Source organism: Thermobia domestica, chromosome 9, assembly GCF_964235325.1.
Source record: "Thermobia domestica chromosome 9, izTheDome1.hap1.1, whole genome shotgun sequence".
Classification (NCBI taxonomy): Eukaryota; Metazoa; Arthropoda; class Insecta; order Zygentoma; family Lepismatidae; genus Thermobia; species Thermobia domestica.
The window spans coordinates 98,849,857-99,120,919 of NC_137462.1; the positions used below are offsets into that span (position 1 = coordinate 98,849,857).

The following is a 271,063-nucleotide window of genomic DNA, read 5'->3' on the forward strand; positions in this document are numbered from 1 at the left end:
AGAAAGTTTTGCATAAGTTTCGACGTAATCTTTAAAACTGCCAAGTAATCACTTACAAGCATACAGTATATATAGGATATCTGAGTATCCTAGGTTTTAAACAAAATTGCTAAAATTCATTTAACAAAAGACAAACTTCATTTTTTTTTTTTTTTTTTTTTTTTTTTTTTTTTTTTTTTTTTAAGCATGAAATGTCACGGACAAGCTCGTGAAAGTAAGCCACGAGAATTGCTCGTCAATGTAGAGCAGTGTCAACGAATTGGAACACACTTCATAAAAGTACGTATATTGTTCTTCTCGACCGGCACATCTACTGCTGTGCTGTTGACTTGACTTGGGAAAGAAAAGAAAAATAACAATAATGTGTTTTCTCCCCCTCTCTTTGTTTTCCGTATTCTAAACATTCTGAGGGCTGCTGATGCGACGTTCCATTCCAGGGAGGCAAGTGATAGCGGGAGGGGGAGCAAAGAAACAGTTTGGAACGGAACGGGCACATAGCGGATTCGAATTAGTCTACATCGGGCTTTGACCGCGTTCGCTGCTCCCGGAAAGAACAGTTTCTTTCGCTGTTTATCGTCTTTTTTTAAATGTTTTGAAGTGTGCTTTTAAATTGTGTTTGTGTTGCGCGAAGAATTATTGGGAATCATAACATACCACCGTCAGGTAATATTGTCATTATTAATTAATTAATGTTATTCTAAACTAATATCACTATATACTGTATGGAATTCCTAATATTTTGATTGCGCTTAAATATTTATTTTTGTATTTTATTTTTATTTCTGGTGTTAATACATTACGTCTCATCATACGTATACGTGTATGCGTAAGTAGACCAGTGTTAGTGTGTACGGTACATGCGAACGTTCTGTAGCTATGATTGGTTCTTTAAGTGAAAAGCATATACTCCCTTCCCCCTCCTCACACCCGCCTCGCTGTTTATTCTTTTATGGAGCGTTCATGCAGACACTACAAAAAAGATGTTAATGCTTCTGCACACAATTTATTACATATAATTGTGTAAGATAAAAGGAGAGGAAGCATTTTAATGTAGAATTTCTAAATTTCTCCAGTATACTGTATATGGCTATATATAATCGTTAAAAAGTGGCGTACACAAGGGGCTGCTATCGTGTTTTAACCATCCCTTTTTACAAGAGATTATGGAAAAAATATAACTTTATCATAAGATTTAAAAAAAAAAGAAAAAGAAGAAGAAGAAGAAAGTCGTGTGTGTAAATATCTAAGAGCTATGATCTTGGGTGCTTCACCCCTTGACAAAATTATGTGTACGCCAGTGCGTTGAAAGAAATTAAGATTGGCAATCAGCCTATACTTGATTCTTTGGGTTAAGGCTGACTAGAATAGGAAAATGGGGGCTAAAAGTTGATAAGTAAAAGATTAATCAATTTGTTTTATAATAATCTTGTGATTTAGGGGGTAAAATCAACAAAGGTCTCTCTCTCTCTCTCTCTCTCTTCATATTTTAAAGATGAAAAAGGCGAGGAGAGAGAGAGAGGAATTTCAGTAATTTAGGGCAGGGGCGTCATTTAGAGGGGGCAGGGAGGGGCAATTGCCCCCCCCCTGAGTTTGAGATTTCTATAGATTTTATCAATAAAATAGTAGTAAATCGGTGAAATACGCGAAATTTTACTTATATCAAGGGGTTTTACTTATACCAAGCAAAATCTGAAATGACGCTCCTGTTTTAGGGGCTGCACTCTCCTTCTAAAATGGAAGAAACACAATGAAGAGGATTTTACCACGTTATACATTTGTACACTTCTGGTCACAAAAAGCTAGACTATCTTCCAGAGACCCAAAAAAAAACGACCCTAGATCCTTACGAAGTTCCTTAAGTGTTATCTATTTTCAATGCATTTTGGCACAGACACGGTTGGAAATTGAACGATAATATTAGGCCTACTGTATGCGTACCGTAATTTGATTGACTGTGCAGTGTAGGATTCAAACATAGCTACTTTATAGGAAAGTACTGTAATTCTAAGTCGCAAATGTGATACATAATTTGCATTTAAAATCTAGAACAATTAAAAAGAGAGAGAGAGATGGAACTAGGGACATCAAAACTACAAATAGATATAATGACTAATCATCTGCTTTACGTGTGTTGTTAATTGTTTCACTGTTAATTCGAGTGTCCTCCCACAACATGTCCTTGTCTGGTAACTTTCCTTGGAGCCAAAACCAAGGAACACTTTATCAAAAACCTATCGACTTTAGCACGGTGCAAGCAATAATATTTGAAAATATTTTGCTCTTTCCTGGGAACATGTGACTCATTCTACCCATCTGTTGCATAGTAGATAGAGAGATAGCCGGTCTTTTCAAAAATAGTTGAAGATCTCAAGAAACAAAGTAAATGTCAGAATTACAACCTTCATGATATTGTAAAGTTATACGTTAGAAGATAACAGAACATGAAGTAAAACACATACAAATCAAAACTTTTTTATACTGCTTGCAGTGCGTGGTCCTATAATCCACTTCTCTAGACAAGATAGTGTGATGAGAAACAGCCTATATTGTGATCTTGCATGGTGATCTGTGCACCCACCATCTGTATCGGATTTAAGGCCCCATCGTATGGTTCGGAATCCATTGTATTAATATTTCCTATCCTTCATGACCTCGATATTGCATAAGGTCGCAACTCAAACTCAAATATTATAAGAGAACTCAATGACTCAGCTTTTACCTCTGGTGCGTGAGGTCCATGGTTCTATCCCAGCTCGCGTCAAGTGGGCTTTGTGGTGGACAAACACCGTGTGCGTGGGTTTTCTTGGGGTTCTCCCATTTCCTCCCATCTTACTCATTCCACCATTCCTTTAATTTCTCATTATCACCGTTTCCTTTAGCCTAGACGGCATAAATGTGGGACGTGAAACATATTTCATGTTTACTCATTATGACTTTTAAATACATGCATCACTGATTTTCAACTACCATATAGATACAAAATCTGTAACGTAAAAAAAAAAAAATGAAATTTGAAAAAAAGAAACATGAATCACATAAAATTTGAAAATGAAACGTGAACATGAGTGGACTTGTAGTCACTCTGTGTGCATAATGCATATTCTAGAATTCCTCTTCATATGAATCAACGTGTGGATACTAACACAAAATCAAGACTATTTGAACATTGGCAACATTTACGATGACAGCCTATAAACTATGAGTAATTTGTAGTAGGGAGCTTTGCGTGTTATGTAATGAAGAAATGTTATTACTTCGGGTCAATCTCACTGGAATACAACAGAGGAAATCAGATAATTTTGTTTTGATTGTAGTCATAAAAATGATATCGGAAGTATCCAGAATTGCATGGATGATGCGAGAAGCATGAAATAGCACACGTTATGCATGAGATTTCAAGTTTTATTGACCCACACTTTGGAAAATAAACTTGGGTCTTTAAACTAGGAAATAAACAAATGAACATGTTTACTAAATGATCTTCTGCATGAAATATCCATGAGACCGAATAACTGACGTGTTTTTTTTCTTCTTCTTCTTTCGTAGCACATGGTTCTTTTCCTTTGCACGCAAGTCTCAACAGTACGACCATTGACGATAAATCTAAACAAATTACAATTTAAACATATTTTTACCAGAAAGATTCAATAATAGTTGAATGAGAGTTTATGAAAGAAAATGAAATCTTTGAGTTTTACGTCCCACGGTTTTGCCAGTTAGGCTAAAGGAGACGGTGATGATGAGTAATGAATAAAATGGTGGAATGAAAAAAGTGGGAGGAAACGGGAGAACCTCGAGAAAACCCACACACATGGTTTTTGTCCACCACAAAGTTCACTTGGCGGGGGCTGGGATCGAACCCGGAACACCAAGCACCAGAGGTGAACGCTCTACCACTGAGCCACCGCGGCCCCGAGTTTATTAAAGAGTTAGTCTGACTTTTGGCTACAATGTTGTTTCAATGGAAATGCCTGATATACGAAAACAAGTTGTAACTTTCAGTCAATCATCATTCATACGGCAAACGAGGTTTTGAACTGCTTACAATCTTCATTAGTTTAGAGTCTAGTTATCTAGGCAAAACAGAGAACAGTGTAAAACTGTATTCAAGTGAACTACATCCACTAATAAATCAACCAAACGAAGGACTTTTTTTTTAAGTCCAAAAGTTTACGAGATGCGAGTCAACACCAAAGGTTTTAGTGAAGGAAGGGGAAAATTCAATATCCATTGTTAACGTTTTGTGAGCCATATGTCTAATGGTATTCGACATTTTATTTTTCTCATATCTGGTAAGTTTTGACTTGCATTCAATTAGATTCGTTTGATTATGACTACTACTGCCTTGTCAGTCTAGAGCAGCCTTTCCCAATATTTTCCACACTGCGGCCCCCTTTAGAGTCTACAATACATGTGAAGGACCCCTTGCAATATATACGATTAATATTGTGTGTGTGTTTTTTTTTATTTTTTCGTTGCATTGGTATAATCATGTTAGAGTGGTATGATGCCTACTCCGTAATCGGGTGATACTGAGTTTCAAACCTGGAGCCGGAGACCTTGATTAAAATGTTTCAAATATATAAATAAATCAAGTACGTAAACAAAACTAAACAACAATAGCCAACCCATCAGGTATAGAAAAAAAAGTATTTTTCTGAAAAAAAAAAAAATATAACGCGCACAAACTTCAACAAATTAATATGATAGTACATGTATGACTCACCGAGGTACACAACTTCAGTCAATGTGATGGTTGGTGTTGTCTTTCAGCCACTAACTTGGAAATGTCTGTCCGGATCAAACGAAGAAATTTTTAAGTTGAGATCCGCCTCAGCATCGTCTATTTCTGAACTCATTTTTCAGGTAAGAAAGAGCATAAAACGGTGTATTTCTCACAACTGTGTGTGTTTTTCTCAGATTGGCTTGTGGACCCTCTGAGATTATCTTGCGGACCCCTAGGGGTCTGCGAACCCCAGGTTGGGAGAGGCTGGTCTGGAGCAATGGTTCTAAAATTTGTTTACCTGCGCCCTCCTTCATAAAACTTGGATACGTCAAGCCCTCTCCCCCGTCCTTTTTGGTTTTTGGCTCACGGTGGTCCTACGTGGTTTTTGGCTCACCTCTTCTGCGACTCCAGATATAGCTTTGAATTAGGAATAACGCGAAATATGGATTCGATATAATATCTGTCGTTTCTGATAATATATCTTCTTCATATCAACATTCTCCTCAGGGGTATTAATGGGGGTTGAACTTGGATTTAAACGGCATCTGGAGTGTGGCTATTCATCTCACTAGTTAGGACTATGGACTCTACACTAACATCAGTCATTTTCGATCATTTTAACTTTATGTTATTCTCTTCCACTCTACCTAGATGTGCTGGAGGGTCTTACTCCTAATGGAGGCTGAATTTGAATTTAAAGGTCATCACCCCCCTGTTCCGTAAGGTAGAGGACAAAACGATTCACTGGAAATAGAGCAAAGTTTCAAAATCTCCCTTCCAGTAGCTGCAACCGTCTTTTCTATTGAGAACATCCTGAAAAAAAAAAAAAAAAAAGTATTTTATGATTAATTTTCAGTATTGTTGTGTATTTATTGATAGAGATCTGCGTGGATATAAAATATCGCACCCACACCCAAAACATCTCAGTGTGTATAGATATAACAAATATATACAAACAACCTACTTGTTCCATGACAATTACGATTTCAACAATACTTTATAACATTAACAATTTTAAATATCTCTTATAGTTTTCTGAATCCAATTTGGCCTATAGGCTATAATATCAATAACATTGAAATCAACCACCAGGTCAAGTCAAACTGACCAGCTCAGTGGTAGAGCGCTTGTCTCTGGTGCATAGGGTTCCTGGTTCAATCCCCGGCCAAGTAAGTTTGTGGTAGTTAACGCCGTGTTCATGGGTTTTTCCCACATTCCCTTTTCTTCCCATATTTTCATTGCATCAATTCTTCCATCTTCGTTCACTTCCTTTAATCATAATCTCCCTATGCCTAAAAGGCATAATCCTGGGACGTTGAACTGAAAGATTTCATTTCAAGTCAAACTGGTAAGAAAAGTTCAAAAGTTGAAATATTGTAACTGTAAATTTTAGAGCAAATAGCTTATATATATCTATATATCTATCTATCTATATCTATATCTATATATATCTATATCTATCTATCTATCTATATATATATATATATATATATATATATATATATATATATATATATATATATATATATATATATATATATATATATATATATATATATATATATATATATATATATATATGAGTTTGTCCGGAAAGTAATAGGACTGAGTCGATTTAAAAAAAAAATATTGAGCCAATCGTTACAATTCTTTAAAAACTTTCAAACTAGGCTCTTTCTGCGTCGATGCAGCGCTGCCAGAACGATTTCCAAGCATTGAAGGCGTCACGGAAGTCATTCTCCGGAATAGCCTTGAGAGCCGCGGTGCAAGCTGCTTGGATCCTCTCTGTCGTCTCAAAATGCTTGCCTTTCATCGGGCGTTTCAGGCGAGGAAACAAAAAGAAGTCCGGGGAGCCACATCCGGGCTGTAGGACGGCTGCGGAAGCGTTGGGATGCCGGCCTTGGTCAGGTAGCTGTTCACAAGAAAGGCGGTGTGAGCCGGGGCGTTGTCGTGGTGCAGCTTCCAGTCGGCTCCGATGTCTGGTCGAACCCGATTGACCCTTCGTTTGAGTCTCTTGAGCACTTCCACGTAAAACTTGGCGTTGACGGTTTGTCCAGGAGGAACAAATTCATGGTGGACGATGCTTTTGATGTCAAAAAGACAATGAGCATCGTTTTCACTTTGGATTTGCTCATTCTTCCCTTTTCTGGACGAGGAGACGCCGGCGTGTGCCACTCGGAAGATTGCCCCTTTGTCTCGGGATCATATTCAAAGATCCATGATTCGTCACCTGTGATTACGTTATTCAAAAATTGGGGGTCACTTTCACACATGTTCAAATTTTCTTGGCACAATTCCACTCGCCGCAATTTCTGGTCGTCAGTGAGCACTTTTGGAACAATCTTCGCGCACACCTTGCGCATGTTCAAATGCTCCGTCACAATTTCATGAACCACAGTTTTGGTAAATTTAACACCTGGGCAATTAAACGAATACTTAGTCGACGGTCTGAGTTCAAAACTTCGCGCACACGAGTCACATTGTCGGTGTTTGTCGAAGTCGAAGGTCTTCCAGCACGGTCTTCATCGGCGACCTCTTCCCGGCCCTCCGAAAAGGCCTTGTGCCACCGAAACACACCACTTCTTGCTAAAGCATCATCTGGGTAAGCCTGCTTGGTCATATCAAACGTCTCTGTCGCAGATTTACCGAGTTTAACACAGAATTTAATCGCGTACCTCTGCTCTACCGAACGCTGCATTTTCGGCTTGCACCACTCTCAGAAACACGTCGCGCGAAAAAGTCTGTCCTGACTCTCCGTGTGCTCGGAGACAACTGACCAGCCGCACGTTCGTTAGCTAGGAACGCCCTCTACCGGATCCAGTCGGTGCGCGCACGCTCCGAAGTACAGTCATGGCGGAATAAAATCAGTCCTATTACTTCCCGGACAAACCCTATATATATATATATATATATATATATATATATATATATATATATATATATATATATATATATATAAGTATATACAGGCGCGGATCCAAAAGGAGGCTATAAGGGTTATAGCTCCTCTTGGCGCTCAGGTATACACTGTATAAAATGGGTTTCAATCCTGCTTTACACTAGATAAAACTGCAAACTCTGGTTTAGCCCCTCACGAGACGAGACTGAGACTCAACATCTCGAGAGTTACCTGGTACAGACACTTGTATTTCGAGATAAGACCAAGCCCAGCCTCGGTATCATCTCGAATATTTAAAAAGATGACTGAAATTTCATTTTTTAAACTCAAAATTCATTACATGTTATGCTATCTAAAAGACAGTAGAACGCTTAACCTTTGATGGTCGCAGTCACAAATGTACACTCATATCCAAAATTATTGTCGCATGTCTATAAATACGTTGTTGTAGGAATATAATTTGATAACAAATTCGCCCGGTATTTCTTACAATGTTAGTATGTGTATAATCGGCAAAAACATGTATGTGGCAAATTTCAAGTCAAAAGAGCAGTAGATAAGAACAATAAAACAAAAATAAAACTTTCTTGTCCATTTAGCACCATTTTGTTTTACTCATTATAATTTTCATATTTATAATTTATTTCCTATGACATTTAAAACAAATATACATTTCCCTATTATACACATAGTATCAGTAGACTATTGAAAGTACCCTGCAAAATCATTATCAAATTATATTCTTACAAGAAGACATTTATAGATATGCGACAATCTTTTTGAACATGAGTGGACATATACCAGGTGCGCAACTTTTTATTTATTTATTTATTTTTTAAAGGAGTGATCCAAGCTTTGATAACAGCGTCCAATACTACAAGCTACTACATCTATATTATTGAACGGGTATTATGCTGCAACCAAAATGTCGATAAGTAATTGTAAAATACTTTTACCTATATTTTCAGGGGAATATATATATATAGAACTAGATTGTTTTTATAAGAAAAAGAGTACAGATCAAATCTTCAGGCTATATCGATCATTTCCCTGTTAAAAAAGTATAGTTTTTATTGAGAAAATGTACCTTCTATGTTGTCAGGGAGTTTTGGGGGAAGGTCCTAACCCGTAAAACCCTCTGTGGATGCGCGCCTCTTTATATATACGGGAAAAAGGGAGCAAATCAGTTAGTATCCAGGAATATCAAATATGTTTTAAACTGCACATAATTTTGACTTGGAATTCAATATATTTTATTCTTTTCCCAGTCACTTAAATGACTCAAAGACCATGTTGCCAAAATGTTTAGAAACTTAATTTTGTAAAGCAAATATATTAGGTTTCAACTTCCCAACATTATTTTTCCACCCAGTTAAGGAATTCTCCTGGGGAAGACATGTTGAAAAAATTCTTGTTGTTTCACTGGAACTCCTTGTGTGAGTAACTTTGTTCTGAAATTGAGGAAAATCTTAACATTAGGATTGATCTTGAAATTGAGGAAGAGTGAAGGAGCAGGAATTCCAGAATAGGAGGGGGCAAGATGATGGAAAGAGAAAAAGCATCAGATTGAACCAGAAAATTGGTTACAGCTACGAGTATTAAGGTATAAACCAATGTAAATTGTTTGCTTGGTTGAACTGTAATTTAGCGTCCTTTTCAGTACAGAGGCTATAAAAGACCTACCGTACAGTTTAAGGCGAAATCTGAACTAAAGTAACGTGTTTATTTTTGTCAGTGCTCTTCGTCGAGAATCGACCCTAGAACCACAAGCACGAAAGATACATACGGTAGCTAATAGAACATGAAATAATGTATAAAGTATTGGAATTGATTTATTAGAGTTTAATGATCCGGCAGGACGTAACGTCCTAAAAGTCCTACCATGTTTATCTATAAATTAGAGTACTTTATGTACTTCAGCAGGACAGAAAGTTCTCCTGGTGAAAAGAGCATGAGCTCTAATTGTAGCACAGAAAAAAAAAATCATGTTGGTACGACTGGTAGGATGGCGGCTCTGTATAAAAGTAAAGAGCCTTCCGGAAGGACGTAGGCGTGCACGTTCTATCATTATTGTTCCTTTTCGGTATTGAGGATATTTAATACAAAAGATATTGCTTAAAGTGTTATCTGAATCATTTTTGGGTTTTCATCTAGGCTTGTTACGCCAAATAGGGATCGAACCCACGAACACATGCACAGAAAGCACTCCCGTTAGCAATTTAGCTACGAAGAAGTATTCGACCTACAAAAATTCTACAGTCAAAAATGAACTAAAAAAATAAATAGAATAAATGTTAGGCTGTAATATGATACATACAATTTTAATTTCACACTATTTATTTCGAGGCTATCGAGATGAGGTTGAGACTTCGCTCTTGAGATCACGCTGATCGAAATGTGCTGATCGAAATTATTTTAGACCCATACAATGATTTTAGACTCGAAACGAGACAGAAACTGTATTAAATCTCGTCTCGTCTCGATACCATTCCTGTGAAACAAACTCACATGAAATCATATGAGCGCTTCATTTTCGTAATAAGACTTCGAAAATATATCCAGCGACACACAAATTGCAAGTTTCGAAAGGATAATAATCGCAATTTAGAAACAAGAAGTTTCAGATGACTGATCAAAAAGTTATTTTTCTTTTAAGGAATATCCGCCATCCATACAAAAACTAAAAGAATATTTGCCGAAAGATACGTATATTAATATGGATCCACGGATACATCCGTAGATATCCGCATCAACACAAAATTATATTTTTATGGAATGTTTTCAGTACATAATAACTTGAATTTCCTGAGGTTAAGGCGTCAATAAGAAACAGCATTTTCTGTGAGAGTAGTTAAAAAGTCAACTACGAAGAAATAACGGATGATCCAATAATGATGTAAGTAACCTTCCAATAATGATGTAATAATTTACAATACAACTGATTTCAAGGCTTCAGCACGTCACAGCTAAGAGAGAAACAGCAACCATCTTTTAATTTTGATGAGACGCAACGGAATAATGAGAACATTTTAATGAAAAAATACATCATCAGCTGTACCTCGAATAATATTGACCTGGTAACACTAAGAAAACTTGGAAACGCATTGAAACATTAGCATGATCAACCGGAAGAGGTCTAGAAAGGAATGAAACTAGAAAATCAATGACATTCTTAGTGTCAGTGACGTCAACAATTATCCACGATTTGGTCATAAATTACTAGGTGACTTTATGCTATCGAATTCCAGGTACATGGACTCTACTAAATTGTCATAATGATAGAACATGGAAGTTCTAAGATACTCACGATATCTACATATGTTCCACGTTTTTTACTGAATAACTAAAAAGCTATTTCTGCCAGCCTGCCAAGACATTGAATATCAATTCATTCCTTTCTCCTTTTTTTTTTCTAAAGAAAGAAAAAGAAAGACTTCGGCAGAGATTTTCCACACGGCTGTATATAGAATAAAAAGAAAAAGAAAAAAATATTGTTGTAACTGCAACTCGCTCATAACAGGTTCAAAGGTATGCGGAACACTTTGATTTCATCTTTAAACATACTGTAAAGCAACAGTGAAGACGATGTACAGACCAGTAGGAGTTTTTCTATCTTATACATTTCTCAACATATAGAAAAGTAATTTTTTTTTAACGTTCATTATGGAGGTTGGGTTATCAAAACTCCTTTATATACAGTGTGGCCCAAAAGTAGGTCGATACAGTCCCGTAGTGATCAATTCATTGCTTTTTATATCCAAGGTGACCAGAACTTTTACTTTCAAAAACGGGACGCATACGAATCGGCAACGGAGGGGGGGGGGACTTCCATATTGCATTTTGGGACTCAGCAGTGTTTTCAATTTACAAAATACACAAGTAAGAATGATAACACAGCGTTTTTAACTTAAGTACTACCCAACAATACTTTTAACTACTTCAACACTCAGAATTCCCACTCAATTCCCACTTGAACCACAGAACACTCAATTCTCATTTGAATATTCAGAAGTCGTAATCACGGCTGAACCTTCTCAATGAGTGTTGGTATGGAAGAGTGTAGAATTAGCATTGACCATTTATATTTTGAATAATAATTACGGGACACCTGGGTCATGTTTGTTTTAAAACGGGACATTTAGGCGTACCGTTTGAGAATCAGAAAAAACGGGACAACGGTTGAAAATAAGGGACTGTCCCGGCTAAAACGGAACGTATGATCACCTTGTTTATATCATTTCTTATTGTTATCCATCAGGTAGACTTAGTTTCTTTATTATTTGTTCTTAATGTCGTTTTCTTATATCTTAAGCTGGGAACAACCGAAACAAATAAATCTATAAGCTAGAATGCTATACTTATCAATGTAGGAGTGTATACCTACTTTTGGGCCACCCTGTATTTACTGTGTCCGTATGTCCGTCCGGGAGATAATAAATCTCTTGATAGGTCCTCATCAATTTTGTAGAGGGTCAAAACTTAGGAATCGAGTTCCTTGATGGAGGTGAAATTCAAACTGAAAATGGAATAAATCAATCATTCCCGGTTTTCATATTGATCACAATAGAGCAAAACTGTAATAGATAGCGAAAAGCGGATTTCTGCAATCAATTAATCATCCCAAAGATACATTTAATGTTTATTCTCAACGTTATTCATAGAAATCCATTACATCAGGTATGCAAATAAACAATAAAATTTTACTAGCCCAAGAAAAAAGCTACTGGCCCACATCCCACAATATAAATCATTAACTTACATTTGGTATTTTAATAGTGATATTAAAAACTCGCCCGCACGGATGAACCACTCGCGCCGGGCGAGTGGTTATTTGCATCTCTGTATTACACCTTCCAGTTTCATTGTTTTTTAAACCTAAATACCTGAGTGTCCCATAAGTTTCCCTCTACACACCATCTGGAAAATGAAAAAAGCAAGAGAACGGTGTCGAAGAGACTTATTTTGCAAAATACAAACCACACTGTGTATATATAGTGAATAGCCACATTTCCTCCAAACTGCGATTGCCCTGTGTATACAACTTCTTAGATTTCGAGTCGAAAAATATTTGTACCTCACACTGCATATCATCCTCATTGGCGAATGTTTTACCACGAAAGAAGTGCCCCATTCCACGAAACAAATGGTAATCTGAAGATGCTAAGTCAGGACTGTACGCTGGATGTATTAACACCAACATCTTCAACATTACGGAATTTTTCGTGGGTGATGCGAGATGTATGGCAGGAACATTGTCTTACTGCATCAATAGATGTTTACGGTTAATTTAATGTTGATATTTTTGATACTTTCGTTCTAATTGCTTACTTTAGCTCAGTTTTCACAGCACGACCATGAGGAACAAGTTCCCAGTGCATGGAGCCTTCAAACTTGCACCATATACTAAGCATGATTGTGTTCAAATTGCCCCTGTTTCACCACGAGTACTGCGTCCTGGCCTAGGTACAACCATTGATTACTGGTGTCTGGAGCCCGGTAGTAAACATATTTTTCATCTGACGTTACAGTTTGTTTAATGGAATGCTGATCTACGCATTTTTGAACAGTTCTTTGCACACTTCCATTCTTCGTTGTGCCTGTTCAGGAGTGGGTTATATACTGCCTCTTTCCTTTAGATAGCTCACCAATTATTCTCACGACAATTGTGTACAGCAGGTTCCCAACACAATCTGCTATTCCGCAGCGAAAGTGCGATCAGATACAGCACTGTTTGACTTTGATGATCTCTAAGTATTGTTAGATCAGTGTAGATAGAGCGTTGACAAGTTAAATTCTGAAACTAGTACTTCTCCGGCTCGTGAGGGGAAGGGCCTATTTGGAAATATTACACTTTTATCGCTTCAGATTTAGAGATGATTAGTTATCTAATGTACTAATTACCTTATACATTTGTATGAGCAAAAATTAGTACATTAGGTGCGTGTCCTACCCTTAGTTTCAACTTTGAAGCTATAATATGCCACTTTCACCAGTGTAGAAGGGAATTTATAGTTTCTCATATCTGAGGTTCTGCGTGTTGATTCAGATTCCCAAGATTAAAAAAAAAAAAAAAAAAAAAAAAAAAGAGAGAGAAATAATATTATCCTTTCCTCTTTCTATATCAGATGTACTTGGCAGTCTTCAATTCTTTACGAGGTCAACTGGATGATGTATTATTTAATAAAATAACGTATTCATTATGAATATACAGGGTGTTTCAAAACAACACCGACAACGTTCGGGAGGTGATTTCTGACACCAAGATAAGACAAAAAGTATAGATCATCCTGGGTGCACGAATGCTTCCTTTCAGATTTATAGGCCGCCGAAAATATGAAAAATGAACTTTAAAAGTCCATAGCTCCAAAACTATGGGGCCTACCGGAGTCGGGTCGAGACTTCACTTAGGAACTATGTACCCTATCCAAATATCCATGTTTCAGAATCCTACAGTACTTCCGCAACAATTTTTATAGAGATAGTTGGAGAGTACTTCAAAAGATATGACCGTAGCCAAACTCCCTCTATAAAAATTGCTTCATGAGTCCCCTAGGATTCTGAAACATGTATTTTTGGATAGGGTACATACTAGTTCCTAAGTGAAGTCGTGACCCGACTACGGTAGGTCCCATAGTTTTGGAGCTATGGATCTTTAAAGTTCAATTTTTCATGTTTTCGGCAGCCTATAACTCCGAAAGGAAGCATTTGTGCACCCAGGTTGGCCTATACTTTTTGTCTTATCTTGGTGTCAGGAATCATCTCCCGAACTTTGCCGGTGTTGTTTTGAAACTCCCTGTAGTTTAGTTTAGTTGAGGATCAATTCAATTATTCTTTTAACAGCCTCTTACTAACTTTACACATTATAAACAACATCCACTTATTACGTATCATTATATTCATTTTCCATATTTATTTCTACATTATTATTATCATATTTTATTCCGATTATATTCTGTTGAGGGCTGATTTAATAAGACACAATCATCTCATCAATATATACATATAGGCAGCATCCAGGTAATGATCAGTTACTCTGCCTTATGAAACTACACATTGTACTATCAGGTAAATTAAATTTTACTTCCAATATCAAATACGAACTACAATCGGTACAGCTTCGATGTTTAATCCGAGAACACATATTTTAACGACACATTTTACTATAATACATATTATTAACTAATTTACAAGATGTTTCTTTCATTATAGATATATATACCAGCTTGTTTATCCAAAAACGATTCGACAAAATTTAATTTCTTTTAGATTTTGTGGTTTCTAAATCATCTGATACGGACCGGTGTCCTTTTAAAACATCCTCTGTGGTATTTTGTAATGCGTCGCTCAGCTATATACTAGCGGCGCATTGCAAAGCTATAAAAGTTTGAATTTCACAGGTCAACGCAATCACTTTAGCTATACACAAAACTAACAACGGGTCGATATCGATCGAATTGTTAACAAGAACCATTTTGGGTGATTTGCTCTGCTCAGGTAAGGCGCATTTTCATGTTCATGAAGTGGAGAACAGACGCAATTATCGGTACTTGGAGAGATGAAACCATCGCGAACTTTACCAGAGAACATTACGTAGCCCAAAAGTGACTAGTTCGTCCATCCAAATTGTCCCTCTTCTTTATGTATTATTGGAGTGCACGCACTTCTTTGAAGATAACAATGAGTGAAGGAAATCACAGTTAATATAGGAAGCCACACTGTCATGATCAACGAACTACTTGCCCCTCCTCCCAAAGAAGTGGCTAACCTGATTGATGTATGTTTGATTTAGGACTTAGATTTCTGGGCTTTCGGCATCTATGGCCATTTAGCCCGTCACATATAAGTGATGACGTCCCTCAGCGAGCACACTATCCAGGGAAAGGGAAGGAAGAAAGCAGCCTGGGACCTATAAGTTAGGTACCACCTCGGCATTTGCCTGGTGTGAATGAGGAAAACCCAGGAAAACCTCATTCAGGATAGCTCGCCTGAAAAAGCTTTTTACACTTTTTCGACCGAGTGCCGCACCGGGAATCGAACACGGGACCGCTCGCACCGAAGGCGAGAGCATTAGCGACTACGGTACGCGGGGCCACTGATGTAGGTTTGAATAAGACAGAGCGAGAGCATGTGCGGCATCTCTGAGTACAGAACCGTTTCATGAAATTATTATCAAGTGATTACAGAATGCTTTATTTCCCAATTTGACAATCTGATTTGATCACAATCATGTCTAGCTTTAGTCCACTCGACTTTTTCCTTTGGGGACATTAGAAATAAGCCATATACTGGACAAAAACAGCAACAATAGATCTGAAGTAGTGCATTAAAAAAAATTGAGATTATTGGACAAGATATCTTGACATGTGTGATGTTAAATTTCAAACAAACAAAACAAAAAAATGTACAATTATCAAAAGAGGTTAGTCCTAACATGACAACGTGAATCAAAAAATGACTACTTGAAATCTATCATTTTTCAATAGTGTATCGATCTCAACTTGTGTTAGAGCTCCAAGAAGTGATGTAGTAGTATTTATTCCATTTCAAGTGCAATGTCTTAGTTTTCATTCTGGAATTTTAAAAAGATCAACTAACGAATACCCACTCCTATATATTAGACAAATATTTATTCATACAAGCAGTATTAATACCTTTACGTTATAATTTTCATAGAATTATAAAATATGCAGGTATTGGGATCAGATTTTATTGGGGAGATAAATTACTGTTTTCACGTCTTCATATCTTATCTTTTTATTATTCATATAAATATAGAAACTCCCCAAAATCTGATTACGAAGTTTTGCTTCGCTTCATGAAGAATGTGAAAAGTATTACAACCATTTTAGAGACAGAATAAAACAGAATGGAGCTCCAGTATCGTATATTCAAGAGTTGTGTTTACAAATTTAATAGCTAAAGTAAATGAAATAGGTTTCAAGTGCTGAGCAAACCTTTAGCAATTTACATTTCTCTGTTGCCAAATTTTCAAGGTTACTCTAATAATCATTAGTACTAAATTGTAGTTCTGTAGCACTTTGTGTATATATTGCGTTCTACAAATCTAATCAATTTTATCTAACAGACCTAGATATCACTAATTATTGTATCAGAATATAAATGTCAATCATGGAGATTTATAGCGTAAAAACCTCTCAGTTATTAGCAACTGAATGAAATAATATTAATACTAGTTCTAATAACAACAACTCTAAATGACTGTGTCCATTATTACTTAATAATGCAAATATTTGTTAATACACCTTCACCTACGTTCGTCACGCTTGACTGCTATCGTTAAGAGTTGTTCGACCTGTTAACAGTTAAAATACATCAACTTAGAAATATTAAAAGAAAACTCCAAAGAGTGTCATGCCATGCCAAGCGAAGTATTTGCTCGACACTAGAGGTCAAGAATACGTAACTAATCAAGGCCAAATCAAGAATATTTTTCTTTCCCATTGTGGTGTTCTGAAAAATTGTTAGAACATATGCTTGAAGTAATGGAGTACCGCAAAGATTAGTTTATAGTTAAGTAAAAGCAAGAAAAATAAACTCCGCTGAAAAACACTAAAGGGGGATCACGCGTATCCATGTATAGGATATTTAGAGAGGCATTTTCCAGTAAGAGAAGTGACATATCCTTTCATTATAGGCAACCAGCATTTATTTACTACTATACAGGTTGCATACAAGCTAGGGTGTGTTATAGATTTTAAACGAAATATGGATAACTACCGTTAACCGTGAATATGTTAACGGATTTACTCCATTAACGAATTCAGCCCAAGATTATCGCTCTAGCTGTCTTTGGCAAAGAGAAATTCAAATATTAGCTGTTGTTTAAGAGATACCGTGTAGAGAAACGGACGGAAGGGCGGGCAGACGTAGTAACAGAACAATCGTGTAAGTCATACGGCGTGATCTTAGTCTCTATACATACAAGAAATCCTCAGTGAGTAATCAACGCCCAGGCCAACCGCTTAATTTAAAAAAAAATGAAATTTTGACAGTGCATAGGATTTGTGATGTAAAGTACCACTAAAATGGGAACCTCATGAGATACCAATGAGATACTGAAGAACCAATTACCTAATTAGATAACCCTTTGTTATCGGCGGTCGTTTTAAAATCGTCTACTAGTAAGACAGTCACTGTCGCTGTCCTTGCATTCATTCTTCAGCAAAAGTCCTAAACGTAGTACACGGCGTTTGTTAAAAACGTGAAATGAGTATAACGTCTATATAGATGACACTTTTGGGCCACCCGTGACGCCCATATACTGACAGAGAACAATCCAAATCTTCATATGCAGTTTACCGAATGGACGGAAGGGGAACTGCCAACTAACTCAGATTTACCCTCTAAGGTTGTTATCCGATAGGAGTATTTTTATATGAACGAGGTAAACAAACAAAACCACCGCTGCTGGAATGACAACAACTTGCATTAGATTGATACAGGTATGGTTTGTGGCGGAAAAGTTGTAGTGTAGCGTTTATTTTTGGCTCAAGAATCATTGGTTTATTCTTAATCTACAGCATGCTGAACGCTGACCAACACCTGCAGTTACTGGATGGGAAGGAGACTCTAACGTCAGTTCAGTCGTAGAATGCCTTATTTCTAACATTCTTCCAGCACGATGAAGACTCTTCCCATTGCGAACATGGTGCGCAGAACTACCTGGATCATCAGTTTTCTAGGAGATGGACCGGGTGTCGGACACTGGTGAAGTGGCCACCCTTCTCCGGATTTTAAGCCACTGTACCTATATCTATAGGGCCACCTATCTTAAAGCCGTTTTGCACTCCGCTAAATTCCGAAATTCACATAATTTGGCGCAGCGAATGAAGAATTCCTAAGATGCCATGAGGCCATGAGTCCAGAGACATTGCTAGCCGTGCATAAGGAATGGAAGATATTTGTTCCCAGACACCATTGTTGCAGAGATCGATAACTTCGACTAAATCAATAGAGAAACAAAGATAGTAATGAGTGAATGGCTAGTGATAAGACAAAATGGTCGGCGGTATTGCACCCCTGGGATGAGCATCTGTTGCATGCAAACCTTCGTATTTAAAAAAATAAATAAATAAATAAAGAGATACGAGTATTTAAGATGCTGGGCTCCAACATAACGGCCGTAGTGGTCACTTCTGTTTCTGAGATAGCCCGACAATCCCAAACCTCAACTAAACACCCTTTCCTGTGTTTGGACTGGCATCTAATTTTTGTTTCACCCTACACAACTCATACTTTTTGTGTGGATATTGCAGGTGTTGGTCAGCGTTGGAAGTTTGGAAGCAAGTTTGGAAGCAATTTTGTAGAAAATGGCTGGCTGAAAATGAACTCAACTTTGATAATCAATTAAGCATTGATTGCTAATTTATAATGTATGCTTAGAATGATTCGCCTTGATCTCATTTGTCAGAAAATTTAATGTTGATTTTTCTAAATTAAAAAAAAAAAAAGCTAGGATAAAAAGTTTAGCTTTTTGGACCTGACAATTAGCATGATGAATGGTTTTTCGGTATCTCATTGTCATCATAAGGTTCCAGTGTCAGCGGATTAAAAAAAAAAAAAAAAAACTAGACTCGTAAAAAAAAAGTCAATGAAAGTTTAGGGACGACAAAAAATAAGACATTTAAGCTTCATTTAACGTAAAAAATTATTTAAGTATTTGTTTTTAAAGTGGATAATTAACACAGGTAAATTACTTTTAATCAATATGGGAAAAAGGACGGAGAAGGGGGCGGGTAATTGGAGAACAAAACCACTAAGAAAATGTAAAAGTAAACAATTTGTAAGAACCATATCAAGAGCATTTAGGGGATGTCATGGACGTGAGGGGATGGACATTCCTGCACTAAACGGGTTTTATCTTTATTACAGCTTAACAACACAAGCTTTATTACAAACAACCGCTTCTCTATTCTGCTATTCGGATCATAAGGCAAAACTACAAAATGTTGGAAGTTTAAGATGATAAATGTCTTCTTTCGCTCTCAAATTACGCGTATAAGACCGTATGTAATTTACAATGTATGGGATTTTGCATCTATAAGGTTAGCAAAATGTTAGTTGTTTCTTTGTAAGGCGATACTTTTCCTCTTAAGCGTTTAGTAAACAAACAAAGTGTTACAACGTTAAAAGTAGGGGAATTCCAGGTATTATGGAATAATCGTATAATATGGAATATTTGTTCATCTCGCTTGTGATGTGATGGTACCAAGCGGAGAGGAAAGAAACTACTTTGTCACATTTTCATAACGCTCTACAGGCAGTTTTCCCGTGTGTATCGTTGTGAATAGAAATTGGTTTTTGCATACCACAATTTTTTTTACAAGTATTGTCATAATAAATAGAAATAAAATACGTAATTCTTTGTAAATACAATATTTGATGGTTATTAGATAGTTATTAGATAGTGGCATTCCACAATACCTGTCAGATAAAGCATGACGTCTCACACTAAATACAAGAACAATGACTGAGGCTCCTAATTCTCAACAAAGTAGTTCTCAAGCTCCAGAATTACAACTAGTGGCCTGTTCTTCTAATATCTCAGTAAAATCCTATCATAATATTTGTACCCTTTACCACCTAATAGGAAAATATTGAATAAAGATCGAAAACTTGAAACCGCCTTGTTTATCAACAAATCTCCGTATAAAACACAGCTACAATTGAAATTTAATATGAAAGAAAGGAAGAAAAAGAGAAGAAAGTTATTGAATGTGTTTTCAAACTAGTGCCCATGTACCAATTAAGAAAATGGATCTTGATAATAGTATTGACAACGTTTTGAGAAAAGTTTTCGAAGAAGAATCAAACAGTGACAATATGTCTTTACATTATGACACTTAGTCAAATCTCGACTTTTATCAAATCTGACACAACTTCATATGACAACTATGCAAAGTGTATTTTTTACCACAGTAAATTTTCCGATGACACACGAGGAGAAATTTGGTTACAGCCTCCATTTTGTTCAGTGTGGGTGGGCCCACAATGACTACACCAGAGCTGAAGTCTATTACGTTTGTGACTTTTATAGGCAGTAACGTCCAGTAATACATGGTTTTCGCACTGTTATTTTATTTTTTAATATGAAACTTACTTCTCATCTCAATAACCTTTGTATTCCATATTATTTGACTATTTCGTATTACTGCCGAAATTGACTATGTCGAACTATTATTAATTTTGACACATACTTTAACGATATTTCTTAAGCTATGAATACATGAAGCTAACAACAGCAAACAAAATGGTATTCCATAATACCTGAGTGAGATTCCTCTAATTACTGAAGCAAAGCGACTATTATTAAAATTAACCTGTAAGTACCCCTGTAAAACAGTTTAACACAGTAAGTGTACAATGGCTTGGTGGCGGATCGTTTATCTGCTTCAATCTCAGGTGATGTGAGTTTCTGATGGACATTCCCCTACTTTTTTTTTAATTACAGTCTTTTCATTCCACTGATTAAACTATTTTATAATAATTTACTTACTTATAGCACCCATTTCTTTTAGTGTTAATCACGTACTCTTAAACTAAATATCTCATTTGATTTCATTTCAAACACTGAACAATAAACAGTTCCAAAACAATGATACACAGCACGAGAAAGTGGGTGCAAACCTCCACGTATTCACTCTTGTCATCACAGCTCGACACCTCCTCTCTATAATTGATTCTATGTCCCTGAGCTCATGAAATTTTAATTTCTAACCAAATTGTGAATATTTTAAAATTATGCTGCTGAACTCTCAACATGACAATTATGTTGATTGCAATTACCCAGATCAACTTTCAAAAACATACTTATATGTATTGATACCAACCATACAACAAATTACAGTATAACTTTGATATCAAACGTCCTCTCTAAGTTCCATGGCTGAAAAATCAATCTTTCCGATGAATGTTACACAAGCAACGCGCATGGTTAACGTTATGTTCTTATCCCTAAATACTAAAGTAATATGTTCGTTACTGTTAAAAAATATGTGTGTCACTGTTAGAAGTATGTGTGTGTTCCTGTATGCTACTCTTTGAAGAATGTGTGTCAATGTTAGGAGTATGTGTGTCACTGTTAGAAATATGTGTGTCATTGTTAGGAGACTGTGTGTGTGTCACTGTTAGATCTTTGTGTGTCATTGTTAGAAGTATATGTTACTGTTCAAAATATGTCATTGTTAGGAGTGTGTGTATCACTGTTAGAACTTTGTGTCTCACTTAGAAGTATGTGTGTCCCTGTTAGAAGTATATATGCCACTGTTAGAACTATGAGTGTCACTGTTAGAAGTATGTGTGTGTCCTTGTTTAGAAGTATATATGATACTCTTTGAAGTATGTGTGTCATTGTTAGGAGTGTGTGTGTGTCACTGTTAGAGCTTTGTGTGTCATTGTTAGAAGTATATATGCCACTGTTAGAAGTATGTGTGTCATTGTTAATTGTGTGTGTGACATTGTTTGAAGTATGTGTATCACTGTTACATCTATATGTGTCCCTGTTAGAATTATGTATGCCACTGTTAGTAATGTGCATGTCAGTGTTAGAAGTATATATGCCACTGTTAGAAGTATGTGTGTCATTGTTAATTGTGTGTGTGACATTGTTTGAAGTATGTGTGTCACTGTTACATCTATATGTGTCCCTGTTAGAATTATGTATGCCACTGTTAGTAATGTGCATATCAGTGTTAGAAGTATATGTGTCACTGTTAGACGTAAGTATGTCACCATTAAAAGAGAAACAACTATAGGCAATCTGATACTTAACAGCGTACATTTTGTTTTGCATATGAACAGTACGTAAATAAATAAACAATATGTTCTAGCAGCATTAAAACTTATCAATTATTGACGAACGACGTGCTTTTTGGCGCCCTTCAAATATTCTTTCTTCACGTCTTTCTGAAAAACTATGCATGAGAATATACCCTCAAGTACCTCCTTTTGTTCAGCTCGATCTGCAACACAAGCCGATCAACAAGAAAACAAAAAGGAAAATCGAAAGTAAAAATTAATGCACAACATAAAGATTCCACTATGGCTTCGTGGAATTCCTTGATCCTCATTTTCTCTTTCAAGGTATTACTATTGTAAAGATAGTGAGCATTTACAAGACTAGTACCCCAAATTCGTTCAATAACAATTTTTGCTATACCACTTTGTACATCTTCTCAAAGCACTGCCATAGATAGCCATTTGGTCACTAACATTAATTGATGCCTTTCCTCCGTTGTAATCTGCAGTGCACTTAGATTTTTTTTTTTTTTTTTTTTAATTTCTTGACCACGAACAGTTTTTCAGACATAGTCGTTTTCATAATGAGCAGTAGAAATCATTAGGACATCTCTTTGGTCTTTCCATTTCAAAACTGTCACCTCCTCTCCTGATTCTTTACTAATAGCCTCTTCAATTTGGCATCTTTCACTTCTTTAGGAATGTTTTTTCTATTACTTCGCAAGGTTTCAACGAGATGTTTTTATTTATTTTTTTTTCCATGCAACAACCGATAGGCTAGGGAACACTGGTGTAGTAATTGTTTACGTAAAATATACGTCCTTCGCCAAGAAGTCCTGCAATTAATGACATAACCATTCCCTCCGGAACTAACATGTCTGAATTTGCACTTTTACCGACATAAACCACTAAATTAGAATGTATAACCATTATCACTACACAATTTGAACATCTTTATTCCGTATTTGTGGCGCTTCGAGGTTATATACTGACGGAACGATAGTCGCTCTCGCTATGGAATCATAGATTCATCCACACACATCTTTTCTCCTGGAGTATATACCCGTTGATATTTGCTAATCAAAAGATACAGAATTTTTTCTACTTTATGAAGTCTATTAGCAGTTTCGTTGTCGGCAAAAATGCTATAATAGTAACAGTTCAATTCTGTTTCGCGATATTGCCGATCTTGGTAGTGTGAGACTATACAATTTACTAATTGCTCCAATAGTCCTTCACATTACACAGTTTCACAAGTCTCATCCAACCTATGAGCTTAACAATCTTCCTCATTTCTTCAATATTGGTGGGAGTCCACCTATGTAATGTGGAATGAGGTCCAGCATCATGTTGTACGAATATATATTAAAAAAAAAAGAGAGAGAGAGCTCGAAATAGTCAATAGACTCCGCTAAAGCTAACATTCCACTCATTGTTGGATCCATGCTGCATTTAACGGTAAAGAATATCGTGGGTTGACTACCAAGTGGATTACTCCAAACAATGTTAGCGATTTCGTCGCATAATGTAGGTGTAGGGAACACAGATTGATTTCTGAAAGACGATCTTACTTGTCCATTTCTTCTGCACTACTTACTTCACCTCGATCATTGCTGGGTAAATATTCTGGGTCAATATCAGAATCAAATAACATTTCATCCGCCTCGTCACTTGATACATCAATATCTTCAATACTAGAGTCCATTAGAATAGCTTCTATATCAATATCTTTTACAAAGTCATCCATGTTGCTTTCAAGCAGAAGTAACTTCAGAGGGCAAACGTGGAAAACGAGAGATGCAAATATGAGACAAAAGAATATCGCAATAGTGTGAAAATCGTGTGCATCAAACTTAACATGTGTCGCATGGGTTGTAAAGTATGAGAAACGTGTGCATCAAAATAGATGGCGTGCAGACTAACATTTACACTGTACGTCCCATGTATGAAAAATAATATACAACATAAATTACGTAATAAATAATCATAAACTGTAAGAGATACTCAGAAAATGTTTTATAGGCCTTTGAATTGCAACTGGAGACTTTGCTAAATATCAACTTTCCACTGACAGTAACATTAAAAAAAAAGAAAGAAAAACTCTATCGATCAATGTCTTAACTAATTTTGCAATTAAATATTCTTAATTTGTCACTTTAGGTGATCTCCTGATCTCGACTTTTTATGATGACTGCATATACTATGATAAGTAATGTTTTATGGACTGTATGTAGTGATTGTGATTTTTCAAATGGTTTATTGCCATTTTTTCATGTACACGTAGGTTTACACAATTGTCAAAATTGACCTCGTTTCACACAAGGTCATTCACATAATCATATATGGTTGTTACCGCTAACTATTATATTCTTTATAGTAGATCGTTCATTTTCATTTTCATTTCTTGCTGAAATTCTAATTTTATTCAAACATATTTTCCCATGGCACTATATCTCAAAGAAGATCATCGTGGCTATATTGTTAGCTTACGTACCTTCAATGCAGGATACCCAGATTCCATTCTCGATGAGAGCTCATGAAGTTCGGATCCCACGTTGAGCTGTAGGTTCACATCTGATATAGCATCTGTGCTGAAAGGGACGTTAAGGTCCAAACCAGTCAACCAAAAACTCAAACTATAGCCTCTGTGCTAAAAGGGACGTTAAAGTCCAAACCACCCAACCAATAGCTCAAACTATAGCCTCTGTGCTAAAAGGGACATTATGATCCAAATCAACGAACGAATGTCTCGAACTATAGCTTGTGTGTTACAAGGGACGTTAAGGTCCAAATCAATCAACCAATAGCTCAAACTATAGCCTCTGTGCTAAAAGGGACGTTATGGTCCAAATCAACCTACGAATATCTCGAACTATAGCTGGCGTGCTAATCAACCAATATCTCAAACTATATCCTCTGTGATTAGAGGACGTTAGGGTCCAAACCAACCAATATCTCAAAGTATAGCTTCTGTGCTGAAAGAGACGTTCAAGTCCAAACAGACCAACCCATATCTCAAACTGTGTAAATAGGGACGACACCCTAACGTGGCATGGTGAAGCAATCGTTTAGACGTTTTTTTTTCTAACACTGTGTTGTCCTATACTCTATCCTCCCCTAGTGGGATAAATTCAATGTGAATATGAAGTCAAGTTTCATATTTACCTTTATTTGATTTTTTTTTGGCTCAAAATTCAAAAATTCTTGTCCTTCTTCGCCATACTACAATATTTTCCTGGCACCGCCATTGTTTCCAAGGACTGGTTGTTTCAGAGATCACTACATGCGAAATCCAATGTCTGATATTAATTTCTCAAATGTTGATGTTAATTTATTAAATGTTACAAAGAGCGAAATTCGTATTTGATCTCTACAGGTATCCAGCTCTAATATTTTTTTTTTTAACTTTTTTCTTTCTTTCTTAAATTGTTAATTTGTAAGTATTTTTGTTTAAATATTGGCTTTTCTCTGAAAGAAAACCGGTGCTACTTTCGTCATGCGTTGGATATATAACCTGCATGTTGTGATGTGAATGCTGTTGGATCACGTTGCGCGGTGACCCGGTGATTCAACGGGGAAAGTTAACTGTAAACTGCTTCTCCTTCTCACACAGAACCAGCGACCTTTTTTATCCGTGCTGCTGTTGTCCAGGAAACATTGGCTCGAAGGAATGTGAGATAGCGGTAAATATCTTAATACGCCGCGCCGGATAGCTCTTCTACCTTTACCTGCGTTCCTTCCCGAAAGTTTAGAAGTCTGGTATGTTGAATCTTGAATTGATGAGGGGAAAATTGACTTAATGTGGGTTAGAACCATTTGTAGATAGGGGTATCAACTTTGATATTCATATATAATTCAAACTCGGAGCACATTCTGAATCAAGTACTAATTCGGTATAAATACATACTGTTATTTTATGAAAGCAAAAGTAAACAAAAACTTATTAAAGCTAGCATTAAAATATGTTTAAATTGAAATAATATCGGAAATATTCTAAAGCCTTATTCTTCATATAATCTTGTCTTCGCTTATGGAAATGTTATTGTACAGAAAACACATATACACGCAAATGTTTCTTTTTTTTAAAAAAAAATGGCATTTGAAAACGTACTGTAAGTTATACTCGTAATGAACTTCTTTTTATGCAATAATAGTCTGATAAATATTCAATCTATGCTTCTATTTCTATGTGTGAGGAAGAATAATTTCTCAATGGTAGAGCACTTACCTCCAGTGAAAGGGATTCCAGCCAATGAGTTTGTGGTGGACAACACTGTGTACGTGGATTTTTTCGAGATACTTCCGTTTGCTCCCACATTCCCATTCCACCAATTATTTCAAAGGCATTTACTTAAGAATGGTCTTTTACGTAATCCATTAAAATGTGTTTTCACTGTATTGGGAACATCACATCAGTTGAGCAAAATCAACCCTGATGACCTAAAAGTAACTGTAGTGAATTCCAATATTCCATTTTCTCCTTTTGTAAAAGATCTAGGCTTAATAATAGACCAAGGGCTTAGCTGGAATAAACACATATCTGAACAGTGTATTAAAGCTAAGCGCATCTTACGACAGCTTTATAAATTAAAAGGCTATTTGTCGCAAGAAACAAGACTATATCTTGTTAACACTCTCATTTTGCCTCTGTTCGATTACTGCGATTCAATATATGGTAGCTCTCCACTCAAAATACTAGGGCAATTCAGAAAATACAGAATTACTCTATACGCTTCTCTCTCAATTACAGAAAAGCTCAGCATATTCTGCCGGTACTTAATGAAAACAATATCCTAACCATGTCCCGAAGACGATATCTCCGATACTGTTGTTTACTATACAAAATAAATCCACATAAAGCACCACCTTACTTGCATCATAAATTAACATGTAGATCAGAAATTCACCGTTACAATACCCGAGGAAGTAATAAACTGAATATGCCCCGGCATTCTTGAAAAATAACAGAGAAGGCATTTTCAATTTCGGCAGTAAGAATCTGGAACTCCCTACCAAAATCAATCACTGACAAACCATATAATTCATTTAAATCATCACTCCAAACATTACTATTTAGAGATCAGAGACAAAGCATTGGCACACATGAAAGGTTTACTACAGTTTGAAATTGGACTGAAATTGGTATGAAATTGGACTAGCACTATGAGTATATATATATTTTTTTATTTATTTATGTTTACTGAGTGTTTTGTTTATCTTTAGTATTATTGAATGTATCATGTTATGTTGTTGTTTGTATCTTGTATCTTATTTGTGTTTTTATTTTTTTTTCTTTCTTTTCTTTGTAATGATGACAAGGGTTAGGTGGCAGAGCAGCCTCTGGCTGAACCTCGCCCGCTGAAATAAAGAGAAATTCAATTCAATTCCATTGATCATCCGTTTCTTTTAAGCTATAGGACATACTTTAAATATTCCATCTAATTTCATATTTATAGTACTGTATATAGAAATCAGCTTCCCTGAGGGTGTTATATATGGTTAGCGCAAGGGCCTTTGGCTTGGGTTCGATTCCCGGTGGATCTCAAATTGTTTGAATCCCATGTTAAACTGTATAGGTGTATGTCTCATATAGACTCAATGCTGAAATGAATATCGAACTCGAAACCAACCAATTAATTTATATAGAAGAATGAAGACGAATATTATTCAGGAGAAAGAAAGGAGAATAAGTTTAAATACTTAATTGCAGTAGCAACAAATTAGAACAAAGCTAAGAGGAGTTAAAAATGCACTAAAGACAGGAAGTTCATGTTGCTATTTTGTACGAAATATATTAACCCAACTAACGTTCAATAGATTCAAAGTACAAATTTAATAGTATTACAGAATAATTTCGCTCATCTCATTGTATGAATGTGAAAGTTGAGCTCTGACGAGCAAGCAGATAAGAGGTTGGGAGATTCCAAAAATTAAAGTTTCAGGATAGTATTTGGTGTGCGAAAAAGAGACAAACATAGACCTTTCCGCTGACCTAGTGGATAACGCGCGCGCCTTTGATGAAAGAAGTCTGTTTCGATTCTCGGTGGTAGGGTTTGAATGCCTCATGGGGTTCGGATTCCGCTTAAATTGTAAGTTACGCTTCTCTTATAGCCTCATTAACTTCAATAAACGAACAAAATACAAAGATGAATACAGAAACCTACATAACCCTGAACACCACAGTAACCAGGTCTTTAAACATCATACGAACAATGAAGTTCGGACGTCAAAAACAACCGGAAAAAGCCGTTTGAGTAAATAATACGATCGGGATAAATAGTCTTATAGGAGAAACATAGGAAAAAGAGGCATTTATATAGTTCAAGGAAGTGATAAAATATTTAAAAAAAAAAAAAAAAAAAAAAGCTTAAGATGGTAAAAATAAGTCAGAATGGATTGGATTGGCACAGGATGGAATCTGAGTGAGTGGTGTTTTCGCGGTGAAGTTCAAGATCTCAGGCAATAGTGATAGTTTTCTTTATCTATAACTAACTAACAAGTACTGTATTAAGAATTAACCAGTAGTATAATTTAAAAACCATAAACTAATAACTAAATTATTTAATTATTTAATTTAATTAATCACTTAAGATTATAGTAATAATAACGATTGAGTAGATAGTGTTATCAAGAAGAGTAAATGAAAACTTAAATAATGCCGTGATTTGTAACACGTGAACTCCAAATTTTATTTGTAAATATAAATAGTGATGTAGTAATAGTATTTGGATTTCTAGGCTTTCGGCATCTATGGCCATTTAGTTCGTCACGTTTGAGGAGTGACGTTCCTCGGCGAGCACACTATCTGGGGAAAGGAAAGGAAGGAAGCGGCCTGGGACCTATAAGTTAGGTACTCTCATGTCCAAAATTATTGTCGCATTTCTATAAATATGTTGTTGTCGGAATATAATTTAATAATGAATTCGCCCAGGTATTTCTTATAATGTGTATAATCTGCAAAGACAGGTATGTGGAAAATTTCATGTGAAAAGAGCAGTAAATAAGAACAATAAAATAAAATAAAACTTTCTTGTCCATTTAGCAACATTTTGGTTTCCTCATTCTAATTTTTCAATTTATAATTCCTTTCCTATGAAATTTACCACAAATATACACTTCCCGATTATACACATAGTATCAGTACTAAAAGTACCCTTCAAAGTCATTATGAAATTATATTCTTACAAGAAGACAGTTATAGATATGCGACAATCATTTTGGACATGAGTGTAACACCCCGACATTTGCCTGGTGTGAATTAGGAAAACCTTATTCAGGGTAAATAGCCTGAAAATGCGTTTTACACTTTTTCGACCGAGTGCTCCCACCAGGTATCGAACCCGGGACTGCTAGCACCGAAAGCAAGAGCGTTAGCGACTACGCTACGTGAAGTCACAATAGTGATGTAAATATATTAAGCATAATTAAATAATTTTTCAAGACAAAAGAATAAAATCAAAGCAATAATAATAATATCAAAACAAGTGAGAAGTATATTTTGTCTATTTTAGCATTACTAACAAGTAAGATGAAAACAAGTTAAAAACTGAAAAATACAAAATAAAAAGTAGCTTTGTTCAAAAAAGTAAACAAATAAATAAAAAAACTGAAGAGACATAGTCAGATTCAGAAAAATAAAAATAGGTATAGTGACCTATGAGGGTTCCATTGGTACATAAATCTGCAGAACGGAATAATAGAATATCTGTATTAGAATCAGGGTTATAAAAAGAAAAAAGAACTATGTTACGATTAACTGTGAAAATATGAAGGAAAATTGTGTAAAAGAGAATATAAAAACAACTAGTTCCAAGGAATTGAAATGTATATACATGCAAATACTCGTAAATAACAATTTATGTAATGATGCCTTTAAGTTAGAGCAGCGTTTAATAAAAGTGAACGAGGAGAAATCGGGGAGTTGAAATTATATTATTTTATTAGAGGAAAAAACTATATAATTTAGCCTTATTTTTATTACACACTGTCGCATCAATATATTTCCTTAAAATTTGCAGTGAACCAAGATACCTGTACTTTTGAAATTTCTGTACTATGAAACAGGCCCGTAGCCAGCCCTAAAACTTAGGGGGGGGGGCTGAAGTTAGGGGGGGGCGGCTGAAGTTAGGGGGGGCCCGATCCAACCATATGATAGTTCATCACCATATTATAGTTCTTTTCCAAGCCTACTGTAAAACTTTTAGGGGGCCAGCAAAAATTTAGAGGGGGGCCGGCCCTCCCTGGACCCCCCTGGATACGGGCCTGCTATGAAAGGAAGAACATGCTTACAGAAGAGGTGGTAAACTTCACATTTGTCAACAGAAATAATTCAGTTTTTTTTTTTTTAATTGAAATTAAAGAAAACCTCTGTGGAAATATACTTCACATGTAACAACATTCATACATTTTATGTAGATTTGTGTGCTATTTTCGTGGAATTGTATAGATTTTCTTTATCATGAACAAAGTTATGCTTACCTGTGTTTATTAAATTACTATCTAATTTTCTCAAGTTATGATCTTTAGAAGTTTAAAAGCAAAGTCAAAATCACCCCTGGCATGAAAATTTATTCTTACGGGCGCATAAACTAATGATGTCCCAATACACTTTCGTTAACACCGCATATTTTAAGCATTTATAACTCTAGTCTCCATGAAATATATACATTGAATTTTAGTTTACAGCTAAATATCGTGCAAAGCTTAGGGTATAGTTGGATCGAGCGACAAATATTTACCTTTACCCCATGTACGATGTTCAGCACTAAATCTGGGAAAACATGAACAGGGTGTCTATTAAAATTCCAAAATGAAATTTCGTGACTTTTTCATGACCTTGTCTTTCCCAAGCCATAATATTTACTAACATTCTCAAGAGCGAATTTGGGTGCGAATTGGGCCAAATTTTCATGCATGGGGTAGAAGCGTGTTTTGCTTGCGATTTGGTAGCGTCTAAAGCCGAAAATAGACATTTTTGGTGGCGAATTTTGAAGTTTTATAGAATAAAATTTTCCCGTATATACCACATTCCCCCCCCATATATATATATATATATATATATATATATATATATATATATATATATATATATATATATATATATATATATATATATATATATATATATATATATATAAATTCGTGACCTAAAAGCTAAATTTCCTGACTTTTTCTTGACTTTCATGACCATTTTCTGATTTCGTGACATTTTCATGATTTTTCGTGATTTTCGTGACCGATAGACACCCTGATGAACTTATGAAAAAATCCAGTTTCGATATTCATTCCCCGCTATTACGGAGGAAAAATGTTGAGAAGATGTTATTTTCATATTTTAGAAAGCCTATTTCAATCTTACATTTGAAATGAAATGAAATGAAATCTTTAAGTTTAAAGTTCCAGGCTAAAGGAGACGGTGATAATGAGAGATGAGTGAAATGGTGAAATGAAGAAAGTGGGAGGAAACGGGAGAACCCCAAGAAAACCCACGAGCACGGTGTTTGTCCACCACAAAGTCCACACGGCGCGAGCTGGGATCGAACCAGGGGCCCCAAGCACCGGAGGTGAACGCTCTACCACTGAGCCACCGCGCCCCCAATCTTACATTTGAGCAAAGTAGCCTAAATAAGGTCAATTTTATTATTACAATTCCTTAAAACAAGTGTTTCTTTCTTACTTTTATATTCCGCAACTAAGATACCTCATTTCGCAGGAACGCTTGCAAATGACACAAACACGGTTACCACTTCGTAGAAAGAAAAAACAGAAAACAAATAATATGGTTTTGAACTTCTTTGATAGTAAAATAGAGATCCTAGAAAAGGACACAAATTTCTGACGGTTGAGCAAGCATTGACTTCAAATTTTAACCACATAAAATGGACATTTCCATAAGAAAACAATATTTAGAAAAAACGTTTGTAAGCATTTTTGCCTTTTAGCAAAAATAATTTCACATCACTATATTTATTTATTGAATTATTTATTTTTATTATTATTTTCAACATTGTGAAAGTAGATAATAGCAATATTAAATTATGACCGGTTCCAAAAATGACAACTGCTGCTAGATCTTAAGATACAACCAAACCGTTTATTATTATTATTATTATTATTATTATTATTATTATTATTATTATTATTAGTAGTAGTAGTAGTAGTAGTAGTAGTAGTAGTAGTAGTAGTAGTAGTAGTAGTAGCAGTAGTAGTAGTAGTAGTAGTAGTAATAGTAGTAGTAGTAGTATTTCATGCAAAATATTAATAACAACCTGTCACTGGAGTTTACATAATCTGTTCTTTATTTGTGATACTATATGGATCTAAAAGTCTTACTTCATTAAAATAATAATATTACGAAATTTTGAGAATCTCCGAAATTAATCTGTTACAGTGAAATCTTGTAATACTTAAATACAGTAATTTAATTCTCAAGAACTCGCCTGCTGTTAAAAATTCACTACAGTATCTACATGACTTCATCATGAACTTACTGACAAAAAACTATGTAATTATAATTAAACAATGAAAACGTGTAGGTGAGTAGGAGCATGAAAAGTGTTGTCGCTCAACTTTTACTCATTCATTCATTGTGCAATTGTTTGTTTTAAACAAAAGGTGTTAAACATTTCTTAAGGGAGAGTGTTACGTTAAAATTAATATATACATAATTAAAACAAATCTTTAATAATTGCAGTTATAATAATTTTAAAATAAGAGAGAATCTTTTTTGGCTACAATTTTATTTCCTTATTTCACGGATTGAAAGATGCGCAAAACTTAAGGAATGACGCTCATTGGTTACTTTCGAATCATTATCCTTCTCGACGGATCGTGTGTACCATAAAATCTGAATAACAAAATAATGTACTAAGATAAATATTTATACTATTAAAAAATAGGATGAATTCCAATTATACTTTGAAAAAAGTTAGCCAAAATAACAAAGTTTTCATTAATTATACTGAAAATTTGGAATTCGTTTAGACAATGTTTTAAGACAGATTTGATAGGGAAAAGGGAATGGGCCAAAAAATAATTTTGCAATCCTAAGCAAACATATCCTTAAATATACTGCAACCAGAAATACAATGAAGTTAAGCGGATTGCACACAACCAAGGGGTAAGAACACTTCTCAATCCGCTTTCTCCGCATAGTTTAACATTGGTGATGGATGTTCAGTCATTGGTGATATCATAACTTTTTACAGGCCGGTCTTGCTCAACTTTCATCAGAATATAATTAACTTTTTCTGTGATTGGTCGGTTATTGCGGGAAGCATCTTTCCTGTTTAAAGTGCTTTAAATATCGGCAGCCTACTAAAAAAAAAAAAAAAAAAAAAAAAAAAAAAAAAAAAAAAAAACTATACCGAGTCACGATGGGCATTGCTAAGAGGTTTACATCTAGTTCCAAAAGTTGGACGTTTGATCTCAGGCCATGTGAGTACGTACATGAAGGACGACATTGAGAGAGAGAGAGAGAGAGAGGAGGAAAAGAGATTCAAATATGGGGAAAGAGAGGTAGGTAAACGGAGAGAGACATTTTAATCTCTCTCCCTCCCTCTCTATGTTGTAAGCCACGAACTTACACGGCCTGGGATCAACCTCCGACTTCTTGGTACGAGATATAAGCGTTCTACCAATGGACAATCGTGGCTTCCAATTCTTTGCTTTTAGTAGACTGTTGTTTTTAGGCACTCCAAACAGGTAACATAGACTATATATATAAATAGTGAAACAAAAACTGAAAATAGGGATATAAAATGGCCAGAATAGACGTAACATACATCAATAGTAGTCAAGAACTGTATGAACATTTGCATGTAGTTACTGAGAAAGAAACAAAATTGATCATTGAAGAACACTCATTATTTTTTCCCAGTAGTTTGTAAGTAAATAAGTCCAGGCAAATTTATATCTGAATGGAAGGGGGTATACTATGTCTCAGCAACAAGGATTTGACGATACTTGCTCTAGACAATTTGCATCTTTAGCGAAATAAAATTGTAAAATGTAGCGCAGTTTTGCCAAGAGTTCACTCATCTTCACGGTGTAATATCATACGTCCGACTCTAAGAATTTCAGCACTTGGCACATCTATTGGTCTCAACTAACACCTGTTAAATGATACTAGGCCGAACCCACTGCGGTTGATGTACCTTCCGATTCAGAACACTAACGCTATCTTATGCGCAAAAAGCTAACTCATTTTAGACTACGTGATATTTTGTTGCGATTTTCACTAATGAAATGAGCTATTCTCAAGGAAGGCTGTTGCTTATAATTTTTTTCAATAATTTGATAATTAATGATTACGCATTTCTTCACGCATGTTTCGTAGGGAGACCCATTCTTATAGAGTTTGTCCTACCTTTAGTTTAGGTATCTAACCAAATTACTGGCTAATGGAAAAATGGAAGAATAAAATTATAAACTTAGAAGAAAAACAACGACTTAAAAAAACGCACTAAAAAGCAAAAATAAAATAAAACATATATGAACCGACTTGACAAAAGTGCACTAAAATGCAAAAAGCGCCAAAAAGGAGACGTTAATAATAATAAATGGATTGAAAACAGAAAATAATCTATTACTATTATCTATAAAATTTTTCTGAAGTTGTGCCAAGTTAAAATCGTAAAATTACCATCGAAGTAATTTCATATTAAGCGATAATTTGTTCAGCTTGGTACGAATTTTAAAAAATATAGATAATAGTAATAATTAGTTTCTATAATAGTAATAATAGTAATAATAATAATTAGTTAGTAATAATAGTAATAGTAATGCTTTCAATCAGTTTATTATAATTATCGTCTCCTTTTTAGCGCTTTTTTTAAATTTTAGTGCCCTTTTTTGAGTCGGTTCATATTTTTTATTTTTCCTTTTTAGTGTGTTTTTGAAGTCAGATTTTTTTGTAAAAAGTCTTTATTTAAAAATCATTTAGTTAATACTAAAAAGGCAGGAGGAGTTGATAGCAATATAGCTCACTTTTTTTAAGAACACTATTTAACTCGCAAGTATTGTTTTTCCAAGTGTGATGTAATTTCTTTTACTCTATACAAGGCCATAACATCACACATTGCGTGACCATGAAGTGGCCAAGTGACATTCAAAGACTAAAGATACTGAAACTAAACAAATTGAGGAAACTTTACGTGATGAACAAAAACAAAATTGTTTACAGCACAGCAAGAGAGGGCGGAGGGAATCCTGCAGAACATAATTAAAACATATGCTGTAATTACAGGCGAAAGCCTTTCCATATTCTAGAATAAATTATCTTTCGGAGTTTTTTTTTTTTTTTTTTTTTTTTTTTATGAAAAATAATTTTAAACTGGATTTCAAAATGTGGTATTATTCAGATTTGGTGAGGACATTCCAGTCTTGGGAGTATTGACCAGTTAATCTCTTACCACGCGATAGCTTACTACATAAATGTTGTTGCGTAAGTTTAGTAGTATACAATGCACGTTTTCTGGAATTTGATTCTCTTCGAAGATTCAGTTTGTATCAGCTTCTAATATGTAGTTGATAAGTATTAGAAAAAAATTCAAATTTACGAAATATATTTATTCCAACTTTATGCTGTTAATGCGAGTGTTGAATTAGCCTTGTGGAAAATAATTCAAAAGTGATACGATAATTGCCTGTTTAAGGCTTGTCATTTGAGGGTCCCAGTATGAACGCAGTCTTTTTATAATTTGCTTTTTTGGATATGTGCTGGAAATTTTACTTCATATAGATGTCTACAGAAAATGAATATAGTAAATGCACATTGTTGTATGCTTTACTGTAAATAAAAACAGTAACTTGTTTGAAAATGTAAAATATTCTGTTATAATGATTTTATATATCACCAAGATTATTTACTATTATACGCCATTGGTCCAAAAACCCAGCTTGTTTGGTTCTTGTACCACTATCGTTGATTACAGAACACGAGCCACACTTTGAGCTTCCTCGTGAAATCTAGCTCTTGCTTTTGGTGCAGATGACCTAGGGCTTGATTCTCAGTAAGATTACACATACTATAACTGAGGCACATACATTAAACTATAGACTCTTTATGTAGCCTTGGTGATGAGAAGAAACGTTAAGACCTAATTATTCAATCAAGAAAACTATACTTAAGGCTCTTCGCTAAGCTCAATCCCCACTTTTTTGAATTTTAGTGAATAACATAAAAACATTTAAGAATATCAAGTAGTATCTACAGAACAATATTAAATAAATTGACAACTGCTTCCAAACACTTTCTTATAGTTCAATTATTTGGATGCGCAATGAATTGCGTTATAATTGTTGGACATCCTTTATACATTATACGAAAGATTTTGAAAATAATTAATACAGTGGGAGTTTGATAACTCGAAACTGAAGGGAATACATTAAAATTCGAGTTTCGAGTTTTTCGAGTAATCAAGATGGCCACAACAAAATTTCAAGATACCGAGGTTCCGCGTTCCTCATTAAAAGTAACTATACAGCCTCTATAACTCAAAGTTTTGTTTGTTCAATCTCTATAATTCGAAATTGTGAAAGTTCCAAAGAAGAAGCAAAAGAAGAGTTATTAATCTAGAAACAGGTGGAGGGAGGCTTTCATGTTTAGATATGAGTAAAATACAATTACAGTACACATTAGCAACAATTAAAATTACGTAAAAGCATAGAATTATAGCTTCGAGTTATCGAGGTCACATCAAGATAAATTCGACTTATAGATGTTCGCAGGTACGAAAGTTCGAGTTACCGAAGTTTTAAAGTATGATTATGAACGTTTAAAATTCGGTTTATCAAGGTTGTAAGTTTTAAACGTTTGACTAATGGTCGTGTGCACGTACAAAGTTCAACTGTTGAACGAGGGTTATAACCAAACTCTGTGAAAATATCTGTTGCACCAATAACGTTCAAGGTTACGTCTCGGTCAAATGGTGGATAAACTTGGTTTTAGCTTGAACAGCCGAATTTGGGAGTTTAAGCTTCATTGATCCAAGTCAATCTGTTTACATTCAGTAATGTCTTTGTATTTTTCCACTAATGAAATTAGAATACATTTCTCATGTTCGAAAAAATTTCTTTGCCCGTGGTTTCATTATTTTTTCCATCACAATCACGATCACTGAAGTTAGACTACTCAAAACTCTATGCACACAATCTCGAAGGTCGAAAAAATGGCATGCGGTGTGCTTTCTTCATTTGTTATTTTGTTAAACGAAGATTAAAGAGAAAAGACGACAACCAAACCGAGTCCATTTTACAAATTGACCGAAGTTTACTTAAATGAGATGTACTGAACTTCGACTTTCAATGGTGCGACAAAAGTCCTGGAACCACGTTTAAACTTGAAAGTTTAATGTTGAATGCGTTTAAGTGAACGCTCGTTTAAACTTCGTTGGTGCACATGGTTGTTACAGGGGTTATTTTAACATTGAGTGTTATGGAGAGTTCAAGGGAATGTGTAAAAATTCGAGTTATCGAGGTCCAACTGTAGCTCATGTTTTGTAGATACTATCTAGCTGACTTTATATATGTTTGATATTCTTTTTCTTTAAGTTATTCACTAGAATTGAAAAAGTGGGATGATCTTAGCAAAGAACCTTATTATTATTATTATTATTATTATTATTATTATTATTATTATTATTATTATTATTATTATTATTATTATTATTATTATTATTCAGTCCATTCAGGTAAAGATTGTAATGGATGAAGGTAACGAACATGATCAAATCCAGAAAAATAATCTGGAAAGATTATTATCTAAAAATTAAGGGAAACCTGAAAAATCTAATTATAGTCAGTAGTAGCTTTAGAACATCACGGTCAGAGAGATTCTGGTTCCACTAACCCTGTTGGCTGCGATCTGGTAACGAATGATTATCCTCTAGATTCGAATGATTAGATTAAAACAGAGACACTAAATTAACGTTGAATAAGTAGTAAAACAATAATCGTTGCGTGTTACTATATTATATTACTACATTACTATATTATATTACTATATTATCTTTAAGCTTAGAGTGGGGTAATAAAGATCAGGTCTTTTATGGCTAATTATATTCTTGTTACTGCTATGTGAAATCTAAACATCTGGATGTGCTTCCAGGTAGAAACTCATTTGATTCTGATTCTAACTTAAATTGTAGATTCAGTTTACCATTTCTCATGTACTCATGATGTTCAAAGGGAATGTATATACATCAAACAAGCTAATTTTGATTAGTAAATAGCAGTGCGTAAAACTTTTCTCTTGCATATCAATGTTGGTTACCCACGGGCTGCAACACTGTTTCGTTGTTCCCGATTCCACAACTTACACACGCGACATTATGTAGTGATTCATTTGACCTGATTCTCTCTTAATTCATTATTATAAGCTACATTAAATCCATCCGTGCAGCTTATTGTTCATTTCTCTGCATTTTCTTCTTCTTACAATGGTACATAGTATAGTCTTCTGTGTCACTGGAAGATTTCACTTTGTCTGCTTTTTCTTTTCTCCTTTTTTTCATTTTTTAAATTTGTTTTCTTGCCCTGTATTATAATCCTTCATACACGGAAAACACTTGAAAACATGACGTTAATCTTCTTTTGGAAAGGGATGACGGAGCAATAATCGCACTGTGAACTAGAATTCTGGCACACTCGTGAATCCCAAACAGAAAAGTATTCGTTTGTTGACATCTAGAATGCGTTATTGTTAAAACAACATGGACGTCAAGCCTTAAAAATGGGGGATTACGAACAGTAGTAATGTCAGGAATTCAGCTTGTACCAGATTTTAGTTGGAACTGTGGTGGCGTAGGTTTTTGATGAATGGGAGTTTCCTCTCCAAAGCACTGTAGATAAAAGAAACAAATACAGTATTGTGTGTGTTTAAATTCTTCTAACTGTACATTTGAAACTGGTTTAGGAAATAAAGCGTATTGTATTATTACGACTTATGGTAAGATGAGTATGTGTGTCTTGGTAGGCTTTACAAAGTTAATGAACATTTATTTTTATGTACTTACTGCTGAATATTTCTAATTACTGGTTATTCTTTTACTTCAGAAACTTAATTCTGTCTACATTTTCAGTATTTAGACCCCTAATAATAATAATGTTGCATATTTCTATTGGTTACTTTTACTATTAATAGAGTCAGTAAGTGAAATAAGAGCTTTTATAGAGGTATGACTTATATATTTAAGAAAATTATTATACAATTATTATATTTTACATTACACCCCTTTAAACTCATTCTCCAGTGATATTTTTGACTCTTTACAGAAGGGAATTTCCCCGTTACTTCCCAGTAATTCGAACACTGAGAACAATATTTCGATATTAACTTATATTTACATTTATAATGAACTATTTACTCTTCTGTTACGTGGACTTCTCATTTACGGACAAACAAGTGTATCCAATTAGTGGCCATTATTGAGAAGTTTTACTGCAATTATCCTGCTCTAAATACACATACATACACACATATGATGGTTCTACACACACTTTAAATGATTCAGGTGAATTTTATAACCAAATATTCTTGAATTATATATGTAAAAAGCATCTGTATTTTGTGGAAATGACATCAATTCTGTGCAATTTTTCCTTAAAATTGTAAGTAGAAATTTGTAACTTAATATTTGAGACAAAACTCTATAATAAAATATTGGAATCGAATTTTTTTTTGTTTTGTTTGTTTGTTTGTTAACAAACGCCCGGAAATTTTACGATATAAATCTGTCGTCCTAAGCGCCAGATATTTCATAATGCAAAGTTCAATACAATCTTTGAGAGTGGGTATTTTTGGACAAACGGAAAATTTACATTGTAATGCCTGACAACTGAGAATTTCGAGACTAAGAATTTTGGTTGCAGGAACTTCATGGCTAACTTATCCTAAAAAAAAAAAAAAAAAAAAAAAAAAAAAAAAAAAAATCAACTTTTTTCTAAATCTACGTATATTACATAAATATTCCACATTCTTATTGTAATTTTACTGATGAGTATATACAAATCTTGTAATCTTGTAATTGCAAGGCCAAGTTTGGATACGAACTCGTGTTACTTTGTCTTAGTAAATAACTTCATATAATATAATAAATTAACATAGACATTTTAATTCTGTTTATAATGATTAAAACTGATAATGTTAGTCATGTAATCACGCGTGCATCACCAGTTCAAATAACAAGTGGGATATTATCTTTCTTTTTCAATAGGTAAGTGAAAATCGGCTTATTTCAAAAATATAACCTTTACAATACTATAAATAATTAGATCTTTCTCGTTGCTCTACGGTTACGGACGCACTTTTGGTGCTGAAGTCCGGGGTTTAGTTCATGGCAGGAATTCATATGGTTTGGATTTCACGTTAAGCTAAAGGGACACAACGTCTTATATAGTCTCGGTGCTGAAAGTAACGTTCAATTTCAAACCAACCAACAGCGCTTTAATTTTTTTTTTTTTTTTTTGAGGGATTCGAACTCCTTTTAAGGGGGCAGACTACTGAATATTTTTGAAAAACTAATAATTTTTCTTTTGCCCGTTTTTTGTAAGTGGAAAGAGGTAATAAAATGTAACTTACTACAATAATAGATAATGCTATTTTACACCCGAAAATACGGATCGAAAGAATTTTCAGTGTTGCCATCCATAGAAATAACAGTGTGACCAGAATTTGAATTACTCAAAAATCTAGATAAAGGCAGCGACTAGAAAAATAAACTCAACGGTAATTGATGACTTATCATGGTGTCTATCCTTCTTGTTTACTACTTTTTAAATAATATTTCTATTTATTTTATAAACCTTACATAAATTCTTACAAAATAAATAAGTCCTTACAAAATAAATAGAAACATTATTTAAAAAGTAGTAAACAAGAAGGATAGACAGCATGATAAGTCATCAATTACCGTTGAATTCATTTTTCTAGTCGCTGCCTTTACCTAGATTTTTGAGTAATTCAAATTCTGGTCACACTGTAATTTCTATGGATGGCAACACTGAAAATTCTTCCGATTTGTATTTTCAGGTGTAGAATAACATTATCTATTATTGTGGTAAGTTACATTTTATTACCTCTTTCCACTTACGAGAAACGGGCAAAAGAAAAATTATTAGTTTTTCAAAAATATTTAGTAGTCTGCAGCCTTAATATTCTACTATCCAATTTGCAAAATGAATTTCTGGAGAGTTTGAAACTATTTTAACATATCTACATAGAACCCAAACATTCGCAAAATAACTGTAGATAGAAACACTCGATTAAGTTATTTACAAATTCTTTTTACTAATCGCAAAATATAAATTTGAATAACATTGGTTATCCATGTAATACATTTAGTGTTCACATCGAATTTTACATTTGGCGCGTTCAGTACACAAGAAAATCAATTCCTTTGTTGTTGTTGTTGTTGTTGTTGTTGTTATTTTGGACATGTTTTATTTTTGAGATTTGTATCTGAAACTCCTTTCAAAGCATAAAGATTCGTGTCCAGATATTGTAAATAAATGTATAATGTAAAATACAGTGTTAACTTTTCTATGTTTTTAAGCATACCGTACAAATTTTATGTCTTATTTTTTTCTCTCAATTTTGGTAATTGAGCTTGATTTCCTTGTGCTCTGAACAACCTACTTGTTTAACAGCGAAATGCAAAATAAAATAAAAGTTAAACACAAACAAACTATTTGCTGAGCAAAACAATATATTCACATAATAAAGTACATACGTGTTACAGTTTCGCAAACTAACACTTTGGCTTCATCAGACACTATCTAGCCAAATGTGTTAGTTGGCGCCAAAGTGTTAGCCTAGTTGGCGAAACTGTAACACGTATGTAGTTTATTATGTGAATATATTGTTTTGCTCAGCAAATAGTTTGTTTGTGTTTAAGTATATACAAAGCAAAGCTTCTACTTATGGAAAATAAAATAAAAGTTGCTTTTCAGTACATAAGAAGAAAAATGCAATTTAATAAGAACATGGGAGATGCTTATTTATTCATACACACTTAAGACACTGGTTAAAACATAAAATATTTCTTTGTGCCAGAGTAAGACCAATAGCATAAATATTCCCATTGGAGAATGATTAATCTTTGCCGTAAGTACACAATGCAAGGCTCAGTCTAACATTTTAAGATTTGAATGAAGAAAAGAAATGAAAAGACAATTCATGTTCTTCACATGATTAGAAACCGTGGAAATAAGATGTCAATCATTCACTTTCGGGAAGAGTGAGCTACAATATGAATTATTCATGGGATAATTCATATTTCAAAATGATGAAAGTGGATGTGAACAAGAAGAAGAATTAATGACCTATTGTTGTCAGGAGTTGAAAAGAGAAAATTCATGTCCATATTCAATAGAAACTATAGTAGTTTCGACAAACTTAAAAACTTTTTATAATTAATGATCAATCATTAATAAGCGATTTGGGGCTAGAGGAATATTATTATAGCAGAGCCATCTCGTAGAAGGTTAATAATTTGTCTTGAGAAGTTCGTGAGAAACTGTAAAGCGTTGTTAGTGATTTGAATACGTGGCAGATCCCGATAATACTTTTTTGTTGATTCATTCTGAACTTGCTATGTTCATATATACGATCATATGACGCCAGAAGAAATTGTATGGCCAAAATTAGTTTTATATTTATATATGCCTTCTGTAGACAAAGAATTTTGTATTCTTTCTTGCTATTCTGTCCCACAAAAAAGGCAATAATGTAAATACATACGAGTATATACAACAATTTATTGCTTCACTTGTTCCAACGGGTAAGCCTTGCCATTCAAAGAGGCAACGCAATAAGTGTTTTACATTCATTCCCATTCACACACAAAATGGATGAAATTTTTTATCTAAAATAAATCCTAGAATATTTTGATTGATATATATATATATATATATATATATATATATATATATATATATATATATATATATATATATATATATATATATATATATATATATATATATATATATATAAATGTTCGATTTAAAATGTGAAAAACATACTAGACAACGATGAGTAAGGAAATTAACATTTGTGTGACATTCTATAGTGATTTTGTCATAAAAATGAAGATTCACTTATCAATGATATCGAAATTGATTTTCAGTTAATTGTTAAAATTTTAAAATTAATGTTTTTTTTTTTTTAAATACAATCAAGAATATTATTGATAGTCTCTCGATTGCGGAATTCAGAGTGCCGTCACCTACATCTTAGAACAAGGTCAAAAAGTCACTCACAAAATAAAAATATTATGTGGAACTTCAAAAAAAATGTCATATCAATGCTATGTACTGCTGTTGTACTACTATTGTATTTCATATGTACATTATTCACATTTAAAATAAATTCCAAAAAAGCTTCACTAATATATTAATTTGCAAAAATATCAAAACATTTGGAGAAATTGAACTGAATTACGCATACTTGAATGCTTAAAAATATTTAGTTTATGTATTTTATTTTTTTTTTTTTTTAAAAAAGCTTTAGCGTCCCTTTTTTGGCACCAGGGTTATATGAGACATGGGTCTGCAGTTTAAGGTGGAATCCAAATCACCAGTAATGAGATAAAAATGGGACCACATTCAACAAAGGCTCACGCAATGTAGTTTCGTAACAATCGCTGTAACTACTAATATTTTTGCCGAAATTTCTACTGGAAACTATATATATATATATATATATATATATATATATATATATTTAATTTTTAATTGCGATTAAATCATAAATTGAAAGCTGCATATGGTTATGTCTTTTGGCTAATGGATACGGATGACTAATGCAAGTGAATAATAAATAATGAAATTGATGTAATGATAAAGTGGTAGAAAACAGAAGAAAGACCGAAATTCTCACGTACAATGTTGACCACCACAACCTTACATAGCAGAAGCTATGACCACACTCGAAGTAAACAATGTACCACTATGGGCCATTCTATTCCCTTGTACCGGTTTGTAAAGTGGTGATCTTAAAAACGGTTCCACGTGACTACACAAAAAATATCCGATAACGATTGTGTGAGTAACGATATTTGCTAATAGTACATAATGAAGTTAATAGATGTCGCTAGCCAAGCTACTTGGCTGCCTGATGAAAATAGATGTCGCTAGCGTGCAGGCAATTTGCAGATTCAATTTCAAAACCATTGTGACTATTTACTTGCAACTGCATTGTTTCAATTATTTCAAAACAGGCCAGGGTCGTAATATTTAGATTTGAGCGTCCATATTTGTATATTTCTACAGTAGTATAGTTCACGATTTAATTGCAACTTAAGCTGTATTCTTTCAAGTTAATTATTTGAAAATTATGATGATGACGCTGAACATGGACGTGCTTGAGCGCAACAAGTTATTTCTAATGTTTATTGTCATTACATGTGCATCTCATAGCTTACACACCTTTTGCGTGGGAGACCCGGGTTCGATTCCCGGCGGGAGCTTATGTGGATTGGATCCCGCGTTAAGCTGTAGGTCCACGTTTCATATAGCCTCGCTGCTGAAAGGGACTCTAAACATTACATCAAATTGAAAAGTCATTTCATCCTCATTTCTTTGTAACTTCTTGTTCATATTGTGAAGTATCATTACCAAAGATTGGGTCAGTTTAATCGTCTTTGAAAATTTTTGATCGATAGGTTTAGTTATACTACTAAGAACAGAAACATAGGACCGAAATACTATAAATTATCGTTTCGTTTAAGAGGCCTGTTATGTATTCTATCAACTTTAATTCTTTTTTTTTTTTTTTTAATATTCTGAAGATTATGAAATACTGTATATGTTTCGTGAAATGTGACCTCTTGCTTATTCTCCCAACATTTAAAAAGAAGTAAACTCCCATATCCTTGTGAATTAAGTTCCTTAACGTTACCTCTACAAGGTCAAGGTCACTCGTATTAACTCATCCCACATCCACATCGCTCGCGTAACATGATGCATCCATCTCCCTTCATCCATCAGAAACCGTGCTAGTCTGCCACACGCCTATGCGAATGTAAATCCGTGCCCTTTCCGACGATAAAATTAACATTTTTAAAGTACGGAAAGCTAACGCTCTTACATTTAAAAAAAAAAAAAAAAAAAAAAAGTTTTCGTTCGGCAGTAGGAAGGCCCGAGTTAAAAAAAAATGAAATGAAGGTTATGGTAGATGGATGATTAAGACCAGTGAATAATCATGAAATAATTGATAGAATGATAATGTAGGAGGAAACGAGAGTACCTCCAGAAAATCCATGAACACGGTGTTATCCACTACAAGATTACTTCTCCGGGATCGAACCAGGGACTCTACACACTAGAGATGAGCGAGACCCGATTATCTTACACTCTAGACCAGTGCTATTCAACCGAGGGTACACGTACCCCTGGGGGTACGCGAAGATGTTTCTGCGGGTCATAATCCTAAGAAAGCATATTTCTAATGTTTATTGAATGATCGTAGTTGGAGAAAATTCATGTAGTAAGTTCTGAAGTTACTTTAGGTTTTGAATTTTTAACATTGTCCTCAGTGTGCGAATTATCAGGGAGAGTGTGTGTGGGGGGGGGGGGGGAATCTCCGTTAGTAGAACTGGATGTCTCCGATATGCTTTGAAACTTCCCATGATAACTTTTTCGGACGTGACTTTATCCCTCTCTAAATAGTCTTTTGATTGGCACACTGATTATCTTTTTCTTAGGTCTTTGTTTTGTTTGTCCCCCTTTTTAATCAACGAACATGTGTATTAAGTTTAATTATAATAAGTTCAATTCGATTTAATTTCTTTTAAACAACTTCAGGGGAAGACAATTGAATGGCGAATTGTGTCTAGGGGTACGCGAGAAAAAAAAAGGTTGAATAGCACTGCTCTAGGCCATATTTCTGCCCCCTCCCTTCCAATATAATGTAATTTCAAATATATTTCTATCTAATGGATTTAAAATGCTATTCTTGCTTTTGCCCATTCTGCTTGTACTGTATACATGAAAAATATTTTATATTTTGATGAAGTATTTAGACTTTGTAGTAAATTACAATTAAATTTCACACACAAAGAGAAAAACAATATTATAAACTGTAATGGCGAAATACCCACATGGGAAATTTCTAGTATAATAAATTAATTCGCTCTGCAATATATAAGAAGGGGGAAAGGGAGCCAAATATGCCGCCCCAAGGTTAAAACCTACTTAAATTAGGCGCTAATCTGGCTCTGAGAAATAATAATCTTTATTGGCAAGCAGTCAGTTCATGTTATATGCATAATGTAAAACCTTATAATATACCCAAATTTAAAGAAATATCTAGGACATTTTTTTCAATATTTCGAAATGTGTTGATGGTAGAGACTAGGGAAACAAGTGCGAGCACAACATGGATAGGCCCCAGCTTCCAGGAAGAACTTCCAACGTAGAAAGGCGAAGCTAATAACTGTTAGGTTGAAAGCTTAATAGCTCCATAAGATATCTTCTTTTTTATGAGGGGGAAGGTCGACCTCAGCTTCATATAGCGCTGCGCAAAAAAGAAAAAACTACAAATAAGATTCGAGAATTAGAAAAAGCTATGTCCTAATATTAATAGCCCAATTATATTAGCCCATATAACTACTAACGGAAGCTATTTAATAATAACTGAAAATAGTCAAATATCCTTCTCTTTAGAGGGTTTTTAAGGTTTGTAATATCGGGATTTGTGATTTACTACTGCTGACAAATAAGGGAAGTCCTCATTCAGATAATAGATTTCAATAATAATTCACTGTCTCAATAATGAACAACGAACAGTGCTATTTCTATACCTTGATGCAATCTCACTGGCAAGCCGATTGGGACCAGACAATTGGGAATAAACTTGGGAATAAGCAGTTAAGCCGCTCCTAGAAACATGGCATACGTCCTCTTGCTCTAGTCGTCGAGATGAGGTCACGCTCCTGGCGCGTCTGCGTATCGGACACTCTCATCTGATGCATGGGGGGGGGTGTATTATTCCCCTGAGTATTCAGCCCATTCTTGTTGAATGCCCTGAATACTCAGCTCTCAGAGAACGTTACGAATTGCCTTCTCTACTTACCCGTGTCTTGGGGGATGCTAAGGATATTGTTGCCCTGGTACTTCAGTTCATTCGTGCCTCTGGAGTTAATCACGTTCTCTGAGCACTTTTAGTTTGTTGTTACTGTTTTATAGCTGCTATTTTTTTTTTTTTACCTTTTCTCTGACCTTTTATTGCTTTTTCCTTATATTGTTATTGTTATATATTTTATTTTATTTATTCTTTTATCTTCTACTTTTGCCTTTGTTTTTTATTTAGATGTGCTTTTGTTCATTTGAACTGTATTCATTTTAGCCTTTTCCTCTTTTAATCTTGCAATCCAGTTTTGAGCAGCCGCTTTAATCGTGACGGTGACATATAACCTCGATGCTTTCATCCCCATTAACCCTATACTCATTCATTCATTCATTGCAGGATCTAGTCTGTGATTCTTTGACACTCTGTATGTATTAGTATTTCTGTGTAATTTCTTTAAAGAATCTGTAAGTAAAATTAGCATAGTTTTACTCTTCAAAATGACTATAAAACAGGAAGGAAAATTAAACTTGCCTGACAAATGTTTTAGAACATTGCCCTCATCGTAAATCTAGTGGCTTCAGGAAATGCCTTTGATGCACGAGGTCTCGGGTTTAATAACCGGTAATTGAACATCCAATGCACTGCAACTATTTAGCCCTCACTTTAATCTGAAAGACCCGTGACAAGTACAAATAGCCACGATGCTAACGTCCTATTATTTCCTCCAATAAATCAATCTATTAATCTGAAGGTCTCGTCCCATATAGTCTCGATGCTGAACGTCTCAGAATCAAGAACACAGTACAAAATATAGCAGTAATAATTTTTTAGATGTTGTTTCGAATTGAGAAATAAATCAATGAATACAATAACGTGATAGCATATTAACTTTTTTTTTCAGTAGTTCTTAGCTTATTAAAATCTCAGGAAATATTGTCACTGTTTTTTGGTACTTTTTTCCCCGAATGTTTGTTTTCATTTCGAGTGACGATACCAAAGAAGAAAATATGTTTAACCCGAAAGAATTGAATTCAATATTTCAAGTGATTTACGCATTCTTAACTCGTACCGAAAAAGTTATTATTATTATTATTATTATTATTATTATTATTATTATTATTATTATTATTATTATTATTATTATTATTATTATTATTGTTATTATTATTATTTTAGATGTTTTTCCGGCTGTTCGAGGGTTTGTCTGTCTCGATGTGCGTATAACTCGCCTATAGGGACCATACCATTCAACATATTTTTACAAAATTTTAAACTTCAGGCTTATAATATGTAAACGTTAAGATCCTATAAATGCATCATTATTAATAATCATAGCGCTAGCTTCAGCATTAAATTTGGGTGTGAGATTCCGTTGGATAGAGTGAACGTTAGGATTAGGTATATCACATGTGTAAGAAGTGAATAATTATGACTACACTATTCAGATATTTACTTGCTTACGATAATTAACATTGGGGAGTGCAGTGGTGCAGTGATGTTTGGCGGTGTGGAGTAGTTTAAGCGGTCTGAGGGTTTAGACTCAGGTGGGCCTTTTTAACCTGTCCTCAATATTTCTTGTTCGTTTACCTCTCTGGTGGTCATAAAAAGTGTAAGAAAGAGAAAATAAGATAAGGTAAGAGTCCCTGGTCAAGATGCGAGATGTCACTGGTTCAATGCCATGCAAGTTTTGATCAACTCACTGCAACTCACATTGTGTCAGTGAGTTTCCTCCCACATTTTTATATTTCATAATCATTTACATTCATTAACTTTTAAACTACTGGATATTTCGTTTACGAAATACCCTGTTCCTTGTCTTAACTACGGATATTTCTATTATGAAACGGTACTACAATAACTTTTGTAACACTTTTTATTGCATGTGTTTTCAATAAATAGAAGTAAAAACATGGATTTCTTTGTAAACCCTTTCGAAAACGGTTTAAATGTAGTTTAAAGTTTAAAAAAATTGCCTCCACAGCTTAAGGGTTAAAACATTAACCTCCGTAGTTTAATGGTTAATCGTGCCTCTCTTTTAGCCTACAGAGTATAGACGTGAAACGTAAAACGAAAAAATCATTTCATTTTATTTTGTCAAGTAATGTTCCTTCGTGACACAAATCTCCCTGTCATTTTATAATGAAGCAGTCTTTCATGGACTAGGCCTATAATGAAACATCATCAAAATGAGATGCCAGATTGAAAGTTTGATATTTGGAGTTTTCAAAGAACTGATGAGCTGGCTACCAAGTTGTGTACTTTATTAAGTTGATAATGATACGAATTTATTTGATTTATACAGGTCAAGTTCTCCTTCAGTAAGTTTTATTAACCCATCTGGTCTTGTTATTCTTATCTTCTTTTTTGACAATAAAATCGGAAGTTTCATTATCCATTGTCAATAGATTTGCTTCTTCTTTTTTTATACAAAGAAAGCACAAAATAATAAATAAAACTGGAGCAAAATTACAGAATTACGATATATGAGTAGGCCACGGTCGTACCGCTTCCCGTACGAACGGATACTGTCAGTTCTGTTGTCTCTTTCATCCTTTATTTGTAGGCGTGCTTATGTGATGATCATCTAAATCGTTTTATATTTTCATTTTGTGTTATTTCATTAGTAAAATCAACCGGAAACCACTTCCTAATCTTTTATGTAAAACTAATAATTTTGTTGATTTTTAAAATTTTCATGTACAGACACTCATGCAAACAAAATATTTTTTAAAAAATGAAATGAAATCTTTCAGTTTTACGTTCCACGATTGTGGTGACGAGGCTAAAGGAGATGGTGGTGATGAGAAATGAATGCAATGGTGGAATGAATAAAGTGGAAAGAAAAGGGTAGACCTCGAGAAAACCCACGGTGTTTGTCCACCACAAAGTCCACTTATAACACCAGCTGGGATCGAACCAGAGACCCCACGGACCAGATGCGAACGCTTCGCCGCGGCCACAAAGTATAAAGATTACTCTTTAAGTGTGCCTATCAATCACTTTTTCCTTTTTCTTCAAAATTTTGCATAAATCAAACAAAGTACTAAAATTTCCTTGCGTAACAATTTATAACTCTATTATTATTATTATTACTTTAGTTTAACGTTACACGATTGTGCCCTTTAGACTAAAGGACATGGGCGGAGATGGGAATTGTCTCCTGGGGGGGCATGGTAAATACAAATGAGAATTGAAGGATCTTATAGGTGGCATTTTTATTTTTTGCCAAAAGTTGGGGGGCAATGCTCCCCTATGCCCCCTCCCATAGCTCCGCCTATGCTAAAGGACATGGATAATTAATGGAAAGAAAATATTGTGCTCTCCCACCGAGAAAGGAATATTATGGAATTAGCGTCCGAGGAACAGTTTCTACTTTTGATATTATTACTCTATTGCAACCAGTACTTATAGACACACTACTTCAAGTTTCAGTATTGAATTTATATAGTTTGAAGGTCTTATTTTTAGTTTCACATTATGAAACGATACTCATTTTTTTCCTTTTAAGAGTCTTCATCCCGGCGAAATAAAAATACCGCTAATTTTACAGTAATTATGTGATATCTTCAAATAGATAAAGGATAATTGAAATATGGAACAAGAGCGCCCTAGACAATATTATTTTGCGTGAGGTACCGTTATCACAAGTCACCTAGTAGCTTTCCGTTTTCAGCTGTTCAGAAACGCGAAAATAAATGCCGATTTTCAAAATGGCTCGAAATCGAAACCAGATAAGTGAGTCGTGATAACTGTTTCTCGTGTAAAATAATATTGTCTAGGGCGCTTTTGTTCCAGATTTCGATTATCTTTTATCTATTTGAAGATATCACATAATTACTGTAAAATTAGCGGTATTTTAATTTCGCCGGGATGAAGACTCTTAATATCTTCAACCTTATGTAGAGTTCGAAAGCAACTGTTGTGGTTGTTATCATCTCTCGGAAATGATCGAAACCCGGGATTTTTACATCATACTCCTCACACTTCAAAACTCCACATATGAAAAAAATCACGAACTCTATGTAGTGTGATAAGGATACCATGGTGACCATGCTACAGGTCCAGCGTTTCTTCCAGGTATGCTTATGCGGTCTTATAACCCCAGTAGGCTATTCGTCCCTTGCCGGAGCTAAGATAAATTCTATTTTATGTCACTTCTGTACGGGGCACGTCCTTTACAAGTAGTGTCCGAGTGTAACCCTCATATTTTGATTTTGCCGCTTCTCTTTGGACAAAATTTTCTGGAAGAGAGCGTGTACAGATTCCCTTCTTCCAATTCTTTTTTTTTTTGGGGGGGGGTAACATGTTATTCAATTAGAAAAACAATACCAGCTTTGATCCTAAGCTTTATAGGAAACCTGAAAATATTGTTTGGAATTTCAGTGAAGTAATGGTTAAATATTGCTGAGGATTGAGTCGAAGACTTTGAATACTGAACAACGAATTTGACAAAAAATTTCCTCGTCCCGAATCAAAAGTGTCCCTATTATCCATTGATTGAACACTCAAGAGCTCCGTGTCTAAGTTGTTATCTGTTTTGCACTGTATTTCCCTAAGCTGTTTTACTTTATAGTCTGAGTGTATATACAGGTAGCTTACTGGAAGGAAGACTAAAAGGATACAAAAAAGAAGAAGAAGCAAAGTGAAAAATAAGCTCACACCAACACACAAATGATCTCCTGAGAATGGTAGCGATAGCGACTAGTCTTTATGGAATTTCCAGTCCACACACACACACACAAACTAAACAACTGGAGGAAGAAGAAGAAGAAGAAGAAGAAGAAGAAAAGAGATGAGAAGAGATCCATTATAGTAGAGCGTCATCAGGAATCCTTGAACGAGGAGAGGGGAAAGCACGCGAACGAACGAGGGGCGGCAGCGTTCACCTTGCTCCCGCTATCTGCCCGCAACTTGCTCCATCTCCGGCAGTGGTGTTGCAGGAGCTGTGCGAGAAGGTAGAGTGAGCACAGTCGCTGGGCGTGTCGTGAAGGTTCGTGGTGAAGTGTTGTGACGTTTTCGTGGTTTCGAGACATGGGAGATGTCAACGATGGGTACAGAAGAAGAAGGTAGGCATTACACAATTTTATCCACTTATTTATACAAGATAATCCATTTCCAGCAAAATACTACAGATAACGTAAACATATGATCAAGTGCAAAGGACAACGCTGATTGCACCTTTTAATTTAAAAAAAATGCATATTAAAAAGAAAGAAAAAAAGATTCATTTAGAAGGTGACTTAATTAAATTATGACTGTCAACTGTAAAGAGAAAACTATATATGTTGCGAGCAAGAGACACTTAAATATGCGTTACATTAAAACTTTATTACGTGTAAAGAGTACCATTTTAGCCAATATCATTGATCAGTAAACTATTGAACATTACAATTAAAAAAAAAAACAAGCAATTTGAATTCCTATATTAATTATACCGGGTTGATCTTCTCATTGAAAGGTCGGAGGTTCAATTTCCCGTTTTTGCACCGGGGGAGGGACACCGTGGCTCAGTGGTAGAGTGCTCGTTCCTTGTACTAAGGGTCCCTGGTTCGATCCCAGAGCACGTAAGCTTGTGATGGACAACATTGTATCTGGTTTCTCTGGAGGTTCTCTCGTTTACCAATACATTCTAATTCTACATTTTAAAAAAATAACAATTAATGTATTAATCAACCGTCTCCTTGAGTCAACAGGGCATAAATGTGGAACGTGAAATTAGAAATTTCATTACATCTTCCATTTTTGTATCCAAACTGACAATTATTCTGGCTTACTCTCAGAGTGGGCATTGGGGAAATGCTATGAAGAGCAAGGATACTTTTGTAAGTATCTTTCACAGATCAGTTTTCAATAGTTTGTTATTTGTCATGGAGTTAGCAGAAGAGAAATAAAATTAAATGAAATCTTTAGATTAGCATCAAATGATTATGCTTCGAACACTGAAAATAATGATAATACTAAACATATAAGTGAAAGATACAAGAACTGGTGAAGAAGATAACGGAAGGAAACGGATAAATCACGAGAAAATTCATTGAAACAAAGTTGCCTACAACAAAGTTACATCGCCATCTCCGCTGGTCCAGTAACTTGCGCGCGAGCCTTTGGCTCACGGGATGCCGGGTTCGATTCCAACGTGGCAGAGCCTTTAAGCTATGGAAGTTTCAGATCCGAATACTGACAGGTTTTTCTAGGGTTTTACCCACTTTGAAGAGGCGAATGATAAGATGGTACGTAACTTTAAAGCATAGACTCTAGCCAACTTCCTGGTCGTACTTGTTCATGATTAATGATCCTGTATTAATTAATTAAACCTTCAGACTGTATATGGAAGCTTTTCAATATATATATATATATATATATATATATATATATATATATATATATATATATATAATGAAATAATAATGATTTCTCTTATAGAATCTCAATGTTTAGATAGATACACTCACTACATTGTAGTGAAGCTGGATTAATTAAAAGTTAAGACTTATTTGAACTGTTTTCGTAACTACCAACTAGTGAGATGTTACCTTCAATAAAGACCCTGCGCTTGATGGATATTCCGCAGACTTCTACTGTCTTAGTTATTGGTGATTGCACCATGATTTGGTACTACAGATTTTCAGACACCACTCTTATTGTGTAAAACTAGTATTTGTCATTAATAGGAATTTGAGGAGGATATCATATATTTCCCACAGATAATTGTGTGGATCTTTTCCATCAACCAAAGAAGGGATTAAATGATGAAGTTGATACGTAACAAACTGTTCATTTCTGGAAATTTGAGAGCAAAGTTTTTTTTTTTAATTGTATTTGTTAGGAAATTACTTAGGCTCTTACCCAGTCCAGTTTCTTAGAGGGGATAGAAAATAATACTCAGGAAGCAATAACATGCATCAAGAAACATCACAAATAGTAGATATTTCAGGGTCTGGCTCCGAAGCACCAAAATTTTTCTACGGTGTATCCAAGGGCGCCGATTTCTCTGAAAATTTGGGGGGGGGAGCCCATTCAGATGCAGAAGGTAGATATAGCTAGTTAAGACAAATTCCATTCAAATTAGGCCAAATATTGTATATTCATAAATACAATAGGGGGGTCCACATGAGCTTTGGGAAGCCCGGGCCCCCCAGGATCGGCGCCCTTGGGTGTATCTCTCCAACTGTGCTCCACCTGGGATGCCAGTATTTTTGACGTATTATTTTCACCTCCGTTTATTCAAATTCTCCCCCCGGGAAAAAATTCTGAAATCATCATTGATCACAAAACTTTTTTTAAAAAAACTTATGATGATATGGAACCGTAACGCAAATGTAGATCCTTTTTATCTTGCATTCTTGACGGCTTAATTTTTGAAGTATGATAATATTTATGTAAACAAATTATTGAAAGTTTCAGTGGGGAGTGAGGGTGAGCGCAGGGGATACTAAGCCCTCCTGGCTACCCTGTAAGTAAAAGCCTGCACTGTAGTTTATTTATGTTTCCAGTTAATGTTTGGTAGCTTAATGCAATTATTCTTTGGAAGTGCATCTGGTCCCATGCTATTTGCCTCGATGCAATAATAGAGTACTAATATTTGAAATTCTAAGAATGTGAAAAGGCAGGGGGCTCAGTGGTAGAGCGTTGTGTCTAGGTCAAAATCCCCACAGCCAAAACCCCCACACTCAAGAAATGTCAAAACGCCCACACGATCGGTCATAACTCCCATATAAATGGACAAATCCCCCAAACGCACGAACGGTCAAAACCCCCACAGTCAAAACACCCACACTCAAGAAATGTCAAAACGCCCACACGATCGGTCATAACCCCCACACAAATGGACAAATCCCCCAAACGCACGAACGGTCAAAACCCCCACAGCCAAAACCCCCACACTCAAGAAATGTAAAAACGCCCACACGATCGGTCAAAACTCCCACACAAATGGACAAAACTCCCACACAAAGCAACGGTCACAATCTCCACATAAATGGACAAAACCCCCACACAAATGGACAAAACCCCCACACAATCGGACAAATCCCCCACACTCTGAAAATACCGTGATTGCACGTCTTTGTTGCGGCTCTTTACGACGCCCACTTTAGTGTTTCTGTCATTACAAAACAGTGCAAGAAGAATAGTTGCAACATCGGTTTAAGTGGAATAAAAAATGTTATTAAAATGTACAAGGGCAAGACATACAACCAGGATCATTTCAGAGTGTGGGAGATTTAACCGATTGTGTGGGAGTTTTGTCCATTTGTGTGGGGGTTTTGTCAATTTATGTGGGGATTGTGACCGTTGCTATGTGTTGCTGTTTTGTCCATTTGTGTGGGGGTTATGACCGATCGTGTGGGCGTTTTGACATTTCTTGAGTGTGGGGGTTTTGGCTGTGGGGGTTTTGACCGTTCGTGCGTTTGGGGGATTTGTCCATTTGTGTGGGGGTTATGACCGATCGTGTGGGCGTTTTGACATTTCTTGAGTGTGGGGGTTTTGGCTGTGGGGGTTATGACCGTTCGTGTGTTTGGGAGATTTGTCCATTTGTGTGGGGGTTATGACCGTTTGTGTGGGCGTTTTGACATTTCTTGAGTGTGGGTGTTTTGACTGTGGGGGTTTTGACCGGTTCCCAGAGCGTTCATATTCGGTGCTTGGGGTCCGTGGTTCGATCCCATCTCGGGTCGTGTGAACTTTGTGGTGGACAAACACCGTGCTCATGGGTTTTCTCAGGGTTCTCCCGTTTCCTCCCACTGTCTTCATTCCAGCATTTTCTTCAATTGTCATAATCACCGTCTCCTTTAGCCTAACCGACATAACCGTGGGAGTAAAACTAAAAGATTTACATTTATTTAATATGAAAAGGCCAATGGGATATATGTGATGTATCTAGCAAGAAACTTATCATTTTACGTACAATTTAGTAAAATGTACTAAATTTAATTTAATTTGAAAAGTAAAATCGCAGTGATTTCATGTCTAGTTTTTTTTTTCCTTTATTTTTAAAAATTCTTTACAACGTTCCGTTTAAGAGGAAGCAAAAAGTAACGGGCACTCCCCGCTCTAGCCCCTTCCTGGCTACGGCCCTAGGATCACTATAAATAAATTAGTACAAATTCCTCTCCCTTTGTGCAGACAAGGCCATCACCAGAACTCCTCTTTTCAAAAATGTAATATGACATCTTCCTCTTCTAACCCCTTTAATATCTAAAATTTGTACACTGGTATTTTACCAAAGGGTCACCATTACATACCATGTCGGCAACAAATTGACATTACACTAAGCAGGATTTTGAGTAGCTTGTGTTCAGAATGTTTTTGTTAATAATTTTATTCAGTGTGCACGCAAGAAAATATATTTTATTATGCTGTAGGTATTTTATTATTATTATTATTCATTTGTTTACATTTAATTTTACTATCGCGGCTATATGAGAGTGAATCTGCAGCTTGTCATAACCATATGTACCTGCACCGGAAATCAAACCTGATCTTTCCGCACTAAAGTAAAGCACACAAACAATTTAGCCACACAGGTAGCTTTTAATTTCTTAGATTTCAATTCAGTTTCACTCTGGTTAAATGAGATTGCTTGATCCAAACTTAGATGTCATTGTATGTCAATTTTGGAACCATACATAAGAAGCATGTATACTCTTAATCACTGAAACAAATCGATTTCGTATAACTTGAAATAAAATGTTCATTTTTTTGAAAATTAAAGATGTTAGAAAAAAGATTCCGGAGCACAGGCTGCAACGTAAAAACTAATGGGAGTGTTTAATTCGAGTGCACACAGAAAAGATAAATCCAAATTTGAACTAGAGCTGTGTTAAAAGGTAGATGAATGAGCATATTATTGTGAGATAAGATATTTTAGAATAATTCAAATTAAGTTATTAAAAAAATTAATCAATTGAATTTTCAATAACTTAATTTTAACAAATTATTCGTTACTCGGATATGTTATTTGGTTAATTATTATAAGATTAAAATATTATTTTGTTCTCCGTAGGTTGGATTGGAGTTTATCGTCCCTTTCAACACCGAGGCTATTGGAAACGTGCACCTACAGTTTAAGGTGAAATCCGAACCACAGTAATGCATTCAAATATTAATGCTTAAAATATAATTATTTTATTTTATTTCCTCATTGGGAAAATAACCTGGGTCCCCATATACCAAAGGCGTGAGCGCTAGCCACTAGGCCAGCTGAGAGGATAATATATTGTTTTAATATGCGAGTGTGTGCAATTAAAACCAATATTAATTAACCGATTTCTGTGTAGCTAACTTTTGGAATTGCCAGATTAAGTTTGTCAGATATTGTCTACCAATACACTAATGAGAATTTTAATATAAATACGTAGGCTCAAGCAAGCTTCAAGGTGGTCGGGCACCCTCGCCTCACTTAGGATCGGCACCTGTGCTAACACTAAAATAATAATAATAATAATAATAATAATAATAATAATAATAATAATAATAATAATAATAATAATAATAATAATAATAGATCCATTGACTTTCGAGAAATTCTCTTGAACACACTATTTACCAACAATTTTAAGGAAAATGAGCATTTTACTGTTATACAGTAATTAGTGTAGCTCGAAACAAGACGAAACTACAGATAAGGTTTTTTCGTTTCGTCTCGTAAATTTTATAGAAATCGCCTCGTTTTCTAATTTTTGTTCAAAATTTATGCCCTGATTCCTTCCTTTTAATTTCATCTAGAATTTATAAGAATCCTTATTTATTATTGGAGTGTATATTGTATAATCTGTAAACAATAAACCTGTATTTAAACGTTGATAAATGCTCTGCATTGTGTTCGTATAGTCATTTTATCTTTTTTTTATTTTATTTTATTTTTTTTTTTAAGTATGAATCTTGTAACATTCAAACATTGTTTGGGATCTAAATCTTGGGTGAACCAGTGTTGTCCACGAGCTCGAGGAATTTCTCGTCTTACCTCAAGCTCAAATTTAAAAATGTACTTCGAGTTTCATCTCGTTTTCTAGACGTCCTCCTCTCGTGGGCAACACTAGTTATGATTTATTACTTTAATGTTCTTTATATATATATATATATATATATATATATATATATATATATATATATATATATATATGTATGTGTGTGTGTGTGTGTGTGTGTGTGTGTGTTTACTTAATTCCAAATCACAATTCTTAGAAAATGCTATACATGGTGGCCCAAAAATAGGTATACAGTCAACTCATTGCTTTTTATATAATTTCTTATTGTTATCAATCAGGGAGACTTAGTTTCTTTATTATTTATGCTTAATGTCTTTTTACTTATATCTTAAGCTCGGAACAGCCGAACCAAATAAACCTAAAAGCTAGAATGTTATAGTTGATGAATGTAGGGGTGTATACCTACTTTTGGGCCACCCTGTATAATTTTATCATAAGTGCTACTGAAGTTTGAGTTTTATTTTTCTATAGATCGGAAGAAGTAATGTGTATAACAAACAAAAAGTAAGCAATATTTTTCATTTCTGTATATAACCGATATACTTACTTAATGTTATTTTGGAGCATGGACCTTCGATTTAACATGAAATTCGAACTATATGAAATGGAAACTTTCAATTTAACTTCGCACGACTATGCTCATTTAGGCTAAGGAAGACGGATGATTAACGCAAGGAATAATGATGGAAGAATTGGTGGAATGAGTATGTGCAAAGAAACAGGAGTACCTCGTAGAAAATCACGGACACTATGTTGTCCACCACAAACTTACTTGGCCGGGGATCGAACTAGGGACCTCATGTACTGGAGGTAAGCGTTCTACCACTTCTTTAAATAAAAAAATAAAAAAAGTTTACTGATTTATCGAACGTTCCTCAGTAACTTGCTTTTACCTAATTATATCTATGTTTTACTACATTTTACTCGTTTTTCCAGTAACCAATTACGACACAAATACACAAATATCAAGGGCGGTTAAAATTCCAAAGGTTCTCCCGCCGAGAATCGAGCCCGGGACCCCGTACGCCAAAGGCACAGGTGCTATCCACAAGACCAGCGGGGAGGGCACTACTAAACCACCACCGTGCCCTCTCAAACTATATGATTTCTCACTGATATATTAGATTTACCGTATATCATTTTTATGAAATTAAAGACTATCAGGAGACAAATTTATCCGTTCAAGTTTACTTTTGCGATAAGTTATAAATTCATTTCTATGAACAAAAAAGAGAAACCGAGCTTGCTTATGTTTAAAACGTAGCAATGTAACAGAACACACACACACACACACACACATACATACATACAAACATACACGTATTCATTGATTGGGCAACTAGCAAACTAGCCTCAAGAAGTGGGTAACCCAGCCTCTAGAATTATAATAAATGCCTTTTAACAAGAATCATTTTGCTCTGATGTGCAAGTTACGTAACTTGGTTTCTAACGTTTTAAATTTTTTCACTCAGCGTAAACAAAAATAGTTAGACTGGTTGCATATTGTGTAGGAGACGAACACGTCTTTCCAGAGAAAATGGTAAAAATCACAATATTATTCGTATCTTCCGAAGTTCTAGTGCGTTGTTAATTTGCTTTTACTTCGTAAAACTTTATCTTTTATGCTAATAAACGTTGGCATTAATTAAGAAGAAACTGCCATTATTATTATAATTTATGTTTGAAAGGTCATTATTTTTTTTATCCCTTACGCTGGACTTTTTTCCTTTCTTGTTAAGGGTAGATTTGTAACAAGGATTTATGTATCAGAGCGTTGCAGCATAAGTGAAAAACATTTGAAAATAGGGGTCCAGACATTACGTGGCAACATAAATGAACATGATTTTAAAATTAAGATATATTACTTAAGTTAATTAAGGTTGATAGATAAACATTAATTGCAAGATTACTAAAAAATGTTACAGAGTGACTTCTAAGGTCTTTTCCCTATGGTGGTGTACAGAAATATTGTAGTCTCGCTGAAAACGCTCTTCCAGTTGGCCTTTTCGTATGGGAACCATTTGAAATGGAAAATTTACGTTTATTGTCGAGGAGTTTAGTTCCAATAATAGAATAAAGTGGTATTGATACATTAAACATAGGATACTTATAGTATAAACATAAAAGTCAACTCAGTTGGAGGTTCATATGTACAAATAAAACAGCCAAATGGACACAAGTATTTAGTCCGCATTGATTTGATAAGAGTTTGAAATGAGATATTATTGGTTAAAATGGTTGAAGGTTTTACACATTGCAAACATGAGTGAAACATGATGGTTTGTGAGAGTCATTTACAGGGTTTGTTTTAAGCTACTTTAAGTGGAAGCAACTGGAAGTGTGATGGCCATTTAGATTATCTGTCTGTAGTGAGAGATTGCACTTTTTCCAGAAACTAGATAAGAAAAATTAGACTTATAAAATGGCCATCACAATCACTTGACAACCCCATGCGCTTATCATACGGAAAATTTTCAAATAAGCAAAGTGTGTATTGCGAAAATCAGCAACCTTGATCATCTTTAGAATAGTTTTGTGTATAATATAGTGATTTTGTCACAATATTCCATTCATCACGTGGAGCTTTTCATGTGACGACCAAAGCGGCCGAGGAAGTACCTCAAGCTCTGCTTCTCTGTTGAATGTTTCTCGAACCACTGTAGCGCTACTCATCCCTTATGTTAGGGTTGCGTTATTTTGCTGGTATAAAAATCACCACTGGGAAGTAGGTCTATAGATAGTACAGAAGGGTGTGGAATATAGCATGCCAAAGGATTTGTGTCTACGTCGCATCTATCAAAATAGGCTGTAATCTCACTACGGGTCTCTGTTCTTCCAAAAGAAGCACAACTATCTTATTCCATAGATTCATGTGGTCGTCACCACTCCAGGCACACGACTAAATGCTGGAATGACCTGAAAATCATTCTTCTGACCGAAAAACACAAACCCAGTTATTTCAGTGTTCTCTGATCCAACTGATCGCAATTTACAATGTATGATTGTTGACATTGCCAATAACATGTGTCTACGACTACGAAAACCCATTCAGTAATGTGGAATGCCTTGACTGATAGGTTGAACATCACCTGAGTTCAATTACACTCTGATTTGATGTAAAATTCACTTAGCTACCGGCGGTCGCGTCCTTGTGTCCACCGTTGGCGCCCACACTGTGCACGTGGCAGTGGTGTCTGCACAGATTCTAGTTTGTCTGGTATACTTTCCAACTTGTGAACGAGAAACTCCCAGAGCATTGGCCACTTTGTTCTTCTTGACGCCTCGACAACCTGCCCACGGCCAAATAGCTGTAAGTCCTTCGCACAGCTTATAATTATGTTATTGCCCTCAGCCACAATTGACAAGAGTTGTACTGATGCCATTATACGTAAGGCGTTTGGATAGAAATGAGCTATCAATGTTCCCTATGCTGTGCTATTGTTAATGTGCTGTTAGGCATATCAGTTTATACCCCTAGGTATATACATTGACAATACCGTATACCCATCCTCCAGAAAGTTTAAATATCTACCTAAGGCAAAAGGTCTTTTCATGAGATTGTTTGATCCGAAAGGTACCCCGAAAGGTAGGTGAGAAACTTTCGTTAACGATGAAAAAAGTTGTCTCGGAATAAATAAACTATACTAAACTCCTGGCACAATAACCCTTAGGGGACCAGGGCCTACTAGCCTGTTTGTGGCACTCATCCCGCACTTTGTGAGGGGCGCTACTTCTCGAAAAAGATCCTGCTATTATTTGTTTTGGTCTCCATATTTTGTTGTGAAAATTAACTCTTGGACAAATTCTGTCGACAACGAATAGGAGCGTGAAATCTCTTTTTCGAGAACAGTGTCTTTCTTGTATCAGTACGCTTGGCAACCAGTGTTTCTTTCAGGAACAATGTTCGGGGGGGGGGAGGCACTACTTATACTATTCTATTTATTATTATATTATAGACGTATTATTTTGGTCTGCTACGAAGTGCAGTGCTCCTCAAAAAACAGGTCTGGAACAAACACTGATGGCAACTCTCGTGGCGTTTTCAAAGCACCATTGCAAGACTTTTTAACAGCCTACTTCTAACTTCCTGGTTCTTGACGTAAGCACCTCTTTCATATCAATTAATAAAATAGTAATAATTAAAATATCTTCCTTCTATTGTTGTTTCCTTTCTATCGCAATTATCAAATTCGTTTTGCTGTAATAAGTTTTTTCGGTGTTTTCCCCCTGTCTGCTACATAATCTTTCCCCTATACTTTTTCTAACTACCCTGATTCCTTTCTCGCGAAGGCGACCATAAAGCCCACAGATCTCCAGGATTCAAACCACGTCACAATCAGCACAAACTTTACCAGAGTAGCAATATAATTTTGGGGATGCCACTGTTTCTATTGGACCGTTGTTTGTCATAATTTAAAGGGTTTCTACTCCAATTTCTGCATACCTGACTCGGATAGCAAACCTCTTAAAGCAGTGCTTTATCATTACTACTACTACTACTACTACTACTACTACTACTACTACTACTACTACTACTACTACTACTACTACTACTACTACTACTATTATTATTATTATTATTATTATTATTATTATTATTATTATTATTATTATTATTATTATTATTATTATTATTATTATTATTATTATTATTATTATTATTATAAACAGGATTGTAGTATAGGTTCTCAGTCCATTTTTTAAGAGGCGGTCAATAAACTATATATGTTGCTGTAAGAAAGAATGAAAAGTGATTCAGTAAGTTGTACCTGTAAATATTTTGTTTGGTTTATTCACATTTTGCAGGCATAACGAAAAAAATGAAATAAAGTCTTTAAATTTTACGTCCCACGGTTATGCCGGTGAGGCTAAAGGAGACGGTGATGATGAGAAATGAATGAAATGAAGAAAGTGGGAGGAAACGGGAGAACCCCGAGAATACCCACGAGCACGGTGTGTGTCCACCACAAAGTCCACATGGCGTGAGCTGGGATCGAACCAGGGATCCCAAGCATCGGAGGTGAACGCTCTACCACTGAGCCACCGCGCCTCCCTGCAACCATAACGATAACCACATTATGCTGTAAATTGCTTTTATATGTTGGACAGTTTTCTTAAGCACCAACGATTAACATGCATTGCCTCCAATGTGTCGACAATGACTGAATGTTATATTTGCTGAATTTGGCCTAAAGAATTGTTCTTTTTGTTATTTTATAGCGGAAATCAGTTTTTGTGTGCAGTTTCTATTGACGCATCAGTATATTTAAAAGTAAATCTCCGGAGCTTTGCATACGTTATTTAATTCATAGCAATGTCTACCTGATGTGTTTTGATGTAGATCCTTCAAGAATATAAAAGTGTAGGGTAAATGAAATTTTCAATCCGTTAATAAGAAGTGTATAAATCGCGATCTTGGGAGAGGCCTTGTAATATGTATCTCTTTGGGGAGGGGGAGGAACAGTACGGTGCAGAAGAGCCTGATTTGTGCAACGTTATTTTGCGTAATGATCTGTGTATCTATCAATCGTACAGACCGTACTGCTATTCAGTCGGTTAGCACCGGTTCGCTAGAACCTGTTGTTAACATATTTCGAGGTTGCAGAACCGTTTTGTTATAGCAAACATAATAGTAAATTTACCCAGGAGCAGTAAATTTTAGTTTGTTTTTAGAAATTTCTTACAGCCACAAGGTTAAACGTATGACTCTCAGAACAACTGGGACCACATGAGTGCTGTGGTGAGGGTTGTTTATATTTGAAACGCATACATGCTGTTATTAATTGTCGATCCATTGCTGGATTAAGGTCTTTCCAATACTTTTTGACAACCATCCATTTTGGATAAAATTCCTTTCCAAGATGTTCGCAGTGATACTTAGTTTCGTCACACCATCTTGCATTAGGAAGCTGTGAATGTTTCCACTTGTCACTTGTGGTATCCAGTAAAACATTTTCTTTATTCTACCTTGTATAGTTTATTTCCTAAGAGAGTTATATCTACCTATCTACTACCATCTACTATCTTTCACTCTCTTATATATATATATATATATATATATATATATATATATATATATATATATATAGAGAGAGAGAGAGAGAGAGAGAGAGAGAGAGAGAGAGAGAGAGAGAGAGAGAGAGAGAGAGAGAGAGAGAGAGAAAGAGAGAGACAGACAGACAGACAGAGAGAGAACCAGTTGTTAAAAAAACAGAATAACACCACTGCGTACAGATTTTAGTTCTCGGAGTTCTTGTAATCCATTAGTACCTCTAGTAGATAATATGATATTGAACCACCTCTAGCCCTCAAAGACATTGGCGACGTGGGATGGTCGTGAAGGGTGCAAATGGAATATTACACCATCCTGCGTGCATTGCATCACTCAGTTCAGTGAGAAAAGATGGAGACGGAAATTGATGGTGGGTTTGCGTATTAAATGTGAATCACAGATATAGGATTATGTTCAGGTTCGGGGATTGTGTGGACCAGAGAAAGTGTTCAACTTCATCAGGAAAGCGTTCAACTTCATTCTGAAGTTTCTGAAACTACGCAACAACAGCTCCAGCTATGTAAATGAACACATTATAACCCTGAGATATTACGTCATTGTCTGGAAACAACTTCCTAACCATAGGATGCACATGGCCCACTAAATGAGCGATGTAATCAACGCCTGTGACGCATTCTATAAGTTTCAGTTCGGTACCTACTGAATACCAGCATATTACGACCTACAGAGCTGCCTACATGTTTCACGGTTGGACGGAGACGCAGATCATACGCTTCTTTGGAGCGTCCGCCACACATAAGCACAGCCCGTGGTTCGAAAAAAGGTGAACGATGACTCGCCCGACCATATCACACATTTACAGTCATCAGTGGTCCATGTTGCATGTTCGCTGTGACATTGCTGTCGTGCTGGAGCGTCATTGTCTTCTATCAACGGTTCCACCCGTGCAACCCGACCCCATATATACATGTTATATAGCTCGAAGTGACTGTGATGGTTGGCACAGATCGCGGGAGACGCTGCTTGAGTTACTCCGTCACTTACATTGCAGTCGCACAATGGTTCTGAGTGACAACCAGCTGTAATGCTCGGTAGGACCTGTCACTGAGGATTTTCTTCCGACCACTGTTCTTCTTCGCCGATGTGGTTTTGCTCTGAGTTTTGTTGGCCATAATCACTTTGGACACTGTCCCTTGCGACACACTCACTACACTTGCTACTGTTTTGAGCTTAACGTCCGACGATTATGCACCAGGGACTTACTACTTTTGTCACGCTCGCGCATCACATAACTGAGCGCTAACAAGTTGTTCTTTTTGAAAATGAGAGTGATCGCCAATTTTACTGTATCATTGTCTGCTCAGTTCAGTCCACAATGCCGTTCTACCGCTCTTCACATAATACGGAGTTTGCTCTAACACCAACAACAACAATCCGGCACTCAAATACGGTCGCCGACCGACGGTTGCCAACCTAGATATTGATGTATTCCCAATTTCAAGTGTTTTTAATAAAATTGATAAGCAGTTACATTTAATCATACTCGTAATAGACTAGCATGAGCAGTATTCTAATGTTGCACAAATCCCCTCCTTAAAAAAAAAAAAAATTCAATGTGCCTGTATGTCACATTTTGTTTCATATCTTTTATTATTAGTAGTATTTCTACATGTTCAGAATAAAATATTAAACTTAGCGTAGGTGCGATCTCTTTAACATTTGTCAATGTTTTTGTAGGCTTCAGAAAATGTACATAAAGTATTAAAAAAGATCTGAAGGACCATAATTATAGATTTCTTATTATCACTACTATTATTAGTCACATGCTAAAAAAAATCTATAATTTTCGCGGGGTTAGCAACGTTAATGAAGTTGAGTACGTGCAGGAGCATGCCCTAGTATTCTGTGCTTGCAACAGAAATAGAATCGTCGGAATAGAGTTCTGTAAGTGCGAGTGCAGTAAGGTGAAATAGCTGCCGTCATACAAGATCCCGCGTGAGATCTGTCATACGATTTCTGAGCGCCTGATGAACAGAATGGCTGGTATTCATCGGGAATTGTGTGCCATTTACGTACCGATAGTAATGAATGACAGGCAATAGTGTAGAGAATTTCTGGAAGGGCGTTCAAACGTTCATGACGATGAGCGTAGCGGAAAGATTAGTGTTCAGACAGACGATCTCGTGGAACGTGTTCCTTGGGACATAACTTCGAAGTGCGATCCAATCGCTGATTCACAATCACTGAACTCGCCAAGAAGTTTCCAGAAGTGTCTGCGAAAACAATGCATCGAATTGTGACTGACTGTGTGCGAGGTGGATGCTAAAAATACTCACAAACGTTCTCAAAGAGTAAAGAATATCAGGTGCGCGTGATTTTTTTGCCTGCTGGGGGAGAAGGGGATGACCACTTTTCTTACATAATGACGGGGGATGAAACCTGGATATTGTACGACACTGGAGGTCAAAGCAGCAGTCAATGCAATGGAACACTCTGGTTTCCCTAAAGCGAAGAAATTCAAACACCACCAATTCCCAAAATCATGGAAACAGTGTCTTGGAACCAAAAAGGTGATTATTGTGGAATTCTTGAAACCAGGACGAACAATTACAGGAAATGTGTATTGCCAACAATGAATAATCGCCGAATGAATTGCCAACGACGTGCCATTTAAAATCGACGAAGAGGAATGCTACTCTCTGGAAGTCTTCTTATCCATGACAACGCCCGTCCACACAAGTTTCTCGTCCTGTTGAGACAGTTCAAAGATTTCGTTTGACCTATTCAGTCATACCTCTTACAGTTCCGACCTTGCACTCAGCCATTTCTTTCTTTCTCGTTACCTGAAAAAGTTGCTTGCGTCGAAACAATTTAACGACAGCGGAGTGCTCGACATCAATTCTGGGCCAATTCCACTCTCAGGCGGAAGATTTTTACACAGTGGGTATAGTTCTTTTCCTATGAAATTTACCACAAATATACATTTCCCGATTATACACATAGTATCAGTATTAAAAGTACCCTGCAAAATCATTATCAAATTATATTCTTACAAGAAGACAGTTATAGATATGCGACATCATTTTGGACATGAGTGTATGTGTTTGTGTATCAATCACAATTTATTTCTTCTATCATTTTCTTATTATTTTTTTTTTAAATCGGCTTTTATTTACATGCACCCCGTATTACTAATTGTTCCTCCTAAGACTTCAGCTCACTGTATTCTATAGGCTAAAAATCTTTATCTTTCAGTTTAACGTCCCACAATTATGCCCTTTAGGCTAAGGAAGACGATAATTAAAGCAAATGAATAATGATTAAATAATTTTTGGAATGAAAAAGTGGGAGGAAACGGGACTACCCTGAGAAAAATTGCTGATATAATGTTGTCCATCACAAACTTACTTGGCCGGAGAGCGAAACAGAGACCCCACGCACGAGAGGTAACCGCTCTACCTCAGAGCCACCGTGCTTCCTTTCTATAGGCTAAAATCATGCATTTTTTTCTTTTTTTAGTTTCCTCACCAACTAACTTTTGGTTACACAAATATTAATACGTAAATCTAAATATGGTTACGGCCTGTTAATGGTAATATGCTTCAAGTAGGTTGGCGGTAATGCTTTGTTAAATATCGCACTGTCCAAAAAATAAATGGTAACAGCTGTCTGTAGTTTATATACTGTGTTCATTTTGCATGGTTAATAAATTATATTGTGCATATAAATAAGTAAGCATATAAGCATATAAATAACTCTGGTAGATACAGTATTTGAAGTGATCAGCAGAGACAAAAGAGGCCGTACATGCACCTAACATAAACTAAGTTTAAGTGATTTTTAGTTGCGTAAAGTAGAGATTTTTCATTGAAACGGCTTTATTGTACTTTTATAAACCATGAATAGCTTAGCTATCCACGAGTATTATACAAGAGCTTGGAAACCGTAAACCTTTCTGTTTTATAGCTAGTTACATAGTCCCAACAGAACACACACACATAAAATTCCTTTTCTAAGTACGTAATCATGAATTAACCTGTGAACTTTATCAATTTAATTGTCTAGATCTAGATAAAGCAATTGATCACGGTCGTTTGTTAAGCCCTATAGTGCAAAAAAGAAAAAAAATATATTGATATTTCGTGTTTTCACTTTTACGCACATTGGCCTGTATTTTAAAGAAAACCTATTGCTTTTTGATTACACAAGTGGTGTGCCTTCACCTTTAATTAACTTTGGAAATGTCACAGTAGATTTTAATTTGATTTGTTTTTCAGTTTAGCGTCCCTTTTACTAGTGAAGCTATATGAGACGTGGACCTACAGCATATAGCAGACCATGGACCTAAACTACATTCCTGGGACGCTTAATTGATTGCAGAAAACTGCTTCTCGCTATCTATTGCCGTTTTTAGTCCATATCAATCAACGTTAAAACCGGAAATGATTGATTTTGTGTCACTTCCGAATTGAATAGAGAGTTAAAAGAGAAAATGGTTCCTATTCTTAGAACGCTAAATCGATTTTTAAAAATGCTTCTTGCTATCTTATCGTATTTCCTCTATGTAAGTCAATATTGAAACCGGAAGTTGTAGTGAATTTCTATCACTTCCGGTTTTAGGAAAGAGTTGAGGATGACGATAAAAATGCATTTTTGGTATACACTTTGGTATGACTTTCATTGCAGGAAGCTGCTTTCCCTTATCTGTTACCGATTTTATCTGTATAGTGATCAACGTTAAAACCGGAAATGGTTGACTTCTGCTACTTCCGGTAGATCGTCTTATGAACGAACTCGATTCCTATCTTATGACCCTCTATACCTCTGCCAAAGAGGTTGGTAATCCATCAAGTAGTTAATGAAATTATTTGTCCTCCGGACAGACACGCCACTAGATTCAGTAAATATACAAAAGAGTTTTGGGTCAACCAAACTTCTTAAAAACTAAACGGCGTGACAAACATCTTGGCATTTGAAGGCGGCGCTCCAAGTTCTCTTTAAATGCTGCTGGCAAATGAAAGGCCAGCGGTATTGCCACATTTATTTTGTACACATCCACATCTATCCCCTATCACCTGATCGCGCTACAGTATGTCTGCTTAGCCATAGCCACACCTCTTAGCACTCGGCAACATCGCGTCAGAGCTAGCGTTTTATTCGTTTAGCTGAAATGGCAAGATGTTTGTCACAGGCTTTAATGGATAATTAAAATGAATATAGAACGATGACAGTTTAAGAATGTATTATTAGTACTCAAATGTTAAAATAGGAAAAAAAAAAAAAAAAACATTGTGTTTAATGAAATGACGATGTGGTTTGCCAACTAAACTTTTATGTGTATAATCAGAAATTTGTAAGAGAATAATCAAACATTTTTATCTTCTATTTGCGGGCGAAATGGAACAATTTCGGTAAAATTAGCCATCGCTGCTTTGGGTGATTAAAGTCCTTGATTTTCATTATACAAACATTTTTCTTTCCTTCAGCACATTGCAGAAGAAAAAAATCAAGGAGACTAAAATTTAGCGATCGAAGAGCTCATTTCACATAGCCACAGCTCAGGGGCGTCATTTGGGGAGGTCAGGAGGCAATACCCGCTCAGTTTCAAAAACATTTGTTTTTTATGAATTGTATACTAACATACCAATAAAAATACATGAATCTCTTATGTCGGTGGAGAATCTTGCCTCCCTTCGGTAAAATCTGAAATTGCCATAACTCCCAACCCTGTTAGGAAAATATTATGTCCACCTACTGCCATGTACTACCGTGTCATAGTGACAGGTGACCACTCAGCGAAACCTTTCAAATATTTCTTGAGAATTGAATCCCAGTACTAGAATTACCAGACAATTCCGCTCGTAAATCCGAAATGAGATTTATCCAAAATGTTACTTTTTTAATTTATAATAATAATTGCTCAACCACGTTCTCAATTGTCATAAGAAATGAGAGAGTCTTTCTGGAATGACATGTTGGATTCATCTGTATTCTCATGTATACGATTACCTTTGCTTTCCTAACAAGAGACATCACCCAATTGTCCGGCTCCGATTTCAATGATTTTTTTCTAGCTGATAGAGGACATATATGTATTATTTGTGATGACAGAAATTTTTTCCATGGTGAATGTTTTCTATTTTTTTTTTTTTAAATAATTTTTAAGAGTTCTGATGTGGTTATTAGAGAAATCTGCAGAAGACCCTTACTAACCTTTGTAAACAGGGCGTTAATGAAAGAACAACCATGTAGATACATATAAGGTCTAGAGGGAAGTTGTATGGTAGATATGGCATTGACGGCAGCCATCTTGAAATCCGCCATTTTGAATTAAGGTAAAGTTTTTTTAAAAAAATAGGAATAGGGTAATATGATGCATAATTTCGGGCTAGAATTTAATCAGGAAGACAATGGTGAAGCTAGTTTTAAGATACACTCATTTGGGGAAAAATCACAGGCATTTAATTGTTCACTTACTACATGCGAAAGTCCCTTACCTCCGCTTCAAACCCGCGCATTAATGATAGTAAATTAATAAAAGCTTTGGTAATACATATTATGCCTAGAGGGAAGTGATACGGTAAGGGTATCCTTGACGGCAGCCATCTTGAAATTCGCCATTTTTAATTAAAGTGAAGTTTGAAAAATGAAAACCATAGCATCTGACACTTCATTTTAATAGCAAATTTTCCCCAAAAGCCAATGGTATGCTTATTTTTGTTCTATAGTTAACCAATGTGAATTTAGGACTGCTTCTAATGTGCACTAAACGTCCATTATTCGATCTTTCAAATTGGCAACACTCCTAATTTTCACCGCATGTTTTAAGATTCCAACTGGCACTTTGCAATTGTTACTATGGCTCATGTTTTCTAAATTTATTACATTTTTTAAGAGTTACGATTTATCAGTTCATCAATAGTGTTGAGATAAGCATCCAGCAATCTTTCTGAATTTTGAAGACTTGCAATATAATTATTTATTTTAAACGAGAATACATGAAGAACCTATGGACCTATGTGATGTAAAGAAATACAAATGCAATTATAACAAATTGGTGTTATACGAACACAAAATTATCAAGAAATGTATCCTACATGTTTCGCAAATGATATAACTTTAAAGAAACAGCAGTAATGATAGAAAATATCAAAGAGGCATAATATGACTGTTCCCAAAACATTGTTTGTACCATGAACATAATATGAAAACAGGTAACTTGTTTATAAAGGGGTGTAACTTAATTGAGTTCCCGATCAATACTGATTATAAATCTTACAAACATAATCATCCACAACAATCGCTAGAAAACTAATGACTTTTTTGTCTGACTAGCTAAAAAATTGCCATAGAAAATAAATAAATAAATATACAATAAGAAATAAACATAAAACAAAACAAAAGACCCTTGATTTACACAACAATCATACTTCGTTTTCCTTTTTGAAGTGAGTTTTCATTTGATTTTTCGTTTCATCTACTATACAAGCTACGTCTTCGGTATTACCTGAATGCAAAGTTGGAGTTGTTTCGTTTTGCGATGATTCATGTCAGTAAACGAGTTTTTGAAGGGCAGGTACAGGAAATAAATAATTACATGGCAAGTCTTCAAAATTCAGAAAGATTGCTGGATGTTTATCCCAACACTATTTATGAACTGACAAATCGCAACTCTTAAAAAAATGTAATAAATTTAGAAAACATGAGCCATAGTAACAATTGCAAAGTGCCAGTTGGAATCTTAAAACATGCGGTGAAAATTAGGAGTGTTGCCAATTTGAAAGATCGAATAATGGACGTTTAGTGCACATTAGAAGCAGTCCTAAATTCACATTGGTTAACTATAGAACAAAAATAAGCACACCATTGGCTTTTGGGGAAAATTTGCTATTAAAATGAAGTGTCAGATGCTATGGTTTTCATTTTTCAAACTTCACTTTAATTAAAAATGGCGGATTTCAAGATGGCTGCCGTCAAGGATACCCTTACCGTATCACTTCCCTCTAGGCATAATATGTATTACCAAAGCTTTTATTAATTTACTATCATTAATGCGCGGGTTTGAAGCGGAGGTAAGGGACTTTCGCATGTAGTAAGTGAACAATTAAATGCCTGTGATTTTTCCCCAAATGAGTGTATCTTAAAACTAGCTTCACCATTGTCTTCCTGATTAAATTCTAGCCCGAAATTATGCATCATATTACCCTATTCCTATTTTTTAAAAAAACTTTACCTTAATTCAAAATGGCGGATTTCAAGATGGCTGCCGTCAATGCCATATCTACCATACAACTTCCCTCTAGACCTTATATGTATCTACATGGTTGTTCTTTCATTAACGCCCTGTTTACAAAGGTTAGTAAGGGTCTTCTGCAGATTTCTCTAACAACCACATCAGAACTCTTAAAAATTATTAAAAAAAGAAAATAGAAAACATTCACCATGGCAAAAATTTCTGTCATCACAAATAATACATATATGTCCTCTATCAGCTAGAAAAAATGCATTGAAATCGGAGCCGGATAATTGGGCGATGTCCCTTGTAAGCTTTGTGAGTTAAGTGTGATGCTCTCCTCTTCAAACCAAGATCAACCTCAGAAGTTGGGGTTCAATCTGGGACAATTCTGGTAAGACCTAGGTTCTCGGTCAACTTGCAGTGTGTTGTTTGTACTTGATAAGCCGAGAGCGTATTACACGTTAGCGTAGGACTCAATCGGTCCAATTGGGTTAAGTACGGCCCTCGTGATCTTAAAAAAAATGAATAAATAAAAGTAAAAAAAAATATATTAATGAAAGTGATATTGCCTGCGTTATCACCAGTCTCGTTTTTTCGATAAGTTAATAGGTATTTTATGTTATATTACCAAATTAACTAACATTTAAGAAGAAGAAAGATAGAGATCACTGTAGAGTTCGTGTTTGGAATCTCAAGAAAGAACATAATGTAAAATAAAGCGTTGTAACTTATACACTTAAGGATATTTGCATAAGAATTTGTGTTTCTTTCAGAATACATTAAAATTATTATCTTTAGAGATTTTGCTTGCTGGTGTCAGTTTTGTGCAGTTTGACGGAGATTCTTAAATATCCTACTTAAGTTATTTCGAAATTATCGTTAATTACTTTTTAAAAGAAGTTTCAAACTATCTTTGCTTCTAAACGACTATCTTTCGTCTGGGTTTTTTTTTTTTTTTTTACTGCTTCAGATTAAAAAAAGAAGAAAAAAAGAACGCAAAGGAAAACACAAGAAGCTCTACTTCTTGTGAAATGCCTTGATAATAAAACGTGTTTCAGCATTCAAAATTCCAGAAACTGTTTCAGAATAACGATTCAAGTATACTCAGCTCGAAAAGTCCATTTCCTCCATGGAAAGATCATAGATATTGGTATATTCCCTCTTGCTCGTATTTTAGGGAGATGACTAGTTTGATGTTAATAGTATACGCCCTGTTGCTTTCGTTTATTTATAAGAAAACTTATCTCACTAACTCAATGGTTCTTAAACGTGCCATTGACGTGAACATCTGCTAATTAGAAAATTACATTGGCTACAATACTATATGTGAAATGAAGTGAAACATGTTGTTTTTTACGTCACAAAATTATGTTCTGTAGGCTAAAGTAATGGATGACTAATGGAATCGATTGATTTTATAAAAAAAGTATGTGGGAAGAAACGAGAGAACCCCGAAAAACCCAAGGAAACGTTTTTGTCTGCTAAAGACTGAAGGCCTGGCATCGACCTAGGAACCCTTCACACGAGAAGTAAGTAACCTATCACCGAGCCACTGTGCCCAATGACAACACAGTTTAATGAACGCGTAAAATGCAAGGGCATCATTTCGTGAGGCAATGCCAATTGCATCCCTGAGGTTGATACAGTATATAATCTCAATACTACTTTTAAAAAAAAAACTCAATTTTGACAAAGAAAACAGAAACCGTTCTAAAAATTCAGCTCACTCTTGAATTAAGGCGTCCTCAGAATTTTACTTTACAAACAAGCTACATATATCATTAATTTAGTTGTGAAATATTATAAATCTAATTTATTCTGTTTAATTGGTCATAGTACACTAAATACGACAAATTAAGTTTTGACTCCAAAAATTCAACATTTAGAAAAGCGAAAAAATATATAATGTTGTGCACGACAGCCGAATTGATGTTTGACCTTTCACTAAAACAGTGTTTTTTAAGACTTGAGTAAACTACTGTTGCTCATGAGACGAGCTCATCACGTCTCGATTCACGTCTCGAAAATGAGACGAGATTTGTCATGTTTCTAATCTGATTTCGAATTTTTTTAAAAAATGAAGGATGCGTCTCGCCTCGTGGACAATACAACACAGACTACTACTGCTCTAACATATGCGACAGAATAGGTTACTATTAGAATCTGGACACAAAAGTGAAAACAAATGTTTGCAAAATTTGAATTTGACTTAATTATCGCGAATCTGAAAGACAGCCACTAAGACTGCAAGTAGAGAAGATATGTTTTCCGTATTTAATTTTGTAAACAATCAGGGAAAAATGAATTCATTTCCACACATAGCTTACCGTGTACATACTAAAATAACATTTAATTCCTTAAGAAGTTTTTAACACCAACACAAGTGCATTAATTAGGGAAAGAAGTTTTAAAAGAAGAGTGAAAAATAAAACAGAAAGTTAATTAGAGATTATGTTTAAAGAATTTGTTTGCACGTCCACTTTCCTCTCTATTCACAATATGGAGATAAACTGTTAGAAGTAAAGATTCGGTCAATAAATAATGCACAATCTTTAACAACTTTCTAAATTGATAACTCCTAATAATAATAACTTGATACATACTGTAGAATTAACAACTATTAACTTATCTACAGATCAAGGTCATTTGATACATATATTCTCCATTCCTCTCTACAGATTTGGTCCAGCTTTCTGTCCAACTCATAAAGTCATCTTAGTAAAATGGTACACCTTGCTTTGGAAACTACCCTCTAACATCTTAGAGTAACTTCTTATCTATCATTTCTTTCTGTCCATCATTGTTTTCAAATGTTATATCATGTAGAAAATTCTTCAATCTAACAAATAGGTAGAGATCAGAGGGAGTCAGGTCGACGCTGTAAGGTGGGTGAACCATCCAAATACACCTATATCTTGCAATTTGTGTTAGCATCTGCTACGTGCGTGCGGTCATGCGTTGTCTTGATAAAAGACATTATGTCGTGTCTGGCAGCGGTTAGAAAAATCTAAGTTAAGGCAGCGGTTAGAAAAATGAACTCAACGGTAATTGATGACTTATCATGTTGTCTTGGTTCCTTGTTAACTACTTCTTAAATAATATTTGTATTTATTTTGTACTGTTTATTACAAAATAAATACAAATATTACTTAAAAAGTAGTTAACAAGGAACCAAGACAACATGATAAGTCATCAATTTCCGTTGAGTTCATTTTTCTAACTGCTGCCTTAACTTAAATTATTAGGTAATTCATATTCTGGCTACACTGTAATTTCTATGGATGGCAACACTGAAAATTCTATTGTGGTAAGTTACATTTCATTATCCCTTTTCGTTTTCGGAAAACGGGCAAAAGAAAAATGGTTAGCTTTTGTATTATTTTTAGTAGTCTACCTCTTAACAGTGAAATAATTCATGTACCATGAAATTTTGAACTTATACCTCATTTGTACTCTTTCTCTTATAAAAACAATCTAGTTCTATTATTTTTATTTATTTTTTTTTTCAGAAAATACAGGTGGAAGTATTTTACAATTACTTATCGTCTTTTCCGGTGCAGAATAATACACGTTCAATACTACATAGACGTAGTAAATTGAAGTATTTTCCTCCCCCCCTCCAAAGAATGGACCCCTCCCAATAAAAATTTCTAGGTGCGCGTCTGCTACTATAAATGCACTATCATGAAATTTGGTATATATAAAAACTTTTTAGATATTTTCACAATACAAATTTATCATTATCTCTGGCATAGTTTTTCGTAAATTCCGTTCCAAAGGATTTGGGAAGAAAGAACAAATTTTAGTATAATTTCATCTCTCTTTTGCACACTTCGACATAAAGACACGAAATTTGATTTATGGGGGGTGGGGAGGTGAGGTTTCTTTGCTCCAGAGAATACAACAAATCTGTCTTTTATTTGCTCGAGTTTGCACAAGGGTTACCAAATAGTTGCAATGGGAAGGATACTGATTGTCCTGGTGACCCTCTTAATTACCGGATATCTGCTAGAATAAAACCAAGATCTTAACCTCTACTCGTATAATAAATCTTTATACACGGTGGCCCAAAAGTAGGTATACAGTCCCGTACTTATCAACTCATTTGCTTTTTATATAATTTCTTATTGTTATCCGTCAGGTAGACTTAGTTTCTTTATTTGTTCCTAATGTGTTTTTACTTATATCTTAAGCTCGGAACAGCCGAAGCAAAGAAATGTATAAGCTAGAATGTTATACTTGATCAATGCAGGGGTGTATACCTACTTTTGGGCCACCCTGTATTTTCTGCACCCAAAACTGATCATAAAAGTGTGCAAATTACGTAAGTGCGCTATTTACCTTTTAGCAACAATGAAGACTATTATATTACATAAATTGATTTATAACTAAGTCTTGGTTAAATCACGAGTAGTCCATCGTACAAATACGTAACAGAAGCTATATTAGATTTGCATATAGTTGAGTTTCAACATTGTGTTCACTATTCCTATATATGTTTACTCTAGTATAATATATTTTGAAGGTCAGTTTTTGTTTTCAATCTCTTTATTTATAAACATAAGCAGGTTATACTTCTGCAATTGACAACTTCGATTAGGTAATTTATTTACTTGCTTCGTTAAATTACGAAAGTTATCTGTAGATAGCTAAGTTACAAATATATATTAATATACATATATATACATGGTCTGACTGGCATTTGGAATAGCATACATTTCAATACCGACCTCAGGAATGGTCACGCACTGGATGGAAGAACACAAGAAATTAATCAGGAGTACATGATAAAATCCATACTCGCCTTTGTTTGACTTGAATAATCACATATCTGTATGTTACTATCGTGCTCGATGTCTTATATTTGTAGTAAAATTTGTGCATTCATTCACGTTTCTAACAGATTAACACGCTAAAGAAAATAAAGCACATTCAGTTAACAAATATAATTTCACATTGAGTCGTTCGTCCTTCTTGAAGTAGAATCGCTTTGTGGGATATCTAGAGCATTCATTATGAGGACTTTAGAGCATGTGACTATCCAACCTTCTTCATAAAGTATAACGTCCTATTTGGCTTAGCACCAGTCAACATAGCTTGAATTATAAATTTAGAAACATAGCTTGAATATAAATTTAGAAACGTATGTATTATGCACAGTTAACGGCAATCGAAATTTCTAGAATTAACTGTGTAAGTCGTTAATATTATAGTCGTTAATAGATTGTGTTATATGATTAATAATAATAATAATAATAATAATAATAATAATAATAATAATAATAATAATAATAATAATAATAATAGTTAAGTTTCCTTTCAAACTATGTCAATTCAAAACTCAAACTTCAAGTACTGTACTATTGGTTGCAATACATTAATAAGATCGAAGATAGAACCTGTCCCTCGGACACTGAATCCACATTAGAAAGCCATTACTCGCTATGCCTTACTTTTTTTTGTTCTATAGTGATAAAGGATCAAACCGGAAATCGTTGGTTTGAACCACTTCCGGCTTGAACAGATGGTTAAGATGGAATGTAGAACCTACTCTTGGAAAACTAAATCGATTGCAGTTGCCTTGCAACTTGATATGTCTTACTCGTTTTGTTCTATGGAAATCATCTATTGAAACCGGAAGTAGTAATAAATTACAACCACTTCCGGTTTTTGATAGAGTGTTGTTGGTTGTGACGATATGTTCTCTTGATACCCTGAATTGATTACACAAAAGCACTTGTCGCTATCTATTTCCATTTTCGCTCTACGGTGGGTGATAAATGTTGAAACCGGAAATGGTTAATTTGAAAAACTTTCGATTTGAATAAAGGGTTAATGGAGAAGACGGAACATAGTCTTTGAAAGCTGAATCAATTGCAAAAAGACCCTATCTCAATATGTTTTACTGTTTTTGCTTTATGGGGATCAGTATTGAAACCAGAAGTAATAGTAAATTTCAGTTACTTCCGATTTTGGTAGTATGTTCTCTTGACACCCTGAATCGTTATTAGAAAGCTGCTTATCGCTAGCTAACACCATTTTGTTCTTTGAAACTTTAAATGATTTATTTTAACCACTTCCGGTTTGAATAGAGGGTTAACAGAAGAGATAAAACCTATTCTTGAGACACTGAGTTGATTGCAAGAAACTGCATCTTGATATCTCTTACCGTTCCTGCTCTATGAAGATCAGTATTGAAACCGGAAGTGATAGCCAATTTCAGCAACTTCCGGTTTTGGTAGTGTTCGCGATAGTCATGGCACGTTGCCTTGAAACGCAGAAGTGTTTGCAAAAAAATCCCGCTATCACTGCTTTTGTTGTAAGGCGTTAAACGTTAAAACCGGAAATGGCTAATTAGAACCACTTCCGGTTTGGACAAACTGTTAATTGAGAAAATAGAATCTGTTACTGGGACGATGAATTGATTGCGGAAATCCACATCTCGATATCTCTTACCGTTTTTGATCTGGTACCTATCGTCAGACGGGCGGGGAAAGCCGTTCTGTGATATTTCCGACAATTTTGGATAGTACAGTTTCGAAGTCTGTTAACGGTAGGTCATTAACCTCTGTGTATTACCATTTGACCTAAGCTCGACTGTTTGAAACAGGAATTACCTGCTTCAGTATGACCATTTATAGACTTTTTTTACTCTTTACTCCTCCTTATATCCCTTATTCCATGTTTTTTATTATAATCTTCAGGGTAACGTTACGTTCTATGCATTTCAACCAATTTATTATTTTCTCTTTTGAATATTAACTTTAATATTGTTATTTTCTTCTCTACTGTTCCCTATACTTTCTCATAAGGTTTACGCTCCATAATGTAAAGTCTTCTTTCCCCAATCTACCTATTTCGAATACTTGTCGCGTCTAGTATCAAAATCCGCCACATCCATTTCGCTTAGTTTCGAGTAATCTCGCAAAACGTGCACGCGTACAAAGTCTCATATTTGAACTAGTTTTAGTATGAAATATTAAGCTTTTAAACAAAATTCTGTAAGCGTTATATAACTCAATTTCGGTTTTTAAAAATTGATTTGGCTGGGTGAATGGCTTTTTTTATTGACTTTATTGAGGAAACTACATTTTCCTTTTTAATTTCCGAAAGATTTCTTTGGGGATGACACACTCTTATTTCTAAGATATGATTGTTTTTCTATCGCTGTTAATAATAATAATAATAATAATAATAATAATAATAATAATAATAATAATAATAATAATAATAATAATAATAATAATAATAATAATAGGTTCAGCATAAAAGAAATTAAGAAGTTGTAAAAACACATAAAGAAAGTATAGGAATGATGGCAAGATTTTAAGAGGAAGAAAAAAGTAGATTTTGTAAACATGTTTGAAAATAAAGAAAAGAGTTTAAAAAATACTTCTTCAATATGTTGTGTAAAGTATTGTGTTGTACTAGAAAGAAACTATGAAAACAGCGACACTACAAGCTTTCAAACTGTAAACATTGAGAAGAACGGGAAAAACAAATTGGATAGAGCGAAAAAAAAATCTAGAGAGAAAGTGCTGAGAAAACTGAAGGAAGAAGAAGAAGAATACAGAATATATTTCTATGTCTTGTGAGTTGTCTTAGTGGCATTACGCTCACTTCTGGGAAACAGCTTCGATCCTAGACACATGTGTTGGTGATGGATTACATTCTGTGCGTGAGTTTTCTCTACATTCTTGCAATTTTTCTTCCCATTTTCTCCTTGCACAAATTCCATTCTCCGCTTGCGTTTGTTATTGATCTCTTTCAGCCATTTAAAATTTGAGTTCATTTCTGTCGGTTTCTATCATTATTCTTCTCATTTGGAGAACTTAACTAACATCGCCAACTTAACTTCCAAACTTGACCTTCATATTGCTATATCCCAGACTTTCCGCTGCTGCTATATCCCCTAACTTGATATTAATCTATCTGGCGACGCTCCTGATCAATTTGAACGATGTTACATATTGATGAGTATGTCAACCTCGTTATTATTAATAAGCACTTATAACAGATACACAGTAATTACGACATGATCTGTGTTGCCTTGATTCAACCTAGTTCAGAATAATTAATGTGTACGGGTACCTGAGTGTCAACAGAGAATTTGACGCACGAAAGCATTGTGTTGCGTTCTTACGTCACATACGGGTCTATAAATTAAGACAAGTGAGCATCAAAGGATGAATGAGGGAGGAGATCCGTTATTTTTTAATGGCCAGGTTTATCACTATCATGCATTTTCAACATATTACCGGTACTCCCTCAGCAAATAATCTGAATTCGGAGTGCCACTATCTGGATAATTTCCACAAGGTACATCGGAATTTCTAAATACACTCAGTTCTAAATACACACAAGTAACCGGATAACTAAATATTCGAATAGCTATTAAGTAACCTCACACACATTTAAAAACTGTGATTCTCAACCAATGCACCGCCAGATTCTGTGTGTAAGTTTTTGAGGCAATGTGGGAATGAAAATGAAAAATTATTTAAAATAATATAATTTAAATGTAAATTTAAAAAAAAGCAACCAGAAAAAATTCCAAAGGCCTAAAAATATTTATTTTCCAGAGATATTCAAGACTGGATACTAGTTATTAATTAGAATCTACCTAAATGTTGGCAAAAAGTACATCAGCGTGCTACAGGTACACTCAACAAAGGAGATTGTGCCGTGTCCAAAAAGTGTTCGTGAACCAAAGCAGATTTAAAAAAAAAAAAGCAGAAACTATGACCATCAACTCTGTTTCTCGTCGCATAGGGCCCCGGGTTCGATTCCCGTTCGGAGAGCATTGAAATTTCAACCCATTACCGTGGTTCAGATCCCACTTTAATTTGTAGATTTAGACTACGTCTCATATAATCTCGAACACTAAACTTTAACAAAACACTGTAACACTTAAGCACGTTTTAAGGCGGGTCCCTTAAAGGACATTAGAAGTCAGAACTTCCCGCGAATATTACAGTTAACACAATATTTTTTTTTCTTAATCTCTTAATTTCGTGTTCAAAGACACAAGATGAAAAAGATCAAGAAAGCTAGTTCATAGAGAGCCAGGAGGACGCTTGAATTATATTCTCAAGGCATACTAATGTACAGAGTGACCAAGAAGTAACAGTACTCTTGAAGTTGTTAGTATAGTAAAGCCATTACTCCACACACACACTGAGGGAGGCACGGTGGCTCAGTGGTAGAGCGCTTACCTCTGGTGCTTGGGGTCCCTGCTTCGTTCCCCGGCCAAGTAAGTTTGTGGTGGACAACATCGTACTCGTGGGTTTTCTTGGGTACTCGTTTCCTCTCGCTTTATCATTCCACTATTTCTTCCATCAACATTCACTTGCTTTAATAATCGTCTGTCTTAGCCTAACATGCATAAACATGGGACGTTAAACTCAAAGATTTCATTTTTTTTTCAGACATACTAAGCAAGGTAACTTAATGTTCTTCATGATATGGAACCGAACTTTTATGCTGATTGTCAAGAACACATTTCTAAGAGCGAGTGATGAATTCAAATATATATATTTTTTCAATCGTTGTGAGAACGTGAACCCTTCAGGGGAAGGAGAAATTGAAATTAGTAAAATAGTTAAATTTATGCCAGAGATAAGGAGTATCACAACAGTACAAACAACTTTTATTTGTATTAAATAATTTCAATACAACAATTTTATTTGTTCAATTAAAAAGAAAAGTGGACAGAAATCAAGAATAATATCAAGAATGAAATCAAGAATAGAATCAAGAATGATATCACAGATGAAATTAAATGAAATCTTTAGTTTCACGTCCTAAGGTTATTCCCTTTAGGTTAAAAAAAAAAAAAAAAAAACGTTATGATAAATGAAACTGATTATGAAAGAATTGATGGAATCAGAATGATGGAGGAAACTGAAGAACCTCGAGAAAATCCACGATCATAGTGTTGTCCATAACAAAACTACGTGGCCTAGGATCGAACCAGGAACCACAACCAGCAGAGGTAAGCATTTTACTTCTGAGCCATTGTGCTTCCAGTATCAACAGATGCTTCCTATTTCCGGTCCTATCAAAGTCAACCAAATATCGGGATACTGACCCTAATGCTAATCTGAACACTTACTATCAAGTGTTGCAACTCTGAATTTAAAAATATTTCTGGTTTATAAATAAGAAAATCAGCTATATCTTCTATGAACATGAGAAAATAGTAAGGCATTTAACAGATCTTCCGTTCTCTAAGAAAGTTCTTTTTTCTCTTACATAAAGTTGTCTTTAGATAAAAAGAAATAGTCTAAGAGGAAACAATGGTAACAAGTTTCTCAAAACCATTACAACCATCAAAGAAAGCCTAGTCAGGCATTCGCCCAGCTAATTTCTTGTCTCACATAAAACACATTCTATAGCTTAACTTCCGAAAGAATAAACGCGCGAAGGGGTGGAGTGAGAAAATAAGAAGAAGCAAGTGATCAGTAAAATAAACTGACGAGCCAGTCAGTGAAGTGTTTTCTCTATTCCTCCCTCCCCTCTTTGCTAGTATGGCCAATAAAATTTAGGAGAAAAAGAAAAACATACAATGGCTTCTTTCCAATCTCCTGTTACTCTCTTTCACCCGTTTTTCCTCTTGTCCATTGTTTCTTTCTCTTGACTTCATCTCTTCTTGATCTCTGTGCCAGAAAGAAATTTTCAGCTTTCTTTCTCTAAAAAAAAGCTGCTACAGATATAGTAAATTTACTTTTTAAATCAATACGTCGACGAGACAACTAACCGTCAAAAGACAAAAGTTATTGCTTCCTTGGAGTAGTAAAATATAGCTTCGTGCTCAAGCTGTTCTATACTCTGTATTCTATTGTGTAATATTAGGAGTATAGTCATTTGATTCAATAATGATGATTAAAAAGAAATCTACAGGGTGGCTCTTATAGAACTCTATATGACTCTTATAGCGTTGTAATATGAAATACGTATATTGTGTTAATAATAATGTGATTTGCACGCACTTACTTTGGATTGTATTAAATTTATTGGACTTTTTGAAGTATTGAAGTGTTGAAACTATACGCTGCTTTCAAGGCACTCCACCATCTGCTGGTGCATATTCTCTATGACCTCCTGCAGTGTTTCTCCGATGATATCCTTGATTTTACCCGAAATGTTGTCCTTCAGTTGTTGTAATGTACAGGGTTTGTTCGCATGCACTTTGCACCGCAGCAAACCCCACAAAAATTCAGGCTGCTTAGTGGGGATATCTTTGGGTACGTCCTCTAGATAATGTGGTTGGGAAGAGATCCTGTTTCCTGTCCTTTAATTATGCTGACTCCTGTCACACCACCTACTCACTATCAGATTCCGTAAGGTCCACGGATCAGTGTGTCGCGATTTTGGTCAATTATATTATAGAACAATCTCCTTTTTGTTGTTGTTGTTGTTGTTGTTGTTGTTGTTGTTGTTGTTGTTGTTGTTGCTGCTGCTGATGTTATATGCATTGGCTGTGGAATTTATTAGCAGATTCATCGGGCCGATTCTATAAGAATCACTAAAACATTGTTTTCTTCCATTTTCACTGTTTTTCTATTTCATAACAGTTTGTGAAACGTCACGTCTCTATTTCCCTTATTGCTCTGTGCAGGATAATAAATGAAACAATCCTCTCTTCTTCTTCTTTTTTTCATAAATTAAAGATTCATGGATAACATAGAAACGTCGGTTTATCATACATAATTTGCCTTGCTTACATGATATCATCCTAAATTCTTTACCATTTATGTAAGAGATTTTCTTCAACTTTAGCACTGTTCTAGTCCATTTTCGTAAAGGAATGGGGAATTCCTTTCTTTTTTGTATTTTTGCAAAAAATCACAAGATTTGATTTCTTCACCTTCTTCTTTCATTTTTCAACAGTCAAACAATTCTACAGAATCAATCAAAGAGTAGCACCGATACTTGCTCAGGAAACACGAATTCTCGTGTTCGTGTGCTTGTCACATGTTATGTATTTTATTGTGGTGAGCAAACAGTGGGTAGTAAGTCTTCCCATGTTCTCTCATTTTACACAAGAATTTCCAAAATCACGCTCTTGGACGTCATTATTTACTTTTCTCATCTTCTTATACATTTATAAAAATTAATGTTAGTTTATTTCTTTATCCTGTGTACAAATCCTGTTTAAAATGAATTTTTAAACATAGCATTTGGCTAGAGCTGGTATTCTGTCATGTCACTTTAATTAAGACACGTATCCGAAGAAAGTAGCGAGGGGTTTAAAATTTACGCCCAACATAGAATATCGCATGAGTCCCTTAAATTAGTCAGATGAAATTTAATATTTAATAATCCTAATCTAAATTACATTATAAATATTTTTTTACACTGTACAATACAGATTTTTGACAAGCAAACTACAACTGTAATACACCCTTCAACACGGAAAAAAAATCTTCATCACACCTTAATATACATACTTTTTCAGGAACTTTTAAAGAAACAGTAAATAATTTTGGCCAGGTTTTTGGTACAAATATTAATTTTTGGTGTAAATAATTTAATATATATTTTTTTAAAAGAGAAAAAGAAGTCGATACGTGTTCAAACTTTTCCAGAAATTCCATTTCTAAAGGGGGAAGGGGGACAATTTGCACAGTGGGCAGGGGATTTCAGAATTTGTGCCAAAAAATAGAGTTTCTCACGAGACCGTACACTGTTTAAATGGAAATGTTTAGCAATTGAGTTTCCTTGGGGTTTTATATTTGGTCTAGGAATTAATTCGTGCGGGTGGACAAGAGATGGCGCAACGAACGGAGCGTCCCACAGTTCCGTGTATCCACACATGTGTTGCAAACCCCTGTCATCGCGTATCGTTCGAGTATAGGGCAGTGGATTAAAGCGTCAACAACACCAGTTTGTAGTTAAGTGAACATGGCGCAATTTGTGCCTGATAAAGTGTTTTTGCGGGGTGTCCTGCTGCATTACTTTAACATGCAGAAAAGTGCGACTGAAAGTCATCGTATTTTGGTGGAAGTGTATGGTGACCATGCTCTAGCTGAGCGAACGTGTCAGAAGTGGTTTGCACGGTTTAGAAGTGGTGATTTCGGCTTGGCAGACCAAGAGCGAGCTGGACAGCCAAAAAAATTTCAAGACGAAGAATTGACAGCATTGCTCGAGCAGGATTCGTGTCAAACGCAGGAACAACTTGCAGCAGCATTAGGCGTTGATCAAACAACAGTCTCCAAACGCTTGAAAGCCATGGGAATGATTCAAAAGATGTCACATTGGGTTCCACATGAATTGAAAGACAGAGACGTTGAAAGACGAAAAACCATTTGCGAATTGCTGCTTCAACGACAGAGCAGAAAGGGGTTTCTGCATCGAATTATTACGGGTGATGAGAAGTGGATCCATTACGAGAACCCTAAACGAAAAAAAGCCTGGGTGAAACCAGGTGAACCAGGTCCATCACAACCAAAACGAGATATTCACTGTGCAAAGGTTATGCTGTGCATATGGTGGGATATGAAAGGTGTGGTGTACTATGAGCTGCTGCAACCGGGTGAAACTATGAATGGAGAACGTTATCGACGACAATTAATGCGTTTGAAGCAAGCTCTGGCCAGAACACGACCAGAATGGGAGAACAGACATGATAAACTTATTGTTCAACATGATAACGCTCGCCCACATGTCGCAAAATCGGTCAAAACCTATTTAGAAAATGTCGGATGAGAAGTTTTACCTCACCCGCCGTATTCACCAGACGTTGCTCCTTCGGACTACTACTTGTTCGATTGCATGAACAACGATCTGATTGGACAGCGGTTTACTTCTTCAGAAGATATCGAAACATGGGTCTCTGACTGGATCGCTTCCAAGGATGAGGACTTCTTTCGCCACGGAATCCGTACATTGCCTGACAGATGGGCGAAAGTGGTGGCTAGCGATGGACAATATTTTTCTTAAGGTATTTATGTATTTTGTGTTTGTACTACAGCTTCAATGTGTGCGTACCAACCGCACGAATTAATTCCTAGACCAAATACTTTAGTTGAAATGCATATCCTAATGGGAAGGAAACGGTGTTTAATTTTTTCACAAAGAAGGAGGAGTGTATAACTTCTTTATTCCCTGCCTATGCAGGGTACTTCAGCTAGTTCTGTATAAATTAGACGAATACATAAAGGAGCAAGCTAATACCCGATGTTGACCAAGGTAGTGGTGAAGGGAAAACAAGAACATGGATAGATGAGTCGATAGGTTTGAAAGTATATCCATAAGTACGTGGTTAAATAAGGACTTTAATACTTCCAATAACTATCTTCACTTTGTCCCTTCTCTCTCCATGCCGTTCTTGGCTCTTACTGTTTCTCTCTGTCACTGCTCCGAGAGTAAAGGCGTGCTCCGCTGTTATATATCGGTCAGCTGGAAATGAATGCAGTTTTAAGGAGCTTAATTTACTAAAACTGCTCTATCTGTGTGTCCGTCTGTCCAGGAAATCAAAATATCAAGAACTATTTGATGGATTACATAATATACACAGTGGTGCCCACCCCCCTCATGTCCATGACGCACCCCTCTCAATTGTCTATCCGTAGGTGTTCTTTCATGAAAAAAAAATATTTTCGATTAATTTTTACACCCCCTCAAACATATTTATATAGATTTTTAACCCCCCAAATATTTCAATGACGCAGTTTGCGTCATAGCCCTCCCTTGTGGGCACCCCTGATATACAGGATTTAGAAGCAGGGGCGTCATTTCAGACTTTGCTTGAGGGGGGCAAAAGCACCACCGATATAAGACTCACATTTTGTACTAGTATCTTAGTAGACAATCCATTAAAAGTATATATATCCCTTAAACTCTTGGGAGGGGCAATTGCCCCCTCCTGCCCCCCTAGATGACGCCCCTGTTTAGAAGGTCCCCAAAAGTTAGGAATCGAGGTCGTTGATGGAAGTGATCCATCAACCGGAAGTGGTAGAAATCAACTGTTTTCGGTTTTACCGTTGATCACTACAAGAGCAAAAACGGTAGTAGATAGCGAGAAGCTGTTTCCAACAGTCGATTAAGCACCCTAAGAATACATTTTATCTTCATCTGTAACTCTCTACTAAACCGGAAGTGATAGGTAACCAACTGGCAACTTGGTTTCAATATTGATCTACAAGTAACAAAGCACGATAAGAGATAGCGAGACGCGGTGTCAGGGTTGTAAAAATAGGCACTATTATATATTTTTTTAACATTCCATTGAAACCGGAAGTGACGCTAATCAACCACTCCTCCGGTTGGTTGGTTAGTCTTTGAAACCACCTCTGGTTTTAACGTTGATCACTATACAGTAAAAATGGTACCACACTATACAGCAAGAAGCAGTTTTCTGGAAGCAATTAAGCGTTCCAATAATATATTTCCGCGGAAGTTGTATCCACTCTAACAAAACGGAAGTTGTAGAAATCTACTACCATTTCCGGTTTCAATATTAATTGAGAAAATATCACGCGGCACAAACCAAATTATTTTGCGTAATGCACTCGTGACATCGCTACTTGTTATAATTTCATTAATTATTTGATTATATTCATTTCGATTTATTCCTTATCTTCAGAAGGGTAACTTTTCGACATTTGTCTAGTGGTTTAGGAAAAGAATTGGAAAGATCCACCAGGAAGTCCAATAAAACAATTGAAACTCAGGATATCGAGACTACCCGAACGCAAACGGAAAACTTTACCTCTTGCGTCAACCCACTGGCTACTAATTCCGCACGTGAAACAACCAAATCCGGTTCAGATATTGAATGTGATTGATTCTATAGGTGTTACATTTTCACATTCAGGACTTTCCAGAAACTAATGATCACTTCCATTGACACTGGGTATAACCCAAAACACTAAAGCATTGCTTTCGTTACCCGAATAAAAAAGTGAAGTTGTATGAATCATTAGGAAGAGATGTTTCTTTTTTAACAATTTTTCTCTCTTGTCATTTTTGTATGGGTTTGAAAAATGAAAATAATAATCCTTTGACATATATCCTGCTTTTAAATATTTTATTACTCATACGTACATATATATTATTCATAAAAAAAAAATATTGCATTTCAATTCTTGTGTGATTACATTTCCACAATTGGATTTACCTGTTGCTACTTCGAGTGCTTTTGTGTTTGTGCACTCGGAACAGTAATCCAGAAAGTTCATTTACAGCTTCTGCTGATTTAATCAGTAATAAATAGAGTTTGTATTTGTGCATTGATTTTCACGCTCTTTCCTGCAAATGCAAATTCATTTCTTCCTCCCAGTCCTTCCCATTTTCATTCTTGGATTATCTAACCGGAAGTGGCTACTTTGTCTATTTCAATTATCATTTCCGGTATAACTGAAAAAAAGGTTCAAAACAAATGTATCAGTTTGACCTGCTTTTTTTCTGTATTTACTACTTATTTAGCATCTGTTAAATATTTTCGCTTTGTTTTAAAATATTCGTAGATATGAGTTTGTCGGAAGTTTAAAAGAGAGATATTCAGTTGCGAAATTTCTAAATCAAATTCATTGTCATAGGCATGATCTGTTGTGTACGGACATCCTTGTGTAAGATCTAGATTTTATTTCTGGTTAGAAATAAGTATACAGGGAAGATAATTGATTACGTAGCAGCAGCACTTAGATTTTTTTTTTTAACGGAACATATACATACAAAGATAATAAATACTGTACGTATGGAACATCTAGGCTGACCTGGCTCCAACGCAGTGCGACCTCTTCGCTGTTCTAGTGGCGAGCACGTGTGCCTTCCTTGGTCGGGGTCCCGTGTTCGACTCCCGGTACAAAAGCACAAAAAATCACATGATTCACTTTCATTAATCATCCGTCTTCTTTATCCTAAAAGGCATTAACCGTAGGACGTTAAACTTTAAAAAAAATAATTTCATTTTTAAACGCAGTACAGAAAATCTGCACCATAAGAGATTGCAGTTCTCTTGCTATGGCCGGATTTTCCTTCTAAACAGGACCGTAACTTGTTGGGGGCAGGAGGGGCACTGCCCCCAGGGAAGGTCCCCGCCATTCGAGGGGAGCCCATTTTAAGACAAAATTTTCTTACTCCATATGTGATACGAACATGAAATTAAAAATGAAGAAATAGGGTTATTTCCTCAACTGTCTATTACCCCAACTTTCCAGAAAGGTGTCATTTCCTCAAGTGCTTATCTTTCTTCTTAATCTGATTATCATTAACCAAAAGAAGGAGCACAACTGCTGAAATTCTTAACTAATACTAGAAAGAAGAGGGGTGATACTTCGCTGCTGGCTGTTTTGAGCTGTTGCTGATAACTAGGGTTGCAGGGTGTCAAATAAAATCATACTTTATCGAACAAAATTGCATACAATGTTACATGTTTTATAGACCTATTAAATCCAACTGAAAATGAACGTAAGGTATATCTGCAGAGTGTGAAATGTCTGTTTTACAATGAGTTCATGGAACTGTTCTTTAGAAACAAATCTCAACGCAGAATCACTACACGGATTTATTCTTTAAATCCCTTAAATCTAAAAGTGCTGGGTAAAGTATTGTGATATGGAACAAGTCACATGGACAATGAGAAGTTACATTAATCAATTGCCGAGTTTCTATTGACACTGTTGGAACTATGTTCCTCCAATATTTGTTGAATAAATTATATATTATTATCACTTTTGAAGGAAATGATCTATTTTAATTCAAACTTTAGTTCATTGGTCAAACTTTCTGTTGACACGTAAGCTTACTAGTAGTTCTGTATAAGACCAAGTTAAAAGAGTGTCAGGTAAACAGTTTGCGCTGCTCATTTCAATCGTGAGATCTTGGATTCAAATTTCAAGTCTGTGTATCCTGATTAGGCGGGCTAATTTACTCAGTCTTAAAACGATGATACCTTCCTGGCCGGCTTTTTCCCAAATTTTCTTTTACTTGTTAATCTTTCAAAGTGAAAAGACTTTCCGGTTGTATCTGAAACTGAAAGTAAATAAGTTTCCTTGAGCGCTTAAAACCTTGCACTCAGAAGAAACATTATTTCTATTATTAAAATCGCTTATGTCTTCAGTGATTTGAAGCTGTAACTGTCGGGAACTTACAGTTGTGTCGTACCCCAAAAGTTCCACAATACCTATTTATTTATTTAAATTTATTTTCATCATTTGAAAACACGACAAATTCTAATGAGATTAACAGTTTTCTTTTAAAAGCCATTCGACATAGAATTGATGTTATTCCACATTTTTAAATAAATCTAAAGTACGCAAAAAGCATTATTATGCTTTATAGAACATAGTGATTCAAAACACTGCTATTCAACCTTTTTTTCTCGCGTACCCCTGGACATAGTTTACCATCCAATTGTGTACCCCTAAAGCTGTTTAAAAGAAATTAAATCGAAATGAACTTATTAAAATTAATACACATGTTCTGTTGATTAAAAAGGGGCAAATAGACACACAACAACAACAACAACAACAACAACAACTAAATCAATCAGTGTGCCAACCAAAAGACTATTTACAGGGGGGATAAAGTGCACATCCAAAAAAAATTAAAAATTATCGTGAGAAATTTCAAAATATATGGGGGACATCCAGTTCTACTGAGGAGGATTTTCGCCTCATCCTCCTTGATAATTCGTATACTGAAGACAATGTTAAAAATTCGAAAACTAAAAGTAATTTTAGACCTTGCACTCAGAGATAACTGAGCTTGTTTCCAGAACGCCAACTACTCTATTCTTGGTCGAATCTTCGAGAGTGCGAGAATCAGAGCTGATTTTGGATTCAAGGAATTTCTGTGTTTCGTTGTCATTGATGTTAATGCAGAGAAACACTGTTCACACAAATATGTTGATGGAATGGAAGAAGTTGTGAAATAGCACTGTCACTAATTTCATTATACTCTTTTCGAGCATAAATACAAAAGTCACAAATTGACAAGTTATCGAATTTCATCTGCAGTGAACTGTCAACGGACATTTCCAGCAGACCCCCAGAACCAGCATTACGTACCCCCAGAAACATCTTCGCGTACTCCCGGTTAAATAGCACTGATCCAGAACATGGGAAGCACTAAGAAATAGAATAGTAAGAGTTTTGATATGGTATATTTAGGTGCTAAGCATAACACGATAAATTTATGAGGTCATAACATTATTATTAAACATATAATAATAAATAATTTATGGGTAGCAATCCTAGGGTTTTATTTACAGAAAATCTATCCCGTATCTCATTCCGTCAACTAGACCAAAAGATCTTATGATACATGTACATTATTTGGTCAAAACAATGATAAATGTTTTTAAAAATAATAGTGTGACTCAGTTTTATAGAGATCTGTATTACCAGTGTTCGAAGTGAAAAAAAAAAGCAGTAGTGGTATGTTTTATTATGATTTTGACTCAACATATCTGTTATTTAAATATTGTCTTGATCACTGAAAAAACATAAGATGGTATGTCCTCATTACTGAAAAAACAGAGACGGTATGTCCTCTTTACTGAAAAACCAGAGGCGGTATGGCATACCACCGTATACCGTCTCACTTCGACCACTGTGTATTACCATATTGTTTTGTTTTCAATACGGGAGAATTTACTATAGTTTTCTTCAATACAGCTGTTTCGAATTATATTATACGCAATCCAAGAAACTAATATGATTTACTGAGGCAATCGTGCGTATAGGACAATTTATTTTAAACAATATCGCCTGTAATTATTTATTGAGTATTTAAAAAAAAAACTTTTGTTTTGAATGGTTCAGATGCAGGGTTTTGCCTTCGTAATTCAAAAATGGGATACTGAATAAACGTGAAAAGTGCTATGATTGAAAAATGAAAATGAAATCTTTAAGTTTTACGTCCCACGATTATGCCGGTTAGGCTAAAGGAAACGCTGATGATGACAGATGAGTGGAATGAAGAAAGTGGTAGAACCCCGAGAAAACCCACGAGCACGGTGTTTGTCCACCACAAAGTCCACACTGCGCGAGCTGGGATCGAACCAGGGACCCCAAGCACCGGAGGTGAAGGCTCTACCACTGAGCCACTACACCCCCTGCTACGATTGAATTCTAAATTGAAAGCTTGTGTAGTCTATGTAGTTGAGGAACATTCAGATGTCCATTTATATAAAAGACTTTCATTCTTAAAATTTAATGGTAAAATTTTATCTAACCAGTGGCAATATAGTATTTATTTTATCACGTATAGAAATCATATCCCACCATTCTGGCTGTTGGCCAAGATTTGTATCTCTGTCTTCGATTTCTAGTTCATGATCAATATCAAGATAAGGCACTTGAGGAAATGTCCCACATTTTCTGGGCTGAGGAAAACGTACTTGAGGAAATAACCCGATACCAAAAATGAAGCATCAAACAGGTTCACTACATTACATAAACATAACAGCACACAAAAGGTAAATAAAACAAAAATGAGTCGCGGGCCCATTTCAGTAAAAAATGTCTACTATTAGGGACCTTAGAAATAATATTTATTCGTATGGATTTGAGATTTGTCAATATTGTCCCCTTAATTAATTTGTCATGTATGGAACAGACCCAGGGGCGTAACTAACGGCCCCGCAGATCTTGCCGTGCGGGGAGGCACACAGGCTCCAGAAGCCCTATAAAGAGTAAGAGAAAGATGGAAAGGGGGCCCAAGAATTAGAAAAACAACTTTTTTCTAGGGGGGCCAAATACGCAAATTAATGCTTCCCCCAGAAAAATCTAAGTTAGGGCGCTGCTTCTAAATGCTCTTGATTTTTCTCTCCAACCATCACTCTGTGAACGTTTAATGATAATTAATTGATCCTGTGCTTGCAGAATTATGTTCAAGCACTAAACATTTACATCATACACGAAAGTAAGTCAAGCAGGGAAAATTTTTAGTCAATTAAAACATATCGAATCTTGAGCTATGTGTCTGAATATTACTACGCACACTATTGTATTAAAAGAAACAATGGACATACAGCATCACTCTTCATGAAATTTAGTCTTTTGGGAAGCTAAGTAAATATCGTTTGCGATTACGGATTTTTACTTTTATCGCATTCTTGATAGAAAGTGAAACAGAAATTTATAAAAACAATAGTGCTAACATTAGGTTTTTTTTTTTTTTTTAAGTCTGTAACATGACATCTTACGTCATCTCAATAATACCAGCATTACGCATGACCTTCTGTAACGTCATTTGTCACCTGCTTTCGCTCAAGTGTCACTCCTCATTGATTGGAACTAGTAGGTGTAGGTTCTTTGCATAGCTGCTATGAAATGTCAAACAATTGCATCATTCAGTACACTCAACATTATCCTTTCGTGTTTTTTTTTTTTTTTTTTTTTTTTTTTTTTTTTTTTTTTACAGCAGACTAGGATATATACCTATCAAATAAATTTGTAACAATTTATTCGTCAATTTGATCTTAATGCAGGATCAGTTACAGCACTAAATTGATTAGTTAGTTGGATTTTTCAGTATTGGGAGTAAAAGGAGTGGGCTCATATTTTAATATGGGGTTTGTATACATTCATAAGCTTCCACTGGAAACGAAACCGGGATTTCGCTCATCAAATTTCGAAATATTAATCATTTTAGTGATGATGGTAGCTAATAAGTGTTCAGGTCGCTTACCAAGCACAAAGGCCCAATGATGGAACTGATAACCTGGGACATGAAGTGTGACCCGGAAATAGTCTGACCCATGACCCACAAACCTGGTGACCCAATATCGTTATAGACATAGAGAGTATATATAAGACTGCTAACGTATAATTTTAAAAACACAATTCTCTCTTCTCTCACTAAATCTATATATTTTCTTTCTCTATTGTGTATGTGAAAGTATTGCACTGAAAAGTAACTACAAGTTTATTAGAATATAAACGTATGAGAATTACAATAAAAGCAATATGTTTTTCTTGTGAGAGATAGTCAAAATTTAATCAAATGTGCCTGTAAAACTTGTCGTGAAAATTATAAGTTAGATTCCTGCTGAGCCAAAACAGTATTTTTTTATTATTATTACTATTTTCATATAGTCTGTGTTCAAAACTACCGCCTTATTTTCCAGTATGACAAGACTAATAAATATAAAATTATATTTGAAATATTACGCCGGGAATCAAACACACGAATATTCAAACTCGAGTAGTGGTCATCATTAATCTACCAAAAACTTCTACAGTAATGCTGTATTGTAGTGATATTTCGGCTACTTCCGGGTCATCGAGTCTATGACTCGGACAAAAGTCGAGATCCAGGTAACCCATGTGATTACGGATAGAAGCTTTAGTTCTAAAGGGCTGTATCTCTTATAAATGGCATACATTAGGAAGAGTTTTAATGATTTTTTTTTTTCAAATTTCAGAAGCATTAAATTTTAAGTGTTTCGGAAAACACGAGGAGATATGCTTCACAGAATCACTTCTACTTCTCCAAATTCTCCGCACGAATATTCTTTCTTCCACAGTCAACACACGGTGTTTCGTACCGAGTGCAGGTTTCGAGTAACCATTTCGAACACGTAACACACAGCATCCACTCCAATTTTTAAGTCATGAGAAAGTAGTTCTCCAAATATTCCATCAAATTCTTGATGTGTTGTTCAGATCCATTCGGTGCAGCATGTGGCACAGGTTGCTTATCACCGGTTGCTTTTTCTGTCTGTTTTGTCTTGATCCTGAAAGTTGACTGTGAGTGTTTTGTTTTCATCTTTCAAGCCTGGAAGCCTAACTAAGCAATTTGGCTGACTGTTCGAACTTTTAACTTGGCAAGAGACTTATCTCCACAACGTCGGAAATGGAAAAGAGGTAGTGGGAAATAGCATTTGAATTAAAAGAGTAAATGCCAGAAACTGAAAAACATCTGATATGGCATTTTCAACAGAAGCAACTTGGTTCCACGCAGCACCAAGGAGATAACCTGCTTGGTGTTTCATGATATTTCCGTCTTGAACGGTGCTCTTCTACGATGTTGATTCCTTTTGTTGAGTTAGTATTACATTCTTCGTTAAAATTCATAGTCATACAGTATATGACACTGCGTTTAAAATATTCGATGTGTCAATAAGTGAAATCTGTAACACTGTATGTGAGGGTGAAAAAATGGCGGTATTTCTCCTAACAAAAAGAAAAAATGTGCGGCAACTTTCCTTTTTGTAACTGTAACTTTTTTTTTTTCCATGAGGAGAGATGCCATCGCGCAAAATTGCTTCGTAGTTTCGGTGGAAAATTGTGCGGAAGGTAATCACAATACTCTAGTAAGTATTCCGTAAAATATTTTTTATGTGGAAACTAGCGTGCTCTCTACTACGATCTATCAAACTTACATTTAATAAAATTTCGAAGGTTAAATTGCAGGCAATTTTCCTATCAAGGTGACCCCACTTCACTCGATCTCTACTGCATTGGCATGGTTAAACGAACAGCGGTTATACATTCTTGCAGAATGTTGCTGCCATCTTATGTGCACTATGCAAACTGTAGCATGTACGGCATCTCTCCTGGTTTTCCCTAGAATATTTTCAAAATCGTTTCGGCCGATGTGATTTGTGTCTCCATGGATTTACAGTAATGTGTACAAAACATAAGATATACGTTATATTCATGCTTTTTCCGTTGGCCTAATTGTTAGCGCGTGTGCCTTTCATGCACAGGGTCCCGAGTTTGATTCCCTATGGAAGAACCTTGATATTTGAATGCATTACGGTGATTTAGATTACACCTTAAACTGTAGGTCTACATATAATATAGTATCGATGTTGGAGGATAAACACTATACCTTAACCCAGCGTTTCCCAACCGGTGTGCCGCGGCACAGTGGTGTGCCGCGAATGGGTCGCTGGTGTGCCGCGAGGAAATCGGAACAAAATTATTAATTCTATAGCAATCAAATTGCAAGACATACAGAAAAAGGTATATTTGTATTTCAAATTACTACTATGAATCTAAAATTTAAAGTTTCATACTGTGTTACTTTTCTGTAGAACATTTTTCTGTACATTTCTAATTTTGAAAAAAAAAAGTATTTGTTATCATTGATATGACCATTATTGCTTCTTTATTGTTGCAGACTATTTCGTAACTTGAAATTTTAAAATATTATTCAATCCTTCCGGCAAAGTAAACATGCATACGAATTACCTATATTTGTGTTTTAAAAGTAAAAGAGATTCGTTTGTTCGTTCGTTATTTAGTGATCCTCCTTCTTAATGAAAGGTTGGATACAGTTTTCGAAAAAAAAAGTGTATTTTTAACAACTTGAGCCCTATATCTGATTGTAATTGTTTTCTATTTTTAAATTAAAATGAAAAATAAGCATAATGATTTACCACGGGGAAAAAACAGTGGTCTAGCTTTCTTCTCTGTGAGAAGGATGTCAGTAATCAGAAAAAAAAATACTACAGTATTTTATATTTTCAAATAATAATAATAATAATAATAATAATAATAATAATAATAATAATAATAATAATAATAATAATAATAATAATAATAATAATAATAATAATAATATGTGTGCCGCGAGAATTCAAGTTACCCTGAAGTGTGCCGCAAGTTGAAAAAGGTTGGGAAACGCTGCCTTAACCAACAAACAACATATTCAATATTAACAGTGAATTTTGCAACTTGCTACATCTCTCGTTTCTCCGTATCTTATCCCTCTGATTCGTAAAACAATCTGACTAACATTTTCTACATAAGAACATATGAAGCTGTAAGTTATGTAAGAGAACATATACCATTTGGACGATGGGATGCGTGGGAATAGTACCGCGACCGTTGTTTTGTAATGAATAGTATTTTACGAACAGTCAGTGTCCACACCTTTTCCAGAAAGTGAAAGTCAAACAAGGAAATTGCTATGATTCTCTGGATGACTGTAGAGGAAAACCAAACAACAGAAATATTGTCCTAAATTTGTGCCTTGTCATTAAACACGGTTCCATTCTTTTATTTTCGAAAAGCATGACATCACATTCTTAATATGTCCTAGCACTACGATCATTTTCTTTTTTTCCTTCTTGTAAAATCTCCTTAAACTTAGGCCCTATCTCCAATATTAGTCTGTGTGTTGTAGATGCAAGTGAGCCAACTTTTTTTTTCTTTAAGTAGAACATTTATATAAATTAGAATTCTTTCCCTCCTAGCTGATGTATGACTAACGCGCACTCCGTTGGTACACAAGGTTAAAAAGAGACGTTGAAGAAGCTCCAATCAACCGAATTAGAATTCACACTACAAAAGTTAAAAATTTCAAGATTTTTTAGACATAGCTATATTTTTCTTTGAGAACAATTCGTCAAGAAAGACTGATGACAAATCTAAAGAAAGCTATATTCTTATTACATTGGCCTATACAACAAAGGAAAAATAAATATACAGCTGATAATAAATGAATCAATACATAAATAAGGTGTTTTTTCACCCGCGAGTGATACTAGCTTGTGTGTGGTGAAAATAACGTTATTATAACTGTGGAAACAGACTTCATGATGATGGTAGTTACATTTCCTAAGCTAACCTTCTATTTGAATATTACATGCATAAATCATGTTTAGGTCGCATTAATTTAAGGTCACATGGATAGTGTTAAAGCAAATGGTCAAACAAATCCCAGCATGAATTGCTTGATTGTTGTTAAGTACAAGAATTCAAGTCTCAAACAGTAGGAATTAAAAAAAAATAACACGTAGAAGGAAAATCAAGAAATAGAAATAAAAGAGCTAGCTGCACTAGAATTGCAAACTGATTTTTTTAAAGATTGAAGCTTGATATTCAATTCTATGGAAAGGATTATCATCTTTCCTCTACAGATATGTTTACTTTATCTTTCACTAACATAATATATTATTATTTGAAGAAAAACAGACAAAACGAGATTATATATTTGTAGTGTTTAGGCTTTCTGAGTGCGATTGCTCTTTCTCTCCCCTTTATTGTTCATGATGGGGTAACATATTTAAAACCGTGGCTTTTAAGATTTGTTCTTGCTGGAGAAACGGGGGGGAGGGGATCAAATGATGCTCTTGTACGGGGCAGCAAATTGCCTAAGGCCGGCCCTGAGTAGAAATCAGTAAATTCACATTAAAATTTGGGTTTATTCCAAAGAAAACAGAGAAACAATACTTCATATCAATGAGCTAAATATATATATATATATATATATATATATATATATATATATATATATATATATATATATATATATATATATATATATATATATATATATGGCGTAACGTACTCAACACCGTTAAGATGACTGACTATGAAGTAGTATTGGATTTTGCAGATGAAAGAAGGTAAAACAAACACACTTATAAAAATAAAATACAGCTTTGTGAAGGAATATAGTGTATTTGACTTTACAAAGCAACACTAAATGATTAGAATTAACGTAAATAATACGTATTTTTTAAGTTCTTTTAAAAAGCAAAGTATTAACAGCGTTCTAACATAAGGTTTTCAGTTTACACTAAATTGTTGGATGGCATTGAAAACGTCCAGGTTACAAACTTACAATTACTGAAGTCAGCCGTACGAGATGACTAAGCTAAATTTTAACGCTCTTCTTTTCTTATACGTATAGCCTGAACAGGAAGGGTGTTGACAAAAATATCACGTTTCTTTCTTTGTTGTTTGATAAAGCCAGGTAACACTAATAATTTCATCTCGCATTAAATGCCATACCTAGGAATATTTTCTCTATCAATACGCTGCAACCTGCAATATTTTACGTAAATTTATGCTAATGAATTTAATTTATATTTTGAAATGATTCTAAGTAGTATATGCGTAATGATTATGTGCATCACTGTTAGAAGTGTGGGTGTCACAGTTATGAGTTACTGACTTAACAGTGTATTCCAGCAGAAACCTGTATTAGTAAAGACAAGGCAGGATATAATTTTTAGCGCAATCAACATTGATTTATATCGATTTTCTCGAAAACGACACATGAAGCTTTACGGTTAAGCACTGTATTTTATTCAGTTAGTTCTGATATATCGATTAATATATATAGGGCGTTCAGAGCACAAAGAAATTAAGCATATTTGGACATGAATATTTTAAACGTGTGATTAACACCGTTGTTGTTAGTCTGTGTCAACGTGTAAAGTGGATGAGAAGACGAATACGTGTAACGATTAAATTCTGTTTACAACCAATATGTCTGCAACAGACACTCTAAAAATTATTCAGAAAACTTATGGAGATGCAGCATTAAGCTGAACAACCGTTTTTGAGTGGCACAACTGATTTCGAGAGGGTAGTGAGTCAGTGAAAGACAAGTGCAGTAGTTGGCCTACAACAACCCGAAACTATTACAGCATTGTCGCCTACGCTAAAATGGTCTCTCTCTCTCTCTTTTTTTTTTTTTAAATGACGTCTCGGTTAGTAGCATACTGAAAACTGTGGTTTACCAATTTGAAATGAAGACTTGAAAAAAAAAATGTGCGCAAGTTTTGTTCTGTAGTTTCTGGCCCAAAAAACAAATCGTAACCTTACACCGTTCCCCTTATTCTTCAGACTTGTCTCCATCCGATTATTTTCTATTCCGCACGGTGAAGTTCCAACTAAAGAGATAAAAAAAATATCGATACTATCAAAAAGATTTAAAAGGCTGTGACAAACCAGCTGAATAGAATTCCCGCAAAAGAATTTTCCAAAGGCCATGAAAAAGTTAGAAATACGTGCTTAGCAATGTATTGCTTGAAATGCAGCCTATGTTGAACAATAATAATAATAATAATAATAATAATAATAATAATAATAATAATAATAATAATAATAATAATAATAATAATAATAATAATAATAATACAGTAGACTCACGTCTATCCGGCCTAATGTCGCAGAAGGGCAAACTGGATAACAAAAAATCCGGATACGCCGGAGTTCTGTAATTACTCGTTTTCTGTCCCACGGTCCCACGCATACCACTAAAAACATTCTCTTTATACTGAGACCCGCTTTTATTCAAATTTTCTGACCTCTTAGTACAAGCTAGTATTTTCTATATATTTACTTATTGTAATGTACATTTTAAAAAAATACTATAGAAAAGCCAAGTCCAACCATAAAAATATTGTACCCATTGTATAAAGTCTAACTTAGAGGCAGGAAACGTAAAATGATGCATACTGTGCACTAAGAAAACATACAATTTTAAAATAACAAAGCATTAATGTCAAGGTGACCAGAATTTATACTTGCGAAAACGGGATTCATACGAATCGGCTACGAAGGGGGGGGGGGGAGGATATCTGACTTCCAGATTGCATTTTGGGACTCAGAAGGGTTTTCAATTTACAAAATACACAAGAGTGATAACACACCGTTTCTAACTTTACGTTTACCACACAAGAAATAATGGTTCCCGATTGCAAGTTCTACCCAACAATTCTTTTAACTAGTTGAACACTCAGAATTCCCACTCAATTCCCACTTGAACCACGAACACTCAATTCCCACTTGAAAATTCAGAAGTTCTAGACACGGCTGAACCTTGACAACGGGTACGGAAGAGAGTAGAATTTGCATTGACGATTTATATTTTGAATAATAATTATGGGACACCTAGGTCATTTTTACTTAGAAACGAGACATTTAGGAATCCCGTTCGAGAATCAGAAAAAAAACGGGACAACGGTTGGAAAAAAGGGACTGTCCAGGCTAAAACGGGACGTCTGGTCACATTGATTAACCCTTTCCAGCCCAATGATGCCATTTGGAATCACAAAATTTTTATAATCATAAATCTAATATAAATTCATGGAATTTCCCCATGTAATCATAACACTTTTCTTTCGGGTCAATCTCATACTTTGGTATCTCTACTTACTCGCGTTGAAGCAAAACCGAGGATCTATGATGTGGCATCATTGCAATAGGAAATACTGTGTACATATGTTTTTCCAAAACACAAAAAAATTCGGGCTGGAAAGGGTTAATGTAAAACTTAGGCCTAATTCTTAAAAAACAAACAAAAAAAAAACTGTTTAATGAATAAATGATTTCACAAATGTGAAAGGTAAACTTACGGTATAAGAATCAAAACTTACAACTTTTGAAAGTTCTTGATAAATGTCTGTTTCTTCCTTTTAGCCCTTTTCCGCATCATGATGTCCCTATGCTTACACATACATGCTATCAGATTAAAAAAAAAAAAAAAAAAAAGCATTCTTATAACTTTTTTCTTTTTTGAAGGAAACCGAATAGTACAGAGCCGTGTAGCAAGAAACCGGAAAGTCTTGACTTACTGTAATAATAGTAAAATTATTATACAGAACTGTTCGAAGTGTTTCGATTCTTGTACAAATACGTTTATTGGACTTTAATATTATACCTAAAAGTGAACGTGCTTTCAAAATGCATGTTGCATTGGTGTGGTAAGTTGGAGCTTAACGTCTTTATTATTTATTTATTTATTTTGATTTTTAGCACCGATGTTAACGTACAGTTTAACATGAAATCCAAATGGCATGTAGTTGAATGACAAGACGAATACAAGGCTCCCACATAATAGGTGCGAGAACGTTACCATTTAGCCACAAGAAAGTTCATTAGAACTTAGGGGAGAATCTTTAATTTTTCGATAGACGCTTATAAAGATTATATTTTCTTTCTTTAATTGTTTAACACATCGTTTCAGACTAAATAGTCGTTTCGCCATAAGAAAACTTGTAATGCTGAAACTTCTAACAATGGCAATGAAATAATAATGTTTGTCCATATGAGTGCACAGTTCCATAAATCAATTGTATTTTATGTTGGTTACATCACTCTTTCTGTTACTGCATCATCCATACTTGTCAGTCGTAAATACTAACTTCCTCAGTTTACAGTGCATCGTTCATGACTACAAATGAAGTTCTTCTGTTTGCTTGAATACGAAGGAAAAAGTGTGAACGGCGATTCATTTTCTGGTCATGTGGAATTTACCGTTGGGAATTTTATAGCGCAAACGTTAGGGCGAAAAAAAAAAAAAAAAAAAAAAAAACATGTTGCAACTATGTCCTTTCTTGAACTCTTTAGGTAGGTCGCAATTACCGCGTTCCTAGAACCGGCAGCTGTCAATGCTATACGTATCTTCCGCAATGAAGAAGCTGGACTTTCACTTGTTTTCCGAACCGCAATGACGAATTTATTAATTTAATTAGTTGTATGACTTCTTCCCACAGAGGTAGATCTCCCATATTTCTAAACTATAAAAAACTGGGACACCATATGGAAATTTACAACATATTCAAAGTTATGGACTTGCTTCTTGCTGTAATTAAATAAATAGGTCAACGTTTACCAAAAGGTATGATAGACAAACATCGTGTTCGTGGGTTTTCTCGGGGTTCTCCCGTTTCCTCCCACTTTCTTCATTCCACCATTTCCTTCTTTTCTCATCATCACCGTCTCCTTTAGCCTAGCCGGCATAATCGTGGGACGTAAAACTTAAAATTTCATTTCTTTTTTTTTTCTTAACCAAAAGTAAATGACACAGTAGATCATTCCTATAAGTTAAATAATACCGATGACTAACAAAGGCGGGATTTTTAATAATAATAATAATAATAATAATATCCCACGAATTATATTAACTTATGTTTTGGAGGGAAACCGGATCGTGTGGAAGCCCTATACATAGCGCAATATATCCATCGAACGTCCAGATTCCAGCCTCGGAGTAAAGCTTGAGTGATACTGGAAATATCTACGGGATTTCCCTTCGATTTCAGTGAGGTGTTGCCAGTCGTTCTTTCAGAAGAAATGTTCCGGGGGGGGGGCATTGTTGGTACTATTCTATTTATTAGTATGGTTAGAAGTATTATTTTGGTCTCTTCCGGGGGGCACACTCAGAGCTCCCGGGGGGCAGTGCCCCCAAAAAAACATGTCTGGAAGAAACACTGGGTATGGCTGTCACGGAACAATATTTGTATGTCCAAATATCGTCCTGTAATTATCCCGCAAAGACCGAGAAATATCCCACATAGGATGTCCACGTCACGTCCACAATCAAAAATGGGATTTTCTAAAGATACCCCGAGACTATGGCCTTGTGGACATCCAAGAAATGTCTCTCTAGTATGTGGGTTGTTAGTAAATCGCTTGAATTACGAAGAAAAAAAAAGGGTGGAGACCAGTGAGTATTGGTTAGTGTTAGAGCGCTTACCTGGTGGTGCGAAAAGTCTTTGGTTCGATTGCAGACCAGTGAACATCATCGTGTTTGTGGGTTTTTCTAGATGTTCTTCCATTTGCTGATTCTACATACTCTTTCATAATTACATTTGCATTTCATACTATCCGCTTTCTTTAGCCTAAAAGCCATAAGCGAGGTTAACTTCAATTCAATATACGTGACTTTCATTTGATTTACACATATAGAGTACAAAATGCTTCAATTGAACAATAAAGACATCAATAAGCGTTAGTTGAAACACTTTGTTATATAAAATAGGTACTTTAATGTTGACTCCAACGACATGGCTAATCAAATGAAGGACTTGTACACTGCACAAAGTAACATGTGCTAAAGTATCTTTTGAACATTTTTAACTGTCACTGTCATTGTCTTGTCATGCAATAAGTAACGAGTGATCTCCATACTCGACGGGTAGAGTACTCAAAGGCGATGCAAAAATAAAACTCCACATATCTTCCCATAGTGTCTCCAAATACAAATGCTATAGAAACTTAGGAACCTCTAAGCCGCTTTGGAGCCGCGAAATAAATAAATCGTGCTCTTGTCGAGGACCGAACTCGGCTGTTGTCCGGTTGGTAGGTAGATATCTTATCGACTATGCTTACGGTTCTATAGATATGCTACATTGACTTGATCCCTAGTCTTCCGTTGCAAGTGCTGCTATCGGTTGAAGGAATTCCACTCGCTTTCTCTCGCTTAGCAACAGCTGAACCCTTATTGGCTCAACGCGTAGGTGTGTGAGGGTGTGAGCGTTAGTTCGCATTTCTGCCACGGCTCAAGACATTCTGGCAGCACAATACTAGAGTCATGTGTCCTTTAAAAATGTTTCATTTCAAAATGCTTGTTTTCATAAGCGCATAAACAGTATATATTCTGGAGTAATCAAATAAGAATAACAAAAGTAGTGTTGCCAACGAGAAAATTTCTTGTCGTGTCTCGAAAATAATACGAGAATAGAAACATGGCAATTGGGCACACTGGCTCATCTAAGTCTTAGGTCTCAAACACTGTTTGGTGTTGCATGGTTCATAATATAAAAGCTATAAAAAGATAACGTGATTGTGCGAGCATAATGAAAAGCATTTATCCACGTTTCAAGATCACACAATAATACGGCAATAATAAATATGGTTTAAATGTTGTTGTTATGTTATATCTTTTGTGGACTTGTGACGCGAAACACACTGAGAAAAATTTGTTCTCCGAACTGCGGTATATTGTACAAATATGCGGTATCCTCTTGCTTACTACAGAAATCAGTACGGAGCATACGTTACCCGTATGCTACATAGGCATTGCCCTTAGATGTTACATCATGCCGTTGCAGGATGTCTGATATCTATCTTATATTGCATACATATATGTATGTTACCCTCGTCAGATATATGTTACATACGTCCACTTGTATGTAAAATCCTGACCGCTTATATTGTTTCACACGGAAAGTACGTATAGATGAAACACTTATACAGAAAGTATTATAAGACATGTGATTTCAGTTATATGTCTGCTGTACGTTGTCCAAAAACTACAGGAATTACGCATGTAACCTACTTTTTTAAGTACGCCACCTACAATTATTTTTTCTCAGTGCGATTCTAATAACTTCTAGATAGAATTAAGAAAAAAATAGGGCATACATTTTGTATACTAAGAAACGAGACGAGAAAATTTTCGAAACGAGACAGCCTTATGTCTCGTCTCGTGCGTAACACTAGACAAAAAGTTCTGTTTAGGCCAATTACTTTGATCCACGTTTTTTGTTACGGCTTTACATCATTCTAACCCGTCATTTTTATTTTTACTGCGCTTACCATGTTACTACACGGCTCATCAGGAAACAAAGTCACACCATTAAGGAAATTGATCAACCATTGATACTACAAGGGCAAATGCTAGAGTGCTAACCACTTAGCTGTTTTGGAATCCATTATGTAATCGACTCCTCATCCGGAGTAAAAACACACACACACACACAAAACTCAATATATTATGGTCATCCGTTAATGTCGATAAGCGTAAAGTGAAAATGTTTGTTCTGTTAATTTACGTACGACATCCCGAGATAAGCATATTGGTCGAGCGACTGAGTGATAAGAGGTCTCACAGAAGTACAAGGTTGAGTTTGTTTTAACCAAATTCCGTGTGTCATTTTGTAGTGAAGAAACACAATGTGCATGGATTTTTTTCTGGATATTGTTATTTATTTACCTCCATATAGACGAAGTGTAGTGCATGATCATTGGTTTGATCCCCCTTTAGTAGAAACTTCATGTTTTATCAGAGACAAAGATGAATATGGGTTAACTGCTGTATCGCCGGACCAGTTTTAGGAAATTTCCCTGGTCAATTGGAGAATTTATTTAAGTTTGTGAGGAAGAATGAGTGAAAGTCAGGTTAGGGGAATAGTAAAAGTTAAGAAAGTGGTTGTATTTGCTGATTGTTTTTGACGTTGTAAGCGACACTGTATGTGGAGGCGGATGGACTATTTCGCGGAGAGGTACACTTGTTTTATTATACTGATCCATAGACTGTAAAATGCACAGAAAAATTTGGGCAAGTCTTTAATTTGCCCATTTCATGTCGAGAGCAGAACCCAACGAACCACTGCGGGGCTTCTAACCCGTTCCTCCTCTTCCTCCTCTCCCCCTTCTCCTCCTCCTCCTCCTACTACTTCTACTCCTACTTATATTATGGATCCGTATAGTAAAACTACATGCCTAATAACGTAATCTAACGTAACATAATGTAATCCAACCAAATATAACTGAATGCAGTACATTTTGGTACTTTTTTTCGATTTTCAAATTGGTCCGGCGATACAGCAGTAATGCCAGGAATATTAACACTTTAACCGCAATGAGGCATCAACGCTATGCCTCACTGTTTTTATAAATTTGTGCCACGTAGCACTTATGGATGCCTCACATTGATTTCTTTCGTATGCTGTGTGGTAGCAAGAAAGTTCACGGGAATCGTTTTAATGTGTTTAAATCTTCGAGCAAGTGGCCCCGTAGACCTATTTATCTAATTGGCCTCTGTATATTTAGTACGGTATAAGTTTCACAGTGCATATTATTATGACATAATTCTTGTTGCAATACATATGAATTTCAAATGGTCCAAGTACATTTATATTTTATTGTACTTTAGTTATTTGTTACAAATAATCAAATAATTATGCATAAAACTTATACATTCGTTTTGTCTACTACAAGCTTGCAGAAGGACACTTTTATAAAAGAAATATAATAAAAACTTATTCTTTATTTGGTTTTACAAATATAAGACAGTCGAAACTCCAGTCGTCAATGCTCTTTGAACATTGGACATTGCATGGAATATATAATGTAAGTTCGGAAAAATATATAATATGTATAAAAGTGCACAAAGTGAAGCACTTTTTTATGTTTTCGACAGTTATACACATGCAGTACACATATCGATCAAAATAAAATGAGAAAAATCAAAATTACGTTTTGGCCCCAGGGATAAAGTTTTTGCTAATAAACTGTGGTAGTTAAAGGGTTAACCCATCAGGACAAGAAAGAGTTTCTTTCCTGCAAGTGTTTGTTGTTTCTATTGTATCAAATTGAAATGTTCAAAATTTATTCAGGGAACTTTGCTTCCTCCATAACTAACTTTATGGCTTATTGAATCCTCAGGTTCAATACAGCATTTGTGAAAGCTCTCCGTTAACTTTTGTCCTTAGCCAACTGGATCCAATTTGTACTTTGTATTTACATTTTAGCAAGATTCATCTTAATATTGTCTTCTCATCTACAGCTAGGTCTTCCTAATAGTCTTTTTCCATGGCTTTCCAGTTAAAATTTTGAAAACATTTCTACTTTTTTTTTTTCCATTCTGGCTACATGACCTCCCCACCCAATCCTTATTAGATTCGGTGCAACTACACTAAAAATTAAGAGATTTTCGTTAAAGCATAGCACGTATGTTCTCTGAAGCCTCCTTTGAATTTTATTTTCAGATACGTTGTATCTGCGTTCTTCCTTCAAAGTAAGCGACCATATTTCGCAGCCATATAGTACAACAGATATAATTATAGTTTATATATATTGTTTTACCTTCAAATTTTTCGACAGAATCCGCGGAAAAAAATGAACTGAATAATAAAACGAATTCCCTGCTTTCAGATGACATTTAACATCTTTATGAACGTGATATTGGTCCGTTAATGTTAATCCTAGATAATTGGAATATCTGCTTTGTCAAAAATAGTATTTGCTTCCTCTATGAGGAGAGAAATTATTCACCGGATCTACTCTTAAATTTATCCCTGGTTGCACAGAAGACTTTTTGTTGACTCAGGAAAGAGAAGGATCTTAAAGAGCTTCTTGAATGGGATCGAACTCAATCTATAAAGCAAGAATTATAAGACACGGAAGCTGATGTGTAAATCTTAACTACACATCACCAAACTAAAAGCTAGCTGGCGGTCGATAATAATGGTGGTACAGTATGAAATGCTGTAACACCAAGAAGTTTGATTTCGATTCCTGTTTCCTCCTACTCTATCGCTTACAATTATTTGGTTATCATACATGGCTCAGCCTTGGGTTCAAGTTTAAAATTTTGCTAAACTCGTACTTTAAGACCTACTGTAGGAACATTAGTCAATTATCATTCGTAAATTCGGACTTTGTAAGAGCTACTGTAAGAACATTAGTCAATTATTAATCCTTGTTGTGTGTAACGGGCCACAATAGCTTTCGCAGTCGTAACCCAGAGTGTTAACTTATTCTTCCGACACTCTTTCATAATGCGTATATACGAAAACTTAGCATGAAAAAGGGCCATTATAACCCTTCCAATATCCTTTGGTTTTCGGTGCCGTTTGATAACACTCAGACAAGGTCAGACATAACACCGCTCCCGTCATCAGCCCATAGTTCCAGCATGGTACGCCAGGTGATAGCACCGAATCGAAAATGGTCGGATATACAGCGAACAACCTCCTGTACATTCTAACAGTGTCATTTGAAATTTTACTTGGAGGGAGGGAGGGGTCAAGATTCGGATGTAAGTAGAATTCCGCGTTTTATATTAGTAATTATATTATTGTACTATTGATTAAAATGTATATATAGCCTATTCCTCAAACTGATGGGGGGGCAATTTCTCCTTCACGAAGCCGTAATTTATTTATTTATTTATTTTTTTTTAATATTGAATATTCATCCTAGTCTCTATCGTGTATACTTTTGCGTCAACGCAACAGAAAATTTGCATTTTACTTTGCAATAATCGCCATTGCACTTATAATTTCTTGTTGTATCTTTTGCTTTGCGTTACGATTCGCTTTATTAATAACCCTATTATTATTATTATTATTATTATTATTATTATTATTATTATTATTATTATTATTATTATTATTATTATTATTATTATTATTATTATTATTATTTAGATTGAAGTTCTGCGTCCCTTTTAGCAATGGGGCTATATGAAACGTGGATCTACAGTTTAACCTGGGATCTGAACCACGTGTGCTTTCTCCGGGAATCATATCTACGTATCACGCATCAAAGACGCATACGTTAACCATATAGCCACGAAAAAGCTCTAATCTGGAAGTTTTGTGAAGGCTAATCCCTACCATCAATAAACTAAAATATGGAGTTAAAATAATTAATAGATTTCTATTTAATGTTAGTATGTAAAACTAATTTCTGGAAGGTTGACAATCAAGGGCGTGTTCGCAATTTAGAAGGGTGTTTACCACCTTCATCCTCCACGTTGGCCGATATAAAAAAAGAAACACATATGTCCTACTTTTGATTAATTTATTCACTGCAGGAGTTTCAAGCAAATCTCCATTGTTCATTGCTATTTTTGGCCTTCCTACAAGTGTCATGACCCGATGTTCGCAGTTTATCCCCTTCATCCTCCACGTTGGCCGATTAAAAAAAAAAAAAAAAAAAAGTACGTATGTCCTATTTTTGATTCCTTTATTCATTCCAGGAGTTTCAAACAAATCGGTGTGTGACACTTCGAAAATCTTGTTTGTAAGCTAATTTGACTTTAAATTCAATGAAGCAAAATCAAGAACCAGCAAGAATATCTGATCAAAGCAGTAACTCTATGTTAATAATAATGTGTGTTACACTTTTGGCTATTTGTTATTGTCTGTCAGACATATTATCTGTACCTGGTGCCGTGTTTTACTTGTACTTCAAAAAAACTTTGCAAGAATATTACCTTGTTTTCACGAAATCCTTCTTTCTTTTTTATATGATTCAATTGTCCTCCTTTTCAAGTTCATATATATTTCTGTTTATATACTATTCATACTTGTATACTGAGTTAATGTGTCTGGACAAGGCAATTATAAGGTGCCGAAACTCTAACGCAAGTTACTATTAATATTCTATAGTAAGTGCTTTGGTAAGAATTTGTTAGTTATTCTCATTTATAGATAGATACAAAGTTTAATTTAAAGCTGTTTATATAAGCCACAACTGATCTAAATCTTTGGGTATTGCATGAGCGCACAAAGGGCTATGTCCAATCAAATAGCATTTATTCATCTGGATAATGCGTGATCAGCACACCAGCCTTCATTTTCACTGCATCTGCTCATGATAGTTTACTATCTCTAATTTTCCTTTTAAAAAAGAAAGAAAATTAAAACTATTTCATTATTAAGCTGTAATTTCAGCGGCCGCATTGTAAATTTCCAAAAATTGAACATTTACTCTAAATTCAGAGTACTTAACTATTTGTAGCATTCATGTGGAGAGGAGGCAGTATGGTGTCGGATAGTTGAGGTTTACGATCGTCTATTGCGCACGAGACGAGACGACAGTATTTTCGTGATGAGGTACGAGACGAGAAAGAGCTCTTCCAATAGAAACAAATACATTTTTGAGACGAGAAACCAGTTCCACTTCTTTTCGAGACGAGACAACCCCAAATGTACTCTAAGGTCCCCTTCATTCGCATCCACTGAGTGGAAACACTGAGTTGCGCCACTGCTTATGAAAAGACGAGCAACTGACAGCAGGTACCAAGACTTCTTGTTATTTTCTGTTTCCCCACCCCTTTTATTGCCCATGTTATGAATGGTGTTGCCAGGACACATAGAAATACATGGAACACGCAGAAGCGCACATATAGCTATTCATGATTCGAGATTTCAGTGTCCATTCGGCGACTATCCGGTTCATATAGTTCGTAGAAGCATTTCCACTGTCTCAAGTTATTCCAATTTGAGAAATAGCTGTTAATAGTAAGCAAGCACTTCTTCTTATTTTGCTGCTCAAAAAGAAGAAACGTAGAGGGGAAAAAACGAATGTCCGTGCATCCTATGCTATCAACGAGATTGCAAACTGGCCTGTATCATACTTTGTATCGTGATCTCTGTGCAGACAAAATGAAGTTCTTTAACTACTTCCGTATGTCGAAAATTTTTAGATATTTAGAACTAAATCCTTTTCATTGAGTGAGTTCCCTGGGTTTTGAAGATGCTGACATGAAGGGGAATATTTTAGATTCCCCGGATGACAGTTGGCCTGAACTAGCTTGAATGAGGTTCCTGAGAATTCACAGGACGGCTCTCTTTCTGCTAAGAGATTTGCCTTAGAGGAGGATTTGCATGAGAGCAATCCTGTCATTAGGACTATATACATATGCATATTATTTCCATACTTTTTTTTTTTTTTTTTTTTTTTTTTTTTTTTTTTTTGAGGCGTTGCAGCTCCAAAGTCAACATAAACTTTGTAATTAATTTCTCAATTTATATTCTTTTGTTAGACGCAGGTAATACTCTTCCACTTGCCTATATTTTTGTTTATATATTTTTATTGCTTACTCCGGTGCTTGTGGTCCCTAGTTCGATCCCAGCTCGCGCCGTGTGGACTTTGTGGTGGACAAACACCGTGCTCGTGGGTTTTCCCGGGGTTTCCCGTTTCCTCCCACTTTCTTCATTCCATTATTTCAACACGTACGCTACTAGGCTACATGGGACGTAGATCTACAAACCACAGTACCTGCCACCGGAAATCGAACCCGACTCCTGCAAGGGTGCAAGTTCTAAGCATTTAGCCACAAAGAATCCCATAAATATATATTTGGTTTTGTCAACAACATATTTCCGTCCTTTACTTCTTTCCTTAATGATTTAATAATAATAATAATAATAATAATAATAATAATAATAATAATAATAATAATAATAATAATAATAATAATAATAATAATAATAATAATAATAATAATAATATTAATAATAATAATAATAATAATACATAATTCTGTAAAGACAATAAAGTGGAGCGTGCCAATATTTTTTTCAAATTAGTCTGGAAACCAAAAATGGTACATGTGTACCAGGTTTGGTTTTAGTAAACAGATTAGAGTCGAGATGGAATATTATTCTTGGGACACAATTGATTACAGAAAACCGCTTCTCCCTACCTATTACTGTTTTTACCTTATAGTAATCAACGTTTAAACCGGAAGTAGTTGATTTATGCCATTTCTGGTTTAAATAGAGGGCTAAGAGGGGAGATAGTACATTTGAAATGCTAAATTGATTACAAAAACACTTTTCGCTATATATTATCGTTTTTATTCTATGGCGATCAACACTGAAAGCGGAAATGGTAAATTTCTGCCACTACCGATTTGAATAAAGTGTTACAAGAGAAAATGCGAACTATTCTTAGAACGCTAAGTCGATTCCAAGGAAATCGAACTTGTTCTCTTATCGGTTTTCTTTATATAGATTAATATTGAAACCGGAAGTCGTACTGGATTTCTACCACTTCCGGTTTTAATACAGTATTAAGGATGGACATGGAAGATATTCTTGGAACACTTAATCGATTTGAGAAAAACCCCTTCTCGCTATCTATTATGGCTTTCGCTCTATAATGGCAACGTTAAAACCGGAAATGGTTGATTTTTACCACGTCCGGTTGATTAATCGTCTCCATTAACGAACTCGGACGAGATACCATAATCGCTCCACATATCTATTGCAAAAACAGAATATAACAATTTGGCATTTGTTCAAGAGTTATCGTAGGAGTAACGGACGGACGGACTAAGAATACAATATTATAAGTCCCGTTAGGTGATAATAATAATAGTTATAAACGTATCCGGAAATGATTCATTTGGCATAAGGGGTGGCTGCTAATCTGGTGATGAATGACTAATACCCAAAGAACAAAACATAATAAACGACTAGGCAGAGTTGGATTTACTACTAGGCCCGGGGCGCAACGTTTTGAGCTGAGCACTTTGAATAAAAATTTAATTAGCAAGACGAAGAAAAGTGCAAAAATATAATAATAATAATAATAATAATAATAATAATAATAATAATAATAATAATATAATAGAAGTCAAACAGTTTCCAAATAATAATTGATTTAGGAAGTCTATTGGCGTTAATCATTGGTCGTCGAAGCTAAATAGAATTTTAACATTCTACTTGCAGTAGACAGTAGCGAAGAGGCGGGTAATTATGGTGTACTGCACTTCCCTCGCAACCCTCTGTGCATGAGCTCCTCAACACCTTGTCACAATATAAATCTAGATAACGTTCAACAATCCGACAAGGGCGCCCATGTTGTGGTTTACAAGGGGGGCAGTATAAGCGACGTTTCAAAAATAGTTTCAAATTTTGCTGTAACTAATGTAAAAATTCTATTGGATTTTCGATATTCTGAAGTACAATTTCCTCTAGGGGGGGGATCGCCCCACCTTGCACCTCCTGATAGGCGCCCTTGCAATCCGATTATTTTATTTCCTTTAATGAAATTCTTAGTGTTGGAATATTCAAATTATTACGGGCGAAAATTCAAAAGAATTTATTTCATTATTGCGCCAACGCATATCGTAAAACTCATCATTCTCTGTAACTATTTCAAACAACAAGAAAAGATTGTGAATTTATAGTAATTAAAGTCTTTCTTCACAACATATGTAAAATGAAAATTCATTAAAGTTTCTACTAAAACGAAATAAAGGTATGCATAAAATAAGTTTTTCATTATTATTTTCTATTGTGTTAAAAATTTCCCCCATCGGGGAGGGGTAGTAAACCCGTGACTAGGGCAGGCACGGAAAGATCAAGTGTGCATGTTTCGTCTGATCAGCACCTTTTCTTCTTTTCTTTCTTCCCTTTTTTTTTTTTAAACAACATATACATACATTGGCATCGAGATACACTGGCAACCTTGAGCGGTGACCGCCACTTCAGTGTCCCCATACGAAGGCTACAATTTAAAGCAATGCTTTTCCTCGAGTGGAAGACACTGAGAGTTGCTCGGGACAGTTGCTCGAGAGCGGTCGGTGGCGGCAACCGTTTTAGTGGAAGCAACTGCAGTGGAAGCAAACGAAGGCAGCAATTTAAAGCAATGCTTCACAAGCAGTTGCTCCACTGAGTTGCGCCACTGCAGTGGATAAATATGAAGAGGCAGTAATGGTAAAGCGAAACATAATCATTGAAGGTTCGAGTCCCTCTGAATAGCATCGACGTCACTTTAATCGTCATCGAAGTTTCTGTGTGCTTGCCCCTGTTATGTTGGATTAATTAGAAAATTACATTAGATGACCGTGGATAGAGCCGGATTTACAGCTAGGCATGAACCCTAGGGGCGCACGTTGCACAAAAGTTTAGTAATGAAGACGAAAAATTGGCGAAAGTTGAATAATAATGATAATACAGTGTAATAATGATAACAAACATGAATAAAGAAAGAATTAAAAAGATATTTGATTTGATGTTAGCGTCCCTGTCAGGAGCGAGTGTATATGAGACCTGAACCTACAGCTTAACATGGGATCCGAACTACATAAGCTTCCGCCGGGAATCGAACTCGTCTCTCCCACTCCGAAGTCGAGTACGCCAATCGCTTAACCACGAGGAAACTCGAATCGAAAAAGAACATAGTTCGATCTCAGGTCAAGTGATCGATCAGTTATGTGGTGGGTAACATTGTGTCCGTGGTTTTTCCCGTGTCCTCTCACATTTCCATTCCACTAAATCTTTATTAAACATTTAATTTCATTAATGATCTGTCTGGTTTCTAAGCCTAGACGGAAGAGTTCATTTCATTTTATAACTGTGGTATCCTTGGGTTTTTAGGGATTACGTTACGCAAACTTGATAATTGATATAGGTTTTGTAGTGTTACTGGGTCTAAAACTGCAACTAACTAAGTTAAACTAAAATAACATGAGACACTTTTAAATGGAGATGTAAAAAGGAAAAACAAAAACTAGGATACGTGATAACACGATGTTTTCTTTCTATTACAGTTTTGTACGAAACAAATCCTACAAACATTGAGTTGTCATCTATCCACTTTAAGCCCTGTACTAAAATAGGATATATGTAAGCGTTTCTATGCGCTATCAGAGCTAAAATATAGTAGTTCATCCGTGCTTTTCGCACCGCCAGGCACGAAGCCGAAACTCCGATCAATAGGGTTGAAGTGCAACTGGGTTTAGTGGGGTGAGTAGTATCTCTGCATCGGCGCACGAGAGACACATTGCGGAGACGCACTACCGGAGATAGTTAGATCTCAGCCGACGCCGGCGCTCTACATATGCTGCAGTACTGTGCCGAAATTCTAAGAAACAGATTGGCATATTACATGCTTTAGAACAGTTTCGTAGCTTTAGGAGTAATGTTAGAAATGCATTGCTGTATTATTGTTCAATATTTTTAAATTCATTTTCTTACTAGAAAAGTCGACAAATTACTGCTGCGTGTACAACACAATAAGAAAATAAAAAAGACAAAAAAAGAAAAGAAAAGAAAAAAACGTAAACACGATGTTTGCTTTGTAATTCTCAGAATCGGATTTTTGGTACTCCTGCAGTGGTTCCTATTAGACTCCATGGCAGAATGGTGAATCATTTGTAAAGAAATAGTAATAAAATACAGTGTGCATGGTCTCAGGTTCGATTTCCGCTGTAAGAGCATTAAAACTTGAAAATATTATTGTAGTTCGGACTCCACCTCCAACTGTAGGTCCATATCTCATGTAGCCACGGTGCTAAAAATGCACGCTTGTCTACAGGACTTCTGTTATTCAGAAAACGTACTTGGCGTTATTATTATTATTATTATTATTATTATTATTATTATTATTATTATTATTATTATTATTATTATTATTATTATTATTATTATTATTATTATTATTATTATTATTTTACCTTACTCATACAGAAAAAATGAAATAGAAATCAAAACTTTATTTTAACGCACAACTGTTATGCTCTTCAGGTTAGAGATGACGGTTTAAATGAAATTGAGTGAGTGTTGTCTACCAGAAATATACACAGGCTGGAATCAAACCCCTCGCACCAAAGACAGGGACGTAGCCAAGGGAAGGGAGGGATTGAACGGAAAAAAATGCTGATTTTAGAAAATTAAATAGTAATTTTCATACTAACTTAAACAGTAGACTGATTACATTCAAGAAATATAGACAATTAGTTACCCACAGTTAAAACACTTGTGAGAAGAAGGAAAGGAAATCAAGGACAGAAAATTCACTAAACTAGTACCTATATGAATCTTATAATTTAGTAAAATGATTTTAAAAAAAAACTTTATCTAAAATTTCTCTAAATTGGAATAATTGTTTATTCTTAAAATGTCTTAAATTTAAAAGATCTGTCAAGCCAAAGAGATGCAAGCCCTCCCTTAAAAAGGAATAAACTATCATTTACATAAATTTACCACAATTCTCATAAATATGAAAATGAGTTTTATGTATAATTTTAACTAAGACAGTGAAGTAACGGAATAATGTCAAACACTAATTAAAGAATTTAGGTGACATGGACACGGGCTGCACCTAACGAAAAATGCATATTTGAAGGAGAAGAAGAAACAAAAGTGAAAAGAGTAAGATGAAACTATCAACAAAAAAGCTCTTTAAAAAAAAATGGAAGGCAAGATTAAAACTGTCTTGAAAAAAAAATTAACTGAATTAAAAATCACATCTCTGCTTTTCTTTTCAACAGAGTTGGTGAGCAACATGGAAGAAAGATTAAATTCTGTCTGTTCTGTGTTAGTTCGTTAAAAATTAAACATTGAGCTATAAATGGATCTTGCTGAAGGTCAACTACATGTTCCGAGGACAAAATGTAGCCTTCTAACCCTCAAAATTGACCTTTGAAAATAAAAATAGTGAAAATTAGACATGTGGACAACAGAATCTTACCAAGACTATAAAAGACAAATATTGGAAGGAAGTTGCATGGTGGGCAGTGATGGAATGGGTCACACTTAGGTCAAGACTTTTGTCTCAGTCATCCAGGTTTGGGCGTAGCTTCTCTGATCCAGACAGATTCAGCGACAAAGACAGACCCGATAGCCCAGAAACAGTTGACATATCAACTACAGCATTACTGCAGAATTTTTATAGTGGATTAATAATTGCAAGTGCTCGAGCTCTAATATTCACGAATTTTGTTTCCGGTGTGGTATTTCTTAATCAAGATACGGTGTCTTGAATATTTCAAATAGAATTTCATGTTTATTCGTCTTCTCACACTGAGAAATGATGCAGTGGTTTTGAACACAGACTATACAAAGATTTAATAAAAAGCACTGTTTGGCTTCAACATCACTTAAGAAGTTCGATTAAATTTTAATGATTCCTCATAAGAAAAAAATGCAGCTCTTCTTTTCTGTGATTCTCACACGTTTATTCTCTTGTAATTAATTTTCAGTGCAATGCTTTAACACATACAGACGCACATAATAAGAAAGGAAATTGTAGATTTTTTTTAAAGTTTAACGTCTACGATTATACACCGAGTCTTAGGGAGACGATGATGATCAGATGAATGATAATGGAATGACGAAAATGGGAGGAAACAGTACAACTCCGAGATAACCCATGCACATGGTGTTTGTCCACTACAAAGTCCACGTGATAGGAGCTGGAATTTGAGTAAGGAACCAACGTGACAGAAGAGAATGCGCTGCCACTGAGCCACCGCGGCCTAACTGTAGATTAAATGAGAAGAAAGAGGTAAAGGAGAAAACCGTGTTTGTTAGAAACATGTGAACAGTACTATTCATGTGTATAAAGATGTTTCATTGTTTCCGGGTCTCTCCGAGTTACACTGGATCAAACCAGCTCATGGATCTGCCCGGGTCACTCCTGGTCATGAGACCGTCCAGATCATCTGGTTTGGTAGTCAACAACGTAATTGCTTCTGGATATTCCGGGTCACGGATCATAAATTTCGTGACCAGTTCCTCGCTGATAGTAAGGCCGCAGTGGCTCAGTGATAGAGCGCGTACCGCTCGTGCGTGGGGCCTCTGATTTGATCTTGTCAAGTGGTTAAATACTGTGAGCATGGGTTTTCTTGGGATTCTCCCGTTTCCTCCCACCTCATTCATTACATTGTTATCATTATCTCATCATCACCATTACCCTTTCTCAGTGCATAATCGTGGAGCGTTAAACTAAAAAATGCATGGATATCACTAGCGTTCTAAGGGTACGCTTTTCGTATGCAAACTCTCTGCATGCTACCATTATGCTTTTAGGGTAGAAAATGTTGATAAACAGCAAAAGGAAATGTACATATTTGCAGGTGAAGTAACATACTTTTGTGCGATGTGCTGATTTCTTCTTCTTTAACTTTATATGAGTAAAATATTCATTGTAAAGAACAATGTTACTGATTTATTGATTGACTAATTTCAGTATTTAATGGTGACGTCAGCAGCGAGGCTATTTGTTCCTGTTACGAAAAGGCCAATGGCTGATATTTTAACGTTTCATTTGGCCAATAATATTCAATAGCATAAAAGCAGATATTATAGAAGAGCTGACGTTTATCCTTCTCCAGAAAGAATAAATACTGTTAAATTTATTCAACTATTCGTATTGGAATATTTGTATGATTAGTTATTCGTTATTCTAATAACTGTTCGATTAACCATTTGTTATCATAATCATTATTCGGTGAAATCATTCGTTATCCAAATAATTGTTCGATTAATTTATTTGTTACCGTAATAATTGTTAAATTAAAATTATTCGTTATCATAATAATTCTCCAAATAACTATTCGTTATTCTAAACATTGTTCGATTAACATTATTCGTTATCATAATAAATCTTCGAATAACTGTTTGTTATCGTAATCATTGTTCGATTTATTTGATATCCTTAAAATTATTCGAATACGTATTCGAGATAGTTATCATTGTTGGATTCAAATTATTCGCTATCCTAATAATTGTTCGAGATGAGTTGAGTTGATTTTGAGTTTAACGTCCCTTTCTGCAGCGAGGCGATATGAGACGTGGGCCTACTGATTAACGTGGAATCCGAATTACATGAGCTCCCGCCGGGAATCGAAACCCAGGTCTCCCATGCCAAAGGTAATCGCTTAGCCACGAAGGAGCTCTAATAATTGTTTGAATAACTATTCGGTATCCTAACGATTGTTCTTCTTGCTATATGTATAATACTGTCCTGGGAATTACAGAATTGACTAGTGAGAATACAGCTATCTTGGATCTGAAAACTTAAAAGTGTATTATTTACCTATACGTGGGTAATTTTTTATAGCAGCATTTCTTCATTGAAGAATTGAAATTATTAATAATTATGTATTTCTCTTTCTTCCAGGGTTTCTACGCATAAAAGTAGCCCCGGTATGAAGCCTGCTACTTGGTACATCTCAATGTTAGTAGTCGTGTTCCTATACATCTACATAACATGCATAGAGTACATAAGAGCAGAGGAAGTCCAGCCATCTTACGCCAATTATCATCCAGTCTATTCTTTGGATCCAGCTTATTACCAAGATCAGTCACCACTCACCGTTGAATTTAAGTACCACAACTATGACAGCTTAACGAAATTTCTAAGAACTGTGACATCTAAATATCCTAGTCTTACAGCGCTGTACTCTATTGGGAAGTCTGTTCAAGGTAAGTTATATTTAATTACATTCATTAAAACTTCTCCCAGCAGCTATAATCCCACGCAGAACGGATCCGGAACCAATTGACGCTTTCCTGGAAGGGTTTTGGTTTGCTGACTTTGTGTGTGTGAAGATATACTTGTTAAGGAAAGTGCACACCTAACAAACAATATATAAATAGGCCATTATACGAGGTGTGTTCAAAAAGAAACCGCCTTGTTTTGCTATAACATATTTATTGCTTATTATACAACAGTTTAAGCACTGTCTCTCTCAAAGTAGTCTCCTCCACTGTCAATACACCATTCCCAAAGTTTCTTCTATTTTTGAAAAGCCCCCTGAAACGCACTTTCTGGAATGGCACGCAGGTGTTTTGTCGCAGTGTCTTGAATCTCCTCTATGATTTGGAAACGACGTCCTTTCAAAGTAGTTTTAAATTTGGAAAACAGGAAGAAGTCTGCTGGTGCTAGGTCCGGATAATAGGATGGATGGGGCACAACGGAGTCTGATATTTTGGCTAGATAACTGCGGATGCGGAGTGATGCCTGTACGGTGCACCATCCAAGTCTGAGTTTCCCACAATTCAGGCCTCTTCCTGCCTACGACATCCCTGAACTGCGCTAAAATGTAATGCTACAACTGTTCGTTTACCATCTGACCACGTGATACAAATTCATGATGTGCAATACCTTTCCAATCCTAAAACACAACCAACATAACATTGATCTTTGACCGACTCATGCGTTCTTTTTTGGATCAGGAGACCCTAAATGAATTGAAAAGTAATTGAAATGTCTCTGTAAATGTTTTGCCAATTATGTAGTAAACTTTTCCATACACGCGCGCGTTGCTCTTCAAGCTATTTAATTGTCACTATCATTAATCCGTCGGACAGCTTGTGCACGTGCTCACCTCAGCGTCTGTAGCTCCGTGACTAACGGCCATAGCGAAACGAGGAAGATTGCAATTTGTTGTCTAAATCTGCCGCTAGATGCGTTCATAGCCGCAGAGCGCTTCCTCTGCCGTTTGGTGTGATATTTCAAAAGTCCGGTTTCTTTTTGAACACACCTCGTATATAAGTTTCCAATATGACTTCTATTCACCTCCTAGCAGTACACTTTGTAGGCCCTACGTAGATTAATGGTCAGGTGTATCTGGCCAAATAGTTTCGACTTCTCATATTGGCTGCCAACTGCTAGGCAAATCGACTGATTATGACCTAGGGCCAACGTTGGCAGTTTGCTAGCTGACCGTTTCCCGTTGTTAGATCTACTTGTCTGTGCTGCTAGGGACTTGGCTGATATAGAGGAACGGTTGTAACCACGAGGTCCCGTGGGCACCCTATTTTTTAAAGGTTTAGTCAAACCCGGGAACGATAGATAACTATTGTTAGAAACAGGGTGACCATATCCGAAAAGTCTTAGGCGGAACCCCCTAATTTACACCCTTCCTCCCAAATGTATCATTCTCACCCAAAATTTACCAATTTTCTCCCTAAATTTATTTTTCTCCCGCAGACTTACTATTCTGCCACCAAACACCTTTCTCTCACCAAAATTTACCATTCTCCAGTTTCATTGTACTGTATCATTTTCGGTTAAAAATAATCCTCGGCAAACATTCTTGACGGTGCAGCCTACGCCCTAAAAGCCTCCTGTGGACACCCTTGGTTAGAAATTCTGTCTAGCGTTTCCAGTGTAAAATGACTCTAGTAGTGTATCTATAGTTTTGTTAATAAATAAATAACTTTCATTATTTAAGCTCTTTGGATGCCACAGATGTACGTGTTCTTTGAAAGCGTTTCTTACCTCCTTTCTGCCTTACCTTAACACAAACACAAAACAACTGTTTTTGCCTATCAATATAACTAAAACCCAGACTACTGGGGTCTTTGTTTGGCGTCGTGTAAATTTAGCAGGAAATATTGAATTGTTCGTATGTAATATGTATACAAATGTAAGGTACGTAGATTGGATGTAGTTAAAAACAAATTATATTAAAAAAGGACATGATAGGATGTAGAAGAAGAGGAAACGAGAGGGTGGAAGAAGAAATATACGATTGCTGACGGATGATAAAAACAGTGAATCTTGCGTCAAAACATAAATATTAGTAAATATTTTCTATGTCTGTAATTCATCAAAGCTTAAATCTAAGATATTAGTAGATGTCCGTAACTCAAGAAAGGTAAAATAAATAAATAAATAAATAAATATATTAGTAGTTATCCGTAACTCATGAAAACTAAAAATGAAGATGTTCATAATTCAATAAGGTAAAAACAAACTTGTTAGTAGATATTCATAATTCAAGAAAGTCAAAATCAAATATGTTAGTAGATATCCATAAGTCAATAAAGCTGAACACAAAGGTATTAGTAAATTTTGTATTGCATGAAAACAAGAAACAAAGATCTTTAGTAAAGTCCGTAATTCATGAAAGCTAAAAACAACAATATTAGTAGATGTCCATAATTCATGAATGCTTTATGTCGAGTGATCTGCCAATGATTGGCAGAATAGTTTTTTTTTTTTTTTTTTTTTTTTTTTTTTGTGCAATAGAACGTGTAAATGTATCGAGAAAGTCAAACTGAATGGTTTTACTTTTATTATAAGCTATTCTATATAGTTCAACGATTTCACATACAGAATGACAAAATGCGTCAAGTTAAGATTTAAAACCAATAATAAATGTCATATGGCACGCGTTAACTGCATATTGTAATTTTTTTTCCTGCACGTTAACAGATAATTAAAGTCATGGATGTTATATAGCCTGTAACAGTGGCGTAAAATGTTGAAATGTATAGTGAAAAAAAAAAAAAGAGGGGAAAAGTAACATATAAAACGGAATATTATAGAAAATCATTTTTTGTGCAATGCATGTTCTTTATATAAAATGGAATTAAAATGAAGAACCTTTTACTTAACGGTGTCGAATACTTGTGCCATCTTTGCTTTTTTTAGCCCTTTGATTTATATGGATAATTATTATTATTATTTTTTTTTTTTTTGGTCAGTGGTTTGGTTTTACTGAATTCTTCTTCAAATCTATTTATTTGTGCTCTATTTCTTGAAAATTACATTTTTCTATTCTCAAACCTATTTGTTTGCCTCTTATTTCGTGAAAACTCCATTTTGTCATTCTCAAATCTATTTATTTGTCCCTTATTTAGTGAAAATTACAATTTGATATTCTCGTGCTATATGTAATTTTAATACTTAACAATGAAATTTAGGTAATACTAGCTACTTGCCCGAATGTTTGCTTTAGCTACTACACTATAGGCTAAAATAGTGCTTCATTAAAAGCTCTATTTTTAACATTCAACATACTTTTAGTCTATTCCGCATCCACCCTAAATCCATACGAGATTTATAGTTATTCAGGGACTTCGTTATACAGGCAAAGAATAGCTTGGGTAACGACCGGCATACGTATATTAGCGTGATTAATAATTTCTAGGATTAGTCTGACGCAATACGGAGATGTTTGTGGTTTATTATTAGGATTATGTGGAATTATATGGGCAAGTCAAAATGATAAATCCGACTTCAGAAATTTATTCTACGAAATCCAATAAACACAAAATTTAAAGTTCGTGTAATCCTCTTCACTGTCTTTAGCAGAGTTTACTAAATATGTATACACCTCAGTCTAAAATCGAACTCTGGATCACAGGCTCCAAAGCCGCGTTATAGTACATACTACATAAACGTTGGAGTTTGCTAGGTTTACATAAGAGATGCATTCAATAAGATATAACTATTTGGAAGTATACATATATTGACCAATCATTTCTAACTAGATACTCTGTGACGTCATAGTTTGGTGCTTCCCTTCTTCTTAAACTGCATTGAGAGAAGAAGAAACAGGCAGGGAACCTGGAGTTGACAAAGAGCAGTGGTGATAAATGAAATAGAAAATCGGTAACGTAGTCGTTGGTTTTGCAGTCATATACTATTCGTGGATTCATGACGACTCCTACTACTACTACTACTACTACTACTACTACTACTACTACTACTACTACTACTACTACTACTACTACTAATAATAATAATAATAATAATAATAATAATAATAATAATACTGTTACTACTACTACTACTACTTATTATTATTATTATTATTATTATTATTATTATTATTATTATTATTATTATTATTATTATTATTATTATTATTATTATTATTATTATTATACAGTATATTCTACGTCTTTCTCACTGCCATCTCTCCGAATATAAAAGCGTATTTCTCTCATACATCAGCTACTCAGAAATGACACCTTTAGACAAACTATATTAAAAATTTGATATTCATGGATATACTCGTATTTTTATTTCAAGTAAGTTATTTCAAATATTTGTACGGGAGCAATTCGAAAAGTGTTTCCAAAGCTCTATAGACCCAGGGAAATTGTCCTTGTGGCCGTTGGTAACACGGTTGTATTTTATGTTTCCAACACTCCCAAATAAGCCTTCGGGTATGTCCGTGGTAACTCACGTTACGTAATGATGTATATTTTGAAGAATATTAACCACAAATAAACTTAAAAGGTCCGCTTTTTTTTTTTTTAAAAAAAAGGAGAGCTGTCATATTTATACAGATAATTACCAAATATCGTCATTTTATATGATACAGCAAACCTAGGAGAAAAGAAAATACTATAGTAATTCACGTTACAAATTTTTTACCTACATTCAGAACCTGTGATTTTTCAGTACATTTTCTTTTGTTCTGGCATAGCTATGTGCATGAAATTACTATGTAAGATAGGGACACACATAATTTAATTATGACAAAAATATTAAATTTTTATTTACATTTTATGACTACCTATTTTAGTGGAATATGTACAGAGTCGGGTAACTCACGTTACGGCAATTCACGTTACATTTGTCAACGATCTTTTATTATTAAGTATTAGCAACATACATTTATAATAACTTGAAATAAGCACAGTTTAATTAAGTTGAACATTGAACTTTACTTTAAGAAAAGGTTTCATCAGTTATACGAAATTTTATTTGGGATACGGACAGAAAAAAATAAGACCTAGGTAATAATAAATAAAGCTTGTCTATTATAATCAACAATAAAACTTAATAGATGAAAGGTAACCTACGGAAAAAGTAAGAAAATAGTAATTCTCTGAAAAAAACTTAATGATGCCAGCCACATACAACTATATTTTTATCAAAAGAACAACTTCGCTAAAAATTATAATTATATTTCTTTCATGAATTTTTGTTCCTGTTTCCGTGGACATGCCCCTTCGCGCATCTCGCTCGAACGCTCAATCTGGATTCGGCAGTCGTTTGTAATAAAGCTCCTGTTTGGTGCTACCGGCAAGTGCTAAGTTTGCACAATTATTCGATTTTTGAACGCAAAAGGCTTCAAACCGATTGCAATTCGTCGTCAATTGACGAAAGAAAGTATATAACGAGTTGTTCATGGATGTTAAGAACGTCCGCAAGTGGTGTAAGGTGTTTGCAATTGATCGTAAGAATTCTGAAATTCACGATTAAGAAAGGAGCGTCAGTTTCCGACGAGACAGTCACGAAAGTTGACCAAACCAGTAACTAGCCCGTTTCCTAAGTTGAAAGAACATTTCGCCGGTACGCGCTTGAGCAACAAGGTGAAGGAATGGGATTCAAAGCTTCCTCAAACAGATGGCGAAGAGCTGGTATGATGTGCACATACAAAAACTGCCACAGCGCCTACAAAATTCATCTTCCGAAATTGCCATCATGTAGAAAAATACATAAATATACAAGCTTTAAAATGATGTAGACAATATTGAAAAAAAATTTCTCATTGTATTTCTTTTTTTAAAAAGTTACTTTTATGATTATCCTCGTACTTAAATGAGTTAAGATCCAGGAACCGTCTTTCGCTACCAGGGCCGTGCCGTAGAAAATCAGCGCCCGGGACGAGAGTATACGACGGTACCCCCATACATATATTCCAAGCAATCTTTCCTATATTTTTCCTTTTTTCTTCCGAATCTTTCGCCCCCTTACTTCGGCGCCCGGGGCCGTCGCCCCGCTCGCCCCTCCCCCCACGGCACGGCCCTGTTCGCTACTCCACCGAATGTAGTTAGTTGATTTATTCAACTTCCATTTTATTACGATTTCTAGTGGTTGTATTTTCTGATTAAAATCCGCTATATGGCTGTCTTATATATGGACCCCAGGAGAATTCCACAATACAACAACACTGTTCATTTAGATGCATTTGTTCTCTAAACTCACTGATAAAAGTACATAAAACCAACACATACGAATACATTGTATTTAAAATCTGTGTGAGAAGTTTATGGTTCGTTCTAACATCAAAATGTGCTCTTGTTAGTGCACAATGCTTCCATTTTATTTTATGATATTCTCTGAGGAACGAACGTAATACAGTTATATGGACACCAAATCCTGTTAATTTGTGGCCTTCAACAAGAAAATATAGTTTATAAATTTCTGAAATTACCGTGGCCTGTGACATTTAGTGCTTCAGCGACATGGACCGTACCATGTCGAACAAGATGACGCATACGAAAATGTGGATTTTCTATAAACAAAAGAGTTTGGTTCTTTTGTCCTCTGGCTTTTTTAGTTTGCGTTTCCTATTTTACAGAAAAGGGAATAGAAGGAGGTTGACGTAATCATTGATATTTGTGAGCAAGATATTTGTTGTTGTTATATTAAAATATAAATTGGATTCTATATTAGTAAAGCTAGAGAACTCAGAATTTTTTCCCTATTTAAATCAGGTTCGTTCCTGTAATAGTTTATTATTATTATTATTATTATTATTATTATTATTATTATTATTATTATTATTATTATTATTATTATTATATACATGCCTTGTATTCTGAAGTGGCATTAATTTCATGAAAGTTATAGATGATAGTCTTGCTAAGTCTCGTCCCGGTCTTCCGTTTTTTCTTTTTCTTTTTTTTGGGGGGGGGGGGCAGGATTAAGAACTCGATTTCTAGGCTTTCGACATCTGTGGCCATGTTAACCCATCGCGTATGAGAGAAGATGTCTTTCGGGGATCATACCAGTGGCATAACTGAGGGTCCCACAGGGTTTGGGGGCCCACTGCGAAGCAAAGTCCAAGAGTGAGCTGAATACGGAATATCCATTTCCCTGAACAACATTATTTACTTTAGAAAAGAAAAATATGTTCTGGGTGAAAATTTATTCATTCTAGCAACATCAGTTTAAACAATCATCTTAGCACTCGAAGGTTAAGGGAAAATAAATTTTGCCTTTTTCGGTGAATATTAATTTTAATTGTAATTTTATTATATTCCATGGATTTAACCATTGTCTTCTACAGGGACATAATATAGTGGGAGGTTAATCGGCATGGGAAGGGGGACCAAAAATAATCCTGCGGGGGGGGGACATTTTTACATTACGCTACTGAATCACGCTATCCGAGGCCGCGAAGGAGGAAAGCGTCCCCGGACCTGTGTGTTAGGTACATTCCAGCATTTGCCTAGTGTAAATGAGGAACACACAAGAAAAGCTCTCTCAGGATGACTGACCTGAAAAAGCTTTAACACTTTTTCAACTAAATGTCTCCACCGGGAATCGAATCCGAGACAGCTCGCATCAAAAACATTAAAAAAAAAAGAAAATCATCCTACGTCTATGGTTAGTTGATTTGGGGTTTGAAGTCTTACAAAACGAGCTTAAGTCGTACATCCATCTGTCTGTCAATAGCTATCAGAGCAGAAACATCGAAAAAAAAAAAAACTAGAATTTTTATTTACATAGGCCACGCATACATGGTGGTAAGATAATACGCCGACAAACTGAAAGAAATGATAGCGGACATGAAAGTAAGCAAAACAATATCTAACGAACATAGGTCGAAAGCAACACCGTTTCTACGTGAGATTTGTACAAAACGCTGCAAAGACGCTGATGTAATGCCGAATAGGCTATATCATGAGCGCGGAAAGGTATCACTGTTGGGTCAGGAGATTTAAAAAAAAAAAAAAAAAAAAATCGCACCCAACAAATGCAATGACGTACAACGTCGCATGAGAACCAGGGGAACGTAGCTCCAAAAATGCGGTCCTCTGATTCTCATGCGACGACAAGTAGTAGCAGCAGTGAGATCGCCAAGCAATAGGAATCCGTGCAGACAGATAATCCGCACAAGTTTCCTCCATCTGTAGGGATCCCCTTATGGTGGTGACCACTCCGCCCTCATCTGTTCTTCATTGCATTTGTCGGGTTCGACTTTTGTGTAGTGACCCGACAACATTACATTTTTGCCTTTATGACTTATTCGGCATTATATAAGCATCTTCGCAACTTTTTCAACGGAACTGACATAAAAAGAGTGCGGTTTTCGTCCCTTGTTCATTGCAATATATTAATTGGAATATATATATTGCAATTATTCATTGAAATTCATTGCAATTACAATATGTTATACGTTTTTGCTTAATTTCATGTCAATTATCACCTTATCCAGTTTGTCCGTGTATTATCTTATTACCCCTACCACATCTTGCAGTTATGAGAATTATATCATCGGTTACACGAAGATGAGTCAGATCAGCTCTATTGGTTTGAGATTTCGTTGGTGTTCTGTGCATGAAAACTCGTGGAGGTTCCTGATAAAGACATATCGCATTACAAACAGACTTCAATATAATGCATGATGAATTCCAAGAACATAACGAGGCACATCCAGAAAGTAAGTTTTCCACGCGTCCCATAGCTAGCAAACCGTATGTTGCGCGAAGCGACTGCGTGTACGTGAGAGAGTAAGGTCCTAACATGGCGCATGCGCCAGTAGAACTTTCCTAATTCTCTCAGTAGTGTCGTGGCAGTGATTGAAGATTGGCGTTCCTATTCCAGCTCCCGCCGCGTGTGAAGTGCGAACAGTGATAAATTTTTGAATGCACAGGGCATAGCACCAATCGAAATCCATCGTCAGCTGTGCCAGGTCCATGGGCCTAACGGCATGAGCAAGCAGTTTCTGCAGATTTTCCGCTCCTTATTGCACACCACTATCACGGAGTGCCTGTTGATCAAGAAGTTTTGTGTTGAAGCAACTGACCCTAGAGCACAAAGCAAGGCGCACAGGGTCAGCATTGACATTTTTGCAACGATACAACTGACGATGGATACTCTCTCACGTACACGCAGTCGTTTCGCGCAACATACGGTTTCCTATCTATGGAATGCGTGGGAAACCTACTTTCTGGATGCACCTCGTATTATCAAGAATCACATCGCCTTCCACTACAAAAACTTGACTACCATATTCTTATTGCTCATTTAAAAAAAAATATATATATATCAGTCATAATTAATTATAAGGTAAGCACTACAATGACAGAATAAGCCTAGAACTTTCGTCACAGAGACCTTTTGTTTTATCTTTTTTCCGTATCTGAAAGAATGTCTTTCTTTCTTTCTTTCCAGGTCGAGACTTATGGGTCATGGTGGTGTCAGCATCGCCATATGAACACATGATAGGAAAACCTGATGTCAAATATGTGGCGAATATGCACGGAAACGAAGCTGTCGGGCGTGAGATGATGATACATCTCATTCATGTGAGTATCATCAGAGGCTTCTCAAAATTATATATAACTTGTGTTCTTGGGACATGTTTTATTATTTTCTTATAAATTAAGTAAATTAAACTTTTATTTTTTAAAATAATCCTTAGTTTAGTTAATATATTATAAAAAATATCTGGGTCTGATGATATAGATGAAGTTTCTCTGTATTTGATCGAAATGCTGAAGAAATCATCTTTCCTTTCTTTTACAACTTTCAAAATAACAAAAGACGAAAGGGAGTACACCGGCTCAGAAGTAGAGCTCTTACCTTGGTGCGTAAGGGTCCCTGGTTCGATTCCCGGGCCACGTAAGTTCGTGGTGGACAACATCGCGTCCGTGGGTTTTCTAAGAGGTACTCCTGTTTCTTTTCACCAATTCTTCCATTATTATTCACTTACCTTAATTATCCGCCTCCCTTAGCCTAAAAAGGACATAACGTTGGACGTTAAATTGTAGCATTTCATTTTTAAGAAAATGAAAACTCAGAAACATATTAAATAAAGTTTGGTTTAAGAAATTTTTATGTTTGTAAAATTGGTTTGCAAAGGCTATAGTGCAAGCTTGGGAGGAACAAGATTTAGCAGCCACAGGTTCGAGTACTACTTAGGACATTCATGCTCCCTGTCCTTGATCTATAGTTTACTTAAATTTATTGTATGTGATCTAGAAAAGATGGGAAAGCAGCAATTAGTCTATACGCCACAACCAGTAATCTGCTCCACCTTTCCCCCAGGTTGGCAACTAGTGACAAAGAATGGATATTCCTCGGCATCATTCTACTATTCACTTCACTATTGTATTATACAATGCAAAATTACAGATTATTCTTGAAGAAGGCTGGTAAAACAGTATCGAATGACTCCCATCTTCTGCAGCGTAGAAAAAAAAAAGGTGATCTACAGCAGATTAAACAAGCAACAGTGTCACGTGTACATCACATGACGTTTGGTTTTTATATTGTGATATTTTCTCAATAATTACTGAAACAGAGGGTGGTAGTATATCACTTCCAGTTTTAGCATAAAGGTTAAAGTAGAGATAAAATGTATTCTTAGGATGCTTGGTCGATTCCACAAGACCGTTTCTCGCTATCTATTACCGTTTCCATTCTATAAAGATTAACGTTAAAACCGGAAGTGGTCGATTTCTGACACTTCCGGTTTTCATACAAAGATTAAAATGCAGATGGAATATACACGATATCCTCAGGACGCTTAATTAATTGCAGATAACCGCTTCTCGATATCTGTTATTGTTTAGTTGATTTGTGCAGGTTGGTTTGAATAGAAGGTTAAGAGAGAAGAGGTAACTATTCTTAGAAAGCTAAATTGATTTCAAAAAGCCGCTTCTCACTGTCTGTTATCGTTTTTCTTCTTGTGTATCTCAAGATTGTAACCGGAAGTTGTAATGAATTTCAACCACTGCCGGTTTTAGTAGAAAGTTATGGATAGAGAATGTAACATATTTGTGGGACGCTTAATCGATTGCAGAAAACCGCATCTCTCTATTACGGTTTTTGTTGTACAGCGACAGTAACGTTAAAACCGGAAATGGTTACTTTCCACCACTTCCGGTTTGAGTATCGGTTCCAAAAAACGAACTCGATTCCTGCCTTTTAACCCTCTACATTTTGACCAAATTTGGTGTTGAATGATCAAGTTGTTCTCGAGATTTTTTTGTCTTCCGGACGGACGGACGGACATGGGAAATATATAAAGGAGTTCTGGTAAACCAAGCTCCTTATTAAATCTGTTAAATGCTGTTTTATGTATCATACAGTAACATCACAGTTAAGAGCCCATTGGATTGTTTTGATATATTTAGAAATTTACAAACTATTTAAATATGAATTCATAATTAAGATTCAGTGAAGAGAGTAAGGGAGTACATTGTTTGTTTTTTTTTTCTTACTTTTGTTTGTAAGCCGAAACTTTTTAGAAAATAGTGTGTCATGTAGAGAAGTTATAAGCCTTCTTGCTTTTCCGTTTCTCGTGGTTGCAGAAAAAAAGCTGTATTATTATTATTATTATTATTATTATTATTATTATTATTATTATTATTATTATTATTATTATTATTATTATTATTATTATTATTATTATTTAGCCGTCTAAAATTTCATTTCGTTATCAGAAGAACAGTTCCGGATAAAACAAGATATTCTCCATCAACCGCGAAAATATCAGTAAATGTGTCAGTCAGGATTTCTCATCATCAATGGCTTTGTAGTGGACCTTCACTTTCGTTCTTTTGTGAAAATATTTCCTTCGTCTCACGGATTTCTGTCTGACCTCCAAATGGATAAAGTACCGTACTAGGAAAGACGCCTCAAATTCATATATGGCAATATATATATATATATATATATACGTTAGCTTCCAAGAGGAAGAAGAAGATAATAATCAAGAGATTTAGCGGTCTCTTTACAGAGATACGTGCTCAGAAAGAAGTCAACCTACATGTGCATAAAAGTATGACCTACTCCCGAAAAGAAAGAACGAAAAAATACAGGAAGAACAAAGATTTGGGACGTTTTGTCTAATTTTTTCTGCAAGAAATTTCCATTTAATAATGTTCTGAAAATCATTTTAATAATAATACTAAAATAGGTCAGAAATATGCACTTAAAAGAACTACAATGAGATCCATTAATCCATTAACTGAAAGCATTCATTTCAAGCGAAAGAAGAGTAATTTTGCTCTCCGTGAAGTAATTGTTGCTGTTTTTTTTTTTTTTTTTTAATAGAGTACTAACTTATATTTTTTATATGTCTACTCTCATGTAAACATGCCCTTAAAAAGTATCTTTCCTAGTAAGATAGTGAAGATTCGGCCCTCGATCCAAATTGGGTCATTATTGATCCAAATTGGGTCATTATTGATCCAAAATGTTACTTTTGACCTAAAACTACTACAATTTTTTACCCCCTACCCCTTACATAATTATCGTATCATATATGTTTAAAATTTGATATTTAAAGAAAATCTGGTGGGGATGGTCCAAATAATTTGAAAGTTTCACAGTTTGTAGATACTATGTAAGTGTAAATGTGATTTTTTTTTTCAAAAAAATCGATGTATATTTTCTTGCTGTTTTTGTGTGTGGAAAATTTCAAAAAATCGTTTAAAAATTGAGGGGGGGGGGCATAAAATTGCTACAGAAAATTTGCAACCAAACCAACGGGTTATCACTGGCTGCAACGAGAGACTTGCTAAAGATATACCACATGGACTTGACACTTAGCCTTCCGTTCCAAGCGCTGCTATCGGCTGAAGAAATTCCACTCCCTTTCGTCATCCGCTCTCTCGCTTAGCAAAGGCTGAAACCTCATTGGCTAAGCGCGTGGGTGTGTGAGGGTGTGAGCTTTAATTCGCATTTTTGCCACGGCTCAAGACATTTTGGCAACACTATAGTAGCACCACTATACATTCTGAAAAATATCACACTTGTACTTACCTCAAATCATTGTTTAATTTTATAATTTATTGCAAACAACAATTAAAAGGAACCTACTAATATCTAATGACATTTCCACCATTTGTCCAGAAGCGTACTATGTGATTATAAGCACCTTTAAAAAAATGTTCTACATTTTGAAATAAAAGGTACGGACTACCACACTAAATTTTCTCACCCCAGTTCCTTGAACTAAATCATGTTATGTTGCAATTAATAATTCACCACTTTCTTGTAGTATACGAACAAAATTATAAGATGTTTTCCGAAAATAGCGCCCAAAGAAAACTCTCTGTGTAGATTTTCTGGTTCTCTGTGTAGACTTACGTTATATGTAAGGATTGTTAACGAAATATTTGTTCATAACATATCAATAGAAACGCATGAGTCGTATTTCATAAAACTGTCAGAACAACTCACCCCCACGAGTAAACTACCCTTTGTAAATATTTTCATAGAAGTTATACAACATTATAGAACTAATAATGAAATATGAACAAAATTGCCTGAGTCGTTTTTGAGAAAATTGTCCGAAATAAACTAGACCCTCGTAAATTTTTCAGGGCAAACGAGTTTTATCATATTGTCGGGTTATTAATGAAACGAGCCTGTGTCTTTTTGAGATAATCGAAAAACTCACCCCTAAGAATAAAGTACTACTCGTAGATTTTGCAGGACAAATGAGTTATGGCATATTATCAGGTTATTAATGAAACATTTATATGAAATATAAAGAAATTCGCCTGAATCTTTTTTTTTTTTTTTTTTTTTTTAATAATCCGAAAATACTCACCCCAAGCGTAAACTAGCTTTTCCAGATTTTTTTCGAAATAAATTAGTTTTACTACAGTATTGCAATTGAATAATTGATTTATGAAATACAAACAAAATCATTGAAGGTGTTGCTGAAAAAATAGCAATTTTAGATTTTCACCCTTCAATGAACTACCCTTATTTTTAGGGGTAGGAAGAAAATTCGAACCCCTCCCTATGGTGAATCACATAAAAACCTTAAGTTTAAAATTTGGTGAAGATACGTGTAACGATATGTATCCTAGGCGACTATACATTAACACGAACAGACAGATGTCTATAATAAACTTTTTTGCTATTTATGGATCATGAAACATGAAAATCCGTTGAAATCTCGAATTCGATATTTTAACGATCACCTCTCTACGTTCGTCGCTCGAAATGTAATATATATATATATATATATATATATATATATATATATATATATATATATATATATATATATATATATATATATATATATATATATATATATATATATATATATATATATATTAGAGACCTGCACGGGCCGAATTTTTCGGCCCGAGCCCAATCCAGCCCGAACGTACCTAGGCCCGGCCCAGCCCGGGCCCGAAAAGTTTTGGAGATTTTCGGCCCGAGCCCGGCCCGGCCCGATAAGTTTTTTAAAATTCTTGGCCCAAGCCCGGCCCGGGCCCGATAAATTTTAAAATTTTTGGCCCGACCTAGGCCCGATATTTTTTTAAAAAAATTAGTTCGAGCCCGAATCTTTCTCAAAATTTAGTACTAAATTTGACCTAACCCTCAGAAACATTTTCTAAACTGGTTCACAACCTGACGCTTGCCTCCCGAATAGTACCATTGCCTCCTAGAACTTTGCCTGTCATCGAGAGAATAAAAACTCCATTCCCTGTATCAAAAATCTAAATTGATTTTTAGCATAAAATAAAGATGGCAATATTGTTTAGCGACAGGCAAAACATACCCACCCCTTATTTTTATATTTTGAGTTCAGTGAAGGTCAAGGTCAGAGCTCAATTTACCGCATAATGCCTGCAATCCTCTATAGTGAAAGTGGAGCCGCTAAGCAACACAAACTGTAAACAATTATTGCATTCTTTGTAACATTTTTCACGGACACACTTCTTCAACGTTTGGCTTGATTCCAATTATCGTTTAACGAAAGTCAATAATTAGGCCTATTAAAGAATTGCAATTGATCGGCCCCAACCCGGCCCGACCTGAAGAGAAATCACTGTCGGCCAGCCCAAGCCCGACCCGGTCCAAAGAAATAACAGTGTCGGCCCGCCCAAGCCCGGCCCGTGCAGGTCTCTAATATATATATATATATATATATATATATATATATTCAAGTAAATATGGATGGCATGTTAAAGGGGTTTTGTAAACGTTTCAATTTGCAGAAAACCTTGTAACCCACTTTCTCTATATTCTATGTTTAATACTGATAATTTAATTTCCAATATTTCTGCAATTGATATATATATATATATATATATATATATATATATTTTGTTTTTGATAGTATGTAAATCTGTTCATCGCTAAAATGACATACAATTAATTCACCCTATTGAAATATACGAAGTTCGTAGAGTCATCGGGTAGCTACGAGTACATCATTCATTCACTGATGGAAACAGAAGGAATTAGTTCATTTCTTTATGTATTTTGTTTCTTGACCATACTGTAGCTGCGGTTACATATGCTAAGTGTACATTTTCTATTTCTTTCTTTCTTTCTTTATACCTGTGATATGTTGATCACACACATTTAACATATACAACAACGCTTTGTGGTTCTCGATGCTCTTGAAAAAGGGAATCTGAAAGAAAAGAAAGAAGAAATTAAAATTATTTAATTCCAATAGTTTTAAATTCTTACAATAACTATTAACGTCTTTTGATTCTGCGTCCTTTCAATAAATGACATATTTTCCAAGTTTACGATAATGTTATTTATCATATGCTAACTGAAATGTTCATTGCTCAGACAGTTATAATAGGTTTATGGAAAATGTTTGAATGGTATATTTGAACTTCCTCCTTCGCCTTACGATATGCATTTTAATCGAAATGTAATGATAAAAACATATTAACCCACACTGACAAAAAAAAGTAGGTAACGTACGTAAAAACGTAGGTTACATGTGTAAATCCTGTAGTTTTTGGACTTAACGTACAGCGAACGTATAACCGAAAAAAGTATATTTTATACATACTTTCCGTATAAGTGTTCCAAACAAACGTATTTTCCGTACGAACGAAAGAACTATATATATAGGTGGTCAGTATCTCACATGCATATAGCTGATATATGTAACATACGTATACGTATGTAATATACAGAAGACTGTTAGATGTCAGACATCCTGCAACGGCATAGTGTAACATCTAAGGACAGTGTGTATGTAGTATATGGATAACGTATGCTCCGTACTAATTTCTGTAGTAAACATAAGGATTCCGTATATTTGTACAATATACCGCTGTCCGGATAACGGATTTTTCTCAATGCAAGTACTAGGTTCAAAAACTCATTTTAACGGTTCAACCGTTTCCTTACTTTCGCTGTTAAGTGGGCCTCTAAAAGCTGAATTTCGAAAACACTGTGGGTGCTCCGCTTATTTTTCCTCCGGCTTTCACCTTCCTAGCTTGAGCACGGGCGTCGTCAGCGGTGGGGTCGGGGGGACGCGTCCCCCCATATTTTAGTCAAATATATTTAAAGAAACTATACTATTTTTTATATATATTTTTTGTTGGAAAGAGAATTTTGATTTTGATTCATCCGACCTCCCCCACCCCCAGATTTAAAAAAAAGCTAATGATGCCAGTGGCTTGAGCAATTCGTGAGACACACTATTTCTGACAAATTTTGAACCACGGTACGTATCTTAATATAATCAAAGCACACGATAAAAACCCAGTTCAAGGGAGGAACTAACTATTTTAAAAAATCATTTCAAACGAGTTGGCCGTTTTTCAGTGATGAGATCATAAACAAGTTCACTTCCAATTTTATTTAGATTAAGTACATTGTATCATCCGTTTGAAGTAGTTAATATCTAAAACACAATTTTAGCTCTTTCTTATATCTTCAAAAATTAAAGAATCGAATTCTATTAATAGTACTCCAGTTTGAAATTTCTAAAGGTATGTGAGCATTATTGTTTCTTGTAAGAATTTTTTAAAAATCCTCTTCTTTTTTTCTATTCCTTAGTTTCGATTTAGTCACCCTTAAGAAATATACTTTATTTTTTCCCACAGTACTTGGTTACGAGCTACAACACTGATCCATATGTTAAATGGTTATTGGACAATACTAGAATCCATATTTTACCAAGTATGAATCCCGACGGTTTCGAGGTCGCCAGAGAGGGTGCGTGTGATGGAGGTCAGGGCAGGTAAGTTATACAATTTTCAGAATTAAAGCTCTTCTAATATTAAACTCTTTTAGCTTTTCGTTTAGTTAACAAGTATTAATGATAGATTTTAATGTTAAAAAATTTTGAGAATGCGTTACTATAACATTTTGTACATACAAGTTAAACAACACACAGTAATACTGTAATTACGGTATGTTATATTACATTAATCTACCATCAGAGGCGGCTCTAGAGGGACGCCATATCGATAAAAATTGAAGTTTTATCGCTTCAAACTAAGTAAAGAAAATTACCTAATCTTTCTATTCATGTATACAAGAATTAATACATTACGTAAGTTTCTGCCCTTAGCTTCAAGTGATAAAAATTCAATTTTTACTTATGTAAATTTTAAGATTTTTTTTCTAGTATCGCCCTGTCTATCAGTATCATGCATATATTTTATACACTACTAGCAGCGTTCACCCCGCTTCGCTGCGGTCACCCCGGAACGCAATAAACGTTGTTACTTAGATAATTTTTACTTTTTCGCTTTCAAGTGATATGATAAAAACCATAGAAGATTGCAGTAAATGTTAACATTATATCGCCTGTCATTTATGTTAACCCGCCCCGCTTCGCTGCGGTCACCCCGGAACGCAATAAACTTTGTTACTTAGATAATTTTTACTTTTTCGCTTTCAAATTGCAGTAAATGTTAACATTATAGCGCCTGTCATTTATGTTAACCCGCCGAGTGACACGGTCATGCGGGTTGCATATAAATACGTTTATTTTTATACCTATGATGAACTAACAAAGGATTTGTACGTATGGACACTTGAATGGTCAATTATCTCAAGACACTGGTAATTAAAAATTAAAGTGATATGATAAAAACCATCTAGGGTCCAAATCCTAATAACCCCCCAAAAATAAAAGAAATTGGTTCAGCCGTATTAGCGTGATGAGGGAACAAAGGATTTGTACGTTCTCTTTTATAATATAGATAGCTTTGGATACACTCAACATGTATTAATAAAACAAAGCTGACCAACGCACAAAATATGTTTTGGCAATGTAACATTGCCTTCATCAGATCAATCCAAGAGTATTAACTTAAATATGAACAGAAAGTGAAAGGAACTGTATCCACTCTTCCCACAGACAATCAAGTTTTCCCCTTCACCTGGCAAACGAAAATTTTTAATTAAAAATTTACGTTTGTTTGTACAGGTAGATGTAAAAAGTGAGGGTAAAAACTTGATTGTCTCTAGGAAGAGTGAGCGTAACCTCTTTTCACTTTCTATGTTTATGTTAGTTGCTGTTCTTGGATTGATTTTGGGACATTCCATGTGAAATCAACCAATGAAATGGCAAAATCTGACCTGACGATCTTAGATTTTTGTACAAATTGGTGCACAGCTTTATTACAGAGGAGATGAAAAAATCCCAAATATTACCTCTCCCTCCCTGAAAGTGTCCCCATACAGGGTGTTCAAAAATGTCAAAAAATTGCATTTTTTCAGTTACAGTGATTATTAAAAATTGACATAAAATGTTTAATATGTGCACTAGAGACGTGAAATAAACACCATTGGAAAGCTTAAAGATTGCTCTACAAGTTGTACTATATTTAAAAAACCTGTAAAATAAAAAATAACACTTCAAAAATTCAAATTAAGATTTGAATTTTGAATTTCGCATAGAAATGTCCCTCTGAATTTGTTCAAAATTGTCCAGGTTGTAGTCTCATATGTGTACTAAAACACCACAAAGTTGTATTTTGGGCACTCAATGGGATCTGATTCAAAATTCAACATAAACCAAGCATTGCACGATATTGACTATGTGATTATCTGGGTTCAGATCGATAACCATTTGCCTGGAGCTATTTACCTGCAGCATCAAAGGAATTTATATTCAATTCCATTTGTTTCTTGATGTATTCATTTGAATTTACACAATTATCCACCTTTTGAGTTATTTAGAGAGGTATTACGTTTCCAAACAGTACTTAACACAGGTCATTATTCTTGTTAGTCAGTATGGATGTTTCTAAATTTATGTTGGCTACATTGATACATGTTATTTTCATTTCTTTGTTTCAGGATTGCTATTACAGAACATATTATGAAAGGGAGGGATATATTTTCCTCCCTTTCACAATATTTGTATCAAATGTGTTATGAAACACAGTGACACTGCTCAAATCATTTCACACACTTTCAGCACAAACAATTAGTCAATAAATTATTTTTCCTATTTCAATTATCCACTTCCACATATCTATGACAGCAATCCTGAAACAAAGGAATGAAAATAACATGTATCAATGTAGCCAATATAAATTTAGAAACACCCATACTGACTAACAAGAATAATGACTTGTATTGAGTACTGTTCCGAAACGCAATACCTCTCTAAATAACTCAAAAGGTGGATAATTGTGTAAATTCAAATGAATACATCAAGAAACAAATAAAATTGAGTATAAATTCCTTTGATGCTGCAGGTAAATAGCTCCAGGCAAATGGTTATCGATCTGAACCTAGATAATCACATAGTCAATATCGTGCAATGCTTGGTTTATGTTGAATTTTGAATCGGATCCCATTAAGTGTCCAAAATACAACTTTGTGGTGTTTTAGTACACATATAAGACTACAATCTGGACAATTTTGGACAAATTCAGAGGGACATTTCTATGCGAAATTCAAATTTTAATTTTAATTTTTGAAGTGTTATTTTCTATTTTACAGGTTTTTTAAATATAGTACAACTTGTAGAGCAATCTTTAAGCTTTCCAATGGTGTTTATTTCACGTCTCTAGTGCACATATTAAACATTTTATGCCAATTTTTAATAATCACTGTGACTGAAAAAATGCAATTTTTTGACATTTTTGAACACCCTGTATGGATACACTTTCAGGGGGGAGAGATAATATTTGGGATTTTTTCATCTCCCACTGTAATAAAGTTGTAATAAAGCTGTACACCAATTTTTACAAAAATCTGAGATAGCTGATGACTTGTTGATTTGACATGGAATGTCCCTTTTCCATAACATGTCTGATGAAGGCAAAGTTACATTACTAAAACTGTTATACAAATGCTATTAATATACTATTTAATAGTTTTGGTTGTTTTGTTTTATTAATACATGTTAGATATACAAAATATAAATTGATGGCTTATCACCTGTAACATCATAAATAGTAATCTTTAGCGTAGTGATTCGCCATTATTTATCCGAGTCCTAGCAACAGATGTTAGAAACTAGTCGACTAATCGTAATAGTTTATGCTATGTTTCGCTCTTTGGATACTTTTGTGTAATCGATGAAAAATAAAGTAAGCCTTGGAGACCAGTCAAAGCTCAGTAATGAATCCCCTCTAAAATCCGACGTTTTCCTTTAGGTGTCTGTTAGGTTACAATGTCACAGTCAAAAGCACAGGCTACTACAGGCTACACATCAAATTACTGGAAACTGTCTGTAGAACTGACGACAAAGACCATATCCGCTTCTTCACTTTATTTCATCTGTATAGAAAGCGGCTCAATGATATCTGTTCTCCCCCTACTATCTTGTGGTAGTTGTTTCATAGCATTGGCCCAGAAATACATTTCATTTAGTAACGCTCCTGTTGTGCACTGAAATGTCGAAATAAAATTAGTGTTCGGTTTAAAACAGTTTTGAAAATGAAAATAAAAACTAACTTATCCGAATAGCAATTGGCTACAATGTGAGTTAGGAAATGAACATTTGCATGAAATTGAGCTACCTGGTTTTGTTATAAAAATGAAATATCATTTCGTAAACTGTGTAATTCCAATTCCTCGTTTCTCTCAATGAATACGGATTCAAAACTTAATGAAAAACTTCATTTGAACATATTCAAGACCAGGTACCATCTGAGACAAATTATAGAATGTCGAAGTTACATTTTAAAAATGTCATTGTTATTACTTTTTCCAAACTTTGCTTTACACTAGTATACTGGTTTCCGATATGCAAAAGATATTTATAATTTCATGTCTAAGTAAAATAATAAAATACAGTAAATAAATAATGTTTTTCTCCACTGCCGAAAATGCAATACAAAACTTACAAATTGCGATGCAAATGTATATTTACTTCGCAGTTAAATACGCAAAAAGCAAAATGTAAAAAATACGCTAAAGCAAAGACATTTAGTGAAGATTTATAGCATTATCTGAGGAAAGGTGAATGAGATTTTGATCCGCGCTTGAAGACGTAACTTCCCAAGAGGTCGAAAGGAAAACTTGGAGCTCTTGAATTGAAGGAGTTTGAATGTAATAATGTATTTAAACAGTATACAGGTAGAGCTGAGGTAAAGTGTTGATATACATAGCTACTCGGCGTTAAGAAAGTACCGGTATAAAGGAGTAAGTTCAAATACAGTAGTAATTGTTTATCTTAACAAGCAAGATTGCTAGAACGCAACCGGTAGGTACCCTTATGATTGTATGATAGAACTGTAACTGGACAAAGCTGTATTGACCTGACTGATTATCATTTTTGTTCTTCAAATTTTGTTAATGAGCATGGAATATAAGAATCAAGCAGTGTTCTATTATAAGTATTTTCATTCAGTGTTATTATTAAATTTGGATTGAGTATAGCCCGCTCCCCCAGTGATTTTTAACGAATCATAGTGATTCTAACGATTCATATTAGTTCATAATGAATCGGAATCGTATGTTATAAAGATTTAAGATTTAAATTTTTTGGTAAGGAAGCTTTAGTATAAGTAGTAGTAGTAGTAGTAGCGGTAGTAATAGTTGTAGTAGTAGTAGTAGCAGTAGTAATAGTAGTAGTAGTAGTAGTAGCAATAGTAGTAGTAGTACTTACTAGTAGTAGTAGTAGGAACGGGTTATAAGCCCCGCAGGGGTTGGTTAGGTTCTGTTCTCGATATAAGTAATAGTAGTAGTAGTGGTAGTTAGTAGCAATAGTAGTAGTACTACTACTACTAGTAGTAGGAACGGGTTAGAAGCCCCGCAGGGGTTGGTTGGGCTCTGTTCTCGATATAAGTAGTAATACTAATAGCGACTTCCAGTTCCGGTGACAAAGAACTGGGGGGAGCGGGCTATACACAAGCCTTAAATTTAATAGTAGACCTAAGTGTTGCCATGAGAAAGTAGAATCAGGCAGAAAATTCTCGAAGAACTACAAAATAAGGAAGAGTGTGTGTTTATTTCGAAGTTAAGCAGAAAAACTCACAGAAGATGAGGCAAAATACGTCATTGAAATTTTGGGAGATAGTAAGAAAAAAATAGTTAAAGCATATTCACTGTTAGCAACTAAAAATTGTATATAAATGTAGGTATAACTTCTTATAAGAACAATAAATTTTATACAAGATCATAACCAAGAGATTTTGGATGGCAGATTAATTCATTAAGTTTCAAAGCAGCTACTTCCATTTGGGGACATATCAAGAGAATTTATGAGATAGGTGGTTATGGTCAGGATATATAGGTACCTATGAGTTAAGCATACATCACTATTATTCCACATATGTAAACCAATGTTTTGTAATTGAATCGATCTACAATATCCGTGTTTGATGTTTCAGGTATAATGCTCGAGGATTCGACTTAAATAGAAACTTCCCAGATTACTTTAAACAAAATAACAAAAGAGCACAACCAGAGACAGAGGCGGTGAAAGAGTGGATCTCCAAAATTCAGTTTGTTTTGTCTGGCAATCTTCATGGCGGAGCTTTAGTTGCTAGTTATCCCTTCGACAACACGCCGAACTCCAGTAAGTATACTATACCAACTCTAACGACATGAAATTTTGTCAAATATCCTTATAAATAGGTTCGTGGCTGTTAATATTTTTAAATCTCAATATTATGGTATAACCTCAATCAGGATGTACAAAATCATAACAGTGAAATGTTTGTGAAGGAGAGGAAGATGTAATGATAGTTAAAAGAAAAAAGTTTATGCACACGAATGTTTCGACATGGAGAGTTCACACATATTTGAATATCCATAACTGTTCAACTAGGCTGTGTAAGATTAGAGATATCATTAACTACTAGTACATTCATTAATTAGACTTACATGTGAAATACAGCTATATTAATTAGCCCCATATATGAATTACTACAATTAATTTGCAAGCTCCTGACAATAGTATTGTTTTATTCACCCCCAGTAATTTTTAGTGATGGGGAATTTTCTAGCAAAAATATAATATTAGGTGACGGAATGGCCCCTCGTCAGGATTTCGCGCCCTGACCTCAATGATTATAAAATAGTTGTATTCCGAAACTAGGAAAAATATTTTATTCTATCAAAGAAATATAAAGTATTTAATATTACATATTACACGTTTTTTTTATTATTTATTTTTAATTTTCATTTATCAAGGATCATAGCCACCTGGGGCCAAGGTCGTTTAAGCCCCCACAATATTATCCATGTAGGAATTTCAGTCCCCTCAATGTAACTTATATTTGAAAATACGTTCCACATTTCTTTTCATAAATATCAAAGGAAATTCCCACTGTGTAAACAGAAGACTCTCCATTTAAAATTATTTTAATTATTTACTAAGAGATTGATTATGCATTGCGACCTATTTTATGAAGCACTTGGATTTATATCCAGAACAATGTACTCCGAATATGGTTTGAATTTGTTACTTGAATTACAGACGGATTCTACTTGATACATTCTAAACTCAAGATAATTCTATTTTTTTAAGTTTGTGACTTCTCTGAGAAAAAATCTTCAAGTTTTGTACCAGAGCTTAACTCAGTGGTTCCCAACCTTTTCTGACTGACAACACACTTTATGAAATATTCATTACAGCGCGACACACGCGTTTCATTTTTGATTAATAATAATATAAATTAGTAGTGTGTCTATAAATTTCTATAAACTAGTAATTCCATGTAGTACTTAGCATTGTTGCTGCCGCTGGAGGCGCTGACTTGTATATTCTGTCTCAAAATTGATTTTAACTAATTATGCTTGATGATTTTTAAGTTCAAAAATTTTGCGACCCACTCTATGGGACTGCGCGACATACCGATTGCGAACCACCAACATTAAACTAACACGACTTTTTGAAAACACAAATCTCTCTTAAGCTGCTGTTATTTGCTCCCATTTGAATCTTTTGACTTGAAGATAACTACAGTCGTAAGTCATATAACAGGTTCACAAGGGAAGAAGAGTATTTTCAATTTGAAGTTGTCATCAAGAATCTGTTTAAGACTGATACCATTATAGCTAAGGAAATTTATTACGTATATTTCACAATACGTAAATAATACACAATAAATATTCGAAATTTACGCAAGAAAACTATTTTTTTTTTTTGTTTTGTTTTGTTTCAAACACTTTTTAAAAGTACTTCTTTTGGCCTTGAAATAACGTCGAAATTGAGATGAGAAAGCGTTGCATAAAATATCAATTTTCAGTGGCCCTATAAGGGAAAATGATGCACTGTGGAAAAGATGTTTTTCTTCGATATTCCAAATCTGAGGCAAAAATGGACTTATTCTGTACAAAAATACTACTTCTGGTCTCAACAGACCACTTCCAATCATCGCAGAAGTTAAATTTTTTACTATTTAATAGAACATTCAGGATTTAGTTATCAAGTTCTTAATATTTTGATAAAACTCATTTTCCTTAGCCTTAGCAGAGGTGGACGAGCAGTGTCCTTCCTTTACATTTTCTTGTCATTTTGACGGCAAAGGAGAAACGTTTCTTTTAAATTGAAAAATAAGTTTCTTGTTTTCGCACATATATTCTAAATCTGAATCTGGATATTACCTAGATTCAGATTTAATATGAAAGATACATCATTTGTCTGAATAGACTATTTCCAGTCTGTTTTGAAAGCTTCAGTCATCACCATTAAATTTGGCACAAGCGATTTGATATGCCGTGTTTTTGTTTCGAGTCGGTATTAGTTGAGTAAGGGCTGCTACGAATCAACGCTATCATGAAGGTGACCGCCTATCTAATTGCATGTATATTTTCTTTACAGCAGCGATCTAATGTTGCAGGAAAGTAATGAGATGTCAACAGTCGTTCGCTTGTGTGGGCAACCAAAATGTATCCCGCAATACTGTCTTCAGTGGGGTGTCTCGATAAACTGGATGTGCTGTTCCATGCTATCCCACGGATACTCAATAGAGTTGAGAACCCGTTAATTTGGGGCCATAAAAGATGATAAGTCCGCATTGTGTTTCTCGAACAATTTCTGCAAAGGAGATACGAGATTTCAAGGTGCATTATTTTCTTGGTAATTACTATTGCCGTGCCATGAAAAAAAAGAAAGAAAGAAAGAAAAAAATAGGAGAACATGACCTGAGACAGCCAATCTTCCACGAGGCTGCAATACAGCAGTCGTGCGTTCATTTACAACCATCAGGTGACTTAGTTTTTGCCATACGAACCCACCCCAATGCACTGAAATGTTGACACCATGCATGAAGGCTCTCTAGGACCTCATGAAAATTCCGCGAAACACGCACATACCTATCAATGGAGTGGAGTAAAAATCAGAACTCGTAAGACCGTAGACCTTCTTACAGCCTTCTATCGGACGATTCATATTCTCATTACCGATACTAATTGAATTTTTAGCGTTACTAATTCTAGGTGAGAAGTGAGTGCGCCAGAGGCGGTGCGAGTCAGAAGGGTATATTTCGGAGTTGATCATAAGTTATAATTCAAGAGTTGCTTCGGAGTAAAACCGAAGTAGTCAGCTACTCCAGCGTGCTGTCCTTTGAACTTATACCATACGCTAAATGAGACGCTCACCCCGACGAACAATCATCCGCACTCCTTCACAGTTTTTCCGACGGGTCGTTGCTTTCCCCTGTTGTCACCAATACCTTCCACTTTGGCTGATTCTGAACTGCAGACGTTCGCGCGATCAAGACACCAATCATCCGGAACCTCACGTTTTCAACTTTGCCAAGCCAAGATTAGTCTCGGTATTTACTCATCACATGCCAACTCCAACTATTGAATGTCTAGCTAGATCTATAGCTATGCATTACCGGGATGCGAGCTGTGTTATCACAAAACTCACATGACAATAAACTTCAATCCATTATTCGGAATGGGATGGAGGTCATAATTTGGCGACCGGCCGGTAATCTCAACCTATAACTATTCCTAGCGCCTACAATTTTCCAATTAAATGTACTGGTCCATAATTTTGAAATATTCTGTACATGTCGTTACTTTGGTTTCATCGATCTTAAGTTGTCTATCTAAAGAATCCTGAGCATTCCATAAGCAATCATTTGTCAAATTTTGTCCATAATCATATATACAGGATGTTTCAAAACAACACCGACAACGTTTGGAAGGTGATTCCTGACACCAAGATAAGGCAAAAAGTATAGACCAACTTGGGTGCACAAATGCTTCCTTTCGAAGTTATAAGGCTGCCGAAAACACAGAAAAATAAACTTTTAAGGTCCATCCATAGCTCCAAAAGTATGGGACCTATCTTAGTCGGTTCAAGACTTCACTTAGGAACTACTATGTGATCTATCCAAAAATACATGTTTCAGAGTCCTAATGTAGTCACGCAACAATTTTTGTAAACGTAGTTGGTGAGTACCTCAAATTATATACTTTCAGTCAAACCCCTCTATAAAAATTGTTGCGTGAGTACCTTAGGATTCTGAAACATGTATTTTTGGATAGGTCACATAGTAGTTCCTAAGTGAAGTCTTGAACCGACTAAGATAGGTCCCATACTTTTGGAGCTATGGATGGACCTTAAAAGTTCATTTTTCTGTGTTTTCGGCAGCCTTATAACTCCGAAAGGAAGCATTTGTGCACCCAAGTTGGTCTATACTTTTTGTCTTATCTTGGTGTCAGGAATCACCTCCCAAACGTTGTCGGTGTTGTTTTGAAACAGCCTGTATATATATACTGTATATAAACTCAGTATATGTGCGTAACAATCCCCCCCCCCTTTCTTCCCTCCTCTTCTATTCTTTTCCCAATCCAAACGAGTTTATGACCTTGACTTTTCTGAAACAACTGAAGGGTAAAATTATAAGGCTCATTTCATGCTTGCTAATGGCGTTACCAAATGAGGAGTCTCACACTTGACAAACTCGAATCGGAGTGTCAAAGGACATAAGCTCTGTCGTGTGCACTGATGCTCACATTCACTTGTTACTGAGTTCGTTTAGAAGCTGCTGCACAACTGTTTATGTGTATGTAATGGATGGCTTTAGAACTATATCTCCAACACCATGCATTTTACTTTCACTTTGTTCATATTATGAATTCCAACAAAAATTTAATTCACACGAGAGTCGCAAAAGTTAAGATACTTCACACACTCAGCTGTAAGTAATAAATTAGATGGGCGGCCTAAGTAGTTGGATATGACATTATATGAATTGTTTGGTAATCGAATTTCCATAATGATTCGTATTACATATGAATACTTTCTAGCCTTCCTGTTGAAAAAAAAAAAAAAAAAAAAAAAGCTTTTGTGCAATATTTTAGGCACCCAATACCGTATACCCTATTAAAGTATATTTATTGTTGATTTTCTAGTAATAACAAATACAATGCTTTCAAAGTTCAGAAGATGCAAAGCCTTTTATACTAACTTTTTTTTTTTCTTTTGCCATAAACCTACCAACATTTTATAGATAAGAAATTGCTGCAGTATCGTGAATATGAAAACCCTTCAATCCACTATTAGTAATATGTTGCCAGCATATCATTTTTCTTTGCTTAAATTTTCATAATTAGCTCGGGAAAAAAAAGTAACATTACGCAAAAAATCACACATACAGAAAACTCAGGAAAGCTCATGCGTTCTCATCCCAGTTTAGTTGTTTATAATCTCAGTGACTCTTGAAATGTTCTAATAATCTGATGAAGACACAGTTCGTGAGGCGCCGAAATTATAAGCAATTAAATTGTGAAAAGAGCACTTGAATATTGATAAGTTTTATTTATTGTTTCACTCAGATATACATTTAGACGTGATATTGAAATATAGTTGATCTTCTAATTGCCTTTCCCTCCCCACCACACACACTCTCTTACCCAGCCTAACTGATTGGATTTCTTATTAGCTCGATGATAGTTTTTTATATAAGGAAAATCGTAAATGAAACCAAATTAAATATTTCATCTATAGCTTTGCTTCATAGGCTATAGCGGACGATAATGAATGAAAGCGAATGATGATAAAAAAAAAAAAATCAGTGAAATGATGACAAAGTGAAAAGCAGAAACTCGAGAGAACTGAAGAACATGTTTGTTCATCAGAAAGTCCACTTGATTTGTGATCAAACCTAGAATCTTGCACACCAAAACTGAGCGTTCTATACAGAACCGTTCGTGTCTTTTTTTAATTTCGCCAAACGAACAAAATTCTGAAATGTATAACTAAATTGTTTTTGTTTGTTGATTTCTCATTTGCAGCTAAACATGTAAGTTGCTAAGCAGATGAAGCTTAGGACAAGTTTTCTGGAATAGCAAAGTAGAGGTGTTGTGTATTTGTACTATTGCCTCGTAGATATATCAAACATATCCGATATTTTCAAAAATCTAGAGAAGTTGTAGGGCATTGAAAAGGATTTCATCAGATCTGTACCTAAACAATAAAAGGACGTACTGCTAATAATTTTAAAATAAGGAAATGACTCCTTAATTGGACAAAAATAGATTTGTAATTGAACTAGAGCAGAATTTAATTACAATAATATTTACATTGCGGAATCGGTACTTTTTTTTAAACACTTAATCTAAATTTTAGGATGGCCCAAAAATATGTAATTAAAGTCAATAACTTCGATTTCATCTGCAATCCTTAGCTTCTAGAATCAGGAGTGATTGTTATAGATTGATCTTACCATCATCAACCGATCACAATGGAAAAGGTAATACGGCCTAGGTCTATGTATTGCAAACGACGATAATTGCGAACAATTTCTATAAAATCTCTATAGATACACCAAAATAACAAATAAAAAATCAATAAAGTTTTTTTGACGAAAATATCTGCCAAATTTAGTTTTTTCATACTATTTGCTAGTTACCAAAATAATAATAATAATAATAATAATAATAATAATAATAATAATAATAATAATAATAATAATAATAATAATAATAATAATAATAATAATAATAATAATATTTTATATTATTATTATTATTATTATTATTATTATTATTATTATTATTATTATTATTATTATTATTATTATTATTATTATTGGCATGGATTGTATTATTTAAATTTTGTAAAGGAATACCATTGCAATACTTCAGTTTTTCACGACGTGCAAGCTTAATAGCATTATCTTATAGAAACAGACAAGTTTGTTGACGCATCAATAGAAGAATATCTATCTGGAAAAGTATACCTAAATTTGGTCCCTGCTATTGATAGCTAATGAAACATTGGATATCGCATATCAACCATTACCTAAAATTGAAACAAACTTAAATTATTACGTTCTTAATACAGTTATAATAAAGCTACTACTTAATTCTAATTCTTAAATCATTTGCTAAGTTTTCATAAAAATATACATATGTTACTTAATCTAGTCTTCTTATACCCTTCTTAAACTACAACTATTAAATTTTTTATCTAATAATGCTTAATGTTTCTAATGTTATGCACTTTCTTTTTTTTCAATTGTTTTGCTTCACTAAGGGATATGCCGATCATCACCCCTATGTGCAGGTATAGTGCCCACAACATATTATAATTAACTATCGCCTTTTAGTACTATAGTTGACAAGCCCAGTATTTTCTCTTTGCATGTTATATAACTTTCAACCTATGATGTTATTATATCATGCTATTTATTATTATATTGGAAAGCTATGATTAAGTACTAATAATCCTTTCAAGTAGTGAAGGCGATATGAACTGCAACTCTATAAAGTTTCCAGAATGTAATAAGTTGATATCCTTAATAGGTAGCCATACTGTGGAGACAACTGAAACAGAAAAGCAAATTTTAAGATGACGTTCATTTTTTTTTTTTAAACAACAAAATCTTTTGTAAAAGTGTTACATTACAGATATACATTATTCAACATATCTATAAATGGACGCTATATTACGTTGTTTTGTATGAATTTTGCAGTAAATTTTATTAAAATTCCATAATAATGTACTAGAAGTTGCCTAAAATTTGAACTAAACAAGGTTTGTTTACAATAAAAGTAAAAATTGTACATACCTAAACATCCAGATAGTAAAACGGCAATTCGACGCTACGTTTCAATCACTAATTGTCGTCTTCTTTCTTTCTTTCTTTCTTTATTTATTTTTTTCACATAATTGTTGTTGGTGGTGAAGTTGAGCGTTCAATTTCAGTACCGAACCTATATGAGACGTATATTTACAGTTTCAGGTGGAATCCGAACCATCATAACGCGTTCAAGTTTGAATTCTCTCCCACCAGAATCGAACCCGGGATCACGTACACCAGAGGCACAAGGGCTAGTCACTGGATCAGCGGGAAGGGCTACATTAAGAATTATGCTGCTTATTTAACCACATATTTTTTTATCAGATTCCGTCATTGTAGAGAAATTGTTAATGTTTCTTAATCAGTACTATTAACATTTCTTATCGTAAATCAATCCTTCCTCTTACCATTTTGTGCAAAGAACAATACCTATATCGTATTGAATCACTTGATAAAAATGCTTCATATTCTGCGTTGGTTTGGTATATAATACTATCGCACCTTCTCGAGGAAAGTGACACAAGTCAAAAAACCTTAAGATCCAAGCTCGTATCCCTCGCGAGAAAAATGACATAACTCGTAACTTGTTTTAAAGTTATTTTATAATCACAATGTTTTTTTTTTTTTCCTTTTATGTGTAAAAGTGTTGTAAATATAGCTTTAAAATTACCAAAATCAGAGTGTATTAGAACAAAAATGACAAATTCCGTGTTATGTCACTTTTCTCGCGAGGGATACGAACTTGGTCCTTAAGGTTTTTTGACTTGTGTCACTTTTCTCAAGAAGGTGATGAGATGACAAAAGATATAGTGCATCAACTTTAATGAAATCACTTCAATGCATGAAGATGACAATTGATCACTGAAACATAGCATCGTATTGCCGTTTTACCATTTGAATGCTTACGTAAATACAATTTTAACTTTTATTTTTATTAATATGCATTCTATTGCGTCACAAAGTAACATGTGTTTGTATTTCATCATCTGGTATAAGCATGGTGAATATGTATATCTCTGCTGTAACATTTAATAGAAAATGCTTTTTGTTTTATTGCTGCCGATAAGAATAGTTTCTTCTTCCTCTTTGATTCTTTCCAAAGTGTAACTGGATCTTTTAAAATATTAGTCCAACTCTGTCAACTCAGAGTTACATCAAACTAAACCAATCCTGGAAATTGGAACATAAGTATGTTCTTCCTATCCAAATGGTGCTCGACTTCTTACAATTGACAATAATGGTTTTAATGGATCTTAATGTCCCAACAATATGTTCTTCTTTTCTTCATTCGACTCAATTAAGATAACCATTTATACCATATTACAGATTACAACAATATACAAATGTATATTGTGAAGAGAAAAAGTATAATAATAATTAAAAAAAAATGATTTCCTTCAGAAAACATTAAATAGCTATATTGAAATAAGTTTCTTCAGGTTCGCATCCTGTCAAGGACAGATTTCTTTCACTAAAACTAAAAGCAGTCTGTTTTTTCTTTCTTTCTTTTCAAGCGCATGTTTGAAAATTTTAAAGGAATTATGGTCATCAATAATTTCACTTCATTACAGTCTTGTGTTGTCATATAAACCTTTAGATTGTTTATTTCCCTACAATTCTGGATGTCATGTTTCATTAATAATCTGTTTCAGGAATTACATCAAGATCTCAATGGTATTGATAATCTCAATATTGATTCGTAAAAATAAATATAGCTTGAAAGCAAGTATATACTAGTAGTTTCCTACTTTACCTATCCTGTATATCTAAATATCTTAATCATCGTGTTATTTACCAAAATAATCTCGCCTTTGAACAATCAACCGAGTTGCACGTAAGTATTTGGTAGAGTAGTAGATATCGGTAGTGCTTCATAAGTAGATTCGAGCTTCAAGGTATTACTTTTGTAGAAATTTGGAGCAAATGTTATTCATAATGTCTATCATACGAATGATTAAAAAAAAATCTCAACAGTTTATATTCCACAATATACTCTCTAATGTAACAAATCATGTTAGAAGAGGTGGAAACTATCAAACATATTTTGCTTCATTCTAGTGTAATTAGCAAGAACATTCTTTTACTTCTAGCAGCACTCCTTGTATAACATGCATAGTAGATTTTGGTATATTTACGTCTTTCATGCACCTTATTTCGTACTTTGCTACTGAAACTAATATATATTTATCAGTTTCGCATTTAAAAAAACTCATTTGAATATCTCTTTTCTGTACTCATCACATGCATAGTATTATATCTCTTCAATGGTTTTACGTATATAGTTTGTAATTTAGAACTTGAGGTAAGTACGAACACAGGCTTTAACTTTAAGTATATGACTTTTATTCTATATATTTGAAGTAGGTTATGGGTTAAAATAACACAACTAAGAAGTAGATATCTGTAAAATTATTTTCCTTTCTGGTGGCGCAGTCTTCCAGAGTTATGCTTCGTCTCCATCGGTGACTCCGGATGATGACGTATTCAAACATTTGGCTAAAACATTCTCTTTGAATCACGGCACAATGCATCGAGGAATTCCATGCAAGGCGAATACACCTTCCTTTAAAGATGGTATTACCAATGGTGCTGCCTGGTATCCTTTGACTGGTAAGTAGTGCATGGTATACTTTGATAAACTTTGCATAATGTTCATGCTATAAGTCTTTTCTCATTACAATTATAATCATAAACTTATTTTACCATTTTACATGTAGGTTACTTGCTATAAATTGAGACGCTTCCATGCGCTTCGGACCTCTACTAATCCCTTTGGTTTAACAATAGAATTGTCTGCTTTAATATTATCCAACTGCAACCCCCTTTTTGTTTCTCTTTTTACTTCCACACCTTCAATCAAACAGTTATGATATAGAAGAAAAATACGCTGTAAAATGCTATATATATTGTGAGAATACGTAGAACTGAGTACATAATAAAAGAAGTAAAAATAATCACAAAGAAATTGTAACAGAAGAATGAAACATTTTTATTTTGAAAAATGTTGTATTAGAATATCATTAAAAAAAATGAAGGGGTTTATACAATATCCCTCTAAATGAGAGAAATGAATAAAGCAGAAGTAAATTTTTAAAGATGTTAGGAATTAATAATTGTAAGAAATTATTTTAGACTATTAGATAAATCCTAATGTGGTCAAATAACGAACCCTACAAAATATAACGTATTTTGTAAAGATATTAGCACAGCGTAATTATTAATGATGCAAATAGGTTTGTGTTGCATAGAACCATCTGCTCTTATAAACTTCCAGGAATTTCCGATCACATGAGCTAATAACTAATACGCATCTTAATCACAGATATTTATTCATTTTGGCTACATGGCTGTTCGTTGTCTGTTTTTAACAGTCAAGTCAACTTATTTTCCCTTGCGCTTTTCCTAAGTTTGTTTATACAAAACAGCTCCTATCTCAAGACGAGGAAGTTAGATGGTGACCGAAATCCATGGAAGCTTCTTAATTTGTGGATAGTTATAGTATAGGGTGGGCCGAACTCAATTAGGCACCTTTGATGAAAGTTGAGAAGAACGCCCGAACAATTTTGGCGTAGTGTGGTGGGACTCCATCTTGCTGCCACCACAGTTCCTGAAAGTTCCATTGCTTATGAAGTTCTGGAATGACAGTTTCCCTCATTAACTGTAGATAGCTTTGCCCCGTGACACCACTTTCCAGAAAGAAAAAAAAAAATGGGTCAGTAAATTCTTCATAGGTAATGCAGCTCCACACTATCACCCCTGGGGACTGCAAATCGTGTTCAATGTTGACACTGGAGTTCTCTGGCTGCCAAAACACGCAGATGTGTCCATTGATCGATCCCGATGTGTGAAATTTAGTCTCATCAGTTCCATACAATATTCTTGGTAAGGTTAGGGCTCTCCCGAATCGTGGTCAGCATCAACTAACCTGTTGAAGTTATCCTCATTAAGAACACAAATAAGGCGTGGATGGTATGATGTCTGCTTCATGTCTCTTAAAACTCTACGCAAACTTGTCCTCGAAATATCCAACAGGGCAGATAAACGGCGGGTAGACTTCGATTTGTGAGGGTATGACGCCAATTCCTCAACAATACGTGCTTGTGTTCTCCGCAGTTTGGACTGTTCTTAGTTGACCAGGGTGCTTGGGATTCAGAGCACTGACAGTTTCATCAAACTGCTTGTTTATTCGAGCGAAAGTATCTCCTGTGGATTGCTGGAGTCCAAAATCTTCCAACATCATACACTGGAGTTCTGATACATTGTTAGTAACAGAGAAGGCGCACACATTTTACACACTTCCGGTCATGTCGTTTCTCTAATGCGCACTAAGTAAGCAGAATATTGGCCTCGTTCCCAGCATACCATATGATAGTGCCATCTACCGACAGCAAAGGTACTTCCTCATTTTTTCCGTGTGTTGATGGATTGATTGGCTATTGCTGATCAAAAATTGTCTACATAAATCTGGCTTACTCAGTATACTACAAATACCGGATTGGTACGTGAAAATGTTAGACAGATATATTATAATTTCGTATTGAATAGATATTTGGATATGGCTGAGTACTTACAAAGGTTATGGTTAAACAATGAAAACCAGTTTGTGGGAATGTTCGTGTTCATCATAAGGAACTTCCATTGACTGAAAATAATCATGCCGTATGTTCAAATATTTGCCAGAATGACACTGGATCTCTTAGTTCTTCATAACTGAAGGAAGCCCATGAAATTGATTTTTCTTCATTTCAACAGGTGGAATGCAAGACTTCAACTATGTCTGGTATGGGTGTATGGAAGTAACAATTGAAATGTCGTGTTGCAAGTACCCTTCAGCATCTGAGCTGCCAAAATTCTGGGAAGATAACCGAGTGGTAAGCTTTATTATTATTATGTAAATATAGCCACCTTTTGCACTCAAAGTTAGATTACTTATGTTAGCTGAAAACATGACCATGCTTAATATTAACCAGCACAAATTAAAGTAAAGTAATTCCTCGATTTTGCAACTTCTTTGGAAATTGATAGAACTTAATGTTTTGTTTCCTCAGGAATATTATTTAAAGAAATGCTGAAATTCTTGGACAGATGTAAAACATAAAATCTTCCTTTTGAGAGATTGATATACGTTAATTGGATTGATTTATTGTTTAGGATATTAAAGGGAACCACAGCACCGAAGCTATTTCCTCTGTCACGAAAAGGCAGAAGAAAAATATTTTTAAATTTCTAAAATGTAAAACTACATTAAACTCTTCAGAATTTTTCTGTCAGTTTACTTTGTTATGCGAAGAGCAGATGCATACTGGCAAATTCACCGTACCTTTTTAAATAGGTCGAACTAAATTTTCTATTCATTGCAATGGCGTATGTAGAAGGTTGCCAAGGGAGTGGGGGTCAAACTCCCAAATTCATGTAATTTCAAATGTTTATATTTGCATAATATCTTGCTCAAGTGGGAGGGAATTAAAGCTCCGAAACTTCTTCCTTGAGTATAACACTGATTCATTGAATAGCAGACTAATCATGTATACTGACAGTTATTTAAATTTATTTATTATCAGTTAACGTATAAATAATCCATATAAATTATTATATAGATGTAAACTAAGTAGAAAATTGGTCATATTTACTTTGGGATAACCATATCTCAAAAACAAACTGCTTTTTATTAGTCATTTCTTTAAAAACAAATTCCTGTAACAATACTTTTTTAACGTTTTATGTAGGCATTAGTTAAGTTCCTAGCAGAAGCGCATAGAGGTGTGTACGGTTTCGTCATGGACGAACATGGAAATCCAATTGAGAAGGCATCACTAAAGATTAAAGGAAGGGATGTAGGCTTCCATACAACCAAATACGGAGAATTTTGGAGAATATTACTTCCAGGCGTGTACAAATTAGAGGTAAATATTTTTATTATTTATTATATCATGCATTATATCATCATTTATGTTGGTTAAAATTTCTATTCAATGAGTTTGTCTTTTTAAGAGAAGTGAAAGTATATATATATATATATATATATATATGAGAGAGGATCAGAAACTAAGGTTACCCGATATTTCTGGAGTATCGTCTGTTATAGAGGAATGAGGAGTGTTCTGTAATTTCACTACATGTGGCAACTGTGCAAAGTTTCAGACACCGACCACCCACGGTTCTAGTTGTAAATAAACATATTCGTTTGGAAAACTGGTCTCGCGAAGAACTCCGCTCAGTTATTCGATTTCTGTTGGCGAAACATGTAACAGCTGTTGAAATTCACCGCCAGCTGGTAGAGGTTTACGGAGAGACTGTTATGGCTCGTCAGCATGTCGCAGAATGGTGCCGAAAGTTTGCGGTTGGTAGAGAAAATGTCACCAATGAGGAGTGCAGTGGCCGACCCTGCCCGCTGTTGCAGCAGTTTCGCTGTGACATTATCGATCACCCTCCCTACAGTTCGGACCTCGCTCCAAGCGACTTTCACTTATTCCCGCATTTGAAGGAGCACCTAGGAGGCCGTCGCTTCGCTTCAGACGAGAAGGTAAATGTGACTGAATACGCAAGAACAGGACTTTTATCAGGAGGGAATCTTCTAACTCATCCCAAGATGCGATAAGTGCTTCAACCAATATGGAGACTATGTCGGAAAATAACCTAATGTAACCTGATTTGAAAATATTGTATATACTCGTATATAACCTGATTTGAACTCGTATACAACCTGATTTGAAAATCAGTTTTCTTATCACAAGCTTCAGCTACTTTTTATTTTGAGCCGGAGTACTTGGTTTTAATTATTCAGTATTAAGTATACTGTATATTTCACACATAAGATTTTACTTGTTTTTCACTATTTTGTATCATCAAGTGAAACTTTTTTTTGTTTTATTTTTATATATGTTTACATAATTTCAGTATTGTTATTATTCTCTAATATTGATATCTTTCATGGTGTGTGATTGCTTATGTTATTTTGCAACTCTTGTATTGGTCGACTTTAGATAATTATATTCCCAAAGTAAAAAGTAGTATTTATTAGCAATTTTTGGAAAAGTTACATCAGACTTTCAGTTTTATTATTATACTAGTTGAAAGTAGTGAACAATGTGATATATTTTTGTGAAAAACAAAATATTTCTTTTATATAGTTTATAATTTTATTCAGTAAAGTTGGTTCTAATTTATGAAGAAATTTTACGTTCATAACGTAAACAAGAGCTGATCACTTGAAAATGTTTGCAAAATAACAAAAGAAATTGCAAATTTTGATTTTATTTCTACAATAAATAAATAAATAAAGTCTAGTTCAGCCGAAACTCTAGGTGGAATTTCCGATTCATCTTTAGTTTTTGTTTTAGGCAAAGATACGACTTTAATGTTATTTGAGTGAATTTTTAATGAAAATTGCTAGTTGAAGTATACAGCTTATGTGCTCCAATTTTTTAAGCTCTGTACAATGTAAGAATAAATGTAACATTATGTTATGTGAAATTGAAATAATATCTGTCTCAATTTTTACTTATCAGGTATATGCTGACGGATATGCTCCTAGAGAAATGGACTTCATGGTAGTGGAACAGCCAGCAACGCTATTGAACGTGACTTTACATCCGCATAAGGTAGGTGATTGGTATTCATTAAAAAAATTTCAAGAATCAAAATCTTGGAACAGGCAAAGAAGCAGCACTACTACTGAACCTAATGGCGGTTATATCTATGCTGGTGGTGGGAAATTTAGTTCTACTGGTGGTGGAGGTAGTAGTGGTGGTGTGGGTGTGTATAATTCGGGTATGGTGGTTGGTGGTGATAGAGGTGATCTTGAGGATGGAGGAGAGGACGAGATTTCCAATGCAGGTGCGAAAAACTCTCACAGTGATGGCACTGGTAAACAAGAAAATCATATAGAACCTTATACATACTACTCTCCTGGCGCATATTTTGGTGTGACTGTAGCTCCAAACTCAGGAAACGCAATTTATCAAAGAACTATTGGTGATGATATGAGATTCTTCCTACATTCAAACAAAAAGAACAAAATAATTAATTCTCAGACTGTCTTCGCTTGTATAACAACGGCTATTTTACGCCTTTTGTTATATTCACCGATTTTATAGCAGTTAGCGTGAATGGAAACTAAAGAACCATCTATCGTCTGCCTTTTTATATACATATAATCAGTAATAAGGTTTTGTTAATAGAAATTTTGCCTTAATTTTTATTAAAAATTGTGATTTGTGATTCTGACGAGTGACCAAGTACAGAAGGCTCGAAATGTGTATATCCCTTGATAAATTTCTTTCAGAATAATTTTAACAGCATTCTATTTCTTATAATAAATTAAATTGCAGAAAATTACATACAAATTACTCAATATGCTCTGAAGTTATTAATCAGTGGTTAAATTCCGATGGAGCTCTTCAGAATTCAATTCGATTACTTTTTTAATTCACAGATTGTATTTTATATCTTTTGGATCTATTAGATGAAGATATGACATAGGAAATAAGATTTAATAAGATATAGGATTCAGTAATAGCTATTCCAATGTAGCAAACAATGTATGTGTAATATAAAATTCAGTAAAAATGTAATAGGAATATATAAATAGGATAATTTCACACAAGTGACAAAAACCACATTGCACATAATTTATATTCCTTGTCATATTTAGTTGATAATTTGTCTCAAGATTTTTATATAATTTAGATCATGTAACCAAAATTGTGCACATTGAGCGCCCGTTCGTGAGCCGATTTGCTCATGCTGTAAGTACAGTTTGGCTCAGCTGTAAGAAGCAAGACTTCCTAATGACAGTGTTTCCAATTCGATACTTGTGACATTGTATGGAGTAGTTGAAAGAGTGTGGAATGTTTCAGGGTATGCTCCAAACTATATATAGTTAACTCGTACTGGAAGCGTAAAGCAGGCTAACAGTCAAACAGTGGGAGCGAAATTGATGGGATTATGACATAATCACTAAAACGTACATCCAACCCAACTTGGATTCTATCTGGATGCATTCAACCCTTCCTTGGAAGATTAGATGCTATTTATTTATATTATTTAATTTTAACTTGTTACTGTTACAGCTACCACACTTCTATTATTATTATTATTGCAGAAGAAAACTAATTATCGGATATTTAATACACCACCTAACGTTAAATTGTCCAACAAATTTAAAATTAAGCAGCATTATTCAACTTATCACACCAATGAATATGGAAGTCTACCTCGTTGATTTAGTAGTCGGTATCCATAACTGAGTGCTCTGTGGTGTTTAGCTCCAGATTACGATGCGCAGTCTATCCTTGGTTTGAGTTCCACCGAAGAACATGCACTGTTCTCAGTATTTATGTCCCTCTCATTTGCGAAACATAAAAAAATAGAACAAAGGTGAACAAAGTAAATGTGTAAAGAGATAATATAAGAAAAACAAAATAAAGAAATAAAAAGGAAATACGGGTGCATTTGGTGCTTCCGTCTTTTAATGAAGGAAAGAAAAAAAAGAAAAGAAAAGAAAATGGTAACTGCGTTTGTATTCTGTGAACAAGGTCCTGAATTGGATAGTTACCTATTAAGAGAATACATTCATTGCATATGTTAGTATTGGAAAGTGTCTGTAATATATATATAAAAAAAATCTATAGATGAACAAGAGGTTCGTTATTATTGTAAATAGTTTTTTTTTTAAATAACATTGTGTATATATTTATACATATGTATTTACAGGAGTGCCCATTCCCCAAGGTCCATGACATATTTCGTTAAATTCTCCTGATACAAGTATTGGGCAAAATAATAAAAATACTTGTGAAAATTGAAACATTTTGAATTAATACGATGGTGGTCCATCTTTAGCACGCAATACAACTTGAATTCTGAATTGAATAGACCAATAAAAGTCTTGAATAGTGGTGAATGGGATTTGAAGTCATTCTTCTTACAGTACAGCCTCCAGCTCAGGTAAAGACAAAGAAGGTGAAATCGACGCCGAACCCTGTTTTCCAAAACAGCTCACAGAGGCTCGACGATATTCAGTCTGCGGACTATACAGGTCAGGAAAGATATTGAACCTCATTAGCATGTTCTTGAAACCACTCTTGAACAGGGCCGGGTTGATCGGTGTGAATGGGAGCATTATCATCCTATAATATGGCATTCTCGTTTGGAAAAAAAGTTTACAGCATTGGGGTGGATCTGGTTACACGAGTTCTCTGTACACTTTTCCTGTGACCCGACCGTGCAATGTGACAAAGAAGGCTGCCGAATTCCATGATATAGCACTCTAGACGATAGTAGAACCGCAACTATGTTTGACAGTAGGCGGAGACAGTCCACATCTTATGCTTCAGATGGTTTTCGCCAGACAAAAGCGGCATACACTGATGGAGAAAAGGGTACAGGGACAGTCTTTCAACGTCCAGTTTTTGCGGGTATTGTACCATGCACATCGCCTTTACGTATTAGGGGCTTGGCAATAGCAACGCGCCCATAGATACCCATTTTATGCAGTTCCCACCTCACTGTTTCAGATGACATTGGGGTGTTTAGGTGCAGATTAAGTTCTAGAGTCACTTTATAGAACATTGTTTTTTCTGTCTCGTCACAATACGGTTCAACGCCCGGCAATCCCTATTCTGCAGTTTAGTATTTCGACTACCTCATAACGTCGCTGTTTTGCTCACCGATGCTCCAGCTAGACAGGTATCAAAAATTAGACCTCTTTGAAACTCCGTCAGATTAACATACTGGTCATGCAACACATCTGCACAACGTCGACAACCACACTGCCACACTCGACTAGTAATGCACAGTCCATACTACGTGTAACAAACACAAGACAGCTGATTTATGCAATGATTAGTGTTACCAGGCATAGTGAAAACATGTCCCATTTTTGAGAAGTGTTTCCATTTTATGTCAACACACAAAAGCAATTTCTACTTTTAAACTGTTCCAATAATTGTGATCTGCAATACCACACAACCACTCGCTCATAATGCAGCTATGATTAAACTTGTTCTTCTGTAAATCAAATATTTTTCACGCACATTTTTACTTATTAATTGGTTTTAATATCTCATTTTTCGCCTCTCCCTCCTACAATTTCAACGATGTAGTTTGCAGCATGACAACCCACTTTTTTTTTTTTCCATCCGTTATAGACACCACTGTTTGCATATATTGCATTTAACGCTGTGAATATTACACCTATTATTATCATGTGATATGTATTCTGCCTTTGGTGCGCAGATAAATACAGAACGATATACCCCATCGTCTAGTGGTCAAAACTAATAAAATAAGTGATCTTCAACATGAATATTACAAACCTTATTACATGAAGAAATAACATTATCATTCTTATTATTACTATTAAATACCAATAATTTTTGAACCAAGTTAAAAAAACTGATGGTATTGTGAGCTCCGGTGCGATTTTGTGGTGAATTTAACCACTGGTGTTAATTAGTAATAATGTATATCGTGGGATATGCACTTTTTACACCAACTGTACGATATATATTAGTGTAGATGTTTGTAGTTTGTTCAGTCGGTTACGAATGTAAGCATCCATCTTTATCTCATCAGCTTTGTAATTGTTCAATTGTTTTCCCTTGGTAATAAGTTTATGCTTCGAAAAAGATAAGATCATTGATTTTCTATTAACGCTTTGTTTTATCTAAATTCTGACGATTTAAATATGTTTTTTTAATTAACCCTGAAAAATATAAAATACTGTATTATTGAACAATTAATTCAAAATTATAATGTCTAACAAGTATTTTACATTAGTTGTATTCTGTGGATGAAAGTACCTCTCTGAGACGTCAGCATTTAAATAAAAAAAAATCGTGGAATAGAAAAACAAAAGTTCTGCACCTTTCACTATAAATATCTCAACAAAAACTGTGTTGAATATATAAGAATTTAATTCATAGAACAACATTGTACCTAAAGCAGGTAAAATAGTTACAGGATCTGGCAGAAAAACCTGACGGTTTTCAAATTGAAATTGTGAGAGATAGATTATTCCACATATGATTTTTTTCTAATTGAACTATAACTCAAAGTGTCTTGCTTACAACAAGTGATTATGAAGCATACCATCCCTACTTTTTGAAAATTACATTTTTCATACGATTCCCTCAATATTCTTTAGAGTTTGAACGGTTTTCCTGTAGGTCTCTTCTCGGCACAAGCTTTCTTCAAAAGAATGTAATTCACAAGAGTATTGTGTTGCGACTTGGATCACTGCAATTAAGATGAATGTTGAGTTGCCGGCGAACTGCACACTGAGTAACAATCACTAATTCATTATTATTATTATTATTATTATTATTATTATTATTATTATTATTATTATTATTATTATTATTATTATGAATACTCGATGTTCTGCTCTGCGCTTCATGGCGACTGAAGTGATTTTGAGCTAGCCAAATGTCACAGTCAACTTCAATACTCATGTCTATTCAAAATTGATCTGAAAAGAAAAAGCACAGCTTTCAGTTACACCAGTCGTGAATATGGCTCTCACCTTGTCAGATATAGGAACAATATCTGAAAACATGTAATTTTCCAAAAAGTAGAGGTGAGATATGTTTCAAAACTAAGTGTTGTGAGGCAAAACACTTTAAGTTTATAGTCCAATAGGAGAAATAAAAATCATATGTAAAATAACCAGTCTGATCACAATTTCAATCTGCTGGACTCCCATATAAATGAATTTTTGTTGAAGTTCTTGGTGATTGGCTGTACCTATAACTAAGATGGATGCTCTAATACAAAATAACTGTTTAAGAAAAAAGTAAAGAAAATTTTAATTTATAGCACTATTGGCTTTTGAAGATAAATGGATTGCTAACTTATTGTTCCCGACTGCTTATGGGCTGTGATTTGGTACTGATACCTGAGAATGTTTCGAACATTTAGTAACAGCAATGCTGAGAGAAATTTTGCATGTTAAACTCAAAAGACCAAGCACCTATTTTCATAAATTCGGATCTCTATTTTGATATTTTGTAGGTTTTGCCTCTACAAAAACTACATTTTAAGTATTTGACACAATACATTTCATTGTAAAATAGATATGTAGGCAAATGTGAGAGAAAAGAAACTTCAGACACTTAAGACTTAGTGTAGCATACTTATGAAGAATATTTAAAATGTAGAAACGAAGTGTCTATCACATTATTTAGTAAATTACACTGGAATTCACAGCTTTATTTTTGCATTCAACAGTTATATTTTATTTTAATATCTACTTGTTTACTGTCAATTATAATTTATGAATTATGCTTGTGTGCTAATGAATTACCATACCATGTATTGTTGACAGACTGCCTTTTAGTCCAATGCGGTTTGAAATTAATAATTAGCAGCATATGAAGTTAATGCGTCAAAGAAAATAAATAAGCTACGGCTTTTAGAATATGTTTTGCCAGTTGTTGCATCGGGTATTATTTAATTGCACATAATTGTACCAGTATGTATATATTTCAGCTGTTAAGTAATTGTTTATCGCTAGTTCCTGTGAAGCAATTTGTTCGTGTATTTTCAATTCTATAGAGGTTAGATACCAAGACAAATCATGAAGAAAAATCAGTAACTTCAGTTATAATTAAGATTAGTTCTGTGTAAATGTGTAAAAGACACTATCATAGCATTTTAAGTCACTTTTACGATTGTCCATGTCCACCTTGTATATAGTTTATCGATACATTACGCTTGTATGAACATATGAAACTGTGCACCAGAAATTATTTGCAAGTTTACAAACGGTGCTTTTAGAGGAGATGCACTTTGTAATGTATGGTAGTGGTTTGATTTGAATGACATTTACAGATGTTAAATTCTGAACAAATAATGGTTGCACAATACAGCTATATAAAAACATGTTCAATATAATGCACTTCGTAATTAGGATAGAAAATATCATAATGTTACTAAAAATTTTATACTTTCTGATAGCCATCCAACTTTCGCTATCTAGAACGCTTTCTAAAATGTAAATAATGTAAAATCAAGATCCGTCAGTGAACACAACGAATCATATTACATAGCCTTACACTTAAATTAATATAGAATAGTGGGTTTTAAGCTTAAATGAAAATTATTGAGCTTGTAAATAGACATATTGATGCGAGTAATGTTTTGTTAATTTAAGTGTTTTGTATCTCTTGTAAAATCCTGTAGAACCACAATAAACACTATTGTTTAACATAAATATTATAACCTATAATATTTGAGTTTTATAGTATTGTTTATTGCTTAGAAAAAAGACATATTGTACGAATTTCATAGCAGATCTTTTACTTTAGTTTGTAACTTACGAATGTGTTCTTGCTTCATGATGTATTCATTCATGTCGCACTGTAGTCACGATCAAAAGCTAGATAAGAAAGCACCAAAAATAAAGTCTGTATTGCTGACCTTTTAGTTCAGCATTATATTTTGGTAGTTACACTCTTCAACAAATTTTGATAGAAAGTGTGTAAATTTACGATTTTTACATTCATTTGAGAATGGTATGACAGGACTGAATAATAAATGTATACTTGGATCTCCTTTTGAAAAATTGCTCTTGTATGTGCAAATAATACATTTGGCTTTAGTTTTACCAAAAAAAAAAAAAAATCATATGCAAAAGTATCAGTATGTTTCCCAATGTAATTAGAATGAAAAAGTTGTAAAAACATTGAACCAAAATTCTTGTAAGTAGTTATAGTTAAGATTCTTGACATTTACTTAACCGTAATATGACAAGTGTGAATAGAATTAAGAAATGTTCTAACCTGTAGATGTCTATAGCCTTATACATTAATATTAAAATGAGCAAATCAATATCATGTAACATGTCGAATCCTGGTTGGTACAGTAGTAGAAAAAATTTTGTGAAGTGTTCCAATACAGAAAATTAAACAATAATGTTCAAGATAAACATTAATAATGCAGTAATGACAAATTCAGTATTAACTTTAAAATTTAGAAAAATATAAACGCACAAATACTCTTTTTTTTTTTCTATATACAAGTACGATGACCACGAAACAAAACCGGTATAGTGAAATAGGGTCTCACACGTGATGTAGATAGACCCAAACGTTTTACAAAGAGAAAAGTACAACACCATTTAAAAGTTCAGATCAGCAACCACTTTTCAGTGTAGGCAGAAATTGAAAGATATGTATGATAGATTCCTGTTGGGTTTATTTTAAGCGTTTTCCCTTAGCTTACCTTTTATATGTTACATTTGGAGCATCCCTGGCAACAGTCTACCACTAGTCAGCCAACATGGTAGGACTCCACTTTTCTTCACATCTTTAATCCATGGGTGAAACTTCTTAACGTTCGTCATGTTCATCATTTTGTACTCCACAGTCCTCAGAAAATAAATCTGTGTGTGAATGAAGAAACTGGAGGTTTAGGTAATACAACCAAGTATTTTCTAGAATGTTAACAACTTCACAACGTCACAAGTTCTTTGTCATTTGTTCCTTGGCGTCTTTCCAAAAACTGTGAACAAACACTCTTACAGCTTTCTTATCATTTTCTAGTATTTCATCGAACTGTTGACTTCTGAAAAGCTGTCGAATCTGTGTTTCTATGAAGATGCCCTCCTTAACTTTAGTATCACTTAATCGAGGGAATTTTTCTCTTAAGTACTTATAGGCCTCCCGATCGTGGTTCATACTCTCCAAACATTTCATAATTTAATATGTAGTGGGGGAGGCAAAATTCTTTTAGGATCTACAAGTGGTTTATGTTGCACGTTTTTTCACGCCCGGCTTCAGACTCTTTAGTACGCTAGTCACTTCTGCAGTAGTGAAAGGCATGACCTCTACTACTGCATTCACAGGTAAAGCAACAATATTTTGCACAACCTAACTACATACGTAGCAACAGTGCTGTTACTTTAAGGTCACCGCAAATGAGGCACTGTAAGTCATATTTAATGGCTCGCAGCAAACGTTTCAAGTTTTTATAAGAACTGCATAATTAACCGGAATGGAAGGAAACTCTATTCCAATATGTAAAAGACGGCTTTTAAACTCACCTTTAAAGAATCTATAAATGAGCTTTTTTCCTAGAATCACAATATTTACTTCTTCCTGCAGTAAATTGCAGTGTTGTAACCGTGACGTTAAAATTTTGGCTTTGCTTTTTTAGAGGTCCAAATCCCTAGTGAGATCAGTTTGGTCTTCTCTAGTTAGTTTATGCGCTTCACTTGAAGGTACATTTAGAACAAATTAAAAATACTTAGTTCAGGAGACTCAACTTCTTTATCATCATCAGACGAAAGATCGTATTTTTTGGGTAAATTGTCCGCACTGTTTATACAATGTCGCAACATTTTTGTCTATTAAACACTTTTTTGGGGGGGAGGGGAGTTAATTCGAGTGTAGCGTCCCTTTCATGAGGCTATGTGAGACGTGGACCTACAGCTTAACGCGGGATCCGAACCACATGAGTTTCCGGGACTCGAGTCTGGGTTTCCCCCACTAAGGCACGTAGCCACGGAGGAGCTCCTTAAACGCTTTTTGAGAAATTCTGAAGAACTGCTCACAAATATACAGTACATGCAAACACGTGTATTTTTATATGCAGCACGTCATAAAAAAGACATTCAGAACTTGGATATTAAGTTCTTGTTTTGCACACTAGCAGAACACAACTGAGATAAGGAACGAAAAGAAACTGAAGGTTGATATAGATCTTCCAGTGTTGCCACGTCAGTGTGTGGAGAATGTGTACATTACTATAAAGTTATTATTAGACACGGGTGAACATAAAAATTGAGCGCTAATTTTCGATTTTCATTTCCAGAAAGTTCATTTTCAGTATCAAAACTACAATAAGAATTAAGTGATTTTGTTCAATTCACTTTTTCATTGTTGCAGTATTTCAATATTATGGTGAAATTTCCAAGGTATGCATTACATAGGTCACAGAAAAAGTAATAAGAAATGTTTGTTTAAAGGGTTTTTTTTTTTTTTTTTTTTTTTTTTTTTTTTTTTTTTTTTTTTTAAGCCCACATCGAAGCTCACAATTTAAATTCTACTTTAAAGTTACGTAGTTTAAACAGTATGTGAGCTTCTGAGTAACGAACTCGGGACCATACATACAGAACGCCCAACTACTTCGAAGACCAACAATAAGAATGGTGCGGTGCAAAAAGCCGAACTTCTTGCCAATCCCACTTTTACAGAATAATTTCGTATAAAATGTTGTTACCTATATAAATTACATAAGGATAAATAAGTAAAAATGATCATAAACATAATTCAAGACGAAAATATGGTAACAAATATAATAATATTAAAGTAGAAGTTGAAAATATTAACTGAAATAGATGATAACAACAATATAAACATAGGACAATAAGTTAGGGAACTTCTTCATAATATTTTTCCAAGTAAACTCACAGATGAAATTAATAATGATAATAACAAAAAGCTCTAAGACTTAAGAATTACGTTTCATAATATTTGTTTTACGAAAGTCTTTAAGAAAATGAAATGCACAATAAATATGAAACTCCTTTAATTCTTCTTTAATCAAATCTTGTACTTTTACATTACTATAAACATACATGTATGTATGGTATGTATGGTATAAATCCAACATATTTACAATATATAATGAACAATTCACATGTTGATTACAATGATACGTTAATCATGATGGATTATAATCAAATACATATTTTTGGACATGAGTCTGTCATAAACTTTCTTTTACTGTGTTTCTAGTTGTGGTAATTCTTTTCAAATTAACTTTTACAGATTCGTGATAATAATAATAATTTTTTTTTCTTTTGCATGAAATCAGAAATATCTTACTTATTTAATTACATACTTAAAGGCATTATTTCCATAACATAGTTGAAAATTATAATCGGAAGTTGTCAAAGTTTCTCAATTTAATATTTAATATATCGGATAAACAGATTTTTTTCTTCCTAATAATAATTTTTACGTCGAAATGTAAAATTTACATCAACCAATACATTAAGTATTGTTACAGTAACAACATGGTAAATAAATAGTACTTTCTCTTTTGAATTCAGATACACATAAATATGCATTTGCATGATTCAGCTAATAATTTAGGTAAAAAAATATATATATATTTGTGTAATATCTGTATTTAGTTGTAATTTCCTGTAATTTGTTTCAAACATTGCCACACTTTCAGTGTTATTAAATTATAACTTGATGTGCTTGTTGTCAATTATTAGTACAAACAGAAAACAGAACAACAACAAAATAGCTTTTAAAAGTGATGAAGCATTGCTCCCACATATATATTTATATACTCAACTTGTATTAAATGTTTATTTCTGGCCAATTTCGTGATTTGTAAAATATACAAATATACAAATTCAATTTAGTGTAAAGGTGTCTACATAATTCCATTATCAATTTAATATATTTGTACGTCTTATTGTCTTATGCCTATTGCTCAGTACTTGTTAATGAATAGTTGTAAAATAAAGTGTTGTATAGGATAGTTGTATTATTAAAATTATAGTATCCCATGTGTAAATTTTAAAACAGTATATTCTTCGAGTATTCACATAAAAAACATAAAGAAGTGAAGGGTCCTCTCGAATAACAAGGTAAGTGAAAAATGGAGGTTCTGAGATTCAAAGCTCATAAACTTAATGTGCAACGTAGTAATTAGTAGTAAATCTGTGTGTATATATTAGAGACCTGCACGGGCCGGGCTTGGGCGGGCCGACTCTGCTCTTTCTTTGGGCCGGGCCGGGCTTGGGCGGGCCGACACTGTTATTTCTTTGGGCCGGACCGGGCTTGGGCTGTCCGACACTGATTTCTCTTCAGGTCGGGCCGGGCTGAGGCCGATCAGTTGCAATTCTTTAATAATTATTGACTTTCGTTAAACGATAATTGGAATAAAGCCAAACGTTGAAGAAGTGTGTCCGTGAAAAATGTTACAAAGGATGCAATAGCTATTTACAGTTTGTGTTGCTTAGCGGCTCCACTTTCACTATAGAGGATTGCAGGCATTATGCGGTAAATTGAGCTCTGACATTGACCTTCACTGAACTCAAAATATAACAAGAAGGGGTGGGAATGTTTTGCCTGTCGCTAAACAATATTGCCATCTTCACTTTACGCTAAAAATCAATTAAGTTAGATTTTTGTTACAGGGAATGGAGTTTTTGTTCTCTCGATAACAGGCAAAGTTCTAATAGGCAATGGTACCATTCGGGAGGCAAGCGTCAGGTTGTGAACCAGAGTTTAGAAAATGTTTCTGTGGGTTAGGTCAAATTTAGTACTAAATTTTGAGAAAGTTTGGAGCTCGAGCTAATTTTTTTAAAAAAATTATCGGGCCTGGGTCGGGCCAAAAACTTTTAAAATATATCGGGCCCGGGCCGGGCTTGGGCCAAGAATTTTAAAAAAACTTATCGGGCCGGGCCGGGCTCGGGCCGAAAATCTCCAAAATTTTTCGGGCCCGGGCTGGGCCGGGCCTAGGTACGTTCGGGCCGGATTGGGCTCGGGCCGAAAAATTCGGCCCGTGCAGGTCTCTAGTATATATACCTATGGAGAAAAGTGGTGTAGCACCTGGTCTGTGTTTTAGACCATAAAATGGCGAATACCGAAAATGTAGAATAATACATAACGGAGATGGAAAAGTGAGCACTTTGTTATTGCATATCCTAAAGTAATAGTGGAAAGAAAATAGTGGAAACGCATAAAGATGTGTGTGCTAACATTTATATGTTACAACATACATGGATACAAAATATACAATAATCTTAGCGTTATAGGCAACAAAATCCGGAAACTGCATTGTCCTCAGCCTTGTTTAAAACTCCAAATCTGATACGTCCATTTCAGATTCAGAATCCGGGAGCGCAGATACAAAAACATCAGCAGGGTTCAGCACGTTCTTGTAAAAATGCTGCTTGGCAAGAGTAACAAATCATAGCAGAACTTCTACTTCCATCCTTGAATTCTTGATTCCTAATTTCTTGAGGAAGGACAGAATGGTGTCCAATAGTGGTGCCTGCACCGAATAGGCTTTTCCTCCTTCCTACTATATGTTTCCGAAACTGATATAGATCCATATGGGATGTTTTTCACCCCACCCCTTTGTCCGATTTTATTGTAAATCCGAAAAACGGATTCGGATTTGAGATCCGGATTACGAATCAGAACTTCGGATTTTCGAACCTGGCATCTGAAATCCAGATTTAAATCGGAATCCTAATTCAAATTTGCCCAAATCCACAGTTTTGACGGCACGCTTTTAATTTTCACATTAACATCGGGCAAATAAACAAAATACTGCATTTCGCCTTAATTTTGCTATATTTTTTCCTAGGGTTCTCGATTATCCTTTCTCGTTCGTCCCTTCTGCTTCTGTCGTTCTTCGACTGCTTCGATTTTGTCCATTTCGTAACAAAAGCATTAAATATGTCCCCGTACCAATGCTTTCACTTCAACCGCACTTGAAAACACATCGCGTCGCCTTCTCGCATCTACCAGTGCTTGTTTCACTAGCCGCAGAGACAGTGGCGCCCTCTATTATCCGCATCGGAAAACGGCGACTTAATACCAATGTTAATATTGTTTTTCCCACAACTGACACTTCGAATACGCACTAGATGCAACTGGAAAGGAAGATAAGATCCACACGCCTTCTTTTTCCAGGAATCGAGGTAACTCCACTTACCTTGTTATTGCAGAGGGCCCTTCAATTATCCCTGAATAATTATTTGAATAATGAACATTCTTGATTAATGGGAGGGCAAATATTCGAATATTTATTCAAAGAATTTTAACAATATCGATGTAAACACACATAAATTCGTAGTAATAGTGTATAATGAATTTGGTTAGTGATTCCCTCAGTGCCTCTTTTTTAATGTAAGGATAATGAAACCCAACCACTCTTAATTTCTAATTAGGGATGGGCAAAACCGGTTTTTTTCGTATAAAAACAGGAAATCAGTTCCTAGAAAAATGATTCGGCTTTTCATCAAAACTGGTTTGTTAGAAAACTAAACCGTTTTAATTAAAGCTTTCAAAAACTTGTTTCGGTTATTTTGAAGATCGAAAACCGAAAAACCTGTTTTCGTGCCCACCACTATTTATAATATTGTAAAATGCAAATAAATGAGAAAAACTTGTGTGTTTAAAACTTGCAATAACAATAATTTGTATATTTTTTCTACTTTTCTTGGCGATGTAAATAATAAGTGAGAGTAATGATAAACTAAATTAAGCTTGAAATTATATTGATAAATGTATCAATTTAGTTCAGAAAAAATATGAAGTAATACTTTTTTAAAAATAAATATTTAGTTTAGTGCTAGCTATTTTTATTTCTCTTCGAAAATATTGTTAGTTCCTTAAGAAATAAAATAAGAACTATCAAAAATTATTTCTACTTTTTTTAAAAGAAAATGTAGTTAGTGAAACCGAAATGCTTTGAGGATATCTAGAGCTTCTCAGCGCCAAGATAAGTGTCACAGTGCAACGAATTCTGCGGTAAGGAACTATAAATTACGAACAGCTGTCAAATCAATGGATGTTATTTTCAATATGAAAAGTTGTTTAATAAGGTATTATGTATCTTTTGTATCATGCGTTCTTGCCTTTTACGTTGCGCTCTTTTCTGCTGATAGCATGGAGCATGTTTCCTTTTGAAACCCACTAAACTTACTGAATGTGGTATGTATTGTGTAAGTACAAAAATGCAAGTAATAGTTATTTAAAAGCTTACATGTTGAAAATTCAATGGTAGCTATTACATTAACGTTCTAGAATGTTTTCTATATGAACACGATGTTTCTTGAATATTACTTACATTAGATATCGTATAAGTTGCGATAAATATAATTGGGAAAAATGTCTCTAAAATCAGTAACATTTTAGTTTAAAACAGAAGCAAAGATGAACAAAATTTATTGTTTCACATAGAAACAAAAAGTCAAGAATTTTACAATTTTGTTAAAGCCAAACCTTATTTTGCAAGCTTAAAATCTTGATTACTTCGGAAGTGAAGGCATTTATAATTAATTCCACCGTCCTTTATAAGATTTTCATCTTCACTGAACTGGTCGAAAGTAAGTCACTATTGAAATAATAAATAAGTTTATTTGTGGTCCTGTTTACGATGCAGTTCTCAGCTGTTATGAGTCATTAAATTAGGGCTGGATCTGACCGGATCCCTATGTTTCATTAAATCACATGGTATCTTCTATCATGAAATAAGTTAATTTTCATTGCTATCAAAATTCTAGTAATTATATAAGTGAACTCAAGTTATGTGTGAAATGATACTCGTATAACCCTTACATTTAGAAATCCATCTTCCATTGTAATATGTAATTTATTGAAGGTCTAATGTTCTTCTATCTGTTAATAAAAGAAATGAAGCATTGAAATAATTAATAAAAGAAAGAAGCATAATATATACAAAGAATTAGTAAATATTATAAAACGCAAATAATAGATACAAATTAATAATAATAATAATATTTATTAAAGCTAAAATAATTATTAGATATATTGAAAAAAATAAGCTGCCTACTATAGTTGCACGAAGAACGAATGAACGGATAATTTGAACTACATTATATTAACACTAAAATAGAAGCGAAATTTGCTACAAAGGAAATACTCTAGGCTTTAATACTAACTTACATCTAATAAGAAATAAAATATTTCTTACTTGGTGACATCAAGTATAGGAATTTATACTTACCTCTAAACCCAACCTAATTTACCCCTAAACCTAACCTGCTATCTGCAAGTAAAATATGGAATTACTTATCTGCTTTTCATCTGATGAGGGACATCTAACAGCATTGGAACACATACTTGAAATAAAAAAAAAATTAATGATATTATATCATAATAACTACTGAAATCATGCTATAAATGTTTGTAATCATAATGCTAGTATTTACGTTACCTTCTGCGAAATAATGTTACTTATGAATTTGTTTATGGTATTTAAGAATCAGTGAGTAATATATATGCTATTTATGTTTACGATTCATAACTTCTGTCGTGACCAGACTTTTGTTATTTGTATTTTTTGGAGGAGCAATACTGACTCGCTGTTCACAACCCTTGTTCCAGCGAACTTGGACAGTATTCTTATATTTTTATCATTATTTTTTGTATTTTGCCATATGGTTTTACGTCAGCAATGCGGGGGTCACACAAAACTTGTTATACAACGTTGCGCATCGATGTGTGACAGCTATGGTGAATGGATGGGAATCTACACAGGGTTGCAGACCTCTTCGAAACCTCGGTCCTTGCCATAGTCAGAAGAGAGGCAGTATACAAAGTACTTTGTACAAGGTGAAAAAAGTGAATTTATCTATGAAGCGTCCTAATTATGATAACACTACGGTTTATTTATAGTTAAAAAGAAAAAAAGTTTAAAACAATAGCAAATAAAAAAATCAATATTATAATTTTGGTTTAATAATAATGGCATAATAGTCACAAAATACCATAAAACAAAGTCATCTATGCGTTTGAGATGTTGCTTGTCATGGAGTTTTTTTTTCTAACCCCATCATTCATTGAATATATTACTCGTTGATATCTTGAAGAGACTGATTTTTTCATTTCATAGTGCTTTGGGAGTACTGGAGTACTATAAATTCAAAATAAATATCAAAATTCTATATCCATCTATCTTTCCACTAGTTTGAAAAGTTTGAAAGTTGTTTTGACTTCTTTTTGATTTTTTCAAAAGAAAAAAAAACTGCTAATTAACAAAAACCCTCTTAAAATAATTCCATCTAAGTTTTTGTTGGTCAATGTAACCTACAGTGTATTCTTAATAAATAATAATAATAATAATAATAATAATAATAATAATAATAATAATAATAATAATAATAATAATAATAATAATAATAATAATAATAATAATAATAATGTTACAGATACCAAATAACTTCAATTAACTACTTAAATTCTCTTGTAATTTGATTAAATTTTTACGTCATAGGTATTTTTTTTTACATATTAATTAATTATTACTGGTTACAAATGCTTGCAATAGAATGTTCAAATTGAGTGTTCGTAGTTTCATATGTATTTTGCATTAATCGATTAATCGATTGTATTATAAACTAACTGTGGGCAAAATAATTGTAACAAAATTATTTAAAACACCATCTCTATCACATGAAATTTCAAGAATATGTTTTAATATGGTTAGAAATATATATATCATATTAATATTGCTTTAAAGTCAACATTCTTGGGCTAGAAATAATAACAATAATAAAAGTAACTAATTATATTCTTAAATCTTATGGTAAATCTTTGTGTATAAATTGAAGAACATAGGAGGTAGCCAAGAATTGGATAGAAAGTGTGCTTGTTTCAAGATTCTTCATCATGAAAGATTATCATATGTGCAGATTGCCAATCAAACTGAAATATGTGATCGAGCATGGCGACTCTGAACAACTTCTGCAGCTTGAAAGTTGTCAAGAGACTGAATTATTGATAAGTTATTGTACAAATTGTATGTTTCTTGCAAGCAAAGCCTTACTACGAAGTGAAATTGAAGACAAATATAACTGAAAAAAAAAGAAAAGAAAATGGCTGAGAATAAATAGGCATACCTCAGGTCAATCTGCATCCACTTCATAATAACCTCATAATTTATTTCGTTAACTTTAAACTTTCTAACGACGGTAATAAACAATTATTTTCTGTTTACGCTGTTTCCTGTGCTTTAATTATATATAGTGCCTAATACAATATAGAAGAGTAAATCACTATGGACTCTGTCAGTACTTTCGAATGGATCAAACTTAGCGAAGATAAAACTTAGTTTAATTACAACTAAGTTAGCAAACATCATTTGTAGCAGGTATAATATTTAGCAACTGTACCAACACACTTGCTGAAATATGTCATTAATTTTTTAAGTTATTAACATGTAGTTGCATGAAATGTTTGTGTGTATTGTTCTGGAGTTCAGCTTATGTAGTTGATTGTGTTTGTGCATCGCATGTGAATAGTGATGTTGGTTTTGTTTATGTTCAGTGTAAAATAGTCGAATTTCTGTTCCAAATACGATAATTTGACAAACTTTTAACGTCTTCTGAGTGAAATTCTTGGGGTTCTTTGTTAATTAAAGATTGAAGCATTCTAACTGATAGACTATGCTAAAAATATTCCAAGATTTAGTATTTCTATCTCTCTACTGTATTGTAATGATAATATGTTATTCATCAAACTGTCTGTTAGTTTCCTTATTTTCTCTCGCTATTTACTGTTGACAAATACCACCTTAAAAATTACAAAAATAAATGCTGTGATAAACGTAATTGATTGGAGCAAGATATTTAAACATAACTATATTTCGACAGAGACGAACAAGTTGTTTTTTATGTTAAATTACATCAAACTCACGACATTATAAATGACTTCCTCATCACAAACTGAGACCAACTAATATTTACGATTATATTACAATATTACTTGTACTTGTCTATTGGACATATCTAAAGACCTATATTCCTAATACTTCTTTAAATACTTGTAGGACAAAGTTTACCAGGGTATCTACTAAACTTTCAAAATGAAATTTCGTGACTTTTTCGTGACCTTTTCTTTACCAAACCATAAAATTTTGTAACATCCTCAATAGCGAATTTGGGTGCGAAGTAGGCTGAATTTTCATGCATGCGATAGAAACGTGCTTTGATTGTGATTAGGTAGCATTTAATGCCGACCATCGACATTTTTGATGATAAATTTTGACGTTTTATACAACAACATTTTCTAGTCTGTACTTATATTTGGACAGATTAAGAAAAAATCGTGACCCAAAAGCTAACTTTCGTGACTTTTTCTTGACTTTCGTGACTTTTTCTTGACTTTCGTGACCGTTTTCTGATTTCGTGACCGATAGACACCCTGTTCACGTTTTCTTTTCGATACTCTTTACTTCTTCAATAATCTCATAACTTATTTAAAAAAACTATCCTTGTTCTGTACTGACATATATATATGACTTACTATATTGACTTTACTAAATATTAGTAGAAAAATCTCAATTTTTAAATCCTATATGGTGTCAGTTTATTATTTCTTTTCCTTTCGTCCTGTTAATGTAGATCAAAACACAACATATATATATATTCTCGGGGGAAAATGTACATATTTTCACTAATTACTTGTGTAATTTCCCTATGCCTGTTATTTCAGCCGTTGGAGAACCGAAATGATACATCACAGTATCCAGAGGTAGAAGGGTCATTTGTCTTCCCCAACGCTTAGAACATTTCAAATATTCTGGTTAGCTGTAAGTATTTGTCTGAAACAAAAAATAGTACTAAATGTCTGGAATGCAACATATGCGAGATATATATACTCTCCATCTTGTCTTAAACCTACAAAGCAGCTAATATCCACGAAACAGATTCTTCTGATTAAATTACAATTTCAATCATTTACAATGAATAGGCTTCATGTGGTTTGTAAACCTCCCCACCCACCCAAAATTCTTGAGTTAATGAAAACTTAACAGAATCGATAACGGAAGAATCATTGTTGTCCAATAGTGTTGTGTTTAATGATAGGGTGTTAAGTAGTAATAAGAAGGGATTAAATAGTTGACGAAAATGATACATGAAGATCAAGTATTCCAAGGAAATGGTTGAAAAATTGAAATATTTTGTGTCCACATGAAAGCTCACTTGAGAACGTGTGTTTAAAATACGTATTTTGAAATAACCAAATTTGTAAATTTCAACATAACAGATCTTGACCGATTCTTCATATCTTGCTCAGCATTGAACTGAAACATCTTTAATATGACGTTCCAGTCATCCCCCCTTTTCTCTTAATTTCATATGATTCTCTACACTTCAATAAAATTATTATGTTTCTTTTTCTGTTGAAATTGATACTGCAAATTTAGCTTGGTATTATTTGTGTAATATATGAAATATTTTATTCAAACGTTTACTTTATCGACAATAAAATCAATCTTGATATTCCAGGCATTTGGTGCTGATTACATGTAAATAAGTTACATATAAAAATTCTTCCAGTTCATTTCTGTCACTAAAATCTATTGTCTGTTTACTAACAAGTTACTTTATACATTGTACAGTTATTTACTAAAAAATACCGCATCGTCTCTGTATTTTGAAGTCCTACTTTGTTGTTCTGTTGTGTCCGTTTTATCACATTACGTTGGGAAAAGTATATATTATGTATATTATATTGCTTTCTTCCAGAATATTATTAACATATTTTATTTTACAGGTTGAAAAGTTGTACTTAGGAGAAATTACTTTTATATGTTTCCCTTATTATAATGTATATAATTAATATTAGATATATTTGATATAATTGTGTTATTATTTACAAACTACAAAGTGAAGAAAAACAAATTCTGCTTAAAATTAATATAATTTTCTTTCAAAATAATAATGGTCAACAGAGTCATGTAATCCTTGCATAAATATGCCCATTTAGAATCCTTGTGTAAATTTTGAAAGTGCTGAAGTTGTTCTCTTGTATGGAGTCCTATAATCTGAAGATGTTTGTTCGTTATCTCTCTCTCAATTCTTTATTATATGATGATTGTTCGTATATTTTGCGCGATACTGAAGAAAATAAAGATACTGAAGACTGATTGTAAACTCAAGCAAATGATGGGCCGCTGTGGCTCAGTGGTAGAGTGTTCAACTCTGGTTCCTGGTTCGATCCCCGCTCACGCCAAGTGAACTTTGTGGAGGACAAACACCTTGTGCATGGATTTTCTCAGGGTTCTCCGGTTTCCTCCGACTTCCTTCATTTCACCATTCCATTCATTTCTCATCATCACTGTCTCCTTTAGCTTACACGGCATAACCGTGGGACGTAAAACTGAAAGACTTCATTTCATTTTTCAAGCGAATGATAAAATATAAAGTAATGAAACACCCTAAAGCGGGAAGAGCCAGAAGTGCGCCAAACAATCCCAGTGACATAAAATGTGTACGTAGACGCAATAAGTACGTGCTGTACCACCGAGTGTCTGTGTTTTCATCGACATTATGTTGATTGAAGTTTTAATATCCAATTTCAGCACCGATGCTGTATGATACGAGATTCACTGTTGGATCAGAATCACTACTTGGGTTTTGTCAGGGGCTTAGTATCCCCACAGAATCGATAATGGAAAAATCATTGATGTTTAATACCGTTGTGTTTATGACAGGGTGTTGAATAGTAATAAGACGGGATGAAATGGTTGACGTAAATGATACATGAAGATCAAGTATTCCAAGGAAATGAATGAAAAATTGAAATATTCTGTGGGCACAAGAAAGCTCACCTGAGAATATGTGTTTAAAATACGTATTTTGAATACAACAAAATTTGTAAATTTTAACGTAACAGGTCCTGACTGATTCTATCTCGCTCAGCATTTAAGTGAAACATCTTTAATATGACGTTCCAAAGTCATGCCCTTTCTTCTCTCTAAATTCAATGTGATTCTCTACATATTTCCATAAAAGTATTATGTTTCTTTCATTCTACCCAGGTATTTCAGGGTATCAACGTTTTATCCACATTAACGTATTATAAAGACAGATGTATCAATAAAATCGACAATTACTTAGCAATATATATTACAATAATAATGTAAGAACGTTATGGTTTTTTTCTTCTTCTACATTATCCATTTGGCCACGAATTGGCTCGTCACCTGATATTCCTAATTTTGTGCAAACATCTAATGATTTTGAAATTCCATAATATTATTAGCGTTTAACGGGGGAAGGGGGGAGGGAGAGTCCGAAGATGATACATACACCAATCGATAGACCTTCCTAGACTGAATAAAATGATACACATGAGTGTAAAAGGTCATACGGAGTTTTTGAGAAAATAAAAATAAATAAATAAATAATTTGTAAAGTTAAAAATCAATGCTGTATGAGAATCATGTCACTTATTGACGTGAAATTCATAATTAAATATTCCTTCATTAGCTCTTAAGTTTTAATTTCTGTTAAACTCAAATAGTGTCCAAATATAAGACTACCAGTCGATAGATCACATCGTACTAAATAAATTAGTATGTTTGAGGGTCAATTTTTATGTGTAGTTGAATTAATTATTTTCAAAATTTATATACTTATATTCCTCGCACTGAAATAAAGACATTTTTATATAATATTTACATCTTAAAATCCCACGAGTTAAATATGTATCAATTAATCATTGTTTTCATTCCTACTTCAAATTAATAAGTTGACAAAGATACTAGAGATGTTTTATACTTTTGTTGTCATTATTTTGATTGTCTTTTCGCATCTAATATATACAGGGTGTTAATGAACTATACCGACAAACTTTAAGAGGTGATATCTCACAGCAAAATAAAATAAAAAGTTCATATGGACCTATGGCGAAAAGTGCAGTTTCAGAGCTAGTGCTGTCCAAAATCGCGAAAAAACCAAATTTCAAGATGCCCTATTTTGAATTCGAGAGACTGTGGATGCTGGTTCTTATGAGCGTAAAGGAAGTCACGTATACGCAATCCAAAAATGCTTATTTGATTAATGTTCAATGGGTATAAGGATTATTCCCTGCAGGGTGAAATTCCCAGACATGCCATCAACCGAATTTTGAGATATGCTCTGACTTTATGATTGGTCCAAAGTAGGGAAACGATAAGCCTTGATAGCAGTGAACACGGAATCCTTTAACGCGATGTCGGAAATGTTAAGAATCGTCAGCAGCACGGTCTCTCATACTCTAGAAAATGCATGTTGCGATGTTTTCTTTCACGCTTATAAGTGAAGAAAACGTGAAATATACCGTGACGAAATATATCACATCACACGTTATTCTGTACATAAAAAAAAAAAAAAAAAAAAAACATGTAGTTGTCGGTTCCTAACACTTCCGACTTCTCTCCAAAGAATTAGATATCCATTGTTGTCAAAATTTATATCTTGCCTACTTTGGACCCTTCTTGAAATCAGCGTATATCTAAAAACTATTGAGAGCATATCTGAGAACTACACCCTGCAGGGAATACCCTTTACACCTATTGACAATTGATGAAATATGCACTTTTGGATTGTGTATGCCTGGCTTCCTTTACGCTGATAAGGACCACCATCCAGAGTCTCTCGAATTCGAAATAGGGCCTCTTGGAATTTGGCTTTTTCACGATTTTGGACAGCCCTAGCTCTGAAACTATGCACTTTTCGCCATAGGTGCATATGAACTTTTTCTCTTATTTTGATGTGAGGAATCACCTCTTAAATTTGTCGATACAGTTCATTAACACTCTGTATATTATGGGTAGAAAACTCTATCTTTAGTATGTTTAAACTTCTTAAGTCGCATTTCAATTATAATGCTTATATTTTTATTCTTACTTCTAAATGTCTGTCTACTTTGCAGAGACAAGATGGCTTCTATCGTCCACAGCAAGTGCACACAGGCTATTATCATCATACACCCGCGAAACCGAAACCTAGCGGAATTGGTGGAATATTTTCCTCAATTACTAGCGGATTTAACAATCTTGTTGGGAACATCTTTGGGTAAAAACAGAAGGCAAAAGAATTTAATATGATACAAACTGTCATACTGATAGATCTTTTATGTACAATTTGAGTTTTTATTTTGATGCAAGAAAGAGTAATTGAAAGAGGTGTGTAGTCTAGCAGTTCTTTTGTGTGAATGACGCAGTAAGTACAACAGAAACAAGTGCGTAAAAATTACGTAAATTGCCAATAAGAATTTTTATGATAAGACTATGATTTTTAGATTTTTATATACATAGTTTTTAGTTGTTGTATATTTTTTATAATATATATATATGTAATGGGTATCGTAACACGGACGTTAAGTGTTCGGTGATTTAATATCCATCAAATTGTTGATACCTTCAATATTTTTTGAAGATTTTTTTTTCAGTAGATGTGTTTTATTTTATTTTAATCGTTCCGTAAATTATTGCCTTTTCAATAATTATCATTTCAATTCTTACTTTTGAAAATTGTATAATTTTAAGATAAATTGATAATGTTTTATCCAAAATACTAAATATCTAGTTAAATGCTGTTGTTGAAGGAAGCAAATATAAACAAGCGAAGAAAATACATATCAACTTTTAAAAATAATGGAACATTTCATTTTGTTTTGAATGTCGAGTTGGTACTTGAGTTGAAGATTAAATCTGGTTAAATACTGAACCAGGATTTCCTGCTAAGTTATTTTATTTTATCGACGGAAGATGTATTCTTTTTTAAATATATATTTTTATATTGGAATTGAATTTGTGATATGGGAAGCAAAATCTTGGTCTAGGGAAAACAAGAACACTACTTTTTTATTTAAATATTTTGGGCTTGATTAATTTGCAAGGGTGATATTGTCATTTATGTTTTCGAATCAACGCTGTACGTTCAAGCTTAAAGAAGGAATTAGGAAATACTAAACACTCTGTGTGTTTAACTTTGGCATCTGATAATATATATCATTTAGCAGGAAAAGATCTGATACTTCTGAGATTTTTCACCGCCGTTGTTAGCATTTCTTGAAATAACAACTCTATAAAATATCGACTGACCTAAATGAAATATTCTATTATAACCAGTGTTAATAAACATTGACGAAAATGTCAATTCCCTTAACAAAGCATTTAGTAGTTTTAATGATTTTTTTTAATTGGTGAAACTGGCTATCAGATAATCAAGTCGATGTCCATGAGTTATATAATCCACTAGAAGATCCCCCATATGAGATTCATCATCATCTTTACACAAAGAGAAACTAATTCTTTCATATCTAGATAGGAGGAGTTATTCACATTGGCAAAATAAATGTTCCTGCCTCTTATAACTATGAATTACGAGAGCGACGCCAGTATTCGTTAAGATTAATTTAAATTATTGTAATTGTTAAAAATGTTTATTAAGACTGGAGAATATTTTATATAATAATTGCTACTGTTGGTTATTTATCAGTCGAAGATAGATCTGACTTTTTCACCGTTGTAATGGGATTGTCAAAAATGTCATGCTCCCCTTCTCTCTGTTAAGATTAAACTTTTCCGTTATTCATTCATTATCGGAAACTAATTTAATTAATATTCGTTAATTAGTTCAAAAATTTTAATTTTAAAAAATCTGTAAAATTTTTGACGCGTTAAGCTGGATGACTGATCCTTCTTTGAAATAATATATTGATGAAAGTGTGAATTCTCATAACGAAACATTAAGTAGTTCCTAAAATAAATTAACTTTGTTGATCATGGGTGAAAGTGTCAGTCAATCTTTTCAAAGCATTGCTGTACATCATTCATATCTAACGTAAGTTATGAATTATAAGATAATAATTCTATCGCTTCTAAAGTTTTAGATTGTGAGTTTGTACATATAAAAAATTTGAATCACATTGGGATAAGTATTCAACTAACAAAAACAAGGGTTTGAGGCCATACAGTGGAATTTAACAGGGTGTTAAGAATTATATAGAATAAATGTATCAAAATGCATCTATATTAGGATGATCCTCATTTTTCGACTTCCTTTTTTTTGTGTGTATCTTAGTCCCCCTAAAATGGTTCCATATCAGACCAAAATAACCCATGAGAAAAATTAGCGTAATTGAGTAATATTAAATGATGCCTTACGTGACCTCAAGATATGAATGCATTTACTATACAATATGAGGCAAGATTAACTTGTTAAGTGTGGGACGGCTAGAAGAGTGACATCATATCTTGGATAGGAATAATAGAGGTAGAACGGCATCTATTACTGTATAGTACGATCATGGTGGCCAGCTTGAATTCCGCCATCTTGGATGCAGGTCCAAAGCTTGTAATAAGAAGAGGGTCATGTGGCATATTGTTTTGGAATTGTTCTGTACCTCAAACATACATCTGACGTTATTTCCAATTCATCTCTGAACATTTAATGGTTATTCCCTCCATAATATCTGTCTATGAAGTTAAAATTGTCTTTCCCAACTTACAAGGCATCTTTGCATATTATAAGTGCATTTAAAACGTGAGGTCGCTTGGGCACCATTTACTACCATTCAATTAATGTTTCTCACGGGCTATTTTCATCTGATATGGAACCATTTTAGGGGTGTCAAAAAAGTCGGCAGCCGAAAAATAAGGCCCACCCTAATATGTATATATATCGGAGAGATCTCTTATCTAATTAATAACATAAGTGAAGCTGAAAGGGAATAAATCGTTACTCTGTGCGTATTATATTTCTGGTGAAAATAGTACAACCAATATGCGTAAACTAGGGATGAAGGTTCAATTAACCATGACAGGCACCGTATAATGTAAAATTGGGGAGCGTTTAAAAAAAAAAAAAACTACCAGTTCTTTGTATATTTAAGAAATACTGGTAGCTTGCAGTTTGATATAAAATTTTAAATATTGAAGTAAATGTACATATGTTGTGTTTTATTTTAATAAAATAAAGTTCTTTTTTAATGAATGGGAAAGTAAATATTCTTGTATGATGAAGAATAAAATCATTTTTAAACAATTTTTTCTTTCATTTTTTTCCATACTTAGAACGTCGAATTCTTTTATGTGGCCAACATTACAATGAAATATGTTAGCTTGGTCATTCCCATAACATATACTACTTATTCTTTTAAATTGGACACCTCTGTATCTTCAAACTTGGCCACAGTCTAGTAACTCTTATTCATATTCTATTAATGATCACTTTACACAATGGAAACCTGAAATTGTACATTATAAAATATGTATGTATCGGAGTTTGTAAAACCTACATTAATTCTGAAGTTTGTACGTGATTAATATAATATTATTCATTATACCAGCTTTGCCTCTTATATACTATAATTAAAAATAAAACCAATCGTTGAGCACAGCAAAACAATTTATTATATAACTATCTTGTAACAAGGTAGTGTCTGATGAAGTCAAGTGGTTGGCGAAACTGTCACAAGTTAGTTTTATTGTAATAAATTGGTTTGTTTTGATCAGCGATTAATTAATTTTTAATTGTAGTGATTAATATGTTCTCCGTGTATAATAAAGAAGAATGCCCTAAAAATGTCCAAATGTTTCTCAAAGGATCAGTAACAGAAAGACAGATACAACCTTGGCAAATGGGAAGCCGAAGCACCAATCTGCCCATACAAAAGTCAAGAAATTTTATTTCTTTTATATTTACTAGCGGTAAGTAGATCAACAAATAGAGATAGTTTAAAAAATGATGTGATTGGTTATAAATTGTTCATAACTCCAGAAATGTGTAGATGTTAGTAAAACCTAACTGGAATTGTGCAAATGAATGCCATTACATGTGTGTGTAAATTGTTCAGATTCCTATGCCACATTTCGAAAGATCTCTCAAGTGAATTCACCAAAGTCACGACGGTATAGGCGTGTTTGTATTCATGGAAAATAAGAATACAAACATTCGCATATTTTTATTGCAATGACGATAAAACTTTTTTCCCTTACAGTGCTTCTTTACAGTGGTGTGCATTTAACCAAACAAGTAAAGCAGTGCTTCAGTAAACATTTTGTTTTCTCAGACGAAGTCTAGTTGAATGTTTCAATTTCTTTTCTATTGAAAAATTCCAAATGAAGCATTATTCCTTTCTTTTACGTCACTCACGAAACACTTTAGTGAATGGACCATAAGAGGATTGGCTAAAAGAAATGAGGTAGAACACGTTATAGATGACCATTTTGCATTGCGTTTCTCGGGCTGACTTCTCTCAATTGGACTCGCATTCACTCTCGCTCGAGCTTACTTTCCTCAATCGGGCTTGCGCTAATTTTTTAAATTGGGACTTGGGCTCATGCGGGTTCGAGTTCATTAATCTCTTTGGAGCTCGTACTCACTCAAGCCCAGATTCACAAAATCTAAACTGTGATCGCGCGCAGCTTACTTCCCTTTATTGGGCTCGTGCTCAATTATTAACGAGCACATTAAAAAAGAAGAGAGAGAGGAAGATTACTCAATGGAAAACCAAAATTCTTTTAAGATTTTATACCTCATTCTTATCTAAAAATATATGAATTGCTGATTTGGATAAAACAATCACGTAATAAATTTGAAATGTTGCAAGAGATTTTTTTTTTTAAATCAGTTTTCAAGTCTTTCAGGAAATTTGTTCTTCTACTTTGATGGAATGGATAAGGTCTTATCCTTATTTTGTTGCATACTTTTTATAGAATTAAAGCGTACGGCTATGTACTTCCAAGTTTTGAGTCTGCGAACAGTACAGAAAGCAATATCGCCAGTCGCTATATAATGTAGCATAGCCAAATAAGGGCTTGAGTTAAAAGTAGTACTATTTAATTGATTGAAATCCTTAATTAAGATTGTACTTGGTTGGACTCGCGCTCATCTCGAGTTCACCTGAGCTCACTTGAGTTTATTTTCCTCAATATAAATTTTATATGAATAGTTCGTTTGGAAGAAATGGTCATGTAACAAATTTCAAATGCTGCAAGAGATTTAAAAATATAGTTTTCATCTTATCTTTTACAAAGTTTATTCTCTTATTAATGTTGTTTGTAGGGTTATTGTGTCATATATTCTTTTATATTTAAAGCCTAGCTATGTACTCTCAGCAAGCTTCGAATCTGCAAATGCGTACAGAGAGAGAGAGAGAGACCTCACTAGCATTTGATCATAATTAGAGGTCTGCGCGGATGCGGATATCCGCATGAAAATGGGTATTTGCGGATATATATATATCTTTTCTGTGCGGATAGCGGATAATTTTCCTACATTTTTTCTACCTAAACAATGCTGTGAATTTTCTGATAATGGTGGAAAGAGCACTAGAAACGTTCGTTTTGAATTAAAAGTTTTAAAACCAGTTGAAAAATACTAAAATCAAAATACAAGTGTGTTTGAAGCTTGTGACTCAGTGACAGCAAAAGGACAAAAATGACACGAGAGAGTTGTCCTTTTATTGCTGTTTTCAATATTTTTAGCAGCCGTTTTGTAGGTGAATAACATCTCTGACTAAACAAAAAGAAACGACAGGCCTCATCGCTACTCCTCAAGTACCGCTATTTGCTGTAAAAAAAAGAAAAATAATTGTCGCCAAAGCCCCTCTGATAAAGCTGAAAATTTTCAGACCATTCGCCTTGAAGAGGAAGAAATGTCTTCAAATGAAATTTTTCTAGCCTGAGAGGTCAGGAACCAAAACCCTAATTTAAATCACCGCATCCCCTTCCATAAACTGGAAACTGGTCAGCAGAATTATCTTTGCCTTTTGTGACAAACTGGAGAAGCGCGTAGGTCACCGAAATAGTAAACAAATCACATCATACGCTCAACTTTCTCTCTCCCTCTCTCTTAAAAAAAATCTTTAGTTTCCTTTGAAGTACAGCAGATACTGAATGCACATTTGCGTCCCCACAAATTTCTCTCTTCGGACCTCAATGAACATTCCGAGGGATTGGAGTTTTACAACAGCAATTGTTTCTCTCTCTCTTTCTTTCTTCTTGTGTGTATGTGTATATGTATGTATGTTCTGGGCCTCTGGTAAAGAAAGAAAGAACAACCAATGCGTTGTTTCTCCTATCCTAAATGTGTCAAACAATGAGTGGGGGCTGCAAAGAAAAGCAGTAAATTCTAAACTTCCTCTATTGCCTCTTTCCAAAATTAACGGTATAGACTTTCTATTTGTATTCGAAGTTATTTTCACTTCTAGGTTCAGTAAAAGCGTGGTCGTGAAAGCTTGAGTTGATTTTAACGTCCCGTTCAGCAGCGAGGCTATATGAGATGTGGACCTACTGATTAACGTGGAATCCACACCACATGAGCTCCCGCCGGGATTGAACCCGGGTCTCCCCCGCCAAAGGCGCGTACGCTAACTGCTTAGCCACGAAGGAGCTTGGTCGTGAAAGCATGCATTGTATTGGTTGTTAGTTTCGTCACTTATTTTTTAAATTTAGTGCAATTACTGGTGCTAGTGTCAGTTCGGGATATGTGGATGTGTTTGCGGTCCTGTGATCAATTTTTATTTCTTAATAACGATTATTTCTATTTCGCCTTTGTGTTTAGAACAAATGCCCCTATTTTTATGAGTAATGATGAAGTTTAAAAACTTAGTGACGTGCTCTAAAATTAGTCGGTTGAGGGGATATTGCCTACATGGCATTATTTTGGTCCGATATCTGCATTTGAAGATCTTGGCTAAGTACATAAATCGTTCATTCATTTCTAATTTGTATCTGCACAGTTTATATTGCATTTTATTTATCGTAGTTGGTATTTGATCACGAGGAAACTGATATAATATATTGTTTCATTTGATTCAGAAAACTACGTGTATTATAGAATATGTAAGTTGTATATATTTGCTACCTCATTATTTGCGGATGCGGGTGCGGTACGGATGCGATATTTTGTATCCGCGCAGACCTCTAATCATAATGTAGGATACCCGGATGAATACTCTTTGAATTAATAGTAGTACTGGTGGATTGAATTCCTCAATTAGGATTGCGCTAATCTCAGCTGAGTTGGGTTCGCACTCATCTCGGGTTTACCTGAGCTCATCCGTATTTATTTTTCTCAGTATATATGGAAATTCCTCCCCGATAAACACCACCTTTACGAAGACACTTATGTGTCGGATGGGGAGGATTGCGTGCTACAGTGAAATTTAGAGCTGTGTCGGTGGTAGTTCACTACCAGAAGGGCCACCCCTACCGAATTGGTCTAAATTGAGTAGCCAGACGAAGAGTGTTCTGGGAGAAGGCAGCAGTTCTCCAGTAGCCAAGTTGGCGGAAATCATAGTGATTGGTACGGCAACTTGGACATTAGTCCCAGGCGTGGTCAGAGTGACTTTAACGGCTGGGATACTGCGGGGTGGAAGGCAACGGGAAACCACCGCTCTATTTTCCCTAGTTTGCTGGCAGCAAAAAAATAGAACATATGAACAATGGTCTTTCGCAGGTCAACATGTAGTTCCGGAGGTAAAATATCCCCCCATTCGGATCTCCGGGAGGGAGATGGCTTGGGAAGGACTATTGGACGAGAAAGTAATAATGGGAGGAAGACAGGGAAAGAAATACAGGGAAGAGCAGAAGGTTTAGGATAGGGACATGGAACGTACGTACTATGTTACAGGGAGGAAAATTAGAAAATCTTAAAGAAGAAATGAAGCAAAATAATTTAGATTTGATAGGCGTTTGTGAAGTTAGATGGGAAGGTAATGGGGTATTGAACAGCGAAGGATATAGAATGTTTTACTCAGGTAATGAAAAGGGCGGTCATAATGGCGTAGGAATAATTCTTGGAAAGCGCTTAAAGGAGAAGGTAGTGAAAGTAGAATTTATTGATGATAGAGTTATGATGTTAAGACTTAAAGGGAAAACGAAGGATCTAGTGGTGATACAGACATATGCACCGAAGACTTCGCATGCAAATGAAGAAGTAGAGGAAAATTATGAGAAAATAGAAGAAATTATAGATAGGGAGAAAAAAGGTGCATGCATAATTCTAATGGGAGATTTCAATGCAGTTGTGGGAGAAAAACAGGAAGGTAGTATCGTAGGCAAATATGGTTTAGGCGAAAGAAATGAAAGGGGAGAGGGACTGGTGAATTTCTGTAGACAAAATTCACTAGTAATTGGGAACATTTGGTTCAATCAGCACAAGAGAAGAAGATATACATGGAAATCACCAATAGACGGCGGAAGATATCAGATAGACTATGTTATGATTCAGGACAGGTATCGGAATAGCTTAAAGAACGCGAAGACCCTTCCCGGGGGATATTTTCTCTGATCATAATCTTGTGCTGGCCGAAGTAGATATTCAACTGAAAAATGTAGGCAGAAGAAAAGTAGGTAACAAAGTGTTGAATACTGAAAAGTTGAAAAACGAGGAAATAAGAAATCTTTTCGCTGAAAAATTCGAAGAAAAATGTTCAAACAAGGAAAGGATAGGCGCAGGTAGTAACGCACGGTGGGAACATATTAAACGTTGCTTACAGCAGGCTGCAGAAGAAGCAGTAGGTTATCGCAAACACAAAACGGCTAAGAAACCATGGGTTACAGAGCAGATGTTGCAGAAAATGAGGGAGAGGAAGATGTGGAAACAGGTCGATACAGAAGAGGGCAGAAAGATGTACAGAAAGTGAAATAATGAATTACGAAGAGAAACAGACAGAGCGAGGGAAGAGTTTTACAAAAGAAAATGCGAGAACATAGAAGAATTAGAAAGAGTTGGGAAATATGAGGAAATGTACAAGGAGGTGAAATCTATGGAATTTCGGAGGAAGCAAGGGGGTATTATGAGGGCAGTAGAAAATAAGAATGGGAAGATAGTCAGCGAGAGAAATGGGGTCATAGGAAGGTGGAAAGAATACGTTGAAGACTTATATGAGAGTAGGGATAGACCGTGTAGCCTAAATGTTGAAGTGGAAAATGAAGTAGGCGAGGATGATAAAGGATTTAGTCTTCTGCGGTATGAGTTTGAAAAGGCTATATCCGAGATTAGGAATGGAAAGGCAACCGTAATAGATAACATACCAATCGAATTCATTAAAAATATAGGAGCCAAGGGAAAGAAAGAATTGTGGCGACTATGCAATGAAATATATGAAACAGGAGAATGGCCAAAAGACTTTCTGAAAACGATCATGATACCGATGGCTAAGAATCGAACCCAAAGAGATGTGAGGATTATAGAACTATTAGTCTCATATCTCATGCAGCTAAAATTCTGCTCCGAATACTGAACAGAAGGTTATATGGAAGAACAAATAAAGATGTTGAGGAGGAGCAGTTCGGGTTCAGAAGAGGCAAGGGCACAAGAGATGCTATTGGATTATTAAGGGTGATCGGTGAAAGATTTATAGAAAAAGGGAAAGAGGTGTATGTTGTATTTATTGATCTAGAAAAGGCTTTTGACCGCGTGAATTGGGAATTGTTGTTGGGAGTTCTAACAAAGATAGGGTTGGAATGGAAAGATAGAAGACTCATAAGAAACTTATACATGAACCAAGTAAATGTTAGGATAGGGGAAGAACTGACGGAAGAGAGTTCAATTGGACGAGGAGTTCGACAAGGATGCTGCCTCTCGCCAACACTATTTAATGTCTATCTAGAAGAGATAGTGAAAAAGAGCCTACATGATGATGATGGCATTTCGGTAGGAGGTAGAATGATTAGATGCATAAGATTTGCAGACGATATGGCGCTTCTTGCAGAATCTGAAAAGAAAATCAATAAAATGTTAGAAAAAATGAGAAAGGGCTTTGAAGAATATGGGATGAAAATATATGTTAGGAAGACAAAAGCCATGGTGATTGGAACGAAGGGGTCTGTGTCAAATATAAAAGTAGGAGGGGAGAAAATAAAACAAGTGAATAGTTTTCGATACCTGGGTAGTATTCTTAGTAATGACATGAAATGCGAACGTGAAATAAAAGCAAGAATAGAAATGGCGAAAGAAGCCTTTAAAAGAAAGAAAAGTCTGTTTTGTGGGACCTTGAACAAAGAGTTGAGAAAAAGACTCATAAAATGCTTCGTGTGGAGTGTTGTACTGCATGGGGCGGAAACGTGGACATTACGTAAAGGTAACGAAAATCGACTGGAAGCTTTCGAAATGTGGGTGTGAAGAAGAATGGGAAGAATGAGTCGAGCGGAAAACGAATGAGAGAATGTTAGAAATGGTGGGTGAGAAAAGAACACTTTTAGATATTATTAGGAAGAGGAAGAGAAACTGGTTGGGACATTGCCTAAGAAGAGATTGTATCATGAGGGACGTCCTAGAGGGTATGGTGGCGGGAAAGAGAGGGAGGGGGCGAAGGAGACTACAATTAATGGATGATATTAAAACAGAAAGATCATACGCGAAGACGAAAAGGTTAGCGGAGGACCGTGGAGCATGGAAGCTTCTCAGCTGCGGCAAGTGACCTGCCAATAAAGGCAGAATACCTATGATGATGATGATGATATGGAAGTTGGTTTGGATGAAATCGTCATGCAACAAATTTGAAATGTTGCAGAATTTTTTTTTTTTTTAAATAGTTTTCGTCTTGTCTTTTACGGATTTGACCTTTCACTTTTGTTGTCTGGACATGGGCTTATTTTACTATGTAGTTTTTTTTTTTAAAAAAAATCTTATTTATTTATTTAAAGCATAAGGGTATGTACTCTCAGGAAGTTTTGAATCTGCAAACACGTACAGAAAGCGAGCTCGCCAACCTTAGGCTATATAATGTAGCGTTGCCGGATGAGGGATCTTTGTGTCAAAAGTAATTCTATTGGATTGATTGAATTCCTCAATAAGGATCGCGCTCACGCGTAGTTGTCTCCCTCAATATATACAAAATTGATCTGAAAGAAATGGTCATATATCAAATCTGAAATGCTACAAGATTTTATTTTTAAGTTTAATTTTCGTTTTTTACGGATTTTGTTCTCTTACTCTTGTTCGTATGTATATTGCTTATGCTTATTCTGTCGTATACTTTTATAAGCTTCGTTTTACATGAGCAATCCTTTAATAGGTATACTCTTTCATTTGATACCTTATCCCCATTTCATTTTCAACATCCTTCTATATCACCACATTTCGAAGGTTTAAATTCTTCGTTTTACCTCTTTTTCTCGGAGTCTATGCGTTACATACGTTTCATACTTACGATTTCATCAACCTTTCCTTAAGTGTTATGTCTATGTTTCCAGTTAAAAGTCTTTGATTTTCTTCACATGAATGCTATTTTTGCCTGGGCTAGTCTGAATTTTACATATTGTTTCCATTTATTATTGTGTTATCTTACTCCCTAAATAATAAAAAAAAAAAAATCTTGTACTCTTTCCCCAGGTGTTCTCCTATTTTGGCCTTCATTATTCTTGTTTCTTTTCTTGAGCATCTTTAACTTTTATTATACTTTTGATCTTAATCTTCAATTTGCTTGCAACCACCTATTGCATCCCGTCGAAACCTGTTTCTAATTTTTTTCTGATTGCCAATCGATTTTTGGTAAAGTGTACTTTTTCCTTACGATTTCAAAATTATTCAGTTGCTTGTGGCTGAAATTGATAAAAGATAAACGGATAAAAGAGGATCAAGGCTTCTCGAACTTCTGAAGTGTCCTACAAATATCCTATGGCAATACAGGCCATAATCCTATTTGGAACCCCTCAATCACTTTCATTGCTAGGGTTTGAAATCTGACAAGAACAAATAGATGAATTGATTCCCTGTGATTAAATAAGAAAGTTTCCCCAATTATTTTTACCACATTGAATTACGACCAGCTCAGGAATGAGAACACACATTAACTTCTTTTCAATTTTTGAAACGAAAGTTTAACTTTCGTAAAAGTAAAAGAATATTCTATTTTGATAGAATATTTTCTTTAAGGATTTTCCCGTAATTCGCACTGTGTGAAGTTAAAACCAGATAAGAATGATGGAGGACTGTTCTTCATTGAGGGGTAAATTACCTTTTCTCTCCGTTTAAAAAAAAATACTCTAGGTTTCGTAACAAGATTAGATTTTGATGCAGTGTAGGTTTTTTTTTTTTTTTTTTTTAACTTCTAAATTATTCCAACTACCTGAGTTTAAAGTCAGCCAAGAATAAGACAGTAAATGTAACTCCCTTCACCTGATTTAGGAAAACTATATTTCACAATAACTTCCGTTAAAAAAAAAATCGCTTTTGATACAGTATGGTGTCTACTTGAAGATTTTCCCACAATCCCTATAGTTTGGAGTTGATATTAGTAAATTATGAAGGAGTGAAAATACCCTTTACCTCAATTTAAAAATACGTTCTACTAAAATTTCGTTTAAATTCTCTCATTTTATTAAACATTATTTCACGGTTATTTAAGATCAGAGGCTTAGTCCCATTACTTGGATAAAATTAGTCAAATATAAGTTCATGAATTCACCTCATCTAACAAAAATCATTTATTAACCATAATTTTCCTAAAAGAGAGAAAAAACGTGAAACGATCTTTATTAAACTTCCAGTTGAGATCTAATGCTTTTAAGTGAAATCATTGTAGATCAAGAATGAAATTCCCTCCAGATTTAGGAATGTTTCAGGATAACCCGTAAAATAAATAATAAAAATTAGCACAAGGTGAGTCTTCTTCGAAGCTTCGCAACTCCTCTTGGTTAAGATTGGAATTGGTAAACCTTATAGAAATCTCGAATATTTTTTTTTTAAAAAATGTTCGCTATCATCACTACTATCATCAATACACGGGAGATGGAGTTAATGTGTATGTTGCACTTTTGTTAGGAAATCTGGAATCAATTTTGAAAACTAGGGATAAATTCTTCCTTTCATTCTTTATCATTTTCAACCACTAGTGTACGGGGAATGGGAAAGAAACCTTAAAGAGAACATTCGATATATTCAACAAATATAAATATGCTTTACACACTATCCTCACAAGTAAACAGACACCTGCAAAGCAACGCGATTTCATAGAAACACTGGAAAAATATTATCGGTCGATGAGTATGACGTAGGCGGTGGGGTGAGCATGAACTACAAGTGCTTTAAGGACATGGCAGTAAAGAACCGACGTAGTTTACAAAGTGGCCACTCAAACAGCAAGATAAAATACACGCATATTTCCAGGTTTTCCAGCATAATAATAACATTTTCCAAGGACTTTTGTATGGAAGTTATTTCATAAATTCCACATTACTCTAGGGTCTGAATAGTGTTGTAAATAGAAAAAAAAAACCGTTCGTATTTTTTCAGAAATGTACGTTTTTTTTTAGAAAAAAAACATTGCCTCTCGTTTTTTTTCTAAATTTCGTTTTTTTTTCAAATAGTCATTTGTAATGCATCTTACGTCTATTTAAGTATTAAATATTTTTATGTAGGTATAATCACCGTAAAATGCAACATAAATTAAACGCTAGATACTTATATGCTACAAATATTTTACAATTTACATAAATACCATACCTATTAACAATTCGGGTTTCAGCAGTTTTCATCAATATCAACTAAGAAATAAAAGTAGAAATGAAAAATTTTTTTTTTCGTGAAAGCAGGCCTTTAATAAGTACGAAAATAATGTCACGAACAGTATAAAATTCAAATGACTTGTCTAAAGGTAGAAACTAATACTAATTTGCCTAATAGTATTTTTCTAAATGTCATATATAAATAATTTGTCGACTAGATATATATGATATGATATGCCGGCTCTCCCATATATGCAACACGTGCATTTGCGTGTAGCGGCAAGTTTGGATGGTCCGGCAAAATCTGTCATAAGTATATTATTTAAATTAAATATTTCTTGTTGGAAACAGACTTCATGATGATGGTAGTTACATTTACTAAGCTGACCTTCTATTTGAATACTACATTCATAAATTATGTTTACGTTGCATTAGTTTAAGATTACATGGACAATGCTAAAGCAAATGGTCGAATAAATCCGAGCACAAATTGCTTGATTGTTGTCAAATGCAAGAATTCAATTCTCGAATAGTAGTGAATATCTGTTCCATTTAATAAGTTATCACAGTTTTGATGTGACAACTAGTCTTGTTTTTGTTAGAAACAAGTTCCTTATCATTGAAGATAGAAACAAGTTTTTTTTTTTTTTTTTTTTTTTTTTTTTAATGTTAACAGACATAGAAGAGAAATCAAGAAATAAAGATAAAAGAGCTAGTTGCACTGGAATTGCAAACTGATACATTGAGATTGAAGCTTGATAGTGAATTCAATAAAAAGGATTACCATCTTTCCTCTGCAGGTGTGTTTGCTTTATCTTTCACTAACATAATAGATTCATATTTTTTAAAAAAGAAAGAAAACAGACACAACGGGATTGCATTTTTAGTAAGTATTTAAGTCTTTCTGAGTGCAACTGCGCTTGCCCTTACCTTTGTTGTTCATGCTGGAGTAGCATACTTAAAATCATGACTTTTAAGATTTGTTCTTTCTGGAGAAAGAGGGAGGCGGCAAATTGACTAGGACCGGCCTGATGATATGTATATAAAAGACATGAATATAGGATGACACAATTTGAAGCAATGCAGGGTGTTTCAAAATTAATATTAGGGTTTTGCAACTTTGTAGTATCTACTACAATTAACTTACAATTATAAGTATTATCAAATGAAAGAGCAACTCAAACAGTTTTGTACGCACGCATGTACATGCATTGTTTCTTCTGTCTGCCCTTAGAAAGAGCAAGCAGCAAAGATGTAGACTAGACAGCAGAAAGTTTTTTTGTTTTAATAAAAACTGAATCTGTACATGCAACGGTCTGTGTGAAGAATATTAAGGAGACACTTGCAACTACGTCCTTATCGTTTGCAGTTGCTACAGGTCTAAAACCTACAGACTACGGTTTACGTGCCAATTTCGCAAGTGAAATATTGCTGCATAACAATGAAGATTTTCTGGATCGTGTCATCTTCAGTGATAAATCGACATTTAATCCAAGAGCTAATGTGAACACTCATAATATTTGTATCTGGCCGTCAGCAAATCCTCAGGAGATGGTACACTTGAAACGAGACTCCCCTAAATTGAATGTGTTTTGTGCCATATGGCGGAAAGTTTATGGGCTTTCTCGCCTATCGACTAGATGTGTGCCGTGTGACGAATGAATCTCACATTGAACACTTGTAGTAAAGAATGTTTGAGGTGCTCTTTTACTTGATGCATTGCTTATAATTGTACGTAAAATGTAATAAGTTCTACGAAGACTTAAAACCTCAAAATTCATTTTGAAACATCCTGCATTTCTCACCAACAGTGTTGGAACTAAGGTGTAAAAAGGAGAGAAAATTTTCCTTATAAAGTTATTGTTTACAACAACGATATTATTATTATTCGAGACTATAACTACAACAACACGAGTTACTAGTCAAAAAAAATGTAATCAAATGTATACTCGGTGGCCCAGGTGGCCAAAGTGGCACACACGTGTGTGTCATTTGTTTAATCCACTCCTGTGTGCACACTAATTAAGATATCGGGATATTATTCTTGCAAAATATAATTTGGACTATAGTTTATCTTATTATTTTTTTTCTTCTGGTGTGGAATTTCCTTCTCAAATTTCATCCCAGTCAAAAATTCGAGAATTTTCTAATTTCGAATTTTCTTTACTTCTTTTTTCCCTCACCTCTGGTGCTTGGGGTCCCGGGTTCGATCCCAGCCCCCGCCAAGTGAACTTTGTGGTGGACAAACACCGTGTACGTGGGTTTTCTCGGGGTTGTCCCGTTTCCTCCCACTTTCTTCATTCTACCATTTCATTCATTTCTCATAATCACCGTCTCCTTTAGCCTAACCGGCATACCCGTGGGACGTAAAACTCAAAGATTTCATTTCATTTTTTTATTTTTTCCCTGTAGCTTCCTTCGTTGTAGAAAGACCTCCTTAAGACTTGCCAGGTAGATACCTCGGGTGGATACCTAACTGTTTACATGAATTGGACGGGCCTGCGCGCAGTGTTGCCAATTAGGGAAATTAAAATTTTCCTAAATTTGGGCAAAAAATTAGAAATTTTTGTTTATAAATCCGTACCTATACTTCCGAGTGCAAGTCAACTTACGCCAATCGAACATTTGTCCTTACTTAACAAACGAAAGTACAGATCGTTACAATGGGGTAATTAGGGAACGCACGAGAATTCGTATTTAGGTTCTAACCCTTGATTTTTCTTGCTTTCCCCTACTTTTCTGTTTACCGTAATAGGCCTATATTTTTGGTAATTAGAAGTTTTGTTCCTTAAATATCGTCATAATACTTTTAGGATATATTAGTGGTGTACAATGTTTAATTTAAGATAGTTTGCGTCTGTCTGGTAGCAGTGTTACCAGCTACAGAAAATTTTAATTCCAGATTTTAGGGGGAAATTTTGGAAAAATTATCTGTTTTGTCTTTATTATTTCCCTCTTGTTGGCTATATCGGACCAAACGTACCAGTATCTGGAAGTCTTGTCTTTGCTCTACACAACGCACTATAGAAAGTTTCAATAGGATAATTAGGGGAAGTACAGTTGAGGTTTACAGTAGACCTTGTTCTCTAATTGGGAATATAACTGTGATTTTTTTAAAGGTAGAATGAGATATACTTTATTGACATGCTTACTTTATTAGATATCGTCACAATACTTGTAGGATATATTACAGGGATACCAAAGCTTATTTTAAGATAGTTTGTGTGTGTCTAATAGTAGTGTTGCCAGTTACAGAAAATTTTAATTCCAAATTTTAGGGGCAAATTTTGGAAAAAAAATCCTTTTTTATTTCTATTATTTCCTTCTTGTTGGCTACATTCGAACATACGTACCAGTGTCTAACAGCCTCATCCTTAGCCTACACAGCGCACCATAAAAAGTTTCACTAGAATAATTAGGGAAAGTACAGTTGAGGTTTATAATAAACCATGTTCTGTAAATGGTAAGAAAATGGTGAATTTCTGAGGTAGAATGAGATTTTTTTTTTTTAATTTCATGCTTACTTTGTTATATATCGCCATGATACTTGTAGGATATATTCTCGGAGTACTAAGGTTTATTTTCAGATAGTTTTCGTCTGTCTGATGGCAGTGTTTCCAGCCAAAACAATTAATTCCCGCTTTTAGATGAGAAATTCGGTAAATTTCCCTTTTCCCCTCTATTATTACCCTCTTACTGGCTACATTGAAACAAACGTACCACTACCTGAAAGCTTCCTCTTTGCCCTACAGAACGCACCATAAAACGTTTCAACAGGACAATTAGAGAAGCTGTAGCCTCGGCATATCTTGATTTTTGCTTGTGAGGCGTAAAAAGTGTCAAAATTTCATGTGTATGACAGATTTTTTTCTTTCCCTCTTTGGATGGAAGCAAGCGACTTAAGGATTTCACTGTACCTTGTCAACACACAAAAGATTTGTTTAGGTGACTTGAACCCATATAGCAGCAGTGGTACTAGATACAAAAAATTTTGAAATTCGGTTAGAGAATTTTTTGTAAATTTTCACCCCTAAATTTCCCTCAATAATTTCCCATCCATTGGCAACACTGCAATGCAACTTGCACCAAAAAATAGCCACATCCATTTTCTAAAAAACAAGACCTTAACCATATCAATCGAATAAATGGTTTTTGAGCAGTAAGTCACTAACTGGAAATGTAGGAAAACGCCAAAAATGACCTGGGGCCGAAAGGAATAATCACACAATTTTGCTAGTATATAGGTACAAAGAAACAAAAGATTTGTATGTTACGAGGGCTTCGACTCAAGTTCTGTTGATTATTTCAATAATCTGCAACATAAATCAATAAATAATAGTTGCCAGAAAAAAAACAGACATTTGAAAAGAAACATGAAAAAGAACGATGTTTTTTATTGAAAAAAAACTTTACAGAAAAAAAACCGTTTTTTACAACACTAGGTCTGAACAGGTGTATATAAATATTACATCAAATGAAACAAACAAATACCAAATAGATTGCTTTCGAGTGTTCCATGTATACTTAAATTTATTATCAAATGAATACGCACAGATTCTAACAAATCAAGTAACTACTAGAATTTTCTGTTCACACACACACACACAAACTTTCTGTCAACTTGGACACCTCTCTAAGTTGGCCACACTGAAGCAATGTTTATCCTATGGATGATAATGATAAATTTACCTGTGTATCTTGGCCACGCAAAATACCGTTTTGACATTTTTTGTAACTATTTCGTATTCCCATATGAGAGGCACATGTTCTGTATTTATGACTGGACACAAAGAAGCATAAATTCGCACGATTTGTTCTTGGTCAATGGCCAGAACACTACCCTCATAAAGGGGTGGTGAAGGAAGATGTGAATAAGAAAAAGCACGTTCAGGAATTCAGGAAATGGTTGTAGGTATTTGTTTACCCTGTCTGTTTTGGTAAAACCATTAGCTATATCAGCTCCTCTCATCAGCGGGGAACTTTAGTAATTCCGGAAAATTCTCAAGGTTAAAACTAACCATCTCAATTGTCAACTATTGGCATCTGTCGGCTTGTCAAAAGATAGCGAAGTTTTTGAGATATGAATTCCCTCAAGATTTTCTCAAAACATCTTTTGCTCCGAGGGAAACACTTCTAGCTCATTAACAAGAGGTAGTTAACTACAATATTAGAATGTGCATATCTGCCAAAAAGAATAAAACAAATACGTCTAGAATGAACACCATTCAGTAACAACTGAAAAGAAGTTATATAAATTGCATATGAATTTCTCAATTTATAATTTAGCTTTTCTTGTTTTCAATCTGAATAACTCAGTGTGCTATAATGTGTACATACGCTTCTATTTCATGGTTGTTTGTGTTATTGTGTTTTCAATCCGAATAATCCAATGTACCAGACTAGTTTTCAGGAAGAGAAAGGTATGCACATATATTAAACATACTATAGTAATATTTTCTAGTACTGTATATTTTTATTATTATGCTATATACATTATTTATAAGTAGCTGTCGTGCCACTGCTTATTAAAATTTTACAATCAAGTAATGCTAGAAATCCTATTCTAAAAATACACAAATCACACTTATTTTCTGTAAGTTGGCCATCTGTCTCAGTTGGTCACTTTTCGATGAAACCGATGGTGGCTAATATAGACAGGTTTCACTGTATATTATATATATATCGATGTAAAATAATATTATCAATCTGTACCTGTTTTATGTATATGATCAGAGGCGCAATAGTTGAGAAGAAATATGTATATTGAAAAAGAAAAGGTTTGTTGATAGGTTTTGTTGAGGTCCATTGTCTTCAGAAAACATGCCTGTAGGTATTACTTCAGTTCCTGATTCAGTCGTTCTTCTAGGAATGACGGTTGTTGTAGAGGGACTTTGCATAGTAACTTGAACCTGTGCATCGGTTGAAATGGATGATTTCGATAATGGTGACATTTGTGTCTGTGATGCTCTAGTGACTTTATGTGGTAGAGGAGAAAGCGGACATTCCGTGTATTCAGCTTCTTCAGAATCTGAAGTGTTGAGTGGTGATATTGAGTCCCTACTTCGTTCATAGTACTAGAATGCTTACTTGCATTCAAGGCTGTTGGATATTCCACTCTGGAAAGATGTGTCTCTTGTGAAGAATGATGCTTATCGCTCTTGAAACGTCTTTTTATGGGCCGTGACTTTGCTCTAACATTTTTTTTACACTTCTATTGATATTCTTTACAGGCGAAGTGTTATTCTCCGAGTCGGAATCATCGATAGTTATTACTTCACACCTTGATGAAGGTAGTGGGGAACTGTATGTTACCAAGGAAGAGTTTTCATCTTCATCGTTCATCCAGCCTTCCAAATGTTTAGATGATCTGCTTCGTAAGTGTTTGTATCCTTTCTGCAGGTGATGAAGTAATTTCTCCGAAACGAATTATTTCAATCAATCGTTTTCTCATTGATCCTGAAGAATTTTTTGCGGACAGAAGTTCTGTAACGTTAACTTTCACAATTGTCAACCACTTGGTTAGTTTTATTCTTCGTGCGGTGGAAATTTGGTGGTTGCTTCCCTGTAACCATTCCAGAACTTCATCTTGCACTGCTTGCAATTTGTTCATTATATTCTGCAACACTTCCCTCAGCTTTTCGCGTTGAGTATATCTTATATATTATTATTATTAAATAATAATATGATGAGCAGCTGGGCAGAAATGACATTAGACCACAATCTGTCAAGTCTGTGACACTTTTTATCAAAAGATTGATTGGAAACGTTCTGCTATTTGGATCTGTACAATCTTATCTTAACATTTTCAACGCGTTCTGGTTTCACAAATCTTTGCATAACTGCGCACACACTCCTGTGCAGCTCTGAGTGTAGGAAGGGAGCTAAAGGTCTGCCACTCTGAAAATCTGAGAGAAATTGTTCAGGTCACTAGCTATGGTTTTCAAGAAAGCTAGTTTGGGGTCAAACATTGAATATTCAAGAGTGTTTTACTACTTCATAACTGCTACAAAGATGATATCTGTTTCACAAATTCTCTGAGGCAGGGAAGCATATCAAGAGCTTGCTGTGCTACTTTTCCATTTAATAACCAAGGGACAGGAAAATATATGTATGGGAACATATCGGAACTTGTTAATTCAGTATATATATAGAGAGCTCTCCTTGCAGGAACAGTATTGAATAAATTGTACAAAAAAAGCAAAAAATGTGCAATATCCCAATCTACTGTGAGCATATCAACTTTAAAAGTATTATTTAATGAATGCAAACTATAACTGCCTAAGTTTAAAGGACAAGAGTCATATTCTTCTGATTTCAGAAATGTATTAAAATCCTGAAAGAACTTTAAATTCACCATTGGTCCATCCACACAAACCTATATGATATTTTTGACATCAAGGGGTTTCACAGAGTCCATGAATGCTTCTAGGAGATATGAGGCTTTACTCCGTCCAAGGAAAACAGAAGTCAGGTAATGAGTACAAACCTCTCCCTTAGTAGTGTCTCAAAATATGACATTGACGTCCATTTGATTTTTCTGAGACACTTTGTTAACCCGGAAACGGTCGAGTGTTGATTTGTGACGCGCGTGGTCGACAGGTGAGCGCGGCGCTCACTTACAATATAATAGCTTCTATGGCCGCGGATTAATTTTGAACACATTTCTATATGTTGACGTTTTGTAATTTATTATTATTATTATTATTATTGTCATCGCAAGTAAAATTATAATGCGTTTATATAAAACTATTTCTTATTATAAGTTATATCTATTTTTATTATCAAAGTTTTTTTTTTATGAAATCAATTTCTGTTATTCCATAAACAATACAATTATTTACTATATATATACTATATAACTACTCCGGATAAATCAGTGCTGGAATCCCTTAGAGAAAAACATCCTGCTCACTCTCATTCATTGAATTTTCCTAAACCTCCCGAGACATTCTTTACTCTTACTAAAGTATCAGCATTAGAATTCACCAAAGCTCTTAAATCGTTTCCGGCGGGTTCAGCAGGTGGAATGGATAATCTCCGTCCAGCGATTCTAAAAGATCTTATTATGATTCAAGATTCCGAGACGAAAGAGCGCTTAATCAACTCAATCTGCGAATTATTAAATCTGGTAATTTCAGGAAAATTACCAGCTGTAATAAATCCGATTTTTTTCGGTGCTTCACTCATTGCGCTCAAGAAGAAAAGTGGTGGCATTCGACCAGTAGCAGTGGGGAATGTGTGGAGGCGACTCACAGCTAAAATTATATGCTCCAGAATGCGAGAATCATTAATTGATGTATTATCCCCACACCAGCTAGGAGTCTGCGTGCCCTACGGAGCTGAAATTGCAGTCCATGCTGCACGAATGTATCATTCCTCTCAACATCCTCAACCTAAAGCTCTACTTAAAATAGATTTCAAAAACGCTTTCAACGAAATTAACCGAGATTCAATGCTGTCTTCAGTTAAAAGCCACTTCCCTTCTTTCTTTCCATATATATACCAGAGCTACTCACAACCTAGCTATCTTTTTATAGGAGATAATATTATCCTTTCACAACGTGGAGTTCAACAGGGAGATCCACTAGGTCCTGCTCTATTTGCATTAACTCTACACCCTATAATTAGAGATATTAATACTGAGCTCAACATTTGGTATTTAGATGATGGCACTATAGCCGGAGAAACTGAGTCAGTATTACATACTTTAGATCATATACGCACACAAGCAACATCGATTGGGTTGTCTCTCAATTACTCGAAATGCGAAATCGGCTTTCTAGGAGTAACGAATGCTGAAACTCAAAATCTATATGATAGATTCAGCGAGGCGGCGCATGGAATTAAATTATTAACATTTTTTAACGCCGAACTGCTAGGAGCGGCTCTTACACCACACACAAGGAGCAAGATATTACTGGAAAAGATTTCATCTTTAAATCATCTACTTTCACGCCTTTCCAGACTTTCTGCACATTCAGCATTTTATCTCCTCAGAGCATCTTTCTCGATCCCAAGATTGTTGTATTTTCTACGTTGTTCCCCCTTCTGGAGGGACGATAATCTACTTGAGAAATTCGACTATGCTCTTAAAACAGGACTGGAGAATATTCTTAATTGTACCCTCAGTGAAGAAGCATGGCTACAAGCATCACTACCAGTCAGAAATGGAGGTCTTGGAATACGTCGCGCCACGGATTTGGCTATCCCGTCTTTTCTGGCCTCTTTCTATAGTTCAAGACAATTAATTGGAACCCTCCTTCAGAGAGAAGAAGTAGTCACTAACCCGGATGTGCAGGACTGCATAGCCAGATGGTCAAATTTAGTTGGGTCAGACCCCCCGGCTCCCGAAAGTCGAAATAATCAGTCGTTCTGGGACGAGCCTATCGTAAATTGCCATTTGGATTCATTATTGCAGACTTCTAATAACATCGAAGATAAGGCCAGGTTACTTGCTGTCAAGTCCCCTGAAAACGGAGCATGGCTTCAAGCTCTACCTTCACCTTCTCTCGGTCTACACCTAGACAACGAAAGCTTCCGAGTGTCCGTCGCCCTTCGACTAGGAGCAAATATATGCGAACAACACCACTGCCCAAGCTGCAACGCTCTCGTAGATAAAAGAGGTTTACACGGTCTGTCATGCAAAAGTAGTGCCGGAAGACATTCACGCCATTCGAATGTGAATGACATCATTTTGAGAGCCTTAACATCCGCAGGAGTGCCAGCAGTGAGAGAACCAATTGGGTGCAGCCGTTCAGGCGGAAAAAGGCCGGATGGTATGACCTTAGTGCCCTGGAAGCAAGGAAAGTCGGTGATTTGGGACTTCACGTGCTCGGACACTTACGCACCCTCCAATCTACAATTTTCATCGACCAAAGCAGGACTTGTCGCTGCACGAAGAGCAAAAGAAAAAAGAAATAAATACGTTAATCTCCTAGATAAGTATTGGTTTATTGCAATAGCAATTGATTCTAGTGGATCCTGGGATCAAGAGGGCGCAAAATTTATTATCGAAATTGGCAAGCGTATATCCATTAAATCAGGAGACATTCGAGCTAAATCTTTTCTAATTCAACGCATTAGCATGGCCATTCAACGAGGGAACGTAGCCGCTATTATAGGCACTTTACCCACTGGTAAAGAACTAGAAGAGATTTTTCTTTTGTAATTTCTGACGGCGTCTAGTACACTAAGAGCATGAAATTTGGAAATAAAGTTAGAGGTATCTACAATACAAAAAAATAGCAATGCAACAATGGAAATATTTTACACAAACAAATTTCCAGTAAGTGTAATTAAAGAATTAACAACCAAATGGTAGGTGAACATTTCTTGTATATGTATGTGTTGATGTATATGTATGTATGTGTTACGATTTTCTTTAATTTGTTGTTTTTATATATATAAAATTTTAAATTTGTAATATGCAACAATATCATATAATTACATTGTTAATACATGTATATACGGCCTATTCCATCTCAAGACAGGCAGAGGGTGCCCAATGATTCTCTCAGATTTTCATGAAATTTAAATATGTTATACTAGGTACAAAAATAAGGGACCCATATTTTTGCGTTTTGCTCAAAAAAAATTTTTGACCAAGTTATGCCCACTTGAAATTTTGGGTCAAATATCCCGCGCTTTTGGGGTCAAAATCTTTAAATACATATATCTCGAGAACTGTTCAAGATATTTTCATTCTGTTTTCTTTCTCTAAAAGCTCTCTGAAAGCTCTACAAAATGAGACTAAATTTAGCTCTGTAAGTTATATACGCATTGAGCTATTATTGCTGAAAGGAAAAAATAGACCCATTTTTGGGTCAGTATATCTCAAAAACCTCACCCTTAAAAAATTTATATTTTCAGGATAGATTCAACAAGATCCCAACATGCTTCTGTATAAATTTCAGAGAGAGTAAATGCTTGGTTCAGATGTTAGGACACATTTATTAATTGTGGTTATGCCGGAGAAATTATACATATTTCGTTTTTCAGATTCACTACAAATTAGTTCTGTACATGAAAGCGTTTTGAATGTCAGATTCTTCTTCTTGTGTTATACCGTGAAGTCTTCCTGACTGTCCTAAAGGATGTGGTGGTGACAGAATCTTGAGAATATTTTCCACTGGTATTGCGCACTCATAAGCCCGCTGTCTTTTTCCCTCTGGAAATTTATAGCCTTTGGCCGGTCCATGGGACAGCATGAAATGCACAAACACTTCCTGAAGTTCAAAGTAAACTTGTTTAGCCTTTGCAACCCACCAATTATCATCATAAATCACAGCCAAAAATGAGCCAACTTTGATGTCTTGAATTTTACGTGAAACAACACTTGCCATATATGTTGTAACTGCATAAATTTCGTCTTTCTCATGTTCTGCTGTGCGTGCAGTGTACACATTCTTGTCACATACATACCACAAATGACTCTTCTGTATGTTTTTTACAGCCCGTACGCTGCTCCACTTAGCAATATTTTCATCACGAAATTTTTGAACTTCTGTGGATGCAAGATGGATAATGGTGATGGCTTTCGTATATGTTGCAACAGTGGCAGCAAATTCTGTTGCATTTTGAATGCATTACAAATGCTCTGATGTCAGGTTGTGCTTCGTTGCAATATGCTTTACTGTTCCGCATATTCCATCACAGGCAGATTTTCCGTGACCTGTTGCTCAATACAGCCATTTTTTATTTTCGAAATTTAAGTTTGTGAGTTCATGAAGTTGATAACGATTTTTAAAATGGCTCGCTGCCCCATCCGATAGCCTATCATTGTGAAAGTTTTAATGTCAGCTAAATTTTCAGTGCAGGAGATGATCTTTGTTGCCAGCAAAGCATGTGCCGAATCATGGGTAAGGTTATCACTAACAACTGCATAACTTCTAGTGTTGTTGGCACAGTAAGAAACTCCTGTAAATATAGTGACCTGGTCATTTCTCCAATGATAGCTTTGAATCTTATCTTTCATTATGGCCGTTCAATTTTCAGCGAAATCTACATGGAGCACCAGATGATGAGAGTCTTCTTTAACTACGATCTTCTCTGCGGCTATGGCTTTTCTTTGTACTTCTTTGATGTGAAGATGAGTTACTGCCTTCAGAGTCCATGTTGCTACTTCTTCAATGAAAACATGTACTTCTGTTGACTTCTTCACAAGATTTCCTGCTTCTCACACTGCAAATGAAATTTTTTCGTCATCATCTTCTTTTTCCACTAATCCAAGAGACACTGAATTGATTCCTTCCTTTCCCGGACAATCTGCACATTCTCCATAGAAGCAAAATTCACGTGGAGGGGAGCACAGCACCAGCTTTTGCAACTGTTGCCTGATTTCAGTTTTGTCGTTTGATAGCGATGTGCTGAAACTTTTTAACGCTGCACAACAGAGTTCAAAGTTTGCACAATATTTGCAAACGCATACTTCTCTTGGTGGATGGAGAATAACCCATTTCGGGCGAAGTGTGTAAAACTTTGACACGCCAATTTTTACATTCGGATGGTCTTCTGTGAACTTGTGGTAAATCTCTTTAATTGTTCTTGTTAAGAAGCGCTTAACTTTTTGAATACGCTCACCATTTTCTTTCACTGTTATAACGTCCTTAGCATTGGGGCTCTGAAGAGAGCAATCAATATCGTCACTAAGGTAATAACTTTTTGCAAGCGCCACAGTTTCTGGAGGTAATGGGTGACCTAAATATGGATCAGGAATATGGTATACTCCATGCATTCGTTGTATTCTTCTGGATCTGTCTATTAAGTGCTTTGTCACGTGGGGAAACCGGGACAGCAATTCCATCTTCGTTATCTTGTTGGGTACAATTGTCATCAATCGTACTTTTTTTATTGTAAGAGCGGTATCCTTCAAAGGCAGCATTAATCTTCTTATGCCACTGTTCGCAGTTACCACACACTACACGCTTAGCATTTAAATTTTGTTATTGGACAGGGACATCATAAATTTCTGCCAACTTAGAGTTTGTTTTTGCTTCAAATTCTGTTATCAGTTGCTTTCGTTTTCTGGTCACATAAGCTCCTCTTCTTTCAGGCTTTACAACAGTAGGTGTCCTCAGTGGTGTCACATTCATTTCAAGGCTGGAAATGGTCGTGTTCATAGCTTGCATCACTTCTTCAGTTTCGTTAAATGTTGTGTCCTCATCAAGTACATTGAGTTCAGGATCACTTTCTTCTGTAGAAATATTTGCTGTGCTTGCACTTATATAAGAAACATACTCTGTTGGTTTGGAGACGTCAGAACTCACTTCAAACATGTTGGAATACCGACGATAACAGTTGAAACAAACCAAAGTCTCACTGGATATATCATCACGTTTAAATAAGTTTTTCAATAAAAAGGATATATCTTCCAGTTTCACAAATCTACATGTTGTGCTTTTGTACACTACATTTTTATGTTTTTGTTGAAAATCTGGGCACTTATATCTTTCACCAGAAAACACAGATTTTCCACTCTTTTTCCCCATAACTTTTAGAATGATGTACACAGAACTTTACCGAAATGATACAAAAATACCAGTAAGTGTTCAACCCTCAGTACACATCTCTTAGCGTACATTCCTATTTCCAGCTGAGTTTATAAAATTGAATGAAGCTCATCTTCTGATTGGCTGGGAGTTGCGACTTTTGAGCCACACTTCGAAATGCCCTCATTTAAAGAAGAAATAAGACGAGTTTATTATTATGACATCATCCTGAAACATAAATAATAAAATAAAATTAATTTGTATGTAGATAATTGTTAAAGAGTAGCAAAGATAATTTGTTACTTTTGTTGTATATTAACGATTATAATAGTGCAGTTCCTCCAAAAAATTTCATAGCACGAATATTGCTTACACAGCTCAGTTCAATTCATTGCAGAATAGTAGTACTTTTTACCACGGATAACGTAAGCTAATTTTATCTTACGTGAAGTCAGCAACACCTAGGTACAAAAAGAAAATAAAACTATTCTGCTCTGTGACTGCTCAATTCTCGAGAAAATTGAACAGTGTTGTACAACCAAGGCGGTAACATCTGAACCAAGCATTTACTCTCTCTGAAATTTATACAGAAGCATGTTGGGATCTTGTTGAATCTATCCTGAAAATATAAATTTTTTAAGGGTGAGGTTTTTGAGATATACTGACCCAAAAATGGGTCTATTTTTTCCTTTCAGCAATAATAGCTCAATGCGTATATAACTTACAGAGCTAAATTTAGTCTCATTTTGTAGAGCTTTCAGAGAGCTTTTAGAGAAAGAAAACAGAATGAAAATATCTTGAACAGTTCTCGAGATATATGTATTTAAAGATTTTGACCCCAAAAGCGCGGGAGATTTGACTCAAAGTTTCAAGTGGGCATAACTTGGTCAAATAATTTTTTTGAGCAAAACGCAAAAATATGGGTCCCTTATTTTTGTACCTAGTATAACATATTTAAATTTCATGAAAATCTGAGAGAATCACTGGACAGATTTTTTAAAATTTGCCTGAGTTGAAATGGAATTGGCCATACGTATTTGTATGCCTATTCAAGAATTTATGTTTTGTATGTATTATTTTGAAATTAAAGTAATAAATTATCAAAAAAAAATTATTTGATTATCATTATCACATAAAATTATATTTTTATCATTATCACATAAGGATTACATTTTCTAAGAATGTATTTACATACTAAGCTCTTCATATGTTCATACTATTCATATTTTGAGTTGGAAATTTCTAATGAAATTAAATATATACATATCTTAGTGTAAACACTCTACTTATGTCTCTTGATACATACTGTAGGAATTTCAATAAGACACTGTTCTACTCATGTCTCACCACTGTCTTGTTGTCACCCATTACACTTCCAGCAGATGCTCACAGTGTGTTTCTCACAGATTGGCACTTTACAGGTAGCATACGTACAGCTTTTTTTTATGTTTTCCGCAAGCCATAGCTAAATCTGCTCCTTGTTGAGCATGATCTCGGAAAAATCACTCACGCCGTCGGTCGACAGGTGAGCGTGGCGCTCACAAATTACGCATAGTCACATTTATGAAGCTTGCTACTCCAACAGAAGAGAATGAAAAGGTTACACTTGATTCTCATACACAAGACACATCAAGAGACAGCTAGACGAATTCTCAGGTCTGTGACCCCACTAGGGCGGCTTTGAAACGAAAACATAAGCCAGGGTGAGCGCTGCGCTCACCTGTCGACCGTTCCCGGGTTAAGTAACTCATCGAATCCAATAACAAATGAACTGTTACCACACACTGTGTGTATCGTGTTAAGAAATTCCTTTTTAAAATGTGGTGCTAGTCCAAACTGCAGAACGGAAGGATTTGTGTGTGTCAATTACTTGTAAAAACTATTTAATTCCCGCACTAGTAACATCATTGTTTAACATACTTCTTGAAGGCATTTGAGTGAAGATCAGAAGATCCATAATTATTACTACTGCCGTTAGATTTATCCCAGACAACGCCTGACTCGGAAACTGAACACGAAACAGTGTTAGTCTCTCGGTTTATCAGTCCTGATGAAGAAGCTGAACTCGACGTTTGTTGTCTTATAAATGTGTGAAGGTTGGACGACTCACAGACTTTCTTCTTTTCTGTTTCTTCCCCTGCATATGGCTAATTAATGCTTGGCGTCCCATACTGGTAACAGAAATAATAGCTTGAGGGCAAAATCGGCAACCTGCACTATAAACATCTCTTACTCATTTGACTAGCCAATCCCGGAGGAGTGGGTCCTGGAGTCAACCTTCTTGAAACGAAGTTTTACCATGGCACTGGAAACTCTCTGATGTTCTTCCTGACATCATGAACCTGGACAGAGTACAATAATAAGTTCTTGTTATAGATACCTACTACAATTACAAAAGACCTTTTTTTTCGGCAAAAATAGGAGACGATTCTAAATTGTTGCCCTTGTAAATACGTACTTAACACGAGAATTTACCTCAACCGGAAATGCAGTGTCTAAAGTATTGTAAAATTTTAACAAATGTTGATAAAGCCTCAAATTTGTAACTTAATTTATTCTGTAAAATTTCAAGGATAAATTCACGCATAATTCCCGTTTTTCCCGAAATTCCCGACGCGTGGCCACCTTGGTTTATCTGAGATAATTTCGTATATAGTGTGTGGTAGAAATCAGCGCATCATTAATACTGTGTTGGTGTGTACGTTAGCAACTGTTATCAAGCTTAAAGAGCAATATATCCTAAATCGAATCGACCTTAACCAATCCCATGCCTGAAACCCGTGATCGTTCAGAGTACAAAGATAAGATATCTAAATCTGTTAGTGAGATATGCTTAGTTCGAGCAACATTGAAAGTCACCACGCCCTTTTATCTCCTTGAGAATATAGCCAACAGGTATTTCTAACGATTCGCAATCTCCTATAAATATTTCCAACTCACTTCAATGGAAAATGCAAGGAGTTGATAAATGTTTTAGGTTAAAGAAACACGGAAAACAGTTCGAATAATAATAATAAATTGGCAATTCTGAATGTGTTATCGTTCATTTGGCTTTCTGCCCAGTTATGCTTTAGGTTTCACGAAATTTTATTGTTTCCCATGCTATTTTGTGTCTTATCAAAAGATGATGGCGACGAAACGTCTGGAGAACACCTGGCTAGTCTCTTCAATAAAAAGTACATTGTTCGCTATGAAAAGAAAAAAAAGAAATGTTACGAACAAATGAATGTTGGTTAAAGTACATTGTACACTTGGGTAAAATCATGAAACAATGGATCGGTTACAACAGTGGATCCTTCTACGAACGAGAAATTAAAAAGGTCATTGAAAGATGGCAAAAGGTTATCGAACAAAACGGGCAATGTATCATTAATTGATCTTTATTGTTTACATAAATAAATGATCTTGAAAAGTATAAAAAACATGTAACTTTTCCGACAACCCAATAAAAATGGTATCCTTCGTCAAATCAAAGGATTAGAGGGAAACCAAGTACATGGTGGCTCTTAATTTGCAGCAAATAATCTGCTAGTGACTGAGCATTATTTATAATGGCGGTGAACCCTCAGTGCCATCATACAAATGTCAGAAGAGTACTTTCAAAGATAGCTTTGACTGACCTCTGACATTTCTTTCGTACTACTTATCGTTAGTGTTTTCTGACATTTCTTTTGTACTTCTTATTGTTGGTGTTTTCAATGTAAAATAGTCCTCTGGTTGTATTTAGAACATCTTGAGAAAAATAAAATTTTACAAGTTTACTTATAAAAAATATGTACATTTTTATTATCACAAACAAATACACTTTCAGAACTTCCTTACAAAAAAGTAATTAATATCTGTCAATGTACAGAACTTCTTTGCAATTTATGATGTAATTAAATCACGAGCAACTTGGAAGGCAGCAATCAAAGAACTCAACTGTATTTCTTCATTGGTACCGCTTGACAATCTGTATTCAGCTTCAGCCATTTTTTCCAATACATGGATTCGGACCTTGGGTGGCAACTCGACTGAAAACAAATAAATTTAAAAATAAAATGTAATTTGAGACTATCAAGGAATCTGTACACAAAATGTTTAGTTGTATTTCTATGTGTTTACTTATCATACATTTCTTTTGAGTTATAGTGAATAGAAAGCGCGAACAATAATTAATATTATAGTTACATGTAATAATAACATGCCTACAATAAAGTTGCAACAGAAGAAAAGCATGAAAGCAAGAAGATAAGCATCGGTGATATGCAGATCCACTCATGGATATAAAAGTTTAATAAGAGAAGTAATAGAAATAAAATTACACGATAATATATTGAACAGAGGTTTAAAATTAAATGAAATTTGAAATATTTTATTATGAATGCAATATTATTATTTAAAAAAAAAACGTTAATATAAATTTGAATCAAACTGTAATTTGAAATATAATACGAAATATATTGAGGATGGCAAGTAAATTTCAATCTTATGAATCAAGTCAATACGAGGATGGCAAAACATGTCAGTTCTTGGCCATTTTATATCTTTCGCTCTGGCAGTTGGTCACAATGGGATTTATATTAGAAAAATGTTCATAATGGCTTAATTAAGAATTTCCTATTAATGCGTACAAAAAATTTAAGGGTAGATAGCTGATGTCAAATCAAGAAAAAAAGTCCTCTGCAACTTTGGCCAAAAGTCCATAATTTCGAAGATACAGGGTGTCGAAAGCGTGGGAAAATGAACTTTAGAGATCTATATCTTCACTATCCTAAACGATGGAGCAAAGGCAGTATGATCAAGTCAAAGACATCGAGTGTGCTCTATCAGAAATGCTTATGCCGCAATTGTGAAACCCATGCGCAAGGGATTCCCCAAAGTGCAGTCAATTCTCTTGAGAAAGAGAGATCTAAATTAGCTGGTTCGAAGACTATAAAAACAGCAAACAGTAATTCGTTGTCGGAAATGTGATATCTTCAACGAATTCAACATGGCGCGGGAATTTTGTAATTAGCTATGTGGGGTTGCATAACTGCAACATCAGTAACAGGTAAAAACATACGCTTTAGTTACCATAAATGAGAGAGGCGGGCATTCGAGGTAAATAGCAACAGCACAGTGTGTGTATATCTGCAATGGGAATTGGCGTGGGAACATGAATGAAAAGAGGGTGTAGTAACCAAAAACATAGGGAATATGAGAAACTACTAAAAAGAACACGCACATGTGGAAAAGTGCATACTAATCAGCATGCAAGTTGTACAGCAGGGGTGTGCAACTTGGAACAGTGGGCGGGCCAATCACAGAGCACTAAATGGAGTCGCGGGCCTCACTGTAGGTATATCATTTTTACGACAATTGAATAGTATAATATTAAATGATGGAACATGTTCATCGTAATTTACATCACAATAACACAAAGCAACTGTTATACTGGTAACCAAAATACTGTATTTACTCACTAAAGAGGAGCAGAATAATTTATTTAGAACTTTGTCGGTGCATCTAGCAATCCTTACACTGAGGGAAATTTCCCCTAAGTACCTGCGCTTGCCAAGCGCTTATCTTCAGGGTGTTACCACGTTTCGCACTGTGTGATCGATGGAAAATTTGCTGTTCACTCTTAACAGGTTTTGTAAAAAAGAAAAATCATAATAATTATTGTTTTCAATAACTGACCAGCGGGCCGGAAGACAGGGTTAGGCGGGCCGCATATGGCCTGCGGGCCGGCTGTTGCACACGACTGTAGTACAGATGAACCAAAATAACGTTAAACTGTGGTTGATGTAACTAATGGGTGGATGGAAATAAAAAGGAAGCTTACTTTCTTCGTATGCAGAGAGAGAAATCGTCCAGGCAAACCAGATGATAGTGGCACCGAAATACCAATTGATTTCGTTCGAAGAAAGAAAAAAAAAAGCAAGGAAAGCAAGCATTCACATGAGAACACCTTTCCTAAAACACTCATTTGCTTGGAATGTAGTTATAGGTGGTACTGAGAAAAAAAAAAACTTGCTGCGAAAGGCAACGAAACTAACGAAATTGTGAATAATAATAATAATAATAATAATAATAATAATAATAATAATAATAATAATAATAATCAGAGCTTCGTTTTGCTTACTACCATTACACACAATCTTATACAGACACTGGAGAGCGTCTATCCCAGTCAAGATTCGAATACGGGGCTCCGTGATTGCAAGTCTAGTGACGTAACCTTCCAATCACACAGACTAATACTCAACCACGCGGGAGTCTCACAAATGTGTAGTTGTGTTTAATTGGGGTAGTGTCTTAGTCCTCTTTTCACTTTTGTTGAATTCAAGTACACAAGCACTTAACCTGTGACGTGCAACTTACAAGAACACCGAGGTGGCAGAATTTGTTCTGAAAGAAACAGATTGCAATCGTCATATACTGTTGTTACACGCGCCTAGAACAGAAGCTCTGTATGTCTGTAAGACAATAGTGAAACAGGTTATATTTAACGACACGAAACACAAAATGTGCCTGGCACTAACTGAATTATGTGCTCCTATAATAAGTAACATTTTGGCTCGATTACAGTGCAGTGCTGTGGTTTTCATTCTATGAGTGGTATACTATTTAAATTTTGTGATTCGAACGAAAGGGTAGTGACGTATTCAGTGCTACAAGATGAATGAGGACTCATTTAGTAAGCTAGCCGATATGCACCTAATTTATGGACGTGCTGAAGGTAATTCGTTGGCAGCCCAATGCTTATACCGTAAGACATTCTCAAACCGTCGGGTTCCAAAAGATCGGACATTTGTTTCCATTGATAGACGTCTCAGGGAAACAGGTAGTTTCCGTGAAAACGCGAATCGTGGAAGACCACAGGAAGTGCTTCGACCTGCCGATGAGGAAAGAATTCTTAATCAAATAGCACGGCAGCCAGAAATCAGCACACGTCAAGCAGCTACAACAGAAGGCGTATCCCACAATATTATTTGGCGTTTCTTTTCTGAACAACTGTTATATCAATGGCATTTACAACGTGTACATGCTCTTGAAATGAGAGACTATTCCCCACGACGAAGATTTTGTCGGTGGATACTGAGGAAGTGAACGCGCAACCCAATGTTTCCATCCTTCGTTCTTTTCACAGATGAACTGGCTTTACGAGAGATGGCGTCGTAAACCCACACAATCGCCATTACTGGGCCGAGGAAAATCCGCATCAAATTCTCGTAGGCCGCCACCAGAGACAATTTAGCGTAAACGTGTGGACAGGCATAATCGAAAACCAACTTTCAGGGCTATATTTCTTCCCAGGGCGTTTAACTGGCGAGCTGTATCTGAATTTTCTACAGAATGAACTCCAACAACTTCTAGGGAATTTACTTCTGGAAGTAAGATGTTTCATGTGGTTCATGCACGATGGGGCTCCTCCTCATTTTCAGAGGCAAGTTAGCGAACATCTTGATGTTGCATTTCCAAATAGATGGTTAGGAAGGGGTAGTCGGCCTGCTCGTTCTCCCTATTTAAATCCATTGGATTTTTATTTGTGGGGACATGTTAAGGAAATAGACTACGCAAGGGAAATTTATGATACAGACGATCTGAAACAACGTAACGGGGCTACTTTCCAGTCGAATCGTGATACACCCGAAGTACTCGATAATGTTCGTCAGTCATTGCTGCGTCGTGCCAATGCGTGTGAGCGAGTTGGTGGAGGACATAATGATAATATACCACGAGCACACAGGAACGACTACAGCGGATATTGGAAACATGGAACAGCAATTTGGCAAATAGAACCTGCTTATGGTGAGTACAATGCAGCTATAGTCTATCCCTATTAATTTCGTTTATTTTGCCACATACTGGATACACATTTCTTTTCATTTTTGTATTTACTACGGTGTTCATTTGCATGTTCTTTTTAGTAGTTTCTCATATTCCCTATGTTTTTGGTTACTACATCCCATTTTCATTCATGTTCCCACGCGAATTTCTATTGCAGGTATACAAATACTGTGCTGCTGCTATTCACCTCGAATGGCTCGCCTCTCTCATTTATGGTAACTAAACCATACGTTTTTACCTCTTACTGATGTTATAGTTATACAACCCCACATAGCTAATTACAAAATTCCCGCGCCATGTTGAATTCGTTGAAGATATCACATTGCTGACAACGAATTACTGTTTGCTGTTTTTATAGTCTTCGAAACATGCTAATTTAGATTTCTCTTTCTTAAGAGAATTGACGAGGATTCCCCACTTCCTTTGGGGAATCCCTTGCGCACGGGTTTCACGATTGCGGCATAAGCATTTTTGATAGAGCACATTCGATGTCTTTGACTTGACCATACTGCCTTTGCTCCATCGTTTAGGATAGTGAAGATATAGATCTCTAAAGTTCATTTTCCCACGCATCCGACACCCTATATCTCCGAAATTATGGACTTTTGGCCAAAGTTGCAGAGGACTTTTTTTCTTGATTTGACATCAACTATCTACCCTTAAATTTTTTGTACGCATTAATAGGACACCCTATATATATATATATATATATATATATATATATATATATATATATATATATATATATATATATATATATAGGGTGAGTCAACTATTACAAGCCAATATCTCGCGAAATATACATCAAATAGGAAAAATATTAAGAGTCAATGTACAATACAGAGGGGCCTTAAAAAATGAGTCAAACACGGTTCCCCCCGCCCCCCATTTTGGGGGGAGCGAAGTGTACGTGAAATTTTCAAATGGGAACATAGGTAGAGTGATACTTCGTTCGAAAGAGCTTGGAAAATTGAACAATTTTTGTAGGAAACAATTTTTTATATGGGCACCGTTTTGAAGATGGGCCCCAAAAATGGTCCCGTATAAGAAAACATTTCCAGTACTTATAAATCAGAAACGGTTGAGTGGAAAATGGTGAAACAAAAAATAAAATAGGAAAACGCCATAGGCAAAATTTGTTTTGATTTCTGGCAAGCCTGTTTCAAAATGGCCGCTAAATGGTTTCACATTTAGATACAAAGCGCAGTGTTCAAATTGAGTGTTACACGCCAATATCCCGCGAATTATGCATCAAATAAGAAAAGTGTTAAGAGTCAATGTACAATACAGACGGCCTAAAATATTGGTTAAGCACAGGTTCCCCCGCCCACCATTTTGGAAGGAGGCGTGTACGTGGAATTTTCAATGGCAACATAGGGCGAGTAATACCTTCTTTGATAGATCGTGAAATACCAAACAGCTTAGTACAAAATTAGAACCTCGTGTTTGACTCATATTTTAGGCCTGTCTGTATTGTACATTGGCTCTTAACATATTTCTTATTTGATGGATAGTTCGCTGGATATTGGCTTATAACAATCAGTTTGAACACTGCGCTTTGTATTTGAATGGGGAACCATTTTCAGCGGCCATTTTGAAACAGGCTTGCCCGAAATCAAAACAAATTTTGTACTAAGCTGTTTAGTTTTCCACGATCTATCAAACAAGGTATCACTCGACCTATATTCCCATTTGAAATTTTCAAGTTGGTCCCTGGGCTCCATGAGGGGAGCCCTGGGGTCACCGCGACAACACCATTCCACGTTCCCTATGGCGTTTTCCTTTTTCATTTTTTTTTTTTTTTTTTTTTTGTTTAATCTTTTCCTACTCAGCCGTTTTTGATTTATAGGTACTGGAAATTTTATCTGATTTAGGATCATTTTTGACGGCCATCTTGAAATGGTGCCCCATATCAAAAAATGTTTCCCACAAAAATTGTTCAATTTTCCAAGCTCTTTCGAACGAGGTATCACTCGACCTATGTTCCCATTTGAAAATTTCACGTACACCCCCTCCCCCAAAATGGGGAGTGGGGGGAACCTTGTGTTTGACTAATTTTTTAGGCCCCTCTGTATTGTACGTTGACTCTTAACATTTTTCTTATTTGATGTATAGTTCGCGAGATATTGGCTTGTAACACTTATTTTGACTTACCCTGGATAAAGAGAGAGAGAGTGTGTGTGTGTGTGTGTGTAAAGAAAAAGTCGTTACAAACTTCGGAAAGCGATTCCTGAGGTCAAAACAAGAGAAAAGGTCCTCTTGCAGTTTCTCGATTTCAACTTCGTTTGCGAAATACAGATTGTCCAACTTGGACTCCAAAAAGCAATTCCGTTTAACAGGAACACACGTATTACTTCACTATAAATCAGAAACGAAACATTACCACAAAAGTTGCTTGTCAGATCATATGTAGCAATACGCTGGGGATTAGGGGAGAACAAGTGATGTCATCAGGTTGTCAGTGCTGACATCCTGATATATCGAATTTGGTTTGCATGTTGCACTGTCTATTGTACAAATCAGTTTATGTACTAGTGGGTTTTACGCTAGGGCAGAACCGATCACAACGTACTGCAGTGCACAGTAAAATTAATGTGCATTCCTTACAAGGAACGGAGTAACAAACTGAAACGAAGAGCCACTGCAGCTAAATCGGTTAGCAAGTTCGTCTCTTCTGCTATCATTAATACAATAGCGTCTACACCAGGGAGAAAGCTAAGTAAATGGAAACAGCCTGCCGTCTTCACTATCACACGAAGAGATTGCCCACACATCCGAAATCAGTTTCTCTGCACCTATTTAAGTCTAGGCGCTAGTCTGCATTACAGACAGACGGCAAAGGAGATTTTAAACCGGACCCCAACGCCTTCGGTCCACTGAGCATGGAATCTATAGAAAAGAGAGCCAGAGAGTATTTGTTGTCCTTTTTCACAGAAAAACTCAGTTTTGGAGTCGATTTTAGATTCCAAATTGGCAACCCTGTACCTCGAAATCGAAACTGAAATCGGGAAACTGCAAAAGGACTTTTCTTGTTTTGATATCAGGAATCGCCTTCCGAAGTTTGCAACAATCTTTTCTTTTATATATATATGGTGTCTTCCATTTCAATTCAGGCAGAGCATGTACCATCACCATATCAGATATTGTTGGAACTTTTTTTTATAGCAACTAGACATGTTTTTAAGGAACCCATATTTTTTTTGTTTTGTCGAAAAAAAATTTCCGCCAAGTAATGGCTATCAAAGACGGGGAGTCTAATTTATGAATTGTAGAAGACATGGAAAATGGTCAACTTTGAAGCCTCACCATTCAGCTATGGAGGCAGGTAAAGCTATAATTCCTGTTGTGGTATGTACATAGGAATATAAATAAATTATATTTTATTATAGTTTGGTTTGCGCATGCGTATCTTTTTGTACATAAATTAACAAATGAACGTCAGTTTATTTGAAAAGTCGAAGTTTGTGATTTTTTTCGAGCATTTCCGGTTCGAATTTTACAATTCTGTTTTCACGGTTATTGAAACCTAGTTACCAGCTTTCCGAAAAAAAAAATGTATCGCTTCTGTGTATAACCATTTTGACGCAAAAAATTCGAGAAATTGTCAAATTTTCAAAAATCGTCATTTTTGGGAGCCATTTTCTCGAAAACACCATATATTAAAATTCTGAAATTTTGCCAGATAGTTCAACTTTACATGAATAATAAAGATACCAAATACCATTCTCGACCAATGCTTCATGAATTAACTACATACAGCCTTTTGAAGTTAGCGAAGTTCCGTTAACTTCGATGTCAGATGGCAACACTGGAAACAATAAAAGTCCTTGAACCTGAACCTGAACCTGCAACAATTTGATTATGTTTGTGGTTCACATTCATTAAATAACGAACAAAAGTTTTTCCTGACTGTTTTTTAATTATTTTGATCAAAGAGGCTCTCTGAAATAGTAAAATTGGCTTCCCCCTACTCCTCCAAGTAATCTGAGATGGAAATTACGATTACGAAACACACAAATTTTATGTTTAGTTACTTAAAATGGTCTTCGGAAACAAAATTTCACTGATTTTTTTTTTTTTTTTTTTTTTCAGTCTTCTTCGCTAACAGCATGTAACCGTGCAGATGCTGCAATAGATGTTGGTGCACTCATAGCTCGTAGCATATTGTCGATAGTCACAAAACATTTATTTTCACTTTTTGCTCTTCTGGAAACCTGTACCCTGTTGAAGGTCCATATAGAGGCATAAACAGCACTTCACGTAATTCATGATTTATTCATAATATTTCTGCTACCCACCATTGGTTATCATATATGCATGTAACGAAAGTTTCTTTTTAGAGACTTCTTAAGTCTACACTTTGAATTGCAGAAGCTCGAGCCTGAATTTTTTGTTCCCATCATAACGACAAAACAAGATAAATTATTTTTTTATTAAACACTGGAAAGAAAAATGGACATGATTGACACTTTGTTAAAATGGTGACATCAGGCTCAAACATCGCTCAAAACAGACAGTATCAAAATACATATGGATGCCATAAAATGGATTATAAATTAATATGCCTTTATTTAATTCGATTTCAAACAAATGAGGTTTCATGTACATAATAAGACAATTGATTAGGTGTGACCAAAACGCATACATACAACAGAATGAAAGAACACATTCGAAATTCCAAACGCAACATCAAGGCGTTTAAAACATCGGAAAGATACAAAATACAACATGGATACAGTGGAAGTGATCAAAAAAATTTTCATCATTCATAGAACGATTCTTCAAGATGTGGATATTCGATTCACATCGACTAACCGATCACGTATAAACTATTGTCAAAATGAAAGAATAACATTTTTCATTTTTACGTTCCACAATTATGCCGGCTAGGCTAAGGGAGACTGTAATGATGAGAAATGAATGGAATAGTGGAATGAAGAAAGCTGAAGGAAACGGGAGGACCCCGAGAAAACTCACACACACGGTGTTTGTCCTCCACAAAGTTCACTTGACGCGAGCTGGGATCGAACCAAGGACCCCTGGTACCGGAGGTGAACGCTTTACCACTGAGCCACGGCGGCCCTTTGACTATTGTCAATCGCCGATAATCGGTGAACTGTTATGTGTAAAATGGTCACATTTCTATTTTTATTTTTGTTATTAGTTTGTGTACATAATTTATGGAGAATGATGAAACTTCGATTATCAAACTGTTGTTAATTGAAACCAAGAAGATTGAAAAGATGCGCCTTGCTCTCACTACTTTTATACTACTATTTAATTATTCAATGTGTAACAAAACATATTACGCACTTTCCTTCTAACAGTGTTGTGACTGACTGAACTAATAATGTTGACTCATGCTGAGAAATAGGAGTTACGTGAATAATGAACTTTTATCAGGGTGTTAAGCTAACATTATATACAAATAGTCGTTTATGGATTCGTTTAATTTTGTACACTGAGCTCATAATGGGTTCTAACAGATTATCTGAAATTCAGAATAAAATGTTCCAGAACGAAGAACAAAATAAAAATGAAATGTTATACCAAAACGAAAAAGAGTTTTTCTAACTGTTTCGTGGTTTACAATTCTCTTTTTATTTTTATTTCTTGCCTGCCAGTTTGAATTTAGACAACCAGTAAAACTCGTATAGAAAGGTATGTAACTTTCAGGCACTAAGTAATATGGTTAGACAACTGACTTGTCGTAGGTTGCATAACTTACAATTGCTGGCAAGAATACAATGCCAGCTTGAGAATCAATCGAGAGAGCCAACTTTACAACGAATATAAGACCCATAAATATTTAATGTTGTAAATGTACTTTTTAAACTGTATAATCCACTACAGGAAAACAAAAGTAGGACTTGAATTTTTTAAAAAAAGTGAAAAATTTCCATTTTTTTCCGAAAAAGTCCATTTTAAACTGTATAATCCACTACAGGAAAACAAAAGTAGGACTTGAATTTTTTAAAAAAAGTGAAAAATTTCCATTTTTTTCCGAAAAAGTGTTTTTTATGACAAAAAAAAAGCCTTTCTTACATCTCTAATTTCCATATACAGTAAACCCCTTAACACGAACTCGCTTAACCCGAAGCCCCGGTTAACGAAGAAAATTTCGGTCCCGGCAGCGATGTACGTTATCTTATACGAAGTTTTATTGGTTAACACAAATTTCAGTTAGCGCGAATTACGAACACATTTTTAGTCCCTTGCGTCATTAGAGGATTTTATTTAACATTAACTTTTTTTCCTCAGCTTTTTTTTTTCGGATTTTACTCCAGATCAGTTTTTGCAATACAATAGAAGAAAATTGCGTAGTAAATAAGAGAGAAACAAGAAACGTATATTTTTTTCTTTTCTTTTGAGCTGTCAATTCTTTCCTCTCTCAAGCACTGAACACTACAACTGCTTGGCAAATGAGCTGGCAACAGTACAAGACAAAACAACTCCTCTATCCGCGCCTGTGGCTGCAAACTGGTGACAGCAGTCATAAATATGTACCTTTCCGTTATCAGCGGAGCGATAAATTTTATAACTTGGCCTGGATTTGCTATGCATGATAACTTGGCTATGCATGAAAACTCCAAGAGTTTGAGTTGCGGATGTGCTTTATGCTCGCTGTTTCCACCACTTGACTTTTCGGGTGAACAATATTGACGTTATTTTACGGAATTTTATATATTATATTTTACGGAATTTACATAAATTAGAAGCAATGTTTGTAGTACGCACTAAAACTATTTCTTTTGTTAAGGCTTAAACAAAAATATAATACTTACTCCTGTGAACATATAGATGAACCTCGGTCAATATGTCATGGAGAGCTAATCCCTTGGCAGTTTTCAAGGACTGAATGTCTGTTTTCTTTCTAAGGAAATATTTGTTTAAAAAAGAAAGTTTCTAATGTTTTTTTTTATTTTTTTTTAACTATATAATCATACTCTCATATCCACTTATTACAATATCAAAGAGTTGTTCCATAGTAAGTGAGGTCAACTTCTCCGCCCGCTTGGAGTATACTTACCATATCAACATTAACCTTTAAACTGTCCACTGAAAACCGGAATCGATCGGCCATTTTAGCAAAATGTATACGGTTCGACCAGTGTTTTTATATCTCAGGTTTTAATTAACGCAATCCTACGAAATAGAAACTATTCTACTTTATATTGAATGTTTATGGATCACTCGTATGATCCATGGGAAGCTTAAATATTAACCGTGTTAAATACCTACGGCATCTTTATTCTTTAGCCCATTAATTTCTATGGGGAATTATTTTTGTTTTCTTTGAAATAAAGTGGAATTATGTGATTTTACTGATTTCTTCTTCCAGTCTAATTGAATATTCATGGTTTTTCAAAACGAATTTGCATTATACGTAAGCTTGTTTATTAAATATTAAAATGATGTAGAATAAAATTTAATTTTCACGGTATGAGGAACATTTAAATAGACTAGAATAAGAAATAAAATCAAACCATAAAAGTTTCAATTAAATTTGAAGAAAATGGGATAATTCCTCAAAATAAATTTTAAAAAATGGTGTAGAAACTCAACATTGTCAAGGAAAACAAATGTGTATTTCATAACTAAGTTACGCGTACGGTCCCGAGCTCCATTTTCGGAGAATGCATTACCCAGTTGAACGTCCTTCATGGAACTGGCCATAGTCAAAATGTGATGCAAGAAACGGCCTCCGTCATCCGTTAGCCTACTCTTATTATTATTCATTAGCATTATAGGTATGTGTATTGTAAAATGATGCGTCATCCTCTATACATAATAAAAAAGGTTCTTAAGGTTAGGGTTACGGTGCGTGAAGCTTTTACAATGAATATCTACATCACTGAATTTGTGAGCTAATTATTCAAACTTTCAGCATTTAAAAACAGATTTCTTACAGGGGTTTATATATATACACACTGAAAAGTACAATAGCAAAATTGGTCGCAGAGGAAAAACAAAGATTGTAAAGTTTTGTGGACATTACAGTGTTCAATACGAACACCATTGGTAACACTCTCAAAGACGACCAACAGATAATCCAGTTCTTGCCAGACAAACTTTAACATATCCTCGGTTATCTAATCCACTACACTAGAAATGCGTTGCCTCAATAAACTTCCAGGTCCTGTAGCAATGAGGGAAGACACAGAGAATCTAAAAAAATAAATACATTAATGAAACAAAAAATAAAAAAAAAGTCGTAGGCTGTCAGATCGTGTGATTTCTAGCTAAACCGCGATTCTCTGTACGACCAATCGAACGTCCTGGTCGGTGGTATTAAGGAACTTGTGAACATGATGGAAACGGGGAGGAGTCCCATCCTCTTTAAAGATGAAATTAAGAAAATCTTCAGATGTGGCATAAGGCATTCTAATAACATGTCCAGGCAGGTCTGGCCAGTGACAATGGCCTCGGTAAAAAGAATAGTTAATACAATTTGCGGTGTAAAATATGGTTCTTTAGTCGAGTCTCTCTCGTGCTCCACAATGATATGAGGGTGATGTATACAACAAATCCTAACGTTACGATGATTCACTTTCGCCCTCAAATGAAGTCATTTCATCACTAAACACTACCTTGTCAGTGAATCCATCCTCCATTTCAATGCAGAAGTTAAGGCGTTTTGGCATGTCTACTGGTTCCAGCGCCTGTCTGACTGCAATTTGTATGTCTTAATGCATAAATGCTTTCGTATACAGTGGTTTATGGCACATTCAGTTCTCTACTAGCTAGGGTTGTCGATAATCTTGAACTCCTTTCAAATACAGTACGGATCCTACCTACAGTCTCCCTCGAGGTTTCTGATTGAACAGGACTTTTATGAAGCACAAACATCCAGTGGATTTAAACATACACCCAGCGTGGAATTTAGTTCCTGTCCAGTGCATGTTTCTTGAATTTTGTGCGAAAATGTCTCTGAAACGTTATGATAGACCTTGTTCGTACAAATTCTATCTCATAATACGGTCGTGGTCACCATTTGCACTGTTTATTTTCACAACTAGCGATTTGAAGTAAATTACACATACAGACTATAGAACTTTAACATTCCTTTCTCTACAATCAATTTTGCTTTCATGTGTCGTTTCAGTACATATATATAAAAACTAGGTTCTAATTTTGCACCATTCTCTTTTGAATAACCCTGTATACCACATATAAACAAACTGATCATTCAACTATTCTCGTCTTTTCCTATATGTGCTATGCTTAAATTCAATTGCACACGATTTTCTCAGTTCAACTTATAAAATCATAAATTGTAACTGATGAAATGACGATAGCTTAATAATTACATCACCTATCTACCAAATTTTGAATAAGTCCAAAGAAAAGGTTGCTACATTCAAATTACCTAGCATCACATTTCCATCATAATTACAAAATCGAAATAATATTTTAATTAGAATTTAAGATTCAACTAAATGGTTATCAATTATTCTTTCAATAATACTTCGTAATAAATAAGAGTAACAGTTAATATTTACATATATCAATCAGTAATAAATGTATAGAAACACTCTGGTATTGATTTCTAACGATTCAAAATTATAAAGGATACTTTTATAAGCCGTGGTAAAATCATCATTAAGCATCCATTTCACTATGCTGGCTATATCATTTTTCAACGGGTGGCCTACACACGTATAGACATTTTCTTCATTTACTTCTTTATAAGCCATGGATGTACTCTGAAGTATGTTGAGAACTTTCCTCATATCACCTCCGGAGAGAGTGAGCAAAGCCTTCTTTCCATCTTCCGTTACATTCACGCTAGAAAGGATATTTCAAAGAAATTATTATCAAACATGCATACATACATACATATATACATACAATTGTACTACAAGTCTCCACATTAGTACAATTCTAATGATAACGCCATTCAGCTGCTTTTGAAACGTCAGTTAAATATATAAAACACGAATAGAACACAGAAAGTTTAATTTATAAAGGTAATCAAGAAAGTTCTGTCGCGTTTTGTGGAGGTCTGTGTTCAATTGGCCCTCACACCGTGAGTTGAATGCGAATGGAGATAAGGGGGTGGTCGGTTGTTGGTGTGGGTATATTCAAACTAGGAATGGTCAATTCCGGAATTTTTACTTACCACAATACGGAAAGTAAAATCGGAAAAATTATTTTCCTTTTTGTAATCTTAAGAATTTTGTTCAAATTAAAACGAACAAATTTCCTTTTTGTAATCCTACGAATGTATGATGCAAGTTAAGCTGAAACTTACATCCTAAAGTATACGCTACTCAATCTTTCCATGGTTAATGAGATGTAGCCCAGAAGTATGATGTACTTCTAATGTTTAATTTTTGTTTTACTGTGTACTGTCCAGAGATAAGACATATATCACACCGAGATAAACAAAATGGCATAATGAAGATAACTTATCATGCATAGTTTTCGAGAAAATCGTTGGAAATGAATTTTTATAAAGTTAAAATATGCGTCGCTTGTTGTCAATGTGATGCAATTGACAACTTTCATGCTGGACTAGTCTTATTATTATTAGTTTATATACTGTAAAAGAAAAATATGAAACGTTAACTAGTAGATTTTATCTATTGTTTTTTGATATCTTCCAACAGTAATGCACATACTACTTGTAAATACGCAATGACTATCAAGGACAACGACATATTAATGTAAGGAATACTCTGCAGACTAGCAATAAATAACAGATAAACAATAGTTGCAAATAATAATAATAATAATAATAATAATAATAATAATAATAATAATAATAATAATAATAATAATAACTAACTTGGGTACGTCAAGCAGCACATCCACATTGCGCATTATGTTCGTGAGAATATAGGGACGCATTGAGACTCTAGCAAAGAGCGTGGTGTTATCATGTTCGTTTGGCCAATTTTAATAAGGTAAGCCTGATGTATAAAGTTGTTAAAGTCATATTATTACTCCAAGAGCTGTACGATGGAGGCATTAACGTTAATATTAATGACACTAATGAGCACTTACATTGCTCTAACGGTTAACCTCATTTTTTAGATGATTCTTAGACGTGGGCCTTTTGGCAGGTAGTTAGAAGACCCATACCCATTATTTAAAAAGCACACGTTATCTGTGGAGTACTAACAATTTGTGTCACTACCGAACACTAACGTAGCACTAGCGACGTATAAAGTCGAAATTGGGGTCTGACGTAAGTGGCTTATCAATTTCAGGGACATTGTATTTTCCTTATTCATACAGAGTTCATGTCACACGAGACAAACATGAAATTCGGCGCCCCTTCAATCACACGCCCGGCGCTCGTTCCTTTCCCCTTAGTACCGGCCTGTATTCATATATCTCTATATTTGCAAAAAAAAAGTCCTGAGTGAGTGTCTGACTGACTGATCAACGTTCAGCCCAAACAGTTTAAGCTAGAAACTTGAAATTTGCACAAGACATATAGTAGACACCACTAGGAGAGGATTTTGAAGATTCGACGGGGCAGTAGCAGAAGAGGAATGTCAATTACTTTCTTAAAATGTCATATTAGTGTTACCCACGAAACGAGACGACACGAGAAAAAAGTTTTATTGCCTCGTCTCATTTTTTGTAAAAGTCTCGCCTCGATTCCCAAACGGTTCTCTCTCATTGAACTTCTCAGTCAGTTAAATCTTCTGCTCGGAAAGATAAGCACTATAACGAAAAGTCAGAAAAGAAAAATTATAAAAATAATGAGTGAAATACCACAGGATATGGCACATAATCTAGAAAAATATCTAAACAAAACGGACAAAAAAACAAAAAATATAAGTGAAATGAGTAGTGAACAATTTTTATAACTAGTGAATTGAGATAAAGTGACATGCAATAATAATAATAATAATAATAATAATAATAATAATAATAATAATAATAATAATAATAATAATAATAATAATAATAATAATAATAATATACTCTACGGGAAAAAGTCTTAATTTAACTTCTAAGGCACAGATTATATTTTAAAAAGCTCATGGTATAGAATTGACATAAACGAGTGTCCTACAGAATGCTTGGAGCCATTTTTGTTTTACAGGATAAGAAGCCAAACAATTACAAAATACAACTTTAGAGATATTCCGGTTAACATTCAACATAGCCTGTGTTCATGGCCACAGAGCGGGGCACAATATTCAGAGAAAACGGGCTGCGTGCAAGGTAAGCTTCAAATCGATTCTACTACTTTGTATCTTCAGTGGATAATTCGTAAATTATTCTTTCCAATCAGACACACATTTGAAGATACTTTAATTCTCTGGTTAGTGATAAACAACACTAACAATAATATACTACACTTATTAAATTATCTTCCTGTGCCGAGCATCATTTCAATTTTTTGTGTTCTATTGTCAACCCTAAACAATCTTACTACAGATGTGTGGTAGACTAATATATACCTTTTGTGTTTATTTCTAATTCCTGCAATGAACTATCTACTAAAAGGAATAGAATAGTTTAAAACCCATGGTGATACTGTATAAGACACAAAATAAATAAATAAATAAGTAAAATAAAATAGAATGCAAGTGAATGATGATGAAAGAAATGATAGAATGAAGAAAGTAGAAGGGAATGGAAGAACTATAAAATGAAAGAAAAACTCCACAGGCATATTTTGTTACTACAAACTTATGGTCTGACATCGAACCACGAACTCCATACAAAGCTGCGTGTGGTACAAGTAAGTCACCATTCTACCTACTGATATAATCCAGAAGGGTATTCCGCGTGTGTTTGACCCAACACAATTCCTTTCTCCTGCGTACAGGTAAGCTATGAGGGAGAGTTAATGTTTTCTCAAACTGAATCTCACCCAAACTGAGCCGTTCTCAGGAGGACGTTACATAATTTTTACAAGTATTTATGCTTTCTTGCTGGGTCAAAAATCTCAGCAAAAATTAGCCGCTTTTCGGAACGGTTACGTTGCAGCTCTTTACGAGCAAAGTTTGGTGTTTCAATAATGAGGAAGCAGTATAAGAGCAAAGATTGTAACATTAGATTGACTTCAATCAAGAATGTGATCGGCAGGTCCAACCGATCGGTTCTACAATAAAGGCGACGAGAACACGGCTGTGCACACAAGCCATCACCAGCATGCAGCCGAAACTTTGCAGAATGGTCATGTAAGAAAATCCCCGACTCAAAGATAGACAACAAATCGCCTAAAGGTGTCTTTGGGAACTGTCAACCACACCTTGCTCCAACGTCTTAATCTGTAAAAGGTGTTCACGGTTAGCGGACACTACCTTACCGAAGCCCACAGATGAGAAAAGCGTAACACTCGGAAGCTAGACTAACGGCATCTGGAAAACAAAAGGTGTTGCTTCATTGGATGAAGCGTGGATGTACCTTTCCAACTGCGACAAACAAAAGCTATTATGTACAGAGTCAAACGTGTACAAAGCTTCACAAAGTGGGTCCGAGCATGCGAAAAGGCTTTCAGTAAAGGGTTTATGGTGGTTGCTGTCGCCGAGGCGAATGAAGATTCGCAGTGTGAAAAACAACTACAAAAGCAATTAACAGCACTACTACGAGCTACCAGTAGTAAACGGAAACGAGATCAACATGGTCCGTATCCATCAAGATAAAACTTAATCACACATCTCAAGATCATCCCTCGCAGTCTACCGAGATATGAAGGAGGCTACTGGAACCCAGGCAATTTCATTTAAAATGAGGTACTTGGGAAGTTTCCAGATGCAAGTCCAATAGACGAACGGAACAAAATTCCCCTTGTAGTTCTCAAACAAGCCTTCTGCAATGCAAACTACATTATAGGACCACTGTTCAGAATCAGGGGAGATGCATTGAGCACTGCTACATGGATTCTCCTAACTATTTGGTAAGTACAATTGGTTACATATACGCGGAACACACTCCATATCGTGATCTCAGAATAAGATGGAATTCTTAAGCAAAGAATTCCATTAGTAATGAAAGTAAACTTACACAATTGTACTTACCCTTCTTTCTCTATGACGTACTCCAATCTTGGAAGAATTTGTTCCGGTGAAAGCGGTCCAAACCGAAACCGGGTACATCTCGATTGCAAAGGAGGAATTATTTTGCTGAGATAGTTGCATATAATGCAGAATCTCACATTATCTGTGAATTTTTCTATGACTACGAGAAAAATATAGCATATTAATTAATTTATGCACAAAATAAAATAAAATAAAAATAGTAACATTCCATGCAAAGGTTTTTTTCAACTAAAATTTATTTAGTTGAACTAATCATCATTCACACTTTAAATTGTAAGGAAGTAATTCTAATATTCATTAACAGCAAAATTGATTTAGATCAACATTTGATGTTATGATGTAATTGCAATATCGTGGTATTACTTTATGAACCTGACGCAATATTCTTTTAAGTTGCATTCAGGTGTTCTCATGATGTTTCTGATAAACATTCCCAGGATTCCATCTTGGTCACATCAAACGAGAAGTACAGGTGAAATCTCAAATATTCCCCACTTAATTTCCCCGGGTAAACTGACAAATGACCAAAGCACCTTAAAAATATAAATTAACAAAAAAATGATAAACTAATACATAATGTCGCAACTGTGATAGCTAATATACGGATAGCTGTCTGATTCGGATATTTGGATCACAGTAATATACATAGTGTAACATACGGACAGCCAAGAACTATCCATTAATAAATGATTACTACTGTTTGTGTTTCGTTGAATTGAAACTGTTTATCGTTTCAAATAAGTCCAATTTCGATAAATACATACACAAATCGAAGTGAGTTCTTTTCTATTTGTTTCTTATTTTCTATTCAAAATACTGCACTATACCTCTATTCATTACTTAACTTATACCTCGTTCTACATGCTTAAAGAATATTCAAATATTTCAGAATGTCTATGAATTTCCACTCACTAAATTCTCAGCCAATTCTCTGAATTTGCCTGATCAGTGTTTGAAATTCCCGACCTAATTAAATGACATATTTGGCACAAATAAGTAGCATATTTGACATAGTATCGCATCTTTATATATACTTTTAAGTTTCAATCTTAAGTCTTTAACTTAATAAAACACAAATATGATAGTAAATTGACAAATATTTGATAATGGAACAATTTTCTAGACAATCAACACATTATTCGGCACCAACATTACTACTTATAAGAAAGTAAACAGTTCCGAATACTTGACTGATACCGTCATCCTTGATTTATACGTTAATCTTTTCTAAGTACTTTTAATTTGTCGATTTCGGTCAAAGTTTTCTGGTCTCGGTCATAAGTCGTTGTTTTTTGGCTTCTAACTCCTGTGTCATCACTGCTGCTTCCCTTTTCTTTGCTTTGACTACTTCTTCTGGCGACTTCTTTTCTCGCTTTTCTTGCAGAGATAGTTTCCAACTGAATTAGCGTTTCCAACCGACAACACCAAATCCTTGCCAATTTCAAATCTGTGCAATCCTCTTGTGTCTACTATGGAATCGTATACTAATCGTTGTCGAATAATTGAATCTTCACGGAGGTTTTTCCAAAAAGTTCTTCTCAACGGAAGCATTCCCGTGCAAGAAAGTCAAGAGTGTGTAAACTACCTTTTTCAAGTCCCAGAATTCTTATTTTTCAATAGAACCATTCAGAAGGTATTTAATCTTGTTTTCTTATTGAAATAAGCTTTCATATTAATTTTTACCCTTTTTTGACTAAAGAGTTCCCTGAAATGATTATCTCCATTCTGTGGCTCAGAAGCAGTTATCAAATTGTACGATACAAGAATGTCCAATGCTTTCATCAATGCTTCATCTGAACTGAACGCTAACTTGTGAGGATTTTGAAATGTTAAGTGCCTCAGTTAGTAGAAATTTTTCAAATAACTTCTTTAGAAAGCTAACCAAGCATCTTTTACAATCTTTCCTGAACTACAGAATTTCAGCACTTTTCACGCCAGGATATTCCTTAATGCAGCACGAGTAACACAACTAACATCAATCTCTTTACAAGTTTTCTTCAGTCATTTCAATTCGTTGCAGAGGCACCTCTACCAAAACCTTTTCTTCGAAGGGGATACTAGCATGGGGATACACCCAGCAACTTTTAAAAAGGTTCTTGTGTCTCTCTCTCAAAAGCTGCATTCCAGTTATAAAATATTTTTTACATGTCTTTTCTGGAGAAAGAGAGAGAGAGAGAGAGAGAAAGAAAGAAAGAAAGAAAGAAAGAGAGAAAGAAAGAGAGAGAGAAAGAAAGAAAAAGAAAGAGAGAGAGAAAGAAAGAAAGAAAGAAAGAAAGAAAGAAAGAGAGAAAGAAAGAAAAAGAAAGAGAGAGAGAGAAAGAAAGAAAAAGAAAGAGAGAGAGAGAGAGAAATTGGAAACTTTATTTGAATTCACATACCTTAAATATTGTTTGCAAATTGCTGCATCAATTTTAAAGTCAGAACAATTTTAAAATAAGAATAAACAATACATATATTTAAAAAAAAATAACTTTCGAGACGAAAAATCATAATTTAACCATTACAAATGTATAATTTTGATGGAAAATTATTAAACAAGTACTTATAAATGTATGATAATAAATATTTCATTATAAGCATACAGTAGAAAGTCTGCTTAGGTATTTATAGACGTGTCCCATAGTATCCGCATTCCAAAATCCTTTCATTCGTGTGATGAGCTACCCATCACGAAATGCAGGACAAGGAACTCAAATAAAATCTAAACTAGTGGGAACGAAAATGAAGTGTCGAACGTTCGTGCATCGAAAATGAATTCCCCGATGGATCGTTGATCCAACTATATTTTCTGGATGATTCATCAATATCATATTCCACTATTATCACGTGAAAGCAAAAGATAATACGCATTACTACAGAACATAAGTTTGTTACACGTCGTTAGTGAAAACACAGATTAAGTTTCTACGTAAGTTGCAAATTAAATTTAAAAAAAAAAAAAAAAAACTACTCCACCCCATCTGAAAATTAATTATCTTAAAATTTTCATTTTAAATTATTTTAAAATCTCGTTCTTAGCAAATCGAAATTCACTGACGTTTAGCAGAATTTCCTGACTATTCCCGATCTTCTCAAATTTCATGATATTTATCAGTTCTTCAAATTTGTCGCCACTCTGTCTAATTACTTGTAATGTCTATAAACGCTTGTACGGGTCTATATATAAAAAATTATTTCCACTCTTATGTATTTTCGAATTACAAATAACTGTTTTTACTCGACTGCTATTACCAACCATGTAATTCCAACCAGTGGCGAAATAATGGCCTCTGGCGCCCCTAGGCAAAATCCCTAGTGGCGCCCCTCACCCATCGAATAGGCCCATTGCATGATCATCTATAACTTAAGCGTACGGGCAGAAAGAGCCATAAACCGAAAATTATCAGAGGGAGGTTATTGACCGGTTTTTTTATCGTTCTGGTACAGTATGTCTTTTAAAAGTAAACTGGACAGAGTGCCCTGTTCATTAAAAATATTCTCATGTAAAATTCGGACTTTTTTTTTTTTTTGCTTTTTTTTCAGTGATGGTGTAAATAAACAGTAATGTATCCAGAGCCGTAGCTACGAAGGGGGAGGAGCGGGGTCGTAGCCCCGGGAGCTGATAGCAAGAGGGGGCTGAACGAGCAAAAAGAAAAGAAAAGTGTTGAAAATGAGTAGGCGATGCGTCGTCCCGAAAAATATTGGCGCCCTATTAAATTAATATTGTTGTCGGTTTGCAAAGAAACATATTTTATAAATTTTCTTGCTCGCTCCGCTCGCAACCCAAACGTTTCAATAAGAATCACAATAAGCTTTTACTTATTACTTAAAGTATGTTATTGTATATGATTTGTTAATGAGAATGTGATATACAAAGTGCCGAAGGAGCATGTTGAAAATCAGAAACCGTCAAAGTCTGAAATATTTCGGTATTTTGATGGTGATGAATTTGGTTAGTTAATCCCGCTTTTCTACCTAATCGGATTAATTACGACGGTGAAAAGTAAGATATGAAAATGAGAGGAGGGAAGAGAGACACGAAAGCTGATGTTTGCGCAGGTATATTAAAAAGCAAAGGGAATGAAGGTAAACAAAGGGAATGATAACATCTTCGAACTTAAAGCAGTTTGTAGAGTAGGGGCTTAAGGGGTCAGGACTTAACCCAATTTTGTCTTTTTTAAAGACTGATCACTACCAGTGATTTTTTAAATTCCACTGACATATGAAAATTCTATTGCTTCCAATTTGAAATAATTTATTGGGATAATTTCTCCATATTTGTATCGCCAGTTTTTTTTTTTTTTTTTTTTTTTTCATCCGTATCTAGTTGTATGATATGATATCTACATTTTCCAATGTATTGAAATTTCATTCCTTATTGATGGTATGAAACGTGTTAAATAGTTACAAATTTTCATAACTGTTCTCCAAGTGGATTTGTATACAACCAAAGGAAGTTTTGTCAAATATAGCAAAAATTCCAAATTAAGTGTCTTGAAAACAGCTCTTATTTGTGACAGAACACATGATGATCGCTTTTGGCTGTTGCAATGCTCTGTCCAAACAGCTAGATAAAAAATCAGCGTACCATAACTTCAAAAGCTGCCTCTCATATATGTATATATATAAAAAGTACAGCTTGTTAACGTGAGTGTAGGGGCGCCGAATTCTACTTCGTCCCGAGCGCCGAAACTTCTAGCTACGGCTCTGAATGTATCAACCAGTATTTCCAAAAAAAAATTTCAAATGAATTTATCTATATAGTATGTTATAATTTTACATAATTATAAAATAAATAACAAACCTTGTGAAACTGCTTATAAGCATTCTTTTTCTATTTTCATTTTTTTCTTTCTTTTAAATCGACAAATTGTATACAAAATCAGAAGTGCTTCTTTCTCACTTTTGCTTCTGCAAATTCTTTTATCCAAGCGGAGATGTCCAATTTATGACCAAAATTTTTACCGAGTTAGTTTTTTTGGCACACACCCCAACCTAGTCTTAGCCTATATTTTATTACATTGATACTAGAAAACATGTTCGAAAATTCATTTTGGGGTGCTGGTTTGGGCGCTCCCTGATGGCGCTCCGAGCAGTTGCCCGGTTTGCCCGACCCTTGGTGGTGCCTCATGGCAACAATTTTTAACTCGTTTTAATCCAGATCTTATAGGTCATAGAATTTGTCAATATTGTTGAAGCCTTTTGCGCAGGTGAATTTTATTGAAAGTTGATAAGCTCAGTACATGTAATATAGGCCTGATATACGAGGGTCATTCGGAAAGTAAAGAACGTTTTGCGCTAGCGCGTTCGCGTGTTCCCCCACCCCCGCTGCCGCTGGGTTATTGACCTGGGCGTGCTTTAGCCTCAGTCTGGCACCAGCTGTGATCCGCTACGGTCCGTTATTGCTTCGCTGTGCGACTGTAAAATGTGTGATACAATTACTGATCCCGCCAAGTGTGAGGTTCGTAGTGTGATAGATTTTTGAATGCAAGAAAAGTGCGTCCGATAGAAATTTATAGACAAATCACTGAGGTGTATGGAAATGTAATGAATGAAGCATCAGTTCGTAAGTGGTGCATTATGTTTAATGACGGACGGACGAATGTGCACGATGAGGAACCCTCGGGCCGGCCTTCTGTTGTGACTGACGAACTCAAAGGAAGAATTGAGCGGAAAATTCAAGAGGATAGGCGATTCATTATTGATGGGGAACTTTGTTGTACGAAATTGTCAGTGGTGAACTTGGTTACAAAAAAATTAGTGCAAGATGGGTGCCTCGACTGTTATCGGAGGAACACAAAACCAAGCGAATGGGAGCCGCATTGACTTTTCTCAGCCGTTACCATAAGAATGGCGATGAACTTTTAAATCGTATTGTTACTGGAGATGAGACATGGATTTCGCACATCACTCCAGAAACAAAGAGCCAATCCATGGAATGGCACCATTCAAATTCTCCGAAAAAGCCGAAAAAAGCCAAACAAATTTTGAGCACCAGAAAGGTTATGGCTACGGTCTTTTGGGATCGTAAGGGTGTTTTGCTCGTTGACTACATGCAGAGAGGTGAGACCATAAATGCAGCTGCCTACTGTCAGACGTTACGTCGACTTCGCCGCGCGATTCAAAACAAAAGGCGCGGATTGCTGACCAGCGGCGTCATCCTCCTCCACGACAATGCCCGTCCTCACTCCGCGACATTGACGAGGGACTTGCTTCAGGAGTTTAAGTGGGAAGTTTGGGAGCATCCACCCTATAGTCCAGACTTATCCCCCAGTGACTTCCACCTATTCCCAAAGTTGAAAGACTTTTTGGGTGGAAGCCACTACGGCAGTGATGATGAACTTAAGGAAGCTGTTAGTGATTGGTTCAACAGTTTGGCGGCAACTGTGTATGCCGAAGGCATAGAAAAACTTGTACCACGGTATGGCAAGTGTTTAAATTTACACGGCGACTATGTCGAAAAATAACTTAAGTATCACATAGTATGTAACACAAATTTCGCCTTTGTATATCAGTTATTAAAGTGTTTATACAAAAACGTTCTTTACTTTCCGAATAACCCTCGTATTATTAATACAGGAGGATTAATTTCTTAATCATACAGGGATATAACCTCAACGAGTTTACAGTAATACCAATAGTTTGATACCCAAGTGTAATAAACTGTGAGCGAAGTGAGCAGAAATTTTTATTCTTGCATGTTCAGAAATGAAAACCACGAAAACTTGGGGCTCCGTTCATATAAATTGCTTCTTTTTTTATTAAATACTGAGGCGCCCCATAATATACCGAAACGGTGTGTGCCCGTAGGCAATGCCTATCCCTGTCTATCCTATTGCTACGCCACTGATTTCAACTGTATATCTAAACAAACCAAATGATACGTTCCAAATCCACTTCTTCATATTAATCTATTTCCAATTATCAATTAACTTATTTATAGTTCATCAAACATCATAATATTTACTAGAATTACTGACATCCGGAAAAATAACTATAATCTCAATCAGTTCATATATAAACAAACAATTTTTACTTCTTTTTCTTCTAATCTGTAGAGTAACATCTCTCTAACATTTCTTACAAATTACAAATTATTATTGAAACGCACTCTCTATAGATGCACCGTTTCGATGAGAAAAACAATTCCAGACCATACGTATAATGACCCTGATCACTTGCTACTCAGAACACTAAATTTATTAACCACTTTTCCTGTGTTAACAAATAACAAAAAGTATCGTAAAATTTTTCCAATGTTCGTTCCTGAACAAAGAAACGATATATTATAAACTGAACTTACTTCGCCTAAGAGCATTTTGAGCATCATTGGTCATGGCGTCAGCTTCGTCGAGTATGATCAATTTGAAACCAGACTTAAAAATGGTTCTGGTGCTTGCAAATGTTAGAATCTGACCACGAACAATTCCTATTCCTCTGTCATCTGAAGCGTTCAGCTCAAGAACCTGGAAATAATAATAATAATATAACGAGGAGGAGGAATTTTCTCACTAAGTTTTGTGCGATACTACTTAGCCCATCTTTGTCCACTCGAAAGACTATCTCAATTCACTATTTTGCACCTTATTCTAAAAACTTTTAAATTGGACCTTTTATCTAAATTATAAAATCTGGTAACCCAAGAAGACATATTGTTCCCTAATCACATCGAATACATTTCTGTTTTCTTCAACTACCATCTTACCTCAACCCACAACCAGCCCTTCCCTTATACCCCAAAGATAAAAAACACTTTTTGCCTATTATTTCCAATTCATCTAACATTAGGAGCCTTGAAAAATTCACAAAAGAAACGTCCCAGACCTCAGAAGTCCAGCAAACAATTCCTAATTCAACTATCGTTTATCTAATGACGTACGACTATACGGATGTTCTATTGATGCGTACAAAAAATTTAAAGGTAGGTAGCTGATGTCAAACCAAGAAAAAAGTCCTCTGCAACTTTGGCCAAGAAGTCCATAATTTCGAAGATATAGGGTGCCGAAAGTGTGGGAAAATGAATTTTAGAGATCTATATCTTCACTATCCTAAACGATTGAGCAAAGGAGATATGGTCAAGTCAAAGACATTGAATGTGCTCTATCCATAAATGCTTAGGCCGTAATAGTGAAACCCGTGCGCAAGGGATTCCCCAAAGGAAGTGGGGAATCCTCGTCAATTCTCTTGAGAAAGAGAGGTCTAAATTTAGCGTGATTCGAAGACTATAAAAACAGCAAAAAGCAATTCGTTGTTGGAAATGTGATATATTCAACGAATTCAACATGGCGCGGGAATTTTGTAATTAGCTATGTGAGGATGCATAACTGTAACATTACTAAGAGGTAAAAACATATGCTTTAATTACCATAAATGATGAGAGGCGGGCAATTCGAGGTGAATAGCAGCAGCACAGTGTGTGTATACCTGCAATAGGAATTGGCGTGGGAACATGAATGAAAAGAGGGTGTAGTAATCAAAAACATAGGGAATATGAGAAACTACTACAAAGAACATGCACATGAGGAAAAGTGCATACTAATCAGCATGCAAGTTGTACAGTAGGCGTGTGCAACTTGGAACAGTGAGCGGGCCAATCAAAGAGCACTAAATGGCGTCGCGGGCCTCACTGTAAGTATATCACTTTTACGACAATTGAATAGTATAATATTAAATGATGGAACATGTTCATCATAATTTACATCACAATAATATAAAACAACTGTTATACTCGTAACCAAAATATTTTCTCAGTAAAGAGGAGCAGAATAATGTATTTAGAACTTTGTCGGTACATCTAGCAATCCTTATACCGAGGGAAATTTCCCCCAAGTACCTGCGCTTGCCAGTGCTTGTCTTCAAGGCGTTACCACGTTTCGCACTGTGTGATCGATGGAAAATTTCCAGTTCACTCTTAATAGGTTTTGTAAAAAAAGAAAAAAAATATAATAATTATTGTTCTCAATAACCGACCAGCGGGCCGGCTGCTGCACACGGCTGTTTTACAGTTAAACCAAAATAACGTTAAACTGTGGTTGATGTAACTAATGGGTGGATGGAAATAAAAAGCAAGCTTTCTTTCTTCGTATACAGAGAGAGAAATCGTCCAGGCAACCCAGAAGATAGTGATGCCGAAATACAAATTGAATTTATTCGAAGAAAGAAAGAAAAAAAAGCAAGGAAAGCAAGCACTGATATGAGAACACCTTTCCTAAAACACTCATTTGCTTGGAATGCAGTTATAGGTGGTACTGAAAAAAAAAAAAAAAAAACTTGCTGGGAAAGGCAACGAAACTAACGAAATTGTGAAATAATATTAATCACAGCTTTTTTTTTTTTTTTTCTACCATTACACACAGAGAGACCGTTTGTTCCAGCCAAGATTCGAATACGAGTTCTGTGATTGGATGTCTAGTGACGTAAACCTTTCAATCACAAAGACTAATACTCAACCACGCGGGAGTCTCACAAATGTCTAGTTTTGTTTAATTCTCTTTTCACTTTTGTTGGATTCAAGTACACACAAGCAGTTAACCTGTGACGTGCAACTTACAAGAACACCGAGGTGGCAGAATTTGTTCTGAAAGAAACAGATTGCAATCGTCATATACTGCTGTTACACGCGCCTAGAACAGAAGCTCTGTGTCTGTAAGACAATAGTGAAACAGGTTATCTTTAACGACACGAAACATAAAACGTGCCTGACACTAACTGAATCATGTGCTCCTACAATAAGTAATATTTTGGCCCGATTACAGTGCAGTGCTGTGGTTTTCATTGTGTGAATGGTGTACTATTTAAATTTTGTGATTCGAACGAAAGGGTAGTGACGTATTCAGTGCTACAAGATGAATGAGCACTCGTTTAGTAAGCTAGCCGATATGCACCTAATTTATGGAGGTGCTGAAAGTAACTCGTTGGTAGCACAACGCTTATACCGTGAGACGATCCCAAACCGTCGGGTTCCAAATGATCGGACATTTGTTTCCATTGATAGACGTCTCAGGGAAACAGGTAGTTTCCGTGGAAACGCGGATCGTGATAGACCACGTGTTGTGCTTTGACCTGCCGACGAGGAAAGGATTCTTAACCAAGTAGCACGGCAGCCAGAAATCAGCACACGTCAAGCAGCTACCACAAAAGGCGTATCCCAGAATATTATTTGGCGTTTGTTTCGAGAACAGCCGTTATACCCATGGCACTTACAATGTGTACATGCTCTTGAAATGAGAGACTATGCCCCACGACGAAGATTTTGTCGGTGGATACTGAGGAAGAGCACGCGCAACCCAATGTTTCCATCCTTCATTCTTTTCACAGATGAACTGGCTTTATGACAGATGGCGTCGTAAACCTACACAAGCGCCATCTCTGGGCCGAGAAAAATCCGTATCAAATTGTCGTAGGCCGCCACGGCGAGCTGTATCTAAATTTTCTACAGCATGAACTTCCACAACTTCTAGAGGATGTACCTCTAGAAGTAAGACGTTCCATGTGGTTCGCCTAGAACAGAAAGTATCCAGGCTACTTTCCAGTCGCTTCGTGATACAAACTAAGTACTGGATAATGTTCGTCAGTCATCGCTGCGTCGTGCCCATGCGTATAAGGAGTTGATGCAGAACAGATTGAGAATATACCACGAGTACACAGGAACGACTAAGGCGGATATTGGAAACATGGAACAGCAATTTGGCAAATAGAACCTGCTTATGGTTAGTACAATGCAGCTATAGTCTATTCCTATTTATTTCGTTTATTTTGCCACATACTAGATACACATTTCTTTTCATTTTTGTATTTACTATGGTGTTCATGTGCATGTTCTTTTTAGTAGTTTCTCATATTCCCTGTGTTTTTGGTTACTGCACCCCAGGGTGGAAAAAAATCATGATTTTTTAAAAAAAATCATTTTTGTTGATTTTTTTTATTTAAATCGATTTTTTTGATTTAAATCAAATCTTTTTCTTCGTATAATATAAGTCGCGAACTGAAGAAAAAACATTAGGAAATAGTATTAAATGTTAATTATGTCATTTTAGTGAAAGTATTGGGTTTTAATTTTGAATTAATTCCCAATCGTTAACCTATTTCAATCCCAAACAATGTTTCTTAAGCATTAAGGAAAAAGTACAGCAATGTTTATCAACATGACACTTCTTTTCACGAAAGTTACTGATATTTGGCAGGGGCACATTTTTAAACAATTGGAACTCGCTAGCGGCACGAAATACATATAAAGTACGTAAATTTCGCCTAAAATTAACTAACTCACTCTATGACCTATGGAACCCGGAGGTTCAATGCCATGTTCACAAAAGCTCTCCTGACTTCTTTCCTTAGTCAACTGAATCCAGTTTCTATTTTGTATTCTTATTTCTGCGAGATCCATCTTAATATTGTCCTCTCATCTGCGCCTAGGTCTTCCTAATGGTCGTTTACCGATTGAACTTCCAGTTAAAACTTTGAAAGCGTTCCTACTTTTTTCCATTCTAGCTACATGTCCTGCCCACCTGAGCCTCCAAGATTTGATGACCCTAAAAATGTTTGGTGAATGGTATAAATTATGCAGTTCCCCATCATGAAGTTTTCGCCATTCCTCATTTCCGTTCCTTTTGGTTCCGAATATTCGTTTCAGGATTTTATTCTCAAATACTTTCAGTCTGCGTTCTTCCCTCAGCGTAAGCGATCATTTTTCACAATCATACAGCACAACAGGCATAATTATCGTTTTATATATTTTAAGCTTCAAATTCCTCGACAGAATTCGCGACAACAAGAGATTTTGAACTGAATAATAACACGAATTCCTGCAGGAATTCCAAAATAAAAAAATTCAAGATGATCAGTTCCAGAAGAACGAACATTTGTGATTGTTAAAAATATGCTTTATCTGATGTGAAAAACAGTTCAAATGCGAGTTGTCCGTGCATTTAAGACATCTATACATAGCAGGCACGTTTTTATACTTTTCTGTTGGCTATTTTATTTCCTCTGACATTTTTTCCTGCACAGGCGCGGCAAATTTTCTGCGATCACATCGCAGATCGCGACATGTTCTGCAATGGGGTCAAGTATCCACTTTATCAAAAGTATTATTCGATATTTTAACGCATCCAAAATTTGTCGTATTACGATCCCGAGGAACTTCTATTTATTTAGTACATAAATTTCGCCCAAAATTTTAAAATTAATTTTTTTTTTTGTTTCGAAGAGGGGATCGGACCCCTCTAAATACGCCCCTATTATCTGGAAACAAACAAATAGACGTGGACACAAAAGAGTTTTCATCTTAAATGTCCATGGTGATTTCCCCGTTGGAATAAAAATTTTAAAACCCTGTGTTACAAAGAGAAGAAAGCAGGGTTCACCCGTAACTCGTTCAAACGGGATTTTCCCTGATCGTTCCCTATATGATACTCGTTTTCATACTGTGCTTACATACATTTGAGTCTCATTGTATTATGATTATTATCTTCCATAATCAAAATAACAGAAGAGAAACGGGATTTTACTTACTTTCACTTTAAATTAATTTATTTCGGAATTTGATTTAAATCAACGATTTTTATTTAAAAAATCAAGTGATTTAAATCTTGATTAAAATCGTGATTTAAATCAGACTGATTTAAATCAATCCACCCTGCTGCACCCTCTTTTCATTCATGTTCCCACGCCAATTCCTATTGCAGGTATTCACACTCTGTGCTGCTGCTATTCACCTCGAATGGCCCGCCTCTCTCATTTATGATAACTAAACCATACGTTTTTACCTTACTGGTGTTGCAGTTATGCAACCTCACATAGCTAATTACAAAATTCCCGCGCCATGTTGAATTCGTTGAAGATATCACCTTGCCGACAACGAATTACTGTTTGCTGTTTTTATAGTCTTCGAACCACGCTAATTTAGGCCTCTCTTTCTCAAGAGAATTGACGAGGATTCCCCACTTCCTTTGGAGAATCCCTTGCGCACGGGTTTCACGATTGCGGCATAAGCATTTTTGGATAGAGCACATTCGATGTCTCTGACTTGACCATACCGCCTTTGCTCCATCGTTTAGTTCATTTTCCCACACTTTTGGCACTCTATATCTCCGAAACTATGGACTTTTGGCCAAAGTAGAAGAGGGCTTTTTTTTCTTGGTTTGACATCTACCCTTAATTTTTTTTGTACGCATTAATAGGACATCTGTATATGTATAAATAATCATCATTACCAAAACTTCCCGTATTTTCTACAAACTCTGGTCCTGATAATTATAATACACAAATATTATATACTACTAGTAGTTTAATTTGAAAAAGTAAGAATAAAATTTTTACGTACCATTGAATTGAACTGACTGGGAGAATAGAGTTGCCGTGCACATGCAAGAATTGTGCTAGTTTTGCCTGTACCTGGAGGTCCATAAAATAAGAGATGGGGGAGTTGATCTTCTTTGATAAATCGTTGAACTGAAAAAGAAAGAAGAAAAAATAGAAAATGAGCTAAAAGTATCTTTTATCTTATTCTTACGCGATTTCTCATACCGAAAGTATATCAATATTTCCCTCTTTCTTAGCTTTTTCTAAAGCAGTTTTCAATGAATTCAATATATAATTTCTCAATGAAAAATGAAATGACATCTTTAAGTTTTACGTCCAACGGTTATGCCGGCTAGGCTAAAGGAGGCGGTGGTGATGAGTAATGAATGAAATGGTGGAATGAAGAAAGTGGGAGGAAACGGGAGAACCCCGAGAAAACTCATGCACACGGCGTTTGTCCACCACAAATTCTTAACAATGAAAACCATTTTAATGTTGTTCTAAGTTTGACGTTAGATTTGTTTCTTTTTCAGACAAGACAGGTTTATTTCCCATAGTGCAGCACAAGAAGGCAAAATAGTTTTCCAAACATTATTACAAAATTTCAACTGTTGTGTGAATCATTATTTATAGCCAATCGAGTCATGGAGAAATTATAAACGGTGCTGGAGAATTATGAGGTTCAAATCAGTGTAAAAACACAATACAATAAAAAAGATAACATACGATTCAAATTTCATTGAAACTCTAAATACAAAGAATGAAAATAAACGCTTATGAATAGAGTTGATTTGATTTGAGTTTAGCGTCCCGTTCAGCAGCGAAGCTATATGAGACGTGGACCTACTGATTAACGTGGAATCCGAACCACATGAGCTCCCACCGGGAATCGAACCCGGGTCCTCCCACGCCAAAGGCGCGTACGCTAACCGCTTAGCCACGAAGGAGCTCCGCTTATGAATCGAGTGTAAGGAATAAGGAACATTAAATTCCACTTTACTGACCTGCATGTACTGGAACATACAAGACAGTAAAATTGAATTGTTAGAAACTACTACACCCTAACCTAAACCAGTCCTCCCTGCTAGTTTGATGACTAGCGCGCGCACCTTTGTGCAGGAGTCCCAGATTCGATTCATCCGTCGGAGATCACTGAAATCTGAACGCATTACAGAGATTCGGATTCTATTTTAAAACTGCAGGCCCATGTCTCATATAGAATAGGTCTGAAAAGGGACACAACACTGCAACAAGCCAAGCCAAAAATTAAAATTACCGAAAAAACAATACATAAAATAAGTATATAAATAATGTTCCAGGATATGTCAATTTAAAAAACACAGTAGCCATCACTTACTTGTTTTAATTATGTCTTCATGAGAAATCAAATCTTCCAAGTTTTGAGGACGATACTTCTCAACCCTGAAAAATAAATAAAAGCATTACGTACATGAATAATAATATTTTAATAAATAGATATATTTCAGAAATTTAATAATAACATATTCGCCTAAAAGTTCGTTCGCTAAATGTAAAAATAAAAGACAATTCTCATTGCAAAACGTAATCATCATATTCTTTCACTCACACACGCTTATTTTTGCGGGCCATTTCTCTGTTGGCAAACAATAAAAAAATTATTTCCTTTCATCCGTAATAGCACATTCCCGTTAATCATATGTCAGCATAAAGTTGTTAATAGAACTTATCACATTAATTTATACAGAATAATCTTTTACCATACTAAAATAAAATATCCACATATACACTAATAATCATCTATTTACAACTAAATGTATGTCCAAACAAAATATATTAGCAAAAGCTGCTAAATCCATTACGTGTTTCATTCGCTACGGTCAAAAATGAATCTTTTTGATATGTTTTAATTGAATCTACTACTGCCGAGATTAGCAATACATGGATTAACCTTATTTATAATCTAGCAATTTTAATTTTTACAACCTATATTTGATTTAATCCGCATCACAAAATTACTATTACACTGTAATCTGCGTCTTCGGATTTCATCCTAAAAACACTGCATAACGAAAAATACGATCTGAGTTGTAAAATCTGTTATGATTTCTAGGAAATCACTTCTACCAAAGTCCTCTTTGCTTTTGCCAATCTAAATTCCTTCTTCTGAACTACTATCATGTACCATTTTGACTGTGGAACTAACAATTAATTTCATTTATTTATTTCTCTATGCCATCGTTATATCTAGAATTGTAAGTCAGAAAATCTAGCATTTGCTTCAAATTGAGTTTGGTTTGGAAAAAGCGTGAATTAGACCTATTAGACAGTAGGTCTAATCTCCTTACGTGAAATTCAAAACAAGGCATTCTACCCATACTTAAAATTATCTTAGGAACTTAACTATTTCCAACAATCAAGTGTGGGTGGTTTTTCGATTTTAACTTCTACCAAGGCATATGTTATCTAGCACCGTGTCGACTTAACTGACTAAATATAATAAAACTAATACTATTAATATTAGTGCTCCGTTCAGTTCAGACACTGAACACAAGACTTTGATATTTCTCCAACACGACCTACTAAAGATCGAAATACGCATTGTCATAAAATAACTCAATCTACTTAATATTTGGTAGTTAAGATCGGGTCCCTTGGACGGATGACACAGAATTGGGAAATCGAAATTCTAGCTCTCCGCAATGTTGCAAAGTTCAAAGGATGCTATTTACGGGATATTTTAGCTTTGCGAGAGGTTGAACCCTTCAAGACTGCAATCTCTACACATGAAACATGAATTGCGCTCTTATTTTATAACTGATTTAATGATGTAAGTAAATATTGAGTGTAGTAGTGTATTTTGCTTAGTGTGTGTAATAGCACTTAATTCTCCAAAACTAACCTTCTCTTGCTGCACTGTTGTCTTCCTTCTAGTGGAACCTGAATACGGTTTCTCCATGAATTTCGATAAATTGATGTACGCCGAAGTCGACTGCAATAACTACTATTAATAAGACAAAGTGTGCGGTCTGAAACTAGCGTACTGTTTAGCGACTGAACTCGATGCCAGCTTCTCTAATAGTCCATTCTGAAGTTCTGCATTCATCAGGATTTATATGGCGGAAAAATGGATATTCTTCCTAGTCGTAAACATAGAAGTTTACAAATATTGATATCCCAAATCCAAATTATCTTCGTTAGCAGTACATTGTCAGTTGAGTGAGCGAATTAAGTGTTATCAGCATTATGTAATAAAAAGTATATTTCGTACAAAATGATGCATTTCGACATTTGTGGTTTGACGCGAACTGTTATACAATAAGCATGCACAACATAAACCACACACGCACAACCGGTTTATTGAGTTTTCTGTGTTGAGCAAATTAAAAAGAAGAAACCACACACACACAAAATGAACGAATTAATACAACCTAAAAATGAAATCTTTCAGTTTACCGTCAGACGATTATGTCCTTTAGGTTAAGGCAGACAGATGATTAAGGCAAATGAATGATGATGAATCAGTAAAATAAGAATGGAGGGAAATTTTTCAATTTTACCCCGAATTCCCCTTCTCTCGTACATCACGCACATATGCACATGGTGCCATTTGAAAGCTTCTTTCGTTCTGAAGAGAATAACGTATGAACTGATACTCGGGTAAATAATACTGAAGCAGTAGCTACTCGACTAAAAGCCATAATTTTTCTCTAAAAATGCAGGAATTAAAAAGAGTTGAAGCTAACAAAATAACTCAATCTACTTAATATTTGGTAGTTAAAATCGGGTCCCTTGGACGGATGACACAGAATTGGAAAATCGAAATTCTAGGGTTAAGTTTCGTTAATGTACATGACTGTGACTACCAGGTGTGAAAGGGAAAGTTAACCGACAGTTTATTTGTTTTGCGTTTTAACAGTATGTCGTACAGAGAGCCCTAATGAGGTTAATGAGCGAGATATCGATCTATCGCATGTCTCATTAAGACCAGTGAGCACAAGCTCCATTGAAGATTGAGAGTCTGAGCCTAAGTGAACCCTGATTACAAAATGGACAAAAGAATGACGTATGAACCATGATACTAGGATGGAGCAATAGTTACTTAACTGAAAGTCAACATTTTCTTCAAAAAATACAAGAATCTAAAAGGATTAACTGATTTATTTATTTATTTATTTTGAAAGAAATGAGATGTTGGAACCTTTTTTTTTTTAAATCTCGTTTTCAGTTGCCAATTTCCTTTCTTACAATACACTTTATGATTAAAGGACCTTTGCATCATTTGATAAGCGTACTATACGCCACATATTTCACTACATATGCAAGATGAATTCGGAAGTTCCCGATCTACTTGTCAATACAGTTGTTTTTCGCTTTTATGCATGTAATTATACAGGCGTAGTGTTAAGAAAATATAGGTAAATCTTTAATATTTTCCTTTTTTTTTTTTAGTGAAGCATTTGGTGTCACTGACTCAAAATCTTGGAATCAGAAAAAAAAAAGTGATGTATGCATTTGTAATTATCATAAGAGAAGATTTTGTTCCTTATATTGCAAAACTTTCATTTGCATGTGTATAATCATCCAAATGTAATTTTGAAAAATCCTTTTTTAAGTGAAGCATTTTCGATTTGTAATCAACTTACATGGAGAAGGACATTTTAATATTTATTTGTACAAATACGCAAGTTATATACCACATAAACAAACGGAATGTAGTAACATTGCTTTTTGTGTCAGATTACAGTTGAACACCGTTACAGTGAATTTGGTTGAGCACGAACTAAATTTGTTACGCATTGATTCCGAAATCCATGTTTTTCAATTGTATTATTCTGTTCTGAAGGACTCCTTTTGGTAATATCTACTTAAAACCAATTCTGAAACTAGGCGTGTACGGAGAAACACTATTTAAGAAACCACAATTTCGCTAAGGTTAACATTATTGTAAGTATTTTTTTGAAGATGAGTTTATTGCGGTTTTACTCCCCCCCCCCAAAAAAAAAAAAACACTGGAGTTTCTTTGGGCTTGGGAAAATTTAAACAACCCTGGTGTGGGGTGATAAATTAGGAAAAAACACGAAGTTAAATTCTGCACTATATCAGTTCGATTACGTAAACAGGCATAAGAGCATAATGTGGCAGTATCTCAAACTCATTGTCATATTAACTAACCTAAGGTGCAGTAATGGAGGGAAATACAGAGATGAAGAGCATGAACTAATAATAGGAGAGTTCCATCAGAACTGGTGAAAAAGGACAAAATTTTGGGTGCTTCCCCAATTTATGGGAGTATAACTTCGTAAAATTCATGGAAGATATATATTACTTTATTTTACAACAGGATTCGGAAGCTGCTTACCCCCTACATGTACAATAAGGTAGAAATACGTAATAAAAAGTATGGTCTTTACAACACAGTACTCAGTAACAAAGATACGATAAACTGAAGTGCTATGCGAAGTGTAGTGTTCAAAGTGATCATGTCGCAAAGCTGTGTCACACATAAAGCATACGTTTTACGCGCTATAAATTTTATTTCCACAATCCTCGTTTATGCGTATACCTACCTTCGCTTTCGTGCTCGCTCCCTACAGACATACCTCCTCACTTCCGCTTTGCCCCTCTGCTCCGATCCACCCCAACTAGATTGGATAGCATTTGTGCTTTTTAGTGACCACCTAGTACAAGGTGGTTTGTGTTTTTTTAAGTTAATTCATGTCTTATGTATTGCAACTTCTAAGCCATAAGTGCACATGCTTTAGTATACTCAGCCTTCCTAAAGTCTATCTGCACCCATTAATGCAACTTCTCTCTTAAAATACTTTCTAAGGCTGAAAGACTAGATTCCTTGCTACGAGAAATTCATATTTTATGAATGCAAGTATCCTCTTTTGTGGCAACCTAGGGCAAGCCTTTCCGTTCGGTAATTTATTCATTATTTTGATTCATTCGGTTCAGCGATATTTATTATTATTATTATTATTATTATTATTATTATTATTATTTTGATCGAATCAGTTTCAGTCGCTACGTTAGACTGACTCTTGTGTAGCAGCGATTACAGAGGTCAAGTGGTGTTTTTCTTAGGTTGCTTGCAACATGCAGTGATCGTTCATGGGGTGGTGTGTGATGGTAGTGAAATGTGGCGAGCGGTTAAATGCTGTTTGAGATTTGAATGTTATTGATGGCAAATATAAGATCTGATAAGTTATTTTCTGAGGAATTTCTCTCTCATTTAAACCTGTCTCATTTAAACTATCAAGTGAAGTTTGCAACACAAAGAGAATTGTTTCATTTTTTTTTTTTTTTTTTTTCAGTGTCAGAATACTGAAGGCTCATTACATGTTAAATCCCCCAGAAAAAATCCGAAATGTCACCCACCGATTCAGATGAATGAAACTTCGTGCACTTGCCAACACTAATATGGTATGAAGATCTATAAAATTTTTCTTCCTAAATCCTAATAGTTTGTGAGAAATACGAGACCTAAGTTTCAGAATTTCAGGCATCCCGGTCGATCTCGACGCCATCTAATATTTCCTATAGCTTAATACAAAAATTTCTATCTGAGTATTTACGAAATGTATCACTTGGAAATTTCTACCGAAGTTTATGTAAGTCTGTAGAGCTTTAAAAAAAAAAAATCAAGATTGCTGTACATTAAGGATGAAAAATGCACCCTTGCACTTCAATTTTTTGTGTGTCTGTGTGTATATTTCTAATTTTAAGTAATGCGTATTATCGCTGTGAGGCGTACCAACTACCTTGTCGCTTTTTTTTTTTAATTGAACCTTAAGGTATGTTCTAAGAGACTGTAAAATAAAATTAGTGGTTTATTGAATGTTTCGGTTAGTAATTCTCGTTTAAATCTTCAAGGCCAACGGGCCAGCTTTCCGTGTCGTCTGTAAAGTGTTATTCTTTTATGAGAAGACTCCTGTGAAACTAATGTCGTAAGTTCTTTAAGATTCTTAATCTACCCTGTTATTGCGACCTTCCTTAAAATTGATCTAAAGGTTGATGGAATGCCCTGTCACCCCTTTAAAATGCTTACGGTGGACGTTGTAAAGTTTCATTTAATAATAAAAATGAAATGAAATCTTTAAGTTTTACGTCCCACGGTTATGCCGGTTAGGCTGAAGGAGACGGTGATGATGAGAGATGAATGAAATGGTGGAATGAAGAAAGTGGGAGGAAACGGGAGAACCCCGAGAAAACCCACGAGCACGGTGTTTGTCCACCACAAAGTCCACACGGCGCGAGCTGGGATCGAACCAGGGACCCCAAGCACCGGAGATGAACGATCTACCACTGAGCCACCGCGCCCCCAATAATAAGAAAGTTTATATGGAATTTAATAATAAAGTTTCATGTTTCATATAAACTACCTAATTTTACCTGTTCAACTTACGTTTATTTTACACTAGTTTACTAATAACAAGAACTAAATTATAAATGCGCAGGTAATTTTAGTAATTGGTAATTAAACTACATTACATTCAATCTTACAGTTATAAATACCTCAATTAAATACTTACCACGGTAAATTTGGCCTATTTTGAAGCATGTTTACTATTAGAATTCGGCTCTTCCACCACAAAGGCAAGTCCTCTCCGTTGGTTTCTTTTCAGGACAAAGCACACTAACCAATACCAGTGTCCTAATAAATAAATGCCCCTTCCAAATTATTTATCATACATAAAAGCAAATATAGAAAAATAAAACTACGATTTCAAATATTATTGTTGCGTTTTACACTTCAATTTCTTATCGTCTTTAGCGGGAGAATCACTCTCGGTGCAGGATTGGAAACTCTTTCTTTTCATTCTCGAGACAAAAATCCATCAATTATGGTAGCGTACAGTCAAGGATGATATCGTACAGTACACTCAAAGATATCTCGTGAAAGTTTGCAAGAGACTGTCAAATTAAAAAGTAAATTTTCCTTACCTTTTTTGCTCCAAATTATTCCCTAATTATAGACGGTAAAATAATTCACCAAAGTGAAATTTGAACGTGTACGATACTAAGTTGTATACAACTTTTGGGTTGGTTACAACATCATTTGATTCAATTGTTATAACAACAACATTTTCATTATTTATTTATTGAGGTGACGCTTAACTTCACGCACAACATAAGGGAAACACTCTGATGATTTAATAACTAAAAATATTTACTTTTATTACTTTACAAAGAAAGAATTATCTCGAAAGGACTAACTTATACAACTAGCAAATCTGTAATTACAGTAACATACAGTAATTTGAGAAAATCCCATTTTTTTAAAAATTTACATCCTTCAGTAAAGTACCACTATTTTTTGAGGCAGGAAGAAAATTCGAGAAGACTCTTCTGGAAAATCTTATAAAAACCTTACGTTTCAAATTTGGTGTTGATTCCTTAAACAATAACGTCTCTAGGCAAATGTATATACATCGAGATGAACGAACACATTCTGAAAAACTATTTTTATGTATCTAGAGACCATGAAACGTGTAAATCCCATAAAAATTTCGATCGCTATACATTTTCCTCACCTATCGTCCCTCGAGAGTTAAATACGAAAATCCGACTAATCCAGAATTTATTTATTGCAAAAAAATCTAATTTAATCCAGAAGACGCTAAAGCTTCAAGTTTACATTGGAAACAAAAGAAACGAAAAAAAAAATCAAACATCTTGTTCTCCTACTTACATTATGTTATTACATGGAGAAGTTCAAAAAATAATTGATGTTTTAAAATGCCGAGATGATTTTTTTATATTTTAGAAAACTATAAATTTTGCCATTTATTACTTGAAGTAGATACAATTTCGGTGACCTTGAGCTTATTTCTAGCACAACTTTCCCATAGGCGCCGGAACCTGGGATCTTAGACTCCTTCAGCCCCCAAATGTTTCAGTTCTCTTTTCGTATTCTTATTTCTTCCAAAAAAAAAGTTAAAAAAAAAAGATTACTCAGGTGTATTTCATTTTCAGAATATATTATTTAGTTTTCTTTAGTAAAATTAGAATAGCCAAATAACTATTTTATATTTCAGAATTATTATTGAAAGGAGGAAAACGATTACATTGTTCTTACTTTTTCCTACTGCTCCCAGCTTCAAGTCTTTACTGGTGACTGTTTAGCATTGTCGTTCTGGAGCACTGTTGGGTAAGTTACTTGTAAAAATGTAACGCGTTACAAGTTACTTTACTTTCTCTTAAAATGTAACGCGTTAGTAACGCGTTACTTGCCCCCAAAAAGTAACTGTTACTTTACTTTGAAAGTAACGCGTGTGAAAAAAATATGACTTCAATTTTCCGTACTACCATTACAACCGCTATTATTATTATTATTATTATTATTATTATTATTATTATTATTATTATTATTATTATTATTATTATTATTATTATTCTGCACGTTCTGAATCGCTTTATGTAAATGCAATGACAAATTTTTACTTGATATATGAACATTTTCATATAATGTAACATTGATAAAATGCCATACAGCGTTACTCGTAGGGATGGACACGAGCGAGTTTTCTTTGACACTCGATTCGACTAGAAACAAACATCTTTGAGCTCAACTCGAAAAATTTCCTCCAACTCGAGAGCTCGACTCGAGCCAAATCCGCTGTGTAGTTTCGAGTACATTCTTCAAGTATATTACATAGACAGTATAATTATTATCAATGACACTACTACTACAACAACTTATATTATTTGTTGTAGGCAAATGCAATTTGTTATTATTACTTAATACATAATACAACTTATGTTGTTATTATTATTATTATTATTATTATTATTATTATTATTATTATTATTATTATTATTATTATTATTATCAACTGGTTTATTATTATTATAACAACACTGCATATAAAGAGAAAGATAGGTGGTTTGTATTTGAATACTAAAAAACCAGTTGATTGCCAACCTCGGTAGTCGTGAAGTCTAGGAATCAAGGACATTGTTCACGAGCTTCTGAGTTTGGGTTGAGGGTCTAGGTTGAGTATTCGGGCTCGAGCCAAACACTGTTAAAAGTTAAAGGGCATGGCCAAATATCTTCAAAACTGCTAGGCCCGGGGTTAAAAATGGTCAACGACTCGAGCAGCTCGGCTCACAGCTCATTCACTATCGACCCGAACCAAGAAGTAAGCGGAGCCAACAGCTCCCCCAAACGACTCGACAAGAGCTCTCGGTTCAGTTGAGCCGAACCGAGCGCATGGCTCATCCCCATCAAGCCAGTTCGAGCCGATGGTTCACCCCAAGTGAACCGGTTCGAGCCATCTTCTCAGTTGAGCCGAGCAGAGCTGAGCTTGTTATAAAAAATCTCTTGTGGTCTCGTTATCGAGACGAGACGAGATGCGAGCCGTGTCCCCTCTCGTGAGCAACATCCATATTACTGTTTAGCTTACATTTCTCATGGCTTTCGTTTTCCAGTGTAATCAGACCATGATTTCAAGACGAGTTAAAACGAACGAGCCATTTATCAAACTCGACTGGACTCGAAACTCGACGCGAAAAACTGAGTCGGCTCGGAACTCGACTCGAGGATATTACCCTTGACTTGACTCGAAACTCGACTTCAATTCGAGTCGAGTCGAGTTTTAGCTTGACTCGTGCTCATCCCTATACGTTAGAAAAAATGGTTGCTTATTATTATTCTGTTAAACTAATTATATAATAATAACAATGTTGCTATGTAAAATTAAAAATAAAGAGTATACTGTAGAGAAACATTACACTACTCTATAATCAACGTGACTCTAGGATAAGCAAACTGATCTGAAAGAACTCGAATATTACATACCATCAGCAAACTATTTTCTAGTAATAAAGTAGGCCTGCTCATCAGAACACAGTTTATTCATATTAACACCTTACTGTAAATCGTTAATTATGGGACCCTAGTTGTTGATAAATATTTTCCGCCGGGGCACTTCAGACACTTTACTTTTAAATTCTGTCCACCATCATCCTTAGCTCCTAAGAAAAAAGTATTCTTTCAAATGTTCGAACGGTAAAATATTTTAGTTCTCCATCTTTATAAAAAACAATACCAATCACAGTAAAATAGTTGCACTCCTAGTTCACTCACTGAATGTATTTATTGATTTGGAGCTGTCAAAATCTACAACAAAATCTTCCAGGTGTTTGCAACCAGTACACGTGATTTCCCTAAGGCTGTCCTCATCTTCAAAAAACAGCAAGTGGCACTACGAACTTATCTGTTTCTGTGTGTGTCTGTGACTGTCGGCCACTGACATACGTAGTTCATGCTCGATTGTTTCATTCTGAGAAATTCACTTACAGGAAAGAAACATTTGTTTCCGAAAAAAATACATATATTGTAGTTACTCATCCGAAATGTAACGCGAAAAAAGTAACGCAAACTAAGTACGTTACTTAAAAATTTGTAACGCGTTACCGTTACAGTTACTTTTGAAAAAATGTAACGCGTTACTAGGAAACGTTACTTAAAAAGTAACGCGTTACTTGCGTTACCTTACTTCCCAACACTGTTCTGGAGCATCAAAACAGAGAGAGAGAGAGAGAGACAGAGAGAGAAAGAAAGAAAGAAAGAAATAGAATTGCGGTCGTTTTATTACTATATAAGTGGATGTAAAAGACAATTAAAGTGGAGACTTTTTTCTAGGAATTCTGTAAGTCCTTTGAACTTCTTCCTGTCAGCCCTCGCCAGACATGATAGGCTACTTTATATAGGTACTTTTTGTTACCCCTGATTGCAAGAAATCAGCGCTGCCTGCGTTCCTTTCTCCTGATTTTCTCTCTTTTGATTATTTTTCAAATATTGGGTTTTGGTTCTTTTATAGAGAAAAAGCAGTGAGTAACAACGTAGTTATACTCCCTTGTTTTTTGCTCCAGAGATTTCATGTCGTTTCAGTGTTTTAGTTTATTGGTAGTGTCAACAGAAAAAATGTTATTGTTTTGACTTGTTATCGTTTCGGTTTTCTGGAAGAAGAGGAGTGTGAGTTTTAATTAAGTGTTTTAGTTTAGTTTATTTATTCATTATTTGCGGGTAAATAGTGTTAATTACACATTTGAAACGAGAATGAAAAAAGTGCAAAATGAATCTTCTATGCCAGTGACTGACAGGGAGACATATTCTATAACTATGTCCAATATTGATTGTAGCACTTCTATTATTGAGGCAAAGAAGGAGAAAATTACATTGGGGTGAGAAGTTTCCTTGGATGTTTTATAACGCTAAAGTATACCAGTACGTGGTATTTTGTAAAATTTGCAAAGAAGTATATGAGGGGAAACAAACTTTTAAGATTTTCATAAAAAATGGAGTTAACCTTTATTGAAGCTTGTTTCTGTAATTGGGGGAAAGCGTTGGAAAGAATGAAAAAACATGAAAACTCAGGTTGCAATCGAGAATCATTTTCAAAATTTCATGTTTTGAATAGCAGGATCTTCCCAACTCTGTGATGGTAAAAGAATTCAGACGGAAGAGAGTAGAATTGGGCTCTGAAGAAACTTTCTTCTTTCCGTCATTTGGCTAGCTTTAAAGGGTCATAGTGACGACAAAAGTAATTTCAATCATTTGCTCCTATTGAGAAGTGAAAACAGCCCTATCTTTAAGTTATGGCTTCAAAGAGAGAGAAAACATTGATATTACATGATACATATAACGAAATGCTTTCAATTATGAGTAATGCTGTAATGATGCTTTTTGTGTCCACTGTAAAATCCACAAAGTACTACGCTATATGATTATTGACGAAACAGCAGACATTTATGTGAAAGAACAGATTTCATTTTGCTTTAGAATAGTCACCAACGATCTTGAAATCGATTATCTTTTTTTTTAGGCTTTTACTAAACAAATGACACACATTCAGAAACTCTTTTCAAACCAATTAAAATGTTCTTTTACGTTTTAGTCTGGTAATTACGTATTATAGAGTTCAATTCTATGATGGTGCTTCCAATATGTCTACTGTACGTGGAGGATTTCAAACAAAAATTTCTCAATTAAAAACGAAGGCTCTGTTATGTACATTGCTTTGCTCACTCTCTTAGCTTGATCATTCAGGATACTTAGGGAAATGTGACAGGCTGTCGAAATGTCCTCAACCTGGATAGGAAAATGATAATTTTATAAAACATTCCCCTAAAAGCATGGGCGAAAATATGGGGGATGTGGGGGGCACTGCCCTCAATGTAAGAATTTGGGGGCAAAGCCCCCCAAAAAATATACATTTGAGATAATATATATGCAACATTTTCGGGTGCCGATTAAGAATTATTATTATGTATTCAGCCTATAGGCAGGTCCTGAGACTAATAGGAGTGTGTGTTGTTTTTTCTTAGGTTCGAGTCTAGAAATGTTTTTCCGGCCTGTCTTTATTTTCAGTTCCCTCTTTTTAACTCCTAATATTTTCTTCCCTTTTAAAAATCATCGACCAGTTGCATTCTTGGGTGGTATTTTTTTTTTTTTTTACTAAAATTTATAAGTAAAGTCTGGTAATTTAGAAAGAACGAGTAATGTTCAGGAAACGTATTTATGAAGGCGGAGAACATCTAAGGCGCGCTATACATTACGAGATCAATCCTAGGAAATATCTTAGGATTTATCTTCGGAAAAATGTTATGACATATCTTGTAGGAAATCTTACCCTTGTGTGCCATACACGTGAAGATTTTTCCTGTCTGACCGAATGACGTATATCGACATTGTGAAATAGTTCTATTTAATAAAAGTATAAAGTTGAAGAATTACTATGCTAACCACACTGCACATCCCACTGATATTAATATGAGGCGCTATATTGTTAAATTGGATACCTCTAAAAAGAAAAAAAAAGCATAAGTCAGAAGGGTGCTGGTATACTTTTGGCGCAACACATTTTAGAAGATTTACAAGTAAAATTTAATACTTTGCATGAAAAGACATATTCATAACGAACAATTTTTTTGGAAGCAACATAATTAAATACACAGTAATACACCTGTATTTTATGTTTACAATTGTAGGGTTACTAGTGTAAAATCATTATAAATGTTTTAACGACGGTTAAAATAGGTGAGACAATGTTTAGCAGAAAGGGTCCAGCTATTTTTTCTAAGAAATGCTACAATTTCGGTAGTTTATATTCACATTAGTTTAGTTTAGGTTGGTTCAGGTTAGTTACGGTTATGTTACGTTAGATTATATTAGTACATGGGTCCAACACAATTTTCAAAAAGTGATAGAATTTCGCTTAATTCTATTAATATTAGGTTAGTTTAAGCTAGTTAACTTCATTAGGTTAGATTTAGTTAGGTTGTGTTAGGTCTAAGTACTTGCATCTTCCATTTCTCCTGTAAACTGTGTATGTTCTGCTTACTTCTGGACCCCTTCTGCGAAACTTTTACGTAAGTGAGTGCATATGAAAGTTGACCGGTGTCACTATTTTCCACCACCGGTGTATTTCTGCATAGTTTACAGAAGCTATAATTTATGTTTACGAGTGGAGCGCTACTACCACGATACCATGACAAGTGCTATTCAAACTCGTATCATTGCCAAAACGCACTCGTTTTCACTACATCAACTGACGCGCCTGCTTCCTTCGCTCGCACCCCCTCACTAACGCTCGGGACTCCGCTTAGCCCTGCTCTGACTCGGTTAAATAGCATTCGTACTTTCTAGAAACAACCTAGCACAACTTGGTTTGCGTTTTTTGCACTATAGTTTTTATACTATATATATCTTGACCCCGTATTTGTACGCAAATCGTAAAAGAATTGTAGTTTATCAACAATTGCTTTTGTTGGTCCCCTTCAGGGATTTTATCTATGCTATGTAAGATATTTTCATGTCGGTCAACGCAAATCATTTAGGAAATAGTGACAAATTATAATTTTTCAACAATTATTTCGAGTGGTACATCTAAAGTAAACCTGCACGATCAGAAGATACCTCATCATTTGTGTTTTCATTTGTTTTGTTTTCACTTTCTCTCACCTGATGTCGCTTAAATCGAAATCTTACGAATTTTCTTTCCGAAATAGAGCGTGCTCTAAACAAGAGAAATCTCATAGGATCGTTCAGAACACAGGAAATGACATGGGATCTGTTGCCATACACGTTGAGATTTTGACTCTAGGATAAATCGTAAGAGATTTCCTAGGATCTATCTTATAGTGTATAGCCGGCCTAAGTCACCTGTAAACATAGGTGCAGCATAAAAATATGTGGATAATTACTACCAATTTTAATGCAAAATTAGCTTATAGCCACCACCTAGCATAGTTCGTGCTCGTTTATCACACTTCACTTCACCTTCACCTATCGAGAGGTGTTGCATTATCAGAGTGCAGACATAGTCTGTTTCACCCATATCCTTGGAATTGTAAGCGGAGTAACATTGTGTTTGTTGCTTAGTAGGTGTGCTTTGACCTTTTCCGGTGGAAATTGAAAAATGAGAACTGGAATAGTCATTCCCTCTTGTTGGAATATATTAGTGATGTTAATTCCGTTGCCTATGTGGGAAATACAGAGCTAGTGATTTTTTTTTAAACCACCGGAAAATGAAATGTTTAAGAAGACATGATATTATTAACCAGGTAATGATTAAAGTAAATTAAAGGACAAGTCCATTATCTTGAAAAAAAATGATTAAATGTTTCAAGATATCCAAATCATTGTGCGTCAAAATTTGTTTGATGGTGAAGGGTCCATAACCATAGCGTTTATTTAGCTCTTCCATAACTTTAGTTCTAGTTTTAGATAACAAAGGACATTGAAATATGAGATGATTCAGAGTTCCAACCTTTTCGTTGCACCAACAGAGAGGTGAATCTCTCCGATGAATTTTGTACAGAAGATATGGAGTAATTGCAGTGTTGAAACGAAGTCTATAATATAATATGATTTTTGACCGTGACCAAGAGCGAAGTGCATTCCAGCTGGATGATTGCAAATGGTTAGTTTGCCAATAGTATGTTCCTGGTCCACTTCTGATTTTATGTTTCCAAAGGACTGTTTGCTCCGAGATTATCTGGTCAATGTAAACTAAAAAATTGAGAGGTGATAATTTTATATTGGCTGAAATACCAGAATTGCGAGATTTTTTGGATAAATCGTCGACAAATTCATTCGGTTTTATGTCAACATGACTTAGGACGTGGATAAAATCTATGATATGACCCATTTCAATTAATTTTCGATATATGGATTTTATGTTTAGTACTGTCCAAGTAGATTTAATTGTCCAATGAACAACAGAAAGTGCTTGTAATACACTGTAGGAATCCGTGCAGATACATGCACGCCGAATATTGTTACGTTGAATGAGTAGTAAGGCTTGTCGTATTCCAAACGCTTCACCCTCAAATACTGTAGTGGCAACTGGAAGTTTCAGTTGTTGGATAATATCAAGTTGGGGGACAAAGATAGCTACTCCAACTGGGCTATGTGCAACCTTAGAGGCATCAGTGTAAAGGAATATTGTGTCAGGATGGAATTGATCGAGAAAACTTTGCCAAATATTTTTATTTATGCGATGAGATTGATCTTTAATCTTGGTATCTACATATGAAGGCAGAATAGGTTTTATAATTGTTGTATTTGTTTCATATGCGAAACTATAGCATGGCAGGTTGGGAAGTTTTATTATTTGAGTTTGGAGATTTTTCAAAAGTAAAAATGCCTTGTATATCCATGGTAACTTAGTAACATATGGTAATTTGGTATTACGGTTCTGTACTTCTAAGGCTCCCAGTTTTTTGATTAGTGGCGAATTCATGATAGCGAGTCGAGATATGATATATTTACAGGCAAGTTTGAGTATTTTAATAGAAAACGGTAGCGTGCCTGTTTCATCCAAAATGGCATTTTTAGGACAAAAGTGGGGTTGGGAAAATATAATTTTTAAAGTAGTGTACTGAATCGCTGTTAGTGATTTATAGAATTTTGGCATGGTAACAGAATAGATTATACTTCCATAGAGTATCTTGGCTTCAATGCATTGTTGATAAATGGTATATAATGTGTGCGGATGAATGCCCCATTTTTAGAACTTAAGCTGCGAAGAATGTTCTGTACTTGTTTACATTCTTTTATTACGTGCATTAAATGTGATTTCCAAGTTAGTTTGTGATCAAGATATAATCCAAGATATTTGATATTTGTTGTGCTGTGAAGCTGTGTATGAGAGAGTTGAAGAGGAGGGAAGTTAGTGATTTTCTTTTTAGTAAATACTATGTAATTTGTTTTATTCCAGTTAATTTCTAGACCATTGTTCCGGCACCAGGCTGCAATTATTTCCAATGATGACTGCAATTTCTTTCGACCAATATCCAGATCACTTGTAACAATATAAATGAGTAAGTCATCTGCGAAGAGAGAGGCTGATACAGTACCATTGAGTATTTCCAGTAAGTCCACCATGAAGATATTAAACAGTGTGGGACTAAGCTTGCTACCTTGCATGAGACCAAGAGAAGTTTGCCGAGGAGTACTATATTTATTATTTATTTTGAGATAAATTTGTCTATTAATGAGTACATTATGAACAAATCTTATGAAAGCGGTAGGGATGTTCATTTTTGCCATTTTAGTTATCAATAAATCCAATTGAACTAGATCATATGCCTGTTTAAGATCAATGCTTATAGCCATGAGATATTTACCATGTTGAAAAGTTGTCCAGATGTCTAAAAGGAATGGACTAAGTGCATCTAAAGTTGACTTGTGTTTTCTAAAGCCTGTCATATTAGGGGGAAATATCTGGTGGTATTCCAGAAACCATTGTAATCTGGTTAGAATTAATTGTTCTAATGTTTTTAAATAACAAGATATTAAAGCGATCGGTCTATAGCTGGTCGCTGCTCCTATGGGTTTTGTTGGTTTCCGTATTGGAGTAATCAGAACTTTCTTCCACTGTGAAGGGATTTGTGAAGTTTTCCAGATGGAATTATAGAAATTTAACAATGCACAGATTCCCTCCGACGGAAGATTCTTAAGGTGTTTATAATGTATTCCATCAAACCCTGGAGATGAGTCTCTTTTTAGTGATTGGAGTACAGTGGTAATTTCCTCAATAGTGAACGGAATATCACAAGTAGAGTGTGACGTCGAAGAAAAATATTTTACAAGATCTAACCTGTCATTATTTACAAAAGGTGGAGCCAGATTCTGATGAAATTCTTCGATCCAAGTATATCCACTGAGTTGAATATTACTTTGTTCAGTTTTAAGAGATACACTCTTTTGGTATTTGAGATATTTCCAAATTTTTGTTTTCGGGGTTTGGTATGACACATTATTGCAAAAATCTTGCCAATGTTGATGTTGTGTTTGTCGCAGTATTCTTTTTGTGAGGGCATTTGCTTTCTGATAAGCTAGAAAATGATTTTTTTCTTTAGTGCGAAGAAATAAGTCCGCTGTCTGAAGTTAACACTTTGTTGACATTCTTGAGTCCACCAGGGAGGTTTGGCTGGAAGACTACAAATACGTGATGATTTCGATGGAAGAACCGGCTGCACTTTGGAATGATGCACCGCAGCTTTTAGTAAAATATCCAAACTTCGTGCTGCTTCTTGCATATCAGGAGTAATAATAGGAGTTGAAAAGTTATTTTGAAATTGTGAAGCAATGAAGCTGCTGTATTTATCCCAGTGTAATTCCGTAGATATATGTTGCAAGAAAGATTTGAAAGGTAAATAGTATCCCTGAGTTGAAGTAGGTATTTTACAAACTGGCACCTCAGTAATAATGGGAAAATGATCACTACCGAGAGCATCGTAAAAAACATGCCAGGAGGAATAAATAAAGTGTTTTGTTCGTACCAGCGAAATATCAGGTGCACTTTTAAAGTTATAAGAAATACGAGTAGGTGTACCATCATTGAGAAGAAGATAATCACCTGTAGATAAGGCAGTGATTAGTTTGTTGCCAGCAGAATTGGTACATGCACTACCCCACCAAAGTCCTTGGGTGTTAGCATCACCAGTAATGATGTCAAAATTATTAGAATGGAATAACTCCTGCCAGAAAGACACATCAACAGTAACAGAAGAGGGAATATAAATGTTAGCAAGATTAAAATTTTGCACTTGTATTCCTAGGACTTGGACATTAGGAGGTTTATTGCGGATTTTTACTAGTATTTCTTGATAGAAAAGGTCGTGACGTATACCTATTGCTATTCCACCATAACCATCCTCTCGCAGTTGCTCGATGAACTTGTAATTTTTTAAACGAAGCATCAAATGAGGTTTTGACCAAGTCTCCTGTAACATGATCAAATGTGGATGAAATATATTGATTAAGTATAGTAGGGCGTAACCCTTCCCAGTTGCACTCTGCATGTTCCATTGAAGAACTACTAGATTTTCGTAAGTATCGGAAGCCATGATGAAGTTATTTGGTGGAAAGAACACTAGTAATTTGTTGAATTAAAGTATCTAGAATTTTGGGATTGGGGTCAGCGGTAAAAGTGACAGAAGCGGTAGTCAATATTTGTTTTATTGCTTTTATTTGATTATGGAGAATATCATTATGGCGAGATAATTCACGAATCTGATCATTAGTAGAATTGTCATTATTATGAAGGAAAGTATAATTCTGGCGATTGTTGATTGGTCCAGTTGAAGGCTCTGCACTATTATGTTCAATGAGTTTGTTGTCAATGGATGAAGCTGATTTTGATTTACTAGATGATGCTTGCATGTCAGGAAATCTAAATTTGTCTTTATTGCGAACTAAACCTTTAAGATCCGGTTTAGATCCCGGAGTGTCTAATCTTAGTGGGGGAAACATGGAAGAAGCAGAGGGAGAAGAATGCACCTCAAAAGGTATTGAGGAACTTCTTTTACTATCGAAAAATGATTGAGATGAAGTAAAGTGATCATCTTGCAAACCTTTTCTTCTTTTCCCGGGAGGAATTGCAGGAATAATAGAAGTAGAGGGTGGTTTGTTATGTAAGTTCACTGATTGAGAGAATACATTGTCAACAGGAGGATGTCTAGTAACTTCACTGTACAGAGCCGTAGTATTCGTGACATTAGATGAATTTGATTTATTATTAATCGTTAACATGTTAGCTTCATTAAAAGATAGATGTAGGTTGGCCATTAATTGGACAATTCTTTTTTGTCTCAATCGTTCGGGACACTGAGGGAAATCTGTTCTATGATTAGACTTGCAATGATAGCACTATGTAGGATTGGAACATTCAGTTTTAGCATGATTTTGACCACAGTTTGTACATAGTTTTATGCCTGCTTTACACGTACGGTTCGTGTGACCGTATTTTAAACATCCATCAAGGCACTGTCGAATGGCTGGAATATATGGTTCTACAGGAAGTTTGAGAAAGTATAATTTTACTTCTGATGGCAATTGTTGTGAATTAAAAGTTAGAATAACTGTTCTAGTGGGAACTTTCTGGTTATTATTTCCATTTCTAAGAATACGGCGCGCAGAGATAATTGGTATCTCAGAATCCAAGTCCTGTAGTAAGTCATCTGTTGAAACGTCAACATCAATGTCTTTCACAACTCCCGTAGAATACAGAGCGTGATTTGGAATATAGGACGACCAGTCCTGTGTTTTATGGATTGGGTGACTCATAAATTGATTCGCTTCAGTTCCTGTGTTAAAGTGAATTTTTAAAAGGTTTCTTCCAATTGTTTGGATTTTGTTAATGCCAGGGATTTCTGCTAAATAGAGTTTCCGACTTATAGACATAATATGCTTTCTCCCAATTTCTCCATTGTTAGCTTTTAAAAAGATAAAATATGGGGCAGAATGATGATCACTATATAGATTTACATGATCATTATGTTTCGAAAAGTTTTGAAATTCTTGTTTCTTATTTTGAATTTTATCTATGATTGGAATTAATTCAGTTCCCTGAATGTTTTGAACTTCTTTTGTACTTATTTCCATTTCATTTGATATTTCCATTGAGTCTGTAGAGATAGGGATGATGTTAGTATTTAAAACTTGAGTTATTTGGGGGCCATTTGCATCTGTATGAGGCTCCAATGGATGGAGACAATTGATCATGAAATGATATGTTTATTTAAAATGAGATTATGTGTTGAAAAAAGCTACACCTAAAAACCAAACAAACACAATATTAATAATTAATGTCACAATTAAAGCAACAATGGACAGATCTTACCGATATCAGAAAATATTAATTGCTCAGAATGTATCGTAAACTGTTTATCACACTTGTCTTTCTTTATGTACATACCCACAGGCGCTTAGAGTCTACTCCTTACGGACAGTAGACCGCAATTCTTTGATTGAAGCATATGGGAAGAAACAGGATACGTGCAGAAGATTTCTTTTAGAATAGATTTTCTCAAACACGGATAAAAGTAAGTATCATATTTCATACTAATAACTTCTTACAAAATTATAAACGTATTTTCAATGTTCCCTATTTTTTGTATGTAACTTGATAGTGTTTCAAGCATTGGAATTTAGCTTCCTACTCTAGAATGTATCATTACTCTCACATCTTGTACAGTGAGCCACATAAATATCGCAACTCTATTATAGTCTGTCCAATACTTTATTTTATGTGTTTGAAATCAATATTTCGGTGGTTACTTGCCTATCAGGCGTTAGTTTAAGGCAGTGTTGTGAAGTAAGGTAACGCAAGTAACGCGTTACTTGTAACTCGTTACTTTTTAAGTAACGTTTCCTAGTAACGCGTTACATTTTTTCAAAAGTAACTGTAACGGTAACGCGTTACAAATTTTTAAGTAACGTACTTAGTTTGCGTTACTTTTTTCGCGTCACATTTCGGATGAGTAACTACAATATATGTATTTTTTTCGGAAACAAATGTTTCTTTCCTGTAAGTGAATTTCTCAGAATGAAACAATCGAACATGAACTACGTATGTCAGTGGCCGACAGTCACAGACACACACAGAAACAGATAAGTTCGTAGTGCCACTTGCTGTTTTTTGAAGATGAGGACAGCCTTAGGGAAATCACGTGTACTGGTTGCAAACACCTGGAAGATTTTGTTGTAGATTTTGACAGCTCCAAATCAATAAATACATTCAGTGAGTGAACTAGGAGTGCAACTATTTTACTGTGATTGGTATTGTTTTTTATAAAGATGGAGAACTAAAATATTTTACCGTTCGAACATTTGAAAGAATACTTTTTTCTTAGGAGCTAAGGATGATGGTGGACAGAATTTAAAAGTAAAGTGCCTGAAGTGCCCCGGCGGAAAATATTTATCAACAACTAGGGTCCCATAATTAACGATTTACAGTAAGGTGTTAATATGAATAAACTGTGTTCTGATGAGCAGGCCTACTTTATTACTAGAAAATAGTTTGCTGATGGTATGTAATATTCGAGTTCTTTCAGATCAGTTTGCTTATCCTAGAGTCACGTTGATTATAGAGTAGTGTAATGTTTCTCTACAGTATACTCTTTATTTTTAATTTTACATAGCAACATTGTTATTATTATATAATTAGTTTAACAGAATAATAATAAGCAACCATTTTTTCTAACGTATAGGGATGAGCACGAGTCAAGCTAAAACTCGACTCGACTCGAATTGAAGTCGAGTTTCGAGTCAAGTCAAGGGTAATATCCTCGAGTCGAGTTCCGAGCCGACTCAGTTTTTCGCGTCGAGTTTCGAGTCCAGTCGAGTTTGATAAATGGCTCGTTCGTTTTAACTCGTCTTGAAATCATGGTCTGATTACACTGGAAAACGAAAGCCATGAGAAATGTAAGCTAAACAGCAATATGGATGTTGCTCACGAGAGGGGACACGGCTCGCATCTCGTCTCGTCTCGATAACGAGACCACAAGAGATTTTTTATAACAAGCTCAGCTCTGCTCGGCTCAACTGAGAAGATGGCTCGAACCGGTTCACTTGGGGTGAACCATCGGCTCGAACTGACTTGATGGGGATGAGCCATGCGCTCGGTTCGGCTCAACTGAACCGAGAGCTCTTGTCGAGTCGTTTGGGGAAGCTGTTGGCTCCGCTTACTTCTTGGTTCGGGTCGATAGTGAATGAGCTGTGAGCCGAGCTGCTCGAGTCGTTGACCATTTTTAACCCCGGGCCTAGCAGTTTTGAAGATATTTGGCCATGCCCTTTAACTTTTAACAGTGTTTGGCTCGAGCCCGAATACTCAACCTAGACCCTCAACCCAAACTCAGAAGCTCGTGAACAATGTCCTTGATTCCTAGACTTCACGACTACCGAGGTTGGCAATCAACTGGTTTTTTAGTATTCAAATACAAACCACCTATCTTTCTCTTTATATGCAGTGTTGTTATAATAATAATAAACCAGTTGATAATAATAATAATAATAATAACATAAGTTGTATTATGTATTAAGTAATAATAACAAATTGCATTTGCCTACAACAAATAATATAAGTTGTTGTAGTAGTAGTGTCATTGATAATAATTATACTGTCTATGTAATATACTTGAAGAATGTACTCGAAACTACACAGCGGATTTGGCTCGAGTCGAGCTCTCGAGTTGGAGGAAATTTTTCGAGTTGAGCTCAAAGATGTTTGTTTCTAGTCGAATCGAGTGTCAAAGAAAACTCGCTCGTGTCCATCCCTACGAGTAACGCTGTATGGCATTTTATCAATGTTACATTATATGAAAATGTTCATATATCAAGTAAAAATTTGTCATTGCATTTACATAAAGCGATTCAGAACGTGCAGAATAATAATAATAATAATAATAATAATAATAATAATAATAATAATAATAATAATAATAATAATAATAATAATAATAATAATAATAATAGCGGTTGTAATGGTAGTACGGAAAATTGAAGTCATATTTTTTTCACATTTTTTAAAATTTCGGACCTAAAAGTAACGCGTTACTTTCGAAGTAAAGTAACAGTTACTTTTTGGGGGCAAGTAACGCGTTACTAACGCGTTACATTTTAAGAGAAAGTAAAGTAACTTGTAACGCGTTACATTTTTACAAGTAACTTACCCAACACTGGTTTTAGGTTAGATTGGCTCAACAGCAACCTGTGATCTCAAATAGTTTGCATAAGATAAAGTTTTAAGACTATAGTTGAGTTGCAATATTTATGTGGCCCACTGTACAAGGGGGTCTCTGATTCGAATCCAGGCCAAGTGAGTCTATGGTAGACAACATTGCGTTCGTGGGATTTTCCCGATTCCAATTAAATTATTCCACCAATTAAAATAATCTTTTTTTTTTTTTTTAAAAAAAGAAGGTATTAGTAGTGGTGCTATTTAGCCGGTTCGCAACGATTCGCCCGAACCGGTTGTTAAAAAATTTCGAGTTCGCAGAACCGTTTGTTACACCCAGACACGCCAGTAAATTTTAACCAGTTATACCTAAGAACAGTAAATTTTTAGTTTAATCATCTTTGTTTCTAGAAATCTTACAGTTACAGCGTCAGAAATATGATCTCTCACAACAAGGTATAAGCGTTTATTTCTTAATCTCAAATGCTTACATTTCAAGAATGAGAACAGGGTTCACGTGAGAGTAGTAGTGTGCGTTCTTTATAACAGCTGAAGCTTTTATACATAACAGCTTTTATACATACCATTATTAACCAGCTGAAGAGATGTTGATAAAATCAATAAAAAGTGAATATTTCTTGGAAATTTGAACTTGGAAATCAAATATTTTTCATACTTATACTTTGCTGAATAACAAATGTCACTGAATATTAAAATAACGAGTGTTACAAGTATTTTGTCTATAATAAAATAATGAAAATATTGGACTTGTGTTATTATGGAACTCATTCGTCTATTTTTATATTGGTTCTAAATACTATAACTCAGATCTGGAAAAGGACTGATGTTTAAGCAATAATGTCTGGAAATTAAACAACAAAGTCACTGTCTTATCTTTACCATACAGGTCCAGAAGTCTCTGAAAGTAAGGTTGTTCTGTAAGTAAATTTGAAGATAGGTAATTTACAATGTCAAGGGCCTTGGTAGCTTTGGATGTTAGCTTTCCAGAACAACGCAGGTCCATAAACTTATGTGTTAATGAAACTCAACATGTCAGTAACATGCGCAAGATACGGTAACCTGTGTTGTTTTGAATGCCAAACGATAGAGCTCAGTTAGACGACTACAACGATATATATAACTCATATAGTGCCAAAAGTGGACTTGTGCTGTTATGGAACGCGGGGCTTCAATTGTTGATCCATTACTGGATTAAGGTTTTACCAATACTTTTTGACAACTACCTATCTTGGATAATTTGTTTGCGAAATATTCGCAGTGATACCTAATTTCATCACACCACCTTGTATTATGATGCTGTGTAGGTCTCTTACTATCACTTGTAATATCGATAGGGATGCACGCGAGACGAGACGAGACGAGAAATGGAAAAGTCTCGTCTCGCCTCGCAGCCTCAAATGTTGCTCTCGTCTCGTCTCGCAAATTTGAAGTCTCGTCTCGCATCTCGCATAAAATTTTGAGACTCATCTCGCGTCTCGCGCGAGACTTTCTCTCATCGTCTCGCATATATTTTGGGTCAAAATTTTGCAATGTGTTATTCTATGGCTGTTAATGAATGATGATGTGATATTCTGTCCGAAGGCAGGTATTTGACCTAAAAGTCCCTTAGTAAGGTGAATCCATGGTGGTTTTCCATTGCTTTCCATGGTATGAATGTTCAAAACACCTAAGGAGACGGAACCTAGAGTTCAACATGGTATCCGAACTTGTGTCCCCTCCGCTCCAAAGAAAAGTTGTGCTAGAATTTGATTGCTGGAGCATTAATTTTCGTCAAATTAATAGCATAATTTACAGCAAAACCAGCATAAATTGTTGCTGGATCCAACATTGTTTTCCAGCTTAGAGGTCTCCAGCAATATTTGGCTCTTCTAAAATATCGTCGCCACTATCAACATTTACACGTTTTGGTCGTTTCCTTGAAGGGTGATTTTCAAATAAAGATGTTTTTATAGCACCAAAAGCGCTTGTAGACAACAAAAGAACTCCTCACAACACAATACGACCCAATTCTTTCGGTTCATTCCTGAATTGTAGCAATGTTGCATTATCGCATTTTATCAACTTTCGCTTTCAACTTATATAGTGTTGCCAGATCTAGAAAATAAAATTACTGACAGATATAGTGCTATTCCTACCATCTCCCACCAAACCTATAGGGCCATCCTATCAAACCAGTGTTTGAATTAAACTTCCGAACTAGAGGGGGATGTTTTTGATAAATATGTAGAAAGAAAATACTTATTCCATGTAAAAATATCATGTTATTTCTGTGAGCCGGGTCGGAGATAAACTTTGACGAAAGGGAATTTCCCGCCATCTCCCAACATTAATCGCTAGTAGTAATGTGAAAAAGACAGAAACAACAGAAATATCACATTTCGCAGCAATAGGGAGTCTTATTCGTTTTTCAGACCAAAAACAGAAGTTTATGTATTCGTGCGCGCTCGCGTGTATGTATTTGTGTCGCAAAATAAAGTCCTAAATCGATGCTGTAATAAATTTCCAATTTACAAAGCTTTTCTTTTTTAATGATGTTTAGAAACTAAAGAAGGCTTTAATTCTGAAAATCAACCTTGAATAATAATAAATCTCACAAAATGTCTATTGCTCCAATCACTTTTTTGTTCCTGGAGGCATTAACGCTCAACTTAGAAAACTCAATAAATGTAAAATCACTAAATATACAATTAAATGTAATTCATAAATGTTGCGAGACTGCGAGAAGTCTCGCGAGACTTATACCAGTCTCGTCTAGCGTCTCGTCTTGCGAGCATCCCTAGATATCGAGTAAAAATTGCTTTTGTCTACCTTGTATGGCTTGTTTCCTAAGAGTTATATCTATGCATCTATTCTCTCTCTCTCTCTCTCTCTCTCTCTCTCTCTCTCTCTCTCTATATATATATATATATATATATATATATATATATATATATATATATATATATATATATATATATATATATATATAGAGAGAGAGAGAGAGAGAGAGAGAGAGAGAGAGAGAGAGAACTGGTTCTCAAAAAGTTAGAATAGCACCACTGGGTATTAGTGATGTAAGCAAACAGAAAATTCACGTTATTCTTCATGTTTTAGGTATTGTGTTTTACACACCTTATCTCTTGTCAATGCTTGATAAACGCTTCTGATAATAAAATCAAAAAGTAAGAATCCACTATTGTGTTTAATAATAATTATATATTGGTAATGCTTGTAGCTATTTTGATTGTTTATGTTGCTTCTGCAATCTCCAGCTTAGCTGAATGATTAGCGCATGTAGCTTAGGTATAGATGGACTCTGTAAGGTAAAATAATCGTAGTGTGCTACAAAAAGTCAGTCGCAAAGCAAGGATAAAGCTGGAGTTGACAATTGTGTTTGATCGGATAACGCACTGGATTCGGGCATGTTTATAACCGTCCTCCCTGGCCCAGTGGCTAGCGCATAGGCTTTTGATGAATGTAATTCTGGGTCAGATTCCCACTGGGAGAGCATTAAAATACCTCCGAAGAAGAACCCTTCACGGTGTTTTTGATTGTACCTCACACACACACACACACACACACACACACACACATATATATATATATATATATATATATATATATATATATATATATATATATATATATATATATATATATCCAAAAATGCATGTTTCAGAACTCTAAGGTACTCACACAACAATCTTTATAGACGGAGTTTGGCTATGGGCAAAGAATTTGAAGTACTCATAAACTACCTTTATAAAAATTATTGTAAAATTAACGCAGGATTCTGGATATTTGGATAGGGTACATACTAGTTCCTAAGTGAAGTCTTCACTCGACTACGGTAGTTCCAATAGTTTTGGAGCTATAGATCTTCAAAGTTCATTCTTTCATGTTTTCGACAGCCTATAACTCCGAAAGGAAGCATTTGTGCACCCAGGTTGGTCTATAGCTTTTGTCTTATCTTTGAAACACCTTGTCCCCCCCCACCTTTATTTTCCTATCTTCGTCTATGCCTAAAAGACTGGCTTTCTTTCATCAACTGCAAAGTGAAAATGATAAGTCGATTAATTTACGACCGTTTTATCCAATAAGAATGACAGTACACTATGTCTCTCATTGACTTTATAATGCGTACCGAAATCTACAGGCAAACCTTTCTACGAAAAAGAAGTAATTCTCCGTTTGTCACCTACAAACCTGAACCTGGACGGAAGAAA

The 271,063-nt window shown here is 35.0% G+C and overlaps 3 protein-coding genes across 6 annotated transcripts; 2 read left to right on the forward strand and 1 right to left on the reverse strand.

Annotated features, from left to right (window-relative positions):
* The first annotated feature begins 503 nt into the window (after positions 1-503).
* On the forward strand, positions 504-183,870 carry LOC145694878 (carboxypeptidase D-like). Of its 4 annotated transcripts, XM_081771590.1 has the most exons (11): positions 52,296-52,520; positions 119,548-119,852; positions 129,304-129,437; positions 136,968-137,104; positions 142,668-142,855; positions 152,751-152,936; positions 155,079-155,197; positions 156,053-156,229; positions 157,835-157,927; positions 176,543-176,639; positions 180,752-180,893. In XM_081771590.1, exons 1-10 carry the CDS (start codon positions 52,486-52,488, stop codon positions 176,612-176,614), a joined length of 1,446 nt encoding a protein of 481 aa, XP_081627716.1. In that variant the 5' UTR covers positions 52,296-52,485; the 3' UTR covers positions 176,615-176,639; positions 180,752-180,893. The 4 variants fall into 4 exon arrangements, with proteins under 4 accessions (XP_081627715.1, XP_081627716.1, XP_081627713.1 ...); XM_081771589.1 differs by lacking the exons at positions 52,296-52,520; positions 176,543-176,639 and adding an exon at positions 504-663 and having other exon boundaries at positions 180,752-183,870; XM_081771587.1 differs by lacking the exon at positions 176,543-176,639 and having other exon boundaries at positions 52,300-52,520; positions 180,752-183,870.
* Positions 183,871-202,311: 18,441 nt separating this feature from the next.
* Positions 202,312-204,453, forward strand: LOC145660948 (uncharacterized). Its single transcript, XM_081726391.1, has one exon. The coding sequence runs from the start codon at positions 202,312-202,314 to the stop codon at positions 204,451-204,453; it is 2,142 nt and encodes a 713-aa protein (XP_081582517.1).
* A 7,076-nt stretch (positions 204,454-211,529) lies between these two features.
* On the reverse strand, positions 211,530-250,701 carry RfC3 (replication factor C subunit RfC3). The gene is made up of 8 exons (XM_081771591.1): positions 250,398-250,701; positions 244,238-244,302; positions 242,903-243,030; positions 236,882-237,044; positions 229,579-229,738; positions 225,165-225,376; positions 222,373-222,450; positions 211,530-211,785 (listed from the first exon to the last, which is right to left on the reverse strand). Exons 1-8 carry the CDS (start codon positions 250,424-250,426, stop codon positions 211,640-211,642), a joined length of 981 nt encoding a protein of 326 aa, XP_081627717.1. The 5' UTR covers positions 250,427-250,701; the 3' UTR covers positions 211,530-211,639.
* Positions 250,702-271,063: the final 20,362 nt, after the last annotated feature.

What these genes read in the sequence shown, in the direction of transcription:
- LOC145694878 (XM_081771587.1), top strand. Translation starts at nt 52,486, where the DNA reads ATGGGAGATGTCAACGATGGGTACAGAAGAAGAAG. An exon ending in TATTGGGAAGTCTGTTCAAG is followed by an intron (nt 119,853 to 129,303) that starts GTAAGTTATATT and finishes CTTTCTTTCCAG; the next exon opens with GTCGAGACTTATGGGTCATG. An exon ending in CAGGCGTGTACAAATTAGAG is followed by an intron (nt 156,230 to 157,834) that starts GTAAATATTTTT and finishes TTTACTTATCAG; the next exon opens with GTATATGCTGACGGATATGC.
- LOC145660948 (XM_081726391.1), top strand. Translation starts at nt 202,312, where the DNA reads ATGGATAATCTCCGTCCAGCGATTCTAAAAGATCTTATTATGATTCAA.
- RfC3 (XM_081771591.1), bottom strand. Translation starts at nt 250,426, where the DNA reads ATGCTTCAAAATAGGCCAAATTTACCGTG. An exon ending in TCAAAATGCTCTTAGGCGAA is followed by an intron (nt 229,739 to 236,881) that starts GTAAGTTCAGTT and finishes TTTTTCTCGTAG; the next exon opens with TCATAGAAAAATTCACAGAT. An exon ending in TTTTACCACGGCTTATAAAA is followed by an intron (nt 222,451 to 225,164) that starts GTATCCTTTATA and finishes GAAAGAAAACAG; the next exon opens with ACATTCAGTCCTTGAAAACT.